General features: G+C 42.4%; 11 protein-coding genes, 2 long non-coding RNA genes and 2 pseudogenes across 29 annotated transcripts; 7 read left to right on the plus strand and 8 right to left on the minus strand.

The window, feature by feature from the left end:
• Positions 1-1,449: 1,449 nt before the first annotated feature.
• On the minus strand, positions 1,450-68,454 carry LOC139410978 (protein phosphatase Slingshot homolog 1-like). Of its 6 annotated transcripts, none has more exons than XM_071156723.1 (15): positions 68,373-68,454; positions 61,171-61,208; positions 26,903-27,003; positions 13,279-13,343; positions 12,483-12,604; positions 12,216-12,284; positions 11,812-11,877; positions 11,204-11,398; positions 10,927-11,020; positions 10,486-10,614; positions 10,041-10,087; positions 9,664-9,810; positions 9,021-9,221; positions 8,100-8,817; positions 1,450-7,942 (listed from the first exon to the last, which is right to left on the minus strand). In XM_071156723.1, exons 3-15 carry the CDS (start codon positions 26,982-26,984, stop codon positions 6,839-6,841), a joined length of 3,039 nt encoding a protein of 1,012 aa, XP_071012824.1. In that variant the 5' UTR covers positions 26,985-27,003; positions 61,171-61,208; positions 68,373-68,454; the 3' UTR covers positions 1,450-6,838. The 6 variants fall into 6 exon arrangements, with proteins under 6 accessions (XP_071012824.1, XP_071012822.1, XP_071012821.1 ...); XM_071156721.1 differs by having other exon boundaries at positions 12,216-12,278; positions 68,073-68,386; XM_071156720.1 differs by having other exon boundaries at positions 68,073-68,386.
• An 8,051-nt stretch (positions 68,455-76,505) lies between these two features.
• LOC139412025 (synaptic vesicle 2-related protein-like) lies at positions 76,506-89,471 on the minus strand. The gene is made up of 16 exons (XM_071158808.1): positions 89,372-89,471; positions 87,554-87,714; positions 86,934-87,019; positions 86,664-86,762; positions 86,244-86,315; positions 80,668-80,792; positions 80,422-80,485; positions 79,953-80,078; positions 79,197-79,325; positions 79,005-79,078; positions 78,715-78,791; positions 78,342-78,446; positions 78,063-78,174; positions 77,822-77,903; positions 77,376-77,465; positions 76,506-77,231 (listed from the first exon to the last, which is right to left on the minus strand). Exons 1-16 carry the CDS (start codon positions 89,404-89,406, stop codon positions 76,995-76,997), a joined length of 1,674 nt encoding a protein of 557 aa, XP_071014909.1. The 5' UTR covers positions 89,407-89,471; the 3' UTR covers positions 76,506-76,994.
• A 2,498-nt stretch (positions 89,472-91,969) lies between these two features.
• LOC139410979 (polyubiquitin-like) lies at positions 91,970-93,187 on the minus strand. Its single transcript, XM_071156727.1, has 2 exons — positions 93,066-93,187; positions 91,970-92,604 (listed from the first exon to the last, which is right to left on the minus strand). Exon 2 carries the CDS (start codon positions 92,593-92,595, stop codon positions 92,125-92,127), a length of 471 nt encoding a protein of 156 aa, XP_071012828.1. The 5' UTR covers positions 92,596-92,604; positions 93,066-93,187; the 3' UTR covers positions 91,970-92,124.
• Positions 93,188-97,280: 4,093 nt separating this feature from the next.
• Positions 97,281-98,493, minus strand: LOC139410980 (polyubiquitin-like). Its single transcript, XM_071156728.1, has 2 exons — positions 98,381-98,493; positions 97,281-97,915 (listed from the first exon to the last, which is right to left on the minus strand). The coding sequence occupies exon 2, from the start codon at positions 97,904-97,906 to the stop codon at positions 97,436-97,438; it is 471 nt and encodes a 156-aa protein (XP_071012829.1). The 5' UTR covers positions 97,907-97,915; positions 98,381-98,493; the 3' UTR covers positions 97,281-97,435.
• A 3,275-nt stretch (positions 98,494-101,768) lies between these two features.
• Positions 101,769-111,402, plus strand: LOC139410981 (serine/arginine-rich splicing factor 9-like). Of its 2 annotated transcripts, XM_071156730.1 has the most exons (6): positions 101,794-101,972; positions 102,708-102,839; positions 105,934-106,110; positions 110,101-110,306; positions 110,450-110,622; positions 110,704-111,402. In XM_071156730.1, exons 3-6 carry the CDS (start codon positions 105,953-105,955, stop codon positions 110,941-110,943), a joined length of 777 nt encoding a protein of 258 aa, XP_071012831.1. In that variant the 5' UTR covers positions 101,794-101,972; positions 102,708-102,839; positions 105,934-105,952; the 3' UTR covers positions 110,944-111,402. The 2 variants fall into 2 exon arrangements, with proteins under 2 accessions (XP_071012830.1, XP_071012831.1); XM_071156729.1 differs by lacking the exon at positions 102,708-102,839 and having other exon boundaries at positions 101,769-101,972.
• On the minus strand, positions 111,395-113,240 carry LOC139410982 (glutamyl-tRNA amidotransferase subunit C). Of its 2 annotated transcripts, XM_071156732.1 has the most exons (6): positions 112,841-113,229; positions 112,687-112,737; positions 112,396-112,565; positions 112,041-112,144; positions 111,854-111,921; positions 111,395-111,716 (listed from the first exon to the last, which is right to left on the minus strand). In XM_071156732.1, the coding sequence occupies exons 1-5, from the start codon at positions 113,036-113,038 to the stop codon at positions 111,860-111,862; spliced, it is 585 nt and encodes a 194-aa protein (XP_071012833.1). In that variant the 5' UTR covers positions 113,039-113,229; the 3' UTR covers positions 111,395-111,716; positions 111,854-111,859. The 2 variants fall into 2 exon arrangements, with proteins under 2 accessions (XP_071012833.1, XP_071012832.1); XM_071156731.1 differs by having other exon boundaries at positions 111,395-111,921; positions 112,841-113,240.
• Positions 113,241-116,017: 2,777 nt separating this feature from the next.
• On the plus strand, positions 116,018-128,797 carry LOC139412355 (putative phospholipase B-like 2; annotated as a pseudogene).
• Positions 128,798-132,141: 3,344 nt separating this feature from the next.
• Positions 132,142-141,233, plus strand: LOC139410983 (transmembrane protein 248). 4 transcript variants are annotated; one of them, XM_071156734.1, is made up of 7 exons: positions 132,142-132,583; positions 132,703-132,865; positions 134,893-135,157; positions 135,324-135,432; positions 135,616-135,766; positions 139,674-139,814; positions 139,956-141,233. In XM_071156734.1, exons 1-7 carry the CDS (start codon positions 132,567-132,569, stop codon positions 139,974-139,976), a joined length of 867 nt encoding a protein of 288 aa, XP_071012835.1. In that variant the 5' UTR covers positions 132,142-132,566; the 3' UTR covers positions 139,977-141,233. The 4 variants fall into 4 exon arrangements, with proteins under 4 accessions (XP_071012835.1, XP_071012837.1, XP_071012836.1 ...); XM_071156736.1 differs by having other exon boundaries at positions 139,674-139,709; XM_071156735.1 differs by having other exon boundaries at positions 139,674-139,819; positions 139,956-140,131.
• A 1,620-nt stretch (positions 141,234-142,853) lies between these two features.
• LOC139410984 (ATPase MORC2A-like) lies at positions 142,854-165,950 on the plus strand. Of its 4 annotated transcripts, none has more exons than XM_071156739.1 (27): positions 142,854-142,996; positions 145,383-145,531; positions 149,191-149,244; positions 149,535-149,569; positions 149,947-150,015; positions 150,134-150,224; positions 150,413-150,521; positions 150,756-150,915; positions 151,014-151,125; positions 151,281-151,406; positions 151,539-151,618; positions 151,733-151,815; positions 151,911-151,996; positions 152,087-152,227; positions 152,331-152,485; positions 157,497-157,625; positions 157,745-157,850; positions 157,930-158,149; positions 158,306-158,572; positions 158,877-159,107; positions 159,444-159,587; positions 160,649-160,706; positions 160,816-160,954; positions 161,504-161,677; positions 161,776-161,869; positions 163,577-163,765; positions 163,872-165,950. In XM_071156739.1, exons 2-27 carry the CDS (start codon positions 145,464-145,466, stop codon positions 163,938-163,940), a joined length of 3,189 nt encoding a protein of 1,062 aa, XP_071012840.1. In that variant the 5' UTR covers positions 142,854-142,996; positions 145,383-145,463; the 3' UTR covers positions 163,941-165,950. The 4 variants fall into 4 exon arrangements, with proteins under 4 accessions (XP_071012840.1, XP_071012839.1, XP_071012841.1 ...); XM_071156738.1 differs by lacking the exon at positions 142,854-142,996 and adding an exon at positions 143,536-143,676; XM_071156740.1 differs by lacking the exons at positions 142,854-142,996; positions 159,444-159,587 and adding an exon at positions 143,536-143,676.
• A 4,183-nt stretch (positions 165,951-170,133) lies between these two features.
• Positions 170,134-174,197, plus strand: LOC139410985 (acyl-CoA dehydrogenase family member 11-like). The gene is made up of 5 exons (XM_071156742.1): positions 170,134-171,177; positions 171,322-171,369; positions 171,550-171,649; positions 171,928-172,080; positions 172,228-174,197. The coding sequence occupies exons 1-5, from the start codon at positions 171,091-171,093 to the stop codon at positions 172,296-172,298; spliced, it is 459 nt and encodes a 152-aa protein (XP_071012843.1). The 5' UTR covers positions 170,134-171,090; the 3' UTR covers positions 172,299-174,197.
• Positions 170,289-175,280, minus strand: LOC139410987 (uncharacterized). The gene is made up of 4 exons (XR_011634552.1): positions 175,180-175,280; positions 171,533-171,659; positions 170,507-170,620; positions 170,289-170,386 (listed from the first exon to the last, which is right to left on the minus strand). It is a non-coding gene; the product is annotated as an uncharacterized lncRNA (long non-coding RNA).
• A 187-nt stretch (positions 175,281-175,467) lies between these two features.
• LOC139410988 (mitochondrial sodium/calcium exchanger protein-like) lies at positions 175,468-184,911 on the plus strand. 2 transcript variants are annotated; one of them, XM_071156744.1, is made up of 15 exons: positions 175,468-176,031; positions 176,599-176,751; positions 177,263-177,315; positions 177,817-177,874; positions 178,145-178,250; positions 178,602-178,769; positions 178,950-179,066; positions 179,427-179,492; positions 179,592-179,722; positions 179,930-180,071; positions 180,165-180,286; positions 180,382-180,535; positions 180,656-180,736; positions 181,266-181,330; positions 183,834-184,911. In XM_071156744.1, the coding sequence occupies exons 1-15, from the start codon at positions 175,837-175,839 to the stop codon at positions 184,020-184,022; spliced, it is 1,800 nt and encodes a 599-aa protein (XP_071012845.1). In that variant the 5' UTR covers positions 175,468-175,836; the 3' UTR covers positions 184,023-184,911. The 2 variants fall into 2 exon arrangements, with proteins under 2 accessions (XP_071012845.1, XP_071012844.1); XM_071156743.1 differs by having other exon boundaries at positions 179,427-179,722.
• A 3,746-nt stretch (positions 184,912-188,657) lies between these two features.
• Positions 188,658-216,983, minus strand: LOC139410989 (two pore channel protein 1-like). Of its 3 annotated transcripts, none has more exons than XM_071156747.1 (27): positions 216,283-216,983; positions 209,529-209,665; positions 207,431-207,607; positions 207,193-207,306; positions 205,033-205,163; positions 204,831-204,919; positions 204,554-204,588; positions 204,378-204,436; positions 200,671-200,770; positions 200,448-200,564; positions 200,236-200,360; positions 200,101-200,149; positions 197,819-197,882; positions 197,670-197,714; positions 197,482-197,538; positions 197,251-197,304; positions 197,060-197,132; positions 196,832-196,939; positions 196,584-196,655; positions 195,348-195,437; positions 195,045-195,160; positions 194,885-194,931; positions 194,688-194,756; positions 194,481-194,577; positions 190,295-190,434; positions 190,059-190,139; positions 188,658-189,694 (listed from the first exon to the last, which is right to left on the minus strand). In XM_071156747.1, the coding sequence occupies exons 1-27, from the start codon at positions 216,374-216,376 to the stop codon at positions 189,557-189,559; spliced, it is 2,478 nt and encodes an 825-aa protein (XP_071012848.1). In that variant the 5' UTR covers positions 216,377-216,983; the 3' UTR covers positions 188,658-189,556. The 3 variants fall into 3 exon arrangements, with proteins under 3 accessions (XP_071012848.1, XP_071012846.1, XP_071012849.1); XM_071156745.1 differs by lacking the exon at positions 216,283-216,983 and adding an exon at positions 209,895-211,656; XM_071156748.1 differs by lacking the exon at positions 216,283-216,983 and adding an exon at positions 209,895-210,546 and having other exon boundaries at positions 207,431-207,899.
• Positions 212,169-219,914, plus strand: LOC139410990 (uncharacterized). Its single transcript, XR_011634553.1, has 3 exons — positions 212,169-212,300; positions 216,317-216,406; positions 219,803-219,914. It is a non-coding gene; the product is annotated as an uncharacterized lncRNA (long non-coding RNA).
• Positions 219,915-231,564: 11,650 nt separating this feature from the next.
• Positions 231,565-235,701, minus strand: LOC139412356 (coiled-coil domain-containing protein 42 homolog; annotated as a pseudogene).
• Positions 235,702-243,608: the final 7,907 nt, after the last annotated feature.

A 243,608-nucleotide genomic window follows, 5' to 3' on the forward strand; every position in this document is an offset into this window, starting at 1 on the left:
TGATGTTGTGGGGCTGTTGCTGGGCAACACAGACTTTCAACTCCCTCCAAAGATTTTCTATGGGGTTGAGATCTGGAGACTGGCTAGGCCACTCCAGGACCTTGAATTGCTTCTTACGAAGCCACTCCTTCGTTGCCCGGGCGGTGTGTTTGGGATCATTGTCATGCTGAAAGACCCAGCCACATTTCATCTTCAATGCCCTTGCTAATGGAAGGAGGTTTTCACTCAAAATCTCATGATACATGGCCCCATTCATTCTTTCCTTTACACGGATCAGTTGTCCTGGTCCCTTTGAGATCTTGCGTGGAGCCCCAGATCGAGGGAGATTATCAGTGGTCTTGTATGTCTTCCATTTCCTAATAATTGCTCCCACAGTTGATTTCTTCAAACCAAGCTGCTTACCTATTGCAGATTCAATCTTCCCAGCCTGGTGCAGGTCTACAATTTTGTTTCTGGTGTCCTTTGACAGCTCTTTGGTCTTGGCCATAATGGAGTTTGGAGTGTGACTGTTTGAGTTTGTGGACAGGTGTCTTTTATACTGATAACAAGTTCAAACAGGTGCCATTAATACAGGTAACGAGTGGAGGACAGAGGAGCCTCTTAAAGAAGAAGTTACAGGTCTGTGAGAGCCAGAAATCTTGCTTGTTTGTAGGTGACCAAATACTTATTTTCCACCATAATTTGCAAATGAATTCATTAAAAATCCTACAATGTGATTTTCTGGATTTTTTCTTCTCATTTTGTCTGTCATAGTTGAAGTGTACCGATGATGAAAATTACAGGCCTCTCTCATCTTTTTAAGTGGGAGAACCTGCACAATTGGTGGCTGACTAAATACTTACCCCACTGTAACAGCGCAGCAATGCAAGAATGACTCCACTCCCCTCCTCCCCACACACATGCCATTTCATGAAGAAAGGTCCATCATTAGTCACGCACACTACCATACAGGCCAGGAGCAACCAGAGCCGGCAGCAAAAGTGCTTCAAACTGGGACTGTCAAGCCAAGCGCTACATAATCTGGTTATTATAACGCCACTCTCCTGCCAAGGTATACAGATGGGGGCATTATGCAATTTCATTTCAGGATGTGGGCCACTACAGTCAATCGTGCAGTCTTGACCCAAGCACTTAGCAATATTTAGCAACGTCAACCCCTCCCCTCTATGAAATATTTCATTACTCACAGTGGGTCTGTAGCAATCAGTGGACAGGCTTTGTCACTGGGATACAATTTATTATCACATCTCTCTTTGTGACTTCATGTTCAATGTCAGGAGAAATTAAATATATCCTAAGACAGGGATTGTGATACCACATGCCTCCTCTCCCTGCTGTTTGTCTGTGAATTAGCAAATCAAAGGCTATGTTGTGGATCTAATGTCTCAAACAGTAGTAGTTTGGAGATATGACAACAACAAAAAAAATTGAAGAAAAATGTAATACTGTGATAGCATGAAAAAACATTTAATTTCATAAACAGATACAGTACATTATCTTAACGAATGTTTAAAAAAAAAGTGCAATATGCATTCAAACTACAGCAAAATTACAGTACAAAAAAATGACTGCATACTTCAATATAAAAAAAGATAAACTTTAACAAAAATCTGTGGAGCAACCTATCACTGTGATCTTTGCCAAATTGGTTTGACTTTAAGCCTATGAGAAGCTTCATAAACCATTAGTGATAGGAACACTCATCTATCGGTATGACACAATGCGGATGATTCCACTGTATCACTTCTGTTTCTCCCAAAAGTGCAATACATAAGATGTAACAGAGATCACAGACACACATAAATAAAAGACATTCTGATTCTCATTTTGTATCTTTTAACAGCTTCAATGGTGTCTCTATTTAGTGACAACACCCATGGATAGAACTTTGATCTTCTTCCACATTTAAAGGGCACAAACAAGTTTGGAGTCAAGATCCCGTCTCGGCAACCCTGATGGACATGTGAACGTGATAAGGAAGAGAAGAGGAGATTCCGTTTTTTTCCTCTTCAAATCAAAGAATGTACCAGAAGGTTAAAAAAAAGGAACACCAGGTTTCAGATTCCTGTTTCACATCTAAGTCTATTACTAGAAATAACAACAATGAAAGAACTGAGACTAAATGCAGGGCCATTGTTCTACTAAAGCGAAAGGGAAGTCTTGCCACAGAGTGTCCCATCATGCATCTACCCTACCCTTCCATCCAAACCCTCTGCAATACTGGAAGCTCCACACACACACACACACACAGCTCTATACCTCTGGTCTCCCGGCTAAGGCACTTGTGTGTCCATAAATTAAACCTAAATGGATGTGGACTAATGGCTCACACACTCATATACCACTAAGGACCGCCATCTGTACTGTGTGCAGCATCAGACGCCAAACTGAACACACCCCACAACAGAGGTTGGCATACATTTTTAAAAGGGACCAGATTACCACTCACATTTTAAACAGTGTGCATATTACATTATTGCACACACATTCACACACACCATAGGACAGCCCTGCTGTCCAGAGATGTTGGCCTTGCACCTGGGAAGCAAATCCATCGTTCTGCCTTCTGAGATCTACTGTACAGCGGAGAAGGAGAAACGGCAACTAAACCCTCATCTTGTAATGAAAGCAGCAAGGGTGTAAACTGGGGAGAAACATTGCAGAGCCATCTCTACAGTACAGAGGTACTGTATATGTGCACATCAGTGTTTCTGTGTGCCACACCAAATACACACATTTACACAGTATCTTTTCCTTGATAATGCATCATAAATGTTATCATGGTAGCAGGGTTCGCCCCAGGAATTTGGGCATTTTTTAACACCTTTAACTGCCATTTACTGCAATCTAGACCCCCCAAAAATCGTATATGATAACAAATAAAGTACTATGTTTATTTTTAATTGACTTAAAAACTAAATATTACATAGTGGCGCAGCTAGTCCACAAGGTGGCACAGCGCCTCTATTACATTCTTTGGGGAGAACCCTGGGTAGACAGAGGCAATGTGCCAGCTAATTGGACACTTTCAATTCAAGATTTCAGCGGTAAGTGGCTGTATGGGTTGTGCCCAATAGAACCATACAAAAAAGAAACAGGCATCTCTGACACAGCATTTCAATAAAATAGCATATGTACATACATACACAAACAGACACACACAGTACAACTGATTAAAACTGGAAGGACACCGCTTGCAGTAACAGTGTGTGTGTCCGCACAGGAACTGGAGTCATTGGGAAGAACTAAGTCTGTGCTCTCCATGTTACCAGACACATACATACAGTACTATACAGCAGTATCTTATGCAACGTCATCAACTACTGTACATACATATTAACATACAGTACATACTTCATGTGCTCTCATACGTGTGGGAGAAATGCATGTGCAATATGAACCTATTCATGTGTTTAAAAGTTTATTTTCACTTCACAGTAACCATGTAGCCACTCTCATGCACAAACACAAATACTGAACTTAAAAAATATTTTCAAAACAAAATATTTGACTGCAACATTTTTGTAAAAAAACATATGGCAAAGTAGCAAGATGTTGCATAAAGAACCTCTATTCTTTTCACTTATGGATGAAGACAAGCTGAGTGGAATGAATTGGGTGACATAGAATGTGAAATAGTCAGCGGGACACTTTCAGGACAGCAGTAGTGATACAGAAAGAGGGAGAGAAAGAAGAATGATGGAAGTGAAATGACACATGGCTCGTGACTTCATGCATGAGGAATGGTGTGACCCTCAGAGGAAAGATCAGAGAAAAACGTTCTCTGGAACCTGAAGAAGACTTTGTACAACTCCCAATGCAACTGCTCACAAATTCAATTATGCAGCACAACTCAGTTCTCAGATGCAATAAAGGATCATGGATCAAAAATAAGTTACGCAGGTGGGGAATCCTGTGAGTTCCCTGCTCAAATTATAAACCTGACCGAGAGCAGTTTAACATATAAGCAAGCAGCCATGCCGGGGTTCAAGCTATGGCCCCAGAGCAAATTAAACAAGTCACCCTAGGGCGAGCCACTTCTGTACTCCTTCCCACGCTTTCCAAATATCAGAACTCAAAATCCAACAGATCATGCAACATGCTTTTGATGTATTTTGGACCTTTTCAAATGTTGACTACTTTAAACATCTTCTCCAGAACCGCTGGACCGATCAGCACCAAATTTGGTATTTAGCATCTATAGACACGTCTTCAAATAAGAATATCTAGCTCAAACAATATGGCCGCTAAGCCAATGAGCTCGCATGTATTATTTCTCATGTCCAACAGCGCACCCCATGCGGCCAAATAGAACCATACTCTACAGACTAGCTAGACTCACCTCCCTGAGCATGTGTGCCAAATTTTACGACTAAGTCAAACAGATCAAGAGATATAAATATTTGCCCATTATAGCCACTGTGTGGTCGATCTAAATGTGCTTGCATACGTTAAGTCCAGACAGGGTTTTGAACATGTATAGCAAGTTGTTACAATACGAATAACCGTGTCAGATTTTTATGCATTTATGTGCCAGGTCACGCCCACTTGAATGTTTATTGGTCCGTGTTCTTTCAGATGCTAGCCAGGAAAATATTGCGTTGAGAGACCTTGGTCCATAGATGCTATAAATCAAGTTTCAACCTGATCGGACCAGTGGTTCCGGAGATTTAATTTAAGTATTTTTCAAAAAATTCAAAATGGCAGAAAATCCATCATAGCGGACCTTATGGGATCTTGAGGAAAATGTGTTCCATGTGAGGAGAGAAACCTGTGTACTGAATTTCAGGACTCTTGGTCACATGGGATAAGGGGCATGACTTTCCAAAATGTGAAATTTTAAGCGCTTGATATAGCTCCACCATGAGGCCCTGGCGTGGCATTGCATGAGACGGTGTGGACTATGGGCCTTTCCCATCATGCCAAGTTGTACCCTCCTCAGCCTTACCATCACACAGGAATTTGCATGTTCATTTTCCTTGCAGAAAGAACCGGTATAACAATGAACGCCAACAAATACAACAGGGTTTCTCTCAGCTTCGATACTTGAACCCCTAATAAGACTAGCGTTCAGTGTAGCCAGTCTCAGAAAGGACCTGTACAACTACACGGGTAAATCCAGGCCTAGACATAGGCTAATCCATGTTAGGAAGAGAGGGTAGAAAGGAGCTGCAAGATGTTGTAAAGGGAATGGCTTTTCTCCAGCCCCTTCGGCTGTGTCATCATATCATTCTCAATGTACTCTACTGTTGTTGAATCTCGGGTGAGAGTCCAGGTACAGTATGGGGGGCTCAGGAGACAACCCTATTAAGACTATAAACCAGACAACTACGGACTACCCTGCATACAACATACAGCCCATAGAGATCCTATATAGATACAACATACAGCCCGTAGAGATGTAGGATCTCTATGACAAAGCATGTGAACTTCTCACCTGACAAGAGCGGGATCTGTAGAACTACTTGAACAAAATGAAAAGCACCACATCACCGTGATGTCACAGAGGTTGAATGGTCCCATAAGATTCTTGGAATGATATCTGGATGTTTTGACACAGGGACATGTTGGAAGCTTGGAGGACATTATACCATGAAAGTGTCAGAAATGGAGGGGACTATGATGAAGGAATTACTTTTCTTACAGAAGTGGAATCACACTGCAGTACTTGCAGGAGGGGGCTATGGTCTTTTTGTTTTTGTATTCTATGTTTTGGGATCTGAATTGTTTGAAAATGATTTCTGATATATATTTGGCTCATCCAAAACGAATCAACGTTTTTATGCAAATACCAAAATACAATGCAGGCTCAGAAGCAGAGGAGCTAGACTCTATGCTTGTATGATTTTTTAAATACATTTCTAATATCACATCGTTGGTAACAGCCTCCAACCTGTAAAGGATTGTCATTAACACTGAGGTGACAAGAGGAAGAAAATGTTTTAGCATACCCGATATGATGATGTCACATACATTTGACCTATCACGACATCTCTCCAAAATACATGATGCACACCGAATGAATGGTGCTGTTTGTGTTATGACAAGTTTACAGTCTATGTGCGTCTCATACTGCTTACTGAACCCAAGACAGCAGTGACAAATGCAACACAGACAACTACACCCACTTCTCCCCTTTGTTTTCAGCACATGGTGAAACTTCGGGAGCACTATGCCCAATGATAGAGCAAAATCAATATCATCTGATGATCAACTCTGGCTAAGGCAGCACTTCATCAAAATACACCACAATTAACATTAACCAATGGCAAAGTAAACAACAAATTGTGATGATAAAGTCTGTGATAAAAACAAAATGTATCTGCTTGTGAAAGGCAGGGTATATGATGGTGATGATAATGATTATGATGATGATAATATGATAATGATTATGATGATGATAAAGCTGTAACTCTGATCTCTGGACAGCTAGAAAGGCAGAGGACCAGACATGAAAACCACTTTAAGTCCTGATGGAGACCAGGTCTTCTGTATGAGGTTCATCTTTGCACACACATTCATTGCGCTCCATGCAAGAACAGCCTTTAACCAAGATACCGAGCAGCCTTTAACCAAGATACCGAGCAGGCTTTAACCATAATACCATCTGGATTATGGTATAATATTTGGATTCTGTTAATTTTTCCTTAAATATGATGTGGATTTATATTAATATATATTTATATTATTCAAATGTTTATTTATACATGTATAATTCTATATACACATTTGTTTTTTTAAGACTGTCCCTCTCCCCTCTCCAAAATCTGTGTGACCCTCCCCAGCTCAGAGTGGGGGATGGAGGGATGGGTGGAGGAGTGTCCCTCCATCCTTCCTGTCAGCTCCTGGGACCCACGGACAGTGCTCTCTCTGGGGTGGTCTGGTCCCTGTGTGCTCTGGGCTGGGCGGAGGAAGAGGTGGAGGGGCACTCCCATTCTAGGCCTGGCTCTGGGGAAAGAGAGAGGAGCAGGAGGGTGCCTGCATCCGAGGAGCAGACGGAGCACAGGTCTTCAGCCGAGAAGTTGAGACTGCCCAGTTTGGCCAGTGAGTTGGAGCGTTTGAGGCTTGAGGGCACGGTGAGGCCGGCCAGCCTCATGCGGGTCTCGATCTCTTGAGCCCTCTGGCGCACCAGGCCAGGTTTGCCCCTGACACTGCGGATGCTGTCACTGCTGGAGCTACGTGTCAGTGTGGAGCCATGGGGGGAAGAGTTGGGCGTCAGCCCCCCAGACCCCACTGCACCCAGCAGGGCCTCGTTAGTCAGAGGAACCACCAGCAGCTCTAGGGGCACTGGGCATGGTGTGGAGGACTTGGGGAAGTCTTCTGGGAAGGCTGAGAACTCTACCTCCACAGGACTAGGACCCTCTCTGGCTCCTGAGTGGGGGCTGTCTAGAGGCTCTAAGGGATGAAGCCCCTCCTGGGACAGACCTGACAGCCTCTCCAGCCTTTCTGCCCTTCGGCGGACCAGCCCTGACCTCTGTAGCTGCACAAGAGTCTCCTGCTGCTGGACCACGTAGCAGGCCACCGCCGGCCTCTTCTCCTCCAGGCTCAGTCCCAGCAGCTCTGGGACTGGGAGAGGTTCAGAGACCCCTAAAAGCTTCCCTTCCTCACCCTTGGCCTCACCAGCCATGTCCTCAGATGTCAGAGAGCAGGGGGAGTCCTGGGCATCAGGCAGAGGTGTAGAGGGCAGTGCAGCACAGTTGGCACAGTCACACAGAGGGCCACAGGGGTGCAGCAGGCTGGGGGAACAGGGTGTGTCGGGGGAGGTAAATGGGAGAGGGAGAGTGGCACTTGGGACCTCCACAGAGACACTGGGGAGGTGTGTTGGGTTAAGGCAGAGATCAGCATCTTGGGTCAGTGAATCCATGTTATGGCTGGGCTTGTTGTCTGATCGCGAGAGGGCTGAAGGCTTGACTGGGTGAGCGGGTTTGGAAGGAGCAGTGTCCTAAACAGAGGGGAAACAAGAAGTCAGAAACAAAGAATAATCATTACTCTTTACTAATGTAGTTATCTATTTATTATGAGCTATTATTTATACACATATGAATTGGTTGTATATTACAGAGACAGAAGACACCATAATGAAAACCGCTCCCACTTACATTGAGGCTGGACAGGGTATTAAAGTGGTTGTTATTGTTGGAGTTCTGGTTCAGGGTTACCAGGTCCAGCCCATTGCCCTCCTTCTCTCCCTCCTCTTCCTGAACCATCTCCACCTCTCCATCACCATCACCTCCTCCTGCACTCCCCACTCTTCCTCCTGGCTGTGCTAACGCCTCCATCTCTGCTTCATCTTTCTGAACCTCCTCCTCATCCTCCTCCTCTACGGTGCTGAACTCCAGACGCAGGCGCAGCTCTTCCAGGGGCTCTGGTCCTCGGCAAGAGGTCTGGGCCGCCGTCCCCACCCCAGCCAGCCCAAAGTGTGGCAGCGGCAGGCCCTCCCGCCCCTCAAAGGCCTCGTCATCCAGCAGGGCGTCGCGCTCCACGTCCTCAATCTCTATGAAGACCCGCTCCATGTCCAGGAGGGGCGGAGCGCGCACCGGCGTGGAGGGGTCACTGTCCAGAGCCGAGTCAGACAGCCTGCGGAAGTAGTAGTTGTTGTAGGCGGGGTCCACCTCCAGACTGATCATCCTGCAGGGGGAAAGGGGACATGCCGCCCCCTTCTCCTCACGAGCCTCCTCATAGCAGGGGGACATCCCCGGCTCAGGGGTCCGGTTCGCTGGGTACTCCCCCCCACAGCACTGGGCCTGCAGTCCCTCATGGAGGTCACAGTCTGGGTCGGGGCGGTCAGGACGCCACAGCTTGTTGTGACGCTGCTTACTGGAAGTGGACAAAAGAGGTGGGGTGGGGGGGGTTGGGCAAGGAGGAGCATGGGAGATATGCTCAAATAATACACATAGAACATACAGAAAAATCTATAATCTAGGGCACTATTTCAGTGCTTTGATCCCTTGTTGGGCTACCCTAGTTGATCTGGGCTATTACAGGGTAATTACAGGGGGTGTAGTCGAGTGTGACTGTACCTGGCATCCAGGATGCCCTCGTACTCAGCCAGCTGTCTCATGAAGCCTGTGTTGGGCCGTGTGATGCTTCTCTTCTGCTTGACAAAGTTGAAGGCCTTCTCCAGTGACCATCCATACTCCTTCATGGCGTAAGCAATAACGGTGGAGGCCGAGCGGCTGACACCCATCTTACAGTGGACCAGACACTTGGAGTGGTTCTTCCTGGTAGGGTTAACACACCGTGAATGTATAGTTAGGAGAATCAGACTAGAATCCTAAGCCAGTTCAGTCACTCAGATGACTGTTCTCTGTCTGTGGCAAAGATAATGACAGTCTTTGTGTTGCTAGTGGTAACCATCTTCAGCTTCCTTCTCTAGGACAACTTTGGTCACAGACTTGGTCCTACACTGCCTCGAATTACCCTAATTACACCCCAGTCAAGTCACTCACAGTTCTCTGTAAGCTACTATTACTGTACCTCAAATGAAACAGCAGGAAGATACATGAACCAACGTGGTTCTGACCAAGAGAGAATAAATGAATGTATGAATAAAAAAAGGATTATGTGTGTTATGGTAAATAATAGCTTGCTTTATCAGCTCTATCCCTCGCAATATCTCTGTCCTTTCCATCCCTCTTACCTGTTGAGGCAAACATGACTTACTTTGCTTTAACTATGAAGTTGTATGTCTCGTTCCAGTGAGCAAGCAGGTCTGTCGTCTCCTCATCATAGACCCGTATGTTGTGGTAGGAGAATGTTCCTGGGAAGAAGTTATCTATCTCCCTGGTGACGTTGAGGATATAGCCCACCCTGGTGAAGAGACAGACACTACCCCATAATACTCCCACAATATTCTGACTCACACCAATGACTAATCTATGTTCTAATCGATGAGGCAACCTTCGTGACAACTAATCGTGTTCATGACAACTTTAATGCCTCTGAAAAAGTCCATTGACAGTGTTGGAGACATGACAGCCAATAATGGATTCACTCTATGGAATAGAAATGTTTGGAAGCGAGGAAAAGGCTGTACTTACCCAGTGTCCTGAAGCTCTTCCAGATTGGAGGCATTCCATTCAGATCCCTGCAAACAAACGTGGAAAAATGTCAGACTTAACTGCACATAAATACACAGTCAATTCCTCCACATGCTGAACAGTTATGGCTGTCCAAGTGTGGCTCTTCCAGAGTACTACTTTTTCTAGCAGTATCAGCCAAATATCATGGCTTCAGCAGGCCAGATCTCATTGAGACAATAGATAATCCGACCTCAAACAATTAGAAAGCTCTAAAATGCACTTTATTCATCAGATTAAGCAGAGTTTGAGTAGCCTGAGTGCCAGTCTGTTTGTGCTAGCATGCCAAATTCTTCTCACAATGACAGCAATGGAGTTGGGAAGAGCAGAGACAGATCTGGGACCAAGCTAGAGATTGAGCGGTACCAAGCAGTTCTGGATAAGGAGTTGTTGCCAGGTGACTAACCAGATAGAGGTGGTCAAATATGAGTGTTGCCTTGTCCATCTGACCCAGGATCAGCAGCATCTCGTTGTCGATGAACTCCTTGTACTGCATCAGGTTACAGCTCATATGCTGCTCCAGCTCCGTCCGGATCTGAGGGGACAGCAAACTCATCAACTCCCAACCATTTGATATTCTACCATTTGTACTTGTAATATTCCTGACTACAGTTTCAAATACATCAAATAATGTCTGGTCGAAATTGACTGAAGACTACACTTCAAGTCAGTAAGGCTGTAATGCAAAGATGCTTGTTTTCAATACTGTGTCCCAAATGGCACCCTATTCCATATTTTGTTCACTTCTTTTGACCAGAGCCCTATTGGCCTGGTCAAAAGCAGTGCACTATAAAGGGAGGGCACACAGCTAATGTGTGCATTTAGTTCATCCCTCCCCACTGCTTACCTGTTTAGAGGTGACGTTCTCCAGGTCCTGGAACATCATGATGCTACGGAGTTTGGCTTTGATAAGGCACTCTGTCCGCTCCCTTTCCGTGGGCCTGCATCAGCAAAGACAGACACACAGGCTTCATCAGCACACTACTCTACTCTCAGTCAATGGGTCAGTCAGGACCAGCAGACCATCACACGTTTCCTCTACTGTCCATCTCGTTCTACATGTTTGACTTTGTGTGAAACTATTCACGTTATTTCATATCCATTTGCAATTTCTGTAGACTCACTTGTCGACAAACATGGTGGGAGAGTCAGGCCGCAAGGTCTCCAGGTCTCTCATGGCGTTCCACTCGTTGATGCAGCTCTGCTCTGAGGCGATGCAGCTCTCATAGTAACCCATCCAGGTGAGGGCCATGCCCCCGGGGAAGTAGTTGTACCTGCGGGACACCTCACACACCTTGTGAAGGATCTGCAGAGCCGACCTGGGACAGGGGTTAGAAAGAGACTCTGGTCAAAGTAGGTCAATTTATCTTCAATCAACCATCTTTGTTAATCTGGGAGAAATTTGGTGCAGTATAATCATTTTCTACCAATAGGCTTTTAATGGGTAATGAGCTGATTCACATGAACAAATGGCATTCATTTTAGGCTGGGTATCTGTAAAGTGTGTCACTGTGTGACAATTGCTGATGTAAAAAGGGAAATATAAAATACATTTGATTGATTGATTGATTGATGCATGCACCTGCATCTCTACACCAGTATTTGGCAGAGTATTTTTGAAATGCCTCAACTGTGTGGTCTGATATGAATTCAGCAGCCAATGTATTGATGTGGGATTGCTTCATTAACAACAATGTATTAAGCAGTCATTCCTACAGCTGTGTCTACTCACCACATGGCCTGTACAGACACAGGTTTGAAGACATGATTCCGGCTCACTGTGTTCACACTGAAACCCCTGAGGGAGACACAAGACAGGCAATGACTCTCCCTGATCACACACTGATTCATACCTAGTAACCACTAAAACATAACTCTCTATCAAAACACATGTGGAGGTCAAAGTAATTTTAGCACATTAGTCTGTGGTGAGCTCAGTGTCTTTTTCTGTACCGGTATTCCAGTTATAGGTATTCCAGTTATTCCAGTTACTGGTATTCCAGTTACAGGTATTCCAGTTATTACAGAGTTACGCAAACAGAGCTGTTTCTCTCCAGAGTGTACAGCAGGGGGCTGTAGTCTGACAGTGGGGTCACAGATACAGAACAATTGTTTGTCTATGGGGGACTCGCTCACCCGTCTCCATCCAGATGGATCTTGGTGTCACTCCACAGAGGCAGCACCATGCCAACGGAGCAGCTTTTACTGGGAACAACACAAAAAGACACGTTCCCAGCAGATCAACACACCTGGTTTGACTTCAAATGGAGATGCTGCTACAACAACAACAAGGGTCTAACAGCTGGCATCAAGGACGACCATAGCAAGTGAGGAAAGAGACACACACACACACGTACACACACACACACACATACGCTGGCCAAGGCACAGACCCATACACACCAGTCCTTGTCGCTGAAGTCTATGCCCAGCAGGATGTTCTCCTCCGTGTCCTGTCGTCCGCTGGTGTACACCACCACCATGTAACGCACTCTGTCTGACCAGGCACTCTCCAACCGCACCGCCTGTAGCAGGGGACGTGACAGTTTCATCAACTCTTTCACAAACAACGAGGCTACATTGCCTACCTGTCCACGCACCTCTCCCAACATGTGAATCTGATATAAAGGTCATACAAACTGACTGAACATAGAGGGTACACACGGGCTGCTGCATCATGCACAAGACATGGGCATAACACCCACACAGTCCAACCGTAACACACACACACACACACACACACACACACACACACACACACACACACACACACACACACACACACACACACACACACACACACACACACACACACACACACACACACACACACACACACACACACACACACACACACCAATCCTATAAAGCAATCTCTTACATTCAAATCAGTTTGTTAATACATGGGAGGCATCATTCCAATGGAGTGTGAGAACATAGTGGTAGATAAACTAATAAACTCTCCATTTCACAGACACCATGGAAACACTTGGTAATGCTCTTCTGTGTGAGTTCAAACATGTTCTCATTATCTAATAATTACAGTGAGCAAACAAGTCTTTAGTACACAGAGGTGAAATAAAAAAAATGAAAGTATTTAGTACACAATAAAAAGCATTCAGGCAGGTTGACTATGTCATGGTGCCAGGTGGTTAGTCACTGGCCAGGGTTGTGGGGAAGTGTGTGTGTTGTCTCTTACCAGTTTGATTCGGTCCTCCGAGCGAAGAATGTTGATCATCACCTGCAGGTGCTGAGGTAAGTCTCCTGTTGAAAGAGAAGAACAGGAAAAAAAGTTAAAAATAATAAATAAAGACCTGGTTGGTTAGTGTCATCAGATAACATGGTTTATTGTGATTATAAATACATCTTAGTCATATAAAATAAATCTTTGACATTAGGAAACTGAACATCACTCATCATGGCATGGGCAATGGATGTTGAGTGAGAACATAAATGACAACTTAATGCACTCTATCGTTGAGTGAGTGAGCAACTGCAGGCACAATTTGCTAGTGCCATGAAAGGTTACATAGCAGAGAACAATGCCCTCCAGAACTGGGTATTGGGCATTTCCATGTAAAAGGATCCATGAACACCAACATGTGAAGTTCATAGGAGCATATCAAATTGGGTATTAAATTAAAGTTAAGAGCGTATATTTTTTGGGGAAATGAAGGGATATCCATATTTTTTTTTTAATTGTCCATCTTAACAATTAGGCATAAGTAAAGGCTTTGATTTCTGGATTCAGAAAGAAAAGGACTCTTAGGAAAAATCTTAAAAGGTATCAGAAATACATCAAAACACAATAATGTTGACGTAAAGACCACTGCCAACTAATATCAACATATATTTCGTTTTGGAGAAATTGTTTACCTTCTGTAAGTTTAAGAAATATTACCTTGTGCCTGGTAATTCCTTTACCAAAAACCCACATACCGTGCATTCAGAAAGTATTCACACCCCTTGACATTTGACATTTTATTGTGTTACAGCCTGAAATTAAAATGGATTAAATTAAGATTTTGTTGGTCACTGGCCTACAAACAATACCCCATAATGTAAAAGGTGGATTATGTTTTTAGAAATGTTTACTAATTAATAAAAATGAAAAAAGTAAATAAGTATTCAACCCCTTTGAGTAAACATTTGCTTAACAAGTCACAAAAGTTGCATGGACTCACTCTGTGTTTAATACTAGTGTTAAACATGATTTTTGAATGACAACCTCATTTCTGTACCCCACACATACAATTATTTTTACGGTCCATCAGCCGACAGTGAAATTCAAACACAGATTCAACCACAAAGACCTGGGAGGTTTTCTAATACCACACAAAGAAGGGCACCTATTGGTAGATGGGTAAATATTACAATAAAGCAGACATTGCACATGCCTTTGAACATTTCTGTAAAAAAAAATTTTTTAAACGATCGTTGTGTTCCTATTTTTTGTTGTCTCGGGTTGTTGACAGTAGGTGCACCCGATTCAGCTGCCCTGCATGCCAGGTAGGAAAACTGTTGCAATTTTGAACCATTTCATGTGTCTGAAGGTATAAACTCTGCCTTCCCGGCAGCCCAGAGAGTATATCAGGTGCACTATAAACCTACCGCTGACTGATCGTATGGCTCAGATGACCATGTCCGCACTAACATAGCAGGCATAAAAGAAAGCTACAGCTAAGTTGATACTGTGAGATTCCAAAACGTTTAAAACCATGACTAGAGAGAGACTGTCAACAAATACAGCAAAGTGTTGCTGTTTTTATGAGTGAGTTCATGTTTAAGTTCTCACTCAGCACTGTCAACACTTTGTATTCAACACTTTTATAAGTACGTTCATGTTTACGTTCTCACTCAGCACTGTCAACACTTTGTATTCAACACTTTTATAAGTACGTTCATGTTTACGTTCTCACTCAGCACTGTCAACACTTTGTATTCAACACTTTTATAAGTCATTAAATGCACGTTCTTCCATTTCCACTCAGTGCCTCAACAAGCACTGCAGCAGTAATGAATGAGTAGGGAAGTGTAACTATAACTTTATTTTGTTGTTATTATTAGCAGCTTGGTTCTTTTTTAATGTAAAGGAATATTAAACTTTCTCTGTTCATAGGAGTAACAACATGAATTTGGCATTGAGGCAGAAATAATGTGGTGAGACTCGAGTTCTGCCATCAGCTGGAAGACGGTGTACCTTTTTGGCCAGTGTCATTGGAGGAAATGTAGAGCGGAGGGATGTTGAGAGGTGACCATCAGCCCAGTAAAATAAAAAGCAAATTATTTAAATGTACGCTCACTCAGCTGTGCTTCACAAGTAATACAACAACGGATCTATTACCGGTGTGATCAGATAGCCTACCTTAAATTTTGAAATATATATATTTTTTAATTGCCCAAACAACAATGCATTGGCAGGGAAATTCAAGCAAAGCCAATATGCGGTGATAATGTATTGGGCCTATAGCTTACTGCACAAACCTCATTGCTAAAGTACTATTTTTAATTGGTTAATGTTGCATAGGCTTACGAGCGGTAGATCTCGGCTTGCATTTTGACTCAAAGTAATCTTGACTCAGAAAAGGTTGGTGACCACTGTTCCAGTGTTTTCCCTGTTAACATTATCTACATTTCCCTTTACTGTGATAATTGATATCGAATCCACACAATATTAGCCACTCTCAATGCAGCATACCGAAACAAATCTAACTATGCAAGAGATTTTGTTGTAGGCAGAACGCATCGGAGTATGATTCTATTGCATTGACAAGCACTACTTAGCCCCTACTGTACACAGACCGGTGTGGCATAAACAATCAGAGCTGTAGTAGATCTATAAGCAAATAGACCATTGATCCGTACGATTTACTTTGAACTGGACTGTGTTAACAGCATGAGCAGTCGTGAGTAGATGCACTTGTTTTGAGATCAAAGCGAGAGCTGGATGTAGCCATGTGTGCACATTTTGTCCGTTGCAAGTTTGTGAGTCATTAGCTCAGTTATAGATCATTTGTAGTCAGCCATAGGTGAGAGAGCACAAAACGTATTGACATCTTTGAAGAGAGTCAGGTAAAGAGCATTTTTTTGTCTTAAATGGGCAGTTTTGTATTTTGAGTAGGCAATAGGCAGAGGGTAGTAACATTTTTCTGATTCTCTGTAATAATGGTATGGTAATAATAAAATATTTTATTTTGTAAAGTGTTTTTTTGCATCAAACAACACAACAACATTTTCAGTCAATTCCTTGTCTGAAGGACAAGTGGATACACAGGTCAATGTCAAGCCCCTGCATGCTTTTTTTTTCTTTCTTCCAAAAGTCTCATGGAATGTAGGCCGACATTGAACACCAAACATTGGCTGCTACTGTAGGCTGAACGATAGAACAGCTATTTCCATGTTAAAATGTTATGGGATGCATTTTCTCCATTGTTTTTTTATTGTAAGCCACCCTGGTAGGCCTACATTATGATCAAATAGCCACAGTTGCCGACATGGCCACTGTTAAAACTGTAACTTAAAGCGAGTACAGCCTCCCCAGTGTTCACCGAATTTTCACAAATCTCAAGTTTGTGTTGAGCAGACCTGAAATTTGCTCAGTGCCTAAAAAATTTAGGGAAAATGAATCCCCACCACGTCTTTGAAACGGTTTTAAATTGCATATCTGAATAAGTGCAAGCTAATGTTAATCACTCCCTGTTCATGCACTTTCCCCAATGCATTAAAACTGCTATGGTGAAACCTCTTCTGAAGAAAAGTCATCTAGATTCTTCAGCTCTTAGCAATTTTCATCTTTTTCATCTCCAACCTTCCATTCTTAAGCAAAATTCTGGAGAAATTGGTTTTGAAACAGCTAGATTATTTTTTAAGTACCAATTATTTAAAAAATCCAATCTGGTTTCCGTGCCCACCACAGCACAGAGACAGCCTTAGTTAAAGTTTTAAATGATCTTAGAGCCAACTATGGCTGTCACGACTTCCGCCGAAGTTGGTTCCTCTCCTTGTTCGGGCGGCGTTCGGCAGTCGACGTCACCGGCTTTCTAGTCACCACTGATCCATGTTTCATTTTCGTTTTGTTTTGTCTTCATTATACTCACCTGGTTTCCATTCCATTATCAGTGTTCCTTATTTAACCCTCTGGCTTCCCCTGTTGTTTTGTGTGTGATTGTTTTTGTCAAGTGGTTCCGTGTACGTGATCTGGATTGTTTATGTTTACCCTTGTTGGATTATTGTTGAATTTGAGTAAATATCGTGGCTTTACTCATACTCGTGTCCTGCGTCTGACTCCGCCTTATTCCATTCACCTAGAACATTGACAATGGCTGAACCCATTTAGTCGACAGGTCGATTGCTTGGTCAATAGGCTGTTGGTCGACCAAGATGTTTTTGGTCGAGCAGTCGCAAATATTTTGATTTTTGTCAAGGTGCACAAGACACCTGATTCGCGCCTATCTCAGTGGACTAATCCATTGCGGAGACCACAGGGATGGCACAGTCCATCACTCTAAGACATGTGATACTGAAATTGTATAAGGTTATATTATGCAAAAAATAATGGTGCAACACTAATAAATCAAATATTATTTTATAACAAATGTGCTTTCTCCCGGGTTGGATACGGTCGCTGTCCGCGGTTCTGAACCATAATCTTCCTTGAATTGGTGCCTTTCCCTATGTTGTTTTGTGCATAATAGCAAAGTTAACCGGCAAATTGGGATTGAGAACAAAGCGGCGGAGGCAGCAGAGATGAGGAAACAGCCCTTGCCTTAGCCTAATTGTCTTAGAAAATTAAGGAGATTTAATAAGGTCTATAATAAAAAGCCTAACTGTTAAATGTGCCTGGCTTTAGAAATCATCCACATATATCTACATAAATAAGACTGATCTTGCTTCTGTTGCCTGTTTGAGTGTTTGTTTAATAGCCTACTGTTTCCGTGAGCACCAAGCCTCATGCAACAGCAAAATGTTGGATAAAGCAGTTTCACAGATTCGGCTGTTTTTAAATCTTTGCTATGCTGTAATAAAGGCTTTAAAAAAAATATTAGAACGGATAACTTATAATTTATTTGGTGTTGTTTACACTGTTCCAAACAGGCAGAAAAATAATATTGTAATCTAACAGCACCTGTTTGTCACACATAATATGCAAGTAGCTCTCGCTCCTATTCACTCCTTTTTCTTGATCTCCTTCTTATTGTTATAATTACAATTATTATTATGATCATCTTTATAATTATAAGTAACGTAGTTATCATTAGGCCTATAATTCAATATAAATTCTACCTTATCAATCATTCATTCATTCATGTCATCACACGAGACATTCATGCTGTGAAATGCAGTCAAGCATTTTAGTTTTAAAATTAAATGAAGGGAGCTTTGAATAATTAGTCTAAACAATAAATAAACCGCAATTCACGAATGCAACTGTTTTCAGTCTGCTGTAATAAAGGCTTTATATATTTATATATATTTTTTCCCCGTTAGACATTCTCTCTGGTACACTTATTTAGTGTTGTTTACACTGTTCTAAATGGTCATTTTTTAAAATAATATTGTAATCTAACAGCAATTGTTTGGCAACATAATACTCAGAAAACACTTGCTCATATGCCCTCCTTTTATTGATATCCAGTAGTTTCCACAACTAAGTCAAATGTCTTCCACAGATCTGACATCCACTTTCCCTCCTGAGAAACCAACAAACATTTGCCCGTTTTTCTTTTTCACATCCTCGGGATCCATTTTTCTGTCGCCATTACTGTGTTCGGATTTTGTTATAACCAATTTACTGATGTGATTATGATAGACTACAGGTCAGGCCCTACATGCATACGATGCTTACAGGGTTGAGGGAATAGGGAATGTTTTTCATAAAACAAATGAGGGATTTCGGTAACAGAACATTTCAGTCAGAATGACCAAAATTACGTTGCAGATTCAGAACGGACAGCGGCGTAATACTGCAATGCTCTTCTGTCTAGTGTACCCAAGAAAGCCACTGGTCAACTGCAAAACATACAGAATGCTGCAGCAATTACACCGGTTTTAAAGTCTCTGCACTGGCTGCCTGTGAGTTTTAGAATACATTTTAAGACTCTTCTAGTGGTTTTCAAATCAATCCACGATTGTGCACCCCAATACACATTAGGTATGCTTTTAAGTTATGTAGAGAGGGAGACATTAAGAGAGACAGCAAAAAAGGGAGGGCTACTCGATATGGCGGCGTTAGATGACAACCCTAACCACTACAGTGATCAGTATAGAGTGGCAGCCAAACATGTGTCAGTCAAGGTATTCTGATGACTGGCAAACAAACTATGTCCTCTCCTCCTGGGCGGCTGTAATTACAGCTGTCGGCGCCACGCTGGCTCTGGGCATGTTCCCCTGCTTCATGGCGCATCCATAGGTAGACGCCTCATAAAGACACGTTCAGACATATATTCATTTACATGTATTAATAAGTTAGTACTTTACTCTGCAACTGTTCTGGGCCTTAACAGCCAGGGGCTACAGGAGTTCTCAGCTCAGCTCAGACTCACAACCGAGACAAATGCTAATCTCTAAATTTGGTTTGGTTGAGGCCGACATCAGTTGACACGCAGGTATCTTTCTTTTTGTTTTGGAAGTTCTGCAAGTTCTTCACTGGCTGGTGTTTTCATGACATCTCCTGCCACTACTACAGCTCTAACAAAAAGATAGTGGTCAGTAAGATTTGGGCCAGCAATGGTTGGTTACTCAGGCAGACGGAACCCGCACAGTGTGGCCTCAGCTCATGGATCGGAAATCAGTCACCTCACAACCTGAGGGCACCGCTAAGTATTCTAACTACAAGGCGCAATGTTCACTGGCAGTAGGCTACAGGATAAACATTACCCAAAGGCCAGGCTAAGGAGATTATCCAATCCTGTTTGAAAACATTCTGTCGTACAGAAAACAACCTATAAAAAAAAATGGGACTGTTCACTTTCCAAATGCAGCACTTTCTCTATAAGAAACACATGACTGCATCCTCCAATAACTGCCTACCAACTCAATCACTCAATGCGGGCTAGCAGTCAATCCTGATTGTGTTCAAGTTCAGTCAATTCACTTGGTGACGCAAACCATTCCAAATTCCATTTGAATTCACTTCAACATGGAAACCAAAAATGAGAAACCAACTGAAATCAAATGAACAAAATATTAGCTCACAGAGTAAAACTAGAACAGCATTGGGAGAAAAAAAACCTGGTTCTCTGTGATATTGAGAGTGCATGTTAAGCTCTCCCAAGCAGCTGCAGGATCTTGTTTTTAACCAATTAAAACCTTTGCCTTAGAATCATACTTGAAATATCGTACTTTACATTATATGGGTGGCTAAACACTGGAACCTTCTGCACATCTACCATTCCAGTGTTTAATTGCTATATTGTAATTACTTTGCCACCATGGCCTATTTATTGCCTTAACTTACCTCATTTGCACTCACTGTATATAGACTTTTTGTTTTCTTTTGTTCTACTGTATTATTGACTGTATGTTTTGTTTATTCCATGTGTAACTCGTGTGTTGTTGTATGTGTCGAATTGCTATGCTTTATCTTGGCCAGGTCGCAGTTGCAAATGAGAACTTGTTGTCAACTAGCTTACCTGGTGGGATTTTTAAAAAAAATTTAAACTCATATCCTTTTATACTAGGTCCTATGGTTTACCATAAGGCTTTGCAAGACATTGAAGCTTTGAATAGACTCGCAGATAGATGACTAAGTTACAAAATAGATGACTGCCAAATAGGGCTGACCCCAACTGTCAACTGGTTGATTGTTTGGTCATTAGGCTGTTGGTTGACCAAGATTGTTAGAATCGAGCAGTAACAAATATACAGTGCCTTCAAAAAGTATTCTGACCCCTTGACTCTTTCAAAATTGTTGGGTTACAGCCTTATTCTAAAATGTATTAAAATATTATTTTACTCATCAATCTACACACAATAACCCACAATGACAAATATAAAAACATGTTTTTAGAATAAAAAACTGAAATATCACATTTACATAAGTACTCAGTACTTTGTTGAAGCACCTTTGGCACCGCTTACAGGCTTGAGTCTTCTTGGGTATGACGCTACAAGCTTGGCACACCTGTATTTGGGAGTTTCTCCCATTCTTCTCTGCATATCCTCTCAAGCTCTGTCAGTTTGGATGGGGAGCGTCGCTGCACAGCTATTTTCAGGTCTCTCCAGAGATGTTCGATCAGGTTCAAGTCTGGGCTCTGGCTGGGCCACTCAAGGACATTCAGAGACTTGTCCCGAAGCCACCACAGTGTTGTCTTGGCTGTGTGCTTAGGGTCGTGGTCCTGTTGGAAGGTGAACCTTCGCCCCAGTCTGAGGTACTGAGTGCTCTGGAACAGATTTTCATCAAGGATCTCTCTGTACTTTGCTCTGTTCATCTTTGTCTCAATCCTGACTAGTCTCCCAGTCCCTGCCGCTGAAAAACATCCCCACAGCATGATGCTGTCATCACCATGCTTCACCACAGGGATGGTGCCAGGTTTCCTACAGACGTGACGCTTGACATTCAGGCCAAAGAGTTTAATCTGGATTTCATCAGACCAGAGCATCTTGTTTCTCATGGTCTGAGAGTCTTTATTTAGGTGCCTTTTAGCAAACTCCAAGCGGGCTGTCTTGTGCCTTTTAGTGAGGATTGGCTTCCGTCTGGTCACTCTACCATAAAGGCCTGATTGGCCTGAAGGTTCTCCCATCTCCACAGAGGAACTCTGGAGCTCTGTCAGAGTGAGCATTGGGTTCTTGGTCACCTCCCTGACCAAGACTCTTCTCCCCTGATTGCTCAGTTTGGCCGGGCGGCCAGCACTAGGAAGAGTCTCGGTGGTTCTAAACTTCTTCCATTTAAGAATGATGGAGGACACTGTGTTCTTGGGGACCTTCAATGCTGCAGACATTTTTTGGTACCCTTCCCCAGATCTGTGCCTCGACACAATACTGGCTTGGTTTTTGCTCTGACATGCACTGTCAACTGTGGGACCTTATATCGACAGGTGTGTGCCTTTCCAAATCATGTCCAAATCAATTGAATTTACCACAGGTGGACTCCAATCAAGTTGTAGAAACATCTCAAGGATGATCAATGGAAACAGGATGCACCTGAGCTCAATTTCAAGTCTCATAGCAAAGGGTCTGAATACTTACAGTATGTAAATAAAGGTAACTGTTTTCTTTATTCTAAAAACCTGTTTTCATTATCATTATGGGGTACTGTGTGTACATTGCTGAGGATTTGTATTTATTTCATCCATTTTAGACTAAGGCTGTAACGTAACAAAATGTGGAAAAAGTCAAGGGGTCTGAATACTTTCCGAAGGCACTGTAAATACAGTATATATATTTGCGCCCATCTCGGTGAACTAATCCATTGCAAAGTCTGTTTTTACATCAATTAAGAATGACAATAGTTCCGCAATGTATTTGAAAATTCTTTCCAGCTCTCTCCCTTTTGATAACCACTTGAAAGTGAGTTACTTTTTAGGTTTGTATAAGTTTCCTTAAGATAGAATTTTGATTAACCACATGACAATGATTTTGAGATATGACATTATTATAAATTAAATGAAACTGTTTCATGAAAATATGCATACGAAAACCATAACTGGCACGCAGATCGGTAGAAATGGTAAGATAAATTGGCATTCAACATGAGAAAGGTTGCAGATTCCTTGTTCCTATTACCAGCAACTTCAGGAGAGTAATGGCAAAATCTGCTAAAGCCAGCAGGAGCGGGAAGAGGATAGATGGGTCAGATGGCGCCCTCTTGAGACATTTGTCTTAACATATCAAACCGTAAGCTGAAAGCATCAGACGAGCTCAATGTTTACTAACGACATGCCACTGACTGAGTAAAGCCAGAGTGTCTATGTATGTGGATGACTCAACACTATACACGTCAGCTACTACAGCAACTGAAATGACTGCAACACTCAACAAAGAGCTGCAGTTAGTTTCAGAGTGGGTGGCAAGGAATAAGTTTGCCCTAAATATTTCTACAACTAAAGGCATTGTATTTGGAACCAAACCCTCATTAAACCCTAAAGATCAACCAAATCATGTGGAAATTGAGCAAGTTGAGATGACTAAACTGCTTGGAGTAACCCTAGACTGTAAACTGTCATGGTCAAAACATATTGACGCAGTAGCAGCTAAGATGGGGAGAAGTCTGTCTATAATTAAGCAATGCTCTGCCTTCTTAACAACACTATCAAAAAGGTTGTAATTGGCTCAGAACAGGGCAGCACGGCTGGCCCTTGGATGCACACATAGAGCTAATATTAATAATATTGTGGCAGACAGCAGGGAGAGGTGAGGGGAGTGGTAATTGAGGTTGCTGACTCCACCCCCGCGCCTTATATGGACTTCCTACCCCAACGAGGCTGTAGGTCGTTAAGCCAGGGAGTGCTTGTGAATAAAAGAGGAAGCAACCTGTCCAAAGGGGTAGAGGAGTGAACCAAGAGAGGTATAGAGAGAGAGAGAGGTATAGAGAGAGAGAGAGAGAGAGAGGTATAGAGAGAGGTATAGAGAGAGAGAGAGAGAGAGAGGTATAGAGAGAGAGATAGAGAGGTATAGAGAGAGGTATAGAGAGAGAGAAAGAGGTATAGAGAGAGGTATATAGAGAGAGAGGTATAGAGAGAGGTATAGAGAGAGAGGTATAGAGAGAGAGGTATAGAGAGAGGTATAGAGAGGTATAGAGAGAGAGAGAGAGAGGTATAGAGAGATGTATAGAGAGAGAGGTATAGAGAGATGTATAGAGAGAGAGGTATAGAGAGAGAGAGAGAGGTAGAGAGAGAGAGAGAGGTATAGAGAGAGAGAGCGGTATAGAGAGAGAGAGAGAGGTATAGAGAGAGAGAGAGAGGTATAGAGAGAGAGAGAGAGGTATAGAGAGAGAGAGAGAGGTATAGAGAGAGAGAGAGAGAGAGAGAGAGAGAGAGGTATAGAGAGAGAGAGGTATAGAAAGAGAGAGAGAGAGAGAGAGGTATAGAGAGAGAGAGAGAGAGAGAGAGAGAGAGGTATAGAGAGAGAGATTACCCGTTGTGACCTGGACTGTCGGACTACCTCCCTTGTGTACCAGACCAGATTGGCTGAGAACTCGAGTGTGAGGACTACCCCTGGAAAATGGAACAGACAATGTTCACAGCTTGTGGACTGTGAGGTGACTGGTGAATTCCCATGTACAAAAACTAATAAACTTCCCATTTGCATTCTAATTGTGCTACTGGTGCCTGTTTTGTTATTGAACTTGGACTACAATATGCATGTCAATCTTTCCTGGCTGAAAGGGAAGGAGAGACTGACTTCATCACTACTTTTATTTATGAGAGGTATTGACATGTTGAATGCACCGAGCTGTCTGTCTAAACTACTGGCACACAGCTTAGACACCCATGCATACCCCACAAGAGGTCTCTTCACAGTCCAAGTCCAGAACAGACTATGGGAGGCACACAGTACTACATGGAGCTCTATTCTACATCAAGTAACTGACGAAAGCAGTAGAATTAGATTTTTTTTATTATTAAAAAAACACAGCTGGACAGGCTGGGACTGTGACCCAACACATGCATACACACAAACATAGGCACTATACATACACATGGATTTGGTAGTGGTGGAGTAGGGGCCAGAGGGCACACAGTGTGTTGTGAAATCTGTGAATGTATTGTAATGTTTTTAAAATTGTATAAACTACCTTAATTTTGCTGGACCCCAGGAAGAGTAGCTGCTGTATTGGCAGCAGCTAATGGGGATCCATAATAAATACAAATGTACAGTACCAGTCAAAAGTTTGGACACACCTACTCATTCAAGAAATGCTTTATTTTTACTATTTTCTACATTGTAGAATAATAGTGAAGACAAAACAATGAAATAATTTTGTAAACAAAAAAGTTAAATATAAAATATATTTTGATTTGTTTGAGATTCTTCAAAGTAGACACACTTTGCCTTGGTGACAGCTTTGCACACTCTTGGCATTCTCTGAACCAGATTCATAAGGTCACCTGGAACACATTTCAGTTAACAGGTGTGCCTTGTTAAAAGTTCATTTGTGGAATGTCTTTCCTTCTTAATGCGTTTGAGCCAATCAGTTGTGTTATAACACGGTAGTTGTGGTATACAGAAGATAGCCCCCATATTATGGCAAAAACAGCTCAAATAAGCAAAGAGAAACGACAGTCCATCATTACTTTAAGACATGTCAATGCGGAAAATGTCAAGAACTTTGAAAGTTTCTCCAAGTGCAGTCGCAAAAACCATCAAGCGCTATCATCACACTGGCTCTCATGAGGACAACCACAGGAAAGGAAGACCCAGAGTTACCTCTGCTGCAGAGGATAAGTTCATTAGAGTTAACTGCACCTCAGATTGCAGCCCAAATAAATGCTTCACAGAGTTCAAGTAACATACACATCTCCACATCAACTCTTCAGAGGAGAGTACGTGAATCAGGCCTTCATGGTCGAATTGCTGCAAAGAAACCACTACTGAAGGACACCAAGAAGAAGAGTCTTGCTTGGGCCATGAAACACGAGCAATGGACATTAGACAGGTGGAAATCTGTCCTTTGGACCGATGAGATTTTTGGTTCCAACCACCGTGTCTTTGTGAGACGCAGAGTAGGTGAACAGATGATCTCCGCATGTGTGGTTCCCACCGTGAAGCACGGAGGAGGAGGTGTAATGGTGCTTTGCTGCTGCCACTGTTGGTGATTTCTTTAAAACTCAAGGTACACTTAACCAGCATTCAGCATTCAGCATTCTGCAGTGATACGCCATCCCATCTGGTTTGTGCTTAGTGGGGCTATCATTTGTTTTTCAACAGGACAATGACCTAAAACATACATCAAGGCTGCTTCAGGGCTATTTGACCAAGGAGAGTGATGGAGTGCTATATCAGATGACCTGGCCTCCACAATCACCGACCTCAACCCAATTGAGATGATTTGGGATGAGTTGGACCGCAGAGTGAAGGAAAAGCAGCCAACAAGTGCTCAGCATATGTAGGTACTCCTTCAAGACTGTTGGAAAACCATTCCTTATGACACTGGTTGAGAGAAGGCCAAGAGTGTGCAAAGTTGTCATCAAAGCAAAGTATAGGTATTTTTTGAAGAATCTAAAATCTAAAATGTATTTTGATTTAACACTTTTTTGGTTACTACATGATTCCATATGTGTTATTTCATATGTGTTATTTCATATTATTCTACAATGTAGAAAATAGTAAATAAAAACCCTTGAATGAGTAGGTGTGTCCAAACTTTTGACTGCCACTGTATATAGCAATTTTTTTACAAAACATAGGGTGTGGAAAACGACATGTTTAAAAATTGATTGGTCGAAAGAACAGATGACTTTTGTTGTTGTCAGGGACAGCACTACTGCCAAATCCTCAGTGTCCCGTTTTGATTGATATGGAACAAAAGTAGGCCTACTAATGAGCACAACCAGCAGCCACACATACTGTAGGCCTACTTAACCACTAATCTGCCTAAGCTACACACGACACGTCTGGAACATGCTAATAATCAGCCGGTCACTGTCCCTTCACCTCAACTCTGGGAGCACTCACTCATCTGATGTGCTTTCCAGGACAGCATGTATAGACACTCATCAGACAAAGCAACAAATAGGCTAACCAGACAAAACCATAACAACACTCTCTAAAATGGACAGGGTAATGAAGTTAATTAGTCTGAGTTTTGGGACCATTTACCCACTTTGCCTGGCAGCCCAAACTTCCATTGGGTCCTGTCCTTTGGTTGTGTGGTAGGTACTCACCTGCATGTTTGTGGTGGGGATGTGCTTTCTGGTCCTGAGGACTGCTGCCCTGCTGCAGGAAGAGGGCGGCACCCTTCACCATGAAGAAGCTCTCGCTCAGGCTGCAAAAGCACAACAGATGAAGAGAGCAGTTAGGATCTCTGGATTAGAGGTCGACCGATTAATCGGAATGGCCGATTAATTAGGTCCGATTTCGAGTTTTCATAACAATTGGAAATCTGTATTTTCTACCTTTATTTAACTAGGCAAGTCAGTTAAGAACACATTCTTATTTTCAATGACGGCCTAGGAACGGTGGGTTAACTGCCTCGTTCAGGGGCAGAATGACAGATTTTCACATTGTCAGCTCGGGGGATCCAATCTTGCAACCTTACAGTCAACTAGTCCAACGCAATAACGACCTGCCTCTCTCTCATTGCATTCGACAAGGAAACTGCCTGTTACGCGAATGCAGTAAACCAATGTAAATTGCTAGCTAGCATTAAACGTATCTTATAAAAAAACCAATCAAAAAACCATCAATCATAATCACTAGTTAACTACACATGGTTGATGATTATTACTAGGTATTATCTAGCGTGTCCTGCGTTGCATATAATCTGATTGAGCATACAAGTATCTAACTGAGCGGTGGTAGGCAGAAGCAGGCGCGTAAACATTCATTCAAACAGCAATTTCGTGCGTTTTGCCAGCAGCTCTTCGTTGTGCGTCAAGCATTGCGCTGTTTATGACTTCAAGCCTATCAACTCCCGATATGAGGCTGGTGTAAACGAAGTGAAATGGCTAGCTAGTTAGCGCGCGCTAATAGCGTTTCAAAAGTCACTCACTCTAAGCCTTCTAGTAGTTGTTCCCCTTGCTCTGCATGGGTAACGCTGCTTCGATGGTGGCTGTTGTCGTTGTGTTGCTGGTTCGAGCCCAGGGAGGAGCGTCGAGAGGGACGGAAGCCTTACTGTTACACTGGCAATACTAAAGTGCCTATAAGAACATCTAATAGTCAAAGGTTAATGAAATACAAGCAACAATCTGGGCAGACTGAGCCACATGGTCACTCACAGTTCAGCACTGTGCAAACTGTTCCAGTTCTGTAACAGAACCCTTACACCTTTTACAGCCCTATGTTAGAGGGAATGAAGATAAAGAGATTAGGTAAGTCATATGGGGCCAGAGAGTGTTTAATATTTGGCTTCAGGTCAGGAGGCACAGACAGGCACTGAGATGAGGATAAATCTTGGGTGTTGGCTGCCACTATTTCTGCTGCTAAACCAAATAGGAAAAGTCCAGCTGTAAGACAGGTTTGAGAGGGAGCCGGAGCCTCAACCTACAGCAGCTATGAATCAAGCTTTGATCCTGAATACTTATCTGGACTTTTTCCCCTGCGTAAGCTGCTGCATCCTGATGGGATCTGGCAGGTCTCTGCTGGCCCAGACAAATGCAAAACAGCTTGAATAATTAGCTGCAGTATTTTGTAATGCATTCCTCGGGGGCTACACACAGCATTTATATATGTCTCATCTGTCTCGGCTATATGTCAAACCTCTCGTTGACTTCCTAAGAAATCTGCAGGTGACAATGAATATAGAATGGTGATGGTGAAAGACAAAGTGGGGCTGAAGCTGTTCTCCATGCCAGCTCCAATTAATCCTTTTCACTGTGCTTTCAGAATGAGTCTCTCTCCAGGCTCATAAATCCACCTGACAGAAGGGCGGAACACATACCCAATGTACCCTGTTTGTGCAGTCTAGCAAACCAGCATGTCATTGGAAAGTACAGGTGTGATGAGAGACAGGAACAAAAGAAACACCTAACAGGAAAACTAGACAACACCAAAGCCTAACTACTATTAAATGTCTAAACCAGTATTTCAGGTGAGACAATAAATGCCATAGGTTGTGCTGATGACAAAAGTCTGGTTGAAAAGGGGGTTAGCCTAAACATTCAGGGGTCACATATTTAAGCCCTGTGAGGGTCAAGAACCATCCCTGAGTCAGTCCACCACCCCCCTCCTTCATTGTCTGTCCCTGACTGGACTTCCTGTGTCCAGGCCAGAGGAGGAAGAGGCCTGGCCCAAGCATACAATAATGCCGAAACAACAGGCTCTGCTTTGTGCCGCCGCCACACTAAAATTACCCCCCCCCGACCACAGAGACAGAGTTCCACAGTGACAGGCTCCATGGGGGTGGCCGGCCACTAATCACAAGATCCTTTGTTTCACTTTGGACTTTTGTTTCTCTCCTATTTTCCCCCTGTTTTTAAAATGTATGGGGCGGTGTGGAGACTCCTGTCAGGGAATGATGAATATGAGGTAGAACTGCAGCTAGCCAAGTCTACAGGAAGAAATGGAGAACCTCCTTCAAACATCATGTCACTCTGTATATGCAGTTACATTGTGGGAAAGCCACTAGAGATAATCCCCATCAAATAACCATGAATTCCACCTCCATCTAGTTTACCACTTTGAGCTGCCTTCAGCATTACCTGTGATATCTCGGCAGGACATCAATCTATTATAGAATTGAAAACATACGGTATTTCTCTCCTACTAGAAAACAAAATAAAAGTTTAATCTACACATACAATGCTGTATGATCCATTGAAATATGCTGCATGCGTAAACCACAGTGAGAAACCAACCGGAGGATGTGTTGAATTTGAACCGTCCTCTCCTTTCCTGCCATGTAAATCACCAGCATCTATACTCAGACAGTCAAATTAACTAGCTTCTGTTCTGCTCTACTCTGGTGTCTCAAGTCCTCCGGCACCCACCCTGCTATCAGCCTCTCCACTAACACCAGAACTAAAAATATATCTGCTATCACGGCACACAAAGACAACGATAGAGAGGCTTGCCAAATAGCCTCAATGATCCCTTATGATTATAGAGTAGGCCTACCTATTCTTCTGGGAGAGAAAAGAAGACAGGCTCTTCACTCTGAATGAGCAGAATTCATACAATCACAAGTGTATGACTACTTTTAGTATCAGGCTTGTTATGCGCATTAACTTGATCCCATGATTGCTCTTCCGTTCATCTAGGGAAGTTTCAAGCCAGTAGCTAGACTATATACATTCCCCACTGTGTGTACTTGGACAGTGGAGCAAAAACATTACATTTGGATCTATACTCCAGCATTTTTTGGAATTGAGATGAAATGTTTCATATGAGGCGACAGTACAGAATGTCACTTTTTTTTAATGGTATTTTCAAACATATGTTTTACCGTTTAGAAATTAAAACACTTTATATATCTAGTCCCCCCAAACACAAGTCATAAGTGTTTGGACAAATGTATTCATAGTATTAAAGTAGTCAAAAGTTTAGTATTTAGTCCCATATTCCTTGCACGCAATGACTATCAAGTTTGTGACTCTACAAACTCATTGGATCCATTTGCAGTTTGTTTTGGGTTATGTTTTGCCCAATAAGAACCGAATGGTGAATGATGACTGGAGTCATTTTCTTTCTAAGTGAGTAGATAAGATGTTTCTGAACACTTCTAAATTAATCCTGCTAATGTAATGGCACTATTAAAGAAAAACATCTTGGATTGAGGCTACAACAAAACATGCTAACCTCTCCCATTACCAAGGGGGGTTTATGATCTTTGTTCCGCTTTAACCTTCACACTCATCATCATTCACAATTCAATCATGGTAGCATCCACATTACTGTAGAAGTGTTCAGAAAGAATAAACATGACTCATATTACACAACCCATTATTCACCATTCACTTCCTATTGGGAAAAACATCATCCGAAACAACCAAAACAAGCTGTAAAAATATCCACATTTGTAGAGTCACAAGCTGTATGTAGTGATCATTAGGTCCAAATACATACACAGGGGAGTGTAACATTTAAGATTGATGGGCAAGTTAGCAGGTATTGTTCAGATTATTTAGGACAGATTGTGTAAGTACACAATAACATCCCAGTAGCCTTCCGAATGCATTTGTACACCACTGAGTTACCAGTCGTACACATCCATACATTCTACACAACTAAGAAGCACTGGATGCACTCCTGTCTTAGAGCCACACAGGCACACAGTTCATCTTATAGCATTTCTATTCTTGTAGATCACACACTACATCTATGAGGGAACGGTTTAGAAGTCCCCACCCACTCCACACAGAAGCACTCAGCTAAACTCACATGCAGCATATCTCACTCTGGGTCAGCACGGCATTCTCAACAAAATAGGGCAGCATCTTTAGCATAACCTCCTGAGGGGACTCCACCACCAGACGCATTCTGTTGACCGGCCAGAGAAATCTCTAGCCTCTCCCGTCTGCTAAGCAGCCCTTGTCTTTAGAGCCAAGAAACAGAGTTGGAGTAAAGTCATGTAAAGAGAGAGATCGCGTCACGGCCTGACCCAAACCCTGGGTGACAGACTTACTTAGTCCGGTCTCTTCTGTGAGATGTAGGTAGGCGGCTGCCTGCTGCTCTGTAGTAGCACTGAGTAAAGCAGTGAAGACAGGCCAAGTCAGAGTGCTCCTGCCTAAGAAGACTTGCTGCTGCGCACTGTCTCCACCCGCAGGCAGAGGCTTGTGTCCTTCTGCCTCCCTCACTCGCTCTCACACGATCACAAAATCAAATTCCTATCTCTCTCGCTCGCCCTCTCTCACGCACTCTCTTAAAGACTCAGACTATCACACAATCAAACCTCATTTCTCACACACATTCCAACTCACAGACTCAAACGTATGCACAAATAAACGACTAAAGAGGATGTCAGATGTTGGACTACCTCTTTTCTCAGCATCAATTCTTCCCCGGCATGAAATCCATCCTTATTTAATCAATTCAATTCTAAGAAGAACACCAAACAATGTGTCTGTCCTAGTTCTCAGCTGCAGAGCAACAGGTTTCCACTTCAGCAGGGGAAAATAAGGTCCTCATCCAGGATCTTATACCGCTGTCCAACAGAAACCTGCTCTCCAAGACCTCAGAGAATGGAGTTTTTTCTTCCCTTCTCTGGGACAAGCAAAGCGTCTTGTTCAATTGCAAAAAATAAATATATATGTCTTGATCTCCTTAGCTAGCAGGTTGCATGCCACCCAACAAATCAACTGACTCCAAGCCAGCGCTGCCAGGGAACTCAGCTGGACCAAGCATGGACGGGGAGGGCAGCGAGCCTGGCACACACAGCTCTGCACAAATCCCATTAACCTCAGGGGAGGGACAAACCCATCTCCCTCCTTTAAGACTGGCCACTGCCGCCTGTCACACACTCCCGTTCCCATCTGTCCCACACAGTGTTATTGTTAGTCACTCCACACTTGTGTCATATATGGATCAGGGTGGAACTGGGGGTTAGGAAGGGAGAACTTTAGAAAGAGTTGAGTATGTATTAGGCCTATGTTATGGTGTGACTCCTCTTTTCTCCAACACACACATACATACGCACACACTCACTCGTCATTCAACTCATCTGAGAGGATTTGCTGGCATCGACAAAGGCAGGAGCTCTAGGACACAGATTTTTAAAAAAACACCATCTCCTCGTCAACAGGAAGAACTCTGTTGGCTGCCGAGTGGCGCAGCGGTCTAAGGCACTGCATCTCAGTGCTAGAGGTGTCACTACAGACCCTGGTTCGATTCCAGGCTGTATCACAACCGACCGTGATTGGGAGTCCCATAGGGCAGTGCACAATTGGCCCAGCGTTGACCGGGTTAGGGTTTGGCCAGGCTAGGCAGTCATTATAAATAAGAATTTGTTGTTAATTAACTGACTTGCCTAGATAAATAAAGGTTACATTTTTTTTGTTAAATTTAAATACCTAGCCAACAGGTTACTAGCTAGTAAACCGACCTCTAGCCGGAAAACTCCTTCAAAACTCCTGGAAAACTCATGTGATCGATATTTTCAGGAATAGTGAAAGGATTAGCCGAAGGTGGTGCTGTCACCAGCCCAGTGAGGACAGCTTTAGTACAGGGAGAACACAGGCTTAAACCATGTGACTGGGCACCCAGCTAACAATTCTAAGGAGAGAGAACGTATTTGTAACATTACACGTAATGTTCTCCTAATGTTTGAGTGTCCAGTTATTCATTAGTAAGGGGGAAAACCTTCTGATAACTTTTTTTTGCATGTTTTGGTGTTACTTAGGAGAACATTCCCTTAATTTCAAGCAGAAATTGGTTACAATTTTCTCAGAATATACAACATAAATGTTGTAGCTGGGTTTTATGGGAATCTGAAAGAACATTAATGTGTCCAATTCTCTGAGAATTAGGAGAATATTCCATCAACGTCACATCAAACATACACAGAACACGATTGCAATGTTCTCAGAATATAACATATTGAAGTTATAGACACGTTTCATCAGAACGTTGCAAGAACATTCTTGTGTTCGTGTCTTTATTTGTTCCTTTAAAAAAAAATCCCTCCGCCCTTTTTTAATTTATTACTCCACATACAAACTTATACATACGAACAACATACAGACCCAAACAATAACTACATCTGCCCAGATCCACATGCTCACACCCGCATCCCTAGTGCCTGCATTATTGTTTGCCACTTGGCCTTAAATTGTAATCATTTGTTTTCTCGCCGCCCATACTATTTCAATAAAAAATAATTAGATTTTTCCATTTTGTTAATGATGGCGGATTGATTGATTTCCAAGATTTTAGTATACAGTGCATTAGGAAAGTAATCAGACCCCTTGACTTTTTCCACACTTTGTTACGTGTTACGCCTTACTCTAAAATTGATTAAAAAAATTAAATCTTAATCTACACACAAAAAGGACTAAGCGAAAACAGGTTTTTTTTAAATGCAAAAAAAATACAACTGAAATATTACATAAGTATTCAGACCCCTTGCTATGAGACTCGACATTTAACTCAGGTGCATCCTGTTTCCATTGATCATCCTTGAGATGTTTCTACAACTTGATTGGAGTCCACCTGTGGTAAATTCAAATGAACAGGACATGATTTGGAAAGGCACACACCTGTCTATATAAGGTCCCACATATATAAAGTCACTCTGACAGAGCTCCTCTGTGGAGATGGGAGAACCTTCTAGAAGGACAATCATCTCTGCAGCACTCCATCAAATAAAGGCCTTTATGGTAGAGTGGCAAGATCGAAGCCACTCCTCAGTAAAAGGCACATGACAGCCTGGAAAGGCTAAGAAATAGCTGTGCATCGAAGCACGCTCCCAATCCAACCTGACAGAGCCTTAGGAGGATCTACAGAGAAGAATGGGATAAAAACTCCCCAAATACAGGTGTGCCAAGCTTGTGGCGTCATAGCCAAGAAGACTCGAGGCTCTAATCGCTGCCAAAGGTGCTTCAACAAAGCACTGAGTAAAGGGTCTGAATACTTATGTAAATGTAATATTTCAGTTTTTGTATTTTTAATGCATTAGCAAAAAAATGGTAAAACCTGTTATGGCTTTGTCATTATGGGGTATTGCATGTAGATAGATGAGGGGGAAAAAATATTTTATCCATTTTAGAATAAGGCAGTAACGTAACAAAATTTGGAAAAGGTCAAGGGGTCTGAATACTTTTTATTCAACATTCTGGCTTGTAGAGACTACTGCATCTTTCTTAGGGCGACTTCGGTCAGACTGACGATTTATAGAGTAACGATGGTAAAGGTCTGATGTTTAGACAAAGTGTATATTACCTTCAGAAGCATCTCTCTATCAGCGTGTTATATATATTTTTTAAAGCTCATGTTAACGGAATTCATGCTGTAGGCTAACCCGTTTCCAATAGGCTATCGTAAAGTGTTTTTACCCCGCTTATCCTTTTCCTTGTGGAAATGCTCCCATTATTGTTTGTTAATCGAGGAGAAAGAGAACAACATTTTTGTCAAGTGCAAATTCTGCAAAGGCTGCATTGATCTCATCATCCAGAAACACAAACCTGAAAAAGCATCTAGAGATTGTGCACAAAGAAACAAAGCTGGTAGCCAAAGTTCCAGAAATTCAGGGAGGATAAATCTACAGTCGTGGCCAAAAGTTTTGAGAATGACACAAATATTACTTTTCAAAGTCTGCTGCCTCAGTTTGTATGATGGCAATTTGCATATACTCCTGAATGTTATGAAGAGTGATCAGATGAATTGCAATTAATTGCAAAGACCCTCTTTGCCATGCAAATGAACTGAATCCCCCAAAAACATTTCCACTGCATTTCAGCCCTGCCACAAAAGGACCAGCTGACATCATGTCAGTGATTTTCTCGTTAACACAGGTGTGAGTGTTGACGAGGACAAGGCTGGATAACACTCTGTCATGCTGATTGAGTTCAAATAACAGACTGGAAGCTTCAAAAGGAGGGTGGTGCTTGAAATCATTGTTCTTCCTCTGTCAAACATGGTTACCTGCAAGGAAACACGTGTCGTCATCATTGCTTTGCACAAAAAGGGCTTCACAGGCAAGGATATTGCTGCCCGTAAGATTGCACCTAAATCAACCATTTATCGGATCATCAATAACTTCAAGGACAGCGATTCAATTGAAGTGAAGAAGGCTTCAAGTCGCCCAAGAAAGTCCAGCAAGCGCTAGGACCGTCTCCTAAAGTTGATTCAGCTGCGGGATCGGGGCACCACCAGTACAGAGCTTGCTCAGGAATGGCAGCAGGCAGGTGTGAGTGCACCTGCACGCACAGTGAGGCGAAGACTTTTGGAGGATGGCCTGGTGTCAAGAAGGGCAGCAAAGATAGCACTTCTATCCAGGAAATACATCAAGGACAGACTGATATTCTGCAAAAGGTACATGGATTGGACTGCTGAGGACTGGGGTAAAGTCATTTTCTCTGATGAATCCCCTTTCCGATTGTTTGGGGCATCCGGAAAAAAAGCTTGTCCGGAGAAGACAAGGTGAGCGCTACCATCAGTCCTGTGTCATGACAACAGTAAAGCATCCTGAGACCATTCATGTACGGGGTTGCTTCTCAGCCAAGGGAGTGGGCTCATTCACAATTTTGACCTAAGAACATAGCCATGAATAAAGAATGGTACCAACACATCCTCCGAGAGCAACTTCTCCCAACCATCCAGGAACAGTTTGGTGACGAACAATGCCTTTTCCAGCATGATGGAGCACCTTGCCATAAGGCAAAAGTGATAACTAAGTGGCTCAAAACATCAATATTTTGGGTCCATGGCCAGGAAACTCCCCAGACCTTAATCCCTTTGAGAACTTGTGGTCAATCCTCAAGAGGCGGGTGGACAAACAAAACCCCACAAATTCTGACAAACTCCAAGCATTGATTATGTCAGTCAGGATGTGGCCCAGAAGTTAATTGACAGCATGCCAGGGTGGATTGCAGAGGTCTTGAAAAAGAAGGGTCAACACTGCAAATATTGACTCTTTGCATCGACTTCATGTAATTGTCAATAAAAGCCTTTGACACTCATGAAATGCTTGTAATTATACTTCAGTATTCCATAGTAACATCTGACAAAAAATATCTAAGGACACTGAAGCAGCAAACTTTGTGAAAACTAATATTTGTGTCATTCTCAAAACGTTTGGCCACGACTGTATACACACTATGATGCATAAATAATATTTATAAGTGAAATTTACATATAAACAAAATGTCTGAAAATACAATTCAAAACAGCAATATTGACATTAGTCTACACTGAGTGTTGAAACATTAGGAACTCCTGCTGTGGAATGCATTGCCTCTTGTAAAGTCCAGGCCCTGACCAATTGAGGCCGTTCTGAGGGCAAAAGGGGTGCAACTCAATATTAGGAAGGTGTTCCTAATGATGTGTACACTCAGTGTATATTGCTAAGAAAGTGAGAGTAGTGTGACTCCCCTAGCGGATCTTGAACCCAGGCCACCAGCACCAATGACGAACGCCCTAACCACTGTCCCAATAAGGGGTATCTTTACAGCATGTGCTTATTGAGCCATATAGTTAGGTCCTGTCCAGAAGAAACCACAAACCTCTGTAGATACTTGTGTAGATCTGAAACAACTTGATAGGCGTAAGCAATATGGTGAACGCACTTTGAAGTCATTCTCAGCTCTGTTAAAAGTATGCTGAAGAAATTGTTTTATTGAGCATATTCTGTGTATGTTTGGTTGAAAGTTGATGGAATATTCTATTTACCCACATAAAACTGGACACATGAATGTTCTTGCAACATTCTCATTTAACGTGTCTAGAACATTAATATTTTGTGTTCTGAGAACATAGTAACCCCGTTCTTGGTAAGTTCCATTGACATTAAAAGAACGGTCTCTTCGAAACATTCCTTGCACATCATGGGAACATTCCTATGAAAACAGCTAATGACCTAATGACACTCTTGAGGGAATGTTCACTAAAGTTGTCCGAACATTAGTTTTTTGCTGGCGATTAATACTAATGCAGCCAGATGGGCTTAGGATACGTTGGACCGGTCTGAACTGCCAGTAATCATCTCCTCTGAATCACCAGGTATTTGCAAGGTGTTTACACTCTGAAGAGGACTCTCCACACAGAGAGGTTGCAGAGGGGGAGTCACTACATGCCAGATGGGTTATTCATGGCTCCAGGGCTTGCTGCACACACAAGCACAATGGAAGTAAAGCCTCCTTTCAGGGCTGGCTAGCCGATATTGGTGTTTTCCCGCTGACACCACAGAAGTGGTAGGAGGTAGGGGGTATTGAGGGGGACAACCTCAACTAGTCAGGTGTCAGTTGGAGGAGATGGATTGTAAGGAAAGGAAACAACGACATCAGCCTGCTCCCTATTAATAGGCAGCACACACACACGCACACAAAAACACCTCAAAATCAAAATTCTTAGTATCTGTCCAACCACCACAGGGCCACAGCCCACAATCCCAAAGTTCACAAACTAAATGCCTTGCTGACTTATTTGAATTGCATAAACCCCTCTAGATAAGGGTATTTTCTAAGTAAGCAAACACAGCATGTTGCATCAAGTCAAGACCCGAGTGAAATAACACTTGCCAGACGGGAGTTCTCCTGTATGTGAGATAAAACTGTCTCTCTCGTTTGTGCAACGTTTCAGTAAATGTTCTCCCAGTGAAGACCTCACCTCTCAACCTCAAACACTTGCTCTTGCCTCATTCTGCTACCCTGTTGGTATGTTTGGTGAAATCTTTGGTTGGTACAGTGCCGTTGTTACCTGGATGTTACAGTGTTTATGTTGGCCCGCTACACTAAGGCCTGGTCTTGCCATCCTTATCAAGTCCAGCAGGGTGGGAGCAGCGAGTGCTAATACACTCCCATCCATTGCAAAACTGCAGTAGTGGTGCCCTACATCAGTGGTTTTGATGCCCAAACTTTTTGTTATGACCAACCTAAACCCATTTCAAATATCTTGTACAATGCCTTCAGAAATGATTTATACCCTTTGACTTATTCAAAAAAAAATTGCACTACAGCCTGAAGGTTTTTTCTCACCCATCTACACACAATACCCCATAACGACAAAGTGAAAACATGTTTAGAAATGTTTGCTAATTTATTGAAAATGAAATACAGAAATATATCAAATGTACATATGTAAATGTAATACCTAAGAATCACCTTTGGCAGCGATTACGGTTTTGAGTCTTTCTGGGTAAGTTTAAGAGTTTTGCACATCTGGATTGTACAATATTTGCCCATTATTCTATTCAAAATTCTTCAAGCTCTGTCTATTGAGTTGTCAATCTTTACAACCATTTTTAAGTCTTGCCATAGATTTTCAAGCAGATGTAAGTCAAACTGTAACTCAAATCAAATGGTATTTGTCACATGCGCTGAATACAACAGGTGTAGGTAGACCTTACAGTGAAATGCTTACTTACAAGTCCTTAACAAACAATGCAGTTCTAAGAAAATGCATTAAAACAGAAAGCGATAGGAATAACAAACAATTAAAGAGCAGCAGTAAATAACAATAGCGGGGCTATATACAGTGTGTACCGGTACAGAGTCAATGTGCAGGGTCACCGGTGTTGCGGTAGTATGTACATGTAGGTAAAGTTATTAAAGTGAATATGCATAGATAATAACAAAGAAGCAGCAGTGTAAAAGAGGGGAGGGGGGGGGCAATGCAAATAGTCTAGCCATTTTGATTAGATGTCTTATGATTTATACTAGAGGTCGACCGATTAATCGGAATGGCCGATTAATTAGGGCTGATTTCAAGATCCCATAACAATCGGAAATCGGTATTTTTGGGCGCCGATGTATTTATTTTTTAACCTTTATTTAACTAGGCAAGTCATTTAAGAACACATTCTTATTTTCAATGACGGCCTAGGAACGGTGGGTTACTGCCTTGTTCAGGGGCAGAACGACAGATTTTCCCCTTGTCAGCATATGCAACGCTGGGGGATGATTTAACAAAAGCGCATTTGCGAAAAAAGCACAATCGTTGGACGACTGTACCTAACCATTATCACCAAAGCCTTTCTTAAAATCAATGCACAGAAGTATATATTTTGAAACCTGCAAAATAGCTAAGATAATATCTAAAAGTTGTGTCACTTCTCTTGCGTTCATTGCACGCAGAGTCAGGGTATATGCAACAGTTTGGGCAGCCTGGCTCATGGGAACTAATCTGCCAGATTTTTTCGTAATTATGACATAACATTGAAGTTTGTGCAATGTAACAAGAATATTTAGACTTAGGGATGCCACCCGTTAGATAAAATACCGAACGGTTCCGTATTTCACTGAAATAATAAACGTTTTGTTTTCGAAATGATAGTTTCCAGACTCGACCATATTAATGACCAAAGGCTCGTATTTGTGTGTTATGTTATAATTAAGTCTGATTTGATAGAGCAGTCTGACTGAGCCATGGTAGGCAGAAGCAGGCTCGTAAGCATTAATTCGAACAGCACTTTCGTGCGTTTTGCCAGCAGCTCTTCACAAGCACAGCACTATTTATGACTTCAAGCCTATCAGCCTAATGGCTGGTATAACCGGTATGAAATGGCTAGCTAGTTAGCGGGGTGCGCGCTAATACAATTTCAAACGTCACTCGCTCTGAGACTTGGAGTAGTTATTCCCCTTGCTCTGCAAGGGCCACTGTTTCGAGTGTGGCTGTTGTCGATGTGTTCCTGGTTTGAGCCCAGGTAGGGGCGAGGAGAGGGACGGAAGCTATACTGTTAAACTGGCAATACTAAAGTGCCTATAAGAACATTAGTCAAAGGTATATGAAATACAAATGGTACAGAGAGAAATAGTCCTATAAATACTATATTAACTACAACCTAAAACCTCTTACCTTGGAATATTGAAGTCTCATGTTAAAAGGAACCACCAACTTTCATATGTTCTCATGTTCTGAGCAAGGAACTCAAACGTTAGCTTTTTTACATGGCACATATTGCACTTTTACTTCTCCAACACTTTGTTTTTGCATTATTTAAACCAAATTGAACATGTTTCATTATTTATTTGAGGCTAAATTGATTTTTATTTATGTATTATATTAAGTTAAAATAAGTGTTCATTCAGTATTGTTGTAACTGTCATTATTACAAATAAATAAATAAAATCGGCCGATTAATCGGTATCAGGTTTTTTGGTCCTCCAATAATCGGTATCGGCGTTGAAAAATCATAATCGGTCAACCTCTAGCTTATACCTTCTGTTGTGTCTTGCGGTCGGAGGCCAAGCAGTTGCCATACAAGGCAGTGATGCAACCCGTCAGGATGCTGGTGCAGCTGTAAAACCATTTGAGGATCTGAGAACCCATGCTAAATCTTTACAGTCTCCTGAGTGGGAACAGGTTTTGTCGTGCCCTCTTCACAACTGTCTTGGTGTGCTTGGCCGATGTTAGTTTGTTGGTGATGTGGATACCAAGTTACTTGAAGCTCTCAACCTGCTCCACTACAGCCCCGTCGATGAGAATGGGGCGTGCTCGGTCCTCCTTTTTCTGTAATCCACAATCATCTCCTTTGTCTTGATCGCGTTGAGGGAGAGGTTGTTGTCCTTGCACCACACGGTCAGGTCTCTGACCTCCTCCCTACAGGCTGTCTCATCGTTGTCGGTGATCAGGCCTACCACTGTTGCTTCATCGGCAAACTTAATGATGGTGTTGGAGTCGTGCCTAGCAGTGCAGTCATGAGTGAACAGGGAATACAGGAGGGAACTGAGCACGCACCCCTGAGAGGCCCCCGTGTGAGGATCTGCGTGGTGGATGTGTAGTTACCTACCTTTACCACCTGGGGGCGGCCCGTCAGGAAGTCCAGGATCCAGTTGCAGAGGGAGGTGTTTAGTCCCAGGGTTCTTAGCTTAGTGATGAGCTATGAAGGCACTATGGTGTTGAACGCTGAGCTGTAGTCAATGAATAGCATTCTCACATAAGTGTTCCCTTTGTCCATATGTGAAAGGGCAGTGTGGAGAGCAATACAGATTGCATCATATGTGGATCTGTTGGGGCGGTACGCAAATTGGAGTGGGTCTAGGGTTTCTGGGATAATGGTGTTGATGTGAGCCATTCAAAGCATTTCATGGCTACAGACGTGAATGCTACGGGTTGGTAGTCATTTAGGCAGGTTACCTTAGTGTTCTTGGGCACAGGGACTATGTTGGTCTGCTTGAAACATGTTGGTATTACAGACTCAGACAGGGAGAGGTTGAAAATGTCAGTGAAGACACTTGCCAGTTGGTCTTACTCACATCGGCTGCGGACAGTGTGATCACACAGCTGTCTGGAACAGCTGATGCTCTCATGCATGTTTCAGTGTTACTTGCCTCGACGCGAGCATGGAAGTTATTTAGCTCGTCTGGTAGGCTCAGCTTTGGTCTGTTGTGGTAGGTAGACAGCTACGAAAAACACAGATGAAAACTCTCTAGGTAGATAGTGTGGTCTACAGCTTATCATGAGATACTCTACCTCAGGTGAGCAAAACCTTGAGACTTCCTTAGATATTGTGCACCAGCTGTTGTTTACAAATATGCATAGGCCCCCGCTCCGTTTCTTTCCAGAGGATGCTATTCTATTCTGCCGCTAGAGTGTACAGCCCATCAGCTGTATTATTATTATTCATGTTGTCGTTCAGCCACGACTCAGTGAAACATAATATATTACAGTGTTTAATGTCCCGTTGGTAGGATATACGTGCTTTCAGTTCATCCCATTTATTTCCAGCAATTTAATGTTAGCTAACAGTACTGATGCCAGATTAGCCACTCGTCACCTGATACTCACAAGGCACCGCAATCTCTTTCCACAAAATCTAAGTTTCTTTCTCCAGCGAATGACAGGGATGAGGGCCTGTTCGGGTGTTTGTAGTATATCCTTCCCGTCCGACTCATTAAAGAAAAATTCTTCATCCAATTCGAGGTGAGTAATTGCTGTTCTGATGTCCAGAAGCTCTTTTTGGTCATAAGAGACAGTAGCAGCAACACTATGTACGAAATAAGTTACAAACAATGCGAAAAAAAACAAACAAAATAGCACAATTGGTTATCCCCTCCGGCGCCCTCAAAATTTCAACTCAACCACTCAGGAAAATTCACTATCTTCTTGGTAAGCAACTCCGGTGTAGATTTGGCCATCTGTTTTAGGTTATCGGCCTGCTGAAGGGTGAATTCATCTCCCGGTATCTGGATGAAAGCACACTGAACCAGGTTCTCCTCTAGGACTTTGCCTGTGCTTAGCTCCATTGTGTTTTGTTTTTATTCTGAAAAACTCCCCAGTCCTTAACAATTACAAGCATTACCATAACATGATGTAACCACCACTATGCTTGAAAATAGGATACTTCCGGCGCCGACAGAGATGGAGATGGCCGCCTCGCTTCGCGTTCCTAGGAAACTATGCAGTTTTTAGTTTTTTTACGTGTTATTTCTTACATTGGTACCCCATGTCATCTTAGGTTTCATTACATACAGTCGAGAAGAACTACTGAATATAAGAGCAACTCACCATCAGTACGACCAAGAATATGACTTTCGCGAAGCGGATCCTGTGTTCTGCCTTTCACCCAGGACAACGGAATGGATCCCAGCCGGCGACCCAAAAAAACGACTTCATAAAAGGGGGAAACGAAGCGGTCTTCTGGTCAGACTCCGGAGACGGGCACATCGTGCACCACTCCCTAGCATTCTTCTCGCCAATGTCCAGTCTCTTGACAACAAGGTTGATGAAATCCGAGCAAGGGTAGCATTCCAGAGGGACATCAGAGACTGTAACGTTCTTTGCTTCACGGAAACATGGCTCACTGGAGAGACGCTATCGGAGTCGGTGCAGCCAGCTGGTTTCTCCACGCATCGCGCCGACAGAAACAAACATCTTTCTGGTAAGAAGAGGGGCGGGGGCGTATGCTTCATTGTTAACGAGACGTGGTGTGGCCACAACAACATACAGGAACTCAAGTCCTTCTGTTCACCTGATTTAGAATTCCTCACAATCAAATGTCAACCGCATTATCTACCAAGGCAATTCTCTTCGATTATAATCACAGCCGTATATATTCCCCCCCAAGCAGACACATCGCTGGCTCTGAACGAACTCTATTTGACTCTTTGCAAACTGGAATCCGTATATCCGGAGGCTGCATTCATTGTAGCTGGGGATTTTAACAAGGCTAATCTGAAAACAAGACTCCCTAAATTGTCGATTATCGAGCATATCGATTGCGCAACCAGGGCTGGAAAAACCTTGGATCATTGCTATTCTAACTTCCGCGACGCATATAAGGCCCTGCCCCGCTCTCCTTTCGGAAAAGCTGACCACGACTCCATTTTGTTGATCCCTGCCTACAGACAGAAACTAAAACAAGAAGCTCCCGCGCTGAAGTCTGTTCAACGCTGGTCCGACCAATCTGATTCCACACTCCAAGACTGCTTCCATCACGTGGACTGGGATATGTTTCGTATTGCGTCAGACAACAACATTGACGAATACGCTGATTTGGTGAGCGAGTTCATTAGAACGTGCGTTGAAGATGTCGTTCCCATAGCAACGATTAAAACATTCCCAAACCAGAAACCGTGGATTGATGGCAGCATTCGCGTGAAACTGAAAGCGCAAACCACTGCTTTTAATCAGGGCAAGGTGACCGGAAACATGACCGAATACAAACAGTGTAACTATTCCCTCCTCAAGGCAATCAAACAAGCTAAGCGTCAGTATAGAGACAAAGTAGAATCTCAATTCAACGGCTCAGACACAAGAGGTATGTGGCAGGGTCTACAGTCAATCACGGATTACAAAAAGAAAACCAGCCCCGTCACGGACCAGGATGTCTTGCCCGCTTTGAGGACAATACAGTGCCACTGACACGGCCCGCAACCAAAACATGCGGACTCGCCGACGTGAGGAAAACATTTAAACGTGTCAACCCTCGCAAGGCTGCAGGCCCAGACGGCATCCCCAGCCGCGCCCTCAGAGCATGCGCAGACCAGCTGGCTGGTGAGCTTACGGACATATTCAATCAATCCCTATCCCAGTCAGTTGTTCCCACATGCTTCAAGAGGGACACCATTGTTCCTGTTCCCAAGAAAGCTAAGGTAACTGAGCTAAACGACTACCACCCCGCCCGTAGCACTCACTTCCGTCATCATGAAGTGCTTTGAGAGACTAGTCAAGGACCATATCACCTCCACCCTACCTGACACCCTAGACCCACTCCAATTTGCTTACCGCCCAAATAGGTCCACAGACCATGCAATCTCAACCACACTGCACACTGCCCTAACCCATCTGGACAAGAGGAATACCTATGTGAGAATGCTGTTCATCGACTACAGCTCGGCATTTAACACCATAGTGCCCTCCAAGCTCGTCATCAAGCTCGAGACCCTGGGTCTCGACCCCGCCCTGTGCAACTGGGTACTGGACTTCCAGTAGGTGGTGAGGGTAGGCAACCACAAGGGTGCGTTCTGAGCCCTCTCCTGTACTCCCTGTTCACCCACGACTGCGTGGCCATGCACGCCTCCAACTCAATCATCAAGTTTGCGGATGACACAACAGTGGTAGGCTTGATTACCAACAACGACGAGACGGCCTACAGGGAGGAGGTGAGGGCCCTCGGAGTGTGGTGTCAGGAAAATAACCTCACACTCAACGTCAACAAAACTAAGGAGATGATTGTGGACTTCAGGAAACAGCAGAGGGAACACCCCCCTATCCACATTGATGAAACAGTAGTGGAGAGGGTAGTAAGTTAAGTTCCTCGGGAAAATACACATCACAGACAAACTGAATTGGTCCACCCACACAGACAGCATCGTGAAGAAGGCGCAGTAGCGCCTCTTCAACCGGAGGCTGAAGAAATTCGGCTTGTCACCAAAAGCACTCACAAACTTCTACAGGTGCACAATCGAGAGCATCCTGTCGGGCTGTATCACTGCCTGGTACGGCAACTGCTCCGCCCACAACCGTAAGGCTCTCCAGAGGGTAGTGAGGTCTGCACAACGCATCACCGGGGGCAAACTACCTGCCCTCCAGGACACCTACACCACCCGATGTCACAGGAAGGCCATAAAGATCATCAAGGACAACAACCACCCGAGCCACTGCCTGTTCACCCCGCTATCATCCAGAAGGCGAGGTCAGTACAGGTGCATCAAAGCTGGGACAGAGAGACTGAAAAACAGCTTCTATCTCAAGGCCATCAGACTGTTAAACAGCCACCACTAACATTGAGTGGCTGCTGCCAACACACTGACTCAACTCCAGCCACTTTAAACAATGCTACCTAATATAATGTTTACATACCCTACATTATTAATCTCATATGTATATGTATATACTGTACTCTATATCATCTACTGCATCTTTATGTAATACATGTATCACTAGCCACTTTAACTATGCCACTTTGTTTACATACTCATCTCATATGTATATACTGCACTCAATACCATCTACTGTATCTTGCCTATGCCGCTCTGTACCATCACTCATTCATATATCTTTATGTACATATTCTTTATCCCCTTACACTTGTGTCTATAAGGTAGTAGTTTTGGAATTGTTAGCTAGATTACTTGTTGGTTATTACTGCATTGTCGGAACTAGAAGCACAAGCATTTCGCTACACTCGCATTAACATCTGCTAACCATGTGTATGTGACAAATAAAATTTGATTTGATTTTGATTTGATTTGAAATATGGAGATTGATACTCAGTAATGTGTTGTATTGGATTTGCCTCAAACATAACACTATGTATTCAGGACAAAAAGTGTATTGCTTTGCCACATTATTTGCAGTATTACTTTAGTGCCTTGTTGCAAACAGGATGCATGTCTTAGAATACATTGATTCTGTACAGGAATCCTTCTTTTCACTCTGTCAATTGGATTAGTATTGTGGACTAAGTTTTTCTCCTAACACAGCCATTAAACTCTGTACTTGTTTTAAAGTCACCATTGGCCTCATGGTGAAATCCCAGAGTAGCTTCAATCCACTCCGGCAACTGATTTAGGAAGGTACACCTGTATCTTTCTGGTGACTAGATGTATTGATACACCATCCAAAGTGCTAAAAAAAACTCACCATGCTCTAAGGGACATTCAAATGTCTGCTTTTTTTACCATCTACCAATAGGTTCCCTTCTTTGCAAGGTATTGGAAAACCTCCCTGGTCTTTGTGGTTGAATCTGTGTTCGAATTTCACTGCTCTACTGAGGGACCTTACAGATCATTGTATGTGTGGGGTACAGAGATGAGGTAGTCATTCAAAAAAACAAGTTAAAAGTGAGTCCATAAAACTTACGTGACTTCTTAAGCAAATGTTTATTCCTGAACTTTTGGCTTTCCAAAACAATGAATACATATTGACTCAAGATATTTAAGCATTCCATTTTTATTTTTATTTTTTATTTCTAAAAACATAATTCCACATTATGGAGTATTGTGTGTAGGCCAGTGACACAAAATCTCAATTTAAATTGAGGCTGTAACACAACAAAATGTGAAAAACGTCAAGGGCAGTGAATACTTTCTAAAGGCATTGTAGGAGTTGTGGCCCATCAAAGACACAACATCATGTTCTAACTACAATACCAAGCCCAAGAGGGAATGGCCACAACCCACCGTTTTTTGTTAAAGACTGTGAAACATGGACACTTCACGAAGATTCTGTTGGGTCCCTTTCTAGGGTGCTTCAGACATAGAACCGACACAAAGATGCCAGGAACATAGATGACCAGATATTTTATGTAAAACATGTTCACAGGTCAGGTGGTGGATTGAGTCGTAAAATAAAATATTTCATGTCTCCACCTGCCTAATAAAACTCAATACATTGCATTAACCATTACATAAGCAGAGGGTTTTTTGGCAGTGAAAGACATGCTCCGGTACTTTGGCGGCTAGAAAGTATTTTTTTTAAACCTCCCGCTTTGGGCTGGATGTGTCAATGTGCAGTTCATACATAGTCTATGAGCAGAATTACTTTCTCACCTAAATTAGCCATGAAATCACTAGTTTAAAAGTGACTGTTTTCTGGAAGCCATTTTCCCTACATTTATCCCCATGTGGGCCAGCTTCCTAGCAATTCGAGTTTCAGCCATGGAACTCCAGTCCCTCACCATTTGAGTGACAGCTAGCAAGACGCACACACAGTAGAGCGAGAGAGAGAATGACGTGTGCACACATCTGCACATTTGTGAGGTAGAACGCAATTTTCGGGGACCACTTTGACTCGTCTGTGCTACTTTCAGAACTACTGGTTAAAAAGTACAGTGCCTTTGGAAAATATTCAGACCCTTTGACTTTTTCCACATTTGGTTTTCACGTTACAGCCTGATTGTATAATTTATTAAACAGTTTTTTCCCCCTCATCAATCTTCACACAACACCCCATAATGACAAAGCAAAAACAGGTTTTTATATATAAGTATTCAGTATTAATTTACATAAGTATTCAGACCCTTTACTCAGTACTTTGTTGAAGTTATTTGGCAGTGATTCCAGCCTTGGGTATGACACTACAAGCTTGGCACACCTGTATTTGGAGAGTTTCTCCCATTCTCTGCAGATCCTCAGGTTGGATGGGGAGCGTTGCTGCACAGCTATTTTCAGGTCTCTCCAGAGATGTTCAAGTCCGGACTCTGGCCGAGCCACTTAATGTCATTGAGACTTGGTTTCATCAGACCAAAGAATCTTGTTTCTCATAGTCAGAGTCTTTAGGTGCCTTTTGGCAAACTCCAAGCGGGCTATCATGTGTCTTTTACTGAGGAGTGGCTTCCGTCTGGCCACTCTACCATAGATGCTTGGCTGGTGGAGTGCTGCAGAGATGGTTGTCTTTCTGGAAGGTTCTCCCATCTCCACAGAGAACCTCCAGAGCTCTGTCAGAGTGACCACTGTGTTCTTGGGACCTTCAATGCTGCAGACATTTTTTGGTACCCTTCCCCAGATCTGTGCCTCGACACAATCCTGTCTCAGAGCTCTACGAACAATTCCGTCGCCCTCATGGCTTGGATTTTGCTTTGACATGCACTGTCAATTGTGGGACCTTATATAGACAGGTGTGTGCCTTTCCAAATCATATCCAATCAATTGAATTTACAACAGGTGGACTCCAATCAAGTTATAGAAACATCTCACGGATGATCATTGGAAACAGGATGCACCTGAGCTCAATTTCGAGTCTAATTGCAAAAGGTCTGAATACTTATGTAAATAAGGTATTTCTGAAGAAGAAAAAAAATGTGCAAAAACCTGTTTTTGTTTTGTCATTATGGGGCATTGTGTGTAGATTGCAGAAAATTTGTTTTTATTTAATCCATTTTTAATAAGGCTGCAATGTAACAAAATGTGGAAAAAGTCAAGGGGTCTGAATACCTTCTAAAAGCACTGTATACAAAAGTACCAGAGAATATCTTTAAGCTGTGTAATATAGTGTATTATGTCCCATACTGAACCGATGAGACCTGGAGGCAAGACAGGCCTTAACTCATATCTCACCGATGTCATTCCTGAGTATGTGCATCACTTTGAGTGCCAAAATTGAAAATTGCATAACCAGTCATTTCAGCAAGACATGACACCCACCATCTAAGATATATCTGAAATCATTCTGTAGTTAGAAACATAAGATTAGTATTCCTACAACATTCTTTGTTGAGATATAATTAAATTTCTGAGAAACTAAGTAAATTGATTGCACCCAAATTGGCCATTTTTATTTATAGGATTCATATAAATATTCAATACATATATAGTACAGGGGTTCCCAAACGTTTTTGGCCAACAACCCCATTTTAACATCTGAAAATTCTCATGACCCCACCACCCATGTGAAAAACATTATGTAATGAACAGCCAAAGTTTACTTTTTTATTTGGGGTTATCAATTTTATTTTTTTTTTGTTGATAGTGTTCTCAACTCACAATCACACACTTTTAATGGAGGTAGTCAATTGCAAATTAGTCTGACATAATATATCTTATGTCACCCCCACTAATGAGATGGGTGTGCATGATGCATGTCACATCGGACCTTCTCAAAGTCAGGGGGCATCGTCGATAGTGCGCACCTCATCTCTGCTGTTACATCCAACCTGAATCGATATTTGGTTTTAATGCAGACGAAAGCTCTGAACCCAGCTTCACACAGATATGAGCTGGCGAAGAGTAGCCTACCATGAGTATTACGGTGCTTTCAAGACAACTGAGAACTCATCAGTGATCTTCAGGTCGTAAAGTCTAGAAAGAGGCCCGAGTTCCTGAGTTGGAATTCCGAGTTGGATGACCGTTCAAAACCATTTTTCCCCAGTCGGAGCTAATTTCTTTCAGAGTTCCCTGTTGTTTTGAATGCACTGAAGTCGGACATTTCCGAGTTCCCAGTTGTTTTAAACACGGCAGTAATGCTCAAAGGAAGACAGGGTATTCACTTTGAGTAAGGAACCAAAACTCCTCCGCAGTGACCCGTGAGTGCGTTGTCTGCAGCATTCGGTCACATGGCAGCTCGATCAGCCAGCCCGCCGTCCCGTGACAGACGGAGCGCCATCTGTGCAAAAGCCCACCATTCGATCCCATATAGAATCAGTTTTTCATCAATATAGCCCCACACAGCACAGTGAACATCCCATATGCCGATTCATACTTGGGAATAGTGAGACAGAACAATATGTCCTGGTGAATAGCATCCCCCGACATGTATTGCGAACAAAAGTCAATGCATGGGCATCTCAGCCCTCACAGCTAACATCCATTTGAAGAGCATATGCTGGAGAGTTTGAGTTGTTCAGTCAGAGTTTCCTCTTGATTGATAGCAATAGCAGAAATTCTTAGTTCAACAGTATTGATGTGAGTTTCTGTGCCTCTGCATCCCCATACATTGTTTTCACCATATCAATTGCAGCAGGTAATATAAAAGATTCTGCAATAGTGCGTGGTTTCATAAAAAAATATTTAAAAAATCTCAGGATTTTGGAAATATTCCACAACCCCATTTTCATATCAGGCAACCCAACACGGGGTCACGACCCCTAATTTGGAAACCGCTGATATAGTGCCTAACATCTAACTTTTTTCTAACAATGAGTAAAACATGGTAAGAAATGGTTAAAAGCCACCCACGGAACCCCACCCACACCAATCCCAACATGTACGCATTATCAGTTCTCTATGCCTGACAAGTGGTATGGAGCTGTGGCGGTCATTACATTTTGTCAGACGGTTATTGTCATGCAAAAGTCTGCCAGTCTCACGGGATTTGACTGTTAATTAACATAAACAAGTTTAGCATCTCCATGCCTCCAAGCATACAAGCTGCATTCAAGCCGCTGATGTGCACCTTTGGAACATGTACATTTAAAAAGTCTAATAAATCTATTTAATATACGCCATCACAAATCCATTATTTATTTTAGTCAGGTCTAAAGAAACATTATGATATGAATAACATGTATTTTGAGTTGGCCTACTGTATGTTATCTGGCTATGCTCCATGCCATAGGCTTGTTCATTTAGCTTACAAGATATGCTTATAAATCCCATGCCATTATTTTATATTATATGGTTTTATAGTAAGAAGAATTGAATAAAATTGAAAATTATATTTTTCCCATTCCGGATCAAGTGGGCTGTATGAATTGGCTGAGCGCAAAAGTGAACATTTGAAATAGGTCCTAGATAGGTGCTAGATTTGGAGTTACTTGGCAACTTCAGTTGTGAACGATACAAACCTTAGAATGTCTTACAAATCAAAACATATTTGGGCTGCATGATGGCTATAGGCTATTGATGATTTGAGAAAGTCGAGAGAAAAAAAGCTTGCACTCCATTCCTTGCCTCAGGCTGAACAGCTGTTCTCCCAACAAGCGATCATATTTTCACCCATCAGACTATTCTCAATGTAATCTCATCTTTACTAATTATGTCAAATTAGTTTAGATTTAGAATGGCCCATTATTAAATGGACAGGAACAGAGGCATGGGAAAAAAATATGTGATCCATATGCACTCAAATAGCAAATGAAGGCCGCGCTTTCCCGCCTGTCCGTTTTTCAATGATACCGGAGAGGCAACATCAGTTGTGAGAAATAAATACAACACTTATTTCGTTTCACACGTCAACCACTTTTGAGGAGCATGCTCTCGCTATGCGACAGGTGATATTTTGCCCAAACTCTGGATGCATGCGCTCCTCAACCCTATTCCTGCAGCTACTGTGAAACCCATAGATTAGGGTCATGAATTTATTTAAATTGATTGATTTCCTTATATGAACTCAAACTCAGTAAAAATCTTTAAAATTTCTGCATGCTGCGTTTATATTTTTGTTCAGTGTAGTTCCATCTCGCACTCAGTGTTCCGTCTGTTTGATAGTTTCCAGGTCAGAGATGGTTTGTCACTAATGGGGGGTGAGGGCTAATAAACCAGTGGAACTTCATAGCAGAATCAGATTGTTCTGCCTCCATGCCCTCATGCAGTAAACAGTAAATCTCCCTGTGATGAATGACCAAGATTATTGATCTGTGGAGCCAGAGAGCCACATCTCTCACTATGTATGACGGGTGACGGCCTCCACTCCTCCACCCTCCCCCCTTTGTTAAGGGGCACAGTAGAGCAGGAAGCTATGGCCTCCTTTCAGGCATCCTGTTTTCAGCTAAAACAAAAAATAAACTAATGTTTGACCCACATGCACAAGAATTGAGGACAAAAATAGTAAGATGTCACACCCTGATCATTTTCACCTGTCCTTCTTACTGTCTCCACCCCCTCCAGGTGTCACTTGTTTTCCCCAGTGTATTTATCCCTGTGTTTCCTGTCTCTCTGTGCCAGTTCGTTTTGTATATTTCCAAGTCAACCAGCGTTTTTCCCGTTCTCCTGCTTTTTGCATTTTCCTTTTTCTAGTCCTCCCTGTTTTGACCCTTGCCTGTTTCTGGACTTTGTACCCGCCTGCCTGACCATTCTGCCTGCCTTGACCAGACCCTGTCTGCCACTCTGATCTGGTTTTGACCTTTTTGCCTGTCCACGAAAGGGGGGGGGGGGTCAATGCAAATAGTCTGGGTAGCCATTTGATTAGGTGTTCATGGAGTCTTATGGCTTGGGGGTAGAAGCTGTTTAGAAGCCTTTTGGACCTAGACTTGGCTCTCCGGTACCGCTTACCACGCAATAGCAGAAAGAACAGTCTATGACTAGGGTGGCTGGAGTCTTTGGCAATTTTTAGGGCCTTCCTCTGACACCGCCTGGTATAGAAGTCTTGGGTGGCAGGAAGCTTGGGCCCAGTGATGTACTGGGTCATACACACTACTCTCTGTAGTGCCTTGCGATCAGAGGCCGAGCAGTTGTCATACCAGGCAGTAATGCAACCAGCATCCTGATGCTCTCGATAGTACAGCTGTAGAGTTTTTTTCAGGATCTGAGACCATGCCAAATCTTTTCAGTCTCCTGAGGGGGAATAGGCATTATCGTGCCCTCTTCAGTTAAACATCCGATTCTACATTCATATAAAAATCTGTCAAATTAAGTATTCCAGGTTCGTGGTGCATCTTGCCCTTCACACCCAATCAGAACTAGAAACTCTTGATTACTTCACAAGGGGAAAACAACTTTGGTTTAGTGACACACATTGTTTAAATGGTTCTTACTAGGCTAAATCCTTTCAGTGAGTTTTTGATTGAAATAAAGACATGGAAATTGACTGCTCAAACCAATAAATGTTCAAGATACAGTCTCTTCTGTAATGAATAAACCCTGAAATTCCAACAAGAGTTAATTTGTGACTTCCTTTGTCAGTCAGATGCGAACAAAGATGGGACATAGATACAAACATACCTGACTAATATGTATGAGCCTGAGATCAAAGGAAAAGCCAACGGCTATTTTTCAGAGTCTGTTTGGGGTATCAACTCTCAGTTACCTTCTCCTTTATAAACAGTCTCACATGACCATTGAAACTGAGATATTGCTAGCAGTGGTAAGGTGTGGTGTGCTGCCTTGAAATGACTGCAGGCAAGTCTGACCTGTGACCCATGACTTACACAGTGACCATATACTGTATGAACTAATATAGCAGATTTCCTAAATAGTGGATAGAGGACATCAATTTGAAGAGTCAGTGGTTCTCCCAATCCAGAAGGGTACAACATGGGTAGTGCAGGCTTCACTGGACACATCAGAACTGAGCACAGCTCCCCAAACAGATTCAACTTTAGTGAAGCTTATAAAAGAATAAATTCAGAACAAAAGAACAACTTAACTTCAGAGATAAAAAAAAATAAAAAAAATGTGTCTGCCTTGGTGGTAGGGATGATCCATATTCCAGGTTTAGGAGGAGTAGATCCATAATTCCAAGTTTGACAATAATATTTGGGACGCTTTTAAAGTCTCAACGGCAGAAGCTCTTACCTTCAATGTTTGTAATAGAAAGAATAATAAAGGTAAAAAAGTAACAACGCATATATACTATTTCATCAGTCTATCCATCATTGAGCTTTTCTCTCTTAACCAGCCACCCTTTGCCCGGATGACAGCTTTGCACAATCTTGAAATTATCTCAACAAGCTTCATGAGGTAGTCATCTGGAATGCTTTTCCAGCAGTCTGAAGGAGTTACAACATATGCTGAGCACTTGTTGGCTGCTTTCCCTTCACTCTGCTGTCCAACTCATCCCAAACCATCTCAATTGAGTTGAGGTCGGTGATTGTGGAGGCCAGGTCATCTGATGCAGCACTCCATCACTCTCCTTCTTGGTAAAATAGCCCTTACACAGCCTGTTGGTGTGTTTTGGATCAAAACAAAATGATAGTCCCACTAAGCGCAAACCAGATGGGATGGTGTATCTCTCCAGAATGCTGTGGTAGCCATGCTGGTTATGTGTGCCTTGAATTCTAAATAAATCACTGACAGTGTTACCATCAAAGCACCCCCAAATCATTACACCTCATCCTCCATGCTTCACAGTGGGAACCACACATGCGGAGATTATCCGTTCACCATCTCTGTCTCACAAAGACACAGCGGTTGGAACCAAAAATCTCAAATTTAGACTCATTAGACCAAAGGACAGATTTCCACCGGTCTAATGTCCATTGCTCATGTTTCTTGGCCCAAGCAAGCCTCTTTTTCTTATTGGTGTCCTTTAGTAGTGGTTTCTTTGCAGCAATTTGACCATGAAGGCCTGATTCGCGCAATCTCCTCTGAACAGTTGATGTGGAGATATGTCTGTTACCTGAACTCTGAAGCAATTATTTTGGCTGCAATCTTAGGTGCAGTTAATTGACGATTGCTGAGGATGGTAGTCTGAATGAACTTATTCTCTGCAGCAGAGGAAACTCTGAGTCTTCCTTTCCTGTGGCGGTCCTCATGAGTGCCAGTTTCATCATAGCGCTTGATGGTTTTTGCGACTGCACTTGAAGAAACTTTCAAAGTTCTTGAAATGTTCCGCATTGACTGACCTTCATGTCCTAAAGTAATGATGGACTGTCGTTTCTCTTTGCTTATTTTAGCTGTTGTTGCCATAATATGGACTTGGTCTTTTATCAAATAGGCCTATCTTCTGTATACCACCACTACCTTGTCACAACACAACTGATAGGCTCAAACGCATTAACCTCATGAAGCTGGTTGAGAGAATTCCAAGAGTGTGCAAAACTGTCAAGGCAAAGGGTGGCTACTTTTGAAGCATCTAAAATATATTTTGATTTGTTTAACACTTTTTTGGTTACATGATTCCATGTGTGTTATTTCATGGTTTTGATGTCTTTAATATTATTCTACGATGTAGAAAATAGTGAAAATAAAGAAAAACCCTTGATTGAGTAGATGTGTCCAAACTTTTGAATGGTACTGTATATTTTTAATACAGACTAACTAAAAAATAAGTGAACATACACAAATTATCCAATGGATTATGATAATACTCTATAAAAAAAAAAGTGGAGGTGCAGAAATATACATTTGCACCCCCTATTTAATTTACTCCATGGCTCAGGGGGCCAAGTGAACAAGGGCTGTTTAGCGCATCTCAGTCGCGAGGAGGAATAACTTTGCAGCGGTTTCTGATAAATAAACAATGCCATGCTGGTGGCTGGTAACATTCAAATAAAACCCAGCCCTGAAGCAAAAAATAATTTTGATGTCATATTATAGCAGGGGCAGAACTTTGGTTTTAGAAGTGGGGGGCCCATAATTTGGTGAGGGGTCTTCCCATTTTCCGGGGCATCAAAAGCTAATTTCCTTCATTTCTACGCAATCTAATATGACCCATGGCCGTTCTAGCTTCTCTATTTAGAACATAAAGTAAGCAAAAGTACCCAGTCATCGAGCTAGGTGAGAGATCATTATTAAATATGTTTAAGTGATTGATAAGACTGAACTAGATCCATGATAATTCAATAATCAATATGGTTGCACCTTTAACCAATAGCCTAACAAATTAACAACTCTTACAAATAAAGTACGAAGACCTTTGATCCTCCATATCAAATTTCAGCCAGACCGCCCATGCACGCCCGACCCCCACCAGTCTAGTCAATAACTCAACTCACTCTCTCTCCAACAACTTCCTCTGCATCTTTTTTTTTTATGTCTCAAGGAAAGGTTTGGAAAACAAAAGTTTTATAAAAACACACATACACCTACACAATAACAAACAGAAACTGTACACCCTCCATAAATTCATATCACTGTACTGTAGAGTTCTTTTTACTTGTACACAATATAGCTGGGTCACCCTGTCCTGCCCCTAGGGGTCCAATGCCCTGCAGCTCCCCAACCCAACACACCCACCTCAGCTTCAGGATCTTAGTGAAACATTCACTATTGGTTTTAGATGTGTTAGTCCAAGGCCAGAGAGACAACCAACAGTATGGCAGAGCCCCAGGGTCAGGACTGAGCAGCCCAGCAGCTAGGGATTGCCTTAATAGATATATCCCCTGACATAGGCATGTTTTTAATTCAGAAATGTTTTGTCAAACAGTATTCCATATAAGGTATCCAGACCTTATGAAAGTTGCACAGTATACCCTTAATCTTGTAATAAATCAAATCGCATGATACATAATGTGACATTTCTTCCAACCTAATTAAATGGCAATGCATTTCTTAGCTGCTATAAATGCTAGTTTATTTCTTCTGATAAATGTCTCCAGTATAAACATTTCCAAGCAAACAACAACAGGGAGAAGCCAGACTCTGTTCATTTATCTCAGCATGTCTACATACTCTTTTCCAGAATTCAACCAGCCTTCACAAGACCATTATATATGCAAATATGTCCCCTTTTGTGTTTTACACCTCCAGCAGAAGAACTACATTTGCGTTTGCATGATTTTCAATTTCACTGGCATTATTCCCAGAGTCTAGCCTACCCATCAACTCCAGATGGAACTTTGTATCCATTCACTGATTGTTATAATATACTAGAAAATTCATCTGAGCTCCGTAGACTGGTCTTCCCTGGCTGTCTAACCCTGCATGGAGACCTGTCACAATCTTAATCTAGTAAGACATGATGAGCATAGTGTTGTGTACTGACTGTTCACCATGACAGTGAAGCCTGTAGAGCCCTTTATACCGTGTCAGTGTGAAAAGTAGGGAATTAGCTGGGGAAACGGACAGATCAATAATGTTACATTGATATACTGACTAATAAAAAAATAATATTGTGCTGAAGAAATGTCAGAATATCAGTCTTCGATCGTTTGGCAGCTAGTTTCATCGTTTGATTCAGGTCTAGTGTGATTGAGGCAAAAATAGTAGTTAAACTTAGTGAGCTAGCCAGCTAGCTAGCATAGGATAACCAACTTTTGGCTAGCTCTGCTAGTTAATGGTACAATGGTACATCATCAAATTTGTACCCCCCCCCCCTTCCCCAGTGAAAGTTGCACCCCTGTATTATAGGAAAAGACACCATATTCACACGGATTTACACAAAGTGGGCAGTTCGGATTTTGTCGCTTCAAGCCAAAATACAGTGCATTCAGAAAGTATTCAGACCCCATTTTGTTACGTTACAGCCTTATTCTCAAATGGATTAAATAAGAATGTTCCTCATCAATCTACACACAATACCTTATGACAAGGCGAAAACAAGTTTAGACATTTTTGCAAATGTATTAAAAATAACAGAAATACCTCATTTACATAAGTATTCAGACCCTTTACTAAGAGAATAAGAGAATCAAAATCGAGCTCAGGTGCATCCTGTTTCCATTGAACATCCCTGAAATGTTTCTACAACTTCAATTCAATTGATTGGACATGATTTGGAAAGGCACACACCTGTCTATATAAGGTCCCACAGATGACAGTGCATGTCAGAGCAAAAACCAAGCCATGAGGTCAAGGAATTGTCCGTAGAGCTCAGAGACAGGATTGTGTCGATTCATAGATCTGGGGGAGGGGAACCAAAACATTTATGCACCATTGACGGTCCCCAAGAACACAGTGTCCTCCATCATTCTTAAATGGAAGAAGTTTGGAACCACCAAGACTCTTCCTAGAGCTGGCCGCCCGGCCAAATTGAGCAATAGGAGGAGAAGGACCTTGGTCAGAGAAGTGACCAAGAACCCAATGGTCACTCTGTCAGAGCTTCAGAGTTCCTCTGTGGAGATGGGAGAACATTCCAGAAGGATAACCATCTCTGCAGCACTCCACCAATCAGGCCTTTATGGTAGAGTGGCCAGACGGAAGCCACTCCTCACTAAAAGGCACATGACAGTTCGGTTGGAGTTTGCCAAAAAGCACCTAAAGGACTCTCAGACCATGACAAACAAGATTATCTGGTCGGATGAATCTAAGATTGAACTATTTGGCCTGAATGCCAAGCGTCACATCTGTAGGAAACCAGGCACCGCTCATCACCTGGCCAATACCATTCCTACGGTGAAGCATCGTGGTTGCAGCATCATCCTTTGGGGATGTTTTTCAGTGGCAGGGACTGAGAGACTAGCCAGGATCGAGGGAAAGATGAAAAGAGCATAGTACAGAGAGATCCTTGATGAAAACCTGCTCCAGAGCAAGCAGGACCTCAGACTGGGGCGAAGGTTCACCTTGAACAGGACAATGACACTAAGAACACAGCCAAGACGACGCAGGAGTGGGCTTCTGGACAAGTCTCTGAATGTCCTTGAGTGGCCCAGCCAGAGCCTGGACTTGAACCCGATCTAACATCTCTGGAGAGACCTGAAAATAGCTGTGCAGCGATGCTCCCCATCCAACCTGACTGAACGTGAGAGGATCTGCAAAGAAGAATGGAATAAACTCCCCAAATACAGGTGTGCCAAGCTTGTAGCATCCAAGAAGATTTGAGGCTGTAGAACTGCCAAACGTCAACAAAGTACTGAGTAAAGGCTGATATCAGTTTTTTTTCAATATAAATTTGCAAACATTTATAAAAACCTATTTTTGCGTTGTCATTATGTGATATTGTGTGTAGGAAAAATTCAAATTCAAATTTAATCAATTTTAGAATAAGGCTGTAAGTAGAAAAATGTGGAAAAAGTCAAGGGTTCTGAACACTTTCTAAATGCACTGTATATCATACTTTGACTAAAACAATGACTTATTGACTTATTGATCGTCTTTCAGCTTGAAAATGTAGATTTCTACTGGTGTTGGCGTTTTAAAAGGTCCAATGCAGCCGTTTTCCTCTCAATATCAAATAATTTCCGGGTAACAGTGAAGTATATTACTGAGATATTTTCAATTAAAATGGTCAAAAAGAAACAAAAATAGCTTCTTAGCAAATAGCTATTTCTCAAGCAAGAATTTAGCTAGGACTGTCTGGGAGTGGTAGACTGAAAATGAGCAGTTATTGGCAGACATTTGGAACTCTTTCTTATTGGTATATTAACTAATTCACCTTCTGGTGATGTCACCAGGCAGGCCAAAATTCCAAAACAGGCTGAAATTTCAGCTGTTCTTTTCAAAGAGCTCTTACACTAAAAGTACATTTTCATAATTTTCACAATTTCACAGTATTATTCCAACCTCTGTGTGGAAATATATATAAAACACAGGTAAATCACGTTATTTACTGCACTGGGCCTTTAAGCACCTGTTGCAACAATGACTAGCAAAAAAGGGAAGACAATATTTTGTCTAATTGTCTATTAGAGATAGGTGACTACCCTGTATAGACAGACAACATTTCTTAATAATTTCTACAGTGGTGAACAGAGGTGAAAGTACATTTAATTTCTTACCGGTAGGGACACCCAAGTGAGTGTTTGTTTTTTTATACTACAAAAACTACAGGGTAGCCTACTCTGGTGACACTGACAAACAGATCAATAAAAACGATGTTGTCTGATACATATAATTGGTCTACGAAAAGGGGAGACACAAATACAATATGACATCCATTTAACCTGGAGGAGGAAATTATTGTCCAAAAACAAACTAAAGTGGCACTGACCCAATGACAAAGACAGTGAATATGCACACTCACCGGGGATATTTCCGATGTTCTCCTCTAGTGCCAATATGATAGGCTACCGTTCGCTCAATTAAATAAAAAATGTTGATAACTGAAAGACAGATTGGGGTATTTATATTGTAATCTCTTTACAACAGTTTTTCCCTTATTTTATTTTTTAAATATTGCAATATGACTGGCTGGGTCTCTCTGCTTTTCACTGACAGTCGCTACTCAACAATCATCTATTTGGTATTTGCAACGCGGTATTTGCAATTTGGCCACAGAGGCTCATTAGCTGCTTACTTAAAAACACGTTTTTAAGTAAGCAGCTAATGAGCCTCTGTGGCCAAATCCTGTTTTCTGGTGTAGTAGCCTATTTTGAATGATTTGATGTATTTCTGTATAGACAGGAGTAAGCTAATTAGGCTATATAATTTTGGCAAGGGAAAACTTAGCGTCCCCTTAGCCTTATAGACAAGCCGTCTGTCTCTCTTAATGTGGCATAAACACAGTCATGATGTTTTCATCCGATTGTCAAACAATCACTTAACAAAAGGCGCCCCTGTAGGCTACCCGCGCACATTCGTCCACTCACAAAATAATTTCAGCATCCAAACCCCAACAGTGCACTGTGCACCTACAATTCGATGAATGGAAAGAGACATATGTTACAAAACACCATGTGCATTGTAATGACATTCTGCGATTGTCAATAGGCCTACACTAGTAGCCCAAAATTATTAATCCACTGTTGTCCGCGCGTGCCTCGGTCTCGGCCACTCATCTCCGCCTTGCCAACGAGCGTCTCAGCCACTTCTCCACCTTGACAAAATGTAAGTGTTCTCCTCAAACCACAACGCAATTTGGAGCGTATACCACCCGGTTTCCAGTCAATTAGCAAATCATTCATGAGGCTGACATGCTGTAATGTTAAATTATTTTATTTAACTAGGCAAGTCAGTTAAGAACAAATTCTTATTTTCAATGGCGGCCTAGGAACAGTGGGTTAATTGCCTTGTTCAGGGGCAGAACGACCTTGTCAGCTTGGAGATTCGATCTTGCAACCACTAGGCTAAGCTATCGCTCCTAATAATGCTGTAATAGCCTATATTTTGGGGGGCCATGTTGTATTAATTATGATAGGCTCACGTTTTACCGGTACAGGTACACCCACTATTTCTTTTGCCGGGACACCATACCGGACAGTACCGCCTTACTTTTACCCCTGGTGGTGGCTGTCATTGAGAGGGACCAGACCGGACATACAGTATCTCCAAACTCTACACAAACCCAGAGGTAAGGCATCAGTTGATCTGGAACGCTTACCCCACACCTCCACCCACAAACACAAATCACAAAAAAGTCATCCTATTACTCTCCATTTGGCATAATATGTAGCGTGCTTCCCATGCAAAATAATGGATAGAAAGGAGCAGCAGCTCTGAGCTACCCTAGCAAGACCATCTTTAGTACTGTAAGTACTAAGAACACTTACCTCTGATTTAGCCGGCGCTCATCATCACTCCCAAAGTCCTGTAAACCAAGAAAAGGCAGAGCAAAAATAAGCAAAAGTTACAAATCTGATACTACAAGACATTGAAGCTCTACAGTGCAGCCATTAGTATCAAATGGACATTAATCTGTCCACAATTCAGAGTACATGTTTTGCCTCATAATAAGCTCTGATAGGTAGGTTACTATTCTACAGAGGGATATAATGAGGGGAACCTAATTCTCATTACTCACAACTCATTGAAGAGTTGAGTGGTTTCAGGGGTAGATTGTCAATATTCTTTTATAAAACTATTATAGAAATGTTTCCCAAAATAAACAGAGTGTACAAAACATTAAACACCTTCCTAATATTGAGTTGCACCCCCATTTGCCTTCAGAACAGCTTAATTCGTTTGGCAAGGTGTCGAAAGCGTTCCACAGGGATGCTGGCACATGTTGACTCCAATGCTTCCCACAGTTGTGTAAAGTTGGCTGGATGTCCTTTGGGTGGTGCACCATTCTTAATAAACACGGAAAACTGTTGAGCATGAAAAAAACTGCAGCATTGCAGTTCTTGACACACTCAAACTGGTGCACCTGGCATCTACGACCATACCCCCGTTCAAGGCACTTAAATATTTTGTCTTGCCAATTCACCCTCTGAATAGCAGACATACACAATCCATGTCTCAATTGTCTCTAGACTTAAAAATCATTATTTAACCTGTTTCCTCTCAATCTACACTGAAGTGGATTTAACAAGTGACATCAATAAGGGATCATAGCTTTCACCTGGTTAGTCTATGTCATGGAAAGAGTAGGTGTTCCTAATGTTTTGTACACAGTGTGTATCTAGTCTAATACACAATGTTTAGGTTTCAATGTTCACATAAATGTATTTAACCTAGGCTAACCTTGGAACAGACAAATCTACCAACGCACCAACAAATCAACACTACTGTTAATTATACCAAAACTTCTGTACTTTTTCGATACTTGAACATAAAAAACATTTAGGTTATAGAATTTGTTACTTTCGGTACTTCTATTAAATGTGTCATGTACTGATTGAGAGAGGATCAAGCCTGTCTATCGGCGCAGCAGACATCCCCATATAGTGTGAAAGCACCGGCACCATGCCTGCTCCACTTGCTCATTACTAGCTCGTCCTAAGGAATCCCTGTACTATGGGCTGAGGCTGGGATGCATCATGTTAACTTCTGTGCAGCATGAGTGGGGAACTAACACACTTAATTACTGTTCGCAAAACAAAAGTCCATTACAGGCTAGAACCCTTTACAATGCAAGGAAATACCTGTAGCTTCAAGCTTACAGCTGAAGCTAACATCAGTTCGCTACTCTAGTACTTTTGTTTGTGATAATATAAAAGCCATAATGCAAAATATACTGATTTGAAAGTGGATTGTCACCAAAAAACAGTCATTTCTAAAAACTGTATTAATTAACTTAGTCTCCCTCTCCTCAGTCACGTCTCTCCTGTTGCTCTCAATTTGTGTTGAACGACATCATTAGGTCTTAAAAAGACAGCGTGCACTTTTATTTAGACTTGTTTTTTTTACATTTAAGTAATTTAGCAGATACTCTTATCCAGAGCGACTTACAGTTAGTGCATTCATCTTAAGATGAAGGTGGGACAACCACATATCACAGGCATAGAAAGTACATTTTTCCTCAATAAAGTAGCTATTAGTAGAGTCAGAACTAGGGGTGGAGGGGGTCAAACCAAGTGCAGGTTCAGATAAAAAAAGAATGTGGGGGGTTAGAAGGAAGATTAAATGATTTTAATAAAATATTAAATCTTTAGAAAAACCTAACATACTTGAATAAAACACCAAATACATTGCTGTAGTTGGTCTCATTACCATAACAGTTTAAGTTCCTGTCAAAACTTTAAAACAGTGCATTCGGAAAGTATTCAGACCCCTTCTCTTAAAAAAAAAAATTTACAGCCTTATTACGGCCTTATTCTAAAATGGATTAAATAAAAGTGTCCTCAATCTACACACAATACCCCATAATGACAAAGCGAAAACAGTTTTGAATTTTTTGCAAATGTATTACAAATAAAAACAGAAATACTTTATTTACATGATTTGAAAAGGCACACATATGTCTATATATAAAGGTCCCACAGTTGACAGTGCATGTCTGAGCAAAAACCAAGCAATCGAAAGGAATTGTCCGTAGAGCTCCGAGACAGGATTGTGTTGAGGCACAGACCTGTGGAAGGGTACCAAAAAATTTCTGCAGCATTGAAGGTTCCCAAGAACACAGTGGCCTCCATCATTCTTAAATGGAAGAGTGTGTAACCACCAAGACTCTTCCTAGACCTGGCCGCCCGGCCAAACTGAGCAATCAGGGGAGAAGAGCCTTGGTCAGAGAGGTGACCAAGAACCCGATGGTCACTCTGACAGAGCCCTAGAGGTGGTGGTGGCAGCATTATCATCATGCCGTAGGGAGGTGTTTCAGCGGCAAGGACTGGGAGACTACTCAGGATCGAGGGAAAGATGAGCAGAGCAAAGCATATTGATGTAAACCTGCTCTAGAGCACTCAGGACCTCAGACGGCCCTAAGAACACTGCCAAGACAACACAGGAGTGGCTTTGGGACAAGTCTCGGAATGTCCTTGAGTGGCCAAGGACACCAAATCGAGCATCTCTGGAAAGAAAATAGCTGTGCAGCGACGCTCCCCATCCAATCTGACAGAGCTTGAGAGGATCTGCAGAGAAGAATGGGAGAAACTCCCCAAATACATGTGTGCCAAGCTTGTAACGTCATACCCAAGAAGACTTGATGCTGTAATCTCCTCAACAAAGTACTGCGTAAAGGGTCTGAATACTTATGTAAATGTGATATCAGTTCATTTTTTTCTTCTAAAAACCTGTTTTTGCTTTGTCATTATGGGGTATTGTGTGTAGATTGGGTGGGGGGGGGGGGGGGGGGGGGGGGGGGGGGGGTGATTCAATCCATTTTAGAAAAAGTCAAAGGGTCAGAATACTTTCCGAATGTACTGTAAAGTTGTATTCACCCATGATGCATCATCTAGAGGAGTAGTCCTTATATGAACACAAGTTAATGTATTTGCTTATATGCCTTCAGAATGATTATTCTTAAACACCCCCTTTACTCCACTTGTCCTTCTCATTACCGACACGGCTAAAGAGCTCAAATTGAGGAAGAAGTCTGATTAACTTTATAATTGTATCATTAATTTGAAATATTTATATTTTCAGTGTGATGTTTAACTGACTCATTTTCATTAGGGGAGCAATGTAAAAAAAAACATATATACAAATATAAATATTGGTTTGTTCACTACTTTTTGGACTTTTGTGAAAATGTTGTTAAAATGCATAATATCTCATAAAAAAAACTATAATTATACAATAGTACAGATCCTAATATCAGTGTTTCAAGAGGAAATTTAGTGAAAAATGTATTCATTCACAGTTTCGTGAGAATGACCCACCTGGCTTTTATGAGAGAGGTGAATGCCACTAAATGGAGGGAATGTGGCCATTCTTTATGATAGTTTCACCACAGTAAATGTCTTAAAAACAGTTATTGTTCCAGGAAAGATATCATAGACTGGGAGTATCAGGTTAGAGTAACATGGTGACATGTAACTGTGAGGAGGTGGGCCATTCTCCAGAAGTTTCACCTAATAAAGCCTGAGGATTGTCAACCAAAGCACTACTAATGAGAAGCACAAGGTCCCTGCTAAGGTTAGGTACTGCAGCAGTAAGAGGAAATGTTGTGACAAGATGTATCCAACACTGTATTTCAGCTCCAAAAACACACGGCACTTTCCACTACTGTATCTAACAAACTAAATCGGGCGAGCATCACACTTGTGGTGAGCAGAATGGGTTCAAAACAGCGAACATACGTCATTGTCAAACCTAACATTTTTATAAACACACGCAAAAAATATTTTCCCCCCCCATCTAAACAAACGGTGCAGATAAGGTGAGGTAAGGCCTCTGAGGTTGGTCTCTACCTCTACCCATTCAACCAGGGGACGGGCATCAGGGTGAAACTCATAACTGGGACGTGTCAAAAGCTGTGTTTAACATGGGTTTCAGTTGGTCATCCGGGAGAGTAATACAATAATTGACTTGAACAGCCCTGCAGCCACTACAAGTGAAATCCCAGCCAATAATACTCCCACAGCGAGACACATGACAATAGCCAAATTTCACCTTGTAGGGTAGGGATGAAACTCTCCATTGTTGGCAAAATCATGTAGCCTACCTTACACTGTCACAACAGCTACCATATTGTTACCCCACCACCATCCTCCACTCATCGCTTTCCCTCCACATCCCCCCACCCTCCATTTGAGAATGACATCATAGCTGCAGCAGCTTCCTGGGGGGCTTGGCTGCTCCTCATCAGACAGGCCCTTGGGAAGAGCCCTGGAAGCAGCCAGGCAGCCAGTCAATTCTATCCCACATTGAAAATGAGTGGCAGGCAGTGACAAGGAAGGCTGGTCCTCAGTTCGGCCAGCTCAACCATCTTCACGATAAAGGTGTTTCTTTTTACACGTTTCATTTTTCAAATGGCAGGTGTAATGCGTCAGGCCCAATGACTCAGTAGCTAAAAAAGTAAAGCAGCAGCCTAACGAAAGAAAAGGAAGTTCAGCTAATGCTCAAGTACCAGTTCTTGATTCAGGCCTAACCATGGTTGTTGTCATCTTCAAGACAAATCTACCCAATAAGGGCGAGTGGAGAAAACTTGCTGTAGGCTAGAGCCTTTGTTGTATTAAGCGTGACTCCTGTTTCTATTAACAGTTAGCACCCCCAACTGGTTGAGAAGGTGCACAAAAACAGTACTTCGATTGTAGCTATCTTTCATGAGTGACATCTAAATGTCACTGTGATGTGTAGGCACTAACTGTTACACTACATGACCAAAGGTATGTGGACACCTGCTTGTCGAACATCTCGTTCCAAAATCATGGGCATTAATACGGAGTTGGTCCCCCCTTTACTGCTTTAACAGCCTCCACTCTTCTGGGAAGGCTTTCCACTAGATGTTGGAACATTGCTGCAGTGACTTGCTTTCATGCAGCCATAAGAGCATTAGTGAGGTTGGGCTCTGATGTTGGGTGATTAGGCCTGGCTCGACGTCGGTGTTCCAATTCATCCCAAAGGTATTCGATGGGGTTGAGGTCAGTGCTCTGTGCAGGCCAGTTAAGTTCTTCCACACACCAATCTCGACAAACCATTTCTATATGTACCTCGCTTTGTGCACTTGTGCATTGTCATGCTGAAACAGGAAAGGGCCTGTTCACCCCGGTGCCATCTAGAAGGCGGAAACAGTACAAGTGCATCAAAGCTGGGACCGAGAGATGGAGAAACAGCTTCTATCTCCAGGCCATCAGACTGTTAAACAGTCACCACTAGCCGGCCTCCGCCCAGTACCCTGCCCTGAACCTTAATCAATGTTCTAGCCAGCTACCACCCGGTACTCTGCCCTGCACCTTAGAGACTGCTGCAGTATGTACATAGTCACTGAACAGTGGTCACTTTAATAATGTTTAGATACTGTTTTACCCACTTTATGTATATACTGTATTTTAGTCATGGCTCATCCTATATAACTATATTTTGTGTGTGTTGTTTTTTTTAAATTGCTAGGTATTACTGCACTGTTGGAGCTAGAAGCATAAGCATTTCACTGCACCTGCGATAACATCTGCAAATCTGTGTACGCGACCAATAAACTTTGGTTTGATTTGCATTTTGAGATGGGATTGTTCTTGTGGTTTATTTATTGGCTGTTGGTTAATCTGAATAAACAAATAAGCACATGGAGCAGTACCAAGAGTTTATTTTGCCATCATGGAAGTGTTAAAAGCTCACCTGACTTATGCTAGTTTGATTTTGGCAGACTATCTTTACTCTTATGGAAAGTATGACTAGGCCTCTTACCACAGTGGTTCCCAACCATTTTCGGTTACTGTACCACCAAATGAATTTTGCTCTGCCCAGCATACCCATGAAGTACCTCATGTGCATTTTACCAGCAGGCATATAGTCTCTTGAGTCTTCTCAAGTACCACTGTGGATACACCAAGTACCCCCAGGGGTCCTAGTATCTCTGGTTGGGAACCACTACTCTACCTCATGACTGCATGTCACATTTCACCTCATTGTCTGGTCCCTTTTAGAAGACATCTCAGAACAACATAGAAAATAACCCATGCTGTCCATAACACTGACTTTAACATAAGCAAGTAGCTAGCTAGTTTGCCTAATAAATAAGCTGGTAATAACTGATATATTAGGCAACTAACTTGATAAATGTTCATATTTGGGAGTACCAAATTGTATGGCACCACTGCAGTACACTGGTGATTTCTTAGCTGACTAGCTAGCTTACTGCATTCAGCAGCAGGACATTAGGGTATGACTTACATGAAACTACCTGGCAGATAACCAGATACCTAGCTAATCAGGCAAACGATGCTATTGGAAATGAATAGCCAGCTAATGCCACAGCAGTTACGCTGCTCATTAGCTAGCTAGTAAGGCAAACAAGAAGCTAGCTAACTAGATTAACTGTATATGTGTTGTACGCTAGCTAACGTTAGCTGGCAAGCGAATAACTTTACTAACTGGCAATAAATAGCATTACGTTATATCAGTGTGTTACTGACAACTTTGCTTACTAGCTTTTCTAGACACCAGCTAACGTTAGCTCGGTAGCGATTGAGTTGAGGCTAATAACAGCTACTAACATTACCTAGTTAGCTTATCCCATTGCTACATATCTAGCTAGCACGGCTAGGCCTATGTCACTCCCACGTATCCTAGGTGTTTTCTTGCGCTTTGTTGACGTTTCTAAAAACGTCTCTCCAGCTATTTCCAAGCTTACCTCCCCCACGTTGGTGGTGGTTGTGCTGGCTGTGGATGCAGCGCTTGGGGTAGGGGAGCGCTGCAAAGTAACCAGAGCCATGGCTGAGAGAGTCTGCACAGGCCGGTGTAGCCTGTCCAGAGAACAGCTTTATTCCGGGTGAATAACCTAAGGAAATTGTTTCTTGGTGTCAACGTCTATAGCGGTCGAAGCAGAGAATTTCATCGCCGTTAAATTTCCATCGTCCTAAAATCTGGAAGCCAGTTGTTCCTTTTGAATTTTCTCAAATAAAAATTGACGAATTTCATAGTAAGAACGTACAGAGCATGTACTTATCGTTCCCCATGTTGCGGCTTTCTCACTAGCCTGCACAAATCCGCTTCCACCAGGGGATGCGAGCCTATGCTAGTCAGCTGCTGCCAGCCAACCACACAGTGATGCTGAGTTCAAACATTTTGATCCGATGGATGTTGTAGCCTAGCTAGGTTACCAATTCTGTCAAATACATACCTACATCATGACAGAATCTCTTCCAGTTCAAACTGTGTATTTCACTTGGCCTGTCGGTTAAAAATAATAAATAATATTAGCTACAGTTCATGTAATGCAACTACACAAACCCTCACAATCCGCAGAATGTGAGTAACCTTTGCATAATGTTTTTTTAAACCAACTGCTGTGATGTTGTTTTGTTGTTGTTTTTTAAATATATATCTACATTCGTATTTTTGTCACTGTTATATTTCAGGTTATTACACATTACACGATGTACAATTTCTGGTTACTTCATACAGTTGGATGGGTCAGAGGTTCAGGTACACTCAAGGACATGGGAATGTTTACATTGTCAAAGTTATATGGAATGGTAGCAGATTCTGAGCAGGACCAAGCCAGTCACACAGAATGGAGGCTAATCAGATTTTTTAAAGATAAATAATAATAACAAAAGCAACAATAACTGCTGTGTTTGTTATCTCCAGACAAACTCATGGCAGTGATCAGAGCTGGGGTCAGTGGCCTGTCCACGGCTCAGAGCATCTATGAGCACTACCACTCTACAGTCAGTCAGTCCACCAGCGATGGGCCTGCAGGATTATGGCATACCTTAAGCAATAAGACCCGAGGAGGTGTGGTATATTTAAGCAATAATGCCCGAGGGGGTGTGGTATATGGCCAATATACCATGGCTAAGGGCTGTTCTTAGGCACGACGCAACGTGCTGTCAGCCAATCAGCATTCAGGGCTCGAACCACCCAGTTTATAATGGCCAATATACTACGACTAAGGGCTGTTCTTATGAACAACACAAAGCAGACTGCCTGGATACAGCCCTTAATCATGGTACATTTGTCAAATACCACAATCCCGAGGTGTCTTATTGCTATTATGAACTCGTTACCAACATAAATAGAACAGTAAACAAGCATTTTTGCATCATACCCGTGGTAGATTGTCTGATAGGCACACGGCTGAAATGAAAAGCCAATCATCATCCAGGACCCAAACTACCTGGTTTATAATGTCCAACTACTACTGTATAATCCCTTTGCTGAAGTAGATTAACTTGAGACAAAATTCCTGTTCCTCCATCTGTGTCATTACAGCGTAGCAATGGTCTATCGTAGCAGTGGCTTGACTCAGTTTACATGTTCTGAATAGAGTCTCAATTCACTCAGCCCATCTGAATAGTCTACTGTCCAGCACCACAAACAGGTCAATGGAATTATTAAAGGCATGGCCACTGAGGCCCCTCTGTCTGTCACAAGGCTAACGGATTAATGAAACCACTACATCACAAATGTAAACCAACACAGTCAAGGAAGGTAATAAAAATAGATGAGTAACAAATACATCCACTCTCTTTTATTGCACAATCCCCATTTTAACAATAATGTGCTGGACTCTAGATAGCTTACACTCTTAGAAAAAAGGGTGCTATCAAGTACCTAAAAAGGTTTATTTGGCTGTCCCCATAGGATAACCCTTTAAAGAACCCAAAAGGGTTCTACCTGGAACCAAAAAAAGTCTCCACCTTATGTCAAAAAGGGTTCTCCTGGGGACAGCTGTTCAAATGTTCAAACATGATTTCTTTGAGAATAACTGTATATTGGCAAATCTGTGGGATGAACTTGGTTTATCTGGTGGGAAGGGGATGCAAAAGAGAACGTTCTACTTATATCTTATGGTGGTTTCATCATCTCTCAAGGTGAATGTTATATTTTGGCACCCAGCGGCTGGGTCCCAGCCTAATGTCTATACACCATAAAAATAAGTGCAATTTGGGTTCCCTGTATTACTTCATTTTCTATATACCTTTATACAAGTCAACCTGGCAATGTGTTGTTTCTAGGTTACAGAAGAGGGGTGACATTTTACCAGAGGTAAAAATAGGTGAGAGTTCTGAACTAATATAATGAACAGTGCAAGTTTGACTCCCACCTTACAACGGGCATAAAGATAGATGGTGCTGTATATTCCGATGCCCTAATTCTGGGCCTCTTTTGTCCAAATGACAGTAATTGTACTATGCTTATTTAATTTCCATCTAATCCACGCATGTGTTTTCCTTACCCAATGGGAGTGCCTTACACAGGACAGTGTATTCATGCTCAAAGTGCAGCTCAAACGTATTAGTTTTATCCAGTGTTTACTTTTGAGAAATATCCTGAAAGTATTCATATTCCATATCCAGTAAATAATATCCTATATACCTGATCAGGCCGTCATTGAAAATAAGAATTTGTTCTTAACTGACTTGCCTAGTTAAATAAAGGTAAAATAAAAAATTCAATAAAAAATAGAGAGGGAAAGCTTGGGCTTTCACAGCCCCTGTTGTTCATGAATATCAGGAGTGTTTATTTGTTTTTTAAACCAAGTTTCTTATTTTCTTCCTTCTTGCCTGTTCAGTTCAGCTTGCGGAGAGTGGGCAGAACTCACCCTGGGACTAAACACCTCCCTCTGCAACTGGATCCTGGACTCCCTGACGGGCCACCCCTAGGTGGTAAGGGTAGGCAACAACACATCTGCCATGCTGATCCTCAACACTGGGGCCCCTCAGGGGTGCGTGCTTAGTCCCCTCCTGTACTCCGTGTTCACCCACGACTGCGTGGCCAAGCACAACTCCAACACCATCATTAAGTTTGTTGACGACACCACAGTGGAAGGCCTGATCACCGACAACGATGAGACAGTCTATAGGGAGGAGGTCAGAGACCTGGCAGTGTGGTGCCAGGACGACAACCTCTCTCTCAATGTGAGCAAGATAAAAGAGCTGATCGTGGACTATAGGAAAAGAAAGGCCCGAACAGGCCCCCATTAACATCGACGGGAAGTGTAGTGGAGAGGGTTGAGAGTTTCAAGTTCCTTGTTGTCCACATCACCAACTAACTATCATGGTCCAAACACACCAAGACATTTGTGAAGAGGGCACGACAACACATTTTCCCCCTCATGAGACTGAAAAGATTTAGCATGGGTCCCCAGATCCTCAAAAAGTTCTGATGGGTTGCATCACCACCTGGTATCTGACCATAAGGCGCTACAGAGGGTAGTACGTATGGCCCAGTACATCACTGGGGCCAAGCTTCCTGACATCCAGGACCTATATAGTAGGCGGTGTCAGGGGAAAGCCCAAAAAATTGTCAAAGACTCCAAGTCATAGAGTGTTCTCTCTGCTACTGCACAGCAAGCGGCTACCGCACTTATGCCTTGTCTCTGTAGGAGTCGTTCAGTGGTTGTTGGTGGGTGTTGCCAGCTGGGAAACTGGAGTAAGCAGAACAACTCTGAGGACCACGAGAAGGTCTGGGAGGGGGTGTGCCAGCTGGAGCTGGAGAAGGTCAGAGGTCACAGACCACTGAAACAAGCCTGATCCCTGTTCTGACAGATGTTGAATAGAGGGGTTATCCCAACACCTATGTTGATATGGAGTAGACAAAATAAATGTACAGATACAGAATAACTACATTAGCTCCTCCCTGCCTGTTTATTCATGGCTCCTCCCCTGTCTCCTCAGCATGCCCGGATAGTGGAGGACTGGTCAGGGCTCAGGCCTGTTCACAGTAAAGTTTGATTGGAGAGGGAGACAATGCAGTCTGGACAATCCATGTTTGAGGTGAGCCAACAAGAATATACTGGTTACTACTTCTTCAGTAACCAATATTTATTGTCTGGCTATTAGTGTTAGGCACCCTGTAGGCTCCAGATAAGTAGTACATAGACATAACACTGATATGAATGTGCTGTTTTCAGGTGATCCACAACCATGGCCATGGAGGGTTCGGATTGACCATCCACCGAGGCTGTGCCTAGGAGGCAGCTAGGATCTTCAGGGAGATATTGAAACTGAAGGACTGGAGGGCCAAGGTCTTGTTTGTAAACAAGTGGTTTACCTAAACAGCAGTGGCATCATCATCATTCACATGTCTTTATGAGACCATTTTAACATCACAACGGTTTGCAGAGGAACCCGAATAGGAGGACACTCCTGGGCCTTTCAGACGACAATGATTATATTTCATATTTGCAAGAGAACAACTCTAAATCAGAGTTTAGATAGTGAAGTACCTGATTAACCCGAGAGCAGCTAACTCGGAACACAAATAGTACCAGCCAGCCCTAAAATGGTTACATGCCAGCCATCAGGATAGCTTTTATTGAATGTTGTAACTATTAGGTAATCGGTGAAATCTATTTTGAAAAGTTCCAATTTTATATTTTTGTTTAAGTGATGTTAAAAATAGATACAGTACCAAGCAAAAGTTTGGACACACCTACTCATTCAAGGGTTTTCTTTATATGGACTATTTTCTACATTGTAGAATAATAGTTAAGACATCAAAACTATGAATTAACAAATCACATTTATTTATATAGCCCTTCTTACATCAGCTGATATTTCAAAGTGCTGTACAGAAACCCAGCCTAAAACCCCAAACAGCAAGCAATGCAGGTGTAGAAGCACGGTAGCTAGGAAAAACTCACTAGAAAGTCCAAAACCTAGGAAGAAACCTAGAGAGGAACCAGGCTATGAGGGGTGGCCAGTCCTCTTCTGGCTGTGCCGGGTGGAGATCATAACAGAACATGGCCAAGATGTTCAATTGTTCATAAATGACCAGCATGGTCAAATAATAATAATCACAGTAGTTGTCGAGGGTGAAGCAAGTCAGCACTTCAGAAGTAAATGTCAGTTGGCTTTTCATAGCCGATCATTAAGAGACATATGGAATCATGTAGTAACTTGGTGACAGCTTTGCACACTCTTGGCATTCTCTCAAGCAGCTTCACCTGGAATGCTTTCCAACAGTCTGTAAGGAGTTCCCACATATGCTGAGCACTTGTTGGCTGTTTTTATTTCACTCTGCTGTCCAACTCATCCCAAACCGTCTCAATTGAGTTGAGGTCGGTGATTGTGGAGGCCAGGTCATCTGATACATAACTCCAACACTCTCCTTCTTGGTCAAAGCCCTTACACAGCCTTGTGTATGCAAAGTGTGTTTTGGGTCATTGTCCTGTTGAAAAACAAATGATAACCCCACTAAGCGCAAACCAGATGGGATGGTGTATCACTGCAGAATGCTTTGGTAGCCATGCTGGTTAAGTCTGCCTTGAATTATAAATAAATCACAGACAGTGTCACTAGCAAAGCAGCCCCACACCATCAGACCTCCTCCTCCATGCGTCATGGTGGGAACCACATCATTCATTAATCTACTCTGCATCTCACAACGACACGACGGTTGGAACTAAAGGACAGATTTCCACCGGTGTAATGTCCATTACTCGTGTTTCTTGGCACAAGCAAGTCTCTTCTTCTTATTGGTGTCCTTTAAATCAAATCAAACTTTATTTGTCACATGCGCCTAATACAACCAAGTGTAGACCTTACCGTGAAAGGCTTACTTACAAGCCCTTAACCAACAGTGCAGTTCAAGAAGCATTAAGAAAATATTTATCAAATAAACTAAAGTAAAAATAGGTTAGTTGAGGTAATTTGTACATGTAGATAGGGGGGAAGTGACATGCATAGATAATAAACAGCAAGTAGCAGCAGTGTATAAAACAAATGGAGGGAAGGGCGGGGGGTCAATGTAATAGTCCGGTGGCCATTTGATTAGTATTGGTTTCTTTGCAGCAATTTGATCATGAAGGCCTGATTCACACAGTCTCCTCTGAACAGTTGATGTTGAGATGTGTATGTTACTTGAACTCTGAAGCATTTATTTGGGCTGCAATTTCTGAGGCTGGTAACTCTAATGAACTTATCCTCTGCAGCAGAGGTAACTCTGGGTCTTCCTTTCCTGTGGCTGTCCTCATGAGAGCCAGTTTCATGATAGCGCTTTAAAGAAATGTAAAAGTTCTTGACATTTTATGGATTGACTGACCTTCATGTTTTAAAGTAATGATGGACTGTTGTTTCTCTTTGCTTAGTTGAGCTGTTTTTGCCATAACATGGACTTGGTCTTTTACCAAATAGGGCAATCTTCTGTATACCACCCCTACCTTGTCACAAAACAAATGATTGGCTCAAATCCATTAAGAAGGAAAGAAATTCTACAAATGAACTTGTAAAAAGGTACACCTGTTAATTGAAATACATTCCAGGTGACTACCTCATGAAGCTGGTTGAGAGAATGTCAAGAGTGCGCAAAGCTGTCATCAAGGCAAAGGGTGTCTACTTTGAAGAATCTCAAACATAAAATATATTTTGATTTGTTTAACACTTTTTTGGTTACGACATGATTCCATATGTGTTATTTCATTGTTTTGATGTCTTCACTATTATTCTACAATGTAGAAAATAGTAAACATAAAGAAAAACCCTTGAATGAGTAGGTGTGTCCAAACTTTTGACCGGTACTGTATATATATTTTGGTATACATACGAAAACCAATCAAATGTTTTCCAAAAATGTAATAAGCAAATCTCACAAATGTGACATAAGAATAAGACTGCAATATCAAACGAAAATGTTATTGTTAGTAATCTTATTAGCATAAAACATGACACTATTGTAAGTTCTATAAGTTATGAGGTTTGAAAATGAATAAATAAATAAATACCACCACAATTCAACATTCTTTCTCCTTTGAAACATAATTTATTATTGTATCATACACATTTACATCCAGTGATAAGAATCTGTGCACAGACACTTAATGCAGCACTAAATCGCAAAGCCAGGCATGTAGGAGACCAAGGTTCTTTAACATTTTTAACAACACCTTGTTTCACATGTTATTTTTACAAGGGGACATCCCCGCACCAACAAACAAAAACAACAACAACCAACCCAGGTTTTGGTACAGTATATACAGAGATTACTTTTGCCCAGTAAGCAAAAGCTGTCATGGGGTGTACCCTGAAAAACCATGTGATCATGTTTGCTTTGAATGATTTCACCCATGTAGTGTAATTACTACTGTACGAGACTGACAACTTTGGGTGACTATGTTAAGAGGTGACAGTATCAAGTATAGTACAGTTCAAATATTTCAGTTGCATTTCAGTTTCATGGAATATACATACAACCCTCAAAATGCATATATGGGCATTATAACACCTGGCATGAACCCTGGCATGAACTTTCATCAGTACTTATATGCAATTTTCCTAATTTACATAAACTATAGTCATCATGATAAATAACATTACAACCTTCTCAAGACAGGTCTAGAATATGAGTGCTAATGAATGCTTATGCCAGCTGCACAGACTTTACATAATTATTTTGATTGCCTCATTTACACTGAACAAAAATATAAATGCAAAATGCAAAAATGTCAAAGATTTTACTGAGTTACAGTTAATATATGGAAATCAGTTCATTTAAATAAATGCATTAGGCCCTAATCTAAGGATTTCACATGACTGGGGATACAGATATGTATTTGTTGGTCTCAGATACCTTAAAAAAGGTTGGGGCATGGATCAGAAAAACAGTCAGTATTTGGTGTGATCACCATTTGCCTAATGCAGTGTGCCACATCTCCTTCGCATAGAGTTGATCAGGCTGTTGATTGGGGCCTGTGGAATGTTTTCCCACACATCTTCAATGGCTGTGCGAAGTTGCTGGATATTGGCGGGAAATGGAATACACTGTTGTACATGTCGATCCAGAGCATCCCAAACATGTTCAATGGGTGACATGTCTGGTGAGTATGCAGGCCATGGAAGAACGTTGACACTTTGAGCTTCCAGGAATTGTGTATAGATCCTTGCGACATCGGGACGTGCGTTATCATGCTGAAACATGAGGTTATGGCGGCGGAAGAATGGCACGATAATGGGCCTCAGGATGTCGTCACGCTATCTCTTTGCATTCCAATTGCCATTGATAAAATTCAATTGTGTTGGTTATTCGTAGCATATGAGTGCCCATACTATAACCCCACCTCCACCATGGGGCACTCTGTTCACAATGTTGACATCAGCAAACTGCTCGCACACTGCTGAGTGGTAGGACCTGAGTAGAACCATTGTTTTAAGGCTATCTTAAAATAAACAGGTTAATAGAAACAATGCAACAAAGCAATGTCCTCTATCACTCTCTTTCACTATCACTCTCACTGTTACTATAAATCTCGCTGTTCTTCTCCCTCATAATATGAAATTCAAATACTGAGATATAAGAATGACAAACCCACCCTGAACAGTTTCTCTCCCTGCTACCACCCAGTGTATACTCAGGATAATCGATTGAGCTCTGTCTCACTCAGAGTGTGGTTATCCTACATTGGCAAAAATCATGACAGTGGTAGTGGTTGAAGATTAAAATGAGAGAGAAATGTTTTTGAATAACATTTTGGTGGCAGGCTCTCTCTCAAGTCACTGTGGTGCGTATATACAAACCAGTAATGACACATTTGAGCTGAGAATGGACAAGGGCTGCTTGCCTAGCTTCCTTCTCCTTCATTGCCTCTCTCTTCCACTCCAGCGTCCCTCCTTCACCACCCTCTTGCATGTGCTCCGTCCTCCTGGGACCCAGAGTCGGAGTGTGGGATGCCCCCAGAGCTGTTGGCAGGGGCCCGGCCCATCATTTCCTGGCCCCACTCACGGTGGCTGGACTCCTGGAGGCCCCGGCCAGTGGTCTCAATGGGCAGAGCACAGGAGGCGATGGCAGCCAGCAGGCAGCAGATGCTGTACACTGACAGAGTCAGGTACACAGAAGACTCCAACATCACCTGCAGAACAGGGGGAGGAATGAAAACCGTATCACCAGCCTAGGTAGGATAACTCTCTATGTGATGGCGTGAATGTCTTTCAGTACACATTATGTACAAATATTCTTTATATATTGGTTGTGGTAACCTTTTATTCAATTTTACCTGTGCAACGAAGGGTGTGATGAGGGCTCCCACTCTAGCCATTCCACTACTAGTGCCCAGACCTAATGCTCTGGTTGCTGTTGGATATACCTGAGGAGTCAGAAGAACACCATGGGAATACATCATTTATTAACATTCAGAACAGACACTTCATGCTGTTTACGCAAAAGGGAATGTCAAGTTTTACGCATTATTTTTATTTACAGTATCATTTACTTTGTACCATATTGACACTGTAATACTTATTAGAAACCAATGGAGAAGAAGAGTACGAACCAAATAACTATCCCTTCGTTTAGTCACAAATCTATCAAAGAAATGAAACTGAACAGAAACCTGACGGCTGCGATTTAGTATAATCTTTGTTTTTAAAGTAAGAGCTGGCATTCTATTGAGTCGATAATGTAGCCACAGGATACATGGGGTTATATGGCCTATGACCTCACCTCAGGGGTGTAGACATAAGCAGCCTGGAAACCTCCTGCGATGAAGGCCCTGGCGATGAATATCAATACTGTCAGCCAGGTCCTGAAGCACAGACAACAACAACAATGTTAATAACAACAACAACAACACTGTTATTGTGTTGTCAGTTGCGGATCCACCACAGTGTTATGTTTGTCATAGAGTAGTGCATTGCGAATCCTAAAAGTAATAACTTTGTCATTTTGTATTGGATGGTCTTACCTCCCTACACAAGCGTAGAGTGGCACAAGGCAGAGAGAGAAGACAAAGAAGCACAGTGCCATGGTCTTTCTCCTCCCCAGCCGATCAATGGCCCACAGAGTCACCAGCAAGCCTGCCCAACATTATACATCAACCAATCTATTCAGATATTCTACTAGTCTTTTTAATCAATAAGAACAATTTACAACCTACTTTATTTCACAGTACCCTGCTCCCCATGCAATTGTGTTTAACAGTATTATGACTATTAGTTGAAAGCAGGAGGTCGAAGATGTATACCTGGGAATTCAGACAGGGTGGTCCACAGCAGATCCTTATAGTCGTCTGAGGTCAGGTATTTACACTCCAGGCTACACCTGGGCTCCCTCTTACTACCTTTTGACTCTAGAGCGAGACATAACACAAGAAACACGTGATGCACACTTAGCAGTGCTCACTGCAACCCTCCAGAATCACAAGGTCCTGAAATGACCTTGAGACTTAAAGGCTAATGTAACCTGCGGTCAATTGGAGTTACTCTTGGTTAAAGCATTACAAAAATATACATTTTTAGTTGAATAAGATGGTTTGGGCTCAGCAGGTTAATACTATCCTTAAGAGTGTTTGTGTGAGTGTTACTGATGATGTCAGAGGAGAAGGAGCAGTAACTCACCCCCACAGGCGCCCCCCTCCTGGAAGAGCTCAGTTGTGAGCAGGACCAGGCCATAGTAGGCGAATGCATTAGAGAACCTTAAGAGATAAAACAGTCAATCTAAGGATTTCCATGAGGAAAACTGGGATAATTAAAGATGCAACTCTTATGTTAAATAAAGGTTACATTAAAAAAATGTATGAAGATGTTCAATCAAAGTATGTAAGAGTTTAAATTAGTCATCAGATGTGATCTACTAACTTTTAATTACCTGTATCTAGAAATGAGGAAATGTAAAGTAATGTATTCACCAAATAAACCACAGCAGAATTGTGGTCCAGCGAAAATGCGGTGAGAAAAGATCCTGGAACTTCCCACGGTCCTCCTAATTGACAAACAGTCAAGAAACACGATATGACAGATAAACAACTGAAACAAGCCAAACTACTTTAGTATGCCCTGTACGTATTCCATACAATATATCTTAATGTGCTGGGCTGTACCTGTCTGGCAGCAATTAGTTTTCCCAGGGGCATGGGGACTCCGTTCTCCTTGGCGATGCGCTTCAAGGTAGTCAGAGCTTTCTCCTGGTTCCCTGTCAACACGTCATAGCGTGCACTCTCTGGCAGCCACTGTTTCCAAAACCAAAGGGTCAGTCGTTTAATAGTGTAAAATAAATTAATTCAAGTGAATTGGTAGTAGCTGTTACTGTCATACCAGTGGTGGAAAAAGTACCCAATTTCATAAAGATACCTTAGTAGAAAATGACTCACGTAAAAGTGAAGTAAGTAAAGTAACCCAGTAAAATAGTACTTGAGTAAAAGTATTTGGTTTTAAAGTATCAAAACTAAAAGTACAAATAATTTCAAATTCCTTATATTAAGCAAACCAGATGGTGCCATATTATAGTTTTTTTAATTTACAGAAAGCCAGGGGGAACACTCCAACACTCGGACATAATTTACAAACAAAGCATGTGTGAGTCCACCAGATCAAAGGCAGTAGGGATGACCAGGGATGTTCTCTTGATAAGTACGTGAATTGGACCATTTTACAGTCCTGCTAAGCATTCAAAATATAACGAGTACTTTTGGGTGTTAGGGAAAATGTATGGAGTAAATAGTAGATTATTTTCTTTAAGAATGTAGTGAAGTAAAAGTTGTCAAAAATAGCAGAGTAAAGTACAGATACCCCAAAAACTACTTAAATAGTACTTTAAAGTATTTTTACATAAATACTTTACACTACTGCATACTCACAAAAGAGAGGATAGCGAAGATGAAGAGCGGAATGGTGGAGAGTCCGAGCAGCCAGCGCCAGCCCAGAGTGGGCATCACCAGGATGGCCAGCAGCACCTCAAACACAGTGCCCAGCGCCCAGAATATCTGCAGGGGCACAGCAATAGGAACAGCAAATGGTTGGCATGATGAGTTCCCTGGCACATTGAAGCAGCTTCGTTGATCCAATTCAGTGGAGATCTATCCTGCTCCTGAAAGGCCAAAAACGTGGCATCAAGAGAATCACTCACAAACAAGTGGATCAATTTGTACCTCACAGACCTGCTAATGTCTCAAATCAATGACAAACTTGACAGAGTTAAAAGTGGACCTCACAGGATGACTGCACAGTTGGACAGAGAGATAGAAGCACAGGAGAGAGGAGTTGAGTTGGACAGGCCACAGACTAGAGTGTAACTCTTACTAAGTGATAGAAAAGGATAAGTCATACCTCGATTAGCAAGATGCAGGTGGCTCTGGACCTCATGGGGAGAAACTCTGCATACAGTGTCACCCTGAAGGGAGAAGGACATGTGACTATTATGCTACTTCTATTAACTATTATTGTGTGTCATTAATATAGAGTCAATCTGTAGCCCACTTATAACTGGGTAGATAACATAACCCAATCCTTTACTGTGTCTTACTACAGTATACTGTAGCTATTTCTATAATGCCAACAGTAAGGGATACGTACGACTGTGGGGCTCCTCCGATGCCGAATCCCACCAGTGCACGGAGGAAGAGGATCCAGCCATAGACGGGGGCAAAGGCGCTCAGTACACCGTAGAACATGGTCCACGCCACACTCATCTTCAGACCCTGTGTACACACACACCCACCCACAACTGTGAGCTCTGACACAGACAGAAAAATACCCTAACTATCTCTACCACATATCACACTGTCATGGATATCCCTATTCCCCATCTCTGCCCAAGACGTTGATATAAAACTGATGTCTCATGAAAGCCTGTCAAAGCACATAACTAGGTAATTCCACGAAATGTGTGTATTTTGCATCCCTTTGAGATTAAGTATAAATTGTGCACCAATATTGAATTTTAAAAGCCTATATTAAATGAAGTGCTCTATAATATGGACCACATGCAGAATTCAATCAGATTTTTATATAAATGAAGACTTGCTAAAATGCATAATTTTCCACAAGAGGGCCCTCTGGTGACTTCTAGGAAGATTTTAAATCCACTTAACCAGAACATTTCTCCAAGTTCTCACCATCAATGTAAAGACCTATTTATTTCATGTGATTAGTGATTAATTTAAGTCTGTCCCTCATTTTAAGGTAAATCCTGTTACTTGAACAGAACTCACATTTTAATATGGTGAAACTATTCCTTTTTCATATTGTTTTCAAAAGAAACACTGAACAGCTAATAGCCAAATCATAGTGTAAAAGCAGTTGAGTGTAATAATGCGGTAAGTTGGAAGCAGGTGAAACTTTTTAATAAAACAACAAAACCGAGAACACGACACTAACATAAGGCAGTACGCCGAGACACAAGAACAACTGGTTAGTGAACCTTGGAGAGTGACATATAAAGGGGAGGAAATGATGAAGAAATGGAGTCCAGGTGTGGGTGCACGTAATGATGAGTGCCAGGACTCCTCAGGAACCTCCCCAGCTCCTGATTCATCCTCTCCACCTGCCCGTTAGACTGAGGTCGATGCCCGATTGTGAGGCTAACCGTGACCCCGAGCTTCTCCAAGAAGGCCATCCATACTCGGGATGTGAATTGGGGGCCACGGTCCGAGACGATGTCCCCTGGAAGGCCATAATGCCGGAAGACCTGATGGAAGAGTGCCTCAGCAACCTGGAGAACAGTGGCAAGACCAGGAAGAGGAATTAAGCGACATGACTATCCACTACCACCAAAATGGTGGTGAAACCATCAGAAGGGGGAAGCTCCGTAACAAAGTCAATGGATAGATGGGACCAAGGTCGCTGAGGCACGAGAAACGGCAGGAGCTTCCCTGCTAGAGCATTCCGGGGGACTTGATTTGAGCACACACGGAACAGGAGTTGTTATCCCTGTGGGAACTTAGATGCATTCGGGAGGACAATTCCAGGGTGCGGGCTCCCTCTCTAGAGCCTGGTGGATGTCCACATCTACGTCCCAAACCACTGGACACGACTCGGGAGGATGGGATTATGGGTGCCCTTTCCCGAATCGTAGTTACGGGTAAAGTCATTGGCATAGACATTCTTAGAACTTGGGAGGTCAGCGTGAAGTCGAAACTTGTGAAGAAGAGGGCCCACCTGGTTTGGCGCAGATTCAGTCTTCTCGCTGTCTGTATATACTCAAGGTTCCGATGGTCAGTAAGGATGACAAATGGTTCATTGGCACCCTCCAGCCAGTGTCTCCACTCCTCTAATGCCAACTTCACTGCCAAGAGCTCCTGATCGCCGATGTCATAATTCCTCTCTGCGGGGGACAGTTTCTTGGAGAAGAAAGCACAAGGATACAATTTGTGGGTCCCCCTGTCTTTGTGACAAAACTGCCCCTACACCCACCTCTGATGCGTCTATCTCAACCACAAAAGGTAGCGTAGGATCTGGGTGTTTTAGCAAGGGGGCGGGGGTGAAACACCCCTTGAGGAGATGAAAGGCCTTGTCAGCTGCTGGAGACCAAACCAACCTACTAGGCCCAGCCTTGAGGAGGGAGGTGAGAGGGGCACCGATGGCGCTGAAGTTCCTGATGAAGCGGAGGTAAAAGTTGGAAAACCCCAAAAACCGTTGTAACCCCTTGATGGTGGTTGGGACTGGCCATGGCCTTACCGCATCTACCTTCTTGTCCTCCATTCTCACTCCCTGCGGGATGATTTGGTAGCCCAAGAAGGAGACAGCCCTCTGGTGAAATTGGCACTTCTCCGCCTTGGCGAACAGGTGGTTAGCCAAGACGCATTCCAGGAGTGGTCAAACGTGAGTGATGTGATCCTCCAGGTTGGTCGAGAAGATCAGGATGTCATCGATGTACACAACCACCTGATGTCCGAGCATGTCCCTGAACACCTCGTTGACGAATGCCTGGAACACTTACGAAGCAGTGGCTAAGCCAAAGGGCATAACCAAGTACCCTTAGTGACCAGACATTGTGTGGAAGGCAGTCTTCCGCTCATCCCCCTCCCGGATGCGAATGAGTTTGGTGAAGAACCTGGCCCCGCAGAGCTGCTCGATGACTGATGGCACCAGCGGGAGAGGGTACCGATACATTGTGGTGATGCCATTGAGTCCATAATAATCGAAACAAGGGCGTAATCCTCCCTCCTTGGCCACAAAGAAGAAACCAGCCGACGCAGGGGACGTGGACCTGCGGATGAAACCCTGTTGGAGCGCATCTTGAATGTAGTTCTCCATGGCCTGGGTCTCAGCCACTGACAGAGGGTAAATGTGTCTGCGCGGAGGTGTAGCACCGGAAAACAGGTGAATGGCACAGTCTCAGGGGCGATGAGGAGGGAGACAGGTAGCATTAGTCTTGGAGAATACCTCCCTTAGATCCTGATATTCCTCCGGGATGTTGGGCTGGAGGGCAACCAGACTCTCAACCAACATGGAACCAAAGGGGACAGGAAAGCAGGTCTTCCAGCATTCAGGTGACCAGTCGGTGATTCTCATCCTCGATAATGAGATGGTAGTGTTATGGCGCTGAAGCCAAAGTAGGCTGAGGAACGGGTGTGAACGGGTGTACTGGTGATGAAGAAGGGGATCTTTTCATGGTGATTGGGCTCCACGGTGAGGGTGAGTGGTTGGGTGACGTGTGTGATGGTTCCGGATCCTAGAGGCCGACAGTCAAGACCTTGAACCGGAAAAGGAGAGGAGAGCAGGTAGGTAGCAATATTGAGAGAGCAGGCAAGGGTCTGATCCATAAAGCTGTAGACACAGGACATGCGGGACAGTCAGCCAGAGTGATGGTACTAAAAAGAGTCTAACAGGAAGAGCAGTAGATGGAATACTCACTCCTGTTCCAGGGGATGTAATGTCACGTAACAGTCCCTCTGCACTAGTGGATCCCAGATTCTGAAGTAACGGACACCGCTGGCGCTTGTGCCCTCCCTGGCCACAGTACAGAACCCCAGCCCGTTGATCCGCCGCGGGAAGGCGTGTTACCCCTACCTCCATGGGTTCAGGCTCTGATCCTGAACACTCGCCGAAAGAGGGAGAGAACTGGGATTCTCTACCTCTAACCCTATTACAGGGGCTGAGTCACTGGCTTACTGGTGCTCTTCCATGCCATCCCTAGGAGGGGTGCGTCACTTGAGTGGGTTGAGACACTGACGTGGTCTTCCTGTATGGGTTGGCGCCCACCCTTGGGTTGTGCCGTGGCGGAGATCTTTGTGGGCTATACTCGGCCTTGTCTCAGGATGGTAAGTTGGTGGTTGAAGATATCCCTCTAGTGGTGTGGGGGCTGTGCTTTGGCAAAGTGGGTGGGGTTATATCCTGCCTGTTTGGCCCTGTCCTGGGGTATCGTCGGATGGGGCCACAGTGTCTCCCGACCCCTCCTGTCTCAGCCTCCAGTATTTATGCTGCAGTAGTTTATGTGTCGGGGGGCAAGGGTCAGTCTGTAATATCTGGAGTATTTATCTTGTCTTATCCGGTGTCCTGTGTGAATTTAAGTATGCTCTCTCTAATTCTTTCTTTCTCTCTCTCTGAGGACTTGAGCCCTAGGACCATGCCCCAGGACTACCTGGCCTGATGACTCCTTGCTGTCCCCAGTCCACCTGGCCATGTTGCTGCTCCAGTTTCAACTGTTCTGCCTGCGGCTATGGAACCCTGACCGTTCACCGGACGTGCTACCTGTCCCAGACCTGCTATTTTCAACTCTCTAGAGACAGCAGGAGCGGTAGAGATACTCTCAATGATCGCCTATGAAAAGCCAACTGATAATTACTCCTGAGGTGCTGACCTGTTGCACCCTCGACAACTACTGTGATTATTATTATTTGACCATGCTGGTCATTTATGAACATTTGAACATCTTGGACATGTTCTGTTATGATCTCCACCCGGCACAGCCAGAAGAGGACTGACCACCCCTCATAGCCTGGTTCCTCTCTAGGTTCTTCCTAGGTTCTGGCCTCTCTAGGAAGTTTTTCCTAGCCACCGTGCTTCTACACCTGCATTGCTTGCTGTTTGGGGTTTTAGGCTGGGTTTCTGTACAGGACTTTGAGATATCAGCTGATCTAAGAAGGGCTATATAAATAAATTTGATTTTGATTTGATTTGAAGTGATGTAGATGCCAACGCTCCCGGAGGAGGTTATCCAGACGGATGGCCATCGCAATGGCTGTGTCCAGGGTGAGGTTGTCATCTCAGCAGGCCAGTTCTGTTTGGATCTCCTCGCGCAGACCTCTTCTAAATAACGTGCTGAGCGCCGGCTCATTCCATCCACTGGAAGCTGCTACTGTCCAGAAGGTAAGCGCATACTCAGCAGCCGTCTGATACCCCCGCTGGAGCTGAAGCAAACGCTCACCTCCCTCTCTGCCCTCCGCAGGATGATCAAAAATTAATTTAAACAGAGCCATGAACCCCTCATAAGACTCAAGCTCCTCCTCTCCTCTCTGTTATGGTCAACCATGTGACTTTATTTGGAACTTAAAAGGCACTGCTATCCCCATACAGTAAGACTGCTATCTTAGTTGACCTTTGTATTTTATTCATATTTTTGCCTCTTTGCAAAAATAATATGCACATATTATACTGAGTCTACACACACCCACTCACATACAATCATCATACACGCTGCTGCTACTCTGTTTCTGATATATCCTGATGCCAAGTCACCCTACCCCTATACATATATACCTCTATCGATCCAATATCCCTGCACATTGTAAATATGGTGCTGGAACTGACCCTATATATAGTATGTTTACTTACTTTATCGTGTTCTTCTTATTTCTATATCTTGTGTGTTTTTGTTGTACCTTGTTATTCTTTTGTATTACATTGTTATTGAAAACTGCATTGTTTGGGTTAGAGCTGGCAAAAAAAGCATTTCACTCTACTTGTGCATGTGACATTAAAACTTAAATTATTATAGTTATTTTTTTATTTAACCTCTTTTTTATCAAGTTGAACATGTGCTTTTTTAAGACAGAATGTAAAAATGTAGGTGAAATCAAACGTTTTTTGGGGACTAAGTTACACTTTTAAAAAGGCACCCGAATAAGTGGAATGACCCAACTGCTGTGAAATGCCAAGTAGAACTCAATATAGACCTCCACCACAATAAACCCTGCCGTTGAACTCACTGTTTTTCTGCCATACTTATCGGATATGTTCCCCCAAATGGAAGAGCTGATCATCATTCCAATGAACACCGCCTGGAGTTAAAAAAACAGAGGAAATGGATATCACATATGTAGAGGCCTTGTCAGTAATGAAATGTGACAGTGTAAGACTGCATTAACATCAACAGCTACTGCTATTACACTCATCACTACCACTACTAGTCCATACAATCAGCACCACCTTCTCAACAACTCATTGTTATTATTGATTAATGTACTTGCATTGTTGAGGGAGCTAGCACATAAGCATATCACTGCACCTTTTATACCTGTTGTAAACTGTGTATGTGACGAAAACATTTCATTTGATTTTAACTACCCACCAATCCAGTCATCATTTAGTGTTACTGGTAATCAATGTAAGAATGAGACCGGCATTACCGAGGTGAGTAGCGCCACCCACAGGCTTGGAAGCCTCCATTCACAGTGAAGCTGTGGTGCCAGGATGCTTAGAATCATCATCTCCATAGCATCAGCCATCTGAACAAACAGCGGCCATAAGGACCGGTGAGAAAGGAAACAATGAAGACACAGTGAATTGCGCTCATATACATTATACTCACATGTACAGGTTTGAAATACAGCACATACACAACATGTTATGAAACTGTTATGTTTTACTCTCGAACTGTCTTAAGCATGGCTGCTCACCCAGGACAGACCAGTGAGGATGGAGAGTTTCCACTGGAACTTCCCAAAACCAATGGCCTCCACAGCATCCTCCACCATGAAAGTGTCTGAGGAGAATAAGAGGTGTAACCAATTAACAATACATTTTTATACCAACTCAAGTAGGAAATGACATAACATACAGATGATGAGTTGCAAGTATGGATTGCAAGTTACTATGATAAATGTGTACGCAATGAGTAACTGTAGTCAATCTCATTAAAGAGAAGGGCCATTATAAGATCCCAGTCCCCTGAGGGGGTAGGTGGAAGGAGAGATGGGAAAGTTATAACCTCCACCCAGCACAGCCAGAAGAGGACTGGCCACCCCTCATAGCCTGGTTCCTCTCTAGGTTTCTTCCTAGGTTTTGGCCTTTCTAGGAAGTTCTTCCTAGCCACCGTGCTTCTACACCTGCATTGCTTGCCGTTTGGGGTTTTAGGCTGGGTTTCTGTACAGCACTTTGAAATATCAGCTGATGTAAGAAGGGCTATATAAATAAATCTGATTTGATTTGATTTGGAAGGCGATTTTATGCATATGGAAGTTATTTTGAATTTGGATGGGACAGTCAGAGTGATGGCTAAGGAGGGACCCAGTCATACCATCAGTTGGGTTGGCAAACTCCCGGGGTACTAGTGCGCCATCGTGAAGTGCCACAGACTCCATGTAAGCCTGCCTCCCATCGATCTGGACTTCCTGGTCTCTCCCCAAGCAGTCATCCTCAGAGCGTGTGCTCTCACCCGTGCGACGGAACTTGACCACGCTGCAATAGAGAAAGCCAGGAAGATCAACTTGGATCAGTTTGCCAGCCTACTGTAAAGAAGTTTGTGCCAACACAGCTGAATGCAGCTGAGAATGAGAGGCTGTTGCCTAGGTGATATGAGCTGTTCCTCCCAGGCAAACAGAGGTAAGTTATGCACTGCTGTTCACAACTGACAAACTTGTGTGCCACCTAATAATTGTGTGTAGACCACAAATAGATTTGATGTTAAGAAAAATACAATTCTCAAATTTAGACAATACCTTAAACACCTGTATGTTACCTGTACATCAAGCTTATAAACTCCACATTTTGTAAGATGACAGACCGCTGATAGAGGGTGGAACACTGTAAAAGGAACATGGAGCCAGCCCAGTGATGTCTTAATCACAGTGATTACTACACAGATTTGCCAAGGGCAGAAGAAATACAGCTGATCGCCCAGTGAGGAGCCTAGAAATCAACATGCCTTGCTTACTGTGGTTCTGTTTCTTTCAGTTCTGTACAAAACAATCCCACATTTATCCCATATAGACTTGGAGAAGGGCATTGCTCAATGGACAAATTCTGTAAACCGTTGTGTTGATGGCATTGCACTTTCTGCAAGAAAGTTGCAATGAGGCCTAATTGCCTCAACCATCATAATAGCATAAGATCTATGGATCCTGTTTGGAAATATTATTTTGAGGTTCACACTGGGGAGAAAGACAGTTTGCTACCACAGTCACATTGCACAATTTCAGTTCTACAATTTTTAGGTAGTAACTGGGCCTACTGCCAAGTCACTGCTTTACTGGCATAGGAACAATTGTAAAGAGAATGTTACACATAAAAAGGAGAGTCTCAATAGAAACATAGTTGGAAATGGATGGTGATAGCCAGGTGTGGACAACTCTGGTCGACCAGCTTCAGTGAAAAGTGTGTATTTTTGTCAATAAACATAAATGAACGTAATAGATTTTCATGCACAATAGATACAATTGTAGTATGAATATTCTAAAACCATTCCAAATCATGGTTATATTTGCTGCTACTAAATAATTAGTAATAGGCTGACATATACATCTGTTACCTACAGTATACCTACAGTAATTGTTAGGCTAAATGTGTGGCCATTGCTAGCAGAAATATTTGTAATAAAATGAAAATAGGCTACATGTTGTGTAACATATTAGATGTTAACCACCCCATTCTAACAAACTGGTTCAACTCATGCATGACCAAAACAAAGGTATGACGAATGATGTTGGCAAGGCAGTAGCTGCATATACAGTAGGCAATGATGTGAATGAACCCCCTGGGAAATATGCACACTGTCACTACCAGTAAAAAATAAATACAAACACTAGCCGACATTGTTGTAGCACCCATATGAGCATTTGGGTCAGGGTTACTGTTTACCGGTCATTGATGCTTTGCTTTCAAACAAAACGCCCGTCAGTTCCTCGACATGCCACATTGTATTCGTGTAGAGTACTCTGACTCGCACAAAATAGGAATACAATGTTGCACATATTATTATGACAAGAGATCATTGTCACCCAACAGCTGCAATTCAAGCAATCACGAAAGAAAGGCTGTGGGCGAAGGGTCGGTTTAACAAAATGACCCAGTTACGATCAAATTAGAAATTAATAAGTTTTTGTATATATACACTCACGGGAGTTGTCTTAACTGGAACAAATCATCGTCCATTTTGGTGGTGTTTATTGGGTTCCACAGTGAAATGTCTCATTGCCATTACATCGTTATCATAGCAAGTCAAGATTTCAGCACCACAAGCTTGCGGAGAGCCACCCGTTCTGGTTCTCAGCGGAGAGCCAATGAGGGACGGGAAATTCAGAATTATGTATATCATTGGATATTCACTATTTCAGCTTCCTGTGTCGTGTCACAGCAGTGTGCCAGCCAAAAGGTACTGTGAAGTGATGGCGGCAGGGTCACTCGTGCGGGCCGGGAAAAATGACGTCTAGAAACCCTGGACAGCTGACACTATATGTCTTGGCCAATAAGAGCCTTTAAACCACCGGGGCGGAATTATCATACTCCTCCTTTCGGATCTTTGATTAATAATGGCAGTGAATCACGGAAAAACAATATAGGCCGAACACATTAAAATAGCCAACTTGTCAACAACGCCACAATTTCCGAAATAGGGATTCAGCCAGCACCAATGCAAGCCTGGGATGTGGGATGACATTTCATATTTAAGTATCAAAATTATTTGGGGAGAACATTTACTTTTTGGTTTATTTTGAGAAACATGCTTCTCAAGACAATTTGTGGTACTGTGTAACCCTAGCAACGCATGTAAGCAAATGTCAGCGTATGCTAGCTAGTTTACAAAACGATAGACCATTGTTGATGTTATTAAGCATGGATTAAATGGTGATACATGTGAACAATTTAACTGTTGTTCTTATAGATGTTCTAATTGTCATTTCACAACTGTTGAACAAATATTGTGCTTTGACAATGAATGTAGTTAACGTTAGCTGCCAGCCTAGTAAATTGGGCGTTCACTCACTGCTTATTAATGACGTAGAGAAAAACGGGGCAATCAAGAGTGTGCTACGAAATGAATGTCAAAACGTAGTTTTCTGTGACCTTGGTCATTATAAATTACATATAATTAATAATTACATTGTTCTCTACAATATTATAACCTTAATATACTTGTACTTGACAGTGTTGATGAAATAAGAACTAGTACAATAAGAACTGTTGGAGGCCCAACATGCATCTTTTTTTGAGAAAATAATGAAAATAAAGGTTTCATAATGTATTTAAATAAAGTACTTTCTGAATTTCAAAGTAATCCGAGAAGTAGTCATCTAGTTTTTCAAAAGTATCTGTAATTTGCACGCCGTTTGGAAAGATGCAGACCAGGAGGGGAGCGCGAGACTGAGGAGACCCTGTCTGTCCGTCTGAGTTTTGATGTAGAGTGTTTGCTTCCGAAACATGACCCGCCAAGCCGTGCTTCTTAACACCCGCCTGCTTAACCCGGAAGCCAGCTGCACCAATGTGTCGGAGGAAACACCGTTCAACTGATGACTGAAGTCAGCCTGCAGGCGCCAGGCCCACCACAATGAGTCGCTAGAGCGCGATGAGCCAAGCAAAGCCCCCTTGGCCAAACCCTCCCCTAACCCGGACGACGCTGGGCCGATTGTGCGCCGCCCATGGTACTCACGGTCACATCCGGCATTGACACAGCCTGGGTTCGATCCCAGGCTGTAGTGACGCCGCAACACTGCGATGCAGTGCCTTAGACCACTGCGCCACTCAGGAGGCCCCACATGCACCTTTTTTCAATATTAAATTGAATGTTATTGAGAAAATAAAGGTTTCATAATGTATTTTTTTGCTAATGTCCTTTCTGAATTTCAAAGTAATCTGAGAAGAAATCATCTAGTTTTTCAAAAGTATCTGTATTTTCAGTTTACATGTAATCAATTACACCCCAACCCTGTTTGTGGTTGACTCGTAAGAATATGGGGCTACTTTGATTTGCAAACTATGCCAAGGTAAATGTGTCCTTTGCCAAGACCTTTCCACTTTTCTCTCTGTCTTTTCAGCCTGTGAATGCCAGTGCAGCAAACTGGTACAACAGGGCAAATTAACTGGGGGGGGGGGTGTTTAGGACTTCGGTCAAATGCTAAACAAGGAGCTAAACTAATGAAATCCTAACACATTCAATGTGTTGCTCACATGCAAAATAATTAATTAATTGCATTCTTACTGATTTTTAAAATATTGAATGAATTTAAACACTTGAGTATGCTTCCTTTGTGCCAAGGTGTATTTTGGTTTGAGCAATGGTAAATACATGTTACCTATTCTTCATAGATACACATTTATATTTGTATAGTTTAAGATGAAGCAAAGCAAAAGTGCTGTAGGAAATGAATAATAGTAACTGTTTCGGCCTTGAATCAAACTCATTTAAAACCATCTGAACGTTTAACGTTTAGGATTTTCATCAGACCATGAAACATTGTGTATATTGCTGACAAGGCCGGCCTGTAGTTTCCTCATGTGGACTGCCTTGTCTCAGTTTGAGTCAACTCAACTGTAAATGTTACTGCTCTGTCTCTATCATGTCAAATAAGAGAGCAATAGCACAACGGACAAGAAACTGACCAGTACCTTATGTTGCTTTGACTTTTCTTTTGAGTTGGAGCCATGACAATGATGGTTGACAGTTTTAGTTTTATACATGTTTATTACTTGATAACAATCTCATTAATATACGCCTATATCAGCCATGCTTAATTTAAAGTTTACAATTGAATACAAATGTAGAACAATTCACATTTTTGTTCAAGATTGATTGCTTTTTCTCTATAGACATGGAATGCATAATAAGTTAAGGGCTTCATGTGACAGGTGGTTTCAGGTCGATACTGGGTTTCTTCAGCCTCCCCTTAGACGGAGCGTCAGATAGATGGTGCTTTGATTTCTGATGTTGTAGTTCTCCAGCCTCTGGCCATCCTCGAGCTGCCTACCCTCATGAATCAGCCTCTGTTGGTTGGCAGGGACTGCCTCCTTGTTTTGTACCTTGGCTTTGAACTGGGTTACAGTCTCACCAGGCACCACGTCATATGTGTGTGTCTGGCCCTTTTCGTTTTTCAGGAACACCTGGATAGGAGCGGGCTCCGTAATCAGCACCATCACTTTAGATCCTGAATGCAGGCCATAGTCGCTCAAAGTTTTTGAATCATCGCTGAGACTGATGTTGTTCCCATTGACGCCTAACAGCCTCTGCTTTGTTGTGGCCACTTCAAAGTGTTGTTGAATCAAACTCTTGAGAGACCCCACGGTGGTGTGTGGCGGAACTGTCAGGGGAAGTGAGTTCCCGTTCAAAAGCGTTATAGTGAGTTCCATGATAGATATCTGAAAGAGGATTTCATGTATTATTTATTTGGCATTACATTAGCATAGCTCAATTAAATGTTTTGAATGAATTAGTTTAGTAACACTTTACTTAAAGCCTACAGGTGTAATGCTTTATAACTTGTTAAAAGCATGTATGATCCTTATAATAAGGCTAACAATATGTAATGTTTTGTCTCTATCCAACATTTCAGCTGACTCAAATGGCTGGTATATAATGACAATCATTATGAGATGATTGAAAGACATAAGGGAGTTGTACACACTCATGACAAGTTATATTGTACAATGCATTACAACTTTTATATTTACGTACAGGCTTTAACATTACCATTTATTCAGCCCATTGTAATAACTAACAAATTATAAGATAATTTGCTTGATATGCTGTTAAGCTTTTTTTCTCCAGTACATTTCTGTAAAATAGGTCTGTTGTAGCTTAATAATGGAAAATGACTTACATGTTCAGTAGATATTGTTGAGAAGTTGTTGTTGTGAAGTCTTGCAAGTTTGTTTTAAGAAATACTGTTAGTAAATTTGTATGCTGACAATTGAAACTTATCCGATGAAAGATGGTGATAGCTCTGTCAGTGTACATCTGAGCAGTCTATGTATATAACATCTGATCTGCCCCGCCCCTCAAATTGAGATTCGTTTTTCCCTCTCTGCCGCGCAGCTTTCGGTTTCTGTTATAAAATAATGGTGTAGTCTGCTGCTGTTTGCAGAAAGTTGAGTGCAATAAATTGTTTATTTGATATTGCCCAATGGCAACTTGCCCCCATTCAAAGTATGCCCAATATTGATTTAATTTAATCAAACATTCGGACCGCGAGGGGTTCCAATCCTGCCCGCCGGTGACTAAAAATTAAACTGCAGTTTCTTGACTGTCTGTCCAGCTCTCTAATAATCACCAGAGAGCCGGGGAGCATCGACAATTCATAATTTTGAGGCAAGGAAATATATATTTGTTTGATGTCAGTGCCGCTCTCCAGACGTCGTTGAACACCGAATGCGGTCTTCGGGGTAAAATGAGTTTGACACCCCTGCTCTAGACCATTCCATATAATTAATTTTTCTAAATCGGGGTAGGCAACTATATAGATTCAGCCGCCTGCCGAATTTTGTCGGAGGGGATGATCCAGATGTCAGATCATAATTATAATAATTTGTACACTACAAATTGACCACAACTAAGCCAAAAATTAGATTGTATTTACAAATAAAATAATTTCATACTTTGATTACATTGAAACAAGATCACATCTAGTTTTCTATTCGTGGGAGTATTTGGTGAACAGATTTCTGCATAATTCCTGATGATTGTAGTCTTATTTTGATCTAAAACTTTGGGGAGCCCAAAACAATTATAGTGGCCCGGTTTGGCCCGCAGTCCGCCTTTTGCCGAACCCTTTTCTAGATCATTCCCTACCATTGAACCAGGTTCTAGATCATTCCCTATCATTCTAGAGCATTCCCTATTTTTCAACACAGATATGTCAAACACCAGAAAGGAAAGAGAAACCTAATGTCATTATCAATGAAACCCAACCTCATTGGGAAAACCCAGGCCCAGATGATACAGACAATGATGAGGAACTGTGATACGTCAGACATATATACCTTTGTGAGTGCAGAGGGAATTTTAACAGCAATACAAATAAAAGATTATACCCTGCCTCATCCTCCCCAAAATGATGTCAACACATGTTTATATTGTCAGTAGTTGAATCATGTCATTCAGACTACACATCTTAGTCAGACTGTACCCAACGTTATTCACCCGTATGTTCTCTAGTACAAACAGTAACCAGTGGATGTACAGTAACTTCTATATTCTCCAGTAACTTATGTTCTCCTCTTTCATTTCTGCCTCTATGGATAATTACAGGGGTCAATGACCTCTGTGCATTTGACTGATGTGATTCTAATGAGTCAGAACTGATGTCTGCCATGTCAGCTGAGGTCAGTGGTGTTAAAAGCAGTTCAATCAGGTGTAGACTTCTGAGAAGTATAGGTGTTTAATGTTTGTTGTTGTTTCCTGTGCCAACCCATGAAGCTTAGCCTATTCTCTCACTAAGTATGTGAGGACACCTTCCACCGCTGATGTCCTGTTAGTAAAATACAAAATCATTTTACATTACAGATGTGCCTTGAGGCAGAATTCTTGGTCATTCTAATTTATGTCAATGAGAGCAGAGAACGCTTGGGTGTTTATATTTTTAGCCATATGACTTAGCAGCCATTACAGTCATGGCGTAAGATGCTCCAATTTATCTAAGAAGGCAGATTGGGAAGGTATACCAAAGAAAATGTATTGCATACTTACACTACAACAGTGATTCTCAACTAGGGAGCCTCAGGGGGTCTCAGAAACTTTTCAAGGGGCCTGGGGTGGACAACAATTTTCAGGCGGACGCTGTTTGCATGACAGGCCTCAAGAAACAAAAACAAAAAACAAACAAACCAAAATATCTCAGGTTTTAGTTTGGTACTGTTTCAAATACAAAACATGACATGCAGCAGGTAGATGATGGGGGCAGTGTTTTGGAAACGGATGTAACCTTTGAGACTGACGAGAGCTGTGGCCTGCTTTTCTTTCCGGAGCAGAGAGCAGCTGAAAGCAGTGATAACAGGGGTAGTGTTGAGGTGGATCGACTGAAGTTGAGGATCCCTGGTGTCTGTGATGCACGCCGTTTGGTAAGACGCAGACCAGGAGGGGAGTGCGAGACTGAGGAAGCCAGCTGCACCTATGTGTCGGAGGAAACACAGTTCAACTGATGACTGAAGTCAGCCTGCAGGCGCCAGGCCCACCACAATGAGTCGATAGAGCGCGATGAGCCAAGCAAAGCCCCCTCGGCCAAACCCTCCCCTAACCCGGATGACGCTGGGCCGATTGTGCGCCGCCCATGGTACTCACGGTCACATCCGGCATTGACACAGCCTGGGTTCGATCCCAGGCTGTAGTGACGCCGCAACACTGCAATGCAGTGCCTTAGACCACTGCGCCACTCAGGAGGCCCCACATGCAACTTCTTTCAATATTAAATTGAATGTTATTGAGAAAATAAAGGTTTCATAATGTATTTTTTTGCTAATGTCCTTTCTGAATTTCAAAGTAATCTGAGAAGAAATCATCTAGTTTTTCAAAAGTATCTGTATTTTCAGTTTACATGTAATCAATTACACCCCAACCCTGTTTGTGGTTGACTCGTAAGAATATGGGGCTACTTTGATTTGCAAACTATGCCAAGGTAAATGTGTCCTTTGCCAAGACCTTTCCACTTTTCTCTCTGTCTTTTCAGCCAATCAGCCTCTGCTCTGAGAACCCCCCTTGTCTTTCCTGACAACAGTTGCTTTTATCATAGTTACATTGTTTGAATTCACTTAAAGAAAACTTTCTTCAACTCTGACCATCACCATGACAACAAATAAACTGTCTACGTGTTTTTCAGTGGCATTCTCTTGGCCTTGGGAAGTCTTCTATCAACACAACATGGCAGCAGCACAATATGTTAGTAGCACAAAAGATGGGACAAACATTATTGGGCACAGACAGCTATTGTCATGCCTGTACATGCATTTGAATCCATTCTAATGCTGTTTTAGGGTAAGAGGGGGGCAGACTCCAGAGAAAGGTGAATAGTAGTTATTGGCCTGCCTTGAAGATGAACTGGAAAGTGTGGACCCCCTTCCAGTTCATCAACATCAACTATGTGCCTGTACAGGTGAGCAGTTCTCATTGGCTTTTCTTTTAAGGATGCATACATTTAGAATATACCGTGGTGCTCTGTTGCCAATCTGTGTTTTTGTGTTTTCAGTTTCGAGTGCTGTTTACCAAATTGGTGGCATTATTTTGGAATGCTTAGCTTGCATCTGTGAGGAAGTGAAGCCTCCCAAGATCTTCTCCCAAATGACTGAATGAAGAGGGCACCTGTGTGTGTGCCTCAGGAGTTACATAATGTTACAAGGGCTGGCCTGTGAATGCCAGTGCAGCAAGCTGGTACAACCAGGCAAATTGACTGGGGGGGGGGGGTGTTTAGGACTTTGGTCAAATGCTACACAAGGTGCAAAACTAACGAAATCCTAACACATTCAATGTGTTGCTCACATGCAAAATAACCTATAACTGAAATAATACGTCTTAATTGTATTCTAACTGATATTTAAAATATTTTATTAATTGAAACACTTGAGTATGCTTCCTTTGTGCCAAGGTGTATTTTGGTTTGAGCAATGGTAAATACATGTTACCTATTCTTCATAGATACACATTTATATTTGTATAGTTTAAGATGAAGCAAAGCAAAAGTGCTGTAGGAAATGAATAATAGTAACTGTTACGGCCTTGAATCAAACTCATTTAAAACCATCTGAACGTTTAACGTTTAGGATTTTCATCAGACCATGAAACATTGTGTATGTTGCTGACAAGGCCGGCCTGTAGTTTCCTCATGTGGACTGCCTTGTCTCAGTTTGAGTAAACTCAACTGTAAATGTTACTGCTCTGTCTCTATCATGTCAAATAAGAGAGCAATAGCACAACGGACAAGAAACTGACCAGTACCTTATGTTGCTTTGTCTTTTCTTTTGAGTTGGAGCCATGAAAATGATGGTTGACAGTTTTAGTTTTATACATGTTTATTACTTGATAACAATCTCATTAATATACGCCTATATCAGCCATGCTTAATTTAAAGTTTACAATTGAATACAAATGTAGAACAATTCACATTTTTGTTCAAGATTGATTGCTTTTTCTCTATAGACATGGAATGCATAATAAGTTAAGGGCTTCATGTGACAGGTGGTTTCAGGTCGATACTGGGTTTCTTCAGCCTCCCCTTAGACGGAGCGTCAGATAGATGGTGCTTTGATTTCTGATGTTGTAGTTCTCCAGCCTCTGGCCATCCTCGAGCTGCCTACCCTCATGAATCAGCCTCTGTTGGTTGGCAGGGACTGCCTCCTTGTTTTGTACCTTGGCTTTGAACTGGGTTACAGTCTCACCAGGCACCACATCATATGTGTGTGTCTGGCCCTTTTCGTTTTTCAGGAACACCTGGATAGGAGCGGGCTCCGTAATCAGCACCATCACTTTAGATCCTGAATGCAGGCCATAGTCGCTCAAAGTTTTTGAATCATCGCTGAGACTGATGTTGTTCCCATTGACACCTAACAGCCTCTGCTTTGTTGTGGCCACTTCAAAGTGTTGTTGAATCAAACTCTTGAGAGACCCCACGGTGGTGTGTGGCGGAACTGTCAGGGGAAGTGAGTTCCCGTTCAAAAGCGTTATAGTGAGTTCCATGATAGATATCTGAAAGAGGAATTCATGTATTATTTATTTGGCCTTACATTAGCGTAGCTCAATTGAATGTTTTGAATGAATTAGTTTAGTAACACTTTACTTAAAGCCTACAGGTGTAATGCTTTATAACTTGTTAAAAGCATGTATGATCCTTATAATAAGGCTAACAATATGTCATGTTTTGTCTCTATCCAACATTTCAGCTGACTCAAATGGCTGGTATATAATGACAATCATTATGACATGATTGAAAGACATAAGGGAGTCAGTCGTACACACTCATGACAAGTTATACTGTACAATGCATTACAACTTTTATATTTACCTACAGGCTTTAACATTACCATTTATTCAGCCCATTGTAATAACTAACAAATTCTAAGATAATTTGCTTGATATGCTGTTAAGCTTTTTTTCTCCAGTACATTTCTGTAAAATAGGCCTGTTGTAGCTTAATAATGGAAAATGACTTACATGTTCAGTAGATATTGTTGAGATGTTGTTGTTGTGAAGTCTTGCAAGTTTGTTTTAAGAAATACTGTTAGTAAATCCGTATGCTGACAATTGAAACTTATCCGATGAAAGATAGTGATAGTTCTGTCAGTGTACATCTGAGCAGTCTATGTATATAACATCTGATCTGCCCCGCCCCTCAAATTGAGATTCGTTTTTCCCGCCTCTGCCGCGCAGCTTTCGGTTTCTATTATAAAATAATGGTGTAGTCTGCTGCTGTTTGCAGAAAGTTGAGTGCAATACATTGTTTATTTGATATTGCCCAATGGCAACTTGCCCCCATTCAAAGTATGCCCAATATTGATTTAATTGATGCATATCACACTGAAATTCACAAAGATCACTCTAGCTCAGGGGTGTCAAACATTCGGACCGCGAGGGGTTCTAATCCTGCCCGCCGGTGACTAAAAATTAAACTGCAGTTTCTTGACTGTCTGTCCAGCTCTCTAATATTCACTAGAGAGCCGGGGAGCATCGACAATTCATAATTTTGAGGCAAGGAAATATATTTTTTTGATGTCAGCCGGCCTTCGGGGTAAAATGAGTTTGACACCCCTGTTCTAGACCATTCCATATAATTCATTTTTCTAAATCGGGGTAGGCAACTATATAGATTCAGCCTCCGGACGATTTTTGTCGGAGGGGATGATCCAGATGTCAGATCATAATTATAATAATTTGTACACTACAAATTGACCACAACTAAGCCAAAAATTAGATTGTATTTATAAATAAAAATAATTTCATACTTTGATTACATTGAAACACGATCACATCTAGTTTTCTATTCGTGGGAGTATTTGGTGAACAGATTTTTGCATATTTCCTGATGATTGTTGTCTTATTTTGACCTAAAACTTTGGGGAGCCCAAAACAATTATAGTGGCCCGGTTTGGCCCGCAGTCCGCCTTTTGCCGAACCCTGTTCTAGATCATTCCCTACCATTGAACCGGGTTCTAGATCATTCCCTATCATTCTATATAATTCCCTATTTTTCAACACAGATATGTCAAACACCAGAAAGGAAAGAGAAACCTAATGTCATTATCAATGAAACCCAACCTCATTGGGAAAACCCAGGCCCAGATGATACAGACAATGATGAGGAACTGTGATACGTCAGACATATATACCTTTGTGAGTGCAGAGGGAATTTTAACAGCAATACAAATAAAAGATTATACCCTGCCTCATCCTCCCCAAAATGATGTCAACACATGTTTATATTGTCAGTAGTTGAATCATGTCTTTCCGATTACACATCTTAGTCAGACTGTACCCAAAGTTATTCGCCAGATGTTCTCTAGTACAAACAGTAACCAGTGAATGTACAGTTACTTCTATATTCTCCAGTAACTTATGTTCTCCTCTTTCATTTCTGCCTCTATGGATAATTACAGGGGTCAATGACCTCTGTGCATTTGACTGATGTAATTCTAATGAGTCAAAACTGATGTCTGCCATGTCAGCTGAGGGAAGTGGTGTTAAAAGCAGTTCAATCAGGTGTAGACTTCTGAGAAGTATAGGTGTTTAGAGTTTGTTGTTGTTTCCTGTGCCAACCCATGAAGCTTAGCCTATTCTCTCACTAAGTATGTGAGGACACCTTTCACCGCTGATGTCCTGTTAGTAAAATACAAAGTCATTTTACATTACAGATGTGCCTTGAGGCAGAATTATTGGTCATTCTAATTTATGTCATAAGCAATGAGAGCAGAGAATGCTTGGGTGTTCATATTTTTAGCCATATGACTTAGCAGCAATTACAGTCATGGCGTAAGACGATCCAATTTAACTAAGATGTCAGATTGGGAAGGTATACCAAAGAAAATGTATTGCATACTTACACTACAACAGTGATTCTCAACTAGGGAGCCTCAGGGGGTCTCAGAGACATTTCAAGGGGCCTGGGGGGGGACAACAATTTTCAGGCGGACTCTATTTGCATGACAGGCCTCAAGAAACAAAAACTAAAAACAAACAAACCAAAATATCTCAGGTTTTAGTTTGGTACTGTTTCAAATACAAAACATGACATGCAGCCGGTAGATAATGGAGGCAGTGTTTTGGAAACGGATGTAACCTTTGAGACTGACGACTGAAAGAAGGCAAGATGGCAAATGACTAGGTGATGTGAGGCACAAAAAAAAGGGTGCAAGGTTCAAACCCAAACCGACATCTGCGAAATACAAGCAGAGTACTTTCTCCTTTGAGTCAAGTACAGGAGAGATAATGCCATGTTCCGCTCCTGAAAACCCTGAACAGTCGACAGAGAGTGAACTCTCTCAAATTGAACCTAACAGAAGTGAAGAGGAAAAGCCTGCGCCAACAGGTGAGGTGAAGGCTACCAAGCCTCACACCAATGATCAGAAAATTGCCTGAGATGACTCTGCCCTTTAGGAGTATGATTCATGGACAAAGTGGATCCATGCCTTTTGGCATCAAAAAAGTTTGTGGAATCAGGCTGGGTAAAGAAGGAGTTGGGTTCTGTCAATTTGGTCAAAGCATCCAGAAGTGGACTCACGTTTCCCGACTCAGAACGAAAGCTGTGGCCTGCTTTTCTCTCTGGAGCAGAGCGCAGTTGAAAGGAGTGATAACAGGGGTAGTGTTGAGGTGGATTGACTGAAGTTGAGGATCCCTGGTGTATGTGATGCACGCCGTTTGGTGAGACGCAGACCCGGTGGGGAGCGCCAGACTGAGGAGACCCTGTCTGTTCTTCTGAGTTTTGATGTAGTTTTTGCCAGATAAAGTCATGCTAGGGTATATCAGTTATCCTGTGAGAGCTTTTGTTTCACGAACCCACTATTGTGTTTCAGGTGCCAAGTTTATGGTCATGTTGCAGCAGTATGAATGAGGGAGATTCTGAGGTGTGAATTGTGCAGGAGAGCATAGTTCAAAGGAGAGTGTGGTTTTGGTGTTCAAAGCGCAGTGTTTACATTTTTAGGGCGGCCATATTGCTGGGGATCAGAAATGTCCTGTGCGAGTGAGACAGGTTGAAGTTTCCAGGGTGAGAGCAGTGCAGAAAGTGTCATGCTTGCTGAGGTAGTGAGGAAAGTAACGGATGGTGGGGAAAGGGTGAGGGTCCCTGAGAGGGTCCCTGTGAGTAGTAGGCCAGTACAGAGTGACCCGAACAGTTTGTGCATTGGTAAGGTTGGGTTCTTAGCGTTTATTGCTATGGTCATTTTCTTTTTTCATCCACTTCCCTTTTTCGTGAACAAATGTGCAATGCATTTTCCGAACTGTGAAAGGCACCAAAAATCAACCATTGCGTCTCGTCTGCCGGAAAACCACACGAAGAAGAAAACATGCAGACAAAAAACAGTGCAATTTGTGTGCTGGGGCACCACCTGCTGGATATGGTAGGTGGTTTTTGACGGAACCGGAAGTCAGTGGATGGAACTGGCTAGCCTAACTAGCTAAAAGAAGCGCAGAGATCCTCCGACAAAGGTTTGAGGGTACCGATCTCTGGAGATAAGCGAGAAATAACATTATACGAGCTTTATAAAATAATCACAGCAACCACGGGGGTTGCAGGTCTGGTCAGCAACACAGCAAGGTAGGTGAACTATCGTGTACTCTTCTGCAAACCCAAAACATGGCACACGAGTCAGCTAGGCTAACTTGTTAGCTAGCTAGATGCTAACTTGCAACTGAAGCTAACGTTACATTAGCTACTAGCCATTTGTTGTCGACAACTTGCTGGCTAGGTAATGAATGAATGGGCTAATCTGGGTTTTACATGTGAGTACAGATTGGGAATCCAGACAGGTAACTACCACGAGGCGATATGAAACGTGTTATGTTTGAAATATTGAAACTAGTTAGCTAACCACTGTATCCCGCCCCCAGCCATGTTACCATTTTTTAAATGAAACATCACATGAATAACTAGGCTAGTTTTAGCGTAGCAAGCTACCTGAGCCGAGAAGGGTGTAATTTCGTCCCGCAATTCAGGGCGTTCCTGGATATGCAGGAACCCCTCTTTATACTTCTATTGGTCCATTTTTAAAAATGGGCATCATACGGGGGCGCTCCAATACACTAGGTGGCGGTAGCCCATTCACATACACTACCTTTAGCGCCTATATATTGGTGATCGTATCTTCTGGCTGGGGAGTTTCGTTAAGAGCTCCCCGCTTTCTGTAAACGTTACCAAACATCTCTTACTGTACGGTTTGGGAACATAAGGAACTTATCTGTCATATTATCGAGAAATCATAACAAATGTTTAATTACTATAGGTTTTTATATGGTTAGGGTATCCCACACAGCCATATTTCCATGTTTACAGCGCTTATTTATGGAAGACGGGTGCTAGTTCTGTGTCTCGGAACACCGGTGTGTAAATGGAAGACAGACGCCACAAACGTGTTGTGACTGAAAAATACTGTCTGCTGCAACTGTGTTAAAACTGGTTAAAACAGTAAGTGTATCTTTAGCTTTTGATACATTTTTGATGTGATATGAAAGCAGATATTTGTTTTTAGAACCGTACTGCAATTGAAAATGTATCCACGTTTAGCTGGAGTATTTGGCTGACAGGCCCATTATCCTTTAAAAACAGACCGCGTTAGGCTTCTTTAGTCTATTATTGGTAGAGGACACTGGTAGGCAGTGTCCTTCACCTCCGCCTGTTGGGCAATGCTTTCCCGCACTTCCACGGGGGGCCGGGGCGAAACCGCTAGCTAGCTAGGTCACAAATAGACAACCAGAATGTCAAGTGTCGCACAAGTTTGAAGATTGCGTGCTCGAGGGAGTGGGAAGCCTGTTAAAGCCGGAACCGATGGGATGCTAGTGGGGGGCGTTCCTGCAGATGAATGAATGCCCACATACAGGAACTCCTCGAATTGCGGGCCGCAATGAGACACTATTGTCCGGCTAGGATTTCGTCTCAACAGGGCCCGGTTTTCTGATAGCGATGGAATTTAGGCGTAATGTTGCGTCATTCCTACAGCAGCCGAAAATGTAACAACCGTTTCCCAAGCACCACGCTGATTTACCTAGTTAGCGTGGTAAAAAAATTAGAGAATGGTCGCCTAGTGCGTAGTTAGAACATAGGATCGATAGGATCGAAAGAAGGTGAGCGCTGCTCTCAGATCAGCTTTCTCCATTCAAATAATTCCTAAACATAATAGTTATTTCTCAATACTGACGACGGATCCGCTTCTAGAGACATTACCACATACGGCTGCAAATATTAAGGCGGCTTATTCTAACGCTTACTCAATAAAAATGACAAATCACCGATTTGGTGGCACATTGCATACGTTAGGCTACACATAATTAAAGATATTGTGACAAATTAGACAACAGCCTACATGTAACAAAATAAAACTCAATTGATTTAACATGAAGTGCGTTTCAATATGATTGAAAAAAACCTATAGCCTACTGTTTATTTTAAAGCAGTCATGCTTCAAATGAACCGATGTTTTTATACTTCGCTTGTTTGTATCAATTGCAACGACATTGGCAACTTCGTAATTGTTGTAAACTTCTGTTCTATCAGCGGTCACAGAGAGACGGGTAAACCATGTGATTTTATGTTTACGCGGAAGCACTTAACACACTTAACATGTACAGTGGGGCAAAAACAAGTATTTAGTCAGCCACCAATTGTGCAAGTTCTCCCACTTAAAAAGAGGCCTGTAATTTTCATCATAGGTACACTTCAACTATGACAGACAAAATGAGAGAAAAAAATCCAGAATATCACATTGTAGGATTTTTTAATGTATTTATTTGCAAATGATGGTGGAAAATAAGTATTTGGTCAATAACAAAAGTTTATCTGAATACTTTGTTATATACCCTTTGTTGGCAATGACCTGAGGTCAAACGTTTTCACACACTGTTGCTGGTATTTTGGCCCATTCCTCCATGCAGATCTCCTCTAGAGCAGTGATGTTTTGGGGCTGTTTCTGGGCAACACACTTTCACAAACTCCCTCCAAAGGTATCTATGGGGTTGAGATCTGGAGACTGGCTAGGCCACTCCAGGACCTTGAAATGCTTCTTACGAAGCCACTCCTTCGTTGCCCGGGTGGTGTGTTTGGGATCATTGTCATGCTGAAAGACCCAGCCTCGTTTCGTCTTCGATGCCCTTGCTGATGGAAGGAGGTTTTCACTCAATCTCACGATACATGGCCCCATTCATTCTTTCCTTTACACGGATCAGTCGTCCTGGTCCCTTTGCAGAAAAACAGCCCCAAAGCATGATGTTTCCACCCCCATGCTTCACAGTAGGTATGGTGTTCTTTGGATGCAACTCAGCATTCTTTGTCCTCCAAACACGACAAGTTGAGTTTTTACCAAAAAGTTATATTTTGGTTTCATCTGACCATATGACATTCTCCCAATCTTCTCCTGGATCAACCAAATGCTCTCTAGCAAACTTCAGACGGGCCTGGACATGTACTGGCTTAAGCAGGGGGACACGTCTGGCACTGCAGGATTTGAGTCCCTGGCGGCGTAGTGTGTTACTGATGGTAGGCTTTGTTACTTTGGTCCCAGCTCTCTGCAGGTCATTCACTAGGTCCTCCCGTGTGGTTCTGGGATTTTTGCTCGCCGTTCTTGTGATATATTTGACCCCACGGGGTGAGATCTTGCGTGGAGCCCCAGATCGAGGGAGATTATCAGTGGTCTTGTATGTCTTCCATTTCCTAATAATTGCTCCCACAGTTGATTTCTTCAAACCAAGCTGCTTACCTATTGCAGATTCAGTCTTCCCAGCCTGGTGCAGGTATACCATTTTGTTTCTGGTGTCATTTGACAGCTCTTTGGTCTTGGCCATAGCGGAGTTTGGAGTGTGACTATTTGAGGTTGTGGACAGGTGTCTTTTATACTGATAAGTTCAAACGGGTGCCATTAATACAGGTAACAAGTGGAGGACAGAGGAGCCTCTTAAAGAAGTTGTTACAGGTCTGTGAGAGCCAGAAATCTTGCTTATTTGTAAGTGACCAAATACTTATTTTCCACCATAATTTGCAAATAAATTCTTAAAAAATCCCACAATGTGTTTTTCTGGATTGTTTTTCTAATTTTGTCTGTCATGGTTGAAGTGTACCTATGATGAAAATTAGTGGGAGAACTTGCACAATTGGTGGCTGACTAAATACTTTTTTGCCCCACTGTAGTTAGCGTTTCTACGAGTGGTCTGAGGCAGGCGTTAGATTACGGGTGTTTAAGTGCAAAGTTAATACCGATGGTTTTGTGGAAGCTTTGATATTTAATGATGCTCCTACGAAGGTTCTAACGATGAACTTCGTCATAAGATGCTTTTGGGAAACCGGGCCCTGGTGGTTGAACCATTGGGTGTGGGTTGGTGTTTGATTTAATAGCTAGCTCTGTATCTGAGTTGTGTATATGTTGCAGTCTTGATAACATGTACTTGTAGGGGGTTGTTTGTAATGGTAATCTATTTTTGGGCATTTATGAATGGCAGAAATTAGGGGTCAAAACATACATTTGAGTTCAGGGAGTGTTCAGTATTGATAAGGCTCTCTCTTTTTCCATCAGGATCAGTTCTGTTAACATCATGGCAGATGGCAGGATCTACGTGGGTAACCTTCCAGCTGATGTGCAAGAGAGGGACATTGAGGATATATTCTTCAAATATGGCAAAATCAGAGACATTGAGTTGAAGAACAACAGAGGCACTATTCCCTTTGCCTTTGTGCGCTTTGAAGATCCACGGTAAGATAAACGTCCATGTCCATGAATGGCATTCTTACTCGTTGACCAATAAGACCAGATTTACATTGACGTTTTAGTCATTTAGCAGATGCTCTTATCTAGAGCGACTTGAATTAGTGCATTCACCTTAAGATGGCTAGATGAGACAACCACATGTCATAGCAAGTACACTTTCCCTGAACTCGGTAGTAATGAAAAGATGGCAGCGTGCTGGATTGCCACCGTTTTGCGAACTCCGCACCGACTTTGTTATTCTGTGATTCTTTTGGCGTTTACTTTATTTTCACAAAATATTTTAGATGTTATCATGACATATAACATGCTGCCACTTATTGAACTGTATGAGGCTATAAACAATCAGGAAAACTTGCATCCAGCGTCTGCCTTTCTTGTCGCCGGCAATTTTAATTCCGCTTCATTAAGACACACGATTCCCAACTTTCATCAGCACGTCTCCTTCACAACTAGGGGCAATAAAGTCCTAGACCGTGGTTACTCTACCCATAAACAAGATACAAGGCCCTCCCTTGTCTGCCATTCGTTAAATCAGATCATGGCTCCTTACTCCTGCTTCCTGTTTACAAGCAGAAGCTCAAACAGGAAGTACCTGTGACTTGCTCCATTGTGAAATGGTCATTAGAAGCAGAGGTTATGCTATAGGACTGCTCTTTTATTCAATATGTTTTTAGCTTAAATATTGTGGGTTCTATCAAAGTAATTGTTTGCATAATTTACTGTTTTTTTCCCCCTAACCCTACCTAAACTAAAGGACAGCGATACTTAGGCTTCTAGTTCCAGTTTATATGTACTATATACATACATTTTACAGACACGGTACATTTGATAGGGCAGTCTGACTGAGCAGTGGTAGGCACCAGCAGGCTCGTAAGCATTTATTCAAACAGCACTTTAGTGCGTTTTGCCAGCAGCTCTTTGCAATGCTTCAAGCATTGCGCAGTTTGACTTCAAGCCTATCAACTCCCGAGATTAGGCTGGTGTAACCGATGTGAAATGGCTAGCTAGTTGGCGGGGTGCGCGCTAATAGCGTTTCAAGCGTCGCTCGCTCTGAGACTTGGTGTGGTTGTTCCCCTTGCTCTGCATGGGTAACGCTGCTTCAAGGGTGGCTGTTGTCGATGTGTTGCTGGTTCGAGCCCAGGTAGGAGCGAGGAGAGGGATGGAAGCTGTACTGTTACACTGGCAATACTAAAGTGTCTATAAAAACATCCAATAGTCAAAGGTTAATGAAATACAAATGGTATAGAGAGAGAGTCCCATAATTCCTATAATAACTACAACCTAAAACTTCTTACCTGGGAATATTGAAGATGCATGTTAAAAGGAACCACCAGCTTTCATATGTTCTGAGCAAGGAACTTAAACGTTAGCTTTCTTACATGGCACACATTGCACTTTTACTTTCTTCTCCAACACGTTTTTGCAAATTGAACATGTTTCATTATTTATTTGAGGCTAAATTGATTTTATTGATGTATTATATGAAGTTAAAGTAAGTGTTCATTCAGTATTGTTGTAATTGTCATTATTACAAATACATTTATTTTAAATCGGCTAATTAATCAGGTTTTTTTTTTTGGTTCTCCAATAATCGGTATCGGCGTTGAAAAATCATAATCGGTCGACCTCTAGTACCTATGTTATGTAGAATAAAGTCTGTTATAAATTCTTGGTTCGAAACAAGTTGTCATCCAGTAGGCTTTGATTACATTTCCAATATCCTCACTCTCGTGGATATTTTGTATGATTAATCTGTACACCAATTACGGTCTGACTGCATTCTCTCCCCATCAACACTTTTAAAACTTTTGGTGCCAGAGAAAATGACATAGTCAAGACGACCAACTTGATTGAGCCTCTCATGTATATCTCACTAGGTCAGGATATTTAAGCCTCCATATATTGACTAGTTCCAACATATCCATAATATTTGTGATTTCCTTAAGTGCACGAGGGTGATAATTTGTAGTGTGATTACCTTTTTATGGTCCATCGAGGTACCCGTATTTTAAGCCGTATTTTAATCTCCCACCATAATAACTGAGTCGTATTGCTTGGTAACTCAATAAATTGTTATATATTTTCAAAGAAGCCTGGATCATTATTTAGAACATATAGATTAATGAGCCATGTATGTTAATGGTTAATTAAAATAAATGTATTCGGCCCAAATCTATGGATTTCACATGACTGGGCAGGGGTGCAGCCATGGGTGCGAGGCCCAGCCAATTAGTTTCCCCTCCCATAAACGGGCTTTATTACAGAAATAAATACTCCTCCGTTTCATTAGATGTCCGGGTGTCTGGTCTCAGACGATCCTGCTGGTGAAGAAGCCGGATGTGGAGGTCCTGAGCTGGCGTGGCAGAGAAATTAACATTAAATTCTCTGGTAACAGCTCTGGTGGACATTCCTGCAGTCAGAATGCCAATTGCACACTCCCTCAAAACTTGACATATCTATGGCATTGCATATTTTAGAAACCTTTTACCTTCCCCAGCACAAGGTCCACCCGTGTAATGATCATGCTGAATCAGCTTCTTGATATGCCACACCTGTCAGGTGGATAGATTATCTTGGCAAAGGAGAAATGCTCTTTAACAGGGATGTGCACATAATTTGAGAGAAATTAGTTTTTTTGCACATATAGAACATTTCTGGGATCTTATTTCAGCTCATGACACATGGGACCAACACTTTACATGTTGCGTTTTATATTTTTGATCCATGTGTATATGTACATAAAATAGCAGTAAAACTAATTCAAGGGTTCTTTATTTGTACTGTTTTCTACATTGTAGAATAGCGAAGACGTTTAAAACTATGAAATAACACATGGAATCATGTAGTAACCAAAAAAGTGTTAAACAAATCAAAATGAGTTTCTTCAAAGTAGCCACCCTTTGCCTTGACAGTTTTGCACACTCTTGGCATTTTCTCAAACAGCTTCACCCGGAATGCTTTTTTTTTTACCACATATGTTGAGCTCTTGGTGGCTGCTTTTCCTTCACTCTGCGGTCCAAACCATCTCAATTGGGTTGAGGTCGGGTCATCTGATGCAGCACCCATTGCTCTCCTTGGTCAAAGAATCCATTTATTTGGATTCTAAATAAATCACTGACAGCGTCACCAGCAATCACTGACAGCGTCACCTTTTGCCTACTCTGCATGTCAAAGACTGGTTGGAGCCAAAAATCTCAAATTTGGACTTATCCAACCAAATTACACATTTCCAACGGTCTAATGTCCATTGCTTGTGTTTCTTGGCCCAAGCAAGTCTCTTCTTATTGGCGTTCTTTTAGTAGTGGTTTCTTTGCAGCAATTCAACCTTGAAGGCATGATTCATCAAGGCAAAGGGTGGCTACTTTGAAGAATCTCATATAAAAATATTTTGATTTGTTTAACACTTTTGGTTACTACATGATTCCATGTGTTATTTCATAGTTTTGATGTCTTCACTATTATACAATGTAGAAAATAGTACAAATAAATTAAAACTCTGGAATGAGTAGGTGTCAACTTTTGACTGGTACTGTATATCTTAATTAATTCCCAGTTGATGAATTGTGCGTAATAATAAGCTAAATCTGTGTTTTGTCAGTCAACAGATGCATACTCGCCCCATCCCTCCCCCACAAACACTTCTACCCCTCTCTCCCCTTCCACTCATAGATCGACCTATTGTTTCCACTTCACAATAACAGCACTTACAGTTGACCGGGGCTGCTCTAGCAGGGACTTAGCTGCCCTGTTCAACTGTAAGTGCTGTTATTGTGAAGTGGAAAAGTCTATCTAGTTTATGTAAGATACTTTTTGAAGAGGTAGGGTTTCAGACATTTTCGGAAGATGAGCAGGGACTCTGCTGTCCTGACGTTAGGGGGAAGCTCGTTCCACTAATGGGATGCTAAGATAGATAGATAAATAGACTGACTCACATATGCAATGTGTTAATCAAATTGACATGTCTTTATGTATCAGGGATGCCGAGGATGCAGTCTATGGGAGGAATGGTTATGGATTTGGAGACTGCAAGCTTCGCGTTGAGCACCCTCGCTCTGCCTCCTCTAAATTCAACGGTTCTATGGGTGGTAGTGGTCGAGGGAGTGGGGACGGAGGTCCCGGTGGTCCTAAAGGGAGGTTTGGGCCTCCTACTCGGAGATCAGAGTTCAGAGTTATTGTGACTGGTAAGTGGATAAGGTCTGTGCTTTTGTTTTTTTATTCAAAGCTCCTCTTCCTTCCATTTACAGCAGGTTAGATGTACCCTGGTATTGTTGAGCGTTGCCTAGAAAGGCCAAAGTTCTCAATGTTTTGGTCTCTGTTCCCACAGGCCTACCTCCGACTGGGAGCTGGCAAGACTTGAAAGATCACATGAGGGAGGCTGGAGATGTTTGTTTCACAGATGTTCAGCGGGATGGTGAAGGGGTGGTGGAGTTCCTGCGCAGAGAGGACATGGAGTATGCCATGCGGCGCCTGGACAGGACAGAGTTCAGATCACACCAGGTAACTAAACACTCAGATCCTCAGCTATACAGTGTTTAAGAATGCGTTTTCAGGACATTCTCTGACATGGACATCTTTCAGGGGGAGACTTCATCTATCCGAGTCCATGGAGAGATGGGGGGCAGCAGAGGACGCTCGCGGTCCCGTTCCAGATCCAGGGGACGGTACTCACCCGCTTATCAAGGTCGCGGCTCTCCACCCCCTCGTTATCAGTCGCCCCCTGCTCGTAGATTGTCTCGCCATAGCCCCCCTCCACGTCGCCCCTCTGCAGCACACCGTAGCCCATCAAGCCGCAGCCCACCCCCTCGTCACTACCGATAGTCTACCTACCGGAGGGCGCCAAGACTGGCGATTTACTTTATTTTGTGTTGCTTTTTAAGTATGTCATGTGCATTCCACTATGAGGACTGTCTCCAGAGGACTTTTTAAATGGTGTAGACAGAGCGGATGGGTAGATCTGCATTTGCCTCACATTCTCATTGATTCATTCTCAGACCTAGGATATGGCTGGTTAGGGATATTTGTGAAGGAGACTGCATACTAGAGGAATACAACATAATACAGCTCTTTAATGTAGTTTATTTTTTATTTTTATCATGTTTCTGTAAGAGCCTGTCTAGCCTGCCCTGCCTTGTAGATGGTTGCCTCGCAAGTGTTCTCAATTTTGTTCCTCTTTTTTAGTTTACGTGAGAATGAAATTATTTCTTTCTCCTGCCCCGTTCTCAAAATAATCTTTGTAAAAAAAAGTGGTATTTTTTTCAAATAAAGTGAGGACTCTTAGTATGTTTATTTGTTTTAGTTCCTGAATGCATGAATTGTACATTCATTGGCTGCCTCTTTAGTCCTTGATAATCATTTGCAGAGCACCCACAAAGTATGTACCATTGGGAGTTATGGTTCTGCTTTTTCAACATAATGACACTACATATTGTTCAGAGAATACAGTACACACACAGATCAACAACACTGGAGGATCTTTCTTTGATTTAGCTTCAGTTTGTCTGGTTTGAAGGTGCCTTAATACATGCCAAGCCCTGACCCTCTTGATGGTTGGTCAATCTTTATCATTTAGCCATGCATTTCTTTGCAGAGGTCTGTCAAATGAAATACAGTATCCAGTCATTAATTTAGCAAACGCTCTTATCCAGAGCTCCTTAGTGCATTCATCTTAAGATACATGGGTGGGAAAACCACAGTCAAATTTAGCTGTCAGCAAAGTCGGAGCACATACTTTGAATCAGAACTCGGAGTGCTTAAACATGGCAGATCTCTCCTCTCTCTTCGGGAGTGGAATGTTACCTGCAGAGAAAAGAGCCATTTAAGTTTCATGATATACAAAATGGGGTACTGCCGCCTTCAGAATGAACAATGATAGTAACTAATTCATGAGCTGATAAAACAGTAGCCAAGATACTCACCTGGCGGTGCCACAAAGTACTCCTCCACTGTGTTTTTGGAGAGCTGGAGCAGTTCCTCTGCACAGTCCCCCTCTGCCATGGCATCCTCCCTCAGATACAGTGCCCTACAGAACAGAGGGTTTTCAATCTGTGAGGCTAAACAAGTCACCTTAAGGTTAGGTAGGTAACTATTGGTTCCCTCTCCAAAAATTACCCAGTCTTTGTAGATCTGAAGCAATTGGATAGGGCAGTAAGCAAAATGTGATTGCTCCACCAAACCTTCCATTAAACACTTCCAATGGCTTACCACTACCCAATTCCTTCAAACACTGAAGTGCTAGGGGCTGCTTCAGGATCTGCCTGGCCCGAGTCTAACCTTTCCTCCAGAACTGAATCCATCGGGTCAACCCCATCTGTGTCAACAACATGGAGTTGATCTGCAAATCGGATGGCTTTCTCCAGACAGGCCAGCCCCTCCTGGTTGCGGAAATCCACCAGGGCTAGTCGCTCCAATTTGTCAACAAGGTCTACAGGAACTTGGCAAGGCTGTAAGAAAATGCTTATTAGATGTTAGAACTTATCAATGTCACTAACAGTTAGCCATTTGATCTGGCTTAATTTACAAGCTAATAAAAATCACTTCATTAACAAAGTACAGTATACTAACTGGGGGTAGCTGGCTCTCCAATACAGGCTCCCATGTTGCTACTCTGGGCACCTAGGATTGAAAAATTAACATGGGCAATACAACAAGAAACTGCAACCACAGTCCACATGTGTACGATATGCTGTACTGTACATTAGCTAGCTAGTTAGCCTACCTTAGAGTTGCTAATTCGGGTACTATATTGATGTACTAAAGTTATCAGATGAGTCCAACGAAAGCAGCTAAAGTTTTGCCTGGATTTTCGGTCCTGTGACGTTATGGAAACTCTTGTGACGCCTTGGTGGTAGCACGAAGGCCCTAGATTAAATGCTAGGGTCTGTAACCTTCGTGTATAATTCACTACGACATACATGTTATGCTGGCTAATGTAGCTAGTTTACAAATGCCTATGTAATTCCTATCACAATGAAATTGTGCGTCGCTAGCTAGTCAATTTAGTAAACTAAACAATGGCTAGGTAGATTTTATGAGCGTCTCCGTTGATTCCTGGAACTCAAAAATAATATCAGTCAACAGCTAGCTGGCTAGCTAGCAAAGTCTATCAATTACATACTACCGGCTTTTTCTCAAAACCCATTGGAGGAGAAAGTCAGAGGGACGGGATCTCTGGCTTTCTCGTCCAATGGGTTTTGAGAAGGAGGTGACGCGAGGAGTATTCAATTGAGATTCTCCCTAGAATTTTCTTTGTCAAGGATCTTCTCTGTTGACAGTAAAATTACTTTCATGGTTGACCTCAATCAAACAGACAAGATGCTTTCTACACGGACAAAATCAACACGACTATTTATGCAAATCAAACATTATGAAGTAAGGCCACATGTTTTTAAAATCACTTCCATTTTGTTTGATGATTCTATTACATTTCGAATAAAATATTTTATAAGACATTGAAATGCATTCTTTATAATTTGAAGTATTTCTTTCAAAACAACACTTTTTTATGCAAATAAAAGGTTGTAAAAGTAAGCCAGACCTTTTTAGAATAATTTGCATTTTGTTTAATGTTTGTATGACAATCCATGAAAAAGTTATTGCAAACAAGAGATTTAAATGCATTTTTTTAAATGATTTGATGTATTTCTATCAAATCAACACACATTTTTATGTAAATGAAAGGTTGTTTAAGTAGGCCAGGGGTGTCATTACACCAATTATATTGCAAACGATTCGTCTGTTGCAAAACATTTAGCAAAATAAACCATTTACTCCAAACGCTGTTGAGCTCCGTTTAGTTTTTTAAACGGATGTCATAGTTCACTCGTGTCTCTTAAAAAAAAAAAGCAGCAGGAAAAAGTTGGAAGGAAACCTGCTGACTTCACTCCACTAGACCACAGAATAATCAACTTTTTAGATGTGCAGCTTGTGCCAAACACTTCGTAGACTATTCAAGTTGGAATGGCAACCATTGAGCTGTTATAGAACGATGGCAACGAGTGGAAACCATACAATTAAAATTAACTACAACTTCCGTTTAAGAACCCAACATTTTTTACGTCACGTTTTGCAACTGATGGAAAGTTTTGCATTAGAATCGGTGTAATGAATCATTAGCATTTTGCAATTAGCATTTTGTTTAATGTTCTATGACAATCTATGAAAAAGTTATTGGAACAAGATATTTAAAAGCCTTTTTTTATGATTAGATGCATTTCTATCAAATCAACACTTTACTTTTCATGCAAATCAAAGGTTGTGAAAGCGGGCCTTTTAGAATAATTAGCATTTTGTTTAATGTCTCTAAAACAATCCATGAAAAGGTTATTGCAGATAATAGAATTATATGCATTTTAAATAATTTCGTGAATGTCTGTTGAATGTTGAATATAAAACTAATTTTACATCGGTGAAGAACTGTGGAAGAGCATCAGCTTTTTAATCTGAGGTTCCAGGGTTCAAGTCCCTGTTCGGGCTGGACTTTTCCCAATTTAACAATAGATTATAGATTTTGTTATGGTACGTTGCATGAAATATACGTAATTTAGCCTACAGTTTCCCACGGACAGCCAATGATGTGAATTCAACCTATGAATGAGAATGCACAGCACAACATACATCTTTCGGTAAGGACTTTTTGAAGGCTGAAGCACAGAGTTTCTAAATAGAAAGAGGTGCAACATCACAAGACTTCCAGGAACGCTTGCGAAGCAGACCAAGACTGTGTTTGGGGTTAGACAAGTCAATGGGAGAATTTATATATTCTTCCTTAGTTGTTAATTTTCTCGAAATCTAAAGGCAAAAACCACTTAGTCGTAGGCCTATGTTGTTTATTCCTGAACTGGCCGAATGGCAGAGCTATCCTTCAGCACCACAAGTTGGTTGAACTTTAATATCATTGCACTATTCTGCCGCTGTCCTTTCAGCAATACGAAGGGCACTCCAATCGCTTAACATAACACAACCAAGATCTGTTGCCTATGCATTATAGTCCTACTCATCACTTACAATTATTATTACAAATCTTTAACCCTCATCGAATATTCAAAAAAGGATTACAATAATGAGATGTATCCACCAATCCAAAGAAAGGATAGGCGGGAGCTAGACAGCCCGCTGTGCCTCTTTGTGGACAACGACTCCCATTATTAGGGTTCGAATCCAGGCTGCTTCAAATCCGGCCGTGATTGGGAGTCGCATAGGGTGGCACACAATTTGCCCAGCATTGTCCAGGTTTGGCCGGTGAAGGCCGTCATTGTAAATAAGAATTTGTTCTTAAAACTGACTTGCCTGGTTTAAAAAAAACACACAAACAAACTATATTGTCAGTACAGTATATCCATAATCTTTGCCAATACAATACATCAGTAATCCAGGGTTTATATACCTCATTGGTCAGTACAAACTTTGAGGAAATGATGACATCATTGAATTTTTATTTTGTGCTACAATAGATTCACTCCAATCTATTCATTCCTATGGAGGACTGCTCCTTCTAGGGAGTGCCAATATGGCCGACCGGTGGCTTCAAAGCCTCTCAATGGCCAATACATAGCATCAGCAATACAGGGTTTTTATAATGTACGTCATTGGTGTGCACTGCGGAGGCCCGTCAGAGGCTTGATCACTTTGGCCAATCAGAACGTTGAAACACTGAAGCATGAAGTTTATTAAGGATGGCAAGTTCACAAATTCTGATTTGTGTGCTTCAAAACTGAAGAAGATGCGGACAAGTCACTGAAGCATTTCAATAAAAGATTTGTGGACAAGTCCAAAGTAACGTTGAGACAGTTAGCCATCCAGACTTCTTTGTACTAGTTAGATGGATAGATAGCCAACCACAGATTCTATACCAACATTTAATTAATTGTGATTCACTTGCCTGACAGATCACGCCATGGTCCTCTCCATATCTGCCTGGCGGATACAAATGGATGGAGTGTAAGATGGCTCAAATGCACAGTGTTGTCTTCCTTGACATTGATGTTCTGTTTAATCTTGTTTCTGTTTTATCTTGTGTGTGTATGTGTTAGCTGGAGGGTGACGAGGCTTTCCAGGAGTTTGTGTTGGTGCATCATAGTTGCCTACCTGGGCCAGTTGCCTACCTGGGCCAATGACTCTCTGCTCCAATCAGCAGCCCCCGAGACTGGCCAGTTGAGGAGTCAGAAGAAGAAGCTTGATTACCTCAACTTTGAGTCAGACGAGAAGAAGAAGGATGAGGAGTAAGATGAGGAAGAAGACCAGGTTAGGTACACATGCCTACATAGACCCTTTGTTTGACAGATGCTGGTAAATGTGTGTGTGTAAACAGTGTGTTTTCATTGTCAGGTGCTAATAAAGAGGCTCTGAAGTCTGGCCTGTCTGATATGGAGTACCTGTGGCACAGAGACGGGGTGCTGCGGAGGATGAAGATGATGATGAGGAAGATGAACCTGCCCCTATGCAGCAGACAGACAGTGCCTATGAGAGTGGGGATAGAGATGGTATCCAGAGGGCCAAAGCACCAGTCCCTTCACTGGATAAAAGCCAGGGCTAACCTAGCAAGCCTGTCAAACAGCAGGAGGTTGGGCAAATGCCTAACCTTTAACACCTAGCATTTGACCTGCACTCTTGATCCACAAACCTTGGGACTGTAGATTTAAACTGAAATCCTACCTCCAATGAACTGATGGAGGATAGCACTTAAAATGGCATATTGTGTATCATTCTGACAGTGAAATTAGGGTTGAGGGTTTTCATTGCCATATCCCCTTTGGTAATGTGTGTGTGTGTCCCTATCTCTCTGTGCCCCATAGACTGAATTCACAGTGAAACTGCGAGAATGTCCCTTCAACGTCAAAGAGGTGAGTGTGTGTGGCTTGATGTGGAGTTCAGAGGTGGGGAAAGGTTTATTTATGTGTGACATCTTTGGTTGTTTATGTGATATAAACAGCAACAAGTGCGAGAGTTCATGACTACTCTGAAGCCTGCAGCCATTCGAATCATCAAGAATGCCACCGGCAACAAAACTGAGTATATGTATGTGGATCTGCACTCAGGAAGGGGAGGTGAAAAAGTCTCTGAAGAAGAACAAAGATTACATGGGTGAGAATCAGACTGTGTGTGTGTGTGTGTGTGTGTGTGTGTGTGTGTGTGTGTGTGTGTGTGTGTGTGTGTGTGTGTGTGTGTGTGTGTGTGTGTGTGTGTGTGTGTGTGTGTGTGTGTGTGTGTGTGTGTGTGTGTGTGTGTGTGCACGTTCGTAATCCTCACTGAGAATAAAAAGTTATGTACTGTTTGTGTTTGTCCGAAAGGTTGCTCTATATTGAGGTGTTTCGGACAAGTGTGACGGGCAGGTGGAGAAGTGGGAGAAAGGGAGATTCACCAGGGAGCTGAAAGAAGATGAAGAAGACAGGAAGACTCTTCACAAGGAACCTGCCCTAAACCTGCACAGAAGAGGAGCTCCAAGACTTCTTCACAAAGCATGGTATACACGCACATATTGTAACGATTGTCGCCTGTAGAAGAGGACCAAAGTGCAGCGTGGTACGTATTCATAATAATTTTAATTAAGATGAATACTCGAACAAACAAACAGTTCTGCAAGGTGCAACAAAAACACTAAACAGAAAATAACTACCCACACCCATAGTGGGAAAACAGGCTGCCTAAGTATGGTTCTCAATCAGAGACGATTGCCAGCTGCCTCTGATTGGGAACCATACCAGGCCAAACACATAGAAATAGAAAACATAGAACAAAAACATAGAATTCCCACCCCAACTCACGCCCTGACCAAACTAAAACAGAGACATAAAAAAGGAACTAAGGTCAGGATGTGACACATATACTGTATCAAATCAAATCACATGAGCCGAATACAGGTGTAGGTAGACCTTACAGTGAAATGCTTACTTACAAGTCCTTGACTATCAATGCATTTTTAAGAAAAATATCTAAAGAAAAATAAGAAATAAAAGTAACAGAAATGTAAAGACCAGTAGTAAAATAACAATAGCGAGGCTATATACAGGGGGTACCGGTACAGAGTCAATGTGCGGGGGCACCGGTTAGTTGAGGTAATTGAGGTAATTTATACATGTAGGTTATTAAAGTGACTTATGCATAGATAATAACAGAGAGTAGCAGCAACGTAAAAGAGTGTGGGGAGGGGGATTTGGGGGGGGGGGGGGGGTTGCAACGCAAATAGTCTGGGGAACCATTTGATTAGATGTTCAGTAGTCTTATGGCTTGGGGGTAGAAGCTGTTTAGAAGCCTCTTGGACCTAGACTTGGCGTTCCGGTATGACTTGGCGTTCCGGTAGCAGAGAGAACAGTCTATGACTAGTGTGAATGGTGTCTTTGACCATTTTTAAGGCCTTCCTCTGACACCGTCTGGTATAGAGGTCCTGGATGGCAGGAAGCTTGGCCCCAGTGATGTACTGGGCCGTACGCACTACCCTTTGTAGTGCCTTGAGGTCGAAGGCCGAGCAGTTGCCATATGAGGCAGTGATGCAACCAGTCAGGATGCTCTCGATGGTGCAGCTGAGGATCTGAGGACCCATGCCAAATCTTTTCAGTCTCCTGAGGGGGAATAGGTTTTGTCGTGCCCTCTTCACGGCTGTCTTGGTGTGCTTGGACCATAGTTAGTTTGTTGGTGATATGGACACCAAGGAACTTGAAGCTATCAACCTGCTTCACTACAGCCCCGTCGATGAGAATGGGTGCGTGTTCGGTCCTCCTTTTCCTGTAGTCCACAATCATCTCCTTAGTCTTGTACAGGTTGAGGGAGAGGTTGTTGTCCTGGCACCACACGGCCAGGTCTCTGACCTCCTCCCTATATGCTGTCTCGTCGTTGTTAGTGATCAGGCCTACCACTGTTGTGTCATCGGCAAAATTAATGATGGTGTTGGAGTCGTGCCTGGCCGTGCAGTCATGAGTGAACAGGGAGTACAGGAGGGGACGGAGCACGCACCCCTGAGGGGCCCCCGTGTTGAGGATCAGCGTGGCGGATGTGTTGTTACCTACCCTTATCACCTGGGGGCGGCCCGTCAGGAAGTCCAGGATCCAGTCTCAGAGGGAGGTGTTTAGTCCCAGGGTCCTTAGCTTAGTGATGATCTGTGAGGGCACTATGGTGTTGAACACTGAGCTGTAGTCAATGAATAGCATTCTCGCATAGGTGTTCCTTTTGTCCAGGTGTGAAAGGGCAGTGTGGAGTGCAATAGAGATTGCATCATCTGTGGATCTGTTGGGGCGGTATGCAAATTGCAATGAGTCTAGCGTTTATGGGATAATGGTGTTGATGTGAGCCACCTGTCAGTTGGTCAGCGCGTGCTCGGTGTACATGTCCTGGTAATCAGTCTTGCCCTGCGGACTTGTGAATGTTGCCCTGTTTAAAGGTCTTACTCACATCGGCCGCGGAGATCGTGTTCACACAGTTGTCCGGAACAGCTGATGCTCTCATGCATGTTTCAGTGTTACTTGCCTCGAAGCGAGCATATAAGTCATTTAGCTCGTCTGGTAGGCTCGTGTCACTGGGCAGCTCTCGGCTGTGCTTCCCTTTGTAGTCTTTGTAGCCACATCAGACTAGCGTCAGAGCCGGTGTAGTACGATTCGATCTTAGTCCTGTATTGACGCTTTGCCTGTTTGATGGTTCGTCAGAGGGCATAGCAGGATTTTTTTATAAGCTGAAGAGTCCCACTCCTTGAAAGCGGCAGCTCTACCCTTTAGCTCAGCTCAGATGTTGCCTGTAATCCAAGGCTTCTGGTTGGGGTATGTACGTACAGTCACTGTGGGGACGACGTCATCGATGCACTTATTGATGAAGCCAGTGACTGATGTGGTGTACTCCTCAATGCCATCGGAAGAATCCCGGAACATATTCCAGTCTGTGCTAGCAAAACATTCCTGTAGCTTAGCATCTGCTTCATCTGATCACTTTTTTAACCATGTGAAAAAAAGTATGTAATTAACAGCCAATGTTTACTTTTTTATTTGGGGCTATAGCAGTCAATTGAAAAACATTCTAACAGTATTTCTGATTGTCTTCTAAACTCAAGATCACAAAGGCCGCAGTTGACTGTTGCACTTGTATCGTTCCAATTCAAGTGCAACGTTTAAGTGCGGCCTTTTCCTACGATCTTAAGGGCATTCTCTAGTTGAATTTAATCTTTTAGATTTCAAAAATGTTATTTTACATTTTGAAAGGTTAACCACATTACAATGATTTTGAGATACACAGAAGATATATACAATTTTTGGGGTGTGGAAATTTGTCTGCGACCCCGTTTTCATACCCTTAGTTTGGGAACCGCTGGAGTAGACACCCAAAGACTTTCCTAGCAAGTCAGGTTGTGATCAGGGTAAAACTCCTTACCCAAATACATTTGTACGTTTATTCACTAAGTGTTCTCTCCCTCAGCTGGTCATATCTGGAAGTGACCACTAGCGGGCGCTATAATGATAGCATCCAAGTGTACGCTGCCGGGGCCGTTGAAGCTGCAGTCAGCTCTGAGGTAAGGTAGAGAGACAGTCACCCTAACCCTGCTGGGGTAGTGGGGTCTAAGGTCATGTTCCCTGGCTCAGACATTGTTGACATTGCTGACAAATGCCAGATCTTACAAACATTAGAGCAGTCTGCTGCCCAACGGCACAATCGATGACACAGCAACCATTGGTTGATCCATGCAACATCTGAACAGGGGAACACGACCCAAATCTATAGTTCATCTATTTGTGTGTTTGTGTCATAGCTGATCTATAAGCACTGGATGAACACACTTATGGGGTACTGCAGTCCATTTACATTTTTGAGTCAGGATTCTGTCACAGACTGAAGGATTACATCACCACCAACCTGCAGTGGGTCAGACAGCAGATAGAGGAGCATCCACACTGTCCCTACTGGCACCAGGTATTTTCTGAGTCTGTGTCAGCCAATGTGCTAAATCACCAAGTATCTACTCCTTTTTCTCTGTGTCTAAACAGTAAATAACTTACTAGAGTGGATCATTCAGTACACACTTGGGAACTAATAAGAACGCCTTAGTAGAGGACGTTTTGTATTTAGACTTTCTCTCGTTTAGGAGTGGTTGGTGTTGCTGCAGCTGAAAGGTCTGAAAGATGGCTACAATGATCAGCTGTCATTTCCCAGAGGCCCTTTCACTCTCAACCCTTTCGGCTTCCTGTAAGTGTGGTCTGTGACCTCTGATGGGTTAGAGTTCCCCCATAGAAAATGATAAAGGACTCTAGTGCCCAAAAGCCATTTTAGCATGGGCAGCGCCATTCAGGACTTAAACTATTTTGAAGTAGTCAACTGGGTGGGACTTAATTCCATCACATAATTCCATCCAGGTCATCAGGAGGGGTCAGCCAATGAATAATACTTGTGAGCAAACATTCCATAACTGCAGGTGGCAGTAAATCGCCAATCTTAGCTTTATCTGTTCAAACAACACACTGCAAGTGGCATGCACCCTTTCAGTTTGTTTACCAACTCATAGAAGTAGTAGAAGAAGAAAATTGACTACTTCAAAATGGAAATGGCCTCAATGGTCCTGCCCGTCCACTCACAGATGGCATAATTGGACAGATACAAAGAAGAGTCCTCTATCATTCTCTATGAGATCAGCGCAGCAGTGAGTTTCTGTAAGCACCCCTGATTTTAATCACCAAGAGTACCCATCTCAGGAATAATGTGAGGGGTTCCAATGGGGATTTGTTTTAGGGTGAGCTAAATCAAGTGCACCTTGCTATACAGCTATGACCAAAACCTCTATTCTTCTGTGGCTATCCCATAGAGAATGATAGAGGCATCTAGTGGCCAAAAGGCCATTTTAGCATGGCCAGAGCTATTGAGAGCTTCCGCCATTTTAATGTAGTCAACTTAGTGGGACTTCCAACTTCATTGGCTGATCCCTCCTGGTGACGCTGCTGGAGTCATGTGCAACCAGGTCATCAGGAGCGATCAGCCAATCGTAACAAATAAGAAAATGTACTACTTCAAAATGGAGATGGCCTCAATGGCACTGCCCATGCTGTCACATGTCTCTGTGGGCTATTCAGACTTTTCCAGATGGGAGGAGGCCTGGTGGATCTTGAGGGGGACCTAAACAAATCTAGCCAATCACGGACACTTGGCTCTGACTCCTGCTCCGCCCTCATCAAGCTATTGCCTGGCAACAAGGATCTGCTGGTGTCTCATGATACCTGGAACATTTACCAGGCCATGCTGCGCATCCTAAAGAAGTACCAGTTCGCCTACCGTGTCTCTCCTACAGGTAACCTTTGACCCCTAGAACTCTCATAAGGATAAGTTAACTTTGCCTACAGTGTCTCCTAATGTCCCCCCTTCCCCCCTAACATACACACTCTTAATGAAGCACTCCTGGAAACTCTGCTTGTGAACACTGGGAAAGGCCAACCATGAGTTATGTGGTTCAGAGTTCTATATTTTATGGTTCTGAGTTTGATTTCTGTGTTCTGTTGTTCTCAGACAGTGATCCGATCCCTGGCGGAACCCAGGCCTTCTCCTACCCAGGGTCCATTTTCTCTGGAGATGATTTCTACATCCTTAGCACCGGGCTAGTGATAGCTCTGTGTAATATGTGTGTACAAAGTATATGTGTGTGTGTAGTATTTCTTTTTTAAAGATGTCCCTCCACAGGTTACCTTGGAGACAAGCATCGACAACAGTAACCCCGCCCTCTGGAAATTTGTTCAACCAACCGGAGCAGTGATGTAGTGGCTGAGGAACATCGTAGCCAATACGCTGGCTGCATCCGGCAAGGAGTGGGCAGAGATTTTCAGCAAACACAACAGGTAGACATGTCTCTCTGCAGGCAATCTGGGCAACATTTTCTTTTTTCTTCCTGTAGACTCTCATTGACCTATGGATGTCTATCATGTTGGTTATCTCACCAGTCCTGTCAGTTCAGAAAACAAACCCTCAACAAGATATTTAACTGTCCATTTAAAGGACACTAGGAGATGAAGAGTGAACGGAACTATCCCTTTAAAGAATTAAGTAAAGTAAAAATAACATCACGAGTGTCAGGTGACTTTTTTTGGGGGGGAGGAGCAGAGTTAAGTCAATTCTTTACTGAGTTGCAAATTTCTCTTTATATCCAATTCAATTCTTGAAATTGGCCACCCCCAAAGGTTGCAGAATTTGATTTAAATTTGAATTAAAGGAAGTAGAATTTAATTCAATGAAATTAAAATAGCTTATTTATTCTACACATCATCATAGTTGTAACGGTTTTCTTCCGTTGAAGGAGAGGAGGACCAAAGCGCAGCGTGGTTAGAGTTCAACATGTTTAATAAAGACCATAAACGTGAACACTACAACATACCAAAACAACAAATGTGAAAAACCGAAACAGTCCTATCTGGTGCATAGACACAAAGACAGAAGACAGGAAACAACCACCCACAAAACCCAACACAAAACAGGCTACCTAAATATGGTTCCCAATCAGAGACAAATGACTAACACCTGCCTCTGATTGAGAACCATATCAGGCCAAACATAGAAATGGGAAAACTAGACACACAACATAGAATGCCCACTCAGCTCACGTCCTGACCAGCACTAAAACAAAGAAAACGCAAAAGAACTATGGTCAGAACGTGACAATAGTAATGTTAATTTTGACAAAATGTATGGTTACAAATACCAAGTAAGTATTTAAGGTTGAAACATTTAATTTTTAAAACTCATTCTCCTAAAACAGCTTTAAATAATTACACTGGTCTGGAAATATTCTAAGATTGTGTTGTGGGTTATCTATAATAATCATAATTCCCTTAATGTTTTTATATTTTTGATGAAAAAAAACATCCCACGACAAAGAAAAATATTGTTTGACATCTTTGAGTTATAATCAAACTAATATTTGAAATTGTGTATTCTTTGCATGAATAAGTGGCATATGTCAAATGAATGAGCCTTTCATGTTTCACGTCTGAGTTTAATTGGTTTTAATTAAATTCTACTTCCTACAATTCAAACTCAATTCAAATTCTTCATTCTGTGGCGTAGGTTGGGGCCAATTCATATATTGAATTCAATTCCTACATTCGAATTGACCCCAACTCTGCTGGGAAGGCAGGCGTGGGACTTATCAGTGACGCCGACTCAGGCCAAAGTCCCCAGAAATCAAAGGTTACTAATGTTGATTTGTAGGGTTAGAGTTAGGGCTATTTAATCTGTCTTCTACAGCTTATCTCAGTCTCTGAGATGTTTTACTTCTCTAGCCAATCTCTAGCATATCTATATATAGAGTTACAGTGGAACCTAAAATACTAACTAGTGTCTCATCAATCATCACAAATGGCCTCAATACAGACCCCCAGACCACGTAGAATGTCTACCTTTGGAATCAATGCATTCCCTCACTTGTATGTATCTGTGCGTGTGTTAGGTATAATAACCAGTGGATGATAGTGGAATACAGGCATTTCACTCCGGGGATGACAGAGACCAAGGAGCAGCTGTTTACTGTACTGGAGCAGCTCCCGTAAGAGTCAACACACACACGGGTGGTCACGATACCAGTGTTAAGGTACTAGGAATGAAAATAAACAAAAACTGAATTCCTTTCTTGATGAAAACAGTCCCCATGTTGTTATCCAGAGTCACATTTGTTTATTTTGCAAGCTATATCACACATATATTTTTACATAAAGTAGGGTTTTAAAGGACCATAAAGTAACATTTGTTTTGCCAAAAGAAAATCCGGTATCGTAGTACTGCGATCCTGGTATCGGGACAACCCAAGCACACACACACATTGGAGAAAGGTTTTGTGTGTTCTTCCTGCTGTGGTGAGTGGGCTATTTATCAATAACAGCAATAAGTGTGTGTGTGTGTGTGGTTCTGTTCTGTAGTGGGCTGGTTGTTCACTCTGATAAAACCCAGGAGTTGCTGCAGAAAGGTTACTGGTCCAGTTATAATATCAAGTAAGTACCAATAACAACAAATATATAACTACCACACACTAGTAATGACTATATTATTAATAGGTGGTGACTGTCTGTCTCTCAGGTTTGTTCTCATCAACAACAACAAAAATAACCTGTGTATGTGTGACACACACTCTCTCACTGTGTGTGTGTAGGTACTATGAGGAGGTGTTTAATGCCAGTGGCTGTCGAGAACTGGTTAAACAGTTTGGTCCATGGTTCTCTCTGGACATGAACCCTCTAACCCAGATCTTCAGAAGGAACCAATCACACATCACAGACATGGACTCCATGGTCCGCCTCATGAGGTACGCACTTCCAGTCAGAGGATTCTACACCAGATGTCACAGGAGGGAGAGGGACAGACCTGCATTTAGGCCTATATACACGAGTATCCTTACCTACAGCTGTATTCTTACCTACAGCTGTATCCTTACCTACAGCTGTATTCTTACCTACAGCTGTATTCCTACCTACAGCTGTATCATTACCTACAGCTGTATCCTTATCTACAGCTGTATTCTTACCTACAGCTGTATCCTTACCTACAGCTGTATTCTTACCTACAGCTGTATCCTTACCTACAGCTGTATTCTTACCTACAGCTGTATCCTTACCTACAGCTGTATTCTTACCTACAGCTGTATCCTTACCTACAGCTGTATTCTTACCTACAGCTGTATTCTTACCTACAGCTTTATTCTTACCTACAGCTGTATTCTTACCTACAGCTGTATTCTTACCTACAGCTGTATCCTTACCTACAGCTGTATTCTTACCTACAGCTGTATTCTTACCTACAGCTGTATTCTTAGCTACAGCTGTATCCTTACCTACAGCTGTATCCTTACCTACAGCTGTATCCTTACCTACAGCTGTATTCTTACCTACAGCTGTATCCTTACCTACAGCTGTATCCTTACCTACAGCTGTATTCGTACATACAGCTGTATCCTTACCTACAGCTGTATCCTTACCTATAGCTGTATCCTTACCTACAGCTGTATCCTTACCTACAGCTGTATTCTTACCTACAGCTGTATTCTTACCTATAGCTGTATCTTTACCTACAGCTGTATTCTTACCTACAGCTGTATCCTTGCCTACAGCTGTATTCTTACCTACAGCTGTATCCTTACCTACAGCTGTATTCAGAAAGTGTTCAGACCCCTTGACTTTTTCCACATTTTGTTAAGTTACAGCCTTATTCTAAAATTGATTCATCGTTTTTTTCCTCTTATCAATCTACACACATTACCCCAAAATGACAAAGCAAAAAAGGGTTTTTGCTCCCGACATGCAATGTCAACTGTGGGACCTTATATAAACAGGTGTGTGTCGTTACAAATCATGTTCAATAAATTGAATTTACCACAGGTGGACTCCAATAAAGTTGTAGAAACATCTCAAGGATGATCAATGGAAAGAGGATGCACCTGAGCTCAATTTCGAGTCTCATAGCGAAGAGTCTGAATACTTATGTAAATGTGATATATATTTTTTAAATAAATGTGTATACATTTATAAAAACCTGTTTTCGCTTTGTCATTATGGGATATTGTGTGTAGGTGGAGGGGAAAAAAATATAGAATCCATTTTAGAATAAGTCTGTAACGTAACAAAATGTGGAAAAGTCAAGTGGTCTGAATACTTTCCGAATGCACTGTGCATTTATAGCCTATGTATGAATATCCCTTCCCTACCCCACTATTTTTCTGTAGGTATAATAACTTTAAGAATGACCCGTTGTCTTGGTGTGAGGGCTGTGACCCGCCTGCTAATGGAGAGAACACCATCTCAGCCCGGTCCGACCTGAACCCGGCTAACGGAACGTATCCCTTCGGAGCGCTGAAGCTGAAACGGATATGAAGGCCATCCTCCACTTCTACTTTCTATTTCTCTAGGTATGAGTTAGGTGAGCTGCTTCTTGTAGGTGTCACTAATTGGCTGTGAGTGTACCTTTGGGTGTGTACCTTTGAGTGTGTGTAGGTGACGTCCTACGGGCTGTGGCGTGAGTTTGGCTTCCTGGCAGCGAGTGGACCCACTTGGGACCAGGTACCTGCCTTCCAGTGGAGTTCCTCCCCCTACTCAGACCTGATGCACATAGGACACCCTGACACCTGGGCGTTTGCACCTGTAAATGTCACCTGGTCTACCTAACCCTTCTGGTAAATCCGTATTCCTCCTGTCTCCTGATTCTGCCTCTTCGACCCTACTCTCCTCCCTTTCCGCATCCTATGACTTGCACTATCCCCCTTTCCTCCCAGCTGGCTCGGCCCTCCTCTCCTGCTCCGTGGCCTGAGTGATGCTTTGCGAGCTTACAGAACAGGGCTACGGGCAGCTGAACGAAAATTGAGGAAAACTAAACTTCAGGAGGACCTATCATCCTTTCACTCCCTCCTCTCTCCTCTCTATGACAACCTGCGACTAGTAAGGTCTGGCCACAGAACAACCGGCACACTCGACACCATCCCCTCCTCCCTTCTCCAGACCATCTCTGGAGATCTTCTCCTGTGCCTCACATCCATCATCAACTCATCCCTGACTACTGGCTGAGTCCCCTCTGACTTCAAAATGGCCTGAGTCGCTCCCCACCTCAAGAAACCAACACTCGACTCATCTGACGTCAAAAACTATAGACCTGTATCCCTTCTTTCTTTTCATTCCAAAACACTTCAGCATGCTGTCTCTGATCAATTTTCTCGTTATTTCTCTGAGAACAATCTTGTTGACCCTAACAGGTCAGGCTTTAAGACAAGTCACTCAACCGAGACTGCTCTTCTTTGTGTGGCGGAGGCTCTCCGCACTGCCAACGCTGACTATCTCTCCTTTGTTCTCATCCTCCTAGATCTATCCGCTGCCTTTGACACTGAACCATCATATCCTCCTCTCAACCCTCTCAGGGCTGGGCGTCTCTGCACATTCTTGGATTGCATCCTACCTGGCAGGCCGCACCTACCAGGTGACGTGGAGAGGATCTGTGTCTGCACCACGTACTCGCACTACTGGTGTTCCCCAGGGCTTGGTTCTAGGTTGAAAACCCTGCTTGTGCCATCAAACCCCTGCAACTTATCCAGAACACTGCAGCGCACCTGGTTTTCAACCTTCCCAAGTTCTCTATTGTCACCCCAGTCCTTCGTACACTCCACTGGCTTCCACTCAAAGCTCAAATCCACTTCAAGACCATGGTGCTTACCTACGGAACAGCAAGAGGAACTGCCCCTCCCTACCTTCAGGCTATGCTCAAATCCTACACCCCAACCTGAGAACTCCATTCTGCCACCTCCCGTTCTAGCTCTGACTACTGATTTATTTACTTGAGAAAAAAATGTACATTCTATGCCTGTGATATGTGATTGTCCCACCTAGCTATCTTAAGATGAATGCACTAACTGTAAGTCGCTCTGGATAAGAGCGTCTGCTAACTGACTAAAATTTAAATATACCCCTTATATTAAACCTACACGCACAGACCCCTCCGTGTCAGAGAATAAACTAAGGGGTGATGGGTTTCATTTCAGAAGTGAAATGATTACAAAAGTAATGTAATGTATTAGGTATACAGTACAACAGTAAGCTCAGGGTTAGCATGTATATTTACTGCTCTGTTGTGTGAACAATCTTGAGATAAGGAAGTGGGTTTTAACTGGGTTTTATTTTAATTTTTTTAATGTTTTGCTCGTACTGGCTGTCATTGAATGTGATGTGAGATGGGAAAACTTTAAATGGGGCTGGAGTTCCACAAATGACAATATAGAGGTAGGAAATTGTACTGGGAAAAAAATGCACCATTCGTTTGGCCAATGATTAAAAAAATATATATATATATTTAATCAAACAGTTTAGTGTAGCCTATGTGCCTACTTGAAGTATTCTACCATTTGATTCATGCTGCTATGACACTGGTCAATTTGTTCAATTCATGTTGACTTTATTAGACAGTAATTGCATAAAAACATGTATTACATTTGTTAGCATTTGACAGATCTGCTTTAATACAGTCAATGGTTTTGGAATTAATTTTGTTTTAAACTTTACTTTATAGCCATGTCATGTGTAGCTTATTTAGAAATACAAAGCTGGCGTTCTGTCTTTTGGTGTCGTACACTGTTGTCACTGATGGCCCAGACTTTTTAAAAACATTCCTGAAAGCGAAACACAACTGATTTGAAAGAAGGGGAGGGACATAGTCATCACATGATCAAATCCCATGACAATGCACGTGGCTCTGCTTTCCTCCAATCAGAACTCTTTAACTATTCTTCTTGTTCTTCTGCCTTATTACCGTTCTCCTAGCAGCAGGATATTATGATGGCAACTCGATCGCAGATTATTTTAATTTTAAAATAAGAGTACCCCTGCAAAAAACGGGCAACATTTTGGGAATATCGTTTGCTGTTATCACTAGTGCAGTACAACTCTCACAGATTTGCTACCACCTTTGAAAAAAAAATGTATGGATAATTTTACTTTTAATATTGTAGTATTTATAGGGCAATGAATTAAAGTGCTGCTGGGGATTTAGACCACAGTTCTCCATAAAATAACACCATATAAAGATTCTACACACCTTACATAATGAGCAATCCCAACCCCACTTTTACCTCAGCACATAGAATATTTTTTCTCTATAAACCAATATTACATTTTTTTGGCATGTAGTAGTGTATTGCATTGCAGTGGGTGGAGTAGAAAGTGCTTCTGGGTATTTACATCTCAGGACCTCAAGAAATAACACAATATATAGATTATAGGCCACAGGAGGCTACTGAGGGGAGAATGGTTCATAATAAGGGCTGGAATGGCAAATAGAATGGCATCAAACACATGGAAACCATGTATTTGATACCATTCCACCTATTCCGCTCCGGTCATTAACACGAGCCCGTTCTCCCCAATTAAGGTACTGCCAACCTCCTGTGTTACACACCCAACTGAGTATTCCCAACCCCACCTTTACTTTGGCACATATCCATTCACTGTATTGTATTGCATTGCTTTGAATGGAATGGCTGGAGTAGAAAGTTCTGCTGGATATTTAGATCTCAGTCCCCCAAGAAATAACACCATGTATAGATTCTCTAGAGACCCTACTGAGTATTGCCAACTCCACTTTTACCTTGGCACATAAAATAACTTTTTTTCTATACAGCCTAATGTTGTGAACATACCAATCTAAACATTGTATTTTTGATAGTGCTCTTAAAAAAAACAAATAGAAGCATATTTGCAATTATTTACATAAAGTCCTTAATTTGCTTAAGAGCACAATAAAAATGGTCATTGATTCAAATGTGATATATTTTGAATATTTATCAACATTGCATCACATATGCTGCTGCTATTATCTGTCACTTTATTCCTAGTTATATGTACACTACCGGTCAAAAGTTTTAGAACACCAACTCATTCAAGGGCTTTCTTTGTTTTTACTATTTTATACATTGTCGAAAAATAGTGAAGACATCAAAACTATGAAATAACACATATGGAGTCATGTAGTAACCAAAAAAAGTGTTAAGCAAATCAAAATATTTTTTATTTGAGAATCTTCAAATAGCCACCCCTTGCCTTGATGACAGCTTTGCACAATGTTGGCATTCTCTCAACCAGCTTCATGAGGTAGTCACCTGGAATAAAAAAGCCACTCTAAAATGTGCAGTTTTGTGGACACAACACAATGCCACAGATTTTTTAAGATTTGAGGGAGTGCAATTGGCATGCAGACGGCAGGAATGTCCAACAGAGTTATTGTCAGATAGAGAAATGAACATTAAATTATTATAAACTGCCTCCAATGTTGTTTTAGAGAATTTGGCAGTACGTCCAACCGGCCACACAACCGTAGACCACGTGTAACCACTTTAGCCCAGGACCTCCACATCTGGCTTCTTCACCTGTGGGATTGTCTGAGACCAGCCACCCGGACAGCTGATGAAACTGTGGGTTTGCACAACCGAAGGCTCATCTGCGTGCTAGTCATCCTCACCAGGTCCTTGACCTGACCGCAGTTTGGCACGTAACCGACTTCAGTGGGCAAATGCTCACCTTCGATGACCACTGGCACGCTGGAGAAGTGTGCTCCTCACTCCTCACGGATGAATCCTGGTTTCAACTGTACCAGGCAGATGGCAGACAGCATGAATGGCGTCGTGTGGGCAAGCGGTTTGCTGATACCAACGTTGTGAACATAGTGAACAATGAACACAATTGCATTTTATCATTTGCAATTTGAATGCAGAGATACCGTGATGAGGTCCTAAGGCCCATTGTCATGCCATTCATCCCCCGCCATCGCTTCATGTTCCAGCATGATAACGCACTGCCCCATGTCGCAATGATCTGTACACAATTCCTGGAAGCTGAAAATGTCCCAGTTCTTCCATGGTCTGCATACTCACCAGACATGTCACCCATTGAGCATGTTTGGGATGCTCTGGATCAACTTGTATGACAGCATGTTCCAGTTCCCGACAATATCCAGTAAATTTTGCACAGCCATTAAAGAGGAGGGGGACAACATACCACAGGCCACAATCGACAGCCTGATCAACTCGATGCGAAGGAGATGTGTCGCGCTGCATGAGGCAAATGGTGATCACACCAGAAACTGACTGGTTTTCTGATCCTATCACCTACCTTTGTAAGGTATCCGTGACCAACAGATGTATATCTGCATTTCCAGTAATGTGAAATCCATAGATTTGGGCCTAATGAATGTATTTCAATTGACTGATTTCCTTACATGAACTAGAATTAAGTAAAATCTTTGAAATTGTTGCATGTTGCGTTTATATATTTTTTCAGTGTATACATCTACCTCAATTACCTCTTACCCCTCCCTGCACGTCGACTCTGTACTGGTACCCCATGTATATAGCCAAGTCATTGTAATTAATTTTATGTGTTGTACTCTTCTTTTTCTCTCTCTGCATTATTGGGAAGTGCCCGTAAATACGCATTTCACTGTTAATTTTAACCTGTTTGTTTACGAAGCATGTGAAGAATATAATGTGCGGATTTTTATTTTGAAGGATACGTCATCACCATACAAATTGACGTCATTGTTTGTGCTGCTGGCAGAATACTAGTTTGTCTTTCAAAACAATATGGTCCAAATTCTCAGACATAGGTTAGAAATGTAACGAACTAACTTGCTTTGTTTGTACTAGCTAGTTTTCTCATGTGAACTGCATACTTTAGATGTAGCTAGCTTAGGAAAATAATGATTTAGTTTGCATTAAACAAAAGCGGCTTGCTAGCTGATTAACTTTCTACCGATCCGGTTTAACTATAGTAACGTTAGCGAGTTGTAGATTGTACGGAACTGTATGGCTAGCTAGGCGCTTGGCTTTTGCTATTAAGAAAAGCAACGACAGCTACAAAAGTTGTACTTTGACTGGTAAATTCCGTTGTCTTGACATGGCAAGCAACGCGAGGTAGCATTGGAGAGAACGGCTCTACGTTGGACTAAACCTAAGTCACCCCTGTGGACCTGTCTGTGTGATGATCCCACAAGCCAGGTAACGTATGTTGTTGCTAAATCGTTTTTTGGCGAATGCAATGGCTTATGGAATGTTTGCCAGAATCCTGTGTTGTCGTCAGTTCTTTTTATATCAGCACTCTGTTGTGTGTGTTATAGGTGTGTGATGGGTTCCTGGCAGCCAGTTGCTAATCTAAGGGACTATGTTTCCCAGCATCCTCCTGGGGTCACCTTCTTCCTCTGTGTGCTGACCCTTGCCCTCACCTTCCTAAGCCTCGGGTCATACACGCACACACACCGCCTGCCAAATCCAGATACGCAGGTACAACATACATTACATACAGAGTTTGGGCTTGGTGATATGGCCAAAATATCATATTATGATATTTTTCACATTTGACGGTATGTTATGTTTTTGAATAATAAAAGTGATAAATATTCATGACCCTAGAGTGGTAATACATTAATTATGTGTTTTCAATGGGGCATTCACCATTCTGTTTGATTTATACATTTCCTGCACTTTTGTTATCATTTCTACACTATGTCAGGTAGTGCTAAGTAGGGCTGTATGATAGATATTGGCCAAAAATCTAGGTCTAGAACAGTCTATTGGTGCTGTTGAAATCATGGAAATTATTGTTGTAGTTCAACAATTAGAATATAGTGGGCAGCATTTTGAATACATTGCTGTTTGAAATGACAACAAAGGAATAAGCCGGGGAGTCATTATTTTGACAGGGTCGGAACCAAATTGATTGTCAGTGTTTTTTAGGGGACCCTATACGATGTTACAGTACATGTGTATTCTCCATAGAGAATGATAGAGGCCTCTAGGGCCAACAGGCCATTTTAGCATGGGCAGCGCCATTGAGGGCTTCCACCATTTTAAAGTAGTCAACTGGTAGGGATTCCTATGGGTTGTAGCCTCAATGGCGCTGCCCATGCTGTCACAGACTAATGGTACAGATATAAAGGACTCGTCTGTATCTATCTCTGATATTCACTTCATGTAGTTAGCTAATATATTCATGATTTGCCTATTCCTCGCTGATTTAGAAGATACCGTTGCACAAACAACATATTGATCTAGGCCTACCCCAGCACTGGTATCAGGCTGTATATTAGCAAGCTATGTTTGCTCTGACTGATTACATTTAGCCATAGAGAATGATAGAGGCCTCCAGTGGCCAAAAGGCCATATTAGCATTGAGGGCTTCCACCATTTTAATGTAGTCAACTGGGTGGGACCTCCGACTTCATGTCCAACAGGGTCGTCAGGAGGGATCAGCCAATCGTGAAGAAGACAATTGACTACTTCAAAATGAAGATTTCTTCGATGGCACTGTCACAGATAGAATGATGAGTATTCTCTCTTTGCAATTAGCTAGCGATTAAGATTAGTGGCTAACATGATTTGTTTTAGCCACAACTTGCTAAGAAAAGAAAGCTGTTTGTATACCTTAAGATACACAAACAAATAGTGTAATTATAGAAAGCAGCTTCATTGTCACCCAACATATTTTTGCGGCTGACCATGCAGACTGCAAAGTGAACGGCAAGTGAAGTGCTTGTGACTCATGGTCGAGCAACAACTGCTCTCCTTGAGTGACAGTGGGCAGGGCTTGGTGTGGGAAGCGAGAGAGACGACTTGCAAGTAGCAAATAGAGTCAACTATAAAAACACACATTACACGCGCCAGAGTTGCGTATCACATTTAACAATCTAAACATTGAAGTGCTGTTTTAAAAGGTAAAGTAAAAACCCAAACTGGTCCATGCATCAATACCGGTCTATAGTAAAATAATATAGTATACTGCCCAGCCATACACACTACACACAATGCCTGCCCAAGTGCCCAACTCTAACACACAGTTATGCCACACTCACCGCTTGCCCAATCTTGACAAACCACAGATACAACACACAGACCAATAGGCAAAGAACAATATTCATGGTAACTTATACCATTATGCCGGAATTTGGGGAACTGCCCCTTTACCTTGTTGTTCCTATACTTTTGTCCATACAGTAGAGCAGGCCTGGGCAATTCCAGTCCCCGGGGGCCTGATAGGTGTCACAATTTCCCCCATCCCTAGCAACACAGCTGATTTAAAGGAATTGCATTCTAAACTGAAGATCATGATTAGTTGATTGTTGGAGTCAGTTGTGTTAGCTGGGGCAAAAGTGTAACACTGCTAGGTGTTGCAGAGCACAGCTTTTGGATTTTGGCTCAGCTGTCTGCTCAATGCATCTTGGGCATGCAGGCCAAAAAATGCTTTAAGGGCTAGATGAGTGCAGACCACTTTAGATGTACAGAGAAATGGAAATGCATATTTTCTTTCAAAGGATTGGAACCACTTCCTGTTGTCGTTGGCCAACCTCCAGTTGTGTGCGAGAGCCAATGGTACAGCAATGGAGATGGTTTCCTCTCCTCCATTTGCGAAAGAGGAGGTATGTGGAACAGTATTGCTGAACTCCACCCAGAGCCCACCATCCATCACACAGTTGTCCCTTTGGGTGCCACTGGCCGTGATGGACAGCTCAAACATCCAATCCCTGAGCGACCTTTGCCTCCATGGAACATTATTGGCCAGTCAGCTGGGACTCACAGGTCAGTTTTTGTCCTCGATAGGCAAATGGTGCACATTTCATGTTATGCTTAATTGGTTTTATATGATGAAACCAAGCTTAATAATACATAAATGAGAATTATGTGCCATGGTGAAATAACTATACAGTAGTAGCAGTAAAAGTTGAAATTGTCTCGGTCTGCTCAGGTAACGAGGCTGTAAACGTGACACTGATGTTCTCCTCTCCATCTGTGGGTGGCAACTCGCACGCCTGCCTTAGCGTTAGCGCACCTACACACATCCTACCTCCAGTCCTGTGAGTCACACACACACACACACACACACACATACCTAGTCTTCCATATACTGGTTCATTCACCTGTTGCATACAGCTCTGCACAGAGTGCCTAGATGGCAGTTCTGCCTTATCTCCTCTGGAGTGTCTCTGCGTAAAGTCTAGTGTCTTCTGTAACGTGTGTGTGTGTGTATGTATGTCCAGGCTGCCACCTGTGTGCCCTGCCAATGAAGGGACATCCTCTCCTGTCAGAGCGATTGCAATGGAGATAAGCAGCCAGAAGCCCTCAGCGTCACAGTCTTGCTACAGTCTACAGTACACACCTGATCCTACACTCACCGCCATGCTAACGCAGGTACACGTACACACGACCCCACACTCACAGCCATGCTCTAAAATTTCAGTTGAGTCACAACCTACACACCGCCATGCTTACAGGTCAGGGATTCTTGAAAGTCAGGACAATCTTTGTCCGACAGGGAAATTTCATTTTAATAGTTGAAAAAATTAATCTCATTTGATCTTAAAAAATAAATAAAGGGGAATTTTATTATGGAAAGATTTGTTTTTGTAATTTTCCACATATTTTCAGAGAAATGATCACATCTAGTTTCTTGCAATAGCCACCTCTGACTTGAAGGAATATTTCTCTCAAAACTGATTCCTATCAAATTTGTCAGCATCAGATTTATCTAAAATCATAAATGAATCCAAAATTAGCAGGGCCAGCTATACCATGAGAAGCATGATGTCTCCGGATGTTATTATCATTTATTTTATATTTGCATCCCCCGAAACACAACTCAGCCAAGCTGCACTGCTTCTTGACACAATGCCCGCTTAACCCGGAAGCCAGCCGCACCAATGTCTCGGAGAAAACACTGTACACCTGGTGACCGTGTCAGCGTGCATTGCGCCCGGCCCACCACAGGAGTCGCTAGAGCGTGATGGGACAAGGACAGCTCTGCCGGCCAAACCCTCCCCTAACCCGGATGACGCTGGACCAATTATGCGCCCCATGGGTATCCCAGTAAACATAAGAATGAGTGTGAGTTTTTTGTCACAACCCGGCTCGAGGAAAGTGACAAAGAGCTCTTATACTCGTGTGAAGTGACAAAAAGCTCTTATAGGACTAGGGCACAAATAATAATATAATAATAAACAATAATTCTGCTCTATATTTGACCATCATACATATTAAACCTTATTCACAATTTTCGATGAACAAATAACTCACCACAGGTTAATGAGAAGGGTGTGCTTGATAGGATGCACATAACTCTGCAATGTTGGGTTGTATTGGAGAGAGTCTTAAATCATTTTCCACAGTCTGTGCCTGTATTTAGTTTTTATGCTAATGAGAGCCGAAAATCCACTCTCACATAGGTACATGGTTGCAAAGGGCATCAGTGTCTTAACAGCGTGATTTTCCAAGGCAGGATACTCTGAGCGCAGCCCAATCCAGAAATCTGGCAGTGGGTTCTGATAAAATAACATTTTCACAGAACTGCTTGTTGCGATTTCTATGAGGCTCTCTTGTTCAGATATCGGTAGGTGGACTGGAGGCAGGTCATGAAAGGGATAACGAATCCAGTTGTTTGTGTCGTCCGTTTCGGGAAAGTACCTGCGGAATTGCGCACCCAACTCACTCAGGTGCTTCGCTGTATCATATTTGACATTGTCCGTAAGCATGAGTTCATTTGCATACAAAAAATGATAATGATGGAAATACCTGTGTTGTCCTTGTTAATGCAGACAAAGAAAAGCTCCAACTTCTTAATCATAGCCTCAATTTTGTCCCGCACATTGAATATAGTTGCGGAGAGTCCCTGTAATCCTAGATTCAGATCATTCAGGTGAGAAAAAACATCACCCAGATAGGCCAGTTGTATGAGAAACTCGTTATCATGCAAGCGGTCAGACAAGTGGAAATTATAGTCAGTAAAGAGAACTTTAAGCTCGTCTCTCAATTTTAAAAAAGTGTCAACTTTCCCCTTTGATAACCAGCGCACTTCTGTCTGTTGTAAAAGCGTTACATGTTCGCTGCCCATATTCCATAGTGCAGAAAATACGAGAGTTCAGGGGCCTTGCTGTAACAAAATTAGCCATTTTCACTGTCCAAAATGTCTTTCAAGCTGTCAGGCATTCCTTTGGCAGCCAAGAACCTCCGTCGGGAGCAATTGCTTGCACGTGCGTTACCTCCACTATGTCTCTCTGTCATGGCTTTTGCACCACCAGTACAGATACCAACATGAGCAGCAGCTACGTTTGGCTACATACGGACCGTTAGTGGAATTCCCGCTATAGATTAACGGTTAATGTGATTGGATGTTAATTATTTTACTAGGCTACCTGTATTTGACATTGTTGTTATTTCGCTGAACACTAGATGGTTTAATTTTATTTTTGGCAGTGAAACGAGGCTACTCAGGAGAGGAAAAAAACCTCACCCAAATGTATTGCCCCGTTCGAAAATATAAATGGACTGTTTGAAAATGGGAAGAGAAAAGAAATGTAAATGTGAATCACATTTTTATTTGGCGTACCCCCCGACGGCATTGCACATACCCCAGTTTGAAAATGCCTGGCCTAGGGGTTCACATACTTTTTCCAGCCTACACTGTAAATGTTTAAATAATGTATTCAATATAGACAAGAAAAATACAATAATTTGTTTAAACACACTGTTTGTCTTTTGTTGACATAGATGAAAATCAGATCAAATTTGAAGACCAATTTATGCAGAAGTCCAGGTAATTCCAAAGGGTTCACATACTTTTTCTTGCCACTGTATAAGGAAATCGGTCAATTGAAATAAATAAATTAGGCCCTAATCTATGGATTTCACATGACTGGGCAGGGGTGCAGCTATGGGTGGGCTTGGGAGGGCATATGGTGCATTCGGAAAGTATTCAGACCCCTGGACTTTTTCCACATTTTGTCACGTTACAGCCTTATTGTAAAATGTATTTAATAGTTTTTCCCCCGCGATATACACACACAATACCCCATAATGACAAAACCAAAAAACAGGTTTTTAGAAATGTTTGCAAATGTATAAAAAAATACCTTATTTACAGAAGTATTCAGACCCGAAATTGAGCTCAGGTGCATCCTGTTTCCAATGATCATCCTTGATGTTTCTACAACTTCATTGGAGTCACCTGTGGTAAATTCAATTGATTGGACATGATTTGGAAAGGCATACACCTGTCTATATAAGGTCCCACAGTTAACAGTGCATGTCAGAGAAAAAACTAAGCCATGAGGTCGAAGGAATTGTTCGGAAAACCCAGAAATAGGTTTGTGTCGACGCACAGATCTGGGGAAGGGTACCAACAAAATGTCTGCAGCATTGAATGTCCCCAAGAACACAGTGGCCTCCATCATTCTTAAATGGAAGAAGTTAGGAATCACTAAGACTCTTCCTAGAGCTGGCTGCCCAGCCAAACTGAGCAATCGGGGAAGAAGGGCTGTGGTCAGGTGACTGAGAACCCAATGGTCACTCTGACAGGGCTCCAGAATTCCTCTGTGGAGATGGGAGAACCGTCCAGAAGGACAACCATCTCTGCAGCACTCTACCAATCAGGCCTTTATGGTGGAGTGGCCTGACGGAAGCCACTCCTCAGTTAGACATGACAGTCCACTTGGAGTTTGCCAAAAGACACCTAAAGGACTCTCGCACCATGAGAAACAACATTCTCTGGCCTGATGAAACCAAGATTGAACTCTTTGGCCTGAATGCCAAGAGTCACATCTGTAGGAAACCTGGTTCCATCCCTACTGTGAAGCATGGTGGTGACAGCATCGCGCTGTGGCAATGTTTTTCAGCGGCAGGGACTGGAAGACTAGTCAGGATCGAGGGAAAGTACAAAGAGATCATTGATGAAAACCGACAAGTGTTCGGTGTGAATTTGAATAATCTGTTAGAATGAAACAAACAACGACTTTAAAACACGTGTTTCACAATTAAATAACAAATAGCCTTTTATGGTGGCTGATGGAATTGATAAATCCAGTTAGGTGCATTTTATGTAAGAAAAACAATGTAATTGGGTTGTTCCTTTACATGGTGTGATAGCTGATACTTTGTTGTACAAAAATGTATATTTCAAATGTTAATATTTAGAAAAATATTTGAAGAAAAAGTTGATGGTTCGGTCTTTCAATAATCCCTGAGATACAAACACATGCTGTCAAAGGTACACACACACACACACTGCCCTAGGTCAGTCCCTCTAAACTTGTGTGTAACTCTGCAGAAGGAGCTGGGTCTGGCGAGTAGGCATCTGATCCAGGTGAGTGTGTGTCTGCTGGGGGTGTGTGTGCTGCTATGCTTCTCCGCCAGTCTCACACACTCACACGTACGGCGTTACCACAGCAACGGCCTGGAACTGCAAAGGGTTAGGTTTCTGATTTAATAATAATATAACTAATATACAGTTAGTGGGTTGAAGTATTTACAGCTCTGCAATCTAAGTGGCATGTTGTTTATGTGAGTGTTATTTAACTCAAGACGTTATCACTGCTTCCCCCTGTGACAGGAGCCACTGATTGACTCCTGAACCAGTCTCCACCACAGCATGCAGCTAGAGAAGGAAGAAAGGAGGATGATTCGAATAAAGGACTCTTTCTGAGAGTCTGCTGCTTCTGCTGTTGGGGTCAGAGTTTGATGGAGCATCTCATTTCAAACTGCGTAGCTGCTGTTGTTGATCTCAACCCATGCTCTGTCCACAAACATTGCCCTCTGGTAGACTTCTGATGTTCTACTCTGTCATGTTATGATTGCAGGGTGAATGGGCACGTTATTAAATATTTACATTTTATTTAAACACGTTGCCACATCCTAAAGGGGTTTTAATCTGCTCGGGCCTCTTGGCACTTCCATCCATCTGAGCCGCCTGCAGCTGTTCATCCCAGTCCAGCTCCTCTCTCTGGAGCATCCTCCCCACCACTGCCCATCTTCTGCAGCAGGCTGAAAAACCATCTATTCATCCTGCACCTTGATTCCAGTACTGTCTTCCCCCTCTTATCACTTCTACAAAGTTCACTTGTGTTGAATCTTGCACAGTTTATTAGTTTAATGAATTACAGCACCTTTTGTACATAGTCCCCCCATTTTAGGGGACCAGAAGTATTGGGACAAATTCACTTATGTACTAAAGTAGTCAAGTTTAGTATTTGGTCCCAAATTCCTAGCATGCAATGATTACATCAAACTTGTTATTTTATGTCCAATAGAAAACAATGGTAAATAATGTATTGTCATTTGAGTCACTTATTGTAAATAAGAATAGAATATGTTTCTAAACACTTCTACATTAACGTGGATGCTACCATGATTACAGATAGTCTTGAATGAATTGTGAATATCATACCCCCCCACAAGAAATGCTAACCTCTCACCATTACAATAACAATAAACCTGCTGGATGCATTTGTGGTTTTTGTTGCATTTCAGATTATTTTGCGCACAAAATATCATACCCCCAAGACATGCTAACCTCTCCTTTGAGGTGAGAGGTTAGCATGTCTTGGGGGTATGATATTTTGTGCGCAAAATAATCTGAAATTCAACAAAACCCACAAATGCATCCAACAGGTTTCTAGAGTCACAAGCTTGATATACTCATTGCGTGCTAGGAATATGGGACCAAATACTAAACTTTTGACTACTTTAATACAGATATACAGTAAGTGAATTTGACCCAATACTTTTGGTTCCTAAAATGGGACTGCACAAAAAGTGCTGTAATTTCCAAACGGTTCACCTGATATGGAGGAGAATACCCTCAAATTAAAGCTGACAGTCTGCCATTTAACCTCATAGTCATTGTATTATTTCAATTCCAAACTGCTTGAGTACATAGCCAAAACAAATAATTCACTGTTCCAATACTTTTGAAGCTCACTGTAGATGCAGATCTATCACGAAATGGTTGGTTTATGTCAATGGAATACTGGAAGATGTAGGATTCCATCATACAGACATCATGACCTTAATGGGTCTGTAGTACTGGACTGAGACCCTGCCAACCTGATCATATTGTTGACCATGTGGTTATTGATCCATGGATGGGATCCCAGCAGTAGAGGTGAACCATTATTTTCACCCTAGCTCTTCAAGGGTAGTCACATAGGGGCCGATTCAGACTTAGGGAAGGAATGCCTTTTACACATTTTGATTTATGCACTTCAGTATTTGGTATTCAGACTTACCTCATGCACAGTTTGTGGTTGTAGCTCTCTTGCATGCACTGAATAAATATAATTCAATACCAGAAAACACACCCACTGGGTGGCCAATCAACTTGATCAGTTAAATATTTTATTCTGTTAATTTATCTAAAGCAGTCCCTTTAATTTGTACCTGTTTAATTTCAATTTGATTGGCACAACAGAATAACCTATGGAGAATGCTTTCAGAATGGAGATCAATGAAAGATAGCCATTCAAATGTATGGATATTTATCTCCTTTTCAGAAACCATGCTTAGTTTTCAAAACACTGATATTTCACAATGTATGTTTAGGGAAGTTTTCACCAGCCCTGAGCTACTTCAGTCAATACTAGTGGCTAATATTTAACATGACAGAAATAGTAGGAAACAGAGAAAGTTGGTGCATATAATTAAAACATTTGAGAGTGCCCAAAGGTTAAATTTGGTGTGACTGTCATTGTGCAATGCTTTACATCGTCATCACATGCTCTAGGTTGCAGTACCCATTTGGTTACGTCTCCAAGTTTAATCACTGCAAGGTAAAAGGCCATACAATTAAAAAAAATAATGCACAAGGGCACAGCATTTTATTCTTCACTGTGGGAAAGGGGTGGAAATGCTTGTCATGTTGATATGCTTTTTGCATATTAAACATTCTAGTTTTGAATATTGAGAATGTGTCATGCGTGATTTAGTTATTTCCTGCTATTCGTTGATTACAGTAGCGCATCCCCAGATTGAATTGATCACCTTAATAAACAAAACATTTTTTGCATACTCAAACAACCTACTATTTAGGGCGCAAGTATGGGTATTTGGACATGACCAGTATGTTTTTCCACTTAGAACAGACAGGTTCACTTGACCTTATTCATGGTTTTCTGGTGTGGGCATTAAGTCAAGGTCAGAATAAGGAATATCTTTTGACTCTATTTCTGTGATCTCCACCCCAAACGAATACCTGGCTGGCACATGCGTTTCCCCATGCTTAAGTTCAATGTCAGTATACAGTGGGGAGAAAAGTGTATTTTAGTGCGAGTGACTCAGGTCTGAATTCCCCCTACAATCAAGGAAGGTTGGAATGAAGTGTTGGGGAGTTGACAATTTACATTTTCCAGTAGCTAAACTATCCTAGTAGCCTACTTAAAATAGACAGTTGTGCAGATATGGGTGTAGTACTCACCTAAATAAAGTACAAGCATGCATGAGTCAACTAACTATTGCATAAAACAAGGAGAAACTGGCAGCCATTTCAGATTTTGACATTCAACATGGCTGTCAAGTAGTAACCAACAACACACACAGCTAAATCTAGGTCCTAAATGAACAAGCAAAAGGATTCAAACGGAATATTCTGGAAATAAGGTAAAAACCTGTTCCATTAGCAAAAACCTATTGGGTATTCTTTACTGGTGTATAAACCGTCAACTAACTAGCAGTTAGCAGGCGACTAACGTTGCTAATTAAACAAACTTACCATGGGGATAATAGAGCAAAGTCGAACTGCATGTCCAAAACAAAGAACCGTTTACTTTTGGCTAATAGAGTTAAACTTTAGAGCTAGCCTAGGCTGAATTTGAGAAGACAGAGATACTTAGGGAAATTAGTAATTAACGGCTTTCATCACTAGCGTGTGCTGGGCTTCATTACGCATATTACAATAATAATAAACAAAACTTTAACAGGCAAAATGCTCACATTAAAACATATTGATTACATGACGTCAGTCTTTGAATATCGTTATTATATTAGCTTATTTCTTGAATCGAGACGTTCTACTTCCTGATCATTTACGTGGCATGAGGATTGACAAATTACAGTAATGTGAATAAATGACGTGCTTCTATTGGTGTTCAGATGAACGGCAGAGGCGGGCGTACCTTTCGGACCTTCCTCTCCTCTGTGCGCAGTACTGTGAGGGAGGGGAGAAAGGATGAGGTTTTCGCGGCCTGTAGAGTTGGTTTCAGAAATGTAACGTAGTTATCGCTTCGACGGATGTTTTACACGGACCTAAAGTCAATTTGAAGCTGCTGGCGCTCTAAACGGTTTGCATATTGGATAAATATACATGCTAATGTGCTCTTTACAAGTGTTTACTAACTAACTAGCTAGCTAACGTACATAGGGAGGGTAGCTACCAGAAATGGTGGGTGTGAGAGCCAATATAGGTTGCTAGTTAACTTGGTCAGTAGACTAACCATTTGTTAAAGCGTGACTGGACAATATCCTCGTCTCTTTACTCATCCATACTCGATAATAAAAATAACGTTAAGATTTAGCCTAGATGAGTCTTATGGAATGATCCAGATTAACAGGCCTCCCACGTGAGTGTTCTCTTCTCGGCGGGCCAGTTTGAAAGTGGAGTGTTACCTGGCGCGTGGTCTATAGAGAGAAATTAGTAATGGCATCTTTTTCTAGGCAATAGCTCCGCCTTGGTTCGTTGGACAAAGCCTATGGGAAAATGAATGAGTTTTTGTACGGTTTTTTGATAAACGCCCAAAATAAGGTCTGTGGCAAACGAAGGCTTAGGAGATATTTTACGTTTTGTTCTATGAGATCTTAATCAACTAACAATTTATATATATTTTTGTAAACATTTTTGTGAATTTTGAAGAAGCACTTATGTAATCAGAAAAAGCACAAATGTTTCATCATTCATAAAGGTCATGTTAACTGAATTATATTATCTCATAGAACAAACCGTATACGATCTAAGCCTGTAACGTCAGACCTTATTTTGGGCGTTTATCCCAAAACTCGGTTCTTTCCCCATTCATTTTCCCCATAGGAATGGCTGAACGAACTCGTTTCTGTTTTTTAGGACTACAAGCTGGCAAGCTCTAAACAGGACAGGAGCAGAGAGAGTGGGGGCTTGTTTGTGTGATAGACTGTGATCGCAATACCACCTCTTTGCCTCTAGAAAAAGCACTCAAATCCAGTCATGAATTTACAGGGGTTGCCAACCACCACAGGACTTATTTCCAAGTTTGAACAGGCATACTTTTCAACCGGACTTATTCCCTCTGATCAAATCAAACTTTATTTGTCACATGCACTGAGTACAAGTGTAGACCTTAACGTGAAATGCTTACTTACAAAGCCCTTAACCAACAGTGCAGTTCAAGAAGAGTTAAGTAAATATTTACCAAAAAACTAAAGTAAAAAAGTAACACAATAACATAACAATAACGAGGCTATATACAGGGGGTACCGGTACGAAGTTAGTACAGGGGGTACAGGTTAGTTGAGGTAATTTGTACATGTAGGTAGGGGTGAAGTGACTATGCATAGATAATAAACAGCGAGTAGTAGCAGCAGTGTACAAAACATATGGTGGGGGGGGTTTCAATGTAATAGTCTGGTGGCCATTTGATTAATGATGAAGTATCTGTACTTCAGATGAGGTATCAGATATCTAGAGGCTTTTCCTCCGGTGGTATTTGTTCTAGGAAATCCCATTGTAATGGAATTACGCTGACACTCAGATTAACTTTAAGATGTATAGTATACCAAACACAAACCAGTTATTGTGCATAGGGTTGTATGGTTCTTTGAAATCAATGTTTTTTTGTTTGTCATACATTTAAAAGTGAAAAAAATTATCCTCGTAATTCCGTTACTGGGGAATTGCCCATTGATCTTTATGAAAGCTCATTATATTCCAGGCTGTGGTTATTTCACACATTCATAATATCCTTGACACTATGCATACATTTGACCAGTGGAGCTGACTGCTGCTGTGATTCTGTAGGTGCATGAAGCTCTTGAAAAGCCACACTGGACTGAGAGGAAGTCAGAAAGAAGACCAGGAAGTAGCTTTTAACGAGTGGCGATGGCCTATTCTAACTACAGCACCCTGAACAGGGCTCAGCTCACCTTTGAGTATCTGCACACCAACTCGTAAGTACCGTCTGTGGTAAATATATACAGTGGGGCAAAAAAAGTATTTAGTCAGCCACCAATTGTGCAAGTTCTCCCACTTAAAAAGATGAGAGGCCTATAATTTTCATCATAGGTACACTTCAACTATGACAGACAAAATGAGGGGGAAAATCACATTGTAGGATTTTTTAATGAATTTATTTGCAAATTATGGTGGAAAATAAGTATTTGGTTACCTACAAACAAGCAAGATTTCTGGCTCTCACAGATCTGTAACTTCTTCTTTAAGAGGCTCCTCTGTCCTCCACTCGTTACCTGTATTAATGGCACCTGTTTGAACTTGTTATCAGTATAAAAGACACCCGTCCACAACCTCAAACAGTCACACTCCAAACTCCACTATGGCCAAGACCAAAGAGCTGTCAAATTACACCAGAAACACAATTGTAGACCTGCATCAGGCTGGGAAGACTGAATCTGCAATAGGTAAGCAGCTTGGTTTGAATAAATCAACTGTGGGAGCAATTATTAGGAAATGGAAGACATACAAGACCACTGATGATCTCCATCGATCTGGGACTCCACGCAAGATCTCACCCCGTGGTGTCAAAATGATCACAAGAACGGTGAGCAAAAATCCCAGAACCACACGGGGGGGACCTAGTGAATGACCTGCAGAGAGCTGGGACCAAAGTAACAAAGCCTACCATCAGTAACACACTACGCCGCCAGGGACTCAAATCCTGCAGTGCCAGACGTGTCCCCCTGCTTAAGCCAGTACATGTCCAGGCCCGTCTGAAGTTTGCTGGATGATCCAGAAGAAGATTGGGAGAATGTCATATGGTCAGATGAAACCAAAATATAACTTTTTGGTAAAAACTCAACTCGTCGTGTTTGGAGGACAAAGAATGCTGAGTTGCATCCAAAGAACACCATACCTACTGTGAAGCATAGGGGTGGAAACATCATGCTTTGGGGCTGTTTTTCTGCAAAGGGACCAGGACGACTGATCCGTGTAAAGGAAAGAATGAATGGGGCCATGTATCGTGAGATTTTGAGTGAAAACCTCCTTCTATCAGCAAGGGCATTGAAGATGAAACGTGGCTGGATCTTTCAGCGTGACAATGATCCCAAACACACCGCCCGGGCAACGAAGGAGTGGCTTCGTAAGAAGCATTTCAAGGTCCTGGAGTGGCCTAGCCAGTCTCCAGATCTCAACCCCATAGAAAATCTTTGTAGGGAGTTGAAAGTCCGTGTTGCCCAGCAACAGCCCCAAAACATCACTGCTCTAGAGGAGATCTGCATGGAGGAATGGGCCAAAATACCAGCAACAGTGTGTGAAAACCTCGTGAAGACTTGCAGAAATCGTTTGACCTCTGTCATTGCCAACAAAGGGTATATAACAAAGTATTGAGATAAACTTTTGTTATTGACCAAATACTTATTTTCCACCATAATTTGCAAATAAATTCATTAAAAATCCTACAATGTGATTTTCTGGATTTTTTTTTCTCATTTTGTCTGTCATAGTTGAAGTGTACCTATGATGAGAATTACAGGCCTCATCTTTTTAAGTGGGAGAACTTGCACAATTGGTGGCTGACTAAATACTTTTTTGCCCCACTGTGTATATATATATATATATATATATATATATATATATCTCTCACAACTACACACATCACATGGAGGTCACAAATTACAAAAGACACATGAAAGTATTACTCAAGTTTTTCCAATGTGGACATTGTAAAGAGGAGAGGAATGTTATTGTGGCTAAGTGAGAGAGTGATTTACAGACTGGCCACACTATAGAGCAGGCCATTGCATTCCTTGGACGCTGACAGTCAACAACATGAGGGACTAAAATTGTGCCTTTTAAAAATCTCACAAGATGGTTGAATAGACTACATAAAAAGGAACGGTTATGCTAAAATGCCTTTTTACTGCAAAATATATTGCTGCATTGTACGGTTGAAAGACCTTCATGAGCAAAACGCGGTGTAGTAAAAATTTGAAAATGGCTGCTAATGATGCCCACATAACCAAGTCATTGATGGATCCAGCTGATACATGACAGCTGTCCAGGGTGTCTGAACTTTTGCTATCTCCCTGAAAACACTATATAAACAACTACTGTTTGACCGCGAAGGGCTCAGAGAAGGCCAGTGGCATAAGTCGTTTATGGATAGGAGCAATGCACTTTGGACTAAGGCCAAGAGGAGAGAGACTAACACCATCAAATAGCACACCATAAATAGCTGATGCAACTTGTAGATCAATGCTCTCCCCTTAAGACGTAAAGATATTTCACCTGGGTGCTTCAACACATAAAGCCCTGTTTACATAAAATGGGCATTAATTAATAATATTGGATATGAGTCTAAGCACAGCCCGACTATGTAGGACTCATGAAATCACCAGAGACCAACTGCGTGATGCTTGATGATGATGCAGCCAACGTGAGAATTGTAACACCTTTGCGCACACACACACATACTGTACTTCTTCATGCGGGGTGCTGTTGAACTCTGGCCACATGTAAATAACGCCACGTTTATGGGTTGCCAGAGCAAGGAATACTATCCCCACAGGGGCATTTTTATGTCTCACGTTTGGAGAGGATAGAGATCATAACGGGTAAAACAAGATATTCTAAAAATAAGGTTAAAACTATTAGCTTCCTAAGCCTCTTATACCTGATGCCTGAGGTTAATACTTAATGCACGCCACCCTCTCCTGTGGTATTTCCTTTCAAACAACAAACGGAAAGGATAATGTGTTGCCTTTACTGAGATGAATGAATGAATGAATGAATGAATGGAACAGCTAAAGAGGAAAAGGGATACAAACTGCATTCAAACCTGGATCGACCATGTTGGCCCACAGTGCCAAGGCCTTGGCATTCTTTCTGGGAGCTAGCATGCGTGTTCAGGTCTCAAGCAAGGTTACTTAGTTCACCAGAACACCTCTGTTACACATTGCCTGGTGACACATACTGAATTATTTCGCTGCTCTATGTTTGCTATATACTTCAGTCTGACACTGCCATCATTGAAGTTGTTTTTGGTCATCTCAAAATGGGGGGTGTTGTACAAAACAAAGTCATCGGCGATTGGATCATTTCAAACCAGTCAGAGTATCAAAGTCAATGACACGTTTTCAAAATGCCGCCTTACCCCTGGCTCTGGCCTAACCCATACATTTTCAAATAAATTCATAAAACATTTTTCTAATTTTGTCTGTCATAGTTGAAGTGTACCTATGATGAAAATTACAGGCATCTCTCCTCTTTTTAAGTGGGAGAACTTGCACAATTGGTGGCTGACTAAATACTTTTTTTGCCCCACTGTATTCAACTAGCTAGGGCTGGTTGACTCCAGTATCACATGGTGTCCCACCTAAAATCTACACCAGGTTCCATTCTGCCCCATTACCCCAGCTGTCAACTTTCACCAATGGGTCGGCCACACCCCACAACTCCCATTGTTACCCAACCCTGGCCTGATGATTGCACAGGGCCCAACCCCCACCCACATTGAACGCACTGATGTTTACACTGACTTGAAATTGTGCTCGCTGGCACACACACTCCTTACCTCAGCAAAGTGTTTTAGAAATGTAACTTGTTTTAAGGACCAGAACTGTAGGTTGATTGGTTGGATGTTTGTTTCCAGAACGACACATGAGTTCCTGTTTGGAGCTCTGGCTGAGCTGGTGGACAACTCCAGGTACCAACAATGCACTTCTCTCTGTTCTTACTCACAATTCTTTGTTCTTCTATCTCTACCCATCCAAAATGTTTGTATCTATGTCGGATATCGTGCATAAGTGTTAGTAAATCACAATTGCAGCAAAACTATACTGAACTGATTCAGGATTAAACCAGTGGGAAATGTATGTGTTAGTATTCTCTGTATTCTGAAATAAAAGGTAAAATCATTCTAATTGGAACCACATCTAACCACACTGGTTTATCTGCCTTCTGATTGGTCTGTCACCTGTCAATCATCTCCTACAGGGATGCAAATGCCACCCGGATTGACATCTACACAGGTACACACACACACATCAATATTGCTTCACATACACCAGTACATAGATTTGTGTCTATGTGGAAACATTTACATTGCTCACCTCTCACCCCCCTGACACTACTATACAGATCACGCTGCCTATCAATAATCTAGAATACCTACAGTGCCAATGGTTACCGGACTACTGATTTATAATTATAAGCTACACCCAGAATTTGACTAGTTATGTTTTTAGAAAGGTTAGTTTCAGCTATTGAAAAAGCCATCTATTTCAGTAGTAGTTCTGTGTGTTATGCTTTCTTTCCCCCTCTTGTATCTAACCTGTGTGTGGCTTTCTATCTCATCCACCTCCTGTTGTAACATGTGTCTAACCTCTCTTCCCCTCGTGGCCAAAAGAGAAGAGACCAGATTTGCGTGGAGGCTACATGCTATGTTTCTTAGACGACGGCACAGGAATGGACCCCAGTGAGTTCCATTCAAATGAAATGACTAAAGTAGACAGTAATTAAGTTGATCCACAAGTCTATATATGAGCTATAAGAAATTCCATATATGATGGTTATATTTCCCTCCTATCTCTCAGACGAGGCGACCCATGTGATCCAATTTGGGAAGTCCACTAAGCGTACACCAGATTCTACTCACATCGGCCAGTATGGAAATGGTCTCAAATCGTAAGACTCTTTAATCCCCTCACACATAATATATAGCCCTTTGCAGACACTTTCATACATACATTTAGTTCATACATTTATAGTGGTTGTATGTAGTCCTCGCCGTAATCGAACATGCAACCTTAGGGTTGCTAGCGCCACGCTCTCACCAAGTGAGCTGCATCGTTTGTGTGTGTGTTTCTCTCTAGGGGCTCCATGCGTATTGGGAAAGACTTTGTTCTGTTCACTAAGAAGGACAACACTCTGTCCTGCCTGTTCCTGTCTAGAACGTTCCACGAGGAGGAGGGGCTTGACGAGGTAAGGGATCAGGGGTCAGCTGCAGCAGGCACTCTCCCATCCAGCAGATACACTGATGATATGTCCGGTAGCTTAAAACATTGTGTTTTATTTTGTGGCTGTCGTGTTATACTCTGATTTACTGAAAGAGCCTTTATTGACTATGTCCACCTATTTGAAACAACACATAACATCACCTCTTGAGAAGTGTGTCAGTATGTATTTTAAGGTTGTCTGTTTGTCTCCTCTTGTCAGGTGATCGTACCCCTGCCCACCTGGGACCTACTGACCAGACAGCCAATCACAGGCGACCCTGAGAAGTTCGCCATAGAGACGGAGCTCATCTACAAATACTCTCCTTTTAAAAACGAACAGCAGCTGATGGAACAGTTTAACAAGATGGAGGGCAGCAGCGGTGAGACGCGTGTGTGTGCGTGTGTGTGTGTGTGTGTGTGTGTGTGTGTGTGTGTGTGTGTGTGTGTAGAGAGGTGATAATCTGAACTGTGTGTGTAGGTACTCTGGTGATCATCTATAACCTGAAGCTGATGGACACCAGAGAACCAGAGCTGGATGTAGAGACAGACCACCAGGATATCCTGATGGCTGGGACTCCTTCAGAGGGAGTGTAAGTATGGGGTCTGTGTGTGGTTAAGGACGTTTAAAAACAAGAAAAAAAAGAAAAAAAAACATATATATATATATATATAATCTGTGTCGTGTGACTTGAAGAATACCTAGGACTGTGTGTTTATGTTGATGATATCACTTCCCCTCATACAGGAAGCCAGAACGTCGGTCGTTCCGAGCATACGCAGCTGTCCTCTACATCGACCCCAGGATGAGGATCTTCATACAGGGACACAAAGTCAGGACCAAGAGACTGTCCTGCTGCCTCTACAAACCCAGGTTTATTTATATATATATATATACACACACACACTACTGCATCCAGAGACTCTCCTGTCTAGAGAAATCACTGAGACTAAAATACTAAGTCCTGTTTGTGTCCATTCAGCTAAGTCTGTGTCTGTCTCTCAGGGTATATAAATACACATCGACTCGATTCAAAACCCGTGCTGAGCAGGAAGTAAAAAAGGCTGATCACCTCGCTAAGATAGGTGAGTTGCCCACACACACACACAGATCACCTGGCCAAGATGGATAAGACACACACACGCACAGAACCAGTTCTGCCTTTAGAACCCGCTCCCCTCTCTGTGTGTATGTTCCAGCGGATGAGAAGGCTCGTGAGGCGGAGAGCAAAAGTCTGTCTCTGGAGGCCAAACTGGGAGACGACCTGTCCAAAGAGTCACGGGTAAGAACCAACACACACAGCAAGATTAGCAATATATTGACCCAATGGCCTGACTCCTCTCCTCCCTTATTCAAATCCTCTTCTCTCTGCTCCAGGTCATGTTGCGTAAGGCTCAGGAGGGGGCCATGATGCTTCGACGGGAGGCGGAAGTGAAAAAGATGATTCAGGAGTCCAAACAGAAGTCAGTCAAAATAAAAATGTTAACTTTACAAACAAACGAAAGTCAAACCAAACAATAAAACATTAACACTGCTCCCTCTCCTTCCCCCAGAGCATTGAAGGAGCCTAAGGAACTGAGTTTTATCTTCGGGGTGAACATTGAGCAGAGAGACCTGGATGGGATGTTTGTGTATAACTGCTCTCGCCTCATTAAGATGTACGAGAAGACTGGACCTCAGCTGGAGGGAGGAATGTGAGTAACACACATACACTCCCTTCGATTGTCCTCTTATTGGCTAGTCAGTGACCAGTGAGACGACCAGAAATGCTTTCTAATGAAGTGTGTGTGTGTGCAGGGCGTGTGGAGGTGTTGTGGGGGTAGTAGATGTTCCATACCTGGTTCTGGAGCCCACTCACAACAAGCAGGACTTTGCGGACGCTAAAGAATACAGACACCTTCTGAGAGCCATGGGAGATCACCTAGCCCAGTACTGGAAGGACAGCAACATAGGTAACACACACAACGTCTATATAAACATGATAGTGGAATTTAACCCTTATTTTACCAGGTCAGTTGACTGAGAACACTTTCTCATTTACAGCAACGACCTGGAGAATCGTTACAGGGGGGAGGAGGGGGTAGCTAACGAGAGAGTGCACAAACAGACACAGAGAGCATTGGTTCCTGAGTTCTGCGAAAATATAGAATTACAGTTGGATAAATGTAGATAAACTTGAATTGTTTCACAAGGATTTATACACGACACTAACCTCAACATCAAAACCTTCATTCCAAATCACAATTCCATACCTAAAACCTTGATTTTGGACAAATTTACCCGAATGGACTATTGCTACCAAGGATTATCAAGAACAAAACTTCTAACAAACCAAAACCTGCAGAAGAAACACAGCGGAACATGGAAATATCATCTAACACAAAACTGAGTGAGTAATGTTCAATCAAAAATGAAAAGACAATCATCTCTAGGTAATTTTGTTTTTTAAAGCTTATTATAAACTGAGTGGTTCCAGCCCTGAATGCTGATTGGCTAACTGCCGTGGTATATCAGACCGTATACCACGGGTATGACACATTTATTTTTCCTGCTCTAATTATGTTGGTAACCAGTTTATAATAGCAATAAGGCACCTCGGGTTTGTGTCCAGGCACTCTGCGATGCGCCGTGCCTAAGAACAGCCCGTAGCTGTGGTATATTGTCCATATACCACACCCCCCGTGCCTTATTGCTTAATTATAAACTGGGTAATTTGAACCCTGAATGCTGATTGGCTGACAGACCATATACCACAGGTATGACAAATCACTTGTTTTTCTTGCTCTAATTACGTTGGTAACCAGGCACTCCACTTTGCGTCATGCTTAAGAACAGCCCTTAGCCGTGGTATATTGGCCAGATACCACACCCCTTCGGGCTTTATTGTTTAAATAAATAAGGCTACTAAGCTACCAAGCTGCTAGGAAAGAAACTGACTAAAATTAGCACTGAAGTGTGAAGTAAGGTGTGAAAACTCTTGAGCCTAACAATGACAGGAGAGTTTCACAGCCTCCCTCCCCACCCAAATGCAGAGGCCTTTGAAGCCCTTTCGATCTGTGCAGAGGTAACTAAAATACAGAACCCCCTGGATTCATCTCTATTTTTAACTGTGATGCAGCCAGAACACTTCAATTGTAAATGACCTCAATAAGAAACAATATTGTTGATTTGATCACATCAGAAGATACCCTCAGAATCCGCAAAATACAACAGCCACAGGACAACTTGTTTGGAGGTCGTAAAGGATCATTTGCCGAAACTGAAAATATATAGCCAGCTAACAACCTCCTTTTCCACGTGGAAAAGATGGTGGACAGAGACATGCTAGATTTTCTACAAGGAGTCTATCTCCCAAAAAAAGCTTCTCCCACGTAGGTGTGATACCTACTCTCGTTGCCTGCTGCACTGCTGCTTGGATTCCACCTGGTGATCTGTTCACCGTCCGCCCTGGCCTGTCTCCTCCTGTCTGGTACAGATACCTCTGCCTCTCTTCCGAGCTTTCGTTCGCCTCCAGCACACACACACTGTTGGGGCAAGAGTATTTTTTTAGACCAGAGGAAAGAGTGCCTCCTACTCGCCCTCCAACACCACTGCCAGTAGCATCTGGTCTCCCATCCAGGGACTGACCAGGACCAACCCTGCTTAGCTTTACAAGCAAGCCAGCAGTGGTATGCAGGGTGGTAAATGACTCCAAACACCCAGAAAAGGCTACTCTCCTCAATGTTATCCTTACAAATAATCCTGATGGTGTTCAGTCTGGTGTTTTCTGTAATGACCTTAGTGATCACTGTTGTACAACCTGTGTTCATAATGGCTGCTCAGTGAAACGACCTGTCCTGATTTGTCAGACGCTTGCTAAAAAACGTTAATGAGCAAGATTTCCTTCATGACCTGTCCTCTATAAATTGGTGTAGAATCAACTTAATACCCTCTGACGAAGTCTCTTGGACCTTCCCTTTTTGATATTTTCAGTGGTATCGTTAACAAATACGTACTCATAAAGAAAATAAGAATTTAAAACAGGTTCGGCCCCTGATTCGACCGTGATGTGGCAGAGTTACTCCAGCTCAAGAATTACATTTGGCAAATCGCTCGGCACGCGCAAACTCATGCTGACTGGCTCTCGTTCAGGCAAATTAGAAATAAGTGCACTCCGGCTATCCGGAAGGCCAAAGTTAGTTACTTTAAGGAGCATTTCTCTCTCTGTGGGTCTAACCCCAAGAAGTTCTGGAAAACGGTTAAAGTCCTGGAGAATAAATCCTCCTCCTCACAGCTGCCCATGTCCTTTAAAGTTGATGATGTGGTTGTTACTGACAAGAAGAACATGGCTGAGCCCTTTAATCACCACATTATTAAGTTAGGATTCCTATTTGACTCTTACATGCCTCCTTGCCCATTCAAGATTTCCTCATCTCCCACCCCTTCTAATGTGACTATCCCCGATGCTCCTCCCTCTTTCTCCCCTGCCCTGCTACAAAATTTCTCCCTTCAGGCAGTCACAGTCCGAGGTGCTATAGGAGCTCCTTAAATTTGACCCCTAAAAAACAGCTGGGTCAGATGGTTTAGAGTAGACCCTTTTTTAAGGTTGCTGCCCCTATATTTGCCAAGCCCATCTCTGACCTTTTTAACCTGTCTCTCCTCCGGGGGAGGTTCCCATTGCTTGGAAGGCAGCCACGGTGCGTCCTTTATTTAAAGGGGGAGATCAAGCTGATCCTAACTGTTATAGGCCCATTTCTATTTTGCCCTGCTTATCAAAAGTGTTTTGCAAAACTTGTCAATAATCAACTGACTGGCTTTGTTGATGTCTACAGTATTCTCTCGGGTATGCAATCTGGTTTCTGCTCAGGTTATGGATGTGTCACTGCAACCTTAAAGGTCCTAAATGATGTCACAATTTCCCTTGATTCTAAGCAATGTTGTGCTGCTATTTTTATTGACTTGGCTAAAGCTTTTGATACGGTAGACCATTCAATTTTTGTGGGCCAGCTAAGGATTATTGGTGTCTCGGAGGGCTCTTTGGCCTGGTTTGCTAACTACCTCTCTCAAAGAGTACAGTGTATAAAGTCAGAACATCTGCTGTCTCAGCCACTGCCTGTCACCAAGGGAGTACCCCAAGGCTCAATCCTAGGCCCCACATTCTGATCAATTTACATCAACAACATGGCTCAAGTAGTAGGAAGCTCTCATCTATTTATATGCAGATGATACACTCTTATACTCAGCTGGCCCGTCCCCAGATTTGGTGTTAAACAGTCTAAAACAAAGCTTTCTTAATGTCCAACAAGCTTTCTCTGCCCTTTACCTTTTGTTTTGGAGGTGTTCCGAACAAGGTTATGTGGACTGGTAAGAAGAATGCCCCTCTCCCCACCGGTGTGATTACTACCTCCTGAGGGTTTAGAGCTTGAGGTATTCACCTCATACAAGTACTTGGGAGTATGACTAGACGGTACACTGCCCTTCTTTAAGCACATATCAAAGCTGCAGGCTAAGGTTGCATCTAGGCTTGGCTTCATCTATTGTAATTGCTCGTCTTTCACCCCAGCTGCCAAACTAACCCTGATTCAGATGACCGTCCTACCCATGCTAGATTATGTAGATGTAATTTATAGATCGGCAGGTAAGGGTGCTCTCGAGCGGCTAGATGTTCTTTACCATTTGGCCATCAGTTTTGCCTACCAATGCTCCTTATAGCACACATCACTGCACTCTGTAAACTGGTCATCTCTGTATACACGTCGCTTATTTATAAAAACCCTCTTAGGCCTCACTCCCCCTCATCCTCCATATACAACACCTGTTCTGCCAGGCACATTCTGTTAAAGGTCCCCAAAGCGCACACATCCCTGGGTCGCTCCTCTTTTCAGTTCGCTGCAGCTAGCGACTAGAAGGAGCTGCAAAAAACACTTAACTGGACCTTTTTATCTCCATCTCTTCATTCAAAGACTCAATCATGGACACTCTTACTGGCAGTTGTGGCTGCTTCGCGTGATGTATTGTTGTCTCTACCATCTTGTCCTTTGTGCTGTTGTCTGTGCCCAATAATGTTTGTATCATGTTTTATGCTGCTGCCGCCATGTTTTGCTCCCATGCTGTTGTTGTTGTCTTAGGTCTCTCTTTATGTGGTGTTATGGTGTCTCTTGTCGTGATGTGTATTTTGTCCTATATTTTCATTATTTTATTTTATTCCCGTCCCCAGCAGGAGGCCTTTTGGTAGGCCGTCATTGTAAATAAGATTTTGTTCTTAACTGACTTACCTAGTTAAATAAAAAATAAATAAATATAGCTTCAGGGTTACATTAAATTAGTAATTCTAGCGTTAAAGTTGACACTCTCCACTTTTTTACAGTATACAACTAACATTGTAAGCTAAAGCATTGAAAGAATATCAAAAACTTCTTAAAGGAATACAGCTAATTCCCTACCCAAGTGTACGCTACAATATACCCCTTGCCCTGTCTACCATGTCCCGCCCCCTTGCCCTGTCTACCATGCCCCGCTCCCTCGCCCTGTCTGCCATGCCTCGCCATGCCCCGCCCCCTCGCCCTGTCTGCCATGCCCCTCGCCCTGTCTGCCATGCCCCTCGCTCTGTCTGCCATGCCCCTCGCTCTGTCTGCCACGCCCCTCGCTCTGTCTGCCACGCCCCTCGCCCTCGCTCTGTCTACCATGCCCCTCGCTCTGTCTACCATGCCCCTCGCCCTCGCTCTGTCTACCATGCCCCTCCCCCCTGCCCTCGCTCTGTCTAGGGTGCAACATGAGGGGGACAACAATGAATGCAGGCAGGTTGTTTATGTTTAGTAGGCTAAATATACATATCAACAGTAGCAAAATAATGTAACTATTAAATCTGTGTATAGCTCTAGTTAGACACACTACTGTTAATGTGCATAGTTATACGTGGTTGTATAGTTACTGCAACAGCCTTAGTCCATATGTCTAGCATGTTTCTGCTTTTTCCACTTTTAGCTCAGAAGGGCATAGTGAAGTTCTGGGATGAGTTTGGGTACCTGTCGGCCAGCTGGTCCTCACTCCCCTCGGCTGAGCAGAGATACAAGAGACGCCGCGCCATGGAGATACCCCTCACCATACAGTGTGGTGAGTTGTACACATACAGAGACACTTTAAAGTGTGTCAAGTCACACACACACACACACATAAATAAATAAATAAATAGACAAGCTCAGAGTTGTCTTTCTCTCCCTCTCTCTCTGTAGATAAATGTCTGAAGTGGAGGACTCTGCCATTCCAGATGGATGCGGTGGATAAACGTTATCCGGACAGCTGGGTGTGTCTGATGAACCCTGACAGCACTCAGGACAGGTAAACACACACACACACACACCTGCAGGAACACCACATACAGTATATCTCAAATGTTGTGTGTGTGTGTGTGTTGTAGGTGTGATGCAGCGGAGCAGAAACAGAACCTTCCATGTGGAGTTCTGAAGAAGGACAGACAGACAGCGGAAGACAAACAGAAAGAACTGACAGAGAAGATCAGACAGCAGCAGGAGAAACTAGAGGCTCTGCAGAAAACCAGCACCATCAAATCAGCAGCAGATGTGAAGAAGTTGCCTCTGGATGTCAGCATGAGACCCATGAATGACAGTTCTTCCCAGGTACACGCACACACAGTCACAAATACTCCCCATCTACAGGTAAACAACACACACTACATGTATACAGACATACTTACCCTCTACTAGTTTTACACAATAACACATACTGTCTCCTGATATCTGAATATAATGTTTCATGTTCTCTCTGTCTCCTAGGCAACCAGGTCTTCAGAGCGTGTTTCACGCCCTCGCTCCCCCCCTCTCCCCACCCTCCTCAAGAACGCCCCCAGCCAGCCGCCAGCCCCCAACCGCAAACTCACCAATTCCCCTCGACCGACCACCCGGCCTGCTGCCCCAGCCTCCAGAGTCGACCAATCTAGAGCCAGAGCTGCAGCGAAGCCATCACCCCCTCCAGCTAAGCCCGCCCCCAAAACCCCAGCCAAAATCCCCACCAAACCCACCCCTCCAAGCCGCAGCTCACGGGTGAGTATGTTTGTGTGTTGTCCTTTATCAAATATATTATGGTTATGTTAAAAGGATAGTGTGAGACTTTGGCAATTAAGCCATTTATCTACTTACCCAGAGTCTGATGAGGTAGACTTCGTCATTGCACTATTGAAAACAGGTTTTTAGAAATGTTTGCAAATGTTATCATTTGCTCACAAAACTACCTCTAACTTCCTTCATACTGGATGCAGAGACATAAAAATGGTATCCATGAGTTAATTGCCAAATACCAAAATAATTTTATGGTCCAGTATCAGTAATATCTATGGTGTTTCTACAGATTCAAGCCAAATCGTCTCCTGCCAAAGCAACCACACCTGCTAGCAGCCAGCGCAAGAGAGTGATGGAGGAGGAGAGTGAGGAGGAGGAGGAAGAAGAAGAAGAAGAAGAGGAGGAGGACAGCGAGGAGGAGAAGGAGCCTCAGCCCAAGAAATCCAAGATGGCAGCTGCAGTGGGGAATCGTGGGAAAACTGTTGAGAAAGCTCCACTCAAGCGGGGAAAAGTGACAGAGGTACACTCTCTCACACATACATTTTCACTGCTCAGACTATCAATCTGTCAATCTATAGAATATATGTATACAATGTATCAGACAGACACAGGAAAGCACTGCATGTGTAAGAGGAGAGGGAACGGAAAGATAAAGGGGAAGGGATGTTTGGAAGAAGAGGACATATGGATGTTTCCTGAAGATGAGTGAGGACAGAGAGGTGATGTTAGGTACGGAGATGGGGAAAGCTCTTTTGGAGGAAGAACAAAGAGTCTGACACATGTAGCAGACCAGTTTACCCATAGTTCAGAGGTTGACCCATAGTTCAGAGGTCATGTGATGTCATCGACCCCACAGGTCCCCACCCCCCCACTCAGCACCAAACCCCCGCCGCCTGAGAAGAGGAGTGCTACCATACCAACACGGCTGCCCCCTGCAACACCACCACCAGCCAAACCCATCCCCGCCCCGCCTAAGCCCTCGGGTGGGGCTAGAGCCAAGGTACCCACTAGCCACAGCGCAAGAGGCTACACCTTCTCCACTCATAATGTTATCTGTCCTATCCCTCTCTCCTAACTCTAATCATAATATAATAGATCCTCCCCTTCTCTCATAATTTTACTCTGAATGGAATGGGTCCTGTCTGTCTCCTAACTCTTCTCTTAAGGGTGTTTTCGCATATAGTCCTCTTTAAAATAACTGATCTCAGTCTTCGTTAAAGTGAACTTTGGGGTTAAGATAAACAAAAAAAACTCTTATCTTGCCTTTGAATAAGGACTCGACTCTTTTGCCACTTCACTTATTTTTCCTCTCTACATTCACATTGCTATGATTAGAGAGGAACCAAGATCTTTTTCCAACATTCACTCAATGCACTGTGGGTTTTTTACGAAGTGCAGGACAAGCCATTCCATCAGAATGTGTTATATTACAGCTAGATATATCTATTTAAATTTTGGAAGCTAATAGATTGCATTTAGTTAAGAGACGTCATTGTAATCTGAAGATATTATTAACATTGATGTATTATTGGTAACAGAATAAATGGCAGAAGAATAACTGCAGATTAAATAATGCTAATGTAGGCTACTGTCCCTTTAAGAGCTAGAATTGATTTTGCGCCCCAAATTGGGATTCTCACCAAATATTGTCACTATTCAAATCCCAGAATTGAATAAACAGCTTTCGAAGCTCTCGACCTATAGATCACATATTGCAAGCCAAATAATCTGAACTAATATTTGAGTTTGTGTGCATCCATGGCAATCTAATCAATATCCAAAAAGTGCATGTTTTTTCAATGTACCTGCACATCAATGTGAGGGTTTATGGCAGGGGAAACTGTGTTGCAGTAGTCTAGTGTGAGGTGTGGGAATACTGACAAGCAAACCTGGGAACCTTTTGTGTTGGGTCCTATCTGTCTCTTAACTATTCTATATATAGTTGCTTATATTCTGCTCTCCTGCTCTCTTTTCTCAATAACACATCACTCTTGTATTTCTTCACACACAGTTACTACTAGACTATTTGATCTGTGTGTTTTCTGTGTGTAATGTTTTTAGGTGACAGGCAGCGCAGAGGACGAGCACCCAGAGAATGAACCGAAGAATGCTCAGAAAGGTGATTTTTATTACGTTCTTGATGATAGTTGATTTGCTGAGAAGATTTCCTATTAGCAATGACATAGACAGGACAAAGCTTCACAATTCCTCTGTGTTGTCTCCTGTAGATAAGGGTATGTTGGTGGAGGTACGTGTGAATAAGGAATGGTTCACAGGCAAAGTGGTTGCTGTGGAAACCAGCAAGCAGAGCGTTCGCTGGAAGGTGAAGTTTGACTACGTCCCCAGATCCACCCCCAAGGACCGATGGTAGGCTCACCAACTCACCGTCTTTGTGCTTTGTTGTCTTACGTTTATGTGTGTGTTGGGCTGGGAATTGCTAGGGACCTCACAATACGATATTATCACAATACTTAGGTGCCGATACAATATGTATTGTGATTTAATACTGCTATTTTATTACATTGCGAACTATGTCTGCTGCAGAGAGACAAGAGGGGGCATGAGAAAACAAGTTTTGATCAGTCAATTAAATAAGTGCTGAAAACCTGTTGGCTCACAATTTTTTTTAAAGATAGAGAATAAGTTATAGCTATTCTATTTATTTAAATCGGTACTTGGAGTAAAATATCAATATAGTATTGTCTAAAAAATAATATTGCAATATGGAACTGTATAGATTTCCCCCCCCCACCACCACTATGCTGTACCAGTGGCCAATGATGTGCCAGTTTCTATTTAATTTCCAAATGTTTTGATAAGTTAGTGTTCTGAGGAGTTTTGGGGTGCTGTTATTTTGGTGGTTAAGGGCAGTGAGGAGGTGAGGTTGTCGGTATAATTTATGGTTGTTGTTATTAGGGTTTTCAAAGGCAGTGAGGAGGTGAGGTTGATGCGACCCCCCTCTCCCCTCTCCCAGACCCCTGACACACAGCAAGGGGAGGGGACTGAAAAGGGGCCCGCCCCCATGGAACCTGACACCACCCAACCAGGAACCAGTCGAGAGGTGACTGACAATCTGGTCAACATGATGAGGTAACCATGACTACCCGATACTCTGTCTGTTGCCTTTTTTTCAGAGGGAGAATGGAATGTGGATGTCACAACTCTAATTTTGTGTGTGTTCTCTTTAGGACGCTGCTGCGTTATTTCTTCCCTCCTGATTTCCGGATCCCGAAGGACGATGTCAACAGCATGACCGCAGAAGAGCTAGTGGCCTTCCCTATGGTGAGACTGACCTTTAACTCCTGACCTCTAACTTTAACCCATGTCTTCTAGAGACCTGCCCTGGAGTCTGCTGCAGTCATATCATTGTAAATCATACCATAGCAAAATTGTATGTATGTGTGTGTATATACACTACCGTTCAAAAGTTTGTGGTCACTTAAAAAATATATTTCTATCTTTTTTAAATGCAAAAAAAAATTCCATTAAAATAACATCAAATTGATCAGAAATGTAGACATTGTTAATGTTGTAAATGACTATTGCAGGTGGAAACGGCTGATTTTTAATGGAACATCTACATATGTGTACAGAGGCCCATTATCAGCAACCATCACTCCTTTGTTCCAATGGCAACTAACTAATCCAAGTTTATCATTTTAAAAGGCTAATTGATCATTAGAAAACCATTTTGCAAGTATGTTAGCACAGCTGAAAACTGTTGTGCTGTTTAAAGAAGCAATAAAACTGGTCTTTAGACTAGTTGAGTATCTGGAGCATCTGCATTTGTGGGTTCAAATACAGGCTCAAAATGGCCAGAAACGAATAACTTTCTTCTGAAACGCGTCAGTCTATTCTTGTTCTGAGAAATGAAGGCCGTTTCATGCGAGAAACTGAAGATCTCGTACCACGCTGTGTACTACTTCCTTCACAGAACAGCTCAAACTGGCTCTAACCAGAATACAAAGAGTGGGAGGCCCCGGTGCACAACTGAGCAAGAGGACAAGTACATTAGAGTGTCTAGTTTGAGAAGCAGACGCCTCACAAGTCCTCAACTGACAGCTTCATTAAATAGTACCAACAAAACACCAGTCTCAAAGTCAACAGTGAAGAGGCGACTCTCGGATGCTGGCCTTCTTGGCAGAGTTTCTGTCCAGTGTCTATTCTTTTTCCACTCTTAATCTTTTATTTTTGTTGGCCAGTCTGAGATATGGCCTTTTCCTGCCTAGAAGGCCAGCATACCGGAGTCGCCTCTTCACTATTGGCGTTGAGACTGGTGTTTTGCGGGTACTATTTAATGAAGCTGTCAGTTGAGGACTTGTGAGGCGTCTGTTTCTCAAACTAGGCACTCTAATGTACTTGTCCTCTTGCTCAGTTGTGCACCGGGGCCTCCCCTTCCTCTTTATATTCTGGTTAGAGCCAGTTTGCACTGTTCTTTGAAGGGAGTAGTACACAGCGTTGTATGAGATCTTCAGTTTCTTGGCAATTTCTCGCATGGAATGGCCTTCATTTCTCAGAACAAGAATAGACATGAGTTTCAGAAGAAAGTTCTTTGTTTCTGGCCATTTTGAGCCTGTAATTGAACCCACAAATGCTGATGTTCCAGATACTCAACTAGTCTACAGAAGGGCATTTTTATTGCTTCTTTAATCAGAACAACAGTTTTCAGCTGCGCTAACATAATTGCAAAAGGGTTTTCTAATGCTCAATTAGCCTTTTAAAATTATAAACTTGGATTAGCTAACACAACGTGCCATTGGAACACAGGAGTGATGGTTGCTGATAATGGGCCATAAACAACCTGCCGTTTCCAGCTACAATAGGCATTTACAACATTAACAATGTCTACACTGCATTTCTAATCAATTTTATGTTATTTTAATGGACTGTCTTTTTGCATTAAAAAAAAAAATTTTTTTTAAGTGACTCCAAACTTTTGAACGGTAGTGTATATATCAATCTGATCTATATCTATGCATGTGTCTGCAGAAGGAGTATTTCCAGCAGTATGAGCTGGGTCTCCAGTCTCTGTGTAACTCGTACCAGAGCAGAGCTGACGCCAGAGCCAAAGCTGTGGAGGAAAAGAGTACCAGCGCTGAGACCAAACTCAGGGAGGCAGACGAGAAGCTACAGAAACTACGAACCAACATCGTACAACTGCTGCAGAAAGTACAGGAGGTAAGACGCACCAAAATCGAAGCTTAGCTACGGAGAAGATGCGATAACCCATATGCACTCACACACGGACAAACTGAAAAGGAATGTCGCTCCTTTCCTCCTGCAGGACATTGACATAAACACCGATGACGAACTGGATGCCTACATAGAAGACCTGCTGACCAAGGGGGACTAGTGAGGAGACAGGCTCTCGGAACCCTATCTTGCTCTCAGAACCTTGGTCCGTCTGTACTTCCCAAAGTACTGTAGCTCTTTAGCTCCTCTACAGACGCCCTTTACCCATAACCCTCCCTCCTGCCCGCCCCGCTCTGCAGATGGAGGAGAGGCAGCTGCTGCCTGACCTACTGCTGTTGCCGTTTGGTCCCCAAGTTTGTTTTTATAAAACTGCAGTATGGTTTTCTGTTTCTCTGTCTGTTCTTGTTTATTTAACATTAGCATGCTCTGGTTTTGGATGGTCCATTCTGAGATTAGCACGTAACGGACATCTCTTTTTAGTCCTTTTATATCAACAATCTATTATGTTATTTACAAGCTCTGTTAAGCTACTGTAGGTTACACCAACCAGTCCTGATTGACTGCAGAACTGAACTCTTCTCAATCTGTAGGTGAGGATCAGATTCTGCTCTTGTTGCTATGTTCTGATCATGTGCCGTGTACACGCATACATACGCACGCCAGTCCAAGTACGGCACCAAGCGTCTCCGATCAAAGTTCCTGTGATGTAGATGACAGGCGATTCTGTGATTTCAGAAGAGGGTCTGATGGTAACCTAAACTATGGAACAGTTAAGATTCATATGTATTCTCCATATTGATCTGTGATCAGGTGGAGAGAAATTACATGAATCATAAACCCATAATAGCGTCCTGACCCATAACCCCTTTACCACCAGTCACATTCCGATGCAAATCCAGTCCCGTTGAGTGCCAGATTTGATGTTAGTTGCCATCAGATGGTCAAGCCTTTTCTACCCTGTGTTAAAGCGTTATGTTTAACCCAGTGTTGAAAAAACAAATCAGTGTTGCCTAGCTGCTTTCAACCACCTCTCCCCAGCCTCTCTCTCCCCTCTAGCCTCTCACCCCTCTAGCCTCTCTCTCCCCTCTAGCCTCTCTCTCCCCTCTAGCCTCTCTCTCCCCTCTAGCCTCTCTCTCCCCTCTAGCCTCTCTCTCCCCTCTAGTCTCCCCTCTAGCCTCCCCTCTAGCCTCCCCTCTAGCCTCCCCTCTCTCACACCCTAGCCTCCCCTCTCTCTCACACCCTAGCCTCCCCTCTCTCTCACACCCTAGCCTCCCCTCTCTCTCACACCCTAGCCTCCCCTCTCTCTCACATCCTAGCCTCCCCTCTCTCTCACATCCTAGCCTCCCCTCTCTCTCACACCCTAGCCTCCCCTCTCTCTCACACCCTAGCCTCCCCTCTCTCTCACACCCTAGCCTCCCCTCTCTCTCACACCCTAGCCTCCCCTCTCTCTCACACCCTAGCCTCCCCTCTCTCTCACACCCTAGCCTCCCCTCTCTCTCACACCCTAGCCTCCCCTCTCTCTCATACCCTAGCCTCCCCCCTCTCTCTCTCTCTCTCTCTCACACCCTAGCCTCCCCTCTCTCTCTCTCTCTCTCTCACACCCTAGCCTCCTCAGCGTGTTTGACCATGAATCTTGTTCTAGAGGCAGCTCTGTAGAGTGGTCACTAGCTGGCACAGCCACCAAGTCATAAAATCTGATTTTACTCCTAACCTTAAATTAAAGCCAAAAAGCAAATTTGTTTTCATGAATTTTTACAATCTAGATCATTTTGACTTTGCAGCTGGCCCATCTAGCAGAAATCTTTCAGTTATGCCTCAAGGGCAAGTTTCATGACAGTAAACGTCAACATGCATCCTGTTCTGACAGTGTAGCCATCGGGTTTACCAGCCAGACTATTGAGGGTGTTTGGTCCTCCCAACGCCCTGGAGACTGAAGTACTTACTGGGTTTTATCAGTACGATTATCTGTTACGTCTCCTCAATACAACTATGTCCCTATTGTTTCTTCTTGCCATTGTGACATGATAGTTTAATGTTTTCATTTTGGTCTCAAAGGTGATTGAGTTTATAGTTATCTAAAGTTCTCTGTTCATATTATTCAGTGGTCATGTTTCTTCTAATGGGTATTTTTAACATGTCAAGGAAACGTTTTATTAAATGGTGTATGTTATTGTCTGGTGTGTGTACTCTAATTTTTTGTCTGTCTATATGGAGAAACAAATTGGGTTCCCAGACAACTGCACCGCTGGATTAAGAAATCATAGGCCCTGGGGCTTTTGATTTGTTTCTATTGGTTCTACAAGCATATTAGTATTTTTTCAGCGGTAGGCATTTGCTTTCCAAACTGCCTTTTTCCTGGCCACAATGCAACAAGCTGTAGGCTATATTTGGCAGGCATACTGCCCAAACGGCAGCCTTCCTGACTCTAGGCATACCGGTTACTGACAAATTAAAGGAAACAAGGGATACAAAGTATACCGTTTATTCGGAAGGTATTCAGACCCTTAAGACTTTTTCCACATTGTTACGTTACAGCCTTATTCTAAATATGGATTTTTTTTTTATTCCCCTAATCAATCTACACACTACCCCATAATAACACTTAAAAAACAGGATTTTAGAAATGTTTGTATATGTATTTAAAAAATAAAGTAAAATATCACATTTATATAACTATTCAGACCCTTTACGCAGTACTTTGAAGGACCTTTGGCGGCAATTACAGCAAAGGTTTTTTTTGGTATGATGCTACAAGCTTGGCACACCTGTATTTGGGGAGTTTCTCCAATCATTCTTTGCAGATCCTCTCAAGCTCTGTCAGGTTGGATGGGGAGCGTTGCTGCACAGCTATCCTGAGCGCACTGGAGTAGGTTTTCATGAAGGATCTCTGTACTTTGCTCTGTTCATCTTTCCCTTGATCCTGACTAGTCCCTGCTGCTGAAAATCATCCCCACAGCATGCTGCTACCACCACCATGCTTCACTGCAAAGTTTCCTCCAGATGTGAAGGTTGGCATTCAGGCCAACGAGTTCAATCTTGGTTTCATCAGACCAGATTCCTTTAGGTGACGTATGGCAATTCCAAGCGGCCTGTTATGTGCCTTTTACTGAGAAGTAGCTTCCGTCTAGACTCTACCATAAAGATCTGATTGGTGGAGTGTTCCAGAGATGGTTGTCCCTCTGGAAGGTTATCCCATCTCCACAGAGGAGCTCTGTCAGAGTGACTATCGGGTTCTTTATCACCTACCTGACCAAGGCCCTTCTCCCCCGATTGCTCAGTTTGGCCAGATGGCCAGCTCTAGGAAGAGTCTTGGTGGTTACACACTTCTTCCATTTAAGAATGATGGAGGCCGCTGTGTTCTTGGGGACCTTCAATGCTGTGCCTCGTCACAATCCTGTTTCGGGGCTCTACAGAGAATTCCTTCGACTTCATGGCTTGGTTTATGCACTGTCAGCTGCGGGAACTTTATATGATGTACACAGGTGTGTGCCTTTCCAAATCATGTCCTTCCAATTGAATTTACCACAGGTGGAATCCAATCAAGTTGTAGAAACATCTCAAGGATGATGAATGGAAACAAGATGCACCTGAGCTCAATTTTGAATCTCATAGCAAAGGGTCTGAATTTACTTAAATATAAAAATTGTCATTATTGGGTATTGTGTGTAGATTGATACTTTTTTGATAATCCATTTTAGAATCAGGCTGTAACGTAACAAAATGTGTGGAAAGTCAAGGGGTCTGAATACTTTCCGAATGCACTGTATGTTATGGTGTGGGGTGCATTTTCTTGGCATGTTTAGGTATACTTGTAAAATATATATATAATATAAAATATAAGGTGCATTGATGCTGTGCTTGCAACTCGTAGTGGCGCAACACCCTTTTAAGACAGTTAATGTTGGTGTTGATTTAATTTTGGCAGATACCTGTATGTGCTTGTGATAACTTAATCCACAGTTATTTTTTATAAACTATTGAACATTGAGAGCGGGCTCCTGTGGTTTGAATAAATTATATATATATATTTTTTGCCTCCTGGGCCTGTCATGCCAAATAATGTCCCCCAGCCAAATAGTGTGCCCTTCTACGTCGTCATGGGATTCAAACTACTGGCATCCGTTGCTATATCAACGGTGTGATGACCAAATGATTAGAATTTGAGATCATTACAGCCTAAATTACGTTATTTTCACCATCGCTATGCAAACAAGGCTTATTTCTGCTTTTGCTGTTTAAACAAGTTTTGTTTAGCTAATAAAATGAAAATGTTAATTTGAACTACTTTTGGATGCCTTGTTAACATTACAATTTGTTAACATTGTAAATGTAAATGTCAACTGGCCTACCTGGTTAAATAAAGGTAAAATAAAAAAATTTTAAAACATGAAGTCCATGTCTTAATAAACATTGCTACGTTTCGGAAATACCTTGACTCACAATTGACCAGTCACATTTATTTATTATACAGTTTATTGTAATTGTTTTTATATATATATATATATATTACTGTTCAGAAGTTTGGGGTCACTTAAATGTCCTCCACTTTTTTTTGTCCATTTATAATAACAAATTGATCAGAAATACAGTGTAGACATTGTTAGTGTTGTAAATGTCTATTGTAGCTGGAAACGGCTGAAGGTGACTGTTGTTTCTCTTTGCTTATTTGAGCTGTTCTTGCCATAATATGGACTTGGTCTTTTACCAAATAGGGCTATATTCAGTATAATGCCCCTAACTTGTCACAACACAACTGAAGTTAAGAAATTCCACAAATTAACTTTTAACAAGGCACACCTGTTAATTGAAATGCATTCCAGATGACTACCTCGTGAAGAGTGTTGCAAAGCTGTCATCAAGGTAAAGGGTGGCCACTTTGAAGAATCACAAATAGAAAAAAATATTCCGTTTTCTTTTAACACTTTGGTTACTACATGATTCCATATGTGTTATTTCATATTTTTGATGTATTCACTATTATTCTACAATGTAGAAAACAGTAAAAATAAAGAAAAATCCTTGAATTATTAGGTGTCCAAACTTTTGATCAGTGGTGTAAAGTACTTAAGAAAAAATACTTTAAAGTACTCCTTAAGTTGCTTTTTGTGGTATCTGTAATTTCCTTTCCTATTTATATTTTTGATTACTTTTACTTTTACTTCACTACATTCTTAAAGAAAAAAATATTATTTTTACTCCATACTTTTTTCATTTTCGTTACATTTTGACGTTACATTTTGACAGGAAAATGGTCCAATTCACACACGTATCAAGAGAACATCCCTGATCTGGCGGACTCACTAAACACAAATGCTTAGTTTGTAAATTATGTCTCCGTGTTGGAGTGTGCCCCTGGCTATCTGCCAATAAATTGAAAAATAAAATTGTGCTGTCTGGTTTGCTTAATATAAGGAATTGTAAATGGTTTATACCTGTACTTTTACTTTTCAACTTAAGTACATTTTAGCAATTATATTAACTTTAGATACTTAAGTATATTTAAAACCAAATACGTTTAGACTTTTACTCAAGTAGTATTTTACTGGGTGACTTTTACTTTTACTTGAGTCATTTTCTATTAAGATATCTTTACTTTTACTCAAGTATGACAATTGAGTACTTTTTCCACCACTGCTTTTGACTGGTACTGTATATGTTCTTTTTTTGCTGCCTCTCGGGTCACCCAGGGGCTTCAGCCCCGGTAAGCCCCTGCATTAAACCGGCCCTGTGCACCACCTGCATGGTTATTCATCAAGCTACACAAAGTATAGAAGTCATAGGTATCCTGTGCCACATGTTGATTTTCACCTGAGAGATCTAGCTCTTTACTAGGGTAGACCGTCACTGTTATTTTATTTCATAAGCTATGTGTATTTTATGACCAAAAGTAGTCAGGACAAAGCTGGTGTCTAGTCTGATGTTCCAGTCGTTTACTTTGAAGGTCGATCTAGATTTTTATGTTAACACCAGTGTTTACTCCTGACTTTTATTTTGAAGACGAAGTATGGGGATTTGGAAGTCGGAACTAGGTGAGTAAACAAAACAACATTCTAGAAGTTATTGTTGATTAAGACACCTCCTACTACTGCACATCCATAAGATTTCTTATTAACGGCCCACTGTGATACTTACAGCCGTTTTTTATCATTTAAATAATGATGTGTATATTCATTGATTCTTATAAATGTCGATCCTTAAACTTGAGTGTCGTTTCTCTACCTAGCTTTATAGCAAACCAAGTGCAAGGGCTGCCGTTTTGTTATTTTTCAAATCAAGGAGTAGGCCTTTAAATTTAAACTAAAGAAATGCAGCTGCTGGTTTTGAAAAATTATCAGTTTACTTGTCATATTTAGGCCAGTGACGTCTGAGCTCCTGGACCATGGCTTCGAGCCCACTGCTGCACCGACAGGTCACCAGACGCTTTTACCGGCTGTGTATTACAATGTTTCGCAGCAGTTCTGCAAGCTGGTTCAGCGGGGCCTAGCTTGGTCACCCCAAGATGTCACGGAGCAGAGGGGCAGCCAGAGTTCTCCCGGGCCTGGATAGGAGGGTTCTTCCAGGAGAGACCTGAATCCCTTCCTCGAGGACGCTCTGCTACAGGGATACCTGAGGAGACACCTGCCCAGTGAGGTGTGTGTGTATCCCATACTAATGTCTCAGAATGGATAAAACATTATGATGATGCTTTATCTGTTAGTCACTAATGTGATGGTGGTGTGTTCAGACCTGTGTGTGTTTGGGGAGCAGTTGGTGCTTGGGTTGGGTCGGGAGTGAGGTCAGTTGGGGACCAATGATCCCTGGGGTTGCCATGTCGAACGCATCGTCACCTCCCCCGCCTGGCTACACATGAAGGACCTATCAGCACAGGAGGGGCTGGTCGCCATCAGAAACGAGAGGACATACGTGGAGTGGTGTTGGGAGATACCTGACCCTTACACACCCTGAAACCTCACCTATTAACCCATATTTTCCCAAACCTGTACTGTGGACCCCAAAGTGTGAACATTTAGGTTTTTGTCCTCGCACTACACACCTGATTCCACTTATCAACTCCTCATCAAACCTTTATGGAATCAGGTGTGCAATGCTAGGACAAAAACAAACATGTGTACCCTTTTGGGTCCTCAGGACAAGGATTAAGAAATGCTGCCCTCACTTGACGGTCACCAACACAGAGAATATAAAAACAGTAACAGTAATCTCAGAAGCTACTCATTGGAATTTTGTGACATGGCATTATGAAAATTCCATGCATAGAGAGTTACATATTCATACACTAATGATGATGTTGTTCCAGTCGTGTATACCAGATGTGTAAGCTGTACCTGTACTCTCCCTCTTCTGGTCTCTACGCCTGTCCTCTGGCTATGACTGGTGGAGCTGCCAAGGTTATACAGGTGTGTGTGTGTCTGTCTATCTTTTTGTCTGTCTGTCTGAATTTACTTTCATGGAACCGATTATTACTGCTCATGTAGGATTAGGTGATGCGATTGATTTGGTTGTGATATTGGGATTCATAAGCTTGTCTGTGTGTGGGGCAGGGCTACATCGAGGACACAGGACTACCTGCAATTCTCAGAGATGCTCAGGTAGGTGATCACATGACACACATCTGTCTGTCTGAAGGCAGACTTACTGTTTTACGTTATGGAGTAAATATGTTGCTCTTAATGGATGAAGTGGTTTCCTACTCTCACTCTTTGTTACTCAACAACAACCGAGTGGCAATAGTTCATTTTAGTGTAAGAGTACCTTCTGTCTCTCTCTAGGTGTTGAGTATCTGGGAGGGGACCACTAATATTCTGTCTTTGGATGTGCATCTCTCGGAGCTCAGGCCTCGTACTGCAGGCCTACGTCACACACATCCAGGTTAGGGGCCCTTAAAGGGATAAAGAGTCATTCAGGGCAATCTAAAATAAATTTTTACTGAGTTTAGTTGTTAACTGACTGACCATTGAGATCAGATTTTGGATAATTAAGTTAGTTTCCGCAGCCTTTGTCTAGTATCGTCTTCCTTGAACCAACAATGAATGGTAGCCAGGAAAGACTGTTACTAGTAATACAATTATAAATGCCATTACAACCTCCGTTGATATAATTGCTAAACAAATTCTGACATTCTCTATCTAACTGCCCCCCCCCCCCAGACCTTCTGGCAGCAGCCTTCCTGTCTGTGAGATCAGTAGACCGCACCTTCTTTGTTCTGAGAAAGTTTGTGCAGGCCTCAGCTCTCAAACCACCTAGCTACCTGGAGCTGGCATCACGAGACTGGCCATACAGCCTGGCACACATCTATATGGGTACTATACACACAGCAGAGCAATTCATGATCATTTCTGAGCATTGGCATAACAGGAGTAGCACTTATAGCCCATCACCTGGCTTAACCATTGTCACAGTTAGCTTGCCCTGAGGATGTATTGTGACTCCTGCTGTGTGTGTTTCAGGTGCTCTGCTCATTGGCCATGCCTCATGGGAGGGAGCTTCTCACTCTGACATCTTTGCTGCTCTCCGGTAAACAAAACAAAAACTTTCCTGAGCCAACACTTGCACTTGACCCCCCCCCCCCCCCCACCACCACCACCTTCTAGCTCTGACTTTGCTGATAGCTACTTCATTGAGGAAAAGTGTACTTACTGGGACAGTGATATGTGCTTGTTCCACCTAACTATCTCAAGATTAATGCACTAACCGTAAATCACCCTGGATAAAAGCACCTGCTAAATTACTAAAATGTAAATGTAAACACACATCAGTCCCCACTACCTGTCCTCACTAGTCCCTCGTCCTTACGTCTTGTAGGCTAATAGTTCTAGTAGTAACTGTGTGTGTGCAGTGTTTGGCGGATTACTTTAAAAATGTAATCCTTTACCGATTGTTATAGTTACATGAAAAATAATCTGTAAAGTAATAATTTACTCAAAAAGAGTAACGTAATCTGATTACTATTGGATTACTTTAATTTCTCATATTTAGGCTACTGATAGTTTGCCGTGTAATTAATATTAGTACATTTAAAGTCCTATGCACCCACCTTGAATTGAAATCCTGACGTGAGTGCCCTTTGTTCAATATTTGTTGATAAATCAAATTCAGACCTACAGAAAGACCCTCTTCTCTTCTACAGTAAAATAGTGGTTGTTTTAAGACAGTGTTTTTTTATTTTAATTTAACCCTATTTAACTAGGCAAGTCAGTTAAGAACAAATTCTTATTCACAATGATGGCCTACCAAAAGGCAAAAGGCCTCCTATGGGGACTGGGATTTAAAAAATTAAAAAATATAGGACAAAACACACATTACGACAAAAGAGACAACACAACACTACATAAAGAGAGACCTAATGACAACAACATAGCAAGGCAGCAGCACATAACAACACAGCATGGTAGCAACATGACAATACCAGTGTAGCAACACAACATGGCAGCAGCACAACATGGTAGCAGCACAAAACATGGTACAAACATTATTGGGCACAGACAACAGCACAAAGGTGAAGAAGGTAGAGACAACAATACATCACGCAAAGCAGCCAGAACTGTCAGGAAGTGTCCATGACTGAGTCTTTGAATGAAGAGATTGAGATAAAACTGTTCAGTTAGAGTGTTTGTTGCAACTTGTTCCAGTTGCTAGTTGCAGCGAACTGAAAATACGAGCAACCCAGGGATGTGTGTGCTTTGGGAACCTTTAACAGAATGTGACTGTGTTTTTCCCCTGGTTGCATTTAGTTGTTTATTGTGCAATCAGAAAGCATTTCTTCTTCTTCTTTTACTATGGAGCACACAAAGAAGAGAGTGAAAGTGTACTGCTACAAAGCAGCAAGCAGGAACTCTGTGGAATACCAGAAGGCCAGGGGTAAATGTTTTGGAAGCCTTACCTTTTTGTTCAACCAGTTTGAATACAAAAGAAGCCATCCACACTTAATGGGCTATCAGCAGAACAATAGCATCTTAGAGAGCATGTGAGAGGACTTGAGGGTGAGCTAAATGACAGCAATGCTGACAAAGATATATCAGTTCTTCCTCTTTATATTCGATTCATTCGATCCCAAATGTAATCAACTGTAAGAATGTAACTTTAATCTAATTACAATCCTGGCTGATTACAGTTACTTCATATTTGTAATCTGTGTGTATCTGTGACTGTGTGTGCTGTGAGCAGGACTTGTGGTCAGTAAAGGGGGCCATAGGATATTACAACACTGAGACTTTGCCCCTGGACACTGAGCCTACGAAAAGTCAATAAGGAAGTCTGCCATGCAGCCAGGGTCTTTGTGCCAATTTCAGAATGTGGTATGTGAATGTTTTTTTCATACGAGTGTCTTTATGTATTTGTACCTTGTAATTAGCCATTATGTATGAGTGCATGCTATGTCCTGACCTGTTGAAGAATAAAGACTTTCTGATGAAGAGATGAATCACCACCCAGACTCATTTCTGTTTGACCTGTAGCTGTCAGTGGGTTATCAGACAGTGAGAGCACACATGCAAACACACACACACGGTGTCGGACTTACAGTACCATTAGGCAACTAATGCAATTGCCTGGGGCCTCATAACACAAGGAAGGGTGCCTTATGAACTGGGCATAATTTTGTTTAATAATTCATTATTTTTGTTATCTTCCTCCTCTGCTTGAGGCCCTCCTCCACTCGTGAGTCATCACCGATGATAAACCAATCTAATTTGTCTCTAGTTTTTGAACAGTTGGGTCTATTAGTTATTACCTAATGCCGGAAAACTATGACAAAACCGCAATAGAAAACGATGCAGATCTTTTTTCTACACACAATTATCTCCCTGATGTTTTCCCAAACTTTCCAATACCTTTCTGATGCAAATAAAAAATAATTACACCTTTCCCATATTCAAGTCATTTGAAATATCTTATTAGCCTTATGAACATAGAAACTTGGTTGCAGTTTGTATCTGTGCTAGAATGGTTGAAAAGTTCATAAAATGAAATAATATATTAGTATTGGTCGATATTGCAAAGACAATATCAGATAAAAGCCTGTATTGGCCCAGAATCCCTAAATTGAAAGTGTAAAAACGGATAGAAAAGATGCAGGCTTGAAATTATAATGAACCTAGGACAAGGCTATATATTTTAAAACAACTGAGCTTTTTCTGGCTCGCAAATTACTTTTGACTAAAAAATCTGTGTAGCTCTTCATTTAGTTTTAAAATCCCAATGTGGCCCTCAAGACGAAATTACATATATATACTGTATATATATTTTTTTACACTTTAGCAGATGCACTTACCTAGGGCAATTTTCAGTAGTGAGTGAGTGCCTTTTGTACTTTTTCCCATACTGGTCCCCTGTGGGAACTAAACCCACAACCCTGACATTACAAGTGCCATGCTCTACCAACTGATCCACAGGGGACTCACCCCAATGCAAAGACCTTTACAAGTTCGATCATTTCAGTTAGCATTTTCATTCTTCTTTGTTCATCAAAGAAAAGACCTGGCTCCAAACAGCTCTTCATTCAGTAGCCATGATTGCTTTAAATGGGTGGTTGTCTCACTGGCCTCTACCTGGGGCCTCCAAATCACCAAGTCCGCCCATTCACACACACACAGTCACACACACCCGAAGGAGTCTGTCTGGACGGCTCCTCATTAAAATAGTGGGATGGGTTTATATTTGGACGTCAGAGTTTAGTCTAACTGATGACGTACCCTTGGAGGAGTGACCGCGAGTCAGACGTTTTGGTACATATTGTTCACGGACGTTTTTGAAAACTAGAACTGATATAATGTCAACAACTAGAAAAAAACGAGCTTTCCGCGCTTATTTGTAGCGAGTAGCTTACAACATAAAGAGTTGGCTGTCACAAAGGGTTGGTCAAGCAAGCTCTGTTATGAATTATTGCTGATCAGGGTGCCTTCCAGCTGTCACTGCAACATTTAGTTTACAGCAACAAGGAACACTTTCAATTCTCCAGTATTCTATTCTCAGGTCTAATCCAAACCACCAAACCCACCTCCCACCAGTCTGATGTGGCAAGGAATCGGAATGGATGTATTTCCTGGACGGAGTAAAATATGACATCTCGGGTTGTATTTATATCCGTGTTGCTGCAGTTGTGGTGTCACTGTCGCCATGTTTTGGGCTCCGGTGATTCTGGGACCGGGATAGTTCCGTCTCCAGACCGATCCGCCGACGGTGCTGACCTGCTCTCTATGGGGACCATGGTGGACACACACTTCGTGATGTTACGTCAGGGAAACACAGACGAGGTTAGTCTGGTAACTAATTAGATTTCAACCTTGAATCTCAAGCTTTGTAATTCAATTTTCCCGACAGATGCACCCTGAAATTGCTATTTTTTCTTCTGAAAAAAATCTTGTTCATCTGATTTGTCACGTTTAAATGGTGTTGAGCAATAGCTACACAACTGGCCAACTATTCAAGTAGGCATGCATGCATGCGCATGTTGTATCTGGTCTCGTGACCGCTGTATGTGAGGGCAACCTTTTTGCTTTAAGTTCAATTTGATATTATTTTTCGAGTGTTTTAAATCCTTCTCTCATTTCCTTCATCTGCACTGCAATGAAATAACACATGACATCAACCACATTGTTATATTTTACGTTAACATTTGATATTTTAGTCATTTAGCAGACGCGCTTACCCAGAGCGATTTACAGTAGTGAGTGCATTCATTTCATACTTTTTATTTTCTTCTCCGTACAAGTGTGTTCTGCTCAGTGCAGTAGATCATTGATGACGATGTATTTATTTGAAAGCTTCCCCTCTCTTCCAGTGTGATGTAGTAATTAAGTATTTGTGTGTGTGTCTTTCAGTGTGACATTGTGATGAACCTGAGTGCTGCTGATCGATGTGCGTTTGTGAAGGCCACTCCAGACTGCAGTATGGAAGACAGCTTCATCAACTACCTCAAGATGGCCTTCTGTCTACTACCACCCAACCTAACACCCCTCACTATCACACTCTGCGTAAGCACACTGTGTGTGTGTGTCTGCTCGCGTGTGCAGACCATTATTACATGCGTTATTACAGGCTTTATACACAAATTTGTCATTAGCAAGTGTTCTTAATCAGAATTACCTACATGCATTCAAATAAGGAATCTGAAGCAACCTCAATCGGGGCTAGTATCATGAACACGAATAAAAGCTGCCACTTCCCCTTGTTCTGAGTAGAGCTTCCTCAAACTGAGCCATGCAGTAAAACTCATGAGTCAGGGTTTAATTCAGGACTTCTTCTCACAGAGCTGAGTTAGTCTGGGTTACTTACTCCCCATAGGCCCATACTGTATTCACCTCATAGGCTCAATACTGCACACTTTACACTACCCCATAAACCTAGTCGTATATACCAGTGATTTTTGGGGGGAGAAAGAGACTCAATACCTGCTTGTCGATATGAAAGTTATTTTATAAACACTGACATTTCAGCCATGTCAGAAAACAAATCTAACTAATCTCTTTCCCCACCTCTCTACAGATTATCTGGTTGTTAATCTTGTTCATAGTTCTCGGACTGACTGCGTCAAAGTTGTAAGTTTCTCTCACATGTTCTGTTTCCAACATATCTTTACTGAACATGAGTTTTGTAACACTCTCTCTCGCTACCTGTACACTGACTGTAAAGAGATAGGTATTGTTTGTAATTGTGTTCCGCTGACTGCAGTTACAACAGTAGTATCTCCAGCATTACATCCAGTAGTCCCTTGACCACTGGAGATAAGTGTGTCATGGTTAAGGTGTGTGTGTCTTTTGTTTTCCTCTCAGGGAGATAAGAGTTGCAGTGTTTCTGTTCACCTCTAACATTTGTGATCAGGTCATGTGATTGATCACATGTATCACAGACAAAGCAGCTGCTCTTTGTGTTTGAACAGTGAAAGCAGAAGCAGTGGTATCAACCAATGAACAGAGCAGTGTTTGATTGAAAGTAAACGGCACAGAAATATTTGGACGGTGTTTGGACTCTGTCAGGGTGTGTTCTATGTTAGCTATTGTTTGTTTGAAGGTGTATCTTTGTGTTTATTCTCTCTGCAGCTTCTGTCCCAACCTCTCAGCCATCTCCTCCAGCCTTCGACTCACACACAACGTGGCTGTATCCTTCTACAGGCCTCTCTCTCTCTCTCTCTCCACACACACACACACACACACACACACACACACACACACACACACACACACACACACACACACACACACACACACACACACACACACACACACACACACACACACAAACAACATATTTCCATGCAGTTTGCTTCAAATGTGCTTAAATAATCACCATTGTTACACACAGACACACATACTCATGGACAAACTCTACTCCAGTACCAGAAGTGTTTTCCCTAAATGTATGTGTCAGGGTGTGACGTTCCTGGCGCTAGGAAACGGAGCTCCAGATGTCTTCAGTGCCACTGTGGCCTTCTCCCGTCCACACACCGCTGGCCTGGCTATAGGAGCACTGTTTGGTACATGCACACACACACACTGCCTGGCTATAGGAGCACTGTTTGGTACATGCACACACACACACTGCCTGGCTATAGGAGCACTGTTTGGTACATGCACACACACACACTGCCTGGCTATAGGAGCACTGTTTGGTACATGCACACACACACACTGCCTGGCTATAGGAGCACTGTTTGGTACATGCACACACACACACTGCCTGGCTATAGGTGCACTGTTTGGTACATGCACACACACTGCCTGGCTATAGGTGCACTGTTTGGTACATGCACACACACTGCCTGGCTATAGGTGCACTGTTCCGTAAACACACACAGAGTTTAATCCCTCGCTCCCTTCGTTCATAGGAGCGGGTATCTTTGTAACCACGGTGGTCGCCGGGTCTGTGTCATTGGTCAAACCCTTCACTGTAGCGTCCCGCCCCTTCCTGCGGGATGTCATCTTCTACATGGCTGCAGTCTTCTGGACCTTCATCATCCTCTACAGAGGAACTATATCACTGGGAGAGACACTAGGTACACAGACAGACAGACAGACAGACAGACAGACCACATTCAACGTTACCCTGGGAGCTAAACAACACCAGACGTTTCTTGATTCATAGACACTGTGTTCCATGTACTTCAGAAGGTAGGAGGACTAGTCACGCTGATGGTTGGGGTGGAATAAGTGTTTGTCTGTGTTTCTCTCTGCAGGGTACCTTGGGCTGTATGTGGTGTATGTGGTAACAGTCATTGTGAGTGCCTACATCTATAGTCATCAGAAACACTCAGCAACTAGAAGTTCCATCCAGAGCTCAACACATGCACCAGGTGACACACACACACACATATTATGTTCTTATGTCCACGTGGGGACCTAAACTGTATTATCCATTCAAAGTCCTATTTACCCTAACCCTAAACCCTTAAGCCTAACCCTTACCATAACTGTAGCCCTAACACAAATGCTAACCCTAACCTGTAGCCCTAACCCTAACCTATCCCATAAGCTTAAAATAGCCTTTGTACTCATGGGGACGTGGGAAATGTTCCCCAGAGGGAGAATTTTCCTTGTTTTACTAACCTTGTGGGGACTTTGGGGGATTTTTAGGTCCCCACAAGTATAGCAGAACTAACACACACATACACACACCTACACCCTGTGTGTCTGACAGTTGATTCTCTCTGCAGAGCTCCAGACATCTGAGTCAGACCAGGCTCCTCTTTTATCTAATGGCAGCATCCAGGAGGGCTATGGTAACAACCACAGTCACTGTGCACATTCCACTAAGTTATACCTCTGGGGTGTGCTACGAGAACCAATTCAGTCGAGTGTGTGTGTGTGTGCGTGTATAGACAGTGAGTACCGTCCCCTGCTTCCCTACTGTGAGTCGACCAGTTCCATCCTGCTGAATTCTCTAAACCCGGTGGACAGCAGGACCTGGAGGAGGAAGACCTGGCGCTGGAGGACTGTGAAAATACTGAAGGTGTGTGTGCATGAATGTATGTGTGCGATTTGCTGGTTGCAGATCTGAATGTGTGTCTTTGCACTTTTCATTTGCAGATCTGTAGGAATTAGGGTTAAGGGTAAGGTAAGGGGAATGGATAAGGGTTGGAAACAGAGCTAGAGCTTGACAGGAGCATCAGTGTGTGTTTGAGTGCGAGTGGTTGCTGAGCTGCAGTTCCCCCCATAGATGCCACTGGAGTTGCTGCTGCTGCTGACTGTTCCAGTGGTGGATCCTGACAAAGAAGACAGGAACTGGAGAAGACCATTAAACTGCCTCCACCTGATCACTGCGCCGCTGGTTTGTGTTCTCACCTTCAGCTCCGGAGAGTGTGAGTCTGCATGCCTGTGTGGGGTCAAAGAACCTTCATCTCTATTCCTCTCCAGAGGAAGTGTGTTAACTGACTGGTGTTCTCTCTCTATAGACGGTTTGTATCTGATCGAGGGTCAGTTTCCTGTCTGGGCGTTGACGTTGCTCTTTGGCCTCTTCCTCTCCGCCATAGTCTTCCTCACCACTTCTAACGACCAGCCACCGGCATACCACTTAGTAAGACACACAGACTCATTCGTTCACTCTGTCGCTGTTTTTGTTTCTGCTAGGTGTTGTGGTGTTTGTATAATGTGTGTTTTTTTTTTCAATAGGTGTTCTCTCTGTTGGGCTTTGTGGTGAGTGCGATGTGGATCAGTGCTGCAGCCTCGGAGGTGGTCAGTATCCTGCACATGCTCGGTGTGGTCCTTAGTCTTTCCAACAATTTACTGGGTCTCACACTGCTGGCCTGGGGAAATAGCATTGGGGGTGAGACACACACACACTGCGGTTACCGCTGCCCTTACCTACTAAATATACAAAAGATATACAAAAACAAACAGACTGCTTACTTATTGTGGTGTTGAATCTGTTTGTTTCGGTTCCTAGATTGTTTTTCTGACATCACCATCGCTCGCCAGGGCTACCCACGGATGGCATTATCAGCCTGCTTTGGGGGAATCATCTTTAGTATCCTTTTGTGTGTCTGCTGTGCAACTTAAAAGCGAGTGTGTGTGTGTCTGCTGGATGTGTGTTTGTACAAGTTAAAAGCGAGTGTGTGTGTGTCTGCTGGATGTGTGTTTGTGCAAGTTAAAAGCGAGTGCGTGTGTGTCTGCTGGATGTGTGTTTGTACAAGTTAAAAGCGAGTGTGTGTGTGTCTGCTGGATGTGTTTGTGCAAGTTAAAAGCGAGTGTGTGTGTGTCTGCTGGATGTGTGTTTGCACAAGTTAAAAGCGAGTGCGTGTGTGTCTGCTGGATGTGTGTTTGTACAAGTTAAAAGCGAGTGTGTGTGTGTCTGCTGGATGTGTGTTTGTGCAAGTTAAAAGCGAGTGTGTGTGTGTCTGCTGGATGTGTGTTTGTACAAGTTAAAAGCGAGTGTGTGTGTGTCTGCTGGATGTGTGTTTGTGCAAGTTAAAAGCGAGTGCGTGTGTGTCTGCTACGTGTAGGTCCATGCAGTCATTTGTGCATCATGTTTCTGCCCTTGATCATGTTCCTTTCAGACATGCTGATTGGAGTGGGCATTGGCTGTCTGATACAGATGTTTAACAACGAGCCAGTGGTGACGGTACGTCTGCTCTTAGCTTCAGTACCATTCACCTCATATATGAACAAAAATATAAACGCAACATGCAACAATTTCTAATATTTGACTGAGTTACAGTTCATATAAGGAAATCAGTAAATTGAAATAAATTCATTAGGCCCTAATCTATGGATTTCAAATGACTGGGAATACAGATATGCATCTGTTGGTCACAGATACCTTTAAAAAAAACTGTCAGTATCTGGTGTGATCACCATTTGCCTCATGCAGCACGACACATCTCATTCGTGTAGAGTTGATCAGGCTGTTGATTGTGGAATGTTGTCCCACTCCTATTCAATGGCTGTGTGAAGTTGCTGGACATTGGTAGGAACTGGAACACGCTGTCGTACACGCCGACCCAGAGCATCCCAAACATGCTCAATGGCTGACATGTCTAATGAGTATGCAGGCCATGGAAGAACTGGGACATTTTCAGCTTCCAGGAATTGTGTACAGATCCTTGGGACATGGAGCCGTGCATTATCATGCTGAAACATGAGCAGTGGAGGCTGCTGAGGGGAGAACGGCACATAATAATGGCCAGAAGGGAGCAAATGGATACCATTCCACTGATTCCGCACCAGTCATTACCACGAGCCCATTCCCCAATTAAGGTGCCACGAACATCCTGTGAACATGAGGTGATGGCGGCGGATGAATGGCATGGCAATGGGCCTCAGGATCTCGTCACAGTATCTCTGTGCATTCAAATGACCATCAATAAAATGCAATTATGTTCGTTGTCTGCCCATACCATAACCCCACCATCAAGCACCCTGTTCACAATGTATACATCAGCAAACCGCTCGCCCACACGCCGCCATACACGTGGTCTGCGGTTGAGGCCGGTTGGCCAAATTCCCTAAAACAACGTCAGGGGCGGCTTATGGTAGAGAAATTAACATTAAAGTCTCTGGCAACAGCTCTGGTGGACATTCCTGGAGTCAGCATGTCGATTGCACACTCCCTCAAAACTTGAAATATCTGTGGCATTGTGGTTTGTGACAAAACTGGACATTTTAGTGGCTTTTTATTGTCCCCTGCACAAGGTGCACCATGTAATGATCATGCTGTTTAATCAGATTCATGATACCACACCTGTCAGGTGGATGGATTATCTTGGCAAAGGAGAAATGTTCAGTAACAGGGATGTAAACAAATTTGTGCAAAAAAATGTGAGCAAAATTAGTACGCATGAAAAAATGTTGGGATCTTTTAGTTCAGCTCATGAAACATTGGACAAACATTACATATTGCTTTTATTTTTGTTATATTCTTGTTCAGTGTATATATACACAGTACCAGTCAAAAGTTTGGACACACCTACCCATTTAAGGGGTTTTCTTTCATTTTAATATTTTCTACATTGTAGAACAATAGTGAAGACATCAAAACTATGAAATAACACATATGGAATCATGTTGTAACCAAAAAAGTGTTAAACTAATCAAAATATATTTTAGATTCTTCAAAGTAGCCACCATTTGCCTTGATGACAGTTTTGCACACTCTTGGAATTTTCTCAACCAGCTTCACCTGGAATGCTTTTCCAGTCTAGAAGGATTTTCCACATATGCTGAGCAGTTGTTGGCTGCTTTTCATTCACTCTTCGGTCAAACTCATCCCAAACCATTTCATTTGGGTTGAGGTAGGGTGATTGTGGAGGCCAGGTCATCGGATGTTGAGATGTGTCTGTTACTTGAACTCTGAAGCATTTATTTGGGCTGCAATTTCTGAGGCTGGTAACTAATGAACTTGTCCTCTGCAGCAGAGGCAACTCTGGGTCTTCCTTTCCTGTGGCTGTCCTCAAATTTTCCAGATTGTCTGACCTTCAGGTCTTAAAGTAATGATCGACTGTCGTTTCTCTTTGCTTATTTGATTTTTTTCTTGCCATAATGTGTTACCAAATAGGGCTATCTTCTGTATACCACCTCTACCTTGTCACAACACAACTGTTTGGCTCAAGTGCCTTAAGGAAAGTAAGAAATTCCACTAACTTTTAACAAGGCACACCTGTTAATTGAAATGCATTTCAGGTGACTACCTCATGCAGCTGGTTGAGAGAATGCCAAGAGTGCGCAAAGCTGTCAAGGCAAAGGGTGTCTACTTTGAAGAATCTCAAATATAAAATATATTTTGATTTGTTTTACACTTTTTTTGGTTACTACATGATTCCATATGTGTTATTTCATAGTTTTGATGTATTCACTATTATTCTACAATGTAGAAAATACAAATAAAGAAAAACCCTTGAATGAGTAGGTGTGTCCAAACTTTTGACTGGTACTGTATATAAGCTGTTTGTAACTGTCTGAAATAAGCATTTTGTAGAGGTAGTGACCAGAGAATTGAATTGGACTGGTACTCCCCTCTTGCAACAGCTTGATTTTATTTGTGTGTTAAAATGTGCCAAAGGTTAGTTTCTAATTTATTTTCTCCACCCCCCCTCTCGCTCTAACCCCCACCCCTTTACACCACCCAGTTGGAACCAGAGGGTTTGTTGACCTGGGTTCTAGCAGGTTCTCTGGGTCTCTCTCTGGTCTTCTCCTTCATCCTAGTTCCTCTGCGTTGTTTCCACCTGGGCCGGGCCTATGGAATCTTCCTCCTGCTCTTCTATGCAGTCTTCCTCCTGGTTGCGCTGCTCACAGAGTTCGGCTTTATCCGAATCTGAAGCCTGTACGAGATGGTTTGGACAAGTCTGATAGAGCCACCTGTGAATACTGACCAGACGGGTTCGAGACCTGAGAGACTTTCCTCTTCCTGGGAGAGATGGAGTCACAGCCAATCACACTGTGCCTTAACGGAGTTGGAACCAATCAGACTGTGATTTAACTTTTGTCTGTTTACACTGACTATATTTTTTTATATTTAGATCGCCATTAGCTGTTACATAAGGACCAGCTTCTCTTACTGGGGTCCACACAAAACAATTACACACATATACAGAAATAACAGTAACACACAGTTTTAAAGTAACCCATGTACTGACAAGGAGTAAAAAAATGAAAAAAAGATGCAGTAGCACTTTATGGGAATTTTCTCCTTTAAATCAATGTGAATGTAGTGTCTCGTAGTGAGAAACTGCTGTCTGGACTGGTTGTGAGTCAATTGTATAAAATGTGCTCTTTTGTGGGCCTCCCGAGTGACACAGTGGTGCATCGCAGTGCTACCTGTGCCACTAGAGATTCTGGGTTCGAGTCCAGTTTCTTTCGCAGTCGGCCACAACCCGAGAGACCCATGGGGCGGCGCACAATTGGCAGGGATGTCCTTGTCCCACCGCGCACCAGTGACTCCTGTGGCAGGACGGGCGCAGTGCACACAGAGAAGGTCGCCAGGTGTAGTGTTTCCTCTGACGTATTGGTGTGGATGGCTTCCGGGTTAAGTGGGCATTGTGTCAAGAAACAGTGCAGTTTGGTCGTGTTTCAGAGGACGCACTGTTCTTCGCCTCTCCTGAGTCCGTACGGGAGTTACAGCGATGAGACAAGACTAAACTACCAATTGGGAAAATATACTTTTTTTCCCCCTTCTTTTAAAAAAAATAAAATGCTATTTGCAACACATTATCGATCATTTTGATTTCCTACTGAATATTAAATAATATGGCTTAGAAACACCTACAGTGGGGCAAAAAAATCCCACTTAAAAAGATGAGAGAGGCCTGTAATTTTCATCATAGGTACACTTCAACTATGACACAAAATGAGAAAAAAAATACAGAAAATCACATTGTAGGATTTTTTATGAATTTATTTGCAAATTATGGTGGAAAATAAGTATTTGGTCACCTACAAACAAGCAAGATTTCTGGCTCTCACAGACCTGTAACTTCTTATTTAAGAAGTTCCTCTGTCCTCCACTCGTTACCTGTATTAATGGCACCTGTTTGAACTTATCAGTATAAAAGACACCTGTCCACAACCTCAAACAGTCACACTCCAAACTCCACTATGGCCAAGACCAAAGAGCTGTCAAAGGACACCAGAAACAAAATTGTAGACCTGCACCAGGCTGGGAAGACTGAATCTGCAATAGGTAAGCAGCTTGGTTTGAAGAAATCAACTGTGGGAGCAATTATTAGGAAATGGAAGACATATAAGACCACTGATAATCTCCCTCGATCTGGGGCTCCACGCAAGATCTCACCCCTTGGGGACAAAATGATCACAAGACCGGTGAGCAACAATCCCAGAACCACACGGAGGGACCTAGTGAATGACCTGCAGAGAGCTGGGACCAAAGTAACAAAGCCTACCATCAGTAACACACTACGCCGCCAGAGACTCAAATCCTGCAGTGCCAGACGTGTCCCCCTGCTTAAGCCAGTACATGTCCAGGCCCGTCTGAAGTTTGCTAGAGAGTATTTGGATGATCCAGAAGAAGATTGGGAAAATGTCATATGGTCAGATGAAACCAAAATATAACTTTTTGGTAAAAACTCAACCTGTCGTGTTTGGAGTATAAAGAATGCTGAGCTGCATCCAAAGAACACCATACCTAATGTAAAGCATGGGAGTGGAAACATCATGCTTTGGGGCTGTTTTTCTGCAAAGGGACCAGGACGACTGATCCGTGTAAAGGAAAGAATGAATGGGGCCATGTATCGTAAGATTTGAGTGAAAACCTTCCATCAGCAAGGGCATTGAAAATGAAATGTGGCTGGGTCTTTCAGCATGACAATGATCCCAAATACACCGCCCGGGCAACGAAGGAGTGGCTTCGTAAGAAGCATTTCAAGGTCCTGGAGTGGCCTAGCCAGTCTCCAGATCTCAACCCCATAGAAAATCTTTGGAGCGAGTTGAAAGTCTGTGTTGCCCAGCAACAGCCCCAAAACATCACTGATCTAGAGGAGATCTGCATGGAGGAATGGGCCAAAATACCAGCAACAGTGTGTGAAAACCTTGTGAAGACTTACAGAAAACGTTTGACCTCTGTCATTGCCAACAAAGGGTATATAACAAAGTATTGAGATAAACTTTTGTTATTGACCAAATACTTATTTTCCACCATCATTTGCAAATAAATTCATTAAAAATCCTACAATGTGATTTTCTGGATTTTCTTTCTCATTTTGTCTGTCATAGTTGAAGTATACCTATGATAAATTACAGGCCTCTCTCATCTTTTTAAGTGGGAGAACTTGCACGATTAGTGGCTGACTAAATACTTTTTTGCCCCACTGTATATACAGTGCCTTGCAAAAGTATTCGGCCTCCTTGAATTTTGCGACCTTTTGCCACATTTCAGGCTTCAAACATAAAGATATAAAATAATATTTTTTTGTGAAGAATCAACAACAAGTGGGACACAATCATTAAGTGGAACGACATTTATTGGATATTTCAAACTTTTTTAACAAATCAAAAACTGAAAAATTGGGCGTGCAAAATTATTCAGCCCCTTTACTTTCAGTGCAGCAAACTCTCTCCAGAAGTTCAGTGAGGATCTCTGAATGATCCAATGTTGACCTAAATGACTAATGATGATAAATACAATCCACCTGTGTGTAATCAAGTCTCCGTATAAATGCACCTGCACTGTGATAGTCTCAGAGGTCCGTTAAAAGCGCAGAGAGCATCATGAAGAACAAGGAACACACCAGGCAGGTCCGAGATACTGTTGTGAAGAAGTTTAAAGCCGGATTTGGATACAAAAAGATTTCCCAAGCTTTAAACATCCCAAGGAGCACTGTGCAAGCGATAATATTGAAATGGAAGGAGTATCAGACCACTGCAAATCTACCAAGACCTGGCCGTCCCTCTAAACTTTCAGCTCATACAAGGAGAAGACTGATCAGAGATGCAGCCAAGAGGCCCATGATCACTCTGGATGAACTGCAGAGATCTACAGCTGAGGTGGGAGACTCTGTCCATAGGACAACAATCAGTCGTATATTGCACAAATCTGGCCTTTATGGAAGAGTGGCAAGAAAGCCATTTCTTAAAGATATCCATAAAAAGTGCAGTTTAAAGTTTGCCACAAGCCACCTGGGAGACACCAAACATGTGGAAGAAGGTGCTCTGGTCAGATGAAACCAAAATTGAACTTTTTGGCAACAATGCAAAACGTTATGTTTGGCGTAAAAGCAACACAGCTGAACACACCATCCCCACTGTCAAACATGGTGGTGGCAGCATCATGGTTTGGGCCTGCTTTTCTTCAGCAGGGACAGGGAAGATGGTGGGAAGATGGATGGAGCCAAATACAGGACCATTCTGGAAGAAAACCTGATGGAGTCTGCAAAAGACCTGAGACTGGGATGGAGATTTGTCTTCCAACAAGACAATGATCCAAAACATAAAGCAAAATCTACAATGGAATGGTTCAAAAATAAACATATCCAGGTGTTAGAATGGCCAAGTCAAAGTCCAGACCTGAATCCAATCGAGAATCTGTGGAAAGAACTGAAAACTGCTGTTCACAAATGCTCTCCATCCAACCTCACTGAGCTCGAGCTGTTTTGCAAGGAGGAATGGGAAAAGATGTGCAAAACTGAGAGACATACCCCAAGCGACTTACAGCTGTAATCGCAGCAAAAGGTGGCACTACAAAGTATTAACTTAAGGGGGCTGAATAATTTTGCACGCCCAATTTTTCAGTTTTTGATTTGTTAAAAAAGTTTGAAATATCCAATAAATGTCGTTCCACTTTATGATTGTGTCCCACTTGTTGTTGATTCTTCACAAAAAAATACAGTTTTATATCTTTATGTTTGAAGCCTGAAATGTGGCAAAAGGTCGCAAAGTTCAAGGGGGCCGAATACTTTCGCAAGGCACTGTAGTTCCAACTTCTGAGAAGGGGAACCAATCGTGAAACAGCAAGGCACAGCTATTTAAATCATTTGAAGATGGCCCTAAACAAGCTACTTTATGCAGTTGCATCAAACAATGTTATACATTTTTATCAAGGAATTGTATTATTTTACTACTACAGATGTACGATAGCTATAGAGGTAGTACATTATCGTCCCTGATAGATATTTGCAGTTGAAATTGTTGCATATAAAAAGCACCTTTGGTAAAGGATTCTCTTGTTGAAGCTCTCTGGGCTGTGTGTGTATGTGTTAAAGAAGGTGATATCAGGGTAAAAAGCACTTATGCATAGACTCATGTCTAGGTTCTGAGATGATGATTATTGTGTATTGTACCCGTTTAAGATATAAATAAAAACATCCAAAATCCTTCCTGTAACATCCACACAGAGAAGATGGTTAAAATACCATAGGTGTCTATAGCCATGTCTCAGGGCTAGTCTGAGCCCTGCCACTTTAAAGAAAAGGTAGCTACACAAACACACTTGGCAAAGTGAACAATGTATTTAAATGATTCCTCATTTAATACACCAAATACATTATAATACACTTACAGAATAACAAGTTATAAAAGTAAAGTCTTCTCTTAGGTTTGTTCAAACGCTGGCTAGGAGATATAGCTGTAGGTTACTGGACATGTGCAGGGGTTTGAGGTGTGTGTTGGGTGGGGGGGTGGGCATAGTGGCTGTTGAGGGGGCTTAGCCTAGTGCTGGCAGACGGGGCGGGATCGTGTGAGTTTGTACGTATCTACAGGCAGCCTGGTATTCACCTACAGGTATGTGTCCTTTCACTGTCCAGACGTGTGTCCTCTCTGTGGTCAGAGCAGTGAAGAAGAGCAGTGTGAAATTCCAAATTCTAGTGGCTCCTCGTACTCCGGTGTTGGCCTTGAACATTAGCTCTGTCTCACAGCTAGAGGGCCTAACTCTGACCCTTAAAAACCCTGCCCGTTAACCCCTAAATCGATGCTCTGCTTCGACTGTCAATGCATCAGCAGACTAAGGTCCTGTCAGGGTTGGGGTTAGATAAAGCTGTTAAACCTGTTTGAACACAGATCCATTCAGATAGAGAACATGATTCATATCAACATAAATCCCTGCTGCATCTCAACAGGTCCAGGATCCAGGCTCTAGTTCAGTGACACCATCACATCTGTCCACATCACAACTGTCCGACCAAGCTGCTAGAGTACACTTCCTCAGGATGGGAGGAGGGGGAAGAAGGGAAGGAGACAGACATAGAGACTTGAGGGGTTCTCGGTCTTGTCATTGTGGAAGACAATCACCATTAAGTTCACAGAGTGCTCTGTGACATGATGACTGAAGTTAAAGAGGTGTGTGTGTGTTTGTGTGTGTGTGTGTGTGTGTGTAAGAGAGAGAGAGCGAAACAGTGAGTGAGTGTTAGTTAATACTAAGTGGTCCTTGTGAGTTGGGTTGAGGTTCAGGGTCAGGGCAGGGAGGAGGGATTTCCAGCTCTCTTTCTACAAGGCTTCGGTCTGACTGGGATAGGTTCTCTCTGGAGTACTCAGCATACCACTCCTGTACACACACCAATAACACATTAAATCATACAATTTTTCTTGTGACAGCTGACATCAGAAATATACAAATTTGTAATCCAATTTGCTAGACAGCAGAAGAAGCTGGTAGGAGGCGCTATAGGTGGATCTGCTCATTGTAATGGAACAAAGTATATGTTTGATACTGGTCCATTCATTCCATTCCAGTCTTTACACTTAGCCTGTCTTCCTAGTAATCGTCCCACCAGCCTCCTCTGATAGAAAAGGCAAGATTAACATCACCTTTGTAGCTAGGTCACGTTAGCTAAAGTCTTATTTAAAGTGACAAATCTAGCATTGAGCAGTCAGCAGGATTCTGGTTGTCATGGCAGCATGAGGCTCACCTGGATCTCTTCCTCATACATCTTCATGCTGAGGTCACTCTTGGTCCGCGACCTCCGACCCAGGTACACCAGAAACGAGCTCTACACACACACACACACACACACACACACACACACACACACACACACACCAGTCTATATTTTGAGAGTGTAGGACGGGGAAGGTTTGTGAAGCTGTGTGAGCGAGTGTGTGTGTCTGTCTATTTGTGAGTGTAGGTCTGTGTGTGTGTTCTCACCCCGCTGCGGTCCATGGCCACCAGAACTCCCTGTAGAGAGTTGAGTGAGGAGAGTCCAGGGCACGTCTGCTTATAAAGCTCCAGAGTAGCCAACGCCTCGTCACGACTCACCTCTGCCTCAAACACTATACCGTTCTCATCTACAACACACAAACACACATCTCAAACACTATACCGTTCTCATCTACAACACACAAACACACATCTCAAACACTATACCGTTCTCATCTACAACACACAAACACACATCTCAAACACTATACCGTTCTCATCTACAACACACAAACACACATCTCAAACACTATACCGTTCTCATCTACAACACACAAACACACATCTCAAACACTATACCGTTCTCATCTACAACACACAAACACACATCTCAAACACTATACCGTTCTCATCTACAACACACAAACACACATCTCAAACACTATACCGTTCTCATCTACAACACACAAACACAACATAGTTACACACATCTCAAACACTATACCATTCTCATCTACAACACACAAACACACATCTCAAACACTATACTGTTCTCATCTACAACACACAAACACACCATCGTTACACACATCTCAAACACTATACCGTTCTCATCTACAACACAACATCTACAACACACAAACACAACATCTACAACACACAAACACATCTACAACACACAAACACACATCTACAACACACAAACACAACATCTACAACACACAAACACAACATCTACAACACACAAACACACATCTACAACACACAAACACAACATAGTTACACACATCTCAAACACTATACCGTTCTCCTCTACAACACACAAACACACTATCGTTACACACATCTCAAACACTATACCGTTCTCATCTACAACACACAAACACACATCTCAAACACTATACCGTTCTCCTCTACAACACACAAACACAACATAGTTACACACATCTCAAACACTATACCGTTCTCATCTACAACACACAAACACACATCTCAAACACTATACCGTTCTCATCTACAACACACAAACACACATCTCAAACACTATACCGTTCTCATCTACAACACACAAACACAACATAGTTACACACATCTCAAACACTATACCGTTCTCATCTACAACACACAAACACAACATAGTTACACACATCTCAAACACTATACCATTCTCATCTACAACACACAAACACACATCTCAAACACTATACTGTTCTCATCTACAACACACAAACACACATCTCAAACACTATACCGTTCTCATCTACAACACACAAACACACATCTCAAACACTATATCGTTCTCATCTACAACACACAAACACACATCTCAAACACTATACCGTTCTCATCTACAACACACAAACACACATCTCAAACACTATACCGTTCTCATCTACAACACACAAACACACATCTCAAACACTATACCGTTCTCATCTACAACACACAAACACAACATAGTTACACACATCTCAAACACTATACCATTCTCATCTACAACACACAAACACACATCTCAAACACTATACTGTTCTCATCTACAACACACAAACACACCATCGTTACACACATCTCAAACACTATACCGTTCTCATCTACAACACACAAACACAACATAGTTACACACATCTCAAACACTATACCATTCTCATCTACAACACACAAACACACATCTCAAACACTATACTGTTCTCATCTACAACACACAAACACACCATCGTTACACACATCTCAAACACTATACCGTTCTCATCTACAACACAACATCTACAACACACAAACACAACATCTACAACACACAAACACATCTACAACACACAAACACATCTACAACACACAAACACACATCTACAACACACAAACACAACATCTACAACACACAAACACACATCTACAACACACAAACACACATCTACAACACACAAACACAACATAGTTACACACATCTCAAACACTATACCGTTCTCATCTACAACACACAAACACAACATAGTTACACACATCTCAAACACTATACCGTTCTCCTCTACAACACACAAACACAACATAGTTACACACATCTCAAACACTATACCGTTCTCATCTACAACACACAAACACACATCTCAAACACTATACTGTTCTCATCTACAACACACAAACACACATCTCAAACACTATACTGTTCTCATCTACAACACACAAACACAACATAGTTACACACATCTCAAACACTATACCGTTCTCATCTACAACACACAAACACACATCTCAAACACTATACCGTTCTCATCTACAACACACAAACACAACATAGTTACACACATCTCAAACACTATACCGTTCTCATCTACAACACACAAACACACATCTCAAACACTATACTGTTCTCATCTACAACACACAAACACACCATCGTTACACACATCTCAAACACTATACCGTTCTCATCTACAACACACAAACACACATCTACAACACACAAACACAACATCTACAACACACAAACACACATCTACAACACACAAACACACATCTACAACACACAAACACAACATAGTTACACACATCTCAAACACTATACCGTTCTCATCTACAACACACAAACACAACATAGTTACACACATCTCAAACACTATACCGTTCTCCTCTACAACACACAAACACAACATAGTTACACACATCTCAAACACTATACCGTTCTCATCTACAACACACAAACACACATCTCAAACACTATACTGTTCTCATCTACAACACACAAACACACATCTCAAACACTATACTGTTCTCATCTACAACACACAAACACAACATAGTTACACACATCTCAAACACTATACCGTTCTCATCTACAACACACAAACACACATCTCAAACACTATACCGTTCTCATCTACAACACACAAACACAACATAGTTACACACATCTCAAACACTATACCGTTCTCATCTACAACACACAAACACACATCTCAAACACTATACTGTTCTCATCTACAACACACAAACACACCATCGTTACACACATCTCAAACACTATACCGTTCTCATCTACAACACACAAACACACATCTACACCACACAAACACAACATAGTTACACACATCTCAAACACTATACCGTTCTCATCTACAACACACAAACACAACATAGTTACACACATCTCAAACACTATACCGTTCTCATCTACAACACACAAACACACCATCGTTACACACATCTCAAACACTATACCGTTCTCATCTACAACACACAAACACAACATAGTTACACACATCTCAAACACTATACCGTTCTCATCTACAACACACAAACACACCATCGTTACACACATCTCAAACACTATACCGTTCTCATCTACAACACACAAACACAACATCTACAACACACAAACACACATCTACAACACACAAACACACATCTACAACATCTACAACACACAAACACAACATCTACAACACACAAACACACATCTACAACACACAAACACACATCTACAACACACAAACACACATCTACAACATCTACAACACACAAACACAACATCTACAACACACAAACACACATCTACAACACACAAACACAACATCTACAACACACAAACACACATCTACAACACACAAAATAGTTACACACATCTCAAACACAATACTGTTCTCATCTACAACACACAAACACACCATCATTACACACATCTCAAACACTATACCGTTCTCCTCTACAACACACAAACACACCATCGTTACACACATCTCAAACACTATACCGTTCTCATCTACAACACACAAACACACCATCGTTACACACATCTCAAACACTATACTGTTCTCATCTACAACACACAAACACACCATCGTTACACACATCTCAAACACTATACCGTTCTCATCTACAACACACAAACACACATCTCAAACACTATACCGTTCTCCTCTACAACACACAAACACACCATCGTTACACACATCTCAAACACTATACCGTTCTCATCTACAACACACAAACACACATCTACAACACACAAACACAACATAGTTACACACATCTCAAACACTATACCGTTCTCATCTACAACACACAAACACACCATTGTTACATCTCAAACACTATACCGTTCTCATCTACAACACACAAACACACCATCGTTACATCTCAAACACTATACCGTTCTCATCTTACTAACATTTTTCATTGCACGCATGCACACACTTACCCTCAGGATCTAACAGTGGTTCTTTGTTCTTCCGGCTGTAGTTCATACGGAACACAAACGCATCCAGGATGAAGGCAACGATGATGGTCATCACCACCTAGAGAGGACAGAGAAAATTACACACACACACACACACACACACACACACACACACACACACACACGCACGCACGCACGCACGCACACGCACGCACACACAACTCTCACCATGGTGACAATGTAGAAGGTCATGAAGTAGAGGCGGCTCCAGTGAGTTGTCATGGAGGTCACTCCTTCCTGTTGGGTAGGGGACAGCAGCTGTCAATCAACCTCAGTAACTTGGACAAGCTTGACAGTCAGGCAGCAGCAGAGGTTTAATCAGACAGGTGACAGGCAGCATACAGTGTGAGAAGGAAGAGTCTTACCATGGTGATGTACCAGTTGTTTACCACAGTCAGCTCAAACAGAGTCACTGCAGAGAGAGAGAGAGAGATGCTGAATCCCACATCAAAATCTATCCGTTTATTATATAACGAAATAGTATATAGGGAACTGCCTAGTATTGACGACTGTGTGTGTGTTTACCAAAGCTGCTGAGAATGTTGTCGAAGTTGTTGAGATAGTAGTAACCCTCATCCAGCACCGTCCTATTGCCTATGGTTACATTGATCTGCCTGTATGAATCTGCTACTGTACTGGTACTGTGAGAACGAGAGATAGAAGAGAGACAAACTGAAACCCAGGTGAACCACCCTGACCAAGATGGCCGTCATATTACTGGAGCACCAATATCTTTTCTAGTATTCTTAGTCTGTGGTAGGCTCTGCTTCGAACAAAGTGTCAGGTTAGACTGACAGGTTAGGGTGTGAGAGTATATGCGTGACTCACTTGCAGCAGTTAGGGTAAACTACATCAGCGAAGAACTCCATCCCCACAATGGCAAAGGAGTAGTAGAAGATGATCAATGTCAGCCCCAGGCTGAGAACACATACACGTTTTTATTAAGTAGGTTCTTACACAAGGTTCATAGAGTTGAAGGTGAAAGTTCACATGCACCTTAGCCAAATACATTTAAACTCATTTTTTCACAATTCCTGACATTTAATCCTTGTAAGAATTCCCTGTTTTAGGATCACCACTTTATTTTAAGAATGTGAAATGTCAGAATAATAGTAGAGAGAAAGATTTATTTGAGCTTTTATTTCTTTCATCACATTCCCAGTGTGTCAGAAGTGTACATACACTCAATTAGTATTTGGAAGCATTGCCTTTAAATTGTTTAACTTGGGTCAAACGTTTCAGGTAGCCTTCCACAAGCTTCCCACAATAAGTTGGGTGAATTTTGGCCCATTCCTCCTGACAGAGCTGGTGTAACTGAGTCAGGTTTCTAGGCATCCTTGCTCGCACACGCTTTTTCAGTTCTGCCCACACATTCTCTATAGGATTGAGGTCAGGGCTTTGTGATGGCCACTCCAATACCTTGACTTTGTTGTCCTTAAGCCATTTTGCCACAACTTTGGAACTTCCTTCCTGAGCGGTATGACGGCTGCGTGGTCCCATGGTGTTTAGACTTGCATACTATTGTTTGTAGAGATGAACATACCTTCAGGCGTTTGGAAATTGCTCCCAAGGATGAACCAGACTAGGTCTACAATTTTTTTCTGAGGTCTTGGCTGATTTCTTTTCATTTTCCCATGTCAATCAAAGAGGCTCTGAGTTTGAAGGTAGGCCTTGAAATACATCCACAGGTACATCTCCAATTGACTCAAATGTTGTCAATTAGCCTATCAGAAGCTTCTAAAGCCATGACATTATTTTCTGGAATTTTCCAAGCTGTTTAAAGGCACAGTCAACTTAGTGCATGTAAACTTCTGACCCACTGGAATTGTGATACAGTGAAATAATCTGTATGTAAACAATTGTTGGAAATATTACTTGTGTCAGGCACAAAGTAGATGTCCTAACCGACTTGACAAAACTATAGTTTGTTAACAAGAAATGTATGGAGTGGTTTAAAAATGAGTTTTAATGACTCCAACCTAAATGCATGTAAACTTCAGACTTCAACTGTACATGTGTTGTATGTAAATATGGTGGGTTATCGTTATCGGGAAAAGTTGTTACCTTGCCATCCTCGGGAAGAGTTCAAACATGGTGTCCAACACGTTACGATACCTCTGCTTTATCTTAAACAACCTAAGAGAGAGTACACACACACACACACACACACTTACAACCTAATAGACGTGATGATCAACACAATATTTATGAATCTACATACCGGTAACACACATATATGCACCTAAACAAAATACCCACACAAACAAATTGCCCCGCTGACAACATACGTGCGTGTTGTCGTGGTAACCCACCTGAGTAGCTGCAGTGGTCTGAGCACCACAATGAAGTAGAAGGGCTCCATGTCGAAGGCCAGAGCAATCAAGCCCAGAAAGGCAAACACCGTCACAAAGAAGTCAAACCTGGTTAGGCGAACACAGAGACACTGATGGCTGTTATGCTACTGAATAAACACATTGGACAAGTTAAGGGTTGAGGGTTAGGGTTAAGGCTTTATTAAGGGTTTAATGGTCAGTACTCACAGGTTCCAGCCGGAGCTGAAGTAGGCCAACGGTCCCATGCCTGTTACCTTCAACAACACCTCCACCCCATAGACTAGAGATTGAAAAAGAGCGAGACAGAGAAAAAGAGAGCGAGCGGAGTAAAAATGTGTGTTCTCACTAGTGACGAAAAGGATGTGGCTCTTGGTGTATCTGTATGTGCGTGATCTTACTGGTGAGGAAGACAATGTAGCTCCAGGGGACTATTCTGGACGAGGAGAATCCACCTGTAGAGGGAGGGGACAGAGATCAGAAACAACCTTACTGTTCAACTTGTTGGCCTCTACTTGACACTTAGGGACGATTTCCTGGACCCAGATTAAGCCTAGTCCTGAATTAAAAATCATGCAAAATAGGGAATCTGCATTAAAAGTACTTAATAGTCTGGGAATAGGTTTAGTTACTATTCAACATGTAGGTTTCTACGAGGATCCACACTCCGTTGACGGCCACCACCACATCTACAGAGGAGAGAGAGGAGAGTTAAATGTGTCCTAGGGTTAGTCCTGTCCAAGAGTTAAGTTTGGTCCTAGGTTTACAACCCAGATGATAGTACTATAGCTAATACTACTAATAATGGATGTCCACTTACACATGGTGTACTGGAAGGCTTTAGACTTGACCAGCAGGTTGATGCCTGGTAGAGACATTAACAGAAGGAGGTCAGTCAGTCTGAGTCACCTCAGATAAGAGGAGAGGACCACAGCAGTGGATGCGATGGAAGAAAGAAGGGAAAGTCACCTTTGAAGATAAGAAAAGTAGTGTGTGGAAGATCATCAAACCAGTGTTCCCCGCTCCGTCGTGCCTACAGAGTACAATCACACGCACGCAGGCACATATTTACATATATATATATATACACACTCCCCTACATATTTATTTGGACAATGGAGCTAAAACTTTTCACTTGGCTCTATATTCCAGCATTTTGGATTGGAGACCAAATGTTTCGTACATACAGTTGGAGGTGGAAGTTTACATACACCTTAGCCAAATACATTTAAACTCAGTTTTTCACAATTCCTGACATTTAATCCTGGTAAAAATTCCCTGTCTTCGGTGAGTTAGGTTCACCACTTTATTTTAAGAATGTGAAATGTCAGAATAATAGTAGAGAGAATGATTTATTTCAGCTTTGATTTCTTTCATCACATTCCCAGTGGGTTAGAAGTTTACATACACTCAATTAGTATCGGTAGCATTGCCTTTAAAATGGTTTAACTTGGGTCAAACATTTCGGGTAGCCTTCCACAAGCTTCCCACAATAAGTTGGGTGAATTTTGGCCCATTCCTCCTGACAGAGCTGGTGTAACTGAGTCAGGTTTGGAGGCCTCCTTGCTCGCACAAGCTTTTTCAGTTCTGCCCACACATTTTCTATGGGACTGAGGTCAGGGCTTTGTGATGGCCACTCCAATACCTTAACTTTGTTGTCCTTAAGCCATTTTGTCACAACTTTGGAAGTATGCTTGGGGTCATTGTTCATTTGGAAGACCCATTTGTGACCAAGCTTTAACTTTCTGACTGATGTCTTGAGATGTTGCTACAATATATCCACATAACTTTCCTCCCTCATGATGCCATCTAGTCTGTGAAGTGCACCGGTCCCTCCTGCAGCAAAGCACCCCCACAACATGATGCTGTCATCACCGTGCTTCATGGTTGGGATGGTGTTCTTCGGCTTGCAAGCCTCCCCCTTTTTCTTCCAAACATAACGATGGTCATTATGGCCAAACAGTTCTATTTTTGTTTCATCAGACCACAGGACATTGCTCCAAAAAGTATGATCTTTGTCCCCATGTGCAGTTGCAAACTGTAGTCTGGCTTTTTTATGTCGGTTTTGGAGCATTGGCTTCTTCCTTAATGAGTGGCCTTTCAGGTTGTGTCGATATAGGACTCATTTTACTGTGGATATAGATACTTTTGTACCCGTATCCTCCAGCATCTTCACAAGGTCCTTTACTGTTGTTCTGGGATTGATTTGCACTTTTCGCACCAAAGTACGTTCATCTCTAGGAGACAGAACGCGTCTCCTCCCTGGTCCTATGGTGTTTATACTTGCATACTATTGTTTGTACAGATGTTTGTACAGATGAACGTGGTACCTTCAGGTGTTTTTAAATTACTCCCAAGGATGAACCAGACTTGTGGAGGTCTACAATTTTTTTTCCTGAGGTCTTGGCTGATTTATTTTCATTTTCCTATGATGTCAAGCAATGAGGCACTGAGTTTGAAGGTAGGCCTTGAAATACATCCACAGGTACACCTCCAATTGACTCAAATGATGTCAATTAGCCTATCAGACACTTCTAAAGCCATGACATAATTTTCTGGAATGTCCCAAGCTGTTTAAAGGCACAGTCAACCTAGTGTATGTAAACTTCTGACCCACTGGAATTGTGATACAGTGAATTATAAGTGAAATAATCTGTCTGTAAACAATTTTTGGAAAAATTACTTGTGTCAGGCACAACGTAGATGTCCTAACCAACTTGACAAAACTATAGTTTGTTTACAAGAAATTTGTGGAGTGGTTGAAAAACAAGTTTGTGCCCTGACCTCAACCCCATCGAACACCTTTAGGATGAATTGGAACACCGACTGCGAGCCAGGCAAAATCACCCAAAATCAGTGCCGACCACACTAATGCTCTTGTGGCTGAATGGACGCAAGTCCCTGCAGCAATGTTCCAACATCTAGTGGAAAGCCTTCCCAGAAGAGTGGAGGCTGTTATAGCAGCAAAGGGGGGACCAACTTCATATTAATGCCAATGATTTTGGAATGAGATGTTTGACGAGCAGGTGTCCACGTACCTTTGGTCATGTAGTGCATGTATGAAAATACCCCAGAATAAAAGGAGAAATTAATTTGAAACATTTGATCTCAAATCCAAAATGCTGGAGTATAAAGCCAAATGTAAAAATGTTTACTTCATTGTCCAAATAAATAGGGGAGAATAGATATAGGTAAATCCACACAGAGACATATGCGAACTGTGTATTTGTGTGTGTGTGTGTTAGGCTTACCTTCCATTTGAGGCCAATTACTTCATAGAATTTATAGAAGTCATCTAGGCTGCAACAGAACATCACACACACCTCTTTAAAAAAAGCAACACTTATAGTATGTGTGTGCTCATACACTATGTGTGTGTGTGTTACCTGAGCATGGGTGCTCCTGCAGTGTTTAGGGCCTTGTATGTGAGGAAGCGGTCTCTGGCAGACATACGGGGTCTGTAGAAACGCATTAGACCATCAAACTGCTTCAGAGACAGACCCATTGGCCTCTAAGGAGCAAACACACATGCACGAAATGCAACAGTTACACATAAGTTACAACAGCTTACCGACACTACCTGGGTGTGTGTATGTACCTGTCTGCTGACCAGCAGTTGGAAGGCATGGTCGATAGCGGAGCGTTTGTGGAGCATCAGAGATTTAAACTTCATCTTCTCAACACCGTTAAACGTATCGAACACCACTGCCAGGAGCTGCAACACAAACACACTATCAAACCATGGCCAAAGGGTACACAGGGAGGAAACAACAGCATGTGTGTGTGTGTGTGTGTGTGTGTGTGTGTGTGTGTGTGTGTACCAGGTTCATGATGAAATAGAGTTCAATGGAAAGGTAGACAATGAAGAAGACACAGGACCAGCGGTTCCTCGAGTATGCTGGCATCATCACGTCTGGGAAGCTAGAGGAAACAGGACACCAGCAATCTCATTAGGTACTATACTATCTTGAGAGTAATACAATTTCAGCAAGCACTATGCTGTTCAGTGGTGTAAAGTACGTAAAGGAAAGGTTCACCCATTTTGAGTGATGTTCTATCGATTCCCTGGGTCATTTCATGTTTTCATGAGTATCTGAGTTATTGGCGTTCAAACAGGCAGAAATCCGGCTGGTATAAAGTAGCACCGTGATAAAGTCGCTCTCACTACACTGGAAGTTAATAGGAATATGACTTTTAGATTGCAAAAACGTCTATCATACATGTCAGATTTCAATACTGACTGATGTCATAACTCGGATGTCTTTTCTCGAATGAGCCATTGATCATATTTTTGTGATATTCCTACCTCGAGAAATGTGTAATTTAATGGATGGTCTAGCACATTTTTCCTAATTGTCTGCCTCATAAGTCCAGGATGCCTTGCATGATGCCTTTGCCAAAGATATTATAGAAAAAAGATAGGAATCTAATGGCTGAAGGAATGTATAACGCCTCAACCAGACTGTCGACCAATCACACTCACGTTGTCATGCTGTGCCACGCGCTTGATAAGCTCATCGTCACGCAATCCCTTCTCAAAGTTAGTCTATATGTTGAGAAACGTGGCTATTTTCCTCGAAAGTACATAATGTCACAATTCCAAAGCTATAAGATACTACAGATAGCAAGTTAATTATCTCATATCTCGGCAAATCTTTGCAATGTCTTACATTATGTTGACGAAATTCGTGCTAATGTCGTGTTTTTGAGCTAGCGCCCATAGACTCCCATTCACTCTGAAGGAGAGAGCTCCTTTATGGGATCAACATTAGAGGTCGACCGATTATGATTTTTCAACGCCGATACCGATTCCCGATTATTGGAGGACCAAAAAAAGCTGATACCAATTAATCGTCCGACTTTTTAAAATTATTTGTAATAATGACAATTACAACAATACTGAATGAACACTTATTTTAACTTAATATCAATCAAATCAATTTAACCTCAAATAAATAATGAAACATGTTCAATTTGGTTTAAATAATGAAAAACAAAGTGTTGGAGAAGAAAGTAAAAGTGCAAATGAAAGCTGGTGGTTCCTTTTAACATGAGTCTTCAATATTCCCAGGTAAGAAGTTTTAGGTTGTAGTTATTATAGGAATTATAGGACCCTTTCTCTCTATACGATTTGTATTTCATATACTTTTGGACTATTGGATGTTCTTATAGGCACTTTAGTATTGCCAGTGTAACAGTATAGCTTCCATCCCTCTCCTTGCTCCAAACCTGGGCTCGAACCAGGAACACATCGACAACAGCCACCCTCGATGCATCGTTACCCATCGCTCCACAAAAGCCGCGGCCCTTGCAGAGCAAGGGGAACAACTACGCCAAGTCTCAGAGCGAGTGACGTTTGAAACGCTATCAGAGCACACCCCGCTAACTAGCTAGGCATTTCACATCGGTTACAGCAGCCTAATCTCGGGAGTTGATAGGCTTGAATTCATAAACAGCGCAATGCTTGAAGCACAGCGAAGAACTGCTGGCAAAACGCACGAAAGTGACTTAATTATAACAAAACACAGAAATACGAGCCTTAGGTCATTAATCTGGTCGAATCCGGAAACTATAATTTCGAAAACAAAACGTTAATTATTTCAGTGAAATACGGAACCGTTCCGTATATTATCTAACGGGTGGCATCCCTAAGTCTAAATATTGCTGTTACATTGCACAAACTTCAATGTTATGTCATAATTACGTAAAATTCTGGCAAATTAGTTCGCAATGAGCCAGGCTGCCCAAACTGTTGCATATACCCTGACTCTGCGTGCAATGAACGCAAGAGAAGTGACACAATTTCACCTGGTTAATATTGCCTGCTAACCTGGATTTATTTTAGCTAAATATGCAGGTTTAAAAATATATACTTCTGTGTATTGATTTTAAGAAAGGCATTGATGTTTATGGTTAGGTACACGTTGGAGCAACGACAATCCTTTTTCGCGAATGCGCACTGCATCGATTATATGCAACGCAGGACACGCTTAGATAAACTAGTAATATCATCAACCATGTGTAGTTAACTAGTGATTATGATTGATTGATTGTTTTTTATAAGAAAAGTTTAATGCTAGCTAGCAACTTACCTTGGCTTCTTACTGCATTCGCGTAACAGGCAGGCTCCTTGTGAGGCAGGTGGTTAGAGTGTTGGACTAGTTAACCGTAAGGTTGCAAGATTGAATCCCCGAGCTGACAAAGTAAAAATCTGTCGTTCTGCCCCTGAACAAGGCAGTTAACCCACCGTTCCTAGGCCGTCATTGAAAATAAGAATGTGTTCTTAACTGACTTGCCTAGTTAAATAAAGGTGAAAGAAAATAAAAAATAAAATAGGCATCCTAAAATACCGATTTCCGATTGTTATGAAAACTTGAAATCGGCCCTAATTAATCGGCCATTCCGATTAATCGGTCAAACCCTAATAATATCATGCCAAATGTAAATCAACAATCCACAAATGTAAATCACCAATCTAAAAATGCAATTCACTATCCACAAACTAACACCTTTTGATTTATATTTGTAAATCAATATATTGCATTAAAATGTTTTTATAACTACAGATTTGCAGGTAATTTCCAAGGGCCTTAAGTAAAATGACTGCCATAAAGATTTGCATATAGGAGAGATATGCGCAAACATGGCAGATATGACAAACCTGCTACTCCATATCTGGAAGTTCTTAGGTCACCTGACTTTGGGCAGGGATTTGACGACAAGAAAAAGACAAGCACACATGCTTCGTTTGTAAATTACGTCTGAGTGTTGGAGTGTGCCCCTGGCCAACCCTAACAAAATAAGAGGAATAAGGAATTTGAAAATGTATATACTCTTATTTTTATACTATATAGGAAGTTTATTTCAAACCGAATACTGAGACTTTTACTCAAGTAGTATTTTACTGGGTGACTCATTTTCTTTTAAGGTATCTTAACTTTTACTCAAGTATGACAACTGGGTACTTTTTCCACCACTGATGCTGTCTTGAGAGAGCATTACAACCACAACAGTCACTATGCTGTCTTGAGAGAGCATTACAATCACAACAGTCACTATGCTGTCTTGAGAGAGCATTACAATCACAACAGTCACTATTCTGTCTTGAGAGAGCATTACAACCACAATAGTCACTATGCTGTCTTGAGAGAGCATTACAATCACAACAGTCACTATTCTGTCTTGAGAGAGAATTACAATCAGAACAGTCACTATGCTGTCTTGAGAGAGCATTACAATCACAACAGTCACTATTCTGTCTTGAGAGAGCATTACAATCACAACAGTCACTATTCTGTCTTGAGAGAGCATTACAACCACAACAGTCACTATGTTGTCTTGAGAGAGCATTACAATCACAATAGTCACTATGCTGTCTTGAGAGAGCATCACAATCACAACAGTCACTATTCTGTCTTGAGAGAGCATTACAATCATAACAGTCAAAGAGCATGAAACATTTCAGACTATTAGAGACACAGGTGTATAAAGTAGGAGTTATGGTGTGTGGTAGATGAGCAAGTCTTACTTTGCGGTGGTCAGTAGTACAAAAAGACTAACGATGCTGTTCTCCAGAGTGTTGAAGTACTGAGAAGAGAAAAGCCAGACAAAACAGTATGAGACAGTCCCCTTCAGTTAGCACCACAACTAGCAGTCTTCAGAGGCACAACATACTGAAAATGTCAGTCAAACTGTTTCACTTACTGGATCAGAAGTGTTGGGGGAGAACAGACAGAAGCCTGTAGAGAGAGAGAACAGATCCATACTCAGACAGGCATAATAGAAATTGAATTTAGAAAATTATAGAAATAGAAATTTAATTTAGATTTTGTTTTAGATTTCAAGGTACAGTTGTTTGTAAGATCATAGAATTTCCACTGTTGTCCAATGTTTTTGGAGGCTCTTCGAGGATTGTCATTTAGGATCAATGTCATTATTAACTTCGATGAACAGCCAAGATGTGTGTGTTTGTGTGTCTCACCCAGGATGGCGAAGATGACCATGAAGAAGAGCAGCAGCAGCAGGATATCTATAAAAGGGGGAAGGGACTGGAAGATTTGACGCAGGTTTCTGATTGGACAAGAGGGTGACAACAACAGTTATTAATACTTTGGAAACAACAAAGCAGTGCGAGGTAATACAGGTAAAGGTGTGTATGTGATGTATCTGCGGTGTGTGTGTACCTGCGAACGGCACCGCAGTATCTGCAGTCCACCAGGAAAATGGGTCTGAGAGCTCTGGTCACACGCAAGTGTGACGTCTGCCGGATCAGAACCACTATGGCCTCCACAAACTGGAGCAGCAACACACACGTCTACACACAGGAGAGACCAGCTGTCAGTCATACGAAATGGTGAAACTATAACTGTTTGTAAACCATCTAACTGATAGGCAATAATGTGTCACTCTTGTAAGTATATAGGGTCTCACGGGGTCCCTCTGGGATCTATTCTGGGACCACTCTTGTTTGCAATCTATATGCACTGCTTGGGATGCTCCTATACAGTTGTGTGTATGTACTAGAGGTTGACCGATTATGATTTTTCAACGCCAAAACCGATACCGATTATTGGAGGACCAAAAAAGCCGCTACCGATTAATCGGACGATTTTTAAAATGTATTTGTAATAATGACAATTACAACAATACTGAATGAACACTTATTTTAACTTAATATAATACCTCAATAAAATCATTTTAGCCTCAAATAAATGATGAAACCTGTTCAATTTGGTTTAAACAATGCAATAACAAAGTGTTGGAGAAGAAAGTAAAAGTGCAATATGTGCCATGTAAAAAAGCTAACGTTTAAGTTCCTTGCTCAGAACATATGAAAGCTGGTGGTTCCTTTTAACATGAGTCTTCAATATTCCCAGGTAAGAAGTTTTAGGTTGTAGTTATTATAGGAATTGTAGGACTATTTCTCGCTATACCAATTGTATTTCATATACCTTTTGGACTATTGGATGTTCTTATAGGCACTTTGGTATTGCCAGTGGAACAGTATAGCTTCCGTCCCTCTCCTTGCCCCTACCTGGGCTCGAACCAGGAACACATCGACAACAGCCACCCTCGAAGCATCGTTACCCATCGCTCCACAAAAGCCGCGGCTCTTGCAGAGCAAGGGGAACAACTAATCCAAGTCTCAGAGCGAGTGACGTTTGAAACGCTATTAGCGCGCACCCCGCTAACTAGCTAGCCATTTCACATCGGTTACACCAGCCTAATCTCGGGAGTTTATAGACTTGAAGTCATAAACAGCTCAATGCTTGAAGCACAGCGAAGAGCTGCTGGCAAACGCACGAAAGTGCTGTTTGAATGAATGCTTACGAGCCTGCTGCTGCCTACCATCTCTCAGTCAGACTGCTCTATCAAATATCAAATCATATAATTAATTATAACATAATAACAAACAGAAATACGAGCCTTTGGTCATTAATATGGTCGAATCCGGAAACTATCATTTCGAAAACAATATGTTTATTCTTTCAGTGAAATTCGGAACCCTTCAGAATTCGGAAGTCTAAATATTGCTGTTGTTGTACAACCTTCAATGTTATGTCATAATTATGTAAAATTCTGAAACGCAGGAGAAGTGACACAATTTCCCTAGTTATAATAAATTCATGTTAACAGGCAATATTAACTAAATATGCAGGTTTAAAAATATATACTTGTGTATTGATTTTAAAGAAAGGCATTGATGTTTATGGTTAGTTACACATTGATGCAACGACAGTGCTTTTTTCGCGAATGCGCTTGTTGAATCATCACCCGTTTGGAGAAGTAGGCTGTGATTCGATAAGAAATTAACAGGCACCGCATCGATTATATGCAACGCAGGACACGCTAGATAAACTAGTAATATCATCAACCATGTGTAGTTAACTAGTGATTATGTTTAGTGATGTCTAGTGATTGTTTTTTTATAAGATAAGTTTAATGCTAGCTAGCAACTTACCTTGGCTTCTTGCTGCCCTCACGTAACAGGTAGTCAGCCTGCCACGCAGGCGCCTCGTGGAGTGTAATGTAAGGCAGGTGGTTTGAGCGTTGGGCTAGTAACCGGAAGGTTGCAAAAACGAATCCCCGAGCTGACAAGGTAAAAATCTGTCGTTCTGCCCCTGAACAAGGCAGTTAACCCACCGTTCCTAGGCTGTCATTGAAAATAAGAATGTGTTCTTTAACTGACTTGCCTAGTTAAATAAAGGTGTAAAAATAAATATATGTTTTTAAATTGCCCACATTCGGTGTCCAAAAATACAGATTACCGATTGTTATGAAAACTTGAAATCGGCCCTAATTAATCGGCCATTCCGATGAATCGGTCGACCTCTAGTATGTACCTTCACCATGGTCCTCTTGTGTCTGATGAATGTGTGGAAGCCGAGCCAGCGCAGCTTCATGCAGAGTTCAAACGCCACCATAACCAGAGCCAATAACTCCAGAGTGGCGTGGACCTACAGAGACAGAACACATCCTTTAGCCTTTCACCCCTAACCTCTGACCTCTAACCCTAACCCAGCAGGTCCAGAGTGGTGTGGAACCGTGGAGGTGTGTGTGGCAGTGGCAGTGTGTACGTACATAAACATCCAGGCGTAGTGATGGTACAGCGGGAGCCTCAGAGAGAGAGAGCACCATCAGTAGGAGTCCTGTTAGCAGCTCCATCATGTAGAACAGGTGGTTGTGAGCAAACAAGTATGCTGCCAGCGCCTTTGGATTCCGAGGATGTGTGAAGAACTTATCATTGTTCTCTCCTTCCTATGGACCGACCACACACACACTTGCATCTGAATTTTGTTTAATGATACAAGTGTGAAAATAATACATTTGTTCTACAGCTCTCTACCATTCACCTGAGCTATACCTATAGCTACAAATAAAATGTACTGTCATAACTCTCCTGTGACCATCTGAAGAATCAGGTTACAGTGGGTCCGCTCTACAGCGTGCACTCTCTCGTAGAGGGGGAGAGCGGGAAGTTGGCTGTTTTATGGTCGGTCATAAAATACGCTGCCCCCATGCTCTGTAGTGTTCGAGATTGGAATGTAAACTGTGGAACACAGAGAGACACTTGGACATCGAAAGTTTGAGTAATTAAATAATATTTATATTTGAGAGAAGGTGGGAGTGGTCCGTGGACACTTAAAAGAGAGTCATGACAAGTGTGTTTCATTTGGTGATCTCATGAAGACAGGAAACACACATAACTGTATCTCTTAGTGAACATTTCCCAGCTATCAGGTTTACATCTAAATACTGTGAAACGTGTGATTAAACATGAAACTATTTGTGAAGAGATGTAATGTGATGTTAACCTTCTAAATGAGAAAACATGGGTTTTTATATCAAGTTAATTAAATCAATGGCCACGCCCACGTGAGCATAGACATTACGTCAGCATCATGGACTGCCTTTTTCTCAGAAGTTTATAAAACCCACTCCTGACTAAATGTACATTTGACCAGAAAATATGGAGCTGACGCTACATGTTGAAATGGTTAAGAACTACAACGCCATAGGCCACGGAGACCATACAGATGTAGTTTTGCCTACACGGTTGGAAATGGTTAAGCTCTGAGACTATCAATCACTACAGAATAAGAGTAAATCCTAGACGTATAATTACTAGTCTGCAGCTGGAAATGACGTAAGTCTAGTATGAGAATACCGACAACCGCGGAAACATCTTTACTATGCAACGACCATCTGTAGGCCTGACGTATCCATTACAACAGACACTATCCAGAGCCGCAGAGAAAGCTACAACCACAAAGGACATTGTGTTTTCTGGAGAAGTTAACCAGACTCTGATGAACTGACTCTCCAGCAGATGGACAGGTGATTACAACAGAGAAGACAACAACATACGGGTGTAAATATATACATTGCAATTATTCTCGAATGAGCGGCCGTTCATGTGCAAAGGATTAGCATTTCAATTAATATTATAATTATCAACTGTGTGGAGTGAATCCATTTTGTCTTTCCCGCTCTTTCTCAGTCTCTACCCCTTTGTCTAACAAGCTGTCATATCGGCTTCGTCCGCTAGGGACTTTTTATTTGTGTCATGTAGTAACCCAAATATCTACTCTTTGTTTGTTATATATTTCTGTAATTATTTAGTTAGTTAGTAAATAAATAATTTAGCCAATTTGTATATCACTGATTCATCATTTAGGCTAAGGTTCGTGCAGATATTCAAGGGTTTGTGACGTTCAGTAATGAGAACTGATGAGGTAATAATAATTCATTAATAAGCGACTGTTTTGATAAGATATGAAAATATCTGAAGAGTCGATTCGGGAAATAGAGACTCTAAACATTTTCCCGTGGTGCCCCGACTTCCTAGTTAATTAAAGATGACCTGATTAGCTAAATCACATAATAATAATTACACATAGAGAATTGATTTGATAAAATAACAGTCTTCACATTTAATGGTAGTCATAGACACGACAGTACACAAAAGGTTTAGCACACAAACTCACATGATCTACCTGTCACAAGATGCTGATGTGTCCCACCATAGCTAGGCTTTCTTACAGTCAGCTTACAACTCATAACATTACAATGTAGCTTATCATTACCATCTAACTTTTAAAGAAAATACCAAGCAGACAGTAATATAGTCTAGCTAGCCAACATGCCAAAATGGCTGTGTGTGTGTGTGTGTGTGTACCTGTAGATAGATGGCTGCTTCCTGGTAGTTAATCTCCCAGCTTTGTTGAAGTGAGGCAATGTGTGAACTGTAGTTTGGTGGTGGCCCCGGTGTTGGTATCACCTGGTTATTCACTATGTCATACCCCCCTCCTCCATCTACACAGAAGAAACAACCACAACTTTATTAATTCGTTAATACAAAATAATTAAAGAGCCTCCAAAACCTGACAGATATATTTAGTAATTTCCTATACTATTACGGAGCTAATACACACTAGAGTAGACAAACTGGTGGGACGGCTTCAACAGCACTGTATCCTGCATGTTCACAACATATCCTACACGCAAGCACACACACAACACACCCACACATACCCACACATACCCACGCTATCTAGCTGTAGCTCGGTGCAGAATGAGGAGATGAGGACCGGACTCTCCTCCAGGGTCAACTCTACACTGTTGTCATGGATACCAGGAGTCTCCGTCTGCACTGCCGAACACTCCATGGCTCTGCTAGCTACCAGTGGTCCAGGAGTTTGAGTGTGTTTGGGTGTCGGGACGTGGTCCACTAAAGCAGTGTGTGTGTCATTCACAGTTCACAGGTCCAGCGTCCTCGCGCCTCCAGGGACACGCACGGGCTAACATTCCACTGCACATGGACACACGTCAGAGAGACAATGTAAAAACAGATCCCCCACAGGGATCCCCAGACAGAGGTTCACCACAGCTCAGAGTTCCAGACACGCGCAGAGTAGGTGGTTCACCCTGTGTTCTTAGAGACAGGTATGTCCTCTGTCCCAGGAACAAACAAACCATTAAATGAAAAACAAATGTTGCTGGAGCGTCCGATGACAACTGGTGGACAGATGAACCATCCAGAGTGTCTCTCTTCAGTCAAAGGGCTAGGGTAGGATCCCACAGCCTCTGTCAGCAGCCTACCTCAGCCTGGGAGACTGGGGAGTCCAGAATGCACAGTCACACTCTCTGGAGTTACAACTTCTCTTACCCTCTTTCGCTTCTCTTAACCTCGTTTTCCCTTCCTCTCTCCCTCTCTGGGCTCCTCCCTCTCTCCGCTCAGTGCAGTTTCACCTTTGAACTCAGTTCTGCTCTCTGTGCACATGGCTCACTTTTATAACCGACAACGCTGCTCTTCACTGATGTTAGATTGAGGAGTGTCCTTCAAGTTATAGGCAGGAAGTGTGGTCACCTCCTGATGGTGAGAGACACCAGACTGAGAATGAAGAAGGTCCTGATTAGATCCGTGCGATGTCTGGAGCAGGCTGTCTGGAGCAGGCTGAGGAAAATCTAAACTACCGTCTTAAACTTACCCTAAGTACTTACAATATGACTTCAGTCTCTGACACAACGATATAAATAATCCTTCAAATCAACCCAACCCATATTTGAATCCAACTTGAAGTCATGCTTACTAAAGATAATATACAACCAGCTAACCATTGACTCTAAAAAATCAAAAAAAAATCAATATTTTTATTTTTAAATCTTCATAAAACCAAGCAGTAATGTCTCCTAATCTCTTTAGGAATTACAGACAGACATCTGTGATCACTGGATCTGAGTGCCAAGTAGGCAGGAGTCATCGATATTATGCCAGCCAGCTGTCAGCCAGTCGGATCCTGCACACCGAAGCCAATTCAGGTACTGTGACAGTAGCGTGTTCTGAGCTCAGTCTGCTGCTGTGTAGGGATCAAACTCCAGTTGAGTGATAATAATCCTGGTGAGGCTCCTGTTCTCTCAGGCCTCTGGCTACGTGGTGATAATGAAGTGGCCTAGTATCTGCTGTTGTCCTAATAGCACTGTATCTGTGGGTAAAGTCCCAGCCACTCGTTTGTTTTTCAGAACAATAAAACATTCAGAGCTCCCGTCAACAACGCACTGAGGTCAGGCCCCGTGCCTGCCTGTGGCTCCACAGGCCCATACAAACACACACAGGGCAGTCCTGATCAGTCCTCTGGGCTAAGAGGAAAATAGTACAGAAATCCTCTCTTTCCTCCACAGTGGCTTCTCCATATAGGCTAAATCACAAGAACAAAGCCAGCAGCTGGATCATGTCCTGTCGTGAGCCGGAGCCTGAGTGACGGTCTGCTCAAGGCTGTGTGTTTTAGAGCAGGCCTCCTTTTACTGTGTCCTGCTCTCTACTGCCTGTGGAACAATCTTCTCCTCCCAGGCCTCAGGGTAGTCAGACCTCCTCCCACTCCAGATATCCTGGAAAAACACCAGTCCTTTTCCTGTCCACTTCCAGAGGAGCTCTCTCACACACACACACACACGCACACACACACACACACACACACACACACACACACACACACACACACAGAACCAGAGAGGCCCGGGGGGCCCTAGAGAGGGAGACACACACACACTGCCCTGCGTGCGCTGTGGGTGGGTGGGTGGAGGGGGGGAGCGCGGGGCGGGCGGGGCACACACAGAAGTATCTGCCTTTGCTGATGCTGCTGTTTCCAGTGTGTATGTGAGAGGCAGTCTGCAATGTGTGTGTGTGTGTGTGTGTGTGTGTGTGTGTGTGTGTGTGTGTGTGTGTGAGGTACAAAGGCTACAGGATTACTGAAGAGGAGACGCACACAAACACGATCTCTGGGTCAGGGGGACACATCTCTCTTCTAATTTAAAGCGACAGAGGAGCAAGCCAGCTCTGCGTTTATCTGCTCTGATGACAATCAGCAGAACCTCCCAAACTACTGTACCCTCAAACTGTACCGCCATCAGCCAAAACCTAACCTCAGCTTGCAGAGGAGCTGCCTCTCTGGTGAGTGTCCTAGAAGGGGTTATGATATTTTATCTTCAAATAATTTACAGTCGCTGTTCAAGTAGATGCCTTTGGATGTACTCTTTGGTTCATGGTCGTTGCATATGATTTCCATCACTTTCTTACTGCACACCTTTATATATGAATGAATCCTTTCATACATGTTTGCCCATGGTAATAGTGGTCAGAAAGAGATTTTGCTCAAAGTACACCCATTTTGCATACCCCGCCCTACCATGAGACATCCATGTCTTCATCACTGAAAAAGATAAACGTTTGAGTTTGAATTCATTTGAAAGCTTACAAACAGGGTTGTCAAACAATTTGATAATTTCTTCAAAATGTTTCTATTTTATAGCCAATTACTTAAAAACACGTAAACTCAGATTGTTCTTATTTTCACATGTTAGATCATCTGAGGTGTTTTTGTTGTGCCCTTATCGGTTGAGACACAGCATATTCTTAAATACAGGGTGGGTGTCAATTTAATCATAGAAAAATAATTCATAAAATGGACCTATCCCATTTGAGTAATTTTGCAGACGCTCTTATCCACAACAACTCACAGGAGCAATTAGGGTTAAGTGCCTTGCTCAAGGGCAAACAGATTTTTCAGTCGGCTTGGGGATTCAAACCAGCGACCTTTCAGTTACTGGCCCAATGCTCTTAACTGCTGGGCTACCTGCCATCCCTTCAGACCACTGCAATTTAGCTGGTACACCATTGAAAATGAATTGAAATTTTTATTTCCATTTACTACTAGAAAGATGGCCGATCGGTCAACCCACCGTCGAATGACAAATTGAATGGGAATGCCTATTCTATTATCTATACAGTGCATTCGGAAATTATTCAGACCCCTTGACTTTTTCCACATTTTGTTGGATCGGTCAGTTTGGATGGGGAGCGTCGCTGCACAGCTATTTTTCAGGCCTCTCCAGAGATGTTCGATCGGGTTCAAGTCCGGGCTCTGGCTGGGCTACTCTGGGACATTCAGAGACTTGTCCCAAAGCAACTCCTGCATTGTCTTGGCTGTGTGCTTATTGTACTGTTGGAAGGTGAACCTTCACCCCAGTCTGAGGTCCTGAGTGCTCTGGAGCAGGTTTTCATCAAGGATCTCTCTGTACTCTGGTCCGTTCATCTTTGCCTCAACCCTGACTAGTTTCCCAGTCCCTGCCGCTGAAAAACAGCCCCACAGCATGATGCTGCCACCACGCTTCACCGTAGGGATGGATGGTGCCAGGTTTCCTACAGATGTGACGCTTGGCATTCAGGCCAAATAGTTCAATCTTAGTTTCATCAGACCAGAAAATCTTGTTTGTCATGGTCTGAGAGTCATTTAGGTGCCTTTTGGCAAACTCCAAGTGGGCTGTCATGTGCCTTTTACTGAGGAGTGGCTTCCATCTGGCCACTCTACCATAAAGGCCTGATTGGGGGAGTGTTGCAAAGATGGTTGTCCTTCTGGAAGGTTCTCCCATCTTGGCGGTTCCAAACTACTACCATTTAAAAATGATGGAGGCCGCTGTGTTCTTGGGGACTTTCAATGCTTCAGAAATGTTTTGGTACCCTTCCCCAGATCTATGCCTTTGCACAACCCTGTCGCGGCCCTCTACGGACAATTCCTTCTCTGACATGCACTGTCAACTGTGGGACCTTATACAGACAGTTGTGTGCCTTTCGAAATCATGTCCAATCAATTGAATTTACCACAGGTGGACACCAATGAAGTTGTAGAAACATATCAAGGATAATCAATGGAAACAGGATGCACTTGAGCTCAATTTTGAGTCTCATGGCAAAGGATATGAATACTTAGGTAAATACGGTGTCTGTTTTTTATTTTTAATACATTTGCAAACATTTCTAAAAACCTGTTTTCGCTTTGTCATTACGGGGTACTGTGTGTAGATTGATGAGGACATTATTATAATCTTTTAAAATCTATTTTAGAATAATGCTATAACGTAACTTAATTTGGAAAAGGGGAAGGGGTCTGAATACTTTCCAAATGCACTGTATTTCTATAATAAAAATAAATTACATTTCAATCGTGCTTTTCATAATCTCAAAGCGATTCAAAAGCAAAAAACAAACAAGCATCATCTTGAGTAGCCTAGCTACTGTATAGCAGCGGCAGGTAGCCTAGTGGTTAGAGCATTGGACTAGTAATCGGAAGATTGCTAGATCGAAACCCCGAGCTGACAAGGTAAATGGCACTGTTCCTAGGCCATCATTGTAAATAAGAATTTGTTCTTAACTGACTTGCCTAGTTAAATAAAGGTTGAAAAAAAATAGTTAGGTCAACCAATACAGAATCATGAGTAGCCTAGCTACTGTATAGTTAGGTCAACCAATAATAGATGCCAAGTTGTTGAGTGCATGCATCCTCCAAAGATGGAGGGACAGTTCATGGCTTGACCAGAGGAAGGTGCTCAGGGAGATGGTTGATGAAGATGGAGTCTGGTGTTGATCTTGTAGAGGGCTACTCTGGGAACCAGCCTGAGTTGTGTAGCTACTGGACTTCTCTTCCTTCACAATGCATGGCACCCACTTGGGTGATGACTCAGCAGCTAAGGGAGGCAGGAAGCTCACCACACACAGTTCAGAGTACAAGCCAGTCATCCTCACTACAACCCCTTTGCTTCAGAACTGCATCTCCCATTCCTCTCAAGCTTCAATTTATGTTTTCAAAAGATCAGCAACCAGGTGAAAAAAAAAAAAGCTGGTACAGTACTGTCTCCAGATGCATCATTTGGAAAAAAAATAAAAAATAAGCCAAGCCAAAAAGAGTTGACCTGCCAGTCAAAAACAAAACAGCTGATAAAAAAAAACACTATTAAAAAGACTTACAAATAATTAAATATGTTCATATTTACAGGAGCTCTCTGCTTAGGCTGCTACTAGGGCGCCATGGCAAATGTAGTACTTGTGAACTCAGAACACATATGATTTCAATAGGTATGACACATATGATTCCAAGCTTCCTGCCATCCAGGACCTCTATACCAGGCGGTGTCAGAAGAAGACCCTAAAAATTGTCAAAGACCCCAGCCACCCTAATCGTAGACTGTTCTCGGCAAGCTGTACCAGAGCGCCAAGTCTAGGTCCAAGAGGCTTCTAAACAGCTTCTACTAGCCATAAGACTCCTGAACATCTAATCAAATGGCTCCCCAGACTATTTGCATTGCCCCCCCCACACCTCTTTTACACAGCTGCTACTCTGTTGTCATCATCTATGCATAGTCACTATAACAACTCTACCTACATGACTGTACTGGTACCCCCCTGTATATAGTCTCGCTATTGTTATTTTACTGCTGTTCTTTATTTACTTGTTACTTTTATTTCTTGTCCGTTTTTTTGTTAACTGCATTGTTGGTTAGGGGCTCGTAAATAAGCATTTCACTATAAGGTCTACTACACCTGTTGTATTCGGCGCATGTGACTAATACAAATTTGATTTGATCATCAACCAACAACCCCCAAACAGGACAGGTCACCAAAACAATAAGGCTCTGAACAGTTCATAGTTGTTCCGTATAATCGGATTTAAAAAATATATTTAACTAGGCAAGTCAGTTAAGAACAAATTATTATTTACAATGACGGTCTAGGAACAGTGGGTTAACTGTCTTGTTCAGGGGCAGAACGACAGATATATATATACCTTGTCAGCTCGGGGATTCGATCTAACCACTAGGCTACCTGCTGCCCAATCTATGCTGAACATTATAAATAATAGAATAGAATTAGTAGACTGAAGCTAAGCGCCTAGCAAGTAAGCTAATGATCATTATTATGAGACAAGAAAAGTTCAAACAGATGACAAAAGACAAGTCCTAAAAATGACGATGGCCATTATGAATATGCTGTGCTAAATGCAATTAGATTTGTCACGGGTTGCAACCACCTTTGAAATATAACGTTTGCTAGCTGGGTCAGCTAGCAACGCAGTAAAATGTGGATGTCAACAAAAACTTACTCTCGTCTCCCCTCTCTGTCTCCTCGCTCAACAGACCGCTGGTAGCATCATCCCAGGTCAGGATGAGGGGCACGTCGTCATCGGTACCCTCCATTCTCCCGGACTGGCAAGATGAAATCCACAGGTAAAAGCAACGTAGTACCCCCCAAACTAGCTAGCTAGCGTTTTTAGCTGATAATTCCTGCTAGCTAGACTAGCCCTTAGCTACTGGCTAATGCTATGGTCAAAACATAAACGACATAGCTAGCATAACGACGCATCGTGCTAGCTAGATGACATTAGCTACCTCTTGCTACCTGGATAACTAGCTAACTTTCCACGTGACTCCACTAAACTAAGAGTGCTCGAAAAGCACCCGATAAACGAGCTTATCTTCATTAACAGTCGTCTATTAGTCAAATGGCTAGATACTGCTGCTTGATTTATCCCGAGTTGACATCTGTCATTGACCAGTAAACTATGCTATTCTAACTCATCGATGTCCAGTCCATCAGCATTAACTGCCTACAAAAATATTTGCTAGCGGAAAGACTGAGAATAGTTTTGTAAACCATGACTCATAAGCATTTTGTTGGTACCACCATCAACTAAGGTTTGTATCCAAAGTCGAAATAAATATGAGATATTTTCAAATAACGGTATCTCCATCCAAATAGAGCCCCACATTGAAGGTGTCATAATACCCATAAAACCTAGCGGTCAAACAGGGAAATGGTTCCAATCGTTTTTCACCCATTCATTTTTTTCAATAGGGAATTTTAGAAACGTTTTGATTACCTTATAAATCTCTCTCGAACAAGGTGACTTTTATCAATATATTCAGCTCTCCTATTCGAAAATGCTAAATAGCATCAAAGTAGACATCATGTAAGACTACAAATCCCTGCAAGCTCCTGCATGTCATCTATAGTTACACCTTTGCTAACAGGTATTGTGTCAATATAAAACTTGCACAAGTCAGTTCAAAGAATTGTCAATTTAAATACATTTACCAAATGTATTCATTACTAAATGTAGCTAACATTAGATAGTTAATCCATGATTCTTACATTTGCCTCGATTCAACAGTCTCGTCCAGATCATCATGGCATTTATAGTTCTTTATGATAGCTACATTAGCAGCTAATCAGTGTTTCATTTTTGTGGGGTAAATACAGACAATTATATTGATAAAATTCACCTTGTCCTTGAGAGATTTACACAGTTATCAAAACATCATGCCAGGGTAACCCTACATGAAACACAGCCCTTATTTGAAGTATTTCTAAAATCCTCTATGGGAAAATGTAATGGTGGAAAAATGATTGGAACCATTGCTGTGTTTGACCGCTATGTTTTATGGGTATTATGACTCATACTGTGGCACTCAATAGCTTGCACAGTAGGCTGTACAATTCACTTTACATTTTACTACAACGCCACTGACGACCAGCAGTCCTTGTTTTTCAAAATGAGAGTTGTGGCTTGAAATTCAAAAGTTTATCCATCAGACTGGCTGCCATAAGCCTGACTTTAATAATAATGTTTTTTTGTTGTTACCCTAATTGAATATATACAGTGGGGCAAAAAAGTATTTAGTCAGCCACCAATTGTGCAAGTTCTCCCACTTAAAAAGATGAGAGGCCTGTAATTTTCAACTATGACAGACAAAATGAGGAAAAAAATCCAGAAAATCACATTGTAGGATTTGTAATGAATTTATTTGCAAATTATGGTGGAAAATAAGTATTTGGTCACCTACAAACAAGCAAGATTTCTGGCTCTCAGAGACCTGTAACTTCTTCTTTAAGAGGCTCCTCTGTCCTCCACTCGTTACCTGAATACTAATTGAGTGCATGTAAACTTCTGACCCACTGGGAATGTGATGAAAGAAATAAAAGCTTAAATAAATAATTCTCTCTACTATTATTTTGACATTTCACATTTTTTAAATAAAGTGGTGATCCTAACTGTCCTAAGACAGGGCATTTTTACTAGGATTAAATGTCAGGAATTGTGAAAAACAGAGTTTAAATGTACTTGGCTAAGGTGTATGTAAACTTCCTAATTGAAGTTTACACTCAATTAGTATTTGGTAGCATTGCCTTTAAATTGTTTAACTTTAGTCAAACGTTTCAAGTAGCCTTCCACAAGCTTCCGACAATAAGTTGGGTAAATTTTGTCCCATTTCTCCTGACAGCAGGTGTAACTTAGTCAGGTTTGTAGGCCTCCTTGATTGCACATGCTTTTCGGTTCTGCCCACACATCTTCTATGGGATTGAGGTCAGGGCTTTGTGATGGCCACTCCAATACCTTGACTTTGTTGACCTTAAGCCATTTTGCCACAACTTTGGAAGTATGCTTCGGGGTCATTGTCCATTTGAAAAACCCATTTGCGACCAAGCTTTAACTTCCTGACTGACTGATTGCTTCAATATATCCACATCATTTTCTTTCCTCATGATGCAATCTATTTTGTGAAGTGCACCAGTCCCTCCTGCAGCAAACCCACAACATGATGCTGTCACCCCCGTGCTTCATGGTTGGGATGATGTTCTTCGGCTTGCAAGCCTCCCACTTTTTCCTCCAAACATAACGATGGTCATTATGGCCAAACAGTTCTATTTTTGTTTCATCAGACCAGAGGACAATTCTCCAAAAAGTACGATCTTTGTCCCCATGTGCAGTTGCAAACCATAGTCTGGCTTTTTTATGGTGGTTTTGGAGCAGTGGCTTCTTCCTTGCTGAGCGGCCTTTCAGGTTATGTCGATATAGGACTCGTTTACCTGTGGATATAGATACTTTTGTACCTGTTTCCTCCAGCATCTTCACAAGGTCCTTTGCTGTTGTTCTGGGATTGATTTGCACTTTCGCACCAAGGTATGTTCATCTCTAGGAGACAGAACGTGTCTCCTTCCTGAGCGGTATGACGGCTGCTTGGTCCCATGGTGTTTATACTTGCGTACTATTGTTTGTACAGATGAACATGGTACCTTCCGGCTTTTGTAAATTACTCCCAAGGATGAACCAGACTTGTGGAGGTCTACAATTTGTTTTCTGAGGTCTTGGCTGATTTCTTTTGATTTTCCCATGATGTCAAGCAAAGAGGCACTGAGTTTGAAGGTAGGCTTTGAAATACATCCACAGATACACCTCCAATTGACTCAAATGATGTCAAATAGCCTATCAGAAGCTTCTAACGCGCTGACATCATTTTCTGGAATTTTCCAAGCTGTTTAAAGGCACAGTCATCTTTGTGTATGTACACTTCTGGCCCACTGGAATTGTGATACAGTGAATTATAAGTGAAATAATCTGTCTGTAAACAGTTGTTGGAAAAATTACTTGTGTCTTGAACAAAGATGTCCTAACCGACTTGCTAAAACGATAGTTTGTTAACAAGAAATTTGTGGAGTGGTTGAAAAACGAGTTTTAATGTTTCCAACCTAAGTGTAATTAAACTTCCGACTTCAACTGTATATATACATTTAATGTTGATATTGTGAACCTATGTTTTATTTTTTTTTACCTCCTGTTTCAGGAAGTGATGTCACTGAGTACCCCCCATTTATATAACCTTTCACCTCCACCTGGGGTATGGATGCCTGATGAAGACCCAAGGGTTGAAATCTTATAATAAAATCACCTGGGAGCATGAGCAGCAGTGTGCAGCATTTTCCTTTTTATTTGTCATGTAATACAACTATCTAATGAGCCTAAATAACATGATCATGACCATTATTTACTACCCCCCCCCCCCCCCCACCTCTTAGTAACTGTGTTGTAAAACCTTGTCCCTTCAGTAAGTATTCATACCATTTGACTTATACCAAATGTAGTAGTTTTACAGCCTGAATCCAAAAAGGATTAATGAGGGGCTGCTGGAGTTGCAGGGGGTATTGTTAGAGAAACTGATGACCAGCCCGGCTGAGGAATGTGAAAGAACATGCTACATGCAGGTGTCGCCTCGCCATGACACGTTCGTCGTTGGGAGAAAGAGAGGAGGACCAAGGTGCAGCGTGGTAAGTATTCATTATGCCTTTTAATGAAAATGAATACTCCAACAAAACAACAAAAATTGTAAACGAGAATGACACGAAACGAAACAGTCCTGTCTGGTGACATACTCAAAGACAGAAAATAATCACCCACGAAACACAATAGAAAACAGGCTACCTAAATATGGTTTTCAATCAGGGACAACGATTGACAGCTGCCTCTGATTGAGAACCATGCCAGGCCAAACACAGAAATAGCAAATCATAGAAAAACTAATATAGACAACTCACCCAACTCACGCCCTGACCATACTAAAACAAAGACATTACAAAAGAACTAAGGTCAGAACGTGACAATGGAGCTGGTTGCAACACTGGAGACGGAGGTCGCTGCCGCCATCGAAGACAGATGCAAAGGTGCCGATATATACAGTTATCATTATACTACTGTTGTTATTACACCAGAGTTTAGTCCTTGAAATATTTAACCCATTCTCCAACCACTGAAACACACTTTTCAAAGTGGTGAGATGACCAGACCAAGTAGACGAATGAATCACCACATCGTCAAGGTAAGCAGTACAATTTGGCACATCCACGAACACAATGTTAACTAGACGCTGAAAAGTAGCAGGTGCATTACACATTACAAAGGGCATCACAGTGTATTGTACAAAGTTATCTGGCATAACGAAAGCCAAGATGTCTGAAGCTCGAGAGGTCAGAGGCACCTGCCAATAACCTTTTAGCAAATCTAACTTACTAACTTAAGCAGCAGAGCCAATTCTATCAATGCAGTCATCTAAGCGAGGTAGAGGAAAAGGATCAGACTTTGTAACGGCATTTACGCGACGATAGTCTGTACATAAGCGGGACCATCAGGCTTAGGAACAAGAATACACGGAGTACTCTAGGAGCTGTTACTGGGTTTTGCCATGTCATTCTGTAATAAATAAGCTACCTCACTTTTCAGTACCTCTTTTCTTTGCATTAACCTGGTACGGATGCTGACATATAGGAGGAGCGTTCCCCACATCCACGTCATGTTCCAAGATGGACGTGCAACTTGGAACGTCCTGAAACACATTGAGAAAACTATCAATAGGATAAGATCATTAGTTTGATCGTTGTCCAAATGTTCCATTTGAGAGGATAACTTTTTCAGCATCTCTGAATTACATAAGCGTTCATACTGCTGTAACATATGGCGTAACTCCAAACCGTCCTCCTTATCCTCCTCTAGGTCCCAGCCAGGCTTTAGCACCACCGCAGCCACACTGGAGACGGCGGGCTGGCCCGGCTTACCTGAGGAACTGTTGGGAGAATCACGCACATAATATGCTTTTAGCATGTTAACATGACACACACGGGAAGAACGCCTTCGATCTGGGATCTTTATCACATAATTGGTGTCACTGAGTTTCTTTTCCACAAGATATGGCCCAGAAAAACGTGCCGACAGAGATGAGCCAGGGATTAAAAACAAAACTAAAACTTGATCCCCTGGTGCAAAAGAACATGCCTTTTTGTCATAATGAAACTTCATGCGTTTTTGAGACGAGGAGAGAGACTTTTGGGCTAACACACATGCGGCGTGCAGTCTCTCCCGCATCTTACTGACATAATCCAAACAAAATACTGGGTGTAGGAGATAAGATATGCTCCTTCAAAACTTTTAGCAGACCCAGTGGGGTGTGTCCAAACACAAGGTCAGCATAGCGTAGCCTAGTGGTTAGAGCATTGGACTAGTAACCGCAAGGTTGTAAGTTCAAACCCCCCAGCTGACAAGGTACAAATCTGTCGTTCTGCCCCTGAACAGGCAGTTAACCCACTGTTCCTAGGCCGACATTGAAAATAAGAATTTGTTCTTAACTGACTTGCCTAGTTAAATAAAGGTAAAATAAAAATACTTGCGTAGCATCGCCTTCAGCGTCTGATACCAGCGTTCGAGAGCCCCTTGACTCTCTGGATGATACGGACTGAAGACCTGATGGGAAATACACATTTGAGAACAGTTGACATAAAGTTGGATCCCTGATCAGTTTGGATTACTTTAGGGAGTCTAAACGTAGAGAAGAACTTCACTAGTGCCTTCACCACAGTCTTAGCCGTTATAGTACGGAGAGGAATAGCCTCTGGGTATCGAGTAGCACTGCACATTATTGTTAGTAAGAACTGGTTACCTGACCTGGTTTTCGGCAACAGACCTACGCAATCGATTATCACTCTTTCAAACAGGCAGAACTGTTTGATTCACTTTCCCAGTGAGTTGACATACATGACATGTCTTACAGAATTGGACCACGTCCGACTTCAGACCTGGCCAGAAAATGTTTTTGAAGGACTCGGTTATAAGTCTTTGTGATCCCCAAATGTCCGGACCACGCCTGGTCATGGGCGAGTGACAGCACCTGCTGTCTGAACGGTGTAGGAACAACCACTTGACACACTTCACCAGTCACTAACGGTGTCATGAGCTGCCCATTTACGCATCAAAACTCCTGCTTCCATAAAGTAGGCGGTTTCTCTAGTTTTAGCTTCCTCAATGGAAATTACCGAAGCAAAACTCTTGCGAAGACTGGTGTCTCCTTTTTTGACATTCAATCACCTTCTCGGGGGTGACAGACAAGAATGTCATGTAATGGGGTCGCGATTTCGCTTTCCCCTGCCCCTGTTTTTATAGGGGTAAAAACTGTCAGCCTTGCAGAAGGAATACTCGGTGCATTGTGTTCTACCTCAACATTCTCAAAAATGGAACTAGACAAATCCACCACATCTCCTAGCTTGCGAGATTGTGCCCTTGTTAACACACAAGCAGGAAAAACATGGGGAAATGCTTGAACCAATTTCTCATCTGTAGTTTTGATTTCTGGGTTGTCTACTACTTCTAACACAGGAGTGAGGTTACCACCAGCGATATCATTCCCTAGTAGCAATGTGACTCCTTTTACTGTCAGTGTAGACACTACACTAACATGGAAACGTCCTGATACCAAGTCTGACACTAAGTGGACCCAGTGTAATGGTACAGGTACTGTTTTGTCTCTATCCCCTGTAATATGACATGCAAGCCACAATACGTTTCAGGAGACTAGGGTAAAGCATCAGTAACAATTACTGACGGTATCTCGTAATATTTGAATGGGCTTTTGATCCTCTTGTTCTCCAGTTAAGGAAACACAACCAGCAGAGATAAACAGAGCATAGACAGGATCCGGTTTCTCAAATGCTGAATCAATAACTCTGTCCAAAGGGAGCCAAAGACTTGACTAAATCCACACTTTTCATTTTAGGGGACGGTGACAGGGACTGTTTCTGGGCCAATGTCGCCACTTTCTGTTCATTTAAATGAACTACAATTCTATCAGGGAGGTTGCTTTTAAAATCCTCCAACAGCATCAACTCCCGCAAAATCAACACAGGTGTTACCTACAGTCCCATACCTCTTTCACTACACGGGGAGTTGAGTTGTAGCAGGGTGTTGCGTTCCCTCTTCCTAGAGGCGTACATAACATATATGGTCTGATATACCACAGCTTTCAGCCAATCAGCATTCAGAGCTCGAACCAGGTTTATAATTGTAAATAAATCCCCTTTGCGCATGTGCATAACTATAGATCAATCCGACAGGAGAGTTTGACTGAAGTTGGACAGAGGATCTCGAAATCTCTGAGCAAGAAACAATTGGATGGACATAAAAAAACAAATGTTATCCTATTTTCTAGCAATTGTGCTGTTACGTGCCAGATGTTAAGACTACAAACCGTTATAAATGGCCCATTTGCGAGATTAACTTGTCATTTCAATAGGCATAGGCTACAGGGTTTATGATTAGAATGACATTTTGCCATAGTTTCTTAGATAAAGATAGGTAGCCTATAGACCCTGGTAGGCCTACATCTTATTTCAGATTGTCTACAGTAGCCTAGACAAGATGTAGGCAAGGTTTAGCAGTTTGCTTAGTTAAAATTAACATACTAATTTATTCAACATGAATAGCAAGGCAATTTCGCAATAAGAAGTGCTTGTTTCCCCAATAGCCCGCTGGAATAAACTACAGAAGATGGGGTCATAATTTCAATCACTAAATTAAATATTAATAACATGTATAACAACTGAATATGCTTGTCAACAACAGCCAGTGTTTATTTTATTGCATTTGTTTTACCAGTAGCCTAATCTGACTAATGTTACGGTCAATCTAATGCGTTCACAATAACACTGGTTACAACAACAATAAACTGAAGTTATTTATTAAATTGGTTTGCCTGTCTCCACTGATATCATAATTTCAACATATATATTGTATCAAATGTTGGCCTACAATAGCATATACATTAATAGGCTAATTGATGGCCAACAGAGAGAAATGTATAATTTTACACATTTAGCCTAATGTCAGTTTCATTGAGGACTTTTCCCCATAAAAAGAACCAGACGAGGGAGTTCCATAATGTCCATTTCAAATTTCCACTTGGGCAGGCCCCGAGACCCAAGAATTGAGGATGCGTAAAGCCTTTATACATTTTACTCTTTGAGAGTGGTAGTTAGCAAACCAGGCCAAAGACCCCTCAGAGACTCCTTAGATGGCCCACAAGAATGGAATTGTCTACAATATCAAAAGCTTTGGCCAAGTCAAAAGAAATAGCAGCACAACATTGCTTAGAATCAAGAGCAATGGTGACATCATTTAGGACCTTTAAGGTTGCAGTGACACATCCATAACCTGAGCGGAAACCAGATTGCCCACCAGAGAGAATACTATAGACTTCAAGAAAGCGAGTCAGTTGATTATTGACAAGTTTTTCAAAACACTTTTGATAAACAGGGCAAAATAGAAATAGGTCTATAACAGTTAGGATAAGCTTGATCTCCCCTTTAAATAAAGGATGCACCGTTGCTGCCTTCCAAGCAATGGGAACCTCCCCAGAGAGGAGAGACAGGTTAAAAAAGTCAGAGATAGGGTTTGCGGTGATAGGGGCAGCAACCTTAAAGAAGAAAGGGTCTTCTCTAAAGCATCTGACTGAGCTGTTTTTTGGGGGTCAAGTTTAAGGAGCTTCTTTAGCACCTCGGACTCAGTGACAGCCTGCAGTGAGAAGGGTAATGCGCTCTACTGCGCCCCAAGTTGTTTTCCAGGGCTTTGTCTCCATTATTTCTTGATGTGCATCACTTCTAGAGTATTAATATGTTTTTATGAAAAATGGTTTGGAAATAAGTGTCTCCATAATGGCAATCTAAATAGCCTACCTACAGCCTACCTAAAGTTGTCACAACGTGTGCACGTGCTGTTTGCTCTACTGTTCGGCTCTCCTCACACTCACGTGACTCAGCCAGTGACTCAGCCAATAACTGTAGCGCTCTCACAACACACACACACACACACACACACACCTCCAGCCCTCCCCACCACTCACTCGCTCAGCAACAGTCAGGCAGTGAAATACATATTTAAGAGAAATGCCATTGCGGCCGCGGAACAATTTAGAAATAGCCCCAAAACCCGCAGCGAATACATTTTCACCCGCGACATCGTTTTCAAGTAGCCCAATTTGTCAGGAAAATCGTGAACATGTCACCACTGCCGACAAGTAGGGCGGATAAGATGCCAAGACCTCAGAGTGTGCCCGCATGCAGCAGGAAGCCAATAAGCTGAGAGTTCAGTTTAACAACTTGGGCCCGGTTTCCTGATAGCGATGGAACTTACATACTGACCACACCAATTGCGATACATGCGCGATAGTTGCAAAATAAATGTACACATACATGTTATTCAATCATTTCATCCAAACTGCTCAACAAGTGTCTGCATAGCCAGGCACTAAAATAGTGCTTGGTTCTATTTTTGACACTTGATGCGCTGCAAGTCCTGTCTCTCCCATCTCCTCCTTGGTTTTTAGGAGCATATACCCACGTGGGTGATTGAAAGATAAACTGAGGTCCACACTCTAGGCCAGTTAGTGGTGGTAATGCACCTTAAAGTTGGTTGCGAACCGCCATATTAAGTCCACAGAAGAAGAAGAAGAAGAAGAAGAAGACTGAAGGAGAAGAGATTACTAGAAACTGACTAGGTTTCCCTTTTTATCTGTGGATTAATTGTCAGAGTAGAGAACACACGATTTTGTGTGACAAAAAATGGGTCAAAATTCTTAAAAGATCAAGAAAAAAAGACCTTGTGCATTTCAGGTAAAATAGCAACCAAATGTTTATATTAGCTAGCAACAGCAAGCTAGCTAGCTAAATGGCCATGTATTTTTCATTTTTCCCCAAATTAATATATTTGGTTCAGATTTTGTTTTGATATTTCAACCTACGTGTCCTGATCAACTTTCTCCATTCAAATATTTTTTTAACATACAAATTATTTCCAAATACTGATGATGGGATCAGCTCCTAGAGAGATATTACCACATACGGCTTCATATATTGAGGCGGCTTATTCAAATGCTTGCCCAAATAAAAATGCATGTTAGGCTACACATCATATATTGAAATGTGTGTACACATTTGAATGTCTGTCAGCCATACCTTCTGCCCGAGACAATACCGTGGAGCTGGGGTCCGATGGTGATCCGATTGTCGTTGATACCTGGAGGTGGTCTTGAGGAGGGCTGACCGGGCTCTCCTCCAGGTACGACGAGAGCGGTGGACAAACATCTGGGCAGAAGGCTGACCTCTTCTTCCTGCTCGGAGAATAGCGGGGCTGATATCCCAGGGAACACTCAAATGGTGATAGGCCCATGGCAGAGCAGGGAATGGTGTTGTGGGAGCATTCCACCCACACAAGCTGCTAGCTCCAGGTGGCGGAAACCAGGCAGCGCAGAGTAGTCTCGAGGTCCTGGTTGGCTCGCTCCGACTGGACATTGGACTGGGGGTGGAATCCAGAGGACAGGCTGGCCGACGACCCAATGAGGGTGCAGAATACCTTCCAGAACCTGGACGAGAACTATGGACCCCGGTCGGAGACCATGTCCATGGGCAGTCCATGGATCCGGAAGACGTGCTTTTTGGACCCTGGGCAGTAGGAGATGGTGAAATTGAACCTGGTAAATAACTGGCCCAACAGGCTTGCCTTGAGTAAGGCAATTGGCAGTGCGGAGGTATTCTAAATTCTTATGGTCAGTGCACACCAAAAATGGATGTTCCGCCCCATCCAGCCAGTACCTTCCCTCCTCCAGAGCCATCTTAACTGCTAGGAGTTCCCGGTTCTCAACGTCATAGTTCCTCTCCACAGAGCTGAGACCATGGTATATGAAGGCACAGGGATGAAGCTTTTGGTCCTGGACGCTTTGCTGGGAAAGGATGGCCCCTACTCCCATGTCGGAAGCGTCAACCTCCACCACAAACTGATGGGTCGGATCCAGATGGATGAGGATGGGGGCAGTAGTGAATCATTGCTCCAGATCCACAAAAGCCTTGTCCGCTGCTGGGTACCATGTGAACAGTACCTTGGGAGAGGTGAGCGCAGAGAGGGGAGCTGCCAGGTTGCTGTAGCCCCGAATGAAACTGCGGTAAAAATGAGCAAACCCCAGAAACCGTTATAGCTGCACCCTAGATGTGGGTTGGGGCCAATCCACCAACGCTCTCACTTTTTCCGGATCCATCTGAACATTCCCTTCAGTGATGATGTATCCCAGAAAATAGACAGTGGAGCGTTGGAACTTGCACTTCTCCGCTTTTACAAATAACTGATTCTCCAGAAGGCGCTGAAGGACTTGTCGAACATGGAGAACATGTTCTTGGGCAGAATGGGAGAAAATCAGGATGTCATCGAGATAGACAAAAACAAAACGATTCAACATGTCCCGGGCAAGATCGTTGACCAGGGCCTGGAAGACAGCAGGTGCGTTGGTGAGTCCAAACGGCATGACCAGGTACTCATAGTGTCCACTGGCTGTGTTGAAAGCCGTCTTCCACTCATCTCCTTTGCATATCTGAACAAGGTGGTAGGCATTCCGGAGGTCCAGCTCTGAAAAGATGGTAGCCCCCTGGAGAGGTTTGAAAGCCGAGGAGAGGAGTGGTAGCGGGTACCGATTCTTGATTGTGATGTCATGGAGGCCTCGGTAATCAATACATGGACGCAGGGTCTTGTCCTTCTTTCCCACAAAGAAGAACCCTGCGCCGGCGTGAGAGGCAGAAGGGTGAATGCTCCCAGCAGCCAGAGAGTCCTCAATGTACTCCTCCATGACCTTGGTCTCAGGGCCAGACAGGGAATATAGCTGGCCTCGAGGCGGTGTGGTGCCCGGGAGGAGGTCATAAGGACGATGTGGTGGAAGGGAGGTAGCACGAGCCTTGCTGAAATCTCCAGGAGGTCATGATACTCTGCGGGAATGGCAGAGAGATCCGAGGCCATACTTAATCCTGGAGGCAGACGTTCCGGGGAAGGCTGCGCTGCCTTTAGGCAGTGTGAATGGCAGAACGGACTCCAACCCGGGATTGAACCCGTGATCCAGTCAATATTGGGGTTGTGCTTCTGGAGCCAAGAAAATCCCAAAACAACAGGGATATGAGGGGACTCAATGAGGAGAAGCTGTATTTACTCAATGTGGTTACCAGATATCCGCAGATTAATGGAAACTGGCATCCATGGGAACGGAGAGGAGTTGAGTGGGACCTAGTTCAAATATCTAGTTCCAATACCAGTCCATGAAACTCTCATTGGCCCCTGAGTCAATGAGCACCCGAAGAGATTTTGACTGGTCACCCACAGCAGGATAACAACAAAAGGAGTATGGGTAATAGGAATTAGAGGATTCAGAGTCTGTGTACTTGTACCTACTAATGGTCTCTTAACTGGGCAGGTAGCTATGAAATGCCACGCAGCACCACAATACAAACAACTGTTGGAGCCTAGCCTATGTGAACGTTCCCTAGGCGATAATCTTGCTCTGCCCAGTTGCATTGGTTCCAGTGTATCTGACTCACCCATCGCTGATGATTCTCGAGGGAACTCGGATGGCTTCGGATCTTCTTGGAAATATAGCCTTCGGGGACTTCCGGATTCCTTCGGAGATGAACGAACAAGCAGCGGATTAACGAGTGTCCCAAGACCACACCTCCTCTCACTCCTGCGTTCCTGTAGATGCCCATCAATCCTAAGAGTAAGGGCGATAAGAGAATCGATGTCCTACTAGCTCGTCTTTTATTTCCTCTGAAAGTCCGTGAAGGAAGGTATTGAATAGGGACTCCGGATTCCAGGCACTCTCAGCGGCCAACGTGTGAAAATCTACTACGTAGTCTGCCACACTTGACACTTGGGAGTCTTGACGTAATTCAAGTAATTTTCAGGCCGCCTCTCCCGGATACCGGAGAATTGAACACCTTCCTTACCTCTGCCATGAAACTCTCCAGATGATGACAAATGGCGGATTGTTGCTCCCAAACTCCCGACAGTAGCGTAATAATATACGCTATCTTCGATCTGTCCAAAGGGACTGAAGATGGCTGTAGCTCAAAAATAAGGGAGCACTGAGAAAGAAAACCGGCAGGTTCCAGGTTCGGGAACCAGGGTAGGCTGTACAAACCCACCACTAATAATAGACAAGTTAATGGGTGGTTGGGAGGTCTCAGAGGTGGCGGGCTGTCTATGAGCTAACTCACTGATTTGCTCCATAATAGCCATGAACCCTTGGTTGTGGAGTTCCGTCAGGGAACGAAGCCCTTCCAAAAGGTCCTGCAGTAGCTCCTCATGCCTCCCAATGGTGGCTCCCTGCAGGGAGTAGTGTGGCGGAGCTGGTCCCATCGTCATTGAACACTGGTCACTTTAATTATGTTTGCATACTGTTTTACCCACTTCATATGTACAGTGCCTTCAGAATGTATTAACTCCCTCTTGACTTTTTCCCCATTTTGTCGTGTTACAGCCTGAATTTAAAATTAATTAAATTGAGATGTTTTGTCAATGGCCTACAAACAATACCCCATAATGTGAAAATGGAATTAGTTATTCTGATTTTTTTTTTACATACATTTAAAATGAAAAGTTGAAATGTCTTGAGTCAATGAGTACTCAACCCCTTTGTCATGGCAAGTCTAAATACGTTCAGAAGTAAAAATGTGCTTTAACAAGATAATACGTTGCAGGGACTCACTCTGGGTGCAATAATAGTGTTTAACATGATTTTTGAATGACTGCCTCATCTCTGTACCCTACACATCTGTAAGGTCCCTCAGTTGAGCAGTGAATTTCAAACACAGATTCAACTACAAAGACCAGGGAGGTTTTCCAATGCCTCGCAAAGGGCACCTATTGGTAGATGTTAAAAAACAAACAAAAAAACAGTTATTGTGAAGTGAAGTTATTAATTACACTTTGGATGGTGTATCAATACACCCAGTCACTACAAAGATACAGGCGTCCTTCCTAACTCAGTTGCCAGAGAGGAAAGAAACCGCCCAGGGATATCACCACTTACAGAGTTTAATGGCTATAATAGGAATGCTATTTTATTTTATTTTTATCAATTTTAGAATAAGGCTGTAATGTAACAAAATGTGGAAAAAGTCAAGTGTTCTAAATACTTTCAGAATGCACCGTATATACAGTACCAGTCAACAGTTTGGACACACCTACTCATTCAAGGATTTGTCTTTATTTTTTTATATTTTATACATTGTAGAATAATAGTGACGACATCAACAGTATGAAATAGCACATATGCAATCATGTAGTAAGCAAAAAATATTTAACAAATCAAAATAGATTTTAGATTTTAGATTCTTCAAAGTAGCCACCCTTGTCTTTGCACACTCTTGGCATTCTCTCAACCAACTTCACCTGGAATGCTTTTCCAACAGTCTTGAAGTCTCATCCCAAACCAACAGTCTCATCCCAAACCATCTCAATTGGGTTGAGGTCGGGTGATTGTGAGGCCAGGTCATCTGATGCAGCATACCATTATTCTCCTTCTTGGTAAAATAGCCCTTACACAGCCTGGAGGTGTGTTGGGTCATTGTCTTGTTGAAAAACAAATGATAGTCCCATTAAGAACAAACCAGATGGGATGGTGTATCGGTGCAGAATACTATGGTAGCTATGCTGGTTAAGTGTGCCTTGAATTCAAAATAAATCACAGACAGTGTCACCAGCAAAGCACCCCCACACCCTGATACCTCCTCCTCCATGCTTAGTGGAACCACAAATACGGAGATCATCCGTCTCACAAAGACACAGCGGAAGTATTGTCATCATGGCACGTTTGCTGCACAATGGTGATCATCACATTAGTATCTGTGTGGAAACAGCACAAGATATGGAATGCCAACCCCCAACAATCATCCCTGCAGTATCCTCTGTCTGTCCACTTGATCATCCTACACCTGGTAAACTGGCTTTAGTAGAAAGCTGAGAAGGGCTCTGTTTGAGGTTGTTAACTATGGCAGACTGATCCTGAATGAAGAGCTGGGTCTGGAGAGCAAAATACATTCAGATTTTACTGTAAGCAAATTATTTTGCCCTCTACTCTACATCACTGTGACATCACTAACCTTCTCTAACTGTAACATCAATGTGACATCACTAACCTTCTCCAGCTCTGACATCACCGTGACATATGCCATGTTCATATGCTAAGAAACTCTAAAATTTCCGATTTGCTGATTTGTTGACCGTGGCACTTGTATAACTACAACCAGTTAGCAAGTCAGAAATGCCAGAGTTTCCTAGTTCCGACTAGCAAGTTAACGTGGCAATAGCTGACCTTTAGCTGTCATCACTAACCTTCTCTATCTGTAACATCACTGTGACATCACTGACCTTTTCCAGCTGTGACATCACAAATTTTCTCCAGCTGTGTCACTGTGTCATCGATGGCTACTCCCTCTTCCTACCCTGCGGTCCCACCCATCATGTGGTAAAGATTAAAGGTTACCACTTTGGTTTGGCCCAATAGAAGTGTCTCCTTCGCTGCTTTGATTTGGATGTGGTACCATGTGCTCACCTGAACCCCCCCCCCACGGTTTATTTTCTGGATAGAGACACATGGACTGTAATATATGGTAAATCTGGGACCCATCTAAAGGACTGTGAGTGTGTGATCAGAGAGTGTTGACGCGTATCTGGTCCAGCTCTGTCTGTAGCTGAGACAACAGGTTTTTCTTCTGCAGAATACCGCAGCTCTGCTGGTCTGTGTATCTCTGTTGTGCCCCCCAGTTGGCCGTCAGCCTGATCCTGCACCTGGATCCTGCACCTCGCTTCTTTCCCTCTGCTGCAACTGCTCTCTGGTGGATAGCAGCGTGGCAAACCTCCCCAGCAGCAGCCATATCTCTTCATACTAAATATACAGTTGAAGTCGGAAGTTTACACACACTTAGGTTGGAGTCATTAAAACTAGTTTTTCAACCACTCCACAAATGTCTTGTTAACAAGCTATCATTTTGGCAAGTCGGTTAGGACATCTACAAGTCATTTTTTTTACAGACAGACCATTTCACTTATCATTCACTGTATCCCAATTCCAATGGGTCAGAAGTTTACATACAATAAGTTGACTGTGCTTTTAAACAGCTTGGAAATTTTCCGAAAATCATGTCATGGCTTTAGAAGCTTCTGATAGGCAAATTGACATAATTTGAGTAAATTGGAGGTGTACCTGTGGATGTATTTCAAGGACTACCTTCAAACTCAGTGCCTCTTTGATTGACATCATGGGAAAATCAAAAGAAATCAGCCAAGACCTCAGAAAAAAAATTGTAGACCTCCACAAGTCTGGGAGCAATTTCCAAACACCTGAAGGTACCACGTTCATCTATACAAACAATAGTACGCAAGTATAAACACCCTGGAACCACGTAGCCGTCATACCGCTCAGGAAGGAGAGGTGCTCTGTCTCCTAGAGATGAACGTACTTTGGTGCGAAAAGTGTAAATCAATCCCAGAACAACAGCAAAGGACCCTGTGAAGATGCTGGAGGAAACAGGTACCAAAGTATTTCTATCCACAGTAAAACAAGTCCTATATCGGCACAACCTGAAAGGCCGCTCAGCAAGGAAGAAGCCACTGCTCCAAAACAGCCATAAAAAAGCCAGACTACTATCTGCACATGGGGACATTTTTGGAGAAATGTCCTCTGGTCTGATGAAACAAAAATAGAACTGTTTGACCATAATGACCATCGTTATGTTTGGAGGAAAAAGGGGGAGGCTTGCAAGCCGAAGAACACCATCCCAACCATGAAGCATGGGGGTGGCAGCATCATGTTGTGGGGTGCTTTGCTGCAGGAGGGACTGGTGCACTTCACAAAATATATGGCATCATGAGGCAGGACAATTATGTGGATATATTGAAGCAACATCTCAAGACATCAGTCAGGAAGTTAAAGCTTGGTCACAAATGGGTCTTCCACATGAACAATGACCCCAAGCATACTTCCAAAGTTGTGGCAAAATGGCTTAAGGACAACAAAGTAAAGGTATTGGAGTGGCCATCACAAAGCCCTGACCTCAGTCCCATAGAAAATGTGTGGGCAGAACTGAAAAAGCATGTGCGAGCAAGGAGGCCTACAAACCTGACTCAGTTACACCAGTTCTGTCAGGAGGAATGGGCCGAAATTCACCCAACTTACTGTGGGAAGCTTGTGGAAGGCTAGCCGAAATGTTTGACCCAAGTTAAACAATTTAAAGGCAATGCTACCAAATACTAATTGAGTGTATGTAAACTTCTGGGAACGTGATGAAAGAAATAAAAGCTGAAATAAATCATTCTCTCTACTATTATTCTGACATTTCACATTCTTAAAATAAAGTGGTGATCCTAACTGACCTAAGACAGGGACTTGGTTAAGGTGTAAGTAAACTTCCGCCTTCAACTGCACACATGCACACGTTATACATTTGAACATGAAGCTAGGTTTAGGGTTGTGGTTGAGGATTAGGTTTGAACCGGGATGTGGACATGAAGTTAGGGTTAGGGTTGTGGTTGAAGCTGGGATTTGGGTGGAACCAGGATGTGGAAATTCCATTTGCAACAAACATGAGCTGGTAGATTAATCAGCCCACATTTCCAAGAGAAAGCAAGTGCGCTGATCCCACAAGAAATATGGACGTTTTTTTAAAGTTAAGAATGTTAGCGGCATGTCCAGAGACCTAAAAGTTTAATAGATAAACACTTTTCTCAGGAGGGGTGAATTGTAAAGGTTTAGCCATTATAACTTTCCCGGTCATTAACTGTAACTTTCCCAGAAACTTCAAACTTCAAATTGGCACAAATGAACAACCTGATATTATCAATTTTCACACACAGGTAATTTCCCAGGTAATTTTCACAGGTAACTTTCCTGAAAACTTTCTAGGTAATTTTCCCGGAAATCTCTCAGACGCTGCATCCTCAGCTTAGTTGGTCAGAGTAGTAGTGTGAAAAGGCCGTAGTGAGTGCCAGTCTTCGGTACCTTGATCAGTCTGAGGACCTGTTCCAGGAAGGTCCAGTAGAGGGCAATCTTCTCCACCATGCACTGCTCAGTTTGCAAGCCTCCAGGAGCGCACTGTCTCTCCCTCCCTCTTTCTGACGCACAGCACCCCTCTCTCTTTCCGACTTCTTCTCAACATGGCCTCGCTTTGCCTCGTTCTCCTGCAAGATGGCAAATGTGACTATGATGGGTTTTCCAGTGTCTGTGTGTGTGTTAGCCACCCAATGTGAGGAATTTGTCAAATTTGAGCAGACTCCTTCAGTTTCTCCTCCTTATCTCTCTGCCTTTCTTCAAACTCTCCATCTTAAACTCCTGTGAAACACACTATCCCAGGTACATACAGTATGTTAACTCCGATAGTCACATTTTTGTCACTTTGTTTTTATGAATGCTATGATTATTATCTGGAACTGTTGATCCACCTCTCTGATCTATGTCTGTTTCTCAATCATCTGTGTGATACACTCATCAGATCTTTGTCACACACACACACACACACACACACACACACACACACACACACACACACACACACACACACACACACACACACACACACACACACACACACACACACACACTTCCAATATGAACGTGGGCTTCAGGAAACAGCAGAAGGAGCACCCCCCCTATTCACATCAACGGGACAGCAGTGGAGACGGTGGAAAGTTTTAAGTTCCTCGGCGTACACATCACGGACGAACTGAAATGGTCCATCCACACAGACCGTGTGGTGAAGAAGGCACAACAGCAACAGCGCCTCTTCAACCTCAGGAAGCTGAAGAAATGTGGCTTGTCACCTTAAACCTCACAAACTTTTACAGATGCACAATTGAGAGTATCTTGTCAGGCTGTATCACCGTCGGGTATGGCAACTGCACCACCCACAACCCCAAGACTCTCCAGAGGGTGGTGCGGTCTGCACAACACATCACCGGGGGAAAACTACCTGCTCTCCAGGACACCTACAGCATGTCACAGGAAAGCCAAAAAAATCATCAATGACAACAACCACTCAAGCCACTGCCTGTTCACCTCGCCATTATCCAGAAGGCAGGAGGTCAGTACAGGTGCATCAAAACTGGGACCGAGAGACTGAAAAACAGCTTCTATCTCAATGCCATAGACTGTTAAACAGCCATCACTAACATAGAGAGGCTACTGCCAACATACAGACTTGAAATCATTAGCCACTTTAATAATGCCACTTTAATAATGTTTACACGTCATATGTATATACTATATTTTATACCATCTATGTCATCTTGCCTATGCCACTCGGTCATCGCTCATCCATATATTTATATGTACATACTCTTATTCCATCCCTTTAGATTTGTGTGTATTAAGTAGTTGTTGTGGAATTGTTAGATTACTTGTTAGATATTACTGCACTGTCAGAACTAGAGGCACAAACATTTCGCTGCACTCGTATTAACATCTGCTAACCATGTGTATGTGACCAACACATTTTTTATTTATTTGAAAAACAAAGACAAACACATACAAACACATACACACACATACAAACACATACAAACACATACACACACATACAAACACATACAAATGCACATTAAGAGTTGTTCCTCAACAGTCTGAAAATAATCCTCTTGATCCAAGGCAATTTTATCTGGTGGGAGTTTCTGATCAGCAGTTAGAAACTTGAGAAACGTTCCCTTCGGACTGCCCTCTACCCTGCTGTACTATCCTGTCTCTATGGCAATACATGGACAAAGCCTCTGTTGCCCCCAATGGCAAACTACTGACATAGAAGCTCCACTACAGTGTGTGTGTGTGTGTGTGTGTGTGTGTGTGTGTGTGTCTGATAAGGCATGTGGTCTGTTTTCCATTCTGTATCTCTGTGTCTCTCTCTACTTCTATTTATAGCCTACCTACATATCTATAAGGTCTATATTTAGCCTATATAAACTCAGCAGAAAATGAAACGTCCTCTCACTGTCAACTGGGTTTATTTTCAGCAAATTTAATGTGTAAATACTTGGATGAACATGACGAGATTCAACAACTGCGACATACACTGAACAAGTTACACAGACATGTGACTAACAGAAATGGTATAATGTGTCCCTGAACAAAGGGGGGTCAAAATCAAAAGTAACAGTCAGTATCTGGTGTGGCCACCAGCTGCATTAAGTACTGCAGTGCATCTCCTCCTCATGGACTGCACCAGATTTGACAGTTCTTGTTGTGAGATGTTACCCCACTCTTCCACCAAGGCACCTACAAGTTCCCAGACATTTCTGGGGGGAATGGCCCTAGCCCTCACCTTTAGATCCAACAGGTTCCAGAAGTGCTCAATGGGATTGAGATCCGGGCTCTTCGCTGGCCATGGCAGAACACTGACATTCCTGTCTTGCAGGAAATCATGCACAGAACGAGCAGTATGGCTGGTGGCATTGTCATGCTGGAGGGTCATGTCAGGATGAGCCTGCAGGAAGGGTACCACATGAGGGAGAAAGATGTCTTTGTAACGCACAGAGTTGAGATTGCCTGCAATGACAACAAGCTCAGTCCGATGATGCTGTGACACATCGCCCCAGACCATGACAGACCCTCCAACTCCAAATCAATCCCGCTCCAGAGTACAGGCTTCGTGTAACGCTCATTCCTTTGACGATAAATGCAAATTCGACCATTACCCCTGGTGAGACAAAACCGCCACTCGTCAGTGAAGAGCACTTTTTGCTAGTCCTGTCTGGTCCAGCAATGGTGGGTTTGTGCCCATAGGCAACGTTGTTGCCGGTGATGTCTGGTGAGGACCTGCCTTACAATAGGCCTACAAGACCTCAGTCCAGCCTCTCTCAGCCTATTGCTGACAGTCTGAGCACTGATGGAGGGATTGTGCGTTCCTGGTGTAACTTGGGCAGTTGTTGTTGCCATCCTGTACCTGTCCTGCAGGTGTGATGTTCGGATGTACCGAAGTGTACACCTGTGCAGGTGTTGTTACACGTGGTCTGCCACTGCGAGGATGATCAGCTGTCCGTCCTGTCTCTCTGTAGCACTGTCTTAGCCATCTCACAGTACTCACTCGTCTCACGGACATTGCAATTTATTGCCCTGGCCACATCTGCAGTACTCATGCATCCTTGCAGCATGCTTAAGGTACGTTCACTCAGATGAGCAGGGACCCTGAGCATCTTTCTTTTGGTGTTTTCAGAAAGGCCTCTTTAGTGTCCTAAGTTTTCATAACTGTGACCTTAATTGCCTACCGTCTGTAAGTTAGTGTCTTAATGACCGTGCTACATGTGCATGTACATGAACTGTTTATGGTTCATTGAACAAGCATGGGAAACAGTGTTTAAACCCTTTATAATTAAGATCTGTGAAGTTATTTGGATGTTTACGAATTATCTTTGGAGGACAGGGTCCTGAAAAAGGGACATTTCCTTTTTTGCTGAGTTTATTTCTCACTACACAGAATCTTTTCAGATCGCCACAGACGTGCATGTGTGTGCGTGTGCATTTTCCCCATCTGACCAACGGCTGCAGACAAAGCGAGAGAAGTGTAATCTCATGATTTCAAGCTGTCTCACACCTGATATCACACATTTCTCTGTGGACTGTGCCACAGCTAATACATCCAGTCGTTTTTAGTGACTATAACAGATCTTCACTGACTAGTTGCTACCTGTGATCCAAAGAGCATTGTCATCTTCAGACTGCAGACAGTAAACAGCTCAGTCGTCACCTTTGTTAGACTACATTACAACATAACAGGAGACAAATGGGACTGTTATTAACAATCATCTAATGTAGCTAATGGAAATACAGTATGATGTTATGCCTACCAGTTGACTGTAACTCTACTGATCATATTGTGTTGAAGATGGTGAGACAGACGAGAGGAGAGCAGCAGGACCAGGAAAATGCATCTACAAATGCAAACGTGACACACACACACACACACACACGCACGCGCATGCGCGCATGCGCATATTGTCGTGACCTAGAGCCATTGGAGGGGAAAAATAACAATATAGCGATGGAGGGAATAGGGAGACGCAAGTGTATGTTTTTTTGATGAAATACACACTCACAGGCCACTCATGCATGGAGATGCCACACACACACTCATACGGACACACACACACATGATACATACAAAGTTGTTAATGCTAATGTAGCGATGCTATTAAAATAAAAGTGTGTTGTCGGGGATGACAGTGTGAGGTTGAGGAGATGGGGACCTCACACCCATGTAAACGCCACCAGACCTTTTAACAGCTGATTAATATTTGAAGGCATCCTCCTGACTCTCAGGCTGATCATCTGTTATTGTTTGTCGTTTTCTGCTCCATCCATCCCTGGGTCTCCCTCTGTCACTCTGCTGTCCCTTGGGAGAGGAGAGGAGGGGCAGACACCAGCACACACACATCAACCTCCAGCCATGAATACACACACACTTCAGAGACACACATCACACATCCCTTTTAAAAAATATATTTTATTGAACTTATTATATATTTTTTTTAACAATATATGGTCAAAAATAATAAACAACTTAACATTTACATACATATATTTCCACAAACATTAAAGCCATCACACTTGCTCAGACCCACATGTTCCCACAGTAACCACACCCAATGTTGTTTCTAATGCTTGTAAGACTGTGGCCCATATGACTTCAAATAGTTTTATGTTGTTTCTGTCTGTAGCCAGATCTTTTACAAATTATATTGAAATAATAAAGAATGTGATTCTTCCATTCACTTAACGTTGGAGTATCGTTTGACTTCCAGTGTTTAAGTAATAGCTTCTTCAATAGAAGGGACAAAAATAATATTGTCCGACTCATTGGGTATCTCACTGTACCCCCATATGACATGTCTTTAAATATGCAGATAGACAGATTAAAAGTAGATTTACATTATTCAACTTCTGACAGCCAGCTTTCTAACGGCCCATAACTGTTGGACTTTATAGCACTCCCAGAAAGCAGGAATCATTGACTCATTGTTAGTTCTACACGTGATGTGACTCTGAAGATGTGCTGTGGGCCAATTTATCTGTGATTTCTGTAAAGCTATCCAAGGATTGTTCCAAAGCGGTGTGTTTTTTAGGGAGTGATATTGGTTATTGTAGAATGCGTTTCATTTCCTTCCATGTTGTTATGGTCTTCTTTACTATGAAGTTGTTCATGTTCTTAGCTCCATCTTTTGAAAACAGACAAGTGAAAAGATTCTGGGGATGAACATGCAAATCTTCCATTTGTACCCTTTGTTTGTCTTTAGTGCATTTCAATATATTTTGCAAGTAAAAGCCACCTAATGAGAATATGTACATATAAATATATGGATGAGCGATGGCCGAGCGCCATAGGCAAGGTGCAATAGATGGTATAAAATACAGTATATACATATGATATGAGTAATGCAAGATATGTAAACACTATTAAACTGGCATTATTTGAAGTGGCATTGTTGAAAGTGACTAGTGATCAATTTAATAAAGTGGCCAGTGATTGGGTCTCAATGTAGGCAGCAGACTCTCTGAGTTAGTGATGGCTGTTTAACAGTGTGATTGCCTTGAGAGAGAAGCTGTTTTTCAGTCTCTCGGTCCCAGCTTTGATGCACCTGTACTGACCTCTCCTTCTGGATGGTACCGGTGTGAACAGGCAGGGGCTTGGGTGGTTGTTGTCCTTGATGATCCTTTTGGCCTTCCTGTGACATCAGGCCCTCTAGGTGTCATGGAGGGCAGGTGGTTTGCCCCCGGCGATGCGTTGTGCAGACCACACAACCCTCTGGAGAGCCATGCGGTTGAAGGTGGTATAGTTGCCGTACCAGGCTGTGATACAGCCGGACAGAATGCTCTTGATTGTGCATCTGTAGAAGTTTGTCAGGGTTTTGAGTGACAAGCCAAATTTCTTAAGCCTCCTGAGTTTGAAGAGGCGTTGTTGCGGCTTCTTCACCACACTGCCTGTGTGGGTGGACCATTTCAGTGTGTCTGTGATGTGTACGCTGAGGAACTTAAAACTTTCCACCTTCTCCACTGCTGTCCCTTCGATGTGGATAGGGGGTGCTCCCTCTGCTGTTGATTGAAGTCCACAATCATCTCCTTTGTTTTGTTGACGTTGAATGAGAGGTTGTTTTCCTGACACCACACTACGAGGGCCCTCACCTCCTCCCTGTAGGCTGCCTCGCCGTTGTTGGTAATCAAGCCTACCACTGTTGTGTCGTCTGTAAACTTGATGATTGAGTTGGAGGCATTCACAGGCATTATACCTGTCCCAGACCTGCTGTTTTCAACTCTCTAGAGACAGCAGGAGCAGCAGAGATACTCTGAATGATCGGCTATGAAAAGCCAACTGACATTTACTCCTGAGGTGCTGACTTGTTGCACCCTCGACAACCACTGTGATTATGATTATTTGACCCTGCTGGTCATCTATGAACATTTGAACATCTTGGCCATGTTCTGTTATAATCTCCACCCGGCACAGCCAGAAGAGGACTGACCACCCCTCATAGCCTGGTTCCTCTCTAGGTTCTTCCTAGGTTCTGGCCTTTCTAGGGAGTTTTTCCTAGCCACCGTGCTTCTACACCTGCATTGCTTGCTGTTTGGGGTTTTAGGCTGGGTTTCTGTACAGCACTTTGTGACATCAGCTGATGTAAGAAGGGATTTATAAATACATTTGATATGATTTGATTTGATGGCCATGCAGTTGTGGGTGAACAGGGAGTACAGGAGGGGGCTGAGCACGCACCATTGTGGTTGAGGGTCAGCGAAGTGGGGATGTTGTTTCCTACCTTCACCACCTGGGGACTGCCCGTCAGAAAGTCCAGGACTCAATTGCACAGGGCGGGGTTGAGACCCAGGGCCTCCAGCTTGATGATGAGCTTGGAGGGTACTGTGGTGTTGAATGCTGAGCTGTAGTCAATGAACAGCATTCTTACATAGGTATTCCTCTTGTTCAGATGGGATAGGGCAGTGTGCAGTGTGATGACGATTGCATCGTCTGTGGACCTGTTGGGGCGGTATGCAAACTGAAGTGGGTCTCGAAGCACTTCATGATGACAGAAGTGAGTGCTGCGCGCAGTGTTGCCAACTCATTTTCAGGGGGAGTTGCTAGAGGCAGGTCGATTTGTTGCTAAAAGTTGATAAATTATGTTGCGATATCATTGCATAATAACGTAAAACTGCGTCATTACGTAGAATACACAATAACGTTACTCAGATTGACTGGCTATCTCGGCTAAAAATATGATTTGACATTTGTTAGTTTAGATTTGTTTGTTTATCACATTTTTATTTGTAAAAGTAATATAAACACAACACATTTTATATGATCAGATAGTTTTATTTTTAAACACAACACATTTCATTTTTGAACAATTACATTTGATTTATTTTATTTTTATCTAGTAAACCTACACATTCTGAACAATTATAGTTTTAAGCAGTGTATTGGTAGTTAGTTATCGTGACTGGCTGCAAAAATGCATTGTGAGTGACGTCAGCAGCAGACGTTTAGCTCCTGCACAGACAGCTGCAGTCAGCCAACAATGATTTGCAATTTGCGGAAATTGCTGCTGGCCTGTGCAGGAGCTGAGCGCCTGCTGCTGAAGTCACTCACAACGCACTTTTGAAGCCAGGCACGTGTTGTGACTGAGTGTGTGACAGAGAAAATCGTTTTTGTGTCATTTAGACACAGAGAAGGGGTGGGGGGTGGGCAGTCCTTGTTAGTGGGCCGCAAAGGTGGCACTGTATTATCCTCAAAGCGGGCAAAGAAGGTGTTTTGTTTGTCTGGAAGCGTGACGTCGGTGTCGTTTGTCTGGAAGCGTGGCGTGGCTGGTTTTCTTTTTGTAATCCGTGATTTCGTGTAGACCCTGCCACATATGTCTCTTGTCTGAGCTGTTGAATTGCGACTCCACTTTGTCCCTGTACCGGCATGTTCACTTGTTTGATTGCCTTGCGGAGGGAATAACTACACGGTTTATATTCAGCCATATTCCCAGACCTCTTTTCATGGTTAAATGCGGTGGTTCGCGCTTTCAGTTTTGCGCGAATGCCAACATCCATCCACTGTTTCTGGTTAGGGTAGGTTTTAATAATCACAGTGGGAAATGGATTTTGTAACCCAGTACATTGTAGTCGATTCTTGAATAGCTTTTCTTACTTTGAGAAAAAAATGAGTAACCTTTTGTAGTTGGGAATAATAATCTCCGGGTGTCATGTAACATATTGTATATTGATGGAATTGGTCAGCCTCTTTGGAGTCTTTTTGAATTTCCCTTTTCCATTTCTCTGTCTAACTTGCTGAATGCTTGATTTAGGTCACCTGCTAAACTAATAGTTCCAGTGTGGGTCTGATCTAATATAGCTTAAATGCTATCTAAAAACACCAGATTTGCCCATGGGGGATATACAATTAAATCAATTGCATTTTTTCCCCCTTGTAAGGTATAATTCAAAACTTGAAAATGGCCTTGGTCCATGTGCTTATTTATCAGGATGCCTAAACATCTTCTGTTACTACAGAAGGTGGCTGCAAAGGCCCCTCCAACCAAGCTCCTCTTTAAGTATTACATTTCTCATTGTTTGAAGTGTAGCTCTTGCGGGATAACCACATCTGCTGACAATCCCTTTAAATGTTCAATAACCTTTTTTTTGGCATCATGAAGCCTGTGCACATTCCATATAATAAATTGGATTTTGTTGGCCTTCACTTGTATAGAATCCAAGTCTAGAATCAAACCTTGTCTGTTTCGTCTGTCATTGAAGAACCAGATAAAACATTTTAACAGACATGTCATATGAGGGCGGTGGACATTGCATGGATATGGAAGAGTTGAAGTATGAATACATCGTTATTGCATACATTACATTTATAAAACGTGTGAACATGTAGGCTAAGCAAACATTTAACAGAGAACACACACAAAACAAAATGCAAGTACTTCTTTGTACTTTAGGGCGCAATGCC

The sequence above is a fragment of the Oncorhynchus clarkii genome, chromosome 6 (genome assembly GCF_045791955.1).
Source record: "Oncorhynchus clarkii lewisi isolate Uvic-CL-2024 chromosome 6, UVic_Ocla_1.0, whole genome shotgun sequence".
Taxonomy (NCBI): domain Eukaryota; kingdom Metazoa; phylum Chordata; class Actinopteri; order Salmoniformes; family Salmonidae; genus Oncorhynchus; species Oncorhynchus clarkii.

Excerpts from the sequence above, each read along its gene's own strand:
- LOC139410978 (XM_071156720.1), bottom strand. The coding sequence starts at position 68,153 with ATGGCTCTGGTTACTTTGCAGCGCTCCCCTACCCCAAGCGCTGCATCC. Across the intron at positions 11,021-11,203 it reads CCCACCATGTTTGTCGACAA|GCCCACGGAAAGGGAGCGGA; the intron begins GTGAGTCTACAG and ends TTGCTGATGCAG. Across the intron at positions 9,811-10,040 it reads GAAGAGCTTCAGGACACTGG|GGTGGGCTATATCCTCAACG; the intron begins GTAAGTACAGCC and ends TCTCTTCACCAG.
- LOC139412025 (XM_071158808.1), bottom strand. The coding sequence starts at position 89,406 with ATGGACGATGATTTGTTCCAGTTAAGACAACTCCC. Across the intron at positions 87,020-87,553 it reads GTTTGCCAACCCAACTGATG|ACACTTTCATGGTGGAGGAT; the intron begins GTATGACTGGGT and ends TATTCTCCTCAG. Across the intron at positions 78,175-78,341 it reads CACCCTGTCTGAATTCCCAG|GCTTGCTGGTGACTCTGTGG; the intron begins GTATACATCTTC and ends AATGTTGGGCAG.
- LOC139410979 (XM_071156727.1), bottom strand. The coding sequence starts at position 92,595 with ATGGAACTCACTATAACGCTTTTGAACGGGAACTCACTTCCCCTGACA.
- LOC139410980 (XM_071156728.1), bottom strand. The coding sequence starts at position 97,906 with ATGGAACTCACTATAACGCTTTTGAACGGGAACTCACTTCCCCTGACA.
- LOC139410981 (XM_071156729.1), top strand. The coding sequence starts at position 105,953 with ATGGCAGATGGCAGGATCTACGTGGGTAACCTTCCAGCTGATGTGCAA. Across the intron at positions 106,111-110,100 it reads GTGCGCTTTGAAGATCCACG|GGATGCCGAGGATGCAGTCT; the intron begins GTAAGATAAACG and ends TTTATGTATCAG. Across the intron at positions 110,623-110,703 it reads CAGAGTTCAGATCACACCAG|GGGGAGACTTCATCTATCCG; the intron begins GTAACTAAACAC and ends GACATCTTTCAG.
- LOC139410982 (XM_071156731.1), bottom strand. The coding sequence starts at position 113,038 with ATGTATGTCGTAGTGAATTATACACGAAGGTTACAGACCCTAGCATTT. Across the intron at positions 112,738-112,840 it reads CCCGAATTAGCAACTCTAAG|GTGCCCAGAGTAGCAACATG; the intron begins GTAGGCTAACTA and ends TTTCAATCCTAG. Across the intron at positions 112,145-112,395 it reads GATTCAGTTCTGGAGGAAAG|GGCACTGTATCTGAGGGAGG; the intron begins GTTAGACTCGGG and ends TCTGTTCTGTAG.
- LOC139410983 (XM_071156734.1), top strand. Across the intron at positions 135,158-135,323 it reads CAGTCAGCTGGGACTCACAG|GTAACGAGGCTGTAAACGTG; the intron begins GTCAGTTTTTGT and ends CGGTCTGCTCAG. Across the intron at positions 139,815-139,955 it reads ACGGCCTGGAACTGCAAAGG|GAGCCACTGATTGACTCCTG; the intron begins GTTAGGTTTCTG and ends CCCCTGTGACAG.
- LOC139410984 (XM_071156739.1), top strand. The coding sequence starts at position 145,464 with ATGGCCTATTCTAACTACAGCACCCTGAACAGGGCTCAGCTCACCTTT. Across the intron at positions 152,228-152,330 it reads CCTCAGCTGGAGGGAGGAAT|GGCGTGTGGAGGTGTTGTGG; the intron begins GTGAGTAACACA and ends GTGTGTGTGCAG. Across the intron at positions 160,707-160,815 it reads ACCGAAGAATGCTCAGAAAG|ATAAGGGTATGTTGGTGGAG; the intron begins GTGATTTTTATT and ends TGTCTCCTGTAG.
- LOC139410985 (XM_071156742.1), top strand. The coding sequence starts at position 171,091 with ATGTGTAAGCTGTACCTGTACTCTCCCTCTTCTGGTCTCTACGCCTGT. Across the intron at positions 171,650-171,927 it reads CCTACGTCACACACATCCAG|ACCTTCTGGCAGCAGCCTTC; the intron begins GTTAGGGGCCCT and ends CCCCCCCCCCAG. Across the intron at positions 172,081-172,227 it reads CCTGGCACACATCTATATGG|GTGCTCTGCTCATTGGCCAT; the intron begins GTACTATACACA and ends TGTGTGTTTCAG.
- LOC139410988 (XM_071156743.1), top strand. The coding sequence starts at position 175,837 with ATGACATCTCGGGTTGTATTTATATCCGTGTTGCTGCAGTTGTGGTGT. Across the intron at positions 179,067-179,426 it reads GAGCTCAACACATGCACCAG|AGCTCCAGACATCTGAGTCA; the intron begins GTGACACACACA and ends TTCTCTCTGCAG. Across the intron at positions 181,331-183,833 it reads ACAACGAGCCAGTGGTGACG|TTGGAACCAGAGGGTTTGTT; the intron begins GTACGTCTGCTC and ends TACACCACCCAG.
- LOC139410989 (XM_071156745.1), bottom strand. The coding sequence starts at position 210,018 with ATGGAGTGTTCGGCAGTGCAGACGGAGACTCCTGGTATCCATGACAAC. Across the intron at positions 209,666-209,894 it reads GCTACAGCTAGATAGCGTGG|ATGGAGGAGGGGGGTATGAC; the intron begins GTATGTGTGGGT and ends TCTTCTGTGTAG. Across the intron at positions 204,920-205,032 it reads TACTGCGGTGCCGTTCGCAG|AAACCTGCGTCAAATCTTCC; the intron begins GTACACACACAC and ends TTGTCCAATCAG.